The following is a 288,358-nucleotide window of genomic DNA, read 5'->3' on the forward strand; positions in this document are numbered from 1 at the left end:
CTTCCTGCCCCGCTGCTCCCCCTCCCTCCCAGGGCCTCCAGCACTCCATGGAACAGCTGATCTGCAGCTGGCAGGAGGTGCTGGGATGGAGGGGGAAGAGTTGATTACAGTGCAAATGATTACTTGTAATTATGGCTGTCAAGTGATTAAAAATATTCATCGCAATTAATCGTGCAATAATTGCACTGTTAACAATAACAGAATACCATGATATAGATATTTTTGGATGTTTTCTACATTTTCAATATATTGATTTCAATTACAACACAGAATACAAAGTGTACAGTGCTCATTTTATATTAGTTTTGATTACAAGTATTTGTACTATAAAAAACCAAAAGAAATAGTATTTTTCAATGCACTAATACAAGTACTGTAGTGCATTCTCTTTATCATGAAAGTTGAACTTACAAATGTAGAATTATGTACAAGAAACAACTGCATTCAAAAATAAAACAATGTAAAATGTTAGAGCCTGCAAGTCCACTCAGTCCTACTTCTTGTTCAGCCAATCGCTCAGACAGACAAGTTAGTTTACATTTGCAGGAGATAATGCTGCCCGCTTCTTGTTTACAATATAACCTGAAAGTGAGAACAGGCATTCTTGTGGCACTGTTGTAGCTGGCGTTGAAAGATATTTACATGCCAGATGTGCTAAAGATTCATATGTCCCTTCATGCTTGAGCCACCATTCCAAGGGACATGCATCTGTAACCCACACACCTCTGTGGGGGTGGGAGGGAAGAGAGAGAGAGAGAGAGAGAGAGAGAGAGAAGGGGAAAAAAAAAAGAGTCCACTCTACAGCCTTAGCTAACAGCCAGTTGGCTTTTAGCTCATGCTGTAGAGGCTCATGCACTAAGCTCTAGAGGTCCCCGGTTCAATCCTGGTCCCTGGTTCAATCCTGCTTGCTGACGTCTGTCGGCGTTACATGTCCTGCTGATGGCGGGTTTCTGCTTGATAACAATCCAAAGCAGTGCGGAATGGTGCATGTTCATTTTCATCATCTGAGTCAAATGCCACCAGCAGAAGGTTGATTTTTTTTTTTTGGTGGTTCAGGTTCTGTAGTTTCTGCATCTGAGTGTTGTTCTTTTAAGACTTCTGAAACATACTCCACACCTTGTCCCTCAGATTTTGGAAGGCACTCAGATTCTTTAAACACTGAGTCAAATGCTGGAACTATCTTTGGAAATCTCACATTGGTACCTTTTTGCGTTTGTCAAATCTGCAGTGAAAGTGTTCTTAAAATGAACAACATGTGCTGGGTCATCATTCAAGACTGCTATAACGTGTAATATATGGCAGATGCAGGTAAAACAGAGCATGGGACATACAATTCTCCCTCGAGGAGTTCAGTCACAAATTTAATTAACCCATTATTTTTTTAATGAGTGTCATTGGCGTGGACGCATGTCCTCTGGAATGGTGGCGAGGCATGAAGGGGCATACGAATGTTTATCATATCTGGCATGAAAATACCTTGCAATGCCAGCTACAAAAGTGCCATGCAAATGCCAGTTCTCACTTTCTGGTGACATTGTAAATAAGGAGAGGGCAGCATTGTCTCCTGTAAATGTAAACAAGCTTGTTTGTCTTTGCAATTGGATGAACGAGAAGTAGGACTGGGTGGACTTGTAGACTCTGAAGTTTGTAATTCTATAGTGCTTTGCATCCAACAAAGTCAAAAGACATAACATTCGTTCATTAATTCCATTTATTCATTCCAAACAATCCTCTGAAATAGGGAAATATTTTTCGAACTATTTGACATGTGGGTAAACTGAGGAAGAAAAGTTAAGGCTCACATTTTCAAGAGAGGCAGGCCTCTATTTTTGGATGTGCAGCTTGAGATGTCTATGGTCTGAATCTCAGGAGGTGCTGAGTACCCATAAATCCATCTTAAGTTAATGGGAGCTACTGATACTCAGTACACATGAAAATCCACCCTTGATGTCAAAGCTAGGCACCCAAAAATTGGAGAAATGAAAATTAGGGGCCACTTTTGAAAACCTGGCTATGATTGACGTGCTGAAAGCCACATACTGAGCCAGTAGCAAAGCTGGGAAGAGACTCCGTGAATCGTGAACCAACTCCGAAATACCTTGCTATAAACTCTATACCATGCTGCTGTCCATTAGTAAAGAACACTGGGCCATAAAGCCAGTTTTTAATTGGCTTATATCCTTGGCTTGACATGCATCCAAAACATCAGATGAACTCTGCAATAACATCTGTACATTTTTGGTTTCACTGGAAAGATTTCCTCCGGTTGGTAAGTCACGGCTCCCCAGCCATGTGTCCTGGCTGAGCAGCTGGCCCCGCACTGCAGGGGCCCGGGCCTGAGAAGGGACGGACCCTGCTGGCTGCAGACTGCCCCGAACACCCCTCCAGGGAGCTTAGCGGAGCTGTGCCAGCTGACCCAGCAGGGACACCACCGAGGGAAGGCTAACGCATGCGCATAAAATATGTGGCGGGGGGGGGTACGGAGCTACTGCGCACGCGCAATGCTCCTGCTCGGCTCGGGCATACGCCTGCGCACTGAGCGTGCTTGGGCCGGCCGGGCCGGGCCGCGCAGCCGCTCTGTGCCTCGGCGTCCCAAGATGGCGGCCAGGTGCTCCTCACGCTGGCTGAGCGCGGCGGCCGGGAGGAGCCGGGGCTTCGGCGGAGACACGCGGCTGCTGGTGGTGTGGTTGGGCCGGCGGCTAAGCACGGCCCCCGCCGCCTTCCCGTCCCGCGCCGGGCCAGGGAGCCGCTGGCTGACATTGAGCGCCGGGGTCAGCCCCGCGGGTGAGAGGGGCTGTGTCTGCGGGGCGGGGAATCCTAGAATCTCAGGGTTGGAAGGGGCCTCAGGAGGTCATCTAGTGCAACCCCCTGCTCAAAGCCGGACCAGTCCCCGATTTGTGTCCCAGATCCCTAAATGGCCCCTCAAGGATTGAACTCACAATCCTGGGTTAGCAGGCCAATGCTCAAACCACCGAGCTCTCTTTCCTCCACTCCCCCTCCCCCTCCCCCGTGCCTGAGGGCAAAGCTCGGGCAATGAGAGGGCAAGGCCAGGGGGGTGAGGGGTTCGGGGAATCTGTGGTGGGGGGGCGAGGCTGGGGGAATGAGGGGGGCTGGGCCGGAGGTGAGAGGTTTGGGGATCCAGGATGCCTGTGCTTGAGGGGCTGGGGGTGAGTGGAGGGGAGAGGAGTGAAAGATCCCGGCCCTGGGGGTGTCTCACAGAGCGAGGTTTTTGGTGGCCTAGCGATGCTGGGGACAGGTGGGAGGTGTTGGGGGAAAGAGGGTCCCCTTGTCTGTGTGCCGGGGTGGGGTGGGGGTACTTGATGGCCATGGCCCTGGGAGGCGTGCTCGGGTTGCCAGCCCTGCGACAAGGCCCTGTCATGCTGCTCTCCTGGAAAGAGCTGTGAGCTTCTATTCCTTACATATGGGTTCTGGGGTGCCCATCACCCTGGTCCTTGGGCTGTATTCTGTGGGATGTAAAGGTGGAATTATTAGCTTTCCAACAAGGGAAGCAGATTTGGTTCCCTCTCCAGTGAGGGGAAAGCTAGCCATTGTGCTGAGCAATCCAGCTTTCACCTTCATCCCAACTCTGGCAATTTGCTGCATCTTCCAATGGTACAAATTCCATAGGTCTGGTCCAGCCATAGCAAGGGAGAGCTCTGCTTCCAGCTTGTGTAACAACACTCCCTCCTCTAAGCATTTGGAAGGAAAGTGTTTTAGCTTGAGGGTAAAATAATTCTCAAAGGAGAATAGTAACACATTTTCCTGTTGACATAAATGCCCCGTTTGAATGTCTGTGACAAAGGCACCATTACAGAAACGCCCCCTCTCCCCCCAAAAAAAACACGAGTATTGCAACACTGTAAAGGAGGAGGCATTTGTGTGGAATAAGGTCTTCACTAAAGCGCTACAACAGCGCAACTACACTGTTGCAATTGCACCACTGTACAGGAAGACAAGCCCTTAGTCTAAATTTCAGTACGTCTTGGGATCTTCATCGGTTCAGTAACATTTTACAGCTCATTCGTTAATGCAGTTCAGTAACATTGAAGGTCAAAATCAAAGTAATGAAATTGTTTGTAATAAATCTGCACCCTGTTTACCTCTTACAGCTAAGGTGGCCATACATGGCTTGTGCAATTCCATGACACAGTTGCCTTGATCCTTAATACAGAATAATAGGCTGTGATCAATGGGAAATGGTCTTGGGAACATTGGAGGAGCTATGTGTTCTTTTACAATTCCTTCTGACTCCTTTTTTTCTAATTTTTCTTAGGAACTAAATGCTCTCCTTTAATATGTGCTGCCTCATTCATACCAGTTCTGCTTTTCTACGCCAAAGAAGATTACTACCAGATTTTGGGAGTGCCTCGAAATGCCACTCAGAAGGAGATCAAGAAAGCTTATTACCAGGCATGTATACCTAAGAAAAACAAAGAAATGGTGTCTCTTGGCTGATTGGCAGGAGGGAAGAGTCCCTTTCTTGATGGACTGTTTTTAAAAAAAAAAAAAATACACATGGCTTCCCCCCACCTATTAGAAAACCTTCTGGAAGCAAATTTTCAGTGGTAGCAGCAGTAAGATCATAACTGCCATTGATCTGACATTATTCCATATGTCCAGGACCTTCATGGAGAAAAGGGGTGTTTTCACCTGTATGTACAAGATAGCTGATCAGTCCACACCTATGCTTATGTGGAAAAGCTTTGCAGTACCATTTGTGAGAGGCTTTTATACCGATATAACAGGAAACTGATTTTTTATGTCCCTTATATGGGAAATGATATGGAGAGAGAATTACTTAGGAAATGCTTTTGGTCTCCTCTAATGTAAATGTTGAATGCTAGGGTCTGGCTAATTTTTTTTCCCCCCTGACATGGAAGGTGTTAAGTAGCAATGCTAACAGTGGACTTATTTTCCTCCTGTTTCTAATAATTCTTTTGCTTAGCTTGCCAAGAAATACCATCCCGACACAATAAGGATGACCCCAAAGCTAAGGAGAAGTTCTCTCAGCTGGCAGAAGCCTATGAGGTAATGTGACTGATGTGTACTCAGTTACCTACTGTGGTAGGGAGGGAACAATAGAACTACAGCTTAGAAAAATATATCTCCCCTCATCTCAGCTTTTCTGTAAAAGAGCTGCTATTATTTCATTGGTAACAAAGTATTGTTTTCTAGACTTCAGTATGTATGTGCCAAAAATGATTTGGATGTTCTTCAGTAAATGAACTAGCCAGAATACCTGACCGATTTATTCTAGGCATTTTTTTGGGCCACTCATGGGCCATTGTGCTGTTCCTCAATACAAAATGGACTGGTTGAAAAGCTGAGTACTGGAATGGACCTCTTAGTCAATAGAAAGACGACATAAGTGGCATCAATAATTGGCCTTTTGAGGATGGGGGATTTGTAGAACCCTGCTCCCTCCTCCCCAACTTTACTCGTCTTGACTGTCAAGCTAATTTCATTTGCTAGCTCCCATCCCACTTGTCTTCCATACTACAAGGTAAGAGATAATTGAAAGTCACTTTTGCTTACCTTCAAATAGTATAAAAACCCAGAGCTCCTGATCACTTTGCCTATACCTAATGTACTTATTTGGAAGCATCACAAGCTTATGAGCTTAACTGTGCCATCCAATGTATATGTGAGAGAAACAGAGTGCTTTTCTTCCATGGTGTTCAATTTCACCTTTGGCATTATTGAAGGTATCGAGCTGTCCTAATAAAGGGATTGAAGTTGGGATTCTGTAGTAGTTTCCAGTATTTTGCTGGTGATGGATGTAAACTCTGATTGACCTTGGAATGAGCAAATGTCTGAATACTCTTATCTAGTGGCAGCCATGTTGCTCCAGTTCTGTACTGTGAGAGAGTCCTGATGGTACTATGCTTTCCTTCCCCATAGGTGTTAAGTGATGAAGTGAAGCGAAAACAATATGATACTTATGGTACAGCTGGCTTTGACGCTGGCTCAGCGGGTGCTGGACGTCAGTATTGGGGTGGTGGTCCCACCATTGACCCAGAGGAACTTTTCAGGAAAATCTTTGGGGAGTTTTCAGGATCCCCTTTTGGAGATTTTCAGGGTGTCTTTGACCAGCCACAGGAGGTAAGGATAATACATGTATACATTGTGCTGCAAAGACCTTAGCCTCTGGGTATATATAATGAAGATGTTACTGCTTCCTAAACTGAAATCTGAGAATGTCTGAGTATAGATGGTTAATGAATCAGGTGGGCCCCCTCCTTCTCCAGTACTGTGTCTGTTAGCATTTTAAATGGTGTTCCAATCACAGTCTGAGTGGAGACCACTGGGTTTTTTAATTACAGTGGTTTCAGTTTACTTTCAGCCTATCAGCATATAGATTACAACTGCAATTCCATTCCTTTCTCTTATCTAGTACATCATGGAGTTGACATTCAATCAAGCTGCAAAAGGTGTTAACAAGGAGATTGTGGTGAATATCAATGACTCTTGTCAGCGGTGTGATGGCAAGGGGCATGAGCCTGGTACTAAAGTGCAACACTGTCACTACTGCAATGGCACTGGCATGGTAAGTGCTGTTTTAAAGTGTAACCCCGGTTTTCTAATGCTCTTTGTCATTCTTGTTTTCAGGACAGGTTAGCTATTTCCTTACTCAAAAATGTCTTAAATCGTCAGTAAATAAAGAGGTGATTAAATGTAGGCTTTGATTTCAATTTCTGTGTATCTAAATGTGTGCTGCTAGAAGGGGCCAGCTCACCAGTCTTGGAGAGCCAGAAACAGATTCACAGAACAGAGGCCACTTGGGCAGTGTCAGTGCAAGCCTTTCCCATGCTGTTTCCCTGTGTGCTTCCATCCTTGAGGGATCGCCTGTAGGGTTGATAGGGTAGTTCAGTTTCCAGGACTTTTTCTAAGATTCACAACAACTGGACCAAGTAGGTTTCAGAGTAGCAGCCATGTTAGTCTGTATTTGCAAAAAGAAAAGGAGTACTTGTGGCACCTTAGAGACTAACAAATTTGTAGTCTCTAAGGACCAAGAAGAGTGTCTGATGTAGATATTTGTCCTTATGATTGAGATATAAGTATTACTTTTTCACAGAGACCAGTAACAAATGTGAACCACTTTTGGTTTCTATTTGCAGAAGCCAGCCAGTGTTCTGAAGGTATTCTGAGAAACTCATTCATTGCTTTATTTATTAATGGTGACCTCCAAAATAAAAATTGGAGAAATTGTGATGAGGATTAAATATACTCAGTCAATTCAATTTTATTCCTAACCAATTCTTGCTTTTTTTCTCCGAAACTTAAAATAGCCATGTGTCAGGGTGCTGGATGCTATCTAGTCACCTGTGAACAAGGTGTTAAGTCCAGCTCAGTTTTTCCCCTCTTCTTTCAAAATGTTCATGGGAAGGAATATTATTGACTGCTTGGGAAACTGGGAGGAGAGGGGAGGTGTGGGAACCATCCATTTGGAAGGGCTGAGTTTCACACAGAGGGATTATACAACTGAATTGATCCCCAACCTGGGGGCAGATTTTTGTTCTTGGTTTTTGAATGTTACCTTATGTTATAAATCTTGTCTTTTGAGAGACCTTGTTGACTCTAGTTTTTTTATATTGAATCATTTCTGTAGTTTACGATGAGCTGGGCTCAAATGTTTGCTTTACATTTTGAGGCACTGTTAATCTGTATAGTCTGCCACATTTATGTATTCAGTGTTACTCTCTCCATGATAGGTTTCAGAGTAGCAGCCGTGTTAGTCTGTATTCGCAAAAAGAAAAGGAGTACTTGTGGCACCTTAGAGACTAACAAATTTATTAGAGCATAAGCTTTCGTGAGCTACAGCTCACTTCATCGGATGCATTTGGTGGAAAAAACAGAGGAGAGATTTATATACACACACAGAGAACATGAAACAATGGGTTTATCATACACACTGTAAGGAGAGTGATCACTTAAGATAAGCCCAGGTTTCAGAGTAGCAGCCGTGTTAGTCTGTATTCGCAAAAAGAAAAGGAGTACTTGTGGCACCTTAGAGACTAACAAATTTATTAGAGCATAAGCTTTCGTGAGCTACAGCTCAGAGCTGTAGCTCACGAAAGCTTATGCTCTAATAAATTTGTTAGTCTCTAAGGTGCCACAAGTACTCCTTTTCTTTTTAAGATAAGCCATCACCAGCAGCAGGGGGGGAAAGGAGGAAAACCTTTCATGGTGACAAGCAAGGTAGGCTAATTCCAGCAGTTAACAAGAATATCAGAGGAACAGTGGGGGGTAGGGTGGGGGGGAGAAATACCATGGGGAAATAGTTTTACTTTGTGTAATGACTCATCCATTCCCAGTCTCTATTCAAGCCTAAGTTAACTGTATCCAGTTTGCCAATTAATTCCACTTCAGCAGTCTCTCGTTGGAGTCTGTTTTTGAAGCTTTTTTGGTGAAGGATAGCCACTCTTAGGTCTGTAATCGAGTGACCAGAGAGATTGAAGTGTTCTCCAACTGGTTTTTGAATGTTATAATTCTTGACGTCTGATTTGTGTCCATTCATTCTTTTACGTAGAGACTGTCCAGTCTGACCAATGTACATGGCAGAGGGGCATTGCTGGCACATGATGGCATATATCACATTGGTAGATGCGCAGGTGAACGAGCCTCTGATAGTGTGGCTGATGTGATTAGGCCCTATGATGGTATCCCCTGAATAGATATGTGGACAGAATTGGCAACGGGCTTTGTTGCAAGGATAGGTTCCTGGGTTAGTGGTTCTGTTGTGTGGTGTGTGGTTGCTGGTGAGTATTTGCTTCAGATTGGGGGGCTGTCTGTAAGCAAGGACTGGCCTGTCTCCCCAAGATCTGTGAGAGTGATGGGTCGTCCTTCAGGATAGGTTGTAGATCCTTGATGATGCGTTGGAGAGGTTTTAGTTGGGGGCTGAAGGTGATGGCTAGTGGCGTTCTGTTATTTTCTTTGTTGGGCCTGTCCTGTAGTAGGTGACTTCTGGGTACTCTTCTGGCTCTGTCAATCTGTTTCTTCACTTCAGCAGGTGGGTATTGTAGTTGTAGGAATGCATGATAGAGATCTTGTAGGTGTTTGTCTCTGTCTGAGGGGTTGGAGCAAATGCGGTTATATCGTAGAGCTTGGCTGTAGACAATGGATCGAGTGGTATGATCTGGATGAAAGCTAGAGGCATGTAGGTAGGAATAGCGGTCAGTAGGTTTCCGATATAGGGTGGTGTTTATGTGACCATCGCTTATTAGCACCGTAGTGTCCAGGAAGTGGATCTCTTGTGTGGACTGGTCCAGGCTGAGGTTGATGGTGGGATGGAAATTGTTGAAATCATGGTGGAATTCCTCAAGAGCTTCTTTTCCATGGGTCCAAATGATGAAGATGTCATCAATGTAGCGCAAGTAGAGTAGGGGCATTAGGGGACAAGAGCTGAGGAAGCGTTGTTCTAAGTCAGCCATAAAAATGTTGGCATACTGTGGGGCCATGCGGGTACCCATCGCAGTGCCGCTGATTTGAAGGTATACATTGTCACCAAATGTGAAATAGTTATGGGTCAGGACAAAGTCACAAAGTTCAGCCACCAGGTTAGCCGTGACAGTATCGGGGATAGTGTTCCTGACGGCTTGTAGTCCATCTTTGTGTGGAATGTTGGTGTAGAGGGCTTCTACATCCATAGTGGCTAGGATGGTGTTTTTAGGAAGATCACCAATGGACTGTAGTTTCCTCAGGAAGTCAGTGGTGTCTCGAAGATAGCTGGGAGTGCTGGTAACGAAGGGCCTGAGGAGGGAGGTCTACATAGCCAGACAATCCTGCTGTCAGGGTGCCAATGCCTGAGATGATAGGGCGTCCAGGATTTCCAGGTTTATGGAGCTTGGGTAGCAGATAGAATACCCCAGGTCGAGGTTCTAGGGGTGTGTCTGTGTAGATTTGTTCTTGTGCTTTTTCAGGGAGTTTCTTGAGCAAATGCTGTAGTTTCTTTTGGTAACTCTCAGTGGGATCAGAGGGTAATGGCTTGTAGAAAGTGGTGTTGGACTTCCTGGACACTACGGTGCTAATAAGTGATGGTCACATAAACACCACCCTATATCGGAAACCTACTGACCGCTATTCCTACCTACATGCCTCTAGCTTTCATCCAGATCATACCACTCGATCCATTGTCTACAGCCAAGCTCTACGATATAACCGCATTTGCTCCAATCCCTCAGACAGAGACAAACACCTGCAAGATCTCTATCATGCATTCCTACAACTACAATACCCACCTGCTGAAGTGAAGAAACAGATTGACAGAGCCAGAAGAGTACCCAGAAGTCACCTACTACAGGACAGGCCCAACAAAGAAAATAACAGAACGCCACTAGCCATCACCTTCAGCCCCCAACTAAAACCTCTCCAACGCATCATCAAAGATCTACAACCTATCCTGAAGGACGACCCATCACTCTCACAGATCTTGGGAGACAGGCCAGTCCTTGCTTACAGGACAGCCCCCAATCTGAAGCAAATATTCACCAGCAACCACACAGCACACAACAGAACCACTAACCCAGGAACCTATCCTTGCAACAAAGCCCGTTGCCAACTCTGTCCACATATCTATTCAGGGGATACCATCATAGGGCCTAATCACATCAGCTACACTATCAGAGGCTCGTTCACCTGCGCATCTACCAATGTGATATATGCCATCATGTGCCAGCAATGCCCCTCTGCCACGTACATTGGCCAAACTGGACAGTCTCTACGTAAAAGAATGAATGGACACAAATCAGACGTCAAGAATTATAACATTCAAAAACCAGTTGGAGAACACTTCAATCTCTCTGGTCACTCGATTACAGACCTAAGAGTGGCTATCCTTCACCAAAAAAGCTTCAAAAACAGACTCCAACGAGAGACTGCTGAATTGGAATTAATTTGCAAACTGGATACAATTAACTTAGGCTTGAATAGAGACTGGGAATGGATGAGTCATTACACAAAGTAAAACTATTTCCCCATGGTATTTCTCCCCCCCACCCCACCCCCCACTGTTCCTCTGATATTCTTGTTAACTGCTGGAATTAGCCTACCTTGCTTGTCACCATGAAAAGTTTTCCTCCTTTCCCCCCCTACTGCTGGTGATGGCTTATCTTAAGTGATCACTCTCCTTACAGTGTGTATGATAAACCCATTGTTTCATGTTCTCTGTGTGTGTATATAAATCTTTCATCTGTTTTTTCCACCAGATGCATCCGATGAAGTGAGCTGTAGCTCACGAAAGCTTATGCTCTAATAAATTTGTTAGTCTCTAAGGTGCCACAAGTACTGCTTTTCTTTTTTCTCTCCACGATGAAATCATATTTAGGGCTTTATTGCAGATAGGCATCCTCTGCCTTCTCATTACAAGGGTGAGGTTTAGTAGGAGAATTAGAGATTTGGGCTTATGTGTGAAACAGATTTATAAGGCTGTGTGGAGATGCACATTGTGTGTCTTGGATTGGAATCAGATGGTTGAGATGCATATGGTCTTCCTAGCTCCTGTTACTGAATTGCAGCTGAATTTTTGAGGTGAAAACTCTCCAGGCTCTTGCAGTCTAAGTGTACTAGTCAAATAAGGTGCAACCTTTCCACATAAGACTGTGCTTTGTATCCTAAACTTCACCTTTTAATAGGTTATTGGGGTTGTGCATGAATGATATTGGAAAGAGGTCACAGTTAAGTTAGGACTTCTGTTATCACAAAGCTTCTGATTGACCAGAGATCTCTATCCACTTCAAGCTGTTAAGAGTAGTGGTTTCTTTCACTGAATAAGAGATTTTGGGTATGCTTCTCCATTGCCTTGCATCTTGGGTAGTGATTTTATGACTGTGTGTTGTGGGTCTGAAAGGCTACCAAATCGTAATGGGAAGTTTTGCACCCACTCTTCACAGGTGTACGTTACTCCAGAAGGTGCAAAGCAGTGGAGAATCGGGCCTTCAGATAGGAAGGGCTTTTCTTCCCCAATCTTTTCTCAAGGCTTCCTTCTTTCACCCACTTCCTCTGACACCCAGAGGCGGTTACTGACAGCATGAGCACTTTCAACTGGCAATCTGGAAACAAAAGGAGATGTACATTTCTTGGTGGGTTAGACCTGGTTGAGGCACCTAATCTAGCTCCTCAGGCCATAGTTTGACCCACCACTGTTACCCATATCTCACAGTAAGGTAGAATACATTTCCTTAGATCAGGTCATGCTGTGCATGTGTTGGACCATTGACTTAACAGGGATTGGATTTGCCATTGGAGATGTTTTTACAGAAATAGTAATACTTCTACACTATCAAAGAATTCCTCAAATTCCCCCTTTTTCTTCTTTTGCTAGGAGACAATAAATACAGGCCCTTTTGTGATGCGTTCTACATGCCGGCGTTGTGGAGGTCGTGGTTCTGTTATGACAACACCGTGTGTGTTGTGTCGTGGCTCAGGGCAAACCAAACAGAAGAAGAATGTGATGGTCCCTGTACCAGCAGGTCAGTTTCTGTATTTGCATGCTGGCCATGTATCTCTTCCCATGTGAAACTCAGCTGAGCGTGTATCTTGCCTCTAGAGAATGGCTGGCTCTGTGGAGACAGTGCTCAGACACAGCAGTATTGAGAAACTTGTCTGTATCAAATCTGTCTTAAGAATAAAGAGCACTGACGGCTAGATAGCTCAAAGGATTAGTAATAAGATACAGACCTTTTCATCTCTGGGTGATGGCTTCAGGATGGTGGTAGCTGAAAACAATTACCATCTCATGGCTGTTTGGCCTTTGTGCAATGAATTTCTGGGTCTTACTCTATTTCCTAGTAGAAAGATGTCTAAGGGTAAAATTTTCAAAAACACTTAATTGCCATAAGTTTCACTACATGCAGTGTTGTTGTAGCCATGTTGGTCCCAGGATATTAGAGAGACCAGAAGGGTGAGATAGTATTTATTGGACCAACTTCTATTGGTGAGAAAGACAAGCTTTTGAGCTTACACAGAGCTGAAGAAGAGCTCTCTGTAAGCTCAAAGACTTGGTAAGAGAGACAACAGAAATTGGTCCAATAAAAGATACCACCTCACCCTCCTTGTCTCTCTGAATTTCACTTTTGAAAATTTTACCTTGGATCACAAATGCACCATCTCAGTTGTCAACTCAATAAAGAATATTGAATGAGTGTTGAAAGAACTCCCCTCCCTCCTAGAAATGGTCCGATTGTCTGGGTAGCAGCTTGCATTGTCTCTATCTTTGCAGATAAATATAGTATGTCAGTCTCCAGTGCCTCTCAATCGTTTACCTTTCACCAGCACTGAATTCGCTTACACTGAAGGGAAAAATGCAATTGAATTCAGCTTGAATTGAATTAAAGAGCTGCCCAATTGTGCTTGGCACTAGAATGAGTGCATCCTAGGATACAAACACCTGGTGACACCCTGCTCTTCAAATGCTGGGTGCTGTGGTCATCTGGAGAACATGAGTTACGCTGCTGCTGCCTCTATAGTTTCTGCCAGTAAATCCATGGTGTTTCTTCCTGGATGATGGAAATACTGCTGTGATGGCATCCAGTTGAGGCAGTTGTCGGTGTTCAGGTATTGGGTTAGACTAGGAAGGCTGTAGGTGCTTTGGCACATAAGGTGTAGAGCATAATATCAGACAAACAGTATAATATTCGTGTCCTTGTTCTGTCTGCAGGTGTGGAGGATGGACAGACTGTTCGGATGCCCGTAGGGAAAAGAGAAATTTTCATTACATTCAGGGTATGTGTGACAAATGACTGTACACTGCTTACATTGGATCATCTTCTGTGAAGAAAGGGTAGTGTCATCTTACTTCAGTGTAAACATGGAAATTGGACTGGAGGGTCATCTTGCCTAGCTGAAGTGATGTTAGCCCTTCCAGTTTTCTGAGATTGTGAAAGGCCTGCCCCATACCAAGTGGTAAAATATTATTTAGCCTATTCATAGAACAAAAATGCACAGCTACATATAGAGAGATTGGACCTAGGATACAGTCTGTAGCATACAGGCTATCAGGGAAACTTACAAACCCTCTGGTAATTGGAATTCCTGGAAGTAATGTACTAGTATAGTATCAGCTGTCGCTGACACAAATGTTCTAAATCCCTAAAGAGACTGCAGGAATGCATTTATGAGCTATTGAATTTAGAAGTTAAAATGTCCTTTCTTTAAAAATGTGAGGTCACCGCTGATTTACATGTTCTTTGCAGATACAGTCCTGTACCCATGTGTATCATCTGTATCATGTCTCTGTACAGTAAAATTAAGAACCCTAGTGTTTGAAAGGATTTCGTTCTCTTCTGACCATTTAATTGAGGGCCTCTTCATTAACACTGATCTATCCCTTCCTCCATTTTTGCTTATATTCCCCTCAAGAAGGATTTAATAACCTCTCCAGAGCCTGTGAAATGCAGTCATCAACACTGCCGGAGAGGTACTTTGAAATACTGAGGGTGCTTCCTTCCCCTCTGCCGTTCCATTGTCCTATGAACTGGATAGTACAATCTCTTTTCTACTCTCTAAAGAATCTTTACTGGTGGTGATTGACAAGCAGTGAAGAGCACAGTGTCATTCTCAGATCTCAGGCTGAGTATGCAGCCCTACCAGTTAATTTTTTTCTTGTAAACTGAAAAATTGGGGGGAATTCATTGAAATAGGAAACATGAAACCTCTTAATGCCATTTTTAGTATCCTCCTTCAGAGGAGAGGCCTGCTCTAGCTATTAATATTTAGTGCCTGAGGTATTTGTGGTTACTATAAGAATAACTTTAATTTTGGATTTCCTGCTATGTAATTTTTAGGGGATGAGGGCAAGACTTTTCCTAAAATTATCAATATCAGTTTACAACAACTTTACTTGGTATTTTATCTTGGATTGATGCATATACTGTACTGACATGACCTGTGTTCATTACTCTTGAACTATTTGCTTTTAGGTTCAGAAAAGCCCCGTGTTCAGAAGAGATGGAGCAGATGTACACTCAGACCTCTTTATCTCGATAGCACAGGCAGTTCTTGGAGGTACAGCCAGAGCTCAGGGTCTATATGAGACCATCAATATCACGGTATGTGGTAAAAGTGGGTGGAATAGCTAGGAGATAACTTAGCTTGGAACAATAAGCAGCCATTCTTTGTTTACAAGAAGAGTGAAAAAATACAGGGCAGATTTCCTAAGGTTCAAAGTACCAAGACCTTTCTGTTCTAGTCTTAGGCCTCTTGAGTACTGACTGCCATGTTGCAGGGGTTCTGCTTGGCCTCATGTATGCAAGGGATAATTCCCACTTCCCTTTCTTCTGCTTTTGCATAAGCGCTCAAAGGGCTATGAGAGCTGCTGAAGAGAGACAGATCATTGGAGAGGTCGGTCAGGCTGAATGCTGGCATGGTCCCCAGGCTGGGAAAGTCCTTGACTCTCCTTTGGGCTAATGTTGCTAACCAGGTTTTGTGTATATATGATTCTCTCCTGCCTGTTGCTGTGTCTTGTTTCTGCTCAGTTATCCTACCAGCTTGTTAGATTTTGTATTTACATAGCCCTTTATTCAAGGAGGTGATGTTCTGCACATTGGGGCTGTGCGAATTAAGTATTAACTGTTCTATGCATTGGAGAAACGAGGTTCAGAGGTTGACTACCCCATGATGTCACAATAAATCAATAGCTGGGCTGGGAATAAAACCCAAGAGTCTTGACTGTTCTTTGTTATAAGGACTAGACCACACTGTGGCAGGGCTCAGTGATAAGTAATATACTAGGTTTAGGAAGGGTGTACACTTTAAGCTTTTGCTGGCACACCTGTGTCAGTGAGGGGTGTGTGATGCTTAGACATAGCTGTGCCAGCAAAAGCCCCTAGTATAGACCCAGTTACACTGGCAAAACTGAGCTTGTTTCAGTGTAAGCTGCATCTAGGAGTGCAATGCCTGTATAGCAGGGGTAGTCAATTATTTTTGTCAAGGTCCAAATTTCTTGGTTAAGGTATAGTCAAGGTCCAGACTCCAGAGAAACACTTTTCACACCGCAGGTTCCCTGTTCAATAAACAGATACAATGCTGTGCATTAGTAATGTGCCCCATTGCACTAAAAATATAAGCATTAAATGAAAAATAAAACCGAACCACCGTATAACCTGAAAATAACCTCCAAGAAAGATGATAGCTCAAATTAAGCAAATAAGGAATTAAGGAGAACCAGTCGATCATTAATCCACAGTACAATGTATTGGAGATTGCATTGTGAGGGAAAGAGAAGGTAAAAATAAAATGTTGATGATAAGTAAATACAAAAATTTTGTGGCCTGTTCAAAAGCATCTGGTGGTCTGGATTTGGCCCACGGTCCACTTATTTACTACCCTTGCTGTATAGTATAGTGATATAGCTGTACCAGCAAAGCACTTCCAATGTATATCTGTCCTTAATTACACCTGTCCTTAGTAGGTAGTTCGCTTTAATTCCCAGTGTTGAATGCTTTTTCATTACTATTGAGTAATATCTGAGCACTACCTAATTATTTAAATATAGAAATAAATCCCTCCTCCCTTACTTCACAGTCTGCAGGAGGAATAGCTTGATTAATTTATAGGTAGGGTCCTACCAAATTCACGGACAGTGAAAAACTCGTCACTGACTGTGAAATCTAGTCTTTTGTGTGTTTTTACCCTATATTATATGATTAAAATATACAAAGTACACAGCGTTTTTCAAACTGGGAGTCCTGACCCAAAAGTGGTTCTCGGGCCTATTGTAGGGGGGTTGCGGTATTGTCATCCTTATTTTGCCGCCTTCAGAGCTGGGCGGCTAAAGAGCAATGGTTGCTGGTTGCGTGCCCAGCTTTGAAGGCAATGCCATCACCAGCACTACTGCAGAAGTAAGGGTGGCAATACCATGCCATGCCACCCTTATTTCTACACTGCTGCTGGTGCTGATCCTGCCTTCGGAGCTGGGTGCCAGCAGCAGCACAGGAGTAAGGGTGATGCGCTATGAACACATCTGTGAAATTTGCTATTTATGCTGTGAAAAAAGTGTGGTGTCTCTGTGATTTAAGTAGGCCTCTATTTATAGGTTTCCATGCTGGCACCTTGGTACTGCAGAGCAATAATAAACATATGGGTCTTTTTATTCATAGATACCGCCTGGTATTCAAGCAGACCAGAGGATTCGAATGAGCGGGAAAGGCATTTCCAGGGTTAACAGTTATGGTTATGGAGACCACTTCATTCATATAAAGATCAGGATTCCTAAGTAAGTGGAACGTCTACTAAGATTTGGAAAAGGAGTACTTGTGGCATCTTAGAGACTAACAAATTTATTTGAGCATAAGCTTTTGTGAGCTACAGCTCACTAACACGGCTGTTACTCTGAAACCTAAGATTTGGAAGTGTCTTGCAGAAATCTATAAATTTGCTGTGCAAAATGTGTTCTCAGGAGTGAAAGATCTTCACTACTTTATCGATGTATGCTTTGAGCCCTAGATAATGTAGTGAACAAACCAACTTCTTTTTTACTGTATCTTTTGTTGAACTGTAGGTTTTTCCTTTTAACCAAAAAACAGCACTGATTAGTTTATAGCTTAAATTACCATGCTTATGAGATCTTTACTCTAACATCCTGGCTGCTCTGAGCAGATATAAATGTCTCAACCAAAAAAAACATTGCCACTCCAAATACATTGATCAGCATGCAAGGCGCTGACCTGTGTGGCATACGGGGTTACATCCACATTGCAGACTTCTGCCAGCATAGCTATGTCCATCACGGGTGTGAAAAGGTGTGATCCTGGACAGACATATCTATGCCACTGTGGATACAGCTGTGCTAGCCAAACTGCACTTTCCCAAGTGTAGCTGATTTCACTCATGGGGATGGTTTTATTGTATCGGTACAAGGCGCAGCTTTACCATTATACCTGTGTCCATGCAAGGAGTGCTTTGTCGATGAAGTATACTGATATTCCTACACACAAACAGCACTCCTAACATAGACATAGCCTTAGATCTGAACAGTGCAGCAGGATCGCTGAATTTGTGGCATAGACCCTAAACTTACAAATCAGTACAGAATCCCTTGTTTTGTTTGTTGCCCCGAGATTCTCAGTGTGCCATTGATTTCCGTAGTGGCACCCTTTAGGTGCTCTGGGAAGCTGGAGGTTTTTCACAGCGGGTTAAGGATGACATATATGGAGGGCTTTTGTTAGTCAGGAATCTGTGGCATATGCGGCTTTAGGTTTTGATGCCAACAAGGCAATTGAGATTTTTGATGCTGAGTAGGGGATGCATCTCCTGTTTCTTTCACCATTTGGGACAGGATTTGAGATGACTTTACAACAGAGGAAAAGGAAGTTGGATTTTCTTATTCCCAGTAGCCTTTGTTAGCAACTAGCTCTTCTCGCCATTCTACCCCTCCCCAGTATCTGTCATTGCTGTACTTCAAATAATGAAGGATGGCTGCTCTTGCTTGATTCTGCTAGAATGATCAGCAGCAAAAGTTAATGTTTGTGATGTAAACTATCATTAGACTTACTACATGTTGTGACAAAGTTCCTCCTCTGCCTTGGTGGGTCCTGCGCTTATTGGTGGATTTTCTCACCTCAGAGGTTCACGGCAGCCTCAGTTTGGCCCCTTTCATGGCTGAAATCTGCCTTTCACTCAGTTAGCCTCATCACTGGCCAGCATGGGGAAAGGAAGAAGAACAATCCCTGCAGTCTCTGCTGATCCACCTAGTGGATTGGGGAATAGGACAGAGACCTTCCCCTCTGGTGGAACCCACAGTCCAGTTCAACTCCTCTGGTAACAAGTAGGAAGTTGCGGGGGTGAGGGAACCCGAACCTGCCCTCTACTCTGGGTTCCAGCCCAGGGCCCTGTGGATTGCAGCTGTCTAGAGTGCCTCCTGTAACAGCTGCATGACAGCTACAACTCCCTGGGCTACTTCCCCATGGCCTCCTCCCAACACCTTCTTTATTCTCATTATAGGACCTCCCTCCTGATGTCTGATAATGCTTGTAATTTCTCAGTCTTCCAGTAGTACGCCTTCTCACTCTCAACTTCTTGTGCCTCTTTCTCCCAGCTCCTCACATGCACACCACAAACTGAAGTGAGCTCCTTTTTAAACCCAGGTGCCCTGATTAGCCTGCCTTAATTGATTCTAGCAGCTTCTTGATTGGCTGCAGATGTTCTAATTAGCCTGTCTGCCTTAATTGTTTCCAGAAAGTTCCTGATTGTTCTGGAACCTTCCCTGTTACCTTACCCAGGGAAAAGGGACCTACTTAACCTGGGGCTAATATATCTGCCTTCTATCACTCTTCTGTAGCCATCTGGCCCGACTTTGTCACAATGTATATTAACACTCCCTTTTACATGAATAGCATAGTTGACAACTCTTAAAATCGTTTCAGGCTTCCTGCAAATTCGTACACGAATGCATTGGTTTACACTCCCATCACGTCTGGAAAGTTATTGTAGCCATAAGGATTAGAGACCTAATTTAAAAACAAAAACAAACCCCTGAAAGATAATTGTGGCAATTAAAAATAAATTTGAAGTTATGTGACTATTCTTGAGGCTGCATAGGTCCCGTGTTTACTGAGAGTTACTCTATGGAATCCAGAGTATGTATACCTTAGAACAGCGATACTCAGACTGAGGCTCGGGAGCCACAAGTGACTCTTTAATGTGTCTCCTGCAGCTCTATGCAGCACATGATATTAAAACACTGTGTGATTTAATTACTAACCAATCAAAGATATTAATCAGTCAGGATGCTTTTACTGTGTTATGAACCAATTAAGTTATCAGCTTGCACTAAGTTATTAACTTATTTGCTGAGAGAAAATATATACTCTCTATAGAAAAACTAAATATTTCCCCTGTCCTACTGTTTAAATATGAGTATAGAGTACTAGAGTAAATGAAACAATGAATTCACAGTACTGTGGCTCTTTTGGGTAGTGTTGATGGCTAATTTGGCTCCTGAACCACTGAAGTTTGAGTATCATTGCCTCAGAAGGATGAGTTTACCTTCCTGAGCTTTTAAACCTGTTCTAAGGATGCCTAGACCTCTAAGCCATCCTTATAAGCTTGTTGCAAGGTAAACTTTAAAACTTGGAAAGTCTCCTGTGTTTGTGTCATGCACTCAAGTGGGAACTCCATTTCTTGAGTGCTCCTCTGCTAACCTGACATTCTGATGTAGGTTCCAGTTTGAGTCTTAGTTTTAACCCTTTAAAATGTTCGACTTATTCTTTTGTAATCAGATGAAATACAGTGACTAGAATCTTCCCGGTTCCCCTAGAGGTTTCCATTAGCAAGGCATATTCCTTTCTCAGGTTCTTATTTTAAGAGGGTCATTGGGATTCTGAAGGCATCTGAGTTATATTAGCTTTGCATTATCAGTAGGAGCCCTTCTGTGTGCAGGTTGGTGGGAAGCTGAGTTTGGGCTGAAAAGGTTATCTATCCCTAAAGTGAATACTGACTGAGATAGCAACACTGTACTCTGACCTGCAGGAGGCTGACGGATCGCCAGCGAGCCTTAATGATGAGCTATGCGAGGATGAGACGGATGTGGAAGGGACAGTGAATGGAGTCACAAATACATCTGCTGGTAAGCTGTGTGTGATGTACATTACTGCTTCTTTGGTGACTGGCTGTGGGAATGTATCCTATAGGTAGGGGAGGGACCAGGCCTAAGGTGGCTTTTGGAGCGCTTGTATGTGCATAAGCCTTTTTTCACCTTGTCTGAGGCTTCTAAGTGTTTTTTCTATTTTAAAGGTAACTGTTGTTAGTGTGGTGTTAATGGAGTTTAATACAGTAAATGGAAGCAGTAGCCTCTTGCCGGAAATCATTAGTCTTTCCCTCTCTCCCTAGTATTTACTGTGCATATAGGTATGCACTGGTGGCATGAGTGGAGAGCCCTGTTATCTTCAGATGCTTCTGTAATGCAACTGAATTTTGCAGTGAGCCTTCATTTCCATTAAGAAAAGGAGAGTACTTGGGCATCTTAGAGACTAACAAATTTATTAGAGCATAAGCTTTCGTGAGCTACAGCTCACTTCATCGGATGCATTTGGTGGAAAAAACAGAGACTGTTTGGTTGTATGCGGAAACTGCCAATCTGTCCTGTCTAGCAGGGCAGAGCAATTTAAATAATTGATATTAATCCTAATTGTATCACTTAAAAAAAGGTACATTGATTTAAATCAGATTGAGCCTTTGTTAAATTAAACTGGATATTTGTGTTTCAGTTTTAGATTAAATGTATAAGGAACTAAATTATAAAGGCATTTTAAAATGGCACTATGGGTAGGATATCTTATTTGAATTTTACAAAAGTGCTAAAGGTGCAAAACATTGAAAATTAAAGCTTGATCCTGCAAACACTTAAGCAGCTACATAACTTTACTCACATGGATAGTGTATTTACTTCACTGGGACTCCCCGTGTGCTGAAATTAAATCCGTGCATAACTGTTTGCTGCATGAGCAGCTAAAGTTGTATTTTTATATAAAACTTTGTTAGTGGCATAAAATCTGTCACTTCAAATCAAAATTGCTTCAAGTCTTAACAGCAAACTAAAAGTTGCTCAGTACACTAAAAAAGTTCAAAATTTTTTATTCCCACAGGCCACATTTTTTCAAAAATAGGAGCCTAAAGTTAGGCATGTAAGGGTGAGATTTTTCAAAAGCTCCTTAGTGACGTAGGAGTACAGTCCTATGACTTCTCACAGCAAACCCTGATGGAATATAGGCTGGTGAAGCATTTCCACTTGACTTGAGGAAGTTCAGTATATTGGAAGAGGGTTACTGGTTTATCCATTTTGTTTGTTTGTTTGTTTGTTTGTGATGGTCTCACAATAAGCATGTTAAATGAGGCCCTTGGCTTGCCTTTTCAAGCATGGATGAGCATTTGACGTGAGACTTATTAGAAGAAAAAAAATCTGTAAAACCTGATGTTACAATTAAGAAACTAAGGAAACAAATACAGAACATCCACTTTTTAGCAATTTAAGAGTAAAAATGGCATGGAAGTAAAGAACTAGCACTATAAATCTGAATTTAAATCAGAAAATCTATTAAATTTTTTTTAAATCATGATTTTTATCCACCTTGTGGTCTAGCCTTCCTAGCAGAGTTTATAAACACAGTATCCCAAAAGGGTGTTCTTACTCACAGGAAGTGGATAGTGTGGAGTACAGTACAACTGAGGGGAATTCCACCGCAGGGTCGTGTTTCACTACCATTGCATCAGTCTGACTCTGACTTCTGGAGTAGACTTGAAAGGTGGACTGCAAAAAAAGGTGCTCTTTCTTTGTTGGCCAATTTATGACATGTAAAGAAGGCCTGAAAAGGATTTCATGAGTTTTTTCTACTCATTTTTTATTATAGAAATAGCAGAAATAGCCAGATTCATCTCCTTTGTTTTTGCTGGAGGCTGTTCTCAAAGAGCCAGAGAACTGGGCTGGAAACTTTATCAGGCTTGTGTATGTGGGGAAAGTTTTACTAGTTATACTGATATAATTCAAGCAGTATAGTTAAACCAGTTATATTGGTGTAACTCCTGGTGTGGACACTTATTCAAGTATAAGAGTGCCTTTTTTGGTTGTCTTATGTTGCTTTGGAAGGGATTTAAGATAAATTGGAAAAAAAAGCCACATATAACTATCTGTTTAAATTCACACTTTACCTTATAGCGATAAAACTTTTCCATGCAGAGAAGTCTTTAGTCATTCAATGTAAGGGTGATGGTGGGAAATCTTTTACCAAGACATTTTTCCTACCTGTTACGCAGACATTTGAGTTAATGGATATTAACAAATGAAACCGTCCATTTTTAACAGTCTCACAAAAAATTCCTTCCAACCTCCATTGTTCAGGTTTCCCTCCCTTGGTACTTGTAATGCTCCTCATGGAGCCATAAAAAGAGGGTCCACACATCTCAGTTCCTAACATAGAAAACACTTTTCAGGTCTTCCTTATACTTTGTAAAGAATCAAAAACGGCACAAACCTATTTTTTCCGGATGTGGTTCTGCATCAGCCAAATCAAAGTTCCCAATTTCATACAGCTTTCCATTGTTTTAGGCCCTCTGATGAAGTGGCAGGGTGGCTCACTCCAACTGCAACAGAGAACACCATCAATACTCAGCTCTTTCTTTCCCATATATCGTATTTTTATCAGCAGCACTGCAGAGAGTTGGCTTTTGGTGGCAATCTTTATCTGGCACCTCATGTTCACAGCCCTTTTGGGTGCCTCAGAATGTAGCAAACAAAGCATATCTTAAAATAAAGACAGGCCCAGTGACTTCATATGTACACAAGTCAGTAAGTTCCCTACACAGTGTGGTTTTTATCCTCACTGCTTAAGATATTGATATCTCTCCTCTTGATCTGCACACTGATGGAGGAGAGATTGCAGGTCTAGTGAGTTGGTTCCCTCCAAATGCATGTGGTGGCTTTCCTAAGGATAGGTCCAGCAGCTGACTTTACCTCCACTTCCTCTAGCTGAACTTTCCATCCTCTTATTTACTGTATGGTACAGAAATCCATTGGAAAAATGAGCCTTGTCTCTGATACATGGGTAATCGTTTTTCATTTATGGTAGCATCTGTCACGCTTCAAGGCAACTGCACTTGTATTCCCGTTGTATGGTCCATCAAGGGCACCCACACTCAGGCCGCTGGGTCCCCAGCCATCACACCCCTCACTCACTCCCAACTGGGTTTTTCCAGGCCGCACAGGTCCCTGCCTACACTGATACTCCCAGTAAGCAGCCTGCCTGTCCAGGCCAGTGTCTGCACTTTGATTTCTCTCCGAAGGCTGTGAACAGTGTGATTGCAACCAGTCACACATTACCACACAGTGCTTTCTAAGCAAGCACATTAAGGTGAAAACATATTAAAACAATTAAAGAACCTACACACATGTGGAAAAGCTTACCAGAGACCACCCCCAACTCCAGCCTAGGGCTTGAGTAAGGAGTCTCCATCAAACCCCACACAGGTTTTTGTGTGGTTACAGTTCATAAGGCCTCAGCTCAGAACAAGCGCCTGCAGGAATAGTTCAGTTTTTCCTTTTTACAGCCTGGGCCTTTGATCTTGTGACTCTGGGAACAGGTAACCAGCGGACAACGACCCTCTCCTCAGGGCAAACCTTCTGAAGGCGGCGTGATGGGGAACTTAAATCCCCCCCCTTTCCCTGAGGTTATATACAGTCACAATCCCCGATAATACACAAACCATTCATTTAATACAGTGGATCCCAAAGCTACTTAATTCAATAGGATTATAGCAGTAAATTGGCCTGTCTGTCACAGGGCCTTGCATTCAAAAACTAAGCACTTGAAATCTTGCATTTTTTCAGTGATGTTGCATATGAAATTACCTCCTTTTGCATGTCAACCAAAGAGTAGGGGAGGCAGGCAGGAGACATTAGAGCAGGAAGACACTCCAGTGCCTGTTTTTATTGGTCCATTAATATACACGAGTCAGGTAAATTGAGACATAACAGCTCTCTTGAGCAGGGACCGTCTCTAATGTGTCTGTTTAGAGCTAGCACAAGGGGGCCCTGGCCTCTAGATGCTACTGCAATACATATAATAAATAACAAATCAAGTGGCTAAACAGTGCATGGCCTGCCTGAAAAAAGCACCTATGCTGAGTAGGTGTGCAGCTGAGGGAGGCCATGTAATGGTTTTGTCCTTCTCCACCTGGGCTGTTTGGTGATGGCATACTGCATGCAATTAGTTACTAATGGGAAGTGTTCTTTGATAGGCATGGCATGGGATACTCCAGTATTTCCCCAAGTGTGAGGTAACTCCTTGGGAGAGCACCAAGTGGGACCAGTTGACAGGCAGAGACCGTCCTTTTGATCTGTTTGTGCAGCACCTAGCATAGTGGGGTTTAGGTCCATGGATAGGGCTCCAAAGTGCTATGGTAATACAAACGAATACTTTTCCAGCCTCGATTTCATTTAGAAGTCTCTAGCTCTCTTTGTGGGAAACCTTCAAAATGCGACATGAGTGACACCGATGCAGCAACATCGGCCCAAGTTACTGAGATCCTGAAAGGATAGCCCTGAGGGGGGAACTTTCCCATTCATTTCAGTGGCTGCTTGCTCAGATACCAGTGACAATACTTTTAAATGTAACATTGCTAATTGTTTTGCTGCTCATCAAACCATTTGCGAAAGAAGAGGAAGGATCTTATTACGAGGATCTACACCAAAATGAGGGGTGCAGAAGATGTAAAGCATGAAAATTGATAAGTTTTTGCCTTGTTTTCCTGAAGGGGGCCCCAGCTATCAAAAGTTTGGTAAAAAGAGGGGTACACAACAGAGGTGAAGGATGCAATAGATAGGTGGAAGAGGAGATACCACTCTCTGGTGCTTTTAAAGAGTATCCTTCACAAGTAAGTTACGGTGTTTCAAAACAACTCAGATTATCAGTATTAGGGACACCTGAAAGCTGCAGCAAATATGTGTTTTCAGTTCAGTTTTAAATGCAATGACAGACTTTGTATCCTAGAGTAATTGCATCAATCTGTAATTTATATGCAGGGAGTTGACGTGCACAAGTCTAGGAAGAGCAATGTAAAGAGAATATGTACTTAGATTGCTGGACCCAGGAGGCTGTACTAGTGACACGGAGGAAAAGCTAACCATAAATTAATCAGAGCTCTGATAGTCTGTGTTGCATGTGGCTTACTTGCTCTCTGAAAGGATCATTCACACTACACCCTGGTGCTCACACACAGCATGTTGCCTGTTGTTACTAAAAGTTCAACTAACTAATGATTTTGTGCCTCTTATCTACTAATATCTGTTCACATTTGAAACTTGGTTGGCATATAATAAACTCTTCTTAAATCTGGAGTGTTTGAATGTCAGTGGGCTGGAAAGTGGGGGTGTGGGGAAGAGGGGAATGAGTGTTACTCTAGGTTAATGCATTTATCTTTCACCTCTGGGGCCCAGATTTTTCACTTTGATCATAAGTGCAAATTATAGTGCCTGGTCTCATTGCATTCTCTCAAGCCACTGCCAAGAGATGCAAAGGAGGAACAGCAGGTGATTCGTGCAGTAGCAGATCTGTGCAGGGATGTTGACACAGCATCTGCTCACATGAGCACTGACTAAAGCCAGGCATATTGTGTTTCAATTCACAAGCCCAAATTTATTGTTTAAAATAGTTCCATAACCTTACCTAGACTTCTGAATGCTGTTCCAAGATGTGTGGTGATTGGCACAGGTTGAAGCGTACCCTGATAGCTGCTGTTTATGTCTAGGTGGCAGGGCCATGGATAGCTCTGAAGCAGGCGAGGATAGGCCTGAGGCTGAGGCGGGGGAGAACAAGGAGGGATTCCTTACCAAACTTAAGAAAATGTTTAGATCCTGATATCTCACCTGAGGTAGGAATCCTCTTGTACTTTACTGATTGTTCTTTCCTCATGTTAAGCAGAACATGCATCTCTTGGGAGTTAGATTGGAGAGGAAGCAAAGAAATTACATTGCTTTTTACTTAGCCTCAGGCCTTCCAGCCATCAGTATTAAAACCTAGTCATTTTATTTTATCTCTAAACAATAGCAGAACCCAGCAGTGTAGGGTTAAATTTCATTGTAGCTTCTAACTAAGCAGATATGCAGGATAGCTCTGTTTAACGCATGACTCTACTCTGAAAAGTGAAAATAGCCCTGACTTAGTCCCCAGATCTGCTCCTTGGGTGTATTCTGAGAAAGATCTGCTCACTGTCACTGAGACAAGTTTATAGCTTTTAATCCTGCTAGTCAGCATAGCTAGAAGATGCAAATCATCCTGCTGCTGATGCACAAGGAAAAACAGAATAAAGCTTGCCTTGTTTGTTGCTGACAGCTTGGCAAGCCTATTGAAGGCAAGGGGATTGCACAAATGTCACTGGGGGGGGCACAGTTGGGCCTGTCGAGCCTTTAATATTGGTGAGGAGTGCAAGGATGGAATCTGGAACCTAGTTTGACTCAGTCCCAGCCTGAGTTTGCAAGACTGGCAGTTGGTGCGAGGGGAATTTCTTCATTTATAAACTGAGAAAATTAGATATAGAAATCCATGATGTGCAATCGTCACGGGACCCCAATGCCATTTTTAGTCAACTCTGAATAGAAAGCACACTTTAAACACCTTGTTTGTGAATGTAACAGAGCAGTGCACATGGTAAGAATACTTGGACTCCAGAACCTTGCAGTGCAGGCTGAGGATTCCCAGCCTCTGAGGCCCAGAGTTTGTCTCCCTTTTCTTACTGAGTTAAGATTTCTTCCATGTCAGTTCCCAGGGACTAATGAAGTGTGATCTCGGCTAAAGGGGGAACTGCTCCTTGTTACTGTGGCATTTGCCAACAACCTTTGAGCGCTGTGTGACATTGTTAGGCTTGGACACGAGTAATTCATTAAATGCTAAATATTTTCCCCATCTTTAACTCCAGGGAAACGTTCTACTGGAAACTAGGCAGTGGGAAGCCGCAGTAGATCATTCCTCCATCCTGGGGGGGAGTCATTCTGTCTTCTGGCTGTGAGCCTTGGAAATGAAAGGATGTCACTTAGCAGCAAACTTACTGCCAGCCAGCAACGCCATGAACCACAGAGGCACCAACAATCACCAGATCATGAGGAATTAATCGCCTTAGGAAATGGTAACACAGGCATCTATAAAGGTTCTAGGTTTCCTAGTGCTGCGAGCTCATTTGGATCCTTCTGGCCCTATTTACAGAATTAAAACTTGCATTATAATTTAGAGCTAAATGTGGTGGAAATTTTAATGGTAAAAATAATTAAAATTTTGTTTCCAGTGGAAAATGAAACAGTTTGCTGTACTGAGCTTTCAGCTAGCTGGTGTCCCACTCAGCATGCAAATGTCTTGACAAGCCCATCCACTCAGTCACCTTTCTTCAGTGCTAGATCTGCTTGGTGCATCCTTTTCTAGAAGGCTTGGTTTGTCAAAGGCCATAATCCTGTCTTTGATGGTAAAATCTGATGAGAAGAGGACTTGGCTCTAGACTCATGTAATACATTTTCTTAAAGAGGGATATCTCACTTCTGCTGAGATTGAGTAACAGTGAAGGAGCATAATTGCATATGGCCCCCCAACAAGGTGTGAGGATGGGCATGGCTTTCCTTGTCGGGTTAGCCTCTCTTACAGACAACATTGATTAGAATCTGTATTTTGCATCAACTCTTCCCTTCCTCTCTGCGGTTAACTACAGGTAGCAAAAGAAGGCGCAACATTGCTGTTTCTAAATCAGTACAGCTGTCTCACCAGCTCTTATGAAAAGTGCTGGGGCTGTCAATTGTTACATTACAACTTTGTCCTGTTAGTCTTCAGAGAAAAGGGCTTATATATGTTGATGGTGATACAAGCAAATGTAAATGATCAGCCTCTAAGAATCATTGTTTTATTTTATATAGGTGTAAAAATACAAATGAATTAGTTTACACTCTACTGCTGGAATTAAGCACTAGTGAAGAGTATTTTTATGGTTATTGCAGCCTGCCTTTTAGTTGAATACTTTACAACTACCAACAAGCCTAAGTGCTAGGAATTGACCAGTTAAACAGGATTTGTCTAGGTACATCCCTTCTTAAGTTGCTAAAATAAAGCACCTGTTGCCTCCTGATTATACTGTCTGTAAAGTGATCTGTATTGATGTATATAAGAAGATCTACTCATAAAGATATTTAAAACCTGTTGTGTTACTTTCCCCTTCTTACAAACCACCTGAAAGGGTACTTTGGACTGCAGGCTCTAAAGCGGTTTTTTTATTTTTAGTCCAGATGCTGTGGGAGGGGAAAGGTACCTGTTGCTCAGAGAAGGGGATTGGAAAAGTGTTTCAGAAAGAAGTTCCAGCCTCTTTCTTTACTCTGTCCCTACTGTCTTACTGCTAAGTAGTGTAGAAACAATGCCTAAAATACTTAAAAAGAAAAGGAGTACTTGTGGCACCTTAGAGACTAACAAATTTATTTGCGCATAAGCTTTCATGAGCTACAGCTCACTTCATCGGATGCATGAAGTGAGCTGTAGCTCATGAAAGCTTATGCTCAAATAAATTAGTTAGTCTCTAAGGTGCCACAAGTACTCCTTTTCTTTTTGCAAATACAGACTAACACGGCTGCTACTCTGAAACCTAAAATACTTAGCACCTTATCCTGCCGCTTTACAGGTCATTCATTTACTGCTCAACGGAAAGGTGCTTCAGCTTAGTGTCCCACTCAGTCCCATTTGTAGCTTTGCTGAGCCTAGGAGCCTGAGTCAGAATAAGGCTTTGTCAACACTACCAAGTCTTGTCCAAAAGACTTATGTCGACACCCAAAAGTTGACGAAACAAAAATCGCCAAAGGGTGTTCACACTTGCTCCTTCTGTCAGCAGGTCATGTCCACATTGTGGGCACCATCATGGACAGTGTGAGCAATGCACTGTGAATATGTGTCTGATAGTGCAGTGCTGTGGGAAGGCAGAGCTGATTGTTGTGTATCTTGGGAGGATTCCCTCTGAGTTATCCCACAGCCTCCTCAGCTGTGGGGAGCAGCATCATGAGTAGCTCTGTGAGCTCTCCATGCAGAGGAATGTCAAAAGTCTCTCCTTCCCTCCCCAAATGGAGCAGCACACTTAACTGTCAGATACTTCCGGCAGCTTTGAAAGAAGAGGGGCGCTTGCCTGCAGGACAGCAGAGATCAAAACACTGAGTAGAGCAGTGCGGGATACTGGCGGAAGCCAGTTCTGTCGACAAAACAAACAGCACAGTCTACACTGGCTCTTTGTTGACAAAGGCAGGGGGAAATAAAAAAGTCTCTCGGAGGGGTGGAAGTTTTTTGTTGCTGAAACCGGGCGTTTTTCCCAACAAAAGTCACATTGCTCACTGTTTTGTTGCCAAAAGGTAGTTTTTGGCAACAAAATTGGGTAGTGTAGACAAAGCCTAAGTGCAATAATCCAGCAAAGCATTGACACAGCTCTCTGAAAGGTGGCTGAGAATTCAGGCTGGTGTTGTAAAGTGTCGTCCCGTCGTCTCCCCCCCCCCCCCCCCCCCCAGCACACGCAAACTTCCTGGACAGAGTGGGCGGCCCTCTGCATTAACACATGTCAATGGGATTCTTAGGTCAGCAAGGCCTGTAGGTCTGCTGTTTTCAGACATGGAGAGTGCCCAAGCCTGTGGCATTTATGGCAGGTCCTGTTGCAAAGGGAGAGGGCTGATGTGGTTGCTGTTGGAAGCCCACCTTCACTGAAATTCCAGAATGACCCATGGTCACAATGAGCTGATGGGCAAATGACCTGCATCTGCTCTGCCAGCAGAAACAGGACTGTGTCAGTGCTGTGAATCAGCTAACCAATGCTGGGAGCAATGGCAGGGGGCTGGAGTGTGGCTGAGCTGGGGAACCTGGTCATTGCCTCACAAAGCACCATTATATTGATGGAACAGGTGTTGCCTGTCTCTCTAGGCTGCATTGTCTACCCTGAACACTTCCAGGAGACAGTGTACCATCTGCTATATCTGCTACTGCCGGGAAGTCCTCCATGGCACAAGGTCTACCTACTTTGGTGGTAGGTCTACCCAGCCGCAGCAAAGGTAATGCATTCTGTAACCCAGTGGATCATGGCATTTCAGAAGTGCTCTAGGCAGCCAGAGGTAGGGGATGGGCTGCTGCCAGTAACATCTCTGGAGTCGTTTGAAAGGAAGCCAGCAGTGAGAATAGCTGATGTGGTGATGATTCTCATGCACAGCCATGGCATAGCTCCTCTTTACTGGCCGCTCTCCTCCTTCAGCTCACTAGAATTTCTCGCTGGCTTCAGAGGCTAACCTGTGCCTCTGAGGTTAAAGAAGATCATGTGAGGCTCTGAGCCTGGTGGGGGGGCGTGGAGCACCTCTGCTTCCATTTCCCCAGGTGCCTCATGAGGAGGTCGGTTACTGTGCTATAACCCGTCCCTTGTGCTGTTGTCTGTCACTCCTCACATGTGTGCTGTCTCCTTAGCAGTCCTGTAAACCCATCCTCACATGTACTGTTCCCTCTAAGTTGTGCGTGTGTGCATGGGCACACAGATCCTAAACCCCGTGCACAAGGCGAAACACCGTGCGCACAAAAATTTACACAGAAGAAATTTTTTGCGCACACGGCCTGTCAAAAATTAGAGGGAACATTGATCACATGCACAGCACATAGTTACCTCAGTGCTATTTTGCTGTTTAAGAACCTGCCCCTTAATCTGCTTCTGCCATGACTAGCTTGAGCACCTACAGTTGCCCTTGTGACAGTGGTAATTCTCTAGCCAGGCCCATTGGAGGGCTCAGGGCCCACCATGCACATGGAACTTGGGGACAATGAAATAGCAGTTCTGGGAATCCCTTCATTTCCCCCCCTTTCACTCAAGTCACTGGCTGGGCACCCAAAGGGGTAGTTATAACTGTCTGAGCTGTGGGTAGGAAGTCCCTTGCACTGTGCACACTGAGCAGGCTGCCACTCACAGCCACAGCTGACATAAAAATGAAGGGTTTAATTGCATCAATGTAAAATCTGTGTCCTACAGAACCATGCTAAGTGCATTCTCCTGCACCCCTTAGGGAGGTAGCTTCGGTGAGAGCCTTATTACAGAACTGGGAAAAGAGATCCAGCCAGATTTTCTACCTCCTCCTGCAGGGTCCCGCACAGGGACTGCAGCAGGTAGGTGGAAAGGCCCAGTTGTATTATTCCATGTCTCTCTGCAATAGGAGTTAGACTTGTCTACACTACACAGCTTTAGCGACACAGCTGTGTCGCTAAAAGTTGGGCAGTGTAAACGCTGTTTGTTGGCACTTTTGCCGACTAAATACTTCCACCCCCTGCGAGCGGGGTTTGCGTTGTCAACAGGAGAGTGCTCCTGCCGACAACGAGCCGTTTACACTGCCACTTGCTGCGGCAAAACTTTTGTCTTTCGAGGGGGCTTTTTAAAGCACCTGTGAATGACAAAAGTTTTGTCGTTCAATTGACAGTGTAGACAAAGCCTTAGAGCGCTGGATAAAAAGCCTTTTCTAATGTTCTAACCACAACTGGTTTAAATTCTCCACCAATCTTGTAGTTATATTAAAAGGGCGGGGAAAGGATGGTGCAGACATATGTTCCAAGGAGCATCCAATCATGGCAACAGCTGTTGCTTTTGTGTAACACTTAGACTGGAATACTCGGTCTAGGCTGGGTGAGCTGGTCCACTGATGGGACGAATGTCAATTGGCTCCCTTCCATTTCGTCACGATCAAATATTCCTGCAAGAATGTGCTGATGTAGGTGGCAGCCTACCTCTGTGATTCCAGCGTGGTGCCGTTATTTCATTTTTTTTAGAACTTCATTTCATTGTGTTGCACTTTTTGTGTTAAAATACCTCAGTTCAGTAACTTGTTTTTGTAATTAGGCCTTGGGGTGACCATAAAGTCTTGTTTTGTTTTGTTATTGTTCTAAAAAATTAGGGCTTTAAAATAGTGGCCATTTTTGACATTATTTGACCAATCAATTGACCTATGACTTTTGGGCCAGTCAAACATTGAACCCTAACTCAGCCCTTGCCCATGCTGTTGTAGATTCAGTGTTTCTCGGCAGTTTGCAAACAAAGCCTTTTTGTTTTCAAAGCTGTTCAGAACATACAGAACAGTTCAACACTGATCATCCTCTTCTGGCTGTTCACTATTTTCTTCTATGCAAACCTGAACGAGGGAGGAGGGAACAAGGTCAGAGGTCTTTGTTGTCTGCCAGCTGCTGATCAAAGGTTCTAGCCTTGGGGTTGAGTTTCAGGTCATGCTCTGGATGCATGACATAGAACCAGGCCATGTTTGCCAATTCCTGGGTGCTGGGGAGCTGAGCTCTCGTATTGAGCTGATGCCTGCAAAAAGAACAGGGGAAAAAGCCTTCACTGGCCAGAACAAGGGCTGCTGGGTCATTTTACATGTGGCTTTTACACCATACAGGGGAGCTGAGTAAGGCTTCTATTAAGCCAGGATCTGCTAGGAGTTCAACCAGGAGTATTTCCAACAGGGGTGGTGGTCCCCTCTAAGTGCGAGAGATTACTTCCTTCTCCAAAAGGAAGTTTGAATAACACTGAATGCAGCCACCTCTGGGGTAGAACGCAGCAGCTATTGAACAGCACATGGCAACGCTGCAGGACTGAAATTAGAAGAATATTGTATCCAACTGAAACTGCAGAGGGACCTTTAAGGAGGCAGAATTACCCAAGCTGGAATTAGGCCAGGACAGCCAATGATCATACTGTTGTGGGAAGTGCTTTCATAGCTAGAAGCGGTCAGGACTTCATATTAGGCCTCACCTGAGCTCATTGCTGCAGAGCTTTAGAAACACAAGCTTGTGAAGCTGTAATAACTGGTGATGCAGATCCTTGCAGCATGTCCTATAATAGTCTGAGGAAAGAGCCTCTGAGGCCTGATCTACGCTACTAAGTTAGGTCGACATGAGCCACGTTAGGTTGAGTTACTAATGTATGTGTCTACACTACCGAGTCCCTTCCGCCGACCTAAAGGGCCTGTAAAGTCGACTTCTGTACTCCACCTCCGCGAGAGGCATAGCACTTGATTCGACATCTGCAGGTCAACATGGGGATAGTGTGGACACTGCGTTGTGTAATTCGAATGAATTGGCCTCCAGGAGGTGTCCCACAGTGCTCTGCTGTGACCTCTCTGGAGAGCACTTTCGATTCCACTGCACGTCAGCCAGGTACACAGGAAGCCCAGGGAACTTTTGAATTTTCATTTCCTGTTTGATCAGCGTGGAGAGCTTACCAACACAGCTGATCATGGAGACTCAAGGCTGCTAACGCGCTCCAGCATGGAGCACACAGGAGGTGGTGGTGGATCTGATTGCTGTGTGGGGAGAAGAGTCTGTGCAGGCAGAGCTCCAATCCAGCAGAAGAAATGCTGACATCTATGCCAAAATAGTGCGGGGAATGGTGGTGATGGGCTACGCCAGAGACATGCAGCAGTGCCGCGTGGAAATAAAGGCGCTTCGGCAAGCATACCAGAAGACAAAGGGAGGTAAAGTTGTTATGGTTCTGAGCCACAGACATGCCACTTCTATGAGGAGATGTATGTAATTCTCAGTGGCAACCCCGCCCCCCCGCCACTACCCCAAATCGCTCCCTGGATACCTCCCAGGAGTCCCGCGATCTTGAGCAACAACGAGGAGGATATTGTTGAGGAGGAGGAGGAGGAGAATGTGAGGCAGGCAAGCAGAGGATCCATTCTCCTTGACAGCCAAGAACTTTTTTAACCTGGAGCCCATCCCCTCACAGGACCAGTTGGCGGCGGAGCGTGATGCTGGGGAAGGCACCTCTGGTGAGTACACTTTTCCAATGAAACTGTAGGGGTTACATGCTATTATTTTTAATGTTGAATCTGAACAAAAAAGTAGGTGTAGTGGGTATCGGTGGCTACTCCAGCTATGCAGAGGGTGCTCTTAGAAAAAGACTTTATGGGCATGGGAATGGCCCTGGAATTGTCCATGGAGATCTCCAGGAAGCTTTCATGGAGGTACTCTGCAATCCTTTGCAGAAGGTTTCTGGGAAGGGCTGCCTTATTTTGTCCACCACCGTAGGAGTCTTTCCCGCACCACTCCAGTATTAACTGTTCTGGCATCATTGCGGCACATAGCATTGCAGCATAAGGGTCGGGTCTGTACCCAGACACTTGCAGCATCTGCTCCCTTTCCACCTCTGTTACTCTCAGGAGAGCGATATGGCATATGGTCTCACCTAGGGGAAATGGGGGAAGTTTTCAATGCTAGCCCTTAAACCACAAGCAATTCAACAAGTAATCTGCCCTTGTTTGGTGCATTCTGGGTTTCCCAAACGTGCCCTGGTTATGGTTGGAAGGGATCACCATGTATTGCAGACAGCATTTAAAAACGTGGGAGGAGGCGCTTCCTGTTTGTCTCCCTTCCCTCCCACCCAGTGCTGCTTTTGTAACAATCAAACTGTTTGTGGGGCTTTACACTGATGCCTGTCCTCAAGCACCATCTGGGTTGCTAGGGGAAAGGGGGCTTTTCTGAGGTTGGAACCACACATGGGCAGCGAGTTCTATGGGCCCGTGGTACCTGTATCCAGGTCTGAGGCCGGGTCTCTCCCTTGGCTCCGCCTTCCACCCCTGGGCACGGCCCCCCCATCTCCCCAGGGCCATTTAAAACAGCCTGGGGCCCCCACTCACCACTGGCAGCACAGCGGAGCTGAATGGCTTCCTGCCTACTTGCTCCATGTGGCTGCCGGCCCCTCCCTGCAGCCCCTGGGCAGGGTGGGTCTGTGTGCCACCCCAAGCGCCCCTGCGGCCAATGGGAAACTGCGGGGGCAGTGCCTGGGGGTAGCAGCGTGTGGAGACCCTGGCCTGCCCTGCCTAGGAGTCCTAGGTAAGCACTGCACTCCCCTCCCCTCCCCTCCCAGAGCCTGCACCCTCCCTTCGGCCCTCAAACTCCCTCCCAGAACTTGCACCCCCTTCCCTTCACACCTCCTCCTTCCCCAAGCTCCTTCCCAGAGCCTGCACCCCCTTCCCCAGCCCAGATCCTGCACCCAAACTCAGTCCCAGATCCTGCACCCCAACCCTCTTCCCACACACCCCCTCCTGCACCCAAACTCCCTCCCAGAGCCTGCACGTCTACCCCCAGCCCAGAGCCTGCACTCCTCACCCACTCCTGCACCCCCAGCCCCTGCCGCAGCCCGGAGCCTGCACCCAGTACCCAAACTCCCTCCCAGAGCCCAACCTCTGACCCATCCTGTACCCCAATCCCTTGCCTCAGCCCAGGGCCTGCACCCCAGACCTCCTCCCCGCACCCAAACTCCCTCCCAGAGCCTTAGGCAGGTGGGAGGCGGAGTTTTTGGGGGTGCGGGTTCTGGGCACCACGAAAATTTCTACAAACCTGCCGCCCCTGGAATCACTGATCCCAAGGATGTCTTCACAAAAGCTGCAGCAAAAGACCTCTCGCCCATGCCTCGTGGCCTTACCATGGCTGGAGCAGCAAACCGACTCTTGCAGTAGCCAGTGGTTGTGATTATGTTATGGCTTGCAGGGAAGTGCATTGTGGGGTGTTTCTTTTATAAAAAGAATTAACCTTGCACCAAAAACAAATGTATGCACTGTCAATGCTACCCTTGTGTTTTGTATTCTTTGCAGCTGAAACCTTGTCCATCCTCCACACTGGGACAGAGACTTCCCCAGATTAGAAGGCAGAAAAAGAAGACTTGGGAGGACATGTTCAATGAGTTAATGCATGCCTCAGAGAGTGACAAGATGGAGCTCAGCACATGGAATATTGCACTCTCCAACAGCCTGTGCAAAGATAGCGAGGACAGGAGAGCATGCAGGGAACGTGAGTGTGACATGCAGGATGAGATGGTGCGGATTATGAGGGAGCAAACAGACAGGTTGAGGCATCTGGTTGAGGCTCAAGAAAGGCAGCTAGATGCGAGAGTCCCTCTGCAGCCTATGCTGAACCTGCTGCCATCATCCCCCAAATGTCCAAGGATGTGGGGAGGAGGGGGAAAGTCTGGTATCCCTTGCACTCAACTCCAGGGGAGGGTACAAGGACCAGAAGGTGCCCATTCCCACACCTTTAATTGTTATTGTAGTGCAATTGTAAACAATCTTTCCTTGTTTCTTTCCCCGCCCCACCCCCAGTGTTATCAGCCCTTTTGCCCCAGGGTATCTTACTTTTCTTTGCTGTCTATTAGGTGTTTCAGAGTAGCAGCCGTGCTAGTCTGTATTCGCAAAAAGAAAAGGAGTACTTGTGGCACCTTAGAGACTAACAAATTTATTAGAGCATAAGCTTTCGTGAGCTACAGCTCACTTCATCGGATACATTTGGTGGAAAAAACAGAGGAGAGATTTATATACACACACACAGAGAACATGAAACAATGGGTTTATCATACACACTGTAAGGAGAGTGATCACTTAAGATAAGCCATCACCAGCAGCAGGGGGGGGAAAGGAGGAAAACCTTCCATGGTGACAAGCAAGGTAGGCTAATTCCAGCAGTTAACAAGAATATCAGAGGAACAGTGGGGGGTGGGGTGGGGGGGAGAAATACCATGGGGAAATAGTTTTACTTTGTGTAATGACTCATCCATTCCCAGTCTCTATTCAAGCCTAAGTTAATTGTATCCAGTTTGCAAATTAATTCCAATTCAGCAGTCTCTCGTTGGAGTCTGTTTTTGAAGCTTTTTTGTTGAAGTATAGCCACTCTTAGGTCTGTGATCGAGTGACCAGAGAGATTGAAGTGTTCTCCAACTGGTTTTTGAATGTTATAATTCTTGACGTCTGATTTGTGTCCATTCATTCTTTTACGTAGAGACTGTCCAGTTTGACCAATGTACATGGCAGAGGGGCATTGCTGGCACATGATGGCATATATCACATTGGTAGATGCGCAGGTGAACGAGCCTCTGATAGTGTGGCTGATGTGATTAGGCCCTATGATGGTATCCCCTGAATAGATATGTGGACAGAGTTGGCAACGGGCTTTGTTGCAAGGATAGGTTCCTGGGTTAGTGGTTCTGTTGTGTGGTGTGTGGTTGCTGGTGAGTATTTGCTTCAGATTGGGGGGCTGTCTGTAAGCAAGGACTGGTCTATCTCCCAAGATCTGAGAGAGCGATGGCTCGTCCTTCAGGATAGGTTGTAGATCCTTGATGATGCGTTGGAGAGGTTTTAGTTGGGGGCTGAAGGTGATGGCTAGTGGCGTTCTGTTGTTTTCTTTGTTGGGCCTGTCCTGTAGTAGGTGACTTCTGGGTACTCTTCTGGCTCTGTCAATCTGTTTCTTCACTTCAGCAGGTGGGTATTGCAGTTGTAGGAATGCATGATAGAGATCTTGTAGGTGTTTGTCTCTGTCTGAGGGGTTGGAGCAAATGCGGTTATATCGTAGCGCTTGGCTGTAGACAATGGATTAGGTGTTGTGAGCATAATAAAACAATGGATTGAGGAGAAAAAGCTCTTTATTCATTCAGCACACTGTAGTTAGTGGGAGGTAGAATTTACAGGGGAGAAAATTCAATGACGGGGACAGCTTGGTAAGGAACAACACACATAAGTGTAACTTTACTGTGGGTCATTGCTGAAACTAGTTTTCAAAGCCTCACAGAGATGCAGAACCCCTCAATGTGCTCTTATTGCCCTAGTGTCTGGCTGCCAGGCAATTGCCTGGCAGCCAATCTGCCTCAACCCTCCACCCCACGGGAAACTTTTCTCCCTTTGTTTCACAGATATTATGGTGCACACAGCAGGCAGCAACAACAACGGGAATATTGTTTCCACTGAGGTCTAACCTAATAAGCAAACAACACCAGTGGCCTTTTAAATGTCCAAAGGCACGTTCCACCACAATTCTGTATTTGCTCAGCCTACGGTTGAACTGGTACTTACTGCTGTCCAGGCTGCCTGTGTATGGCTTCATGAGCCATAGGAGCAAGGACTAGGCTGGGTCTCCTAGGATCGCAACTGGCATTTCAACATCACCAATGGTTATTTTGCAGTGTGGAAAGAAAATCTCTGCTTGCAACTTTCTGAACAGACCAGAGTTCCTAAAGACGCACACATCATGCCCCTTCCCGACCATCCCATGCTGATGTCGGTGAAGTGTCCCTTGTAATCCACCAGCACTTGCAACACCATTCAGAAGTTCTGCTTTCGATTTATGTACTCTTTGGCAAGGTGGTCTGGTGCCACGATAGGGATAAGTGTTCCGTCTATAGCCCCACCGCAGTTAGGGAACCCCATCGTGGCAAAAGCAAAACCATCCACTATGTCCTGCACGTTGCCCAGAGTCACTACCCTTCTTAGCAGAAATCTTCGATTGCCTTGGCAACTTGGATTACAGCAGACCCCATGGTAGATTTACCCACTCCAAATTGATGCTCCACTGGCAATCTGGCGTTGCACGCTTCCACAGCACTATCGCCACTTGCTTCTCAACTGTCAGAGCAGCTTTCATTTTAGTATTGCTGCGCTTCACGGGTGGGGAAAGCTCTTCCCACAGTTCCATGAAAGTTCTGCAGCCTCTGCTTGTCATCCCATAGCTGCATAAATAATGTGGTATATCAGTCAGTGCTTGTTTCTCGGGCCCAGAAGCAGCGCTTCACCGTGTCAAGGTGATGCACAACCGTCACCAGCATCCGTGAATTGCTCCTGTCCATGGCTTCCAGCAGGGCTGCTTGTGTGGCATCACATTGTTCCGTGTGGTGGCTCCTGCTTTGGCTGAATAAATACTGCAGGATAAGGTGCGAGGTGTTTGTAATGCTCACAACAACATTGTGCAGCTGAGTGGGATCCATAGTTATCGTGCTATGGCATCTATGCGGGTAACCCAGGTTTAGGAAAAAAGGCACGAAAAAAGGCTTGGTTTCTTTGCTGTTGATTTCTGAGAGGGAGGGAGGGAGGGAGGTATTTGCATCATGGGAGGCTAATGCCATGTTCCCATAACCACCCACACCAATGTTTTGGTCCCATGAGGCATTGCAAACCCAACCCAACGTTCCACTTGGCTCCATGCACTGTGGGATAGCTACCCACAGTGCAGCGCTCCATGTGTCGATGCAAGCCCTGCAAGTGAAGATGCACTCCGCTGACACAATGGTGGGGACACGCAAGATCAACTTGCTTAAATCAGAGGCTCAATGTCAACTTCCATAAAAATCAACCTAACTTTGTAGTGTAGACATACCTCGAGTCACATGTAACACCCGTTCTAAGGGAATAATCCTTAACCATGACACTGCTTTTTGCCCATTCACAAGTAGGGGGCACCACAGCCAAACAAGTGTTAGTTACAGTTTGCCAAGCAGAGGCACCCAGGACAAGATGACAGGCAGCGTGAAATACAAGTGTGATATATATGTAGTACTCTAGGAAAGGGAGAGGGAGATCCCTCCAGTGGGTGAGGCACGTAACTGGGCGTTAGGATTCCTGGATTCTAGTCCCAGCTCTGAGGGGCTGCCTGTGCAACCTTGCACAAGTCACGTGCAGATGTTGTTCCAAGAGGGGCAGGTTCAGATGCCTGGGGTCTGGTCTTTAGACAAGAGCAGCCCCAGCTCCTATGACTGCCTGAGGCATCCGAAATCAGAGTCCATGTCTGAAAATATTAGCTGCAACTCCATGCCTCACTTTCTCCTGTCTGTAAAATAGGGCGTTGGCTGCCTGTACCATGTATACGGAGTAATTGCTCCATCTATATGTGAAATGTTTAAGGTAATCCCACACACTCCAGCTTTTTGGGGGCATTAGCTCTTTCCACAGCTAACTTCTAAGCTGCAAACTCTCTGGGGCAGATCCATGTGTTGTACCGCACCAGATGTGCCTCCCACTTCACAGACAGTCAGCGATTAACCCTTCACAGCCCTGCAAGACAGGTAAGCCATCTTCACTGCGGTGCTCAGACCGCTTTCTGACAAGAAACTTGAGAGGCGTGATCTGCTGTCTCTGGCCACATGCCACATAGATGGTCGGATGGACAGACAGACAGATAGACAGCCTCCACCCATCCAGGATCAGTCCTGACAGCAAGGAAACACGGGAGCCAAAATCTGCAAGAGGGATTGGTCACTTTGGGTCCCCAAACCAACAATCCTTAAATGAGCCAGATTCTCAGGAAGCCCTGAGCCCCTGGCCCTTTAAAGTGGTCTCAAGCATCCCAAATCTCAGTTTCCGACACAGAAAGGAGACCAAAATAACGAAGGGAGTTTCCCACCTTGGCAGCTTTCCCGGTCTTCCTAATGTGCTTAGACAATGTGGCCACGTACTCTTCTACAGTGAGCTTGCAGGTGCTGAGCCCAATGTCTTTGCCTGCATATTCCTCTGCAGTGAACCACTGTATGCCCCAGATGAGCAGCAGCCATCCCGTCCAGGGGAGCCTCTCCTGCTGGTAAAGCTGCACGGGATGGAAATTGTGCAGTAAACTGGATCTGTTCAGAGACTCCTGCCTGCACCTTCCTGATTGTGTTACCCCAGTGGTCTGCAGGGACACCACTGGGGTGCTGAGAGCACTGGAAATGCATGTGCCTCTTTGCACACATCCAGGGCCAGTGGAGAGAAAGACCCAGGGGAATGAGAGGAAAGACAGCAAGCCCCATATGCACGGATTGGAGCCATGTTTACAGCGAGGGTTAATACGTCCTTCTTGTCAGCCAGTGCAGTGCGTGGTGCTCAGACCCTGGCACACAACAGCAAGTTCCTTTGCATCTGCATGGTTCCCCGCGGGGCTGTAGGAGATTTGTCTGACTAGAGAACAAAGCTTGAGGGGGTGGAGGGGAACCAATGCCCCCTGGCATCCCCCAGATTAACCCCCTATGCCCGTCTCTGCTCCAGTCTGCCACAGAGGTGGCGGGGGGCTTCCTACCTTCCTTCCAAGGGCAGAGGCGAGACCATTACTCTCCTATAAGCAAAGCCCAGATCAGCCTAGTGGCTCACTTCCCTTCCCCATCTCTGAGAGATCAGAGGAGAGCCTCTTAGCAAGGCTTAAAGTATCTGAAAAAAGTTGGGGGGTTCTCCCATAAACCCAGCTGAAATAAATGGTCATGCACTTTACAGACCCTTTGCCACTTCTGTACACGTGTATGGCATCATCATGGCATTCAGATTTTAGCTCATGAAACTATTTATGCCCATGTGCTGTTATTGTTTTTAAATAAGGCAAAAGGGCTCACCCAAATCAATAACATAAAATATATCCTGTGAGTCTGAAGTTTAGTGAGATTCAATGGGGCTGGGGGTGTGTCAGGGAGGGTGTCTCAGATTACAGGGGACTGTGGACTTCGCAGGGATCTGGGGCTGCAGCAAGTTTCAGAGGGTTTTCTCTGGGGCAAATACTGAAGCAAATACCCACCAGCAACTACACACAACAAAAACACCAACCCAGGAACAAAACCCTGCAACAAACCCCGGTCTCAACTCAGTTCACATATCTATTCAAGGGACACCATCATAGGACCTAACCACATCAGCCACACCTTCAGGGGCTCGTTCACCTGCACATGTACCAATGTGATATATGCCATCAGTGCCTGTCTGCCACGTACATTGGCCAAACCGGACAGTCTCTACGCAAAAGAATAAATGGACACAAATCTGACATCAGGAATCATGATTCAAAAACCAGTAGGAGAACACTTCAATCTCCCTGGTCACAGACCTAAAAGTGGCAATTCTTCAACAACAAAACTTCAAAAACAGACTCTAACGTGAAACAGCAGAACTGGAAATAATTTGCAAACTGGACACCATCAGATTAGGCCTGAATAAAGCCTGGGAGTGGTTGGGTCATTATAAAACCTAAACCTAATTTCCCCAATACTAATTTCCCCCTACTGTTATTCACATCTTCTTGTCAACTGTCTGAAATGGGCCACACTCATTACCACTTCAAAAGTTATTTTTCCCTCTTGGTATCCTGCTCTCAATTGAATTGTCTCATTAGACTAACCTCACATTTGGTAAGGCAATTGACATCTTTTCATGTATTTATACCTGCTCCTGTATTTTCCACTCCATGCATCTAATGAATTGTGTTCTAGCCCACGAAAGCTTATCCCCAAATAAATGTGTTAGTCTCTAAGGTGCCACAAGGACTCCTCGTTTTTTTTGCTGATATAGACTAACACGGCTACCACTCTGAAATCTGGAGTTTGGGGGTCTCTGGGGCATAAGTAGGTGCTTGGGGCCAAAGCCCAGTGCCAGAAGTATCACCAGTGCTCTCCTGTCCCCACTTCTTCCCACCCCCTCCCAGCTCATAAACCTGTCCTGAAAAGGTGGTGGGTGGCCAGTGGGGGAAGGTCCAGGGCCCCTGCAACTCCTCCTGTCTCCTCCTCAGCTTCTGGGCCCTCCCCACCAACACAGGCACTGCTGTGGCCCCTTGGCAAAGGGCCCCTGTCCACTATAAACACCTCTCATCTAAGACCTGACAAACTCATTACAACCTAATGAGCCTGTGAGCTCACGTAAAGCTCAATTGGCCAGACTTCTTCTCTTATGCCATAGCTGCATTAATAAGGTAGCCTTCATGAGCAATTAGTCTAAAACCATATTAAAATATCAAGTGCCTCAATTTGCCTTTGAGCCATTTTTAATGTAACTGTAGAAAGTTCCTATGCTTCTGCTCAGCCCTGATCTCAGCCTACATCCTCAGTCTGGAAATTGTCTCAAAGCTTTTTTACCTGCGTGGAAGAAAAAAGACGAAAGAGACTGCATGACGCGGCTCAGGAAAACGAAGAAAGGCCCTCCAGAGATTCAGAAAACTGCAAGCATCAAAGACTTTCACGCTGAAAGAAAAAAAAGGTAATGGCACTTGTTTCCTAGCCTGAAAGTTTGCTGTTGTAAACTGAAAAGGAGGACTTGTGGCACCTTAGAGACTAACAAATTTATTTGAGCATAAGCTTTCGTGAGCTACAGCTCACTTCATCGGATGCATTTGGTGGAAAATACAGTGGGGAGATTTATATATACACACAGAGAACATGAAACAATGGGTTTTATCATACACACTGTAAGGAGAGTGATCACTTAAGATGAGCTATAACCAGCAGCAGCGGGGGGAAAGGAGGAAAACCTTTCATGGTGACAAGCAAGGTAGGCTATTTCCAGCAGTTAACAAGAACATCTGAGGAACAGTGGGGGGTGGGGAGGAGAAATAACATGGGGAAATAGTTTTACTTTGTGTAATGACTCATCCATTCCCAGTCTCTATTCAAGCCTAAGTTAATTGTATCCAGTTTGCAAATTAATTCCAATTCAGCAGTCTCTCGTTGGAGTCTGTAGTAGGTGACCCAGAAGTCACCTACTACAGGACAGGCCCAACAAAGAAAATAACAGAACTCCACTAGCCATCACCTTCAGCCCCCAACTAAAACCTCTCCAACGCATCATCAAGGATCTACAACCTATCCCGAAGGACGACCTATCACTCTCACAGATCTTGGGAGACAGGCCAGTCCTTGCTTACAGACAGCCCCCCAACCTGAAGCAAATACTCACCAGCAACCACACACCACACAACAGAACCACTAACCCAGGAACCTATCCTTGCAACAAAGCCCGTTGCCAACTGTGTCCACATATCTATTCAGGGGACACTATCATAGGGCCTAATCACATCAGCCATACTATCAGAGGCTCGTTCACCTGCGCATCTACCAATGTGATATATGCCATCATGTGCCAGCAATGCCCCTCTGCCATGTACATTGGTCAAACTGGACAGTCTCTACGTAAAAGAATAAATGGACACAAATCAGACATCAAGAATTATAACATTCAAAAACCAGTCGGAGAACACTTCAATCTCTCTGGTCACTCAATTACAGACCTGAGGGTGGCTATCCTTCAACAAAAAAATTTCAAAAAACAGACTCCAACGAGAGACTGCTGAATTGGAATTAATTTGCAAACAGGATACAATTAACTTAGGCTTGAATAGAGACTGGGAATGGATGAGTCATTACACAAAGTAAAACTATTTCTCCATGTTATTTCTCCCCGCCACCGTTCCTCAGATGTTCTTGTTAACTGCTGGAAATAGCCTACCTTGCTTGTCCCCATGAAAGGTTTTTCCTCCTTTCCCCCCCTTGCTGCTGGTGATGGCTCATCTTAAGTGATCACTCTCCTTACAGTGTATATGATAAAACCCATTGTTTCATGTTCTCTGTGTGTGTGTATAAATCTCCCCACTGTATTTTCCACCAAATGCATCCGATGAAGTGAGCTGTAGCTCACGAAAGCTTATGCTCAAATAAATTTGTTAGTCTCTAAGGTGCCACAAGTACTCCTTTTCTTTTTGCGAATGCAGACGAACACAGCTGCTACTCTGAAACCTGTTGTAAACTGTAATCATGATGGATAACCCTGGGTTTTTCATGAGTGTTTAAAGGGTCCACTGTAAACCCAGAAGGACACAAGTGTGTCCTGGCTGCATAACCCCCGTTTCGGCACTGACTTAGAGCCTGTATACTGCTATGATGGGGTGTGCTCCCCACGCTGGCCCTGCAGGAGCTGAATTGGGCCAAGTGGGTCCAATCAGCCAATTAGGTGGCAATCTGGGAGGATTAAGCCTGGGTGGAAAATCCTGATTAGGGGAAACTCAAATGTGTGAAACAGGTGGTGCTCGTAGAAAGGCAGGAAATTGGAAGCAGAGGGACTGCAAGGAGATCTGCTAGGGCGTACTGCAGCCTGAGGGAGCTAAGAGGCTGGTGGACCCAGGGGACTGAGGTGGGCTGGTCCAGGTCTAGTACTAAGGAAGAAGCTCAGGGAAAGGGGGCAAGGTGAAGGAGGGAACCACAGCTTGGTTGCTCTTTGGAGGGTCCCTGAGCTGGAACCCAGAGTGCAGGTGGGTCTGGGTTCCCCTGCCAGCTGTTGAGGGGATGGCCCTGGGGCACTAAAGGGGAGGACTGGCTGAGGTTATGGGGGAGCAGGGACTTTGATACACACCCCTTGAAAGGGGAAACCACTCAGTGATCTGGCTGGAGGGCTGAGTCATGGAGAGGGCGCTGCAGTTCCTGGAGCGAGAGTGGGGAATGTGCTGGCTAGAAGGGGCACTGGCCTGGCAGAACAGCCAGGAGGAGACAGCATGCGGTGGTGGGTGGAGCACCCTGTTACACAGGAGAGGGGTACCTCACTCTCTGGACAGTTCCAAGGGTTGGGTCACCGGGACTTGTTTCAGGGGGCTGCTGGTTAGATGCTCAACTCCTCCTCCTGCTATGCTAAAGAATAAAGCTGCTTCAAGTGAGAGAAGGGGGGAACCATGCGAAGACTGGGGCTACCCCCAGAACACCCAAATAATTCAAACTCCCCCAAGCAAACCACTTAAAGAACAACTATAAACTGGATGTGAGGGTGTGGTTACAGACAAATAGGCAGTAAAATTATTAAATGAATAAAAGGATGGGTGATATTAATAATGCATCTTAATGACTAAAAGCTATGTTAGCAGATGCTTTTGTTCAGGAATACTGGGGGAGCGTGTGGTCACCTGACCTAGTGTGTCTCTATCCCCAAACAATGGTGCTGGGAGGCCAGGGCCCCCACTTTTTAACGTGTAGTTTGGGGGCAGGTGGCAGCGTTGCCCCCCTACCCCAAACAGCAAGCCTCCGGCAGGCACAGGCAGGGGCTGCACTTTGCAACAGGGGAGGTGATCTATGCCTGCTTAAGGCTTGCCCCCTGCCCCCCAAACTCTGCCCATGTTAAAAAGTGGGGGGCATAGTTCCTGGCCCCCTGGTTCCAGTGCCCATGTCCCCCCCCCTCCCCTGCACACTTCTACAAAGGTTCCAGTGCTCTGACCTCCACATCTCAGGTACTTGGCTGCTGTACGTGTGGAGGGACGTGTTGCAGGCCAGCGAGGAGACCCTGTTAGAAACACACGTTATCGTACAGGGAATTGGCAGGTTTTGATGAAGCAGGTAGAGGAAAGGCCTGTCGCAGATGCAAAGTACCTTAATGGTGCATGACTGACCCCGAGCAACCGGCATAACTGTAACACAGGGTTCCCCCGCAGGGTCTGTTTCTTGCTGAGCTGTCAGGAGCCTGGTGCAGGCCCGCGGCTTTCCCAGGGGAGCATGGGAGAAGGACTAACTGCCCGCCCCATTTTGGAACAGTGCTGACAGTTGCAAAGAGGCCTGGTCTCCGGATCCAAATCTCTGGATCTGTGGTGGGCTGCTGCAGGTGATGGCAGGGGGGTGGGCTGTTTTCTCCTGGTGCTGGCAGGCTGGTGGCAGGAGGAGTGGGTTGTCCCCTGCTGAGGCTTTCCTGCAGGCTGGGGTTATAGACAGGCCAGTTGTGGGCTTGGCAGTGCAGTGCTGGCCAGCTGCGGGCAGAGCCCAGGGAATGCTGGGCCATTCACAGCCCCCCTCCTCCTTTCCTGGGCTTTGCACTGATCAGACACTGCTTCCATCTGCCTGGCTGTCCCCTGCCCTCTGATGGATTGAAGGAGAAGGGTCACCAATGTGACTGTGGTGTTGCATCCCCCTCCCCTGCTGCTGCGGAAGTCACCAGTGTAAGGCTCTGCCATGGGGCCCAGAGAGGGTGTCTCTCCCCTTGGGGCATGGCCCCTGTGCTACGGGGTGTGGCGGGGGCTACAGCTATGATCTCAAGGTATAAAATACCAGTATTAACAAACACGTTGCAATCCCTCCCCTTTCCCGTGCTGCGGGGGGCAGGTGCTGTTCTCCACACGAGGCAGAGCTAGGGTGTCGCGCTGCAATGGAATCGGCCAGGCCAACCATGGCCTAGGGGATCTAGAAGGGTAAGTGGAGTCGCTGAAGAGTTGCACAACTGAACGTCTTGGATTTCCTTAACCTGTGATTTGATGGGTGGAAAAAATGTTTGCAAGGATTGACGGAGATTAACCAGGGCCCTGACTAGCCCTAACTAGCAAAGTGTGCAAAACCAAACCAAAGCAGCTCAGAACACACAGCAGAAAGAGGGAAACCTATTTCAAGATGATGGGGCACATTCTGTCCCCGCAGCATTAGGAAAGGCTGAAGCAGCCTTCTGGGGAATACTTATTGAGTGTTACTGCTGGAGCACCTAAGGGCCCCCTGTGTGCTGCCAACTGGGTGGGATGGGACAGGCTGGGCTGGGGCCAGAAGCAGGAGAGGATGTTTTGAGGGAGGAGCACAAAGGTCTCTGTTTATTCTGCATTGCAACAGCCACGTGAGGCTGGTCTAAATCTGAGCAGATCCTGAGATTGCGTCAATTTATGCTGCTCCCCCCTTTGAGCAGCCCAGTATTAGGGTGCTGTGAAAGCCACCCCCTCTGTTTCCCCTCTCTTGAGAGGCGCAGTACAGAATTTGGGCTGAAGCCTTGGTTACCGAGCAATTTACCCAAGAGCTGGAGTTGTGTCACATGCTTTTATACATTCATCCCTGAGCCATCATTAAAGTCCATACATTGTTTTCATATGTTTTCCAATTAATTTCCCCTTTGTTGTGTCTGCCGTAACTCACTCTCTCCAGAGCGGCAGTCTGTGTGAATCTAGCCAGCTGGTGGGGAAGCGTGGTCTTTCGAATGCCCTAAAATTATCTCTTTGCCACCTGGTAGTCTAGCTAAGCCATATGCAATAGGCTCAACACACTTAACCCTTCAGGTTCTGGATTGATGAAGTGTGTGTCAGTTCCCTTTGCTGCCGGAGCTAACAGAATTAGTTCTGTAGCTCCCAGAGCAAACTGTCCTTTCTAGAGCTCAATGTCTCTTGTACTTTCTCTTATTATTCTTGTATGTTCAGCATAATGGACATAAAGAAAAGGAGTACTTGTGGCACCTTAGAGACTAACAAATTTATTTGAGCATAAGCTTTCGTGAGCTACAGCTCACTTTATCGGAGCTGTAGCTCACGAAAGCTTATGCTCAAATAAATTTGTTAGTCTCTAAGGTGCCACAAGTACTCCTTTTCTTTTTGCGAATACAGACGAACACGGCTGCTACTCTGAAACCTGTCATAATGAACATAGATCCTTACTTCCACATGTTCTTGTCTGTAGGGTGTATTGGGACTACAAGCATGAGCATGGCATTTAATGACCACTGCAGATGGTGGTGATTGTGGAAGCCAGGCACCTGTGCCCCAGCTTTTGAAAAGCAATGTGTGGGCAACAGCGAGGATACGAGCGGAACATAGACCGGGTTCCTCACTGCCCCAAAAATTCAATCTCTGGCCATATCTTGATTGCACGTGGAAGATTGCTCCCCCTCCAGACGCTTGATTGCACGTGGAAGATTGCTCCCCCTCCTTACGCACAGGAGATATTGTGGGTTGCTCAGAGCAGTGACCGGGTGAATCTGGCCTCGTTGCCTCCTTAAGAAACTCTCTTGTGTTCTTTCAGCATGACAGGGGAGGGCTGGTGCATTTGAACCACTTGAAAAACATACACTGGCAGATTTACAAGAAGAAAAGGAGTACTTGTGGCACCTTAGAGACTAACAAATTTATTTGAGCATAAGCTTTCATGAGCTACAGCTCACTTTATCGGATGGCAGATTTAGGTATCTTTCTGCCTCTCCTTTTATAGTAAGTGACACTGAGTACTCCTGCCCCAGAGACATGTGGTTTCCTGCATCCTGTGTGCAATCTGTTTTGGGGACCTGTGATCTCATGAGGCAGTCTGCGAATGTCATCGGCACTAAAAGAAAAGACAAGGAAGCCATTTTTGGGGGTGAATAATAATAATAATGAAGATGCTTTATGCCAGCTAGCACTTTCCATCCAAGGCTCTCCAATCACTTAATTAACACTGAGTTCATCTTCACAACCCTTCTGGGAGGTAATTTGGAACTAAGGATAAGGAAACTGAGGCACACATAAGTTTATTGATTTTAAGCCCACAAGGAGCTGTTCTCAGAGAGTCTGACCTCCTGATAGCGCAGGCCAAAGTTATTTCTGTACAAAGCCCATCACTTCTCTTTGAGCCATGGCATAGCTTTTAACACAGTACCCAGCCTCAGTTTAAAGAGATTGCAGCAGGGACCTGTTTCCTCAGCCTTTTCCACTGCCCCGTAGCCAAGGTCCCACTCCCCACCCCCTAGGACTGGTGGGCATCCCACAAGCTTTGCCCTGGAGCTGCTCAGTTCCACCACAATGGGACCTGTGTATGTCTGGCCCAGCCTCCTGCACTCTGCACCCCCGGCCCACAACCCCCACCTGCCCCTGCTCCACCTCCCCCACAATCCTCTCCCCTCCCCTTCCCAGCTGAGCTCCTTGCAGTTGGGCTCATAGTGCCAGGTGGCCATGGTGCAAAGTGAGGGTGGTGGTTGGGCCCCACCCGGGGGCAGCCCAGGCAGCAAGGCCAGTGGGAGCTAAGCATGGAGCAGATGCTTTGGGGTGGGCATGGAGTCGGATGGGTTGCTCCGCTTGTGCTGAAAGGCCTGGCAGTGCTGGTGGCATCACCAGGAACAGTCCCGAGCCCCACGGCCACCATCTTACCCATGCCAGGGGGTAGTGGGGAGGGGGGGGAAGCTTCTGGGGAGAGGGCAGGAGCATGTCCCTGGCAGCTGGCTGGAAGCTGCTTCCTGCTCTTTGGGGCCCCTGGGGAGAGGGCAGAAACACTTCCTTGCCCCTCTCTGAGCAGTCCCACCAGCATCATGCCCCACTGCCTGAAAGGGACTGAGAGAGGTCCCAAAATCTGCTGCCCCAAATCAGTTTGCTTCTGCCTAGAGCAGCCTCTGACCACATCCCTAAGTAAGCCGCTCCAGTGGTTAACTACTCTCATAGTTAAACAAAATAGCCTTATTTCTAGCTTGTCTAGTTTCAATGTCCAGCTACTGGATCTTGTTCTGTGCCTTCGAGCTGTCTGCTAGAAACCTCTTCCCCACCGAGGAACCTGTACATTGTGATCACATCAACTCAGAACCTTCTCTTGGGATAACTACATGGATTGAGTTTCTTTAGTCTTTAATGGAGGGCTGGCTAGACCTCAGATCATTCTGGTAGCTCTCTTCTGAACCCTTTCCAGTTTTTAAACATTCTTTTTGATGGGTGGGCACCCAAACTGGACCCAGCATTCCAGTGATGGCCATATTTGAGCCACCACAAGTCCTGCATCAAGGGGTTAGATGAGATGACCTCTGTGGTCCCTTCTAAGCCTATAGTTCTAGATACAAAGGTAATACTACTTCCCTACTGCCACTTCATATTCTCCTGCTTATACATCCAAGGCTTGCTTCTGTCCTTGTAGCTACAGCATCACGTTGGGAGCTCCTGTTCAACTGGTTATCTACTATGACCTCTAAGTGCTTCTCCAAGTAATTCCTTTCCAGGATACACTTAAGTGCGACCTGCATTCTTTGTTTCTAGCTGCGACCTTGCATTTGGCTGTGTGAAAACATGTTCAAGTGAGCCCACCTTGCCACACTAAATACACCTACAAATCAATAATTCAAATATATTAACTAAGTTAAATGAATAATTCTGGGCACAGTAGTTAAGTGCCCATTAAACTCCTGTGCTAGTGGAGACTAGGTCTATATGATAGGAATGGTGTCATAGAACCGGGTTTATTTTCTGCGTGTGACATCGTCGGTTGCAGCTTAAGAAGGATATTGAATAATGACGCAAATGCCATTTCCTTTAGATCTTAGCATCATAATAACAGGGCAGCGTTAAAAACTTTTAAGGGCCTTGAGACTCGCTGAGAAAGAGCAGAGTTTAATACCTTAGAAATCAGCCATGTAGCAACATCACAGAGCTAGATTTTCCTAGTCAGGTGTATTGCGTATACCACACCCTAGTGGTAAGAGAGGGGATTGATAGTCAGAACCCTAATTTTTTATTCTTAGCTCCACCACACAAAACTTGATGTGTAAACTTAGGCAAATCGCTTAATCTCTCTGTGCCTCAATTGCTCATCAATAAAATGGCACAATAATTCTTATTTATGTCACAGGAGTGGCGTGAGGCTTCATTAGGTCATGTTTGCAAAGCTCTTTGAGATCCTCTGATGAAAGGCATCAGCGAAGGGCAAAAAATCATTAGCAGGTTTGGTAGTGCCCAGTGGAGAAACTTTTAGTTTGGGGATAAAAGTCCTTTCCGAGTCTCTTGGACCTGCTCAGAAAAAGAACACAAACCGCACTGGCCTTTTGTCATTGAGTTTTTGATAAACATCTCCTGCAGATGGACGCATTGTGTATAACGAGCCCCCAGATCTGATTGGCCAGGCTGTGCAAGCTGCTCTGAGCAAGCAGCAACAATGCAGCTCACCCCAGTGAGCCTCTGAGAATTAAACTGAGCTGATTTGGAGAGCGAGGGGAAGGGAAACCCAGATGGTGCAAGTGGAGGGGCTGGCCTGGAGAACAGCATCAGCATAACTTTGCATTTAGTCTCTGTGCATCCTTTTGGTGATAATTGTTGTCTCTCTTTGCCTGGTCTACACTACAGAATTAGATGTGGCCTGCCTTCCATCAGCCTAACTCTGTAAGCGTCTACGCTAAAGTGTATCTTCCACTGACGTAACTCACCCACCACACTGACTTAACTTCGCCTCCGCGAGAGGTATAGCACTGAGGTTGATGTAGTTACGTCAATGCACTGTCAATGTAGATGCTGCGTCACTTACATCAACAGCTGCTGCCTTTCAGACACCATCCCACAGTGCCCCACACTGACAGTTCAATCGGCACAAGCGCTCCTGCTGAGCACACTGTGGACATGCAAAAGCAATTTAATGACTGGTGGCTGTGTGTTGACGTAACTTAGGTCAACTTGATTTTGTAGTGTAGACTTGCCCTTTGACTGTGCATTCTTCTCGGGAGTCATCTACTACCCACGTGGAGAAGAAAAGACATAGACCCTTGTTTGATGCATCTGATCACATGCATGTGAAATACAAATAATACATATTAAACAATTATCCAGATCTAACAACATTTTACAATACAGCTGAAGAGCTGGTTTCAGAGTAGCAGCCGTGTTAGTCTGTATTCGCAAAAAGAAAAGGAGTACTTGTGGCACCTTAGAGACTAACAAATTTATTAGAGCATAAGCTTTCATGAGCTACAGCTCACTTCATCGGATGCATCCGATGAAGTGAGCTGTAGCTCACGAAAGCTTATGCTCTAATAAATTTGTTAGTCTCTAAGGTGCCACAAGTACTCCTTTTCTTTTAGCTGAAGAGCTGTATCACTCAAACCAGCCAATTAGATTGTAAGGACTCCAGAGTAGGGACCTCGTCTTCATACCTATTAAACACCTATCTAGCTGTTAGCACTTTACAAGTAATAAGTAATAGTAACACTCAGAATAGGTTAATTAAATACTTTCTAAAATGACTGAGCTCAGTTCCTCTCTGAGCTCCCATGGGGGCTAGCATACTTTGTCCAGCCCTCCAGGTCTTTAAGGCACAATCTAATTTCAGAGCTATTGGAGAGCAAGAAAACCCTATGTCCAGGGCTGGATTTACAGAGTTGGAAAAGCAAAGAGCTAAAGTAGAAATGAAGGACAGGGCTTAGAAGTGCTTAGACCTACCAGTACCAATTGTACTGCTCAGTAGCAGCAATTTCTTCATGGAAGAAAGGCTCATGTTTCAGAAGGAAAGTTTGAGAAAAGAATCTGGGTTTTTACATTCCTTTATTTGAAATAGTGGAGGAAGCTCAGGAAGAAATATGAGAAGTTTTCTGGCACGGTTAAAAGAATGAAACCAAGCTGACTAGCTGGAGTAGGATCTACTTTAACATAATCTCGCTGCTGCTGGATGCTATTGAATGTGACACATCTTAGAAGTCAAGCAGAAATTAGGGCTGTTGATTAATTGCCGTTAATTTACACGATTAACTCAGAAAAATTAATCGAGATTAATCACAGTTTTAATCTCACTGTTAAACAATAGAATACCAATTGAAATTTATTAACTATTTTTGGATGTTTTTATACATTTTCAAATATTGATTTAAATTACATCACAGAACACAAAGTATACAGTGCTCACTTTATATTATTATTTTTTATTACAAATATTTGCGCTGTAAAAATGATAAGTGAAAGAAATAGTATTTTTCAATTCACCTTATACAAGTACCATAATGCAATCTCTTGATCATGAAAGTGCAATTTACAAATGTAGATTTTTATTGTTACATAACTGCACTCAAAAATCCCCAGTGTAAAACTTTAGAGCCTACAAGTCCACTCAGGCCTACTTCTTTTTCAGCCACTTGCTAAGACAAACAAGTTTGTTTACATTTACAGGAGATACTGCTACCAGCTTCTTATTCACAATGTCACCTGAAAGTGAGAACAGGCGTTCTCATGGCACTTTTGTAGCCGGCATTGCAAGGTATTTACATGAGTGTAAATTGTAAAGAACTGAAAAGGAACGGAGGGCAGGGTGCCTGCTGGGCACTGGAGGCCATGAGGGAATGCTGTGTGGTGGCACCTGTCCACACTGTAGTCCCAGTGTTTCTAGCCCATTTGAAAGCAGGGAGTACCAGAACTAAGCTTGTTCTCAGGAGATTTCCAGGCCGCTTTTCAGGCTCAGATGTGGGTGCGTACCAGATCAACCTCTCAACATTTGGGTTCTCCTCTAAATCTAAACTGTGATCCTACTGAGGTTCCTGCATGGCTGCCTAAAATAAAGAGAGATCTTTTCAACAGATGTTGCCAAAAAAGTTTGTAACAAAATCCAACGACTGGAAGTGAACTTGACCCAAGTTTCAATCCGAACTGAAAATAAGGAATCCCTGGGTACCAACACCCCTGTCCTTTGCATGATTCTGCTCATGAAACTGACGTGACTGAGGCTTGAGTGCAACCTTTGCAGGGGTTGTTGCTTCATTGCAGGCTGTCTCCTGAAAGGTAATAAATTCACCCATTATTTATGAGGAGGACTCTATCTGCAGTGGACTGGATAGGGCAAGATGCTGGTAATTTTGATTAGCTGGTAGCTTGGATCTGCAGAGCACAAGTAAAAGTTCCAAAGGCCTTAAAATCCAGGATTATTTATACTCAAAATGGTGTAAGATCCTTGATGCCAGTCTAAAACAAAACCACATACATGATGTAATTAGACATTGTATAGAAAATAATGACAAACTTGTTCTTTGTTTAAAAAAGTAACTTTATCTCCCCAGAATATAGGGCCTGATGGGTTATTGTCAGGTTTTGTAACAGAAACTGAGAGTTATATAGTAGATGCTGCTTCATTATGGCAACGGCTACATTCAAACTCATCCCAAGAAGCAGATGTCGAACAGGATGTGCTATTTTCATTTGCTTTCACCTTATTTGCTTGTTTATACTGCTTCCTTCAGAGCCCCTCCTGCTAGAGAAACTTGCAGTGTGTTTGTTTTATTAATTTTGTTACAGTGGAATGAGACTGAGCAATTGGAAAGAAAACAGATGTAGTAGCAATCTGCATCCTTTCACTGCAGGTAACCATCTCATAGAACATTGCACTGTTTAAATGAAATGTATGAACGATACTTTACATTATGGCCACATCTCTGCATCTGAATTCATTCAAATGGAGCATTTGTGACCTTTAATGATAGTGTTTAAAGTTGCTCAGGAAAAATACTGTGGAACTCCTTGATTATTATTTCTCCTTAACTCTTGATCAAATTTGCTCCATTTTCATGCAAAAAGATTGTCCAAAGTGCCAGCCCTGTACAGTTATCCTGAGATCTGCAAGTTAAACTTCTTTCTAAAGCAAAGAAAATAAACTGGACCTGACTACAAGAGGCTGATCAAAACCATTTATCTGAAAGAGCAGAGAGAAAAGATAGCAGCTTGCTCATGCAACCTACTCCTCCAGCCAACTTCGAGCGACCACCACGGTGCTGTGACCAGGCAGATCAGAACCACTGATGGTAGAGTCTCTGAATCCTAGATTTGTGAGGACAGTATATGTTGATGAGCATCTCTGAAACTGGTTCAAAGGCAAATGGATAATGCTGGAGTAACACTCATCATAGCCAGAAAAGTGACTGTGGGAAAATCACACTTTGTTTCTGATCCTTTCAGGTCTCTGTGTCTTGAAGACATAATTGTTTAATTTTCTGATAAAAATACTGTATGGGTTTACTTCTGTAGCTACCACAGAGCCAACATACTCGCAGAAGAGTGGACTCATTTCCTGAGATTTCCACTCCATTTTAAGCTAAGTTCTGAAATCTTGTTTGTGATGACGTACGCAGCAGAAAGAACACAGCTTGACTTTCAGATTCCAGCATGAGCTGCCAAGTGCTGTTGCTCAGTGAAGGAACATTTGCTCTGGTTTGAAAACTGTTCAGATTGAATGTGTACATTTGTGAGGGAGAATATGCTGTGATGAGAGGACATGCAGCAAAGCATCACTTGCAGCACAGCATCACCACCACTTTGCTCATGGAGAAGGACCCAGGGGGTGGCTGTCTCTGAGTTGGAAAAGGACTCGTGTGGCTATATACTGATTCTGGGACACAGGTTTTCTCAGTAGACGCTGGCATCCATTTGCATATACTTCAGTCTGGCAGCTTTTGAAATTGACAGGAAGGAAGACCAAGTAAGACCCACAGCACAGGAAGAGGTGAGGAGCAAAACTGAAAGAAAGCTACTCAGCTGGAACTGCAAGAGCGAGGTGAGGAAGGGAGATTTGTAATAGTGCATGGTGGAGGGTGAATTCTCCTTCTGCATCACTTCAGTCTAAGAAGATTCCTGCTTTCTGTACAGTCTTCTGAGTCCTCTGAAAAACTCTCTTGAGGCCTCTCAGGTGGGGAGGAAGCTCCCTCAAGCCTCTTGCATTTTCCTTTGTGAACTTGGACGTCTCGGCAAAGGAGTTCCAGCTGCCTAGAGCAAATGGTCTCAAAATCCCTGGGCTTGGCTTAAAAAGAACCTCAGAGCTGATGGACAAGCTTGGGTATTGAGGTGGCTGTTGGACTTGAGGGAGGCTGCAGTAAACTGAGGTAAGTTTTGGAGGCATCCCTTGGATCATTTTTCTTCTTGTGGATGGTGCTAACAGAAAGAGGGGAAAGCTCTGGCACTGTGCTAGGGATAGGAGAAGTGCCGCGGGCTGCCAGCATTGTTACCCTGGTGGTCAGTGTGGACTGTCATGGAAAACCTGGCATGGGATAACTGTATTGCCCTGGGGTAATCTGCCCGCGCATGGGATGAACGTAACGGTCGAGGAGAGACAAGCTGATGTGAGTTAGCATAAGGAAGTCCATCTGGTATGCAAGAACGGCTCAGGTTTGAGATCTGTACAGGCATGAAAGAGTTGCTCTGGCTGGCCTAGAATTGATGGAGCTGCCTTGGAATGTTACAGCCCCACTGACCTTTGAATTTTGTTTAACTTCTTAGATTTCAGTGTCCATATTACAGTCAGTAACTGAACAGAGAGGGAAAGATCTGAGAGAGCACTGATTCTCCTGGACACGCTCTGAACAGCCCCAAGTGTCACTCAGCCCTTCTTGTGCTGCATCATGTCTGCGTAGAGATGGGATGTGTTAAAGATGGAGAGGCAACCTGAAGTCTGAATGTCTTTGCTTGCATGGCTTTATGTGAGCTTCCTGCCCCTACATTTTCAAAATCACCACTAAGTTTCTAAGATTTAGCCATACAGGTCCCATATGATAAAGACCTTGTAAACGTTTCATCCTGTCTGTCTTATCAGTTAGGTGAAACCCAAATAAAAAGGAAGGAAACTAAGCTCCACACCAGTATGTGCTGCAGAGAGGGTGTACTGTCTATGGTGCAAAACTCAAGCCAAGTCACAAGATGACTGCCCCGAATGAGGCGCTCTCACCACCATAAAGAGCAGCAGAGTTTGGAACCCTTCCATGGTTTGACATATTGACGCCTTATAAGCTGCAGGTGGACTTCCTTTAAAAAAAAAAAAGTCCAAAACTCTTTCCTGTGCTGCAGCCCCAGAGGCAAGGAACTCTTTAAAACAGAAATAAACGCTGTCCTGTGCTGTGATGGGGGCTTTCACCCTACAGGGTCCCAAACCACTTCACAACCCACAGGACTCGGGTCAAGAAATGCAGAGAATACTAGAGAGGAACATAGCAAGTATTTAACATGTCCCAACAATGCATCACAGCAGTTGAGGATGTGACGCCAGTGCTGAACCCAGTTAAAACCACACGGGGAATTGAGGTATAAAGTTACTCGGGCTGGAGTTTATCTAGGACATCCGGGTCTGTCCCACTCTCACTGAGAGCGTCGTAGAGTCTTTAATGATTACAAGTGACCACTGCTTCCTTGTGCCATGGGGGTGAGAGGGCATTGATTCGTTAGTGACACCTACTGAAACGCCAACCCTACTTGTTGCATCACCTCAGTATTCCAGTGTCCTGAGCAAGAACTAACCAGTTCTAAACCTGCTTCCCTTGTGGGAATCCACTGAGCTCCCAGCACAAGGACAAGTGTATATCTCCTAAGAAGCTGCCTGACAAATTTCCTTCCTGAGAAGTTGAATTGGCCTGCTGAGCTTCAACTGCTGTGGCTTCAAACAGGTTCTTGCTAATTTAAATGCCTGCAAAGGAGTTGCCAACAGGCCATTACCATGAGCAGCCTGGCTGGGTGCCATGACAGTTCAGTACTAATAAGCCCCAAATCATTTCCAGGGCAGCAGACAACTGTGATGTGGCTAACAGACAATGATGACTCTAGTTGCATGTGGAACATTCAGCAGGGTTTGCCTCCAACTAATCTGCTGGAGAGAAATGCGGACTGCAAAGACAGAAAGTGGATTTGCCACTAAATTAAATGCTTTTTGCAGAGCTCTGTCCTAGGGGCAGCAGCAGCTAATTCAGTAAATATATAATTCGAACTCTGAAGATTACCTGTGCTGTAAATGCAGAAGCTGGTACTTTTCTCTGTGAGGTTTGCCTTTTTTTTCTGTCTGGAATGATCCATAAACTAGATTCTGATTTCGCTGAGTAGGTTTGTTGTTTGGATGAAAAATTTTCAGCCTACAGGTTGTTTGTGAACTGTTCTCTTCCAGTATTTGCTATTTATTACTCACAACTGGTCACCTAAATCAAATGATGAGGTTTCTGCTCACTGACTGGATGACTGAAATGGGAGTAGCAATCAATGCACTTTGAAGCACATGTTCTGGATGAATAATCATCCCTGTAAAGTTTTGTGAAACTTGGAATCACGAACATTTTCCCCAGTACCCCGCTAGTGTCTGAATCCTCATGAATGAGGATAATATGAATGTACAAATAGCAGCAGAGCTCCTCCCATACATGTGTATATCTGTATTTCCATTGTTCAGCCAGCTCTACGCACTGCTTTGTAGAGTATTCCGAGATGGAGGGTGTACAAAAAGGGCCATAGGAAACAATAGGCTCCCCTGTTCATTAATGGAAACAAATGTGTGGTAATGTTTGCTGAAAGGGGACTGTTCCTCCTCTGAGGGACTGGCTTCTCCCCATACGGAGTGGTTTTCTGCCTTTCCCCTCTGAGATTCACCTACAACACTATGGTCCTTCCCTGTTCCCCTACTCCTGCCTCTCTCTCTCTTCTCCATCCTAACAGCCTTCTCCTTTCAAGCTTGGTTTCTCTCCCTGCTGAATTGGGTCTGTAGCAAGGCTCACGCTGGGTCCCTCTGGTTTTGGCCCTTGTTGCCCTCTCCAATCAGTCAGGAACGCCTCAGCTTGATGCAACACCAGTGTTCTTTATTTACAGTTGTTTTCCTGCTGCCACTTTTCACCTATGTACAGGTTTTGCAGCCAACTTTCCCAAGTGCAGGCCTGGCCAGCAACAGACCAGAAGGCTCCCGGCTCCCACCTTCCCCTGTGCCTAGCCTTTCTCTTCCCCCCCATTCCTCTTTTCTCTTTGGCTTCCTCCCAGCCTTTATAGCCCTGGCAGGTGCTGCCAGTTACCAGGCAGACACAGGTCTATGCAGCCAGCCCCAATCTATTTCCCTTGATTGGGGCTGGAGTGGTAGGGTCTGATTAAGTGCTTCTCACTCAGCACCCTGTCACAGGATCCCTTCCTTTTGGGGACGTTGCCCATTCTGCTCCCACCAGGTCTGTTTCAGTACCTACGATCAGCACTCCTCTCCCTGCTTTCTGGGAAACTGTCGCTCGGGCTGATCTAGGACTGGACCTGCAGTGTGGGGCAGCAAAATTCCCATACTGCAGTATGGCCTTGCTCCTGGCAGGAGGGCAGGATGTCTTAAGTGTGGATTGTCCCAGAAACTGAGGACCCTTGTAAGGGCTCCAAGGGACACACTGGCACCAGACCCACTGACAACAATTCCGGGTCCCAGGACAGAACAGTCAATGGGCCCCCTACCACGCAGTCCACCTGACATTTGGGTGGTGCTGCTGGCTGTGCTGCTGGCATGTTTCCTCTAATTTTTTCCATCCATGTGAGCAATAATTTTTGTTATGTGCTCTGAGGTATATGTGGATGTGCACCACCGGTAGAAACAAAAAATCTAGATATAATATATATATTTAAAAAGTTACCATAGGGATAATTACTCCAGCCAGGACAGGTTAGGCATTTTAGAACTCACCACTCAAATAATTAAATTTAAGTGTAAGAGAAATAAAAATTATAAAATGCATAGACCAGTCAAAACACTAAAATAACACACTTTGACAGAATAAAATTACAGAGAATATATGTGCATTGCAGGAAGTACCAAGAAGTAACAACAATACTACATGTATGTGTTGGGAGCTGAGTGTGAAAGAGACTGTGTGTGTGAGAACAGACAGGACAGTGTATGTGTGTGTGTGACAGAGTGTGTGTGACACAGAGACAGGGTGCATGCTGGCTGCTGGGGAAGTTTCTGAGAGATGCCTGCACTGTCTCTTTAAGACACTCGCTAAAAGCTCTCCTGCTCTGTTCCTGAGCCCTGTTGTCTCCCCTCCACGGCTTTGCACAGATGGGGTACATGGGCAGGGTGAGGGGTGGGGGGAGAGAGTGTGTGTGAGTGTGAGAGAGACAGTGTGTGTGAGCTGGCTGCTGGGGAAATCTCACAAACAGTGCACTGTATCTTTAAGAAAGGCACTCAGTCGCACACTCACTGTTCAGACCTCAGCACCTCCGAGTCCTCCTGAGCCAGGCTGTGTCCCCTCTGTCCCCCCTCTCCCTGGCTCCACAGAGATAGGGTACCGGGGGAGGGGGACACTCTCAGGGCCAGATTAACCTTTTGTGGGCCAGCGCCAAACATATTTGTGGGCCCCCATGGAGGCAATGGGGCATGGCATGGGGAAGTCAGTCCCCAGAGCGAGGGGAAAGCCAGAGGCAATGGGGCATGGCATGGCTGGGGCGGCCCTGCTCCGCCCAATGCGAGGGCACTATTTACAAACCGGCAGTTGCCAGACACACACAGGCCTGCCTGGCCCTGTGCTGCCAGCGTGCCCCTTCCCCTCAGGGACGGGCCCATGTTGTACCATGCAGCGCCCCCTGCCCAACACCCCCCGACTCCCTGTGGCCAGAGGCCCCCCGGACCCACCTACAAATACGCAGCACCATGCACAACACCACCCTTGCCCACAACTGCCAGGGCTGGTCCCAGGGCCGGGAATCGGAGGACCTGCCCTGGCCGGGGTCTCTCAAGACGCATTTGCCTGGAGGGGCCCAGCCAAGCCGCAGACACTGTCTTCCCCCCCGACCTGGCTGAGGCTGGCCAGGCTTCTGCACCAGTCCCAAGCGGCTCGGCTCCGGGGAGACAGGTGGAGCCCCGCAGGTGGTGGGAAGCAGAGACTGCCCAGAGCCAGAGGTGCCTGGGGTCCAGCCAGGGGGCAGAGGAGACCTCGGCCAACTGGTGGGCAGGCCAAGAGGAGCAAGTGGTGGGCTGAGGGAGCCAGCAGGGTCTCGGGGCGCAGTGCAAGCGGAGCAGGCTGGGGCCCCCCTCAGCATGGGCCAGGCTCCATGGAGTCACTGGAGCCATTGTAAGCCCGGCACTGGACACCCTGACATCAGCACCCCCCTGATCCCACACTCTGCACAGCCAGCAGGAGGGTCCTGGGTGTGGCTGCAGCAAGGGCACCTGAACACATGCTGCCAGCTATACACGCTCTGCTAATCAGCTGAGCAGCACTTGAATCTCTCCTGTGGCCTGGCCCCCTGGGCAGTTGTCCCCTTTGTCCCGCCCCGTCGGCGGGCCCGACTGGCAGTAGTTGGTAGCACAGTAGTAACACAGTGAATATGTACCACTCCCTTGCTCTGCTGAATGGAATTAGAGCAGCTCAGCTGGGTGTGCGAGGCTCTGGATTGCCAATGGAGGAGATTCTTCTTTATCTCCAGTGGTAGAAGCTTGTGCATTTTGGAGCACATGGATCAGAGTTATATCCCCGCTGTTACCTTGAAATCCCAAGGGGCCATGGTGTAGCATGGTGACAACCAAAGTCCCAGATGGCTTGTTAGAATAGAATTTAGCATGTGATTCTGGTCACTGACAGCGAGCTGGTTTTACTGTGGGATCATTAGTACCTATCCCTGGCACAAATCTGATCCCAGCTGGTCTATGCAGGCTAAGCATCCCTTCTATCCACTGATAGCATATGGGGCTTTTCTGACTTCATTTACTCCCACAGTAATGTCAAGGAAGAGAATTCCCGACAATTGTTAAACTAGGAATAAATAAGTATGCAAAGATTTGGAAAGATCAATTTTTCTTAGTTATATTTTACATGAAAGTTAAATATATTAACATAATTTAGGATGCTGTGATGTGCTTCTGCAACTTAGATTGGCTTTCCCATTTGGATTTAGGAAGGAAGGCTAGAGAAGAAGGGAACTAGGAGTCAAGATGCTTGTGTTCAATTCCTAACTCTGCCACTCTACCTGACATTGAACAAGTCACGTCAGCTCTCTGGGACTCAGTTTCCCCATTGGCCCACCTCACAGGGTCATAAATGAATGTATGTACAGTGATTTGACAATTCTGGATGCAAGATGCCTTTGAAGTGCATGGTCAGTATAAAACATTAATAGTGCTAGAAAAGGCCACTAGATGTGGGACTGGGAATGAGATTTCACTCATTCTCTGAGGCTGTCAGTGCTGCTACAGATTCAACTCCTCTGACAGCATGATGGGGTAGGTTTCCACCACCGTGTAGTTGCAATGTAGCAATAAGCTGGTAATGTGAGTGAATACATTTCATGGGGATTGTTATGCCATGTCTTTGTGCCTTAATGTTGTGGCATAATCACAAGAATGAAATTATTCATTATTATTGCTGGTCCAACCCTGCACAAATGAATGTCTGCGAGCACCAAGTCTGGAATGGCTGCTTGGTGCAAAAATGTTCCTGCCCCTCAATTCCATTGAGTATTCAAGAACATTCATGCAAGTAATCATTTGTTTTCAGGAGTGTTTGGGGTTTGGCAGCTCTTTGTGCAAATAGCCATAGCTTCATGTGAACAAGACTATTCCTGACCGGTTCATTCATTGCCATTCATTATGTTCCTGCTTAAAAAGTTTTCAACATCCAATTATGGCACAGAAACAATACCACGTGACTTCAGTGACTAATCATACACCTGGTATAGGGTTGCAACTCTTCCCTCTTTTCACAGGACAGTCCCTAAATCCAAAGGGCTGTCTCATGTTCCTCAGATCTGCAAAATGGGACTGTCAAAATTCATGCATGCATGCATGTGCCTCACACTTCTTTTGATCTAGGAGAAGGTGCCTTGGGCTGAAAGCTAGGACACCAATAATCCTGGTCTCACCTCTTCTACTGACAGGTTTTCATGTAATCCCACAACCCTGCTGCTTTAGGAGGCAGGCAAAAACCAGTCCTGTGTTTTACATGTAAGTCAACTGTAAGGTTGCACATGGTAATTTCTAGCAGAGGTGGGACTAGAGGCCTGGTCTCTGCTATGATGGGCCTAAATCTCATCCAATTAGACACACAACCTTTCAGGTTTGAGGTGCCCGATCTATGTGCCTGGGGTTTCTCTCTGGAACCATTGCTCTAACCATTGCTAGCACGCCCTCCCTTTCCAGAGTCAGGGAGAGCGCTTATGGCTCCTGACACTAAGCACTTTCCCACTCTCTTACAAATAGCTGTGAGACCCACTGACAAGTTGTGTGCCCCTGTCTAAGGGCATGTATACGGTAACGGCCTTCTTTTATTGTGGGTTTACTCCTTTTGCTCAAGTGGTTGAGGTCTGTGCTGTGAATCTCCAGGGCTTGGGATCAAACTTGGCTGAAAAAATGCGGAAAAAGCTAATATGGCTCATGCAATGAAAGGCTGTTTCCTAATGCACTGACACACAAGGGAGAAGAGTTATGGTTGCATGGACAAACTTAATTTTGCCCTTGCCTAAATGTTGTTAGTACTTGACTTTGCAGCTTTATTTTTTTTAAACATAGGCAGATTTTTTGATATGTAATATATAGCTGTTGAACCCCCCGTAAGTTAGCACTTATCCTGAGACATCCAGGCCCTGAGTGTTGCTAATGGGCTGCAGAGCTTTTCATGTGCAGGCCACCAGTTGGACTCTAATCCAATTGCAAGTTGTTCCCATCTGATGGATGTTTGGTGTCCTCTCTCTGAGATGGGTTTCGTGGCTCTCCGTTCAAGCTCCCACATTACAATCTGGCTATGAGACTTTGTACTAATTGCATGGATGGTGCATGAAGGAGGCTGCGGGAGGCTAAGCCTCCCCAAACCTACGCTAATGCTCCCCACCCCGGGCTGTGATGGGAGGTTAAAGGCTCCTTTGGCCCCAGTGGGTGAGAGTGGGGGGACAGAGTAGGAGCAGGACCTCAGACGGAAGGGGTGGGGCAGGAGGCTAGCCTCCCTGAACGGGGGGGTTCATGCACCACCCATGACTAATTGGCAGACTCATCAGAGGTCAACTACTGCATGGACCATAGAGACTGAACTACTTCTGTCAACCCTAGAGAAAGCCCTGCCCCCAATCAGGACTGAGGCATGCTGGCAGGCAATGTGTGTTGGCTGGCCATGTGGCTGTCTTGTAGATAAACAGAGGGCTTTAGTCACCAGTGCAACACTTTTCACCAGCACTAAACCCATACAATAATTTTAAAGCTAAAGTTTAGGGTTCTATGCTGATTATTTGCAAATATACAAGCAAACTCATTAAATAATTTGCATAAAATGTTCATGTTACAGTGAATGTATCCCTATTTTTTTGCCAAAAGGTGGCAGCCCGAACCATGAATTCAGGACAGTCTAAGCAAACCAGTCTGTGAACACTTAGTGGGAAGGAAATTTGTTTTCATAAGCAATTCAGTGACTATTAATTCTCAAATGATTTGTAAGGAGGAAAAAGGGCAAATTTTGTCCAATAATGTATCTACAATGACGATTTCAATCCTCTGTGCTCCAGCATGCAGCACTTCACAGCAATGTGAGGTCAGAAGCAGACCCTCTGTATATTCAGAGTCAGATCTACTGACTTTAGCGGCAAAAATAAGTGTGTACTGCTTTGGGGTATGTCTACACCACAAAAAAAGGATGTGTTAGCTAACTCAAGAAATGCATCCGATGAAGTGAGCTGTAGCTCACGAAAGCTTATGCTCTAATAAATTTGTTAGTCTCTAAGGTGCCACAAGTACTCCTTTTCTTTTTGCGAATACAGACTAACACGGCTGCTACTCTGAAACCTAACTCAAGTTAATAACACAGGTTAAAATAGCAGTGAAGGCATAGCAGCTTGGCTTCCCTATAGGCTTGAATGAGCTACAAACCCGAGTTAAAAGCTGAATTGCTGTGTCTTCACTGCTGTTTTAACCCGAGTTAGCTAACCTGAGTTAAGAATGCATTTTTTTTCTGGTGTAGACAGACCCTTTCACTCCAGTTCGCTTTGGAGAGCCAACGTGGCTCTGGGACAAGAAGCTAGACTCTAGCCTGGCTTATGCCTCAAATCGCTAACTTATTTGTGAAGCAAAAGAACTCAGGTTGGCTTCAGATCCCAGGGGGAAGTGAGCGAAGTTGCAAGTTGTAGCTGAGTGGAGAATTTGGCTCAGACTGTAGTGGTGAGAGCAACAAACACAGGACAATTTTGTTCCTAGGTCCCTGCTGATGTCAGCACTTGGATATGGCGCTGGGGAATCATTGAGAGATGATCACTATAAAACCCTTTGATGTCCTGTCTATAGAGTCAGTCTAGAGTGTGGCATTAAACTAAGGCCCTGTGCTGAAGGCTTTGTGAAATGCTATTACCCAGGCGGCAGCTGTGAGAGACAGACAATGCCTTCTGAAGCTCTGGGACACCCTTTCTACTCTGCTCCCATTTATGACCAGAGAGCACAGAGCTGCAATTGCGATTGTCCCTGCAGCGTGGGCCCCTACGAAGTAGACTTCTTCCATCTGCCTGCTGCACCCTGGCTGAGCCCCAGGGGTCCAGCCATAGTCTGGCCCTGAGTCCCCTAAAACAGATTGCTAGGCTGGAGCTCAGAGGAGCTAAAATGCCAGCTCTTAGCTCTCGCTTTGATAAGGTCCTACAACAGAAATCAACTCCCCCCTACCCCAGAGATGGGATAGCTAGAGATGAGCTGGGTTTTGACATCCATGACTGGACAAATGTTATTAATGGCTGACATTTATCCACGCCTTCCAGTTAAAGATCCCATAGTGCTCTACAAACTTCAGTTGGAATCCCCTTTTCATTACGGAAATGCTGCCCCTGGAGCAGAAGGTACTAACCATTTTACAGTACAACAGCGTAGGGCAGGAATTGAAGAATGGTGTTCATCTGACTCCTATTAATAGGATTTAGAGGGCAAGAATTAGACCTTTATGTGGGCATTATATTATATGCTAATATAATCTAATATTCACTATAATATAAAAACTATGGAAAACACTGAATTACATTAAGGTAAATATTTTTCACATATATACAGAATACTCCTATTCATCCCAAAACCCTGTTCCCCAAACCGCCACATTGTCCAAATCCCTTCCTTGTCCCCCAGCATGAGCTACATGAAGCACAGGGCATGTCTCGTGCTGGGGGACAAGGAAGGGATTTGGACAATGCGGAGGTTTGGATAATGAAGCAGAGACCCCAGGAGGAGGAGCCCACTGCTGAACAGCTCCTGCCCTCTTGATTATCTGAGCTCCCAATTATCTGAATAAAATCCACATCCCCCCCTGCTATTTGGATAATCGGGAGCATACTGTAAATAAACCTTCATTCTCCAGGTCATAAGCTAACAACTAACTGATGGAGGTTAGGAAGAAGCTTCCCCTAAACGAAGGTTATATTCCATCATGGGGTTTCCTGCCTGTTCTTCTCTGACTGGCCCATGTCAGAGATAAGGTTCTGGGCTATATAGTCTACTGGTCTGATCGGATTTAGAAATTCCTGTGCTCCTGACTTAAAGGAACAAAATGTATTTACCTGAACTGGTCTTTGGCCAGGACATTAACTTCAATGTCTGTACTGGAAGGAAGAGCTATGAGAATGTAACACTTACAAGTGGTCAAGTCTTCAGTTTTATGTCACACATGGAAAACACAGTTGCCGTGGCTTATCTAGAAAACTCCAGGCTGTATTGACACCCACTAGAGCTTTGTTCCAATCCAAATGCTTCCATTGGAATGGCGCAGGGAATGGCTTCCTATACTGTAAGGTAGTGTAGTGTTCCCATCTTGTGAACAGAGTGCATGCAAAGAAGGTAAATTGTGTTATCTTGTGTTTTGAAAGAGAGAACTCCTGGTAAAAATGTATGGTGCATTGTTCAACCAGGAGGCACAAAACTCAGCTCCTCGCACTGGTGCTCTGAGAGCAGCCCAGGCACTTGGATGCTGATTGATAGTGAGAAAACATTGGAAATGGAAATATCCTGGTTATCATCATGTTCCTATTATGCCTGTGACATTTAGGGCAGTGATGAAGCTCCTCCACTCCTGTTTGTTTCTGGAAGTCTTTCAATAGTTTCCCAACTGTCCCCCAGGTTTTTCAGTTTGGCTTCCACAGCTCTTCGCCATGATGTTTTTGGGCAGCCTTGTTTTCGCTTGCCTTCAGGTGCTTCATCTTATTGCTACTCTGGTGATGGAATCAGTTTCCATCCGAAGCACATGACCGATCCATCTCCAACACCTCCTTGCAATGATGGTGCTCAGATCCTCTTGGCTGCACTGTGTCAATAGATCTTGGTCTGAGATTGTTCTGGGCCAAAAGATACAGAGGATTTTTCTGAGGCAGGTTGTATGGAATGAAGACAGTTTGGACATGTCATACTTTCTCATTCCCCAGCATTCTGCACTATAAAGTAGTGTTGAAAGTACCCAGCTCTGATAAATCTTGAGTTTGTTTTGGTGTTGTATTTTGATGATTTCCAGACTGTATTTAAGCTCCTGAAGGTGTTCCTGGCTTTATTGATTTTGTTCTGGATGTCCTGGCTTATTCCACTGTCCTGGCTGATGGTGCTGCCCAAGTATGTGAATGTTTCTATGTTGGTGAGAACATAATCCTCTATCCGTACTGGTGATGTTGAGGCAATATTAAAGGTCATGATGTCTGTCTTACTGTGGTTGATTTCAGTCGAATTTGCTGGCTGAATGCGTTGAGTCGAGTTGTTTCTTCTTGTATATGGTGTTGGGTATGTGATAGGAGAGCAACATCTGCAAAGTCCAGGTCTTCAAGGATGAGAAGGGTGTCCATTTAATTCCCCTTGACATGTCTTCTGTTGTATGCCACATTACCCAGTCGATGGCAGTGTTGAAGAGGATTGCAGACATCACACATCCCTGACGTACTCCTGTTTTGACTTCAAAACTGAGCTCGCTGTGATCAACACTGCAACTAAAGTTGAAATTGAAGCTTTTGATGACGTTGATTATACAGAAAGGAATTCCATATACCTGCAGAATGCGCCATAGGCTGGCCCTGTGAATGCTATCAAAAGCCTTCTCAAAGTTATTAAATTAAATTTATGTAGAGTTGCCATTGCCATTCTAAGCACTGTTCTATTATGTTTCGTAGAATGAAGATATGGTCTGTGCATCCCCGCCCTTTTTGAAAGTAAGCTTGCTCTTTTCTGAGAATGCTATCAACTGCCTCTGATATATGCTGGACTATGATAATACTTTGTTTGGCACAGATAAAAGTGATACCACGTCTGTTATTACAATCACTGAGAATTCCTTTCTTTGGTATCTTCACTATAACCCCATTGGTCCAATCATCTTTTCCCTTTCCAGACTGATGTAAATAGAGGGGCCAGGATAGATGCTGCTAATTTAGGATTTACTTTGAACAATTCTGCATTCAAGTTATCCTTGCCAGGAGCTTTCCCATTTTTTAAGGATTTGATGGCTTGAATGATCTCTTCCTTAGTTGGGGTGTCTGTGTTGATATCAAGATCATCTTCTGCCTCCTGGATGTTTGCTTCCTCTTAGGTGGCTCCCTGTTCAGCAATTCTTTGAAATGCTCTGTCCAGTGCATTTCTTGTTCTTTTTCAGTTGTTAGTAGGTGGCCTTGTTTGTTCCTGATGAGAGTGTGTGTTGGTGTCTGCTGTTTACCACTGATAAGTCGCATCATTTTCTAGACAGTTCCTTGTTCACCATGAGCAGTTGCATCCTCTGCTTGTGTTGCCAGATTATTAATATAATGCCATTTGTCTGCTCTGTGACCTGAGCTAGCTTCCCTGTTTTGTACATTGTCCGTACATTCCAAAAACGAAGTTTGGTTTTTGTCTTGGTGTTGAGCACTTCAGTCTTCATGCCAGTGGCTTCCTTTCAGCTTTCACCACTGGCAGTCATATGGGTCATTGACTCCTGAAGGCTATCACACACAGTAATGGTCGATTTCTCCGTCGCTGTTTCCGTAACATATTTTGTTTTTTACGGGACAGGGTTGTTAGCCCTGAGCCTGACCCCAAACCGGGAGGACGAGGATGTCTGTTTTGTCTGGCCCCTCCCCCACAGACCAATCCGGCATGGTTTAACCTACCAAGAGCAAAAAGCCCCCACCTACATAGACTCTGGGGATTGTTAGAGCATGCAATCTGTCCCTCCATGACAAGGCACGGACACCAGAGGACAAGTCCTGGTTATAGTGTACGTTAAACCCTCATTGGTGACCTTTGTATTCCATGGTTATCTTCATCTGAATTGTTACTGTGTATTCCTTTACAAACGTCTCTGGAGTCAATTCTGCCATCCTTACTGAGCATGAATATTGATTTCACTGGGGCTCCTTGGCTCGGAAGGATTCCACTTGAGTAAGGGTGGCAGAATTGAGCTCTTAGGATTGACGATCTAAGGGCTTGTCTACATGTGAAGTGCTACAGCGGCATGTAGTGTCTCATTGTAGACACTACATGTGCTGATGGGAAGGGTTCTCCCATTGTTGTAGTTAATCCACCTCCCCGAGAAGTGATAGCTAGGTTGATGGAAGAATTCTTCCGTCGACTTAGCACTGTCTACACAGGGACTTAGCAGCGTAGTTAAATTGACCTCTGGGGTGTGGATTTTTCACATTCCTGAGCAACGTTGTTATGCTGACCTAATTTTCTAGTGTGGAATTGGCCTAAGTCCAAGAGATACAGGTAGGCGGCTTGCTAAGGCGTATGACCTCCTGGCACCAGTGGAGAACTGCAACTGGAGATGTACAGCTCTTGAGTTGTACCTGGTTATGCGTCTGCCTTTCTTGGAAGGATGCCAGAGACGTCCTGATGATTAATGATGTCGCTATCTTTAGCCTCACTTCTTGTGCGTAACGCTGTCTTCCTTTTGAAGTGTTGGATGGCTGCAGGGCATAAAGTGAACAATGTCTCCTTGGTGGAGCTGATAGAGTTTGCTTGGGGGGGGGGCCGTTAAAAAACCTGAAATCCATCACTTGTTTTGCCTGATGCATGACACAGCTCTGGGCTCCCCTGGAACTCTGCATTAACTGTGACCTGGTTTTTAAGACACTTTCCATCTCCTAATCAGCTTTTATCCAGTAGCCAGTCGACCAGATGTTACTGGTTATAGAAGGGGAAAAATGCATGCTGTACCAACAAAGTTTCTATCTTTTTCTATCACTGCTTAAGAAAATAAGAACGGCCATACTGAATCAGACCAATGGTCCATCTAGCCCAGTGTCCTGTCTTCTAACAGGTTTCAGAGTAGCAGCCGTGTTAGTCTGTATTTGCAAAAAGAAAAGGAGTACTTGTGGCACTTTAGAGACTAACAAATTTATTTGAGCATAAGCTTTCGTACGCTCAAATAAATTTGTTCGTCTCTAAGGTGCCACAAGTACTCCTTTTCTTTTTGTCTTCTAACAGTGGCCAATGCCAGATGTTTCAAAGGGAATGAACAGAACAGGACAATTATCGAATGATCCATCCCCTGTCGTCCAGTCTCAGCTTCTGGCAGTTAGAGGCTTAGGACACCCAGAGCATAGGGTTGTATCCCTGCACATCTTGGCTAATAGCCCTTGACCAACCTGTCCTCAATTAACTTATCCAGTTCTTTTTTTGAATACAGTTATACTTTTGACTTTCACAACATCCCCTAGCAATGAGTTCCACAGGTTGACTGTGTGTTGTGTAAAAAAGTACTTCCTTTTGTTTGTTTTAAACCTGCTAACTGTTAATTTCATTGGTGATCCCTGGTGCTTGCGTTATGAGAAGGAGTAAATAACACTTCCCTATTCACTTTCTCTACACCACTCACGATTTTATAGACCTCTATCATATCCCCCCTTTGTCATCTCTTTTCCAAGCTGAACCATCCAACTTTTGTTAATCTCTCCTCGTATAGAAGCTGTTCCATCCGCCTAATCATTTTTGTTGCCCTTCTCTGTACCTCTTCCAATTCTGATAGATCTTTTTGGAGCACACAGTATTCAAGTTGTGTGTCACTGTGGTATCTAAGCCCTCTACAACAACATACAATAGCGCTGACAGTGCCCTACACGGTAATATTATTATAGCTTCTGCTGTTCCCTATGTACATGTCAAGGTGTTTGTAGTTTTTTTCCTTCCTGCTTCTTTTCTTCTACTTTGCTTTCAGTCTCCATCACTGTGGGTTAGTCCTGGGACGATGTCTCTACTGGCTGAGCGAGTCATCGAAGAGGAATGTCGTGCATGTAGGCCTGAACATGGGTCATACTTGTCCAGTACTTGCTGCATATGCTTCTGCTGCCCCTGTGCAGTTACATACGTCCTCGGCAACAGCTGTAGTAATGCTCTCTGGAGGAGGTGAACGTGTGGGTCTGCGTCTGAGCAGAGACAGTGTTTTTCCCTGGCCAGCCAAAGGGTGGTCGAAAGGCAGCCACCGCTGCAGTGTGTGTGTCCAGTGGCAGGGAGGAGCCAACACACTCAGCAGCAACTTCACTTCCCGTAGTGAGCACTGATATTCAGTGCTGCGCACCAGCAGATTATCAGCAGTCCCCATCTGCCTTTGATGATGGACCCGCAGCAGGATTCCCCAACGTTCTGGAGCTCTTCCCACCTCAGCTTCCAGTCAAACTGCTTCCAACTGCTATTTCATCCCATCTCACAACTTAAATAAGGTCAGGCCAGATCAGGCTGGATCTGAGAGTTGTCAGGGGAAACCTAGGGCTTTGTAGGCCCTCATGCTTCCCTCTGAGCAGCTGTTGAACCAGTGGCTTAACTAGGAATGGAAATGTGCTGGGCCTCAGCTTAACAGTGGGCAGGCACTGACTACAGGTCTGACCCCACAGCAAATCATTTCTTTTGCACATTAATAAATTGACTTAAACTTGGCATTCACAGAGGCTCTGATTTGAGTAGGCTTGGGTGCTGATTGGGTGGGCCACAGCCCACTCATGCCCAAACGTGGGTACGCCCTTCTATTGAACCAATGCCCCAGGATGGTGAGAGAGGATACTGTGCTTCTGGAGATGCCGCAGCGAAGTGCTCCTAACTGGGGGGCTTTGGAGAAGCTTGTCGCAATGAGTGACACAGGCACCCCAAACCCAAGTTACAAGCAGGCTTGGAGGGTTGGTGGGATTATTCCCACGTGCTTCTGGGGGAGAAACTACATTTCAGTGGCTATTTCTTTCCTGTCTTGTGACTTCTGACTTATATTTGGCTTTAAAAAAATCTACATTGTGTAGCTTTAAGTAGACAAACGTTAACTCTAAAACAGGAAAGCAGGCCAGATTTCCAGACATTGGTAGCATCCAACTATGCACTGAAACTAAGTACATAATTACTGTGCATGCTCAATAGCTTATGATTTGTACAAATGCATCTAATTAGCTGTTGGTGCATACAGCTGCCCAGTTTAAGTGTGCAATTACGATAACAGTGCAGTTGCGTGCCCAAGCTGTTTGATAATCTACCCATTGTATTTGGTTTTGGAGCTGAGCAATACCATTCTGTGTCTGTGGTATTTGCAGGAACTCCTGACTCAGAAGAGAGAGAAAATAATGGTCTGTCTTTTCTGAAAACCTTGGCAACATATACGTCAAAGTTCAAAACAGAGCAGGGCATGCTGGACCCTGCGGGAGGCACCTGACGGGGCTCAGGGCTTCAGCACTGATGAGCCCTGGCAGGTGCGACCCACGGGGCTGAAGCCCCAAGACCCCCATTCCCGCTGGGCAGAAGCCCCTAGTGCACCACCCTGCTTCAAGGCAGAGGTCCCAAGCTCCCCCAGCCTCCCCAGTCTGGTAGGTGGAGAATGAGGGAGGCGTAGGGGGCTCTGCGAGCTGCACTTTAATTGTAAAAGAGCCGCATGTGGCTCACAAGCCACAGTTTAGCCACCCCTGCCATAGACCAATAAATGCTCTGTGCCGCTCCAAGTGCTGGGTTGACTGTGCGTCTTTTTTCAGTTCTTGGGCGGGTGGCCTGCACAAACAATTGCATGCTGCACTGATGCTGCAGTCTGGGTGCAGGAAGAGCCTTCAGGCCGTGCATCACACGCCATCAACCACTCAGTAAGAAAGAAAAATGAGTCCTTTCTGGGGAGGATCACTGTGGTACAAAAATGAGAGCTAGAGTATTACAGGACAATTACATGTCTGCTCTAGCACCAAACTGCACCGGAACTATTCCTCATGTTTAGATGCTCCCAAAGTGTTTATTTTATGATCAGGCTGGCACATTTATATAATTTAAGTCGAAATGGGCTCCAATGGCAAAGTTTGGATCTGGAATTGGATCCAAATCTGCATTTCCTTCAGGTCAGGATGTTCTGATCCAAGTCCTGATGTGTGGATTGTGAACAGGATCTGAATTTGATATTCCCAAAGGGAAAAAGGTGCATGGATATTTGCATCCGTGGATGTGTGCCCATGAGTATGTATTGTCATGGATGGGTTTTGAATCCAGTATTGTGGATGGGGCCAGTCTCTCAACTGAAGCACTGGAATGCCAAAGTAGCCCTGTGAGGTTTAACTTCGATAACTAGAAATGTTCAAATCATCTCATTAATGACACTCTGTTGATTGGTATTTATTTAATTGTGACGTAGAGTCAAAGCTCTGTTCAGGTATTGGATTTCAGTCAGTGGGAAATTTTGGAGGGAACACTTTATCGTTGGAAAGGGTGGACTTGTCAAAATGTAATGTCAAATCCCAGTTTGCCTGCCCAGATCCTCAGCCTCAGCTCCCAAGGTCCCTAGCTACAGAGCAGCCCACCAGGAAAACTTTTCCCAGATCTGGGGCTCTCCAGGGCTGCTGACTTGTCAGGGAGCTGGGCAGCTGGTTCTCTGCCTGGGCTTCACTCCTGGAAGATGGATGGGCAGGTTGTTGGCCAGGCAGCTTGGGAGTCACGCAGCCATTCAGTGAAAAATTCCAAGATTTTTTTCTTCCATTATGGAACAACAACAACAAAAATTGGAATTTTTCACACAATTCCTGCTCAGTTCTAGTAGGCATCCGAAGGAATGCATCCATAGAGGAAGCAACTTAGTTAAGAGCTGCATCTGTCTTGTCTACCTTTTCCTGTCTTCTGTGACATGAAGAGAATAACAGAACATCGTGTAGACAGCACATCCCAGTGGAGTTGATGTTGGCTTAATAACTAACACCACCTGCAAATACCAAGAAAGCAAACTGGTAGATTGTAGTTGGATGAATATTCATGAATACTTTGGGGCTGCACTTTCCTGGCTCTAACAGCTTGCTCTGGCAATGCACTGTGATCTCTGGAAATCTGAGTTTTCTTCCGAACTCCCTCATCGACTCACCTTAACCTCTTACTTAACCTTGTATGCTCTGCCTGGGCACTTCCCTGCCCTAGTAAAGTGCTTAATGATCATCGCCCAATAAAACCAGAGCCATCTCCGTACCGTGCCCAAACCTAAAAGCGGATTAATGGGGAAATCAGAGGACTCCAAAGTGGTCAGTCCTGGTTGGGTGAGAATGTCGGGGAAGACTGTGCAAGGACCTTTTGCTTTCCTCTTGTGCCCCTCATCAGGGAGCTGCCACTTAGGTACAAGTGATCATGACTTGATCACATTTATAATGTGTGAACAGAATAAAGTCCAGACGAGTGATGTACATGGTGTTTTAAAAGGGCCATTTTCACAAACATGAAAATAGTTATGAGCCAGATCAGCTGGGAGGAAGAATTTAATCAGAAAAATGTGAATGATAAATGGGAATTGTTTAAGAACACCTTATTAGATGCCCCAAAAGGCATAGCTCCACAAGGAAGAAGGCTGTACTGGTTAAAAAACAGACCTGGTTTAGAGGGGAAGTGAAGGCAGCTATGAAAAATAAAAATAATAATGTATAACAAATAAAGAAAGGGGAAATTGATAGTAATGAATATAAATCAGATATTAGATATTGTAGAAAATTGAGAAGGGAAGCAAAGTGACACAAAGAGAAAACCATGGCCAGCAGAGTTAAAGACAGTAAAAGGAGTTTTTTTAAAAAAGTATATTAGGACCAAAAAAATCCAAACAATGGAATTGGTCCATTACTAGACGAAAATGGTAAAATTATCAATAACAATGAAGAAAAGACAGACGTGTTCAACAAATATTTCTGTTCTGTATTTGGAAAAAACAGATGATGTCATATCATATGACAACACTCTTTCCATTCCTCTGATATCTCAAGAGGATGTTAAACAGCAGCTGTTGAAGTTAGACATTTTAAAATCAGGAGGTCCAGGTAACTTGCATCCGAGAATTTTAAAAGAGCTGGCTGAGCTTGTTGGGCCATTAATGCTGGTTTTCTTGGAAACCGGGGGATGTTACAGAGAACTGGAAGAAAGCGAATGTTGTGCTGGTATTTAAAAAGGGTAAATGGTATGACCTGGGAATTACAGCCCTGTCAGTCTGACATCAATCCTGAGGTAGATAATGGAGTGGCTGATACAGGAATCAGTTAATAAGGACTAAAAGCTGGTAATATAATTAATGTCAATCAACATGGATTTATGGAAAACAGCTCTTGTGAAACTAACATGATGCCTTTTTTGAAGAGATTATAAGTTTAATTGATAATGATAATAATGTTGATGTAATATACTTAGACTTCTGTAAGATGTTTGACTCAGTACCAAATTACATTTGATTAAAAGATTAGAAAGATATAAAATTGTTACATGTTAACTGGATTAAAAGATGGCTAACTGATAGGTGTCCAAATATAACTGTAAATGGGGAATCATCATTGAATGCATGTGTCTATTGAGGACCTGCAGGGATTGTTCTTGGCCCTAAGCTAGTTAACATTTTTATTAATGACCGAGAAGAAAACATAAAATCATCACCCAAAGTTTCCAGATAACACAAAAATGGAGAGAATGGTAAATAATGAAGAGGACAGGTCATCACTACAGAGCAATCTGGATCACTTGGTAAACTGGACACAAGCAAACAATATTCATTTTAATATGGCTAAATGTCAGTGTATACATCTAGGAACAAAGAATGCAGGCCGCACTTACAGGATGGGGGACTATTCTAGGAAGCAGTGACTCTGAAACAGATTTGGGGGTCGTGGTGGATAATCAGCTCACAGTAAGATGCTATGGCCAAAAGGGTTACTATGATCCTGGGATGCATAAATGGGAATCTTAAGTACGAGGAGAGAGGTTATTTCACCTCTGAGTTTGGCGCTGGTGCGACCACTGCTGGAATCTTGTGTCCAGTTCTGATGTCCACAGTTCAAGAAGGATGTTCATAAATCAAAGAAGGTTCAGAGAAGAGCCACGAGAAGATTGAAGGATTAGAAAAGCTGCTTTCTAGAGATAGACTCAAGGAGCTCAATGTAGTTAGCTTAATAAAGAGAAGGTTCAGGGGTGACTTGATCACAGTCTATACGCAACTACATGGGGAACAAATATTTAATAATGGGCTCTTGAATCTTTCAGAGAAAGGTCTAACATGATCCAATGGCGGGAAGTTGAAGCTAGAGAAATTCAGACAGGAAATAAAGTGTACATTTTTAACAGCGAGAGTAATTAACCAGTGGAACAATTTACCTTACTGCCATTAGAGGACTGCAACCTAGAATATCCCAACATCCAACAGAATATCCCAGGGCTGTAGTGGAATTAGAAAAAATGTCTGATGTTGTTTATTTCCTCCCACCCCTCCAGGTGAAATTCATTTATTTCTGCTAATGTGAGGCTGATAGTTTTCGCAGAGAGAATATTACATTTTTAGAATAGCACCAGGTCTGGGAAATTGCAGCATGGCATGTGAGTAAATAATCTGTGATATCAGTCAGTCATCCACAATCAGTGGCAGGACTGAATCCATTTAGATAAAGAGAGATGAGGCAAAAGCATTGCATGAAGTAGAGGAGCTTCTGATTGTAGCCTGGTTAGCGTCTACCCAGAGAAGAAGGAAAACCCAGTGATTACTTCAAGCAGAGATTGAATTGAGCTTTGCAGCCTGGTTAGATCTAAGAGGACAGCCGCAAGGAGTGACGATTTAGCCTGAGAACGGCTGACTTGCTGGACTGTCCTTAATTTGATCATGTATTCTAATTGCACAAGTCAATGGCTCGAGGACAAAAAGAAATATCAGATGAGACAACTCAGCAGCCACTGAGAAAAAAATGATTAATTCTTAGGCCACCAATAAAACTCCTTGAAGAGGCGATGGTGCATACCCTCAGAACACGTCCAAAGCATGGGGCCAAATTCAAACCACTGTAAACCCCTAAACAGAGAGAACCACAATAGAGCAAAAGGGCGAGAGGAGAGCTGGGGGGAACTGGATTTTCTGTTTCAGGGAAAAGTCTGCGATTTCAACCCATTTTTTTGTTCAAAATTGGAACAAAACCAGAAATGTTACAAATCTCCTGTGAAACAAAATTCTGACTTGTGTGGGGGTGGGAGGAGGGTTGGTGGTGACAGAGTGCTGGGAATCAGCCACTGATACAGCACTCTGGTCACTGTTTAACCCATGAGTTCCCCCGGGGAGGGCCTGGTTAAGGAGAGGAATTCCTGATTATGGGATCAGATTGGGGTGGGAGTAGCTAATGAGCTCAGTAACACGGAGCCTGGATAAAAGAGCACAGGGAGGAAGTGTGGGGGAGGGGGAGGATGCAGGAGAGAGAGAAAAGAAAAGGCTAACAGGGCCTGACAAAAGGGAGTGCTCTGATAGCACTCGTGTATGAAAGGCAGGCAAGTGAAGCCCTGCAAACAAATGGCAGGGAAGGTCTCTGAGAGGCTGCACATAAAGGGTGGGCGCGGTGGGACCCTGTCACAGTGGAGGTTGATTGAAACCTTGCGTGTTGATAAAATGGAAACATTTCTTGCTGATTTCAACTTGTTTTTTGTTCGGTTCGGGTGAGCAACTGAGCTCTGTGCTTCCCTGACCCAGGTGGAGCTGAGAAGCCGGGCCTGGGTGCTCAATGCAGCACTCCTTCCGGCACTGGCATTTGACTGTGTTGTGTTTGGGTTTGTTCTGTTGTGCCGTGCTCCGAGCAATGGGGTGGGGATGCTTCCTACGTACGGTGCTTATTTAATGTTGCTGTTGTGCTATATTGTACCTTTCCCTTCTGTGTGCAGAGGGAATGGCGATCCAGTTAATCCCAACCTCAAGGCGGCACCTCCAGAAGAACCTTTCACTCCTTCTCCTGGCTCAATGGAAGCCCCTTTGCAGTGGCTCTCTGGGGTGCAGGATGGTATGTGCTCAGGGTTGTCTCTGGAGGAGGCATTGTCCCCTCACCAACCTGAAGGGAATTTGCTGCACATGTGACCTTCTGGAGATGCTCTGGGGCCAAAGCCCACAGGAGAGACCCTTCCAGCATGCGGATGAAGGCCTCAGGGCACAGAGAGGGACTGGAAGCCATTGTACAGGGACAAGGCTTTTGGATGGGTGTCCCTGGCCTCTGCAGCTTTCCCAACATCTGCACAGCTCCTGGAGGGGGGCGGGGAAAGCGGGCACTAGTTTGGGAGGCTGAACCCTCTGCTGTTCCTGGTGGAACAACCCTGTCTCTCAGCCCCTGGCACAAGAACTAGTAGCAATGTTTGCAAAGGCAGCCTCACAAAGGGCCAAATCTTAGCCACATGGGACCATGACTCTCCACAAGTTCCCTTCACAGAGTTTCTTTTGCATGCCTCCATGGGAAGGGTTGGGTTTGCCACCCACCAGAAGAGAGGAAGATTTAGCCCTGCTCCTTGGCAAGGCTGTGCCATATGGAACTGCTCTGCGAAGGACTCCCTTGGGTCTGCTGGCCTCCAGGAACCCCCCTAGGGAGAAGGATGTGTGCAAATGCAATGCAGTCTCTGGTTTTAACACCTCTGCTCCCAGCCTGCCTGCAAGCAAGCCCAGCAGACAGGAGAACATAGCTCTGAAGGCAGTTGACCCCCCCCCGGCGCCAGTTTCCATCTGGGGATGGGGAGATGGATGCACAGAGACTCCCTCCAGACATGGATCAAAAGGGGACTGGTTTTCTTTGGCTTCTCAAACCAGACATTTTCCTCTTCTAAGCAATCCTTCACTCCCACTGCTCACGGTGCAGGAAGTTACTGAATTCAGTGGCTATTTTCACAAAGCAAAGCAATTAGGGGGTGATACTGTAGCACCAAAATGAGAAGGAGTAGGTGGGTGCTCGTTAGCATACTTGGAGCATGATTCATTTGTGTAGTTGAAAACAGAGCAAGTACAGAGCTCTGAAGTTGCTGCTAATTAACAAAGCTGGGGCAGAGGTTCTGGGCTCTGATTAGACCTGCTCAAAACTGAACGAGGCCCCTTGCAACAGGGTGTTTTATTTTTTTGGCTTTGCATCTTTCTTTCCAAACCAGATTCAAATCCCCACCCAGCAGTCCCTAAGGGGCTAGGCTTAGATTTTCACTCAGACACTTGGGGGGCACTCTGTGGAATGCATTGAGAACTGGCATCACTGCACAGAAAATTAGAATCTTTGCACAAGGTCTAGCCAAGAAAGGTGTTGGCAAAGTAGTCTTGGCACTGGTGCTATGACATAGGCACTGAAAGCTGACATAGCCAGTCTGTGCATTCAGACCGTGATGTACTAGCATCCTGGCATAATGTTTCAGGATGCCAGCTCCATAACACAAGGAGCATTGATCCTAGTGGCGCATGGACAGATTGATATTTAGTTCTTAGAATTGTGGGGATCAGGTGATAGTAGGATGACCAGACAGCAAGTGTGAAAAATCGGGACAGGGGGCACTGTTGCCTCTAAGCTGTGCGCGTGTGTGCGCGCACACGGCAAAGCACCACACACACAAAAATTTGCACAGAAGCACAAAAATTTGCACAGAAGAAATCTTTTGCACACACGGCCTGTCAAAAATTAGAGGGAACATTGACAGGGGGTAGAGGGTAATAGGAGCTTATATAAGAAAAAGACCCAACATTCGGGACTGTCCCTATAAAATCGGGACATCTGGTCACCCTAGGTGTTAGCATCATGGATCTGGGCAGCAGCATCCTGGCATGGGTGTGGGACTGGGGCCCCAAGCTGTGACGTGACTGTGAGTGAGAATCTCAGTGGCTTGCAGCCTGCTCAGTCTCCAGCAATCGCTCTGGGAAGGGCTTCCATTATAAGCTTTCAGTAGAGTACCGCACTTTCAGTCAGCAGCCTCACTGGCTCTAGTGCAGGACGTTCTCCTGGTAGCTGCATAAGCTTGTTTCAGCCGGAAGCTGCTCATGTCACCATGGCAGGGTAACCTTTCCTGTCATTAAAGGTTCCTCCCCTCATGTTTTCTCAACAGGCTGCGAGGAAATGCAACTATGGGTCAGGGTTTGAGTGGTGCTGGCTCCCACCCTGCTACTGATGCTTTTCTTCTCCCTCTCTCAGAAACATGGAAAAAGGCTAACGGTCGCAGAGTGAGCCGTAAATGGTGTGCCCTCGCTGGGGCCCTGGCCTGAGAGGACAACGGGCAGAGTCAATGGGAAGGCAGTGGGGTCTGTCTGCCAGTTGTCACACTGCAATCGAAAAGAAGGCTTCTAATGCCACCGGAACCCCCTGATGGAAGGTAGGCAGGGGCGTGAAATGTGAGTGTGCATAATGATTGGGGCTCTCTCTCAGCGGTAGTTCGTCTTCGGGTTGTCACTGGTGGCAGCTACCAGGGGTTGCCTTTGAGCCAAAAGGTAACCTTGCTTTCTGACTCCTGGGAAAAGATGGGGAGCTTTCTTTGACGAGATTTCCTTGGTGTGAAGGGGCCATTTACAACGATGACCTGTTTGTGTTCCATACAGCAAGAGGAAAAGACGAGGCAGTGACGGGAAGGGTCTCCAGCCTGGTCTACACTAAAAAATTAGGTTGGTTTAACTATGTCGGTCAGGGTGTGAAAAATCCACACCGCTGAGTGGTGGTGTTAAGCCGACCGAAGTCCCCATGTAGACAGTGCTAGGCTGATGGCAGAATTCTTCTGTTGACCTAGTTACCTCCTCTCAGGGAGGTGGATTAACTACAGTGACTGGAGACCCCTTCTCGTTGGTGTAAGTAGTGTATACACTGAAGCACAGCTGTGCCACTGTAGTGTTTTAAGTGCAGACGAATCCTTCCTAGCTTGTCTTTTGAAAAGTAAGCCACACGATTTTTAACTCCTCAAAGACTGGGACCAGAGTTCCCAATATTGTGCTGGGATATATGGGATACATTCTCTCGCAGCCTTTGTTCCATTCAGTATAGCTGGCCTGCAATGTATCATGCAGTGCATAGGAAGGGGTGTGGGAATTAATGACCACAAAAGGACCCAAGGAGGTTGCTATAAAATCTTCTGATGTTGAAGCTGGCACCTGCAGAGCCCCTCTCTAATAGGCTGGTTCCTGTCATTTAGCTTAGGTGTCATTTTCTCTCCTAACGTAACCAAATACCCAAATAAGCCCTGTGTTCCCTAACACCAAGTCCAGTTTAAATAAGAAGGAGATGTTCAGAACGTGGCCAGAGAGGTGAATACATGTGACTGTCCAGCTTAACCAATCAGAAATGTGACAATAGCCGTGTTTGCAATGTCGTACCTTTCCCTGAAGCCCTTCCATGAAGAAGAGCTTGGTGTAACTCGAATGGTCTCTCTCACCAACAGAAGTCAGTCCAATAAAAGATATTGCCTCACCCTCCTTATCTTTACAACAGCCATAGGAATTGTAAAGCAAGGAAGAACAATCTCCACATTTATGGAGGTGTCATTCAGACTGGGAGGCATATCTCAAGTTGATCCGAGTTTTTAAATGGAGATGGAAATCCCAGGAAGATAAGACTTTCTGGTATGATTTCTGGTGCTTCACTTTTTCACTAGGGATGAAATCTTCCCAGAATGATCTTTCTTATGGTATTTTGCGGTGCTTAATTTGTAATGAAAGAGGTGCCTGGGCTCAAGCAATTTTTTTACTTTCATAACTGATACAGCAAGCCCAGAGGTGCCGGGGCTATGAACTGCTAAGCCTAGGGGCACTGGGGCTCAGCCCTGGCACAAATTAAGCACCAGTACTTTGGCTTTTGGCCCAATCCAGGCTATGCAGAAATGCCCAGAAATCGTTTGAGTTTGATGTGAGTGTTTGGTGAAAGCTCACATTGACTGAAATTGATTTGCACAGCCCTGTTGGGCAGCATCTGTATTTCTCAAGATTGTCCACTAAACCTTTCTCCCTTTCAGAAAGAGGTTTGATTGTCATCAGTGCATGTGTATTTGGAATATTTCTTCTAATGAATGAAGCAGAAATAATAGAGCAGAAACTTGCTAGCTCAGCTGGTGCTGGACTTGGTTTGGGATTCTCTCACTGGCGCCCGACGGCTTTAGCCTATTGTCTTGTTTGGACAGACCTAGTCAGTTTCAGTTTTATCTCCCTATGTATTTTGTTTCTGGGCAGCATGTTCTGTTCATTATGGTGCAGAGTCTGTACAGAGACCGCCTTGCCCAAACAGCGCCTTGCCACGGCCGTGTGATCTCCAAGAAACCTGCTTATCACCTTTCCATCTCCTGTCACCTCTGAGCAATGGATCCTCAGCACATAGAAGATCCAGATACTGTCAGTGACTCCTCACACTCATCACCCCCCTTCTCTTCCTCACAGGGGTTTGGATCAACCGCTATCGGAAGCAGCTGGTGAGGTCCATCTCATCGCAGTTCCTGGAAGAGATCATCTGCTACATGAGGAAGCTGGATCTCCTCAGCGCTGAGGAGGCAGGCCAGGTGCAGGAGGTGAGCTCCCTGTCGGAGCAGGTGAAGGCGGTCATGGATCTTCTGGCTGGGAAGGGCAGCTATGCCTCTCAGTCCTTGCAGACTTATATAGAGACAACCAACTCCCAGCTCTATCTCTACATCACCGTCTATGGTAGGAGATGCTGTTCGTTGTCTTCTGTCTGTGTGCATGTGTGTCATAAAAGTCTCTGTGCGTGTGCGCACACAGGTCGACATTGTATGCTAGCAGGTGTGTACCTGTAGCATTCAGACCCAGGTGTACCCTGGGGAACTTTGCCTGAGTAAGGACAAAAAAGGACCTCCGGGTCTGACCCCTGTTGATTAAGAGAGCAAACTAAGGACACTGTCACTGAGACACTCATAGACTCTAAGGTCAGAAGGGACCATCATGATCATCTAGTCTGACCTCCTGTGTTGCAGGCCACAGAACCTAACCCACCCACTCCTGTAAAAGATCCCTAACTTCTGGCTGAGATACTGAAGTCATAGAATCATAGAACCATAGGGTGAGAAGGGACCACAAGGGTCATCTAGTCTAACCCCCTGCCAAGATGCAGGATTTGTTGTGTCTAACCCATCCCAGACAGGTGGCTATCTAGCCTCCTTTTGAAAACCTCCAGTGAAGCAGCTTCTACAACCTCCCCAGGCAGTCTGTTGCATTGTCCTGATGTTTTTAGAGTTAGGAAGTTTTTCCTGAGATTCAATCTAAATCTGCTGTGCTGTACTTTGAACCCATTGCCTCTTGTCCTGCCTTTTGTGGCAAGAGAGAACAACTTTTCTCCATCTTTTTTTATGGCAGCCTTTCTAGTATTTGAAGACTGCTATCATGTTTACCCCTTAATCTTCTCTTTTCCAAACTAAACATCCCCAGTTCTTTCAGCCTTTGCCTTATGTTCCATCCCTTTGATCATCTTTGTCACTTACCTCTGGATCCTTTTCAGTTTCACCACATCCTTTTATACACTGGTGACCAAAATTGGACACAGTACTCCAGCTGAGACCCAGTCAGCCCCGAGTAGAGCGGTACTATCACCTCCTGTGACTTTCATGCTATGCCTCTGCTAATCCAACCTAAACTTGCATTTGCTTTTTTTGCAACAGCATCGCATTGCTGACTCATGTTGGGTTTGGGATCCACCACAACTCCCAGATCCTTCTCAGCAGTGCTGCTGCCAAGCTAGTTATCCCCCATTCTGTATTTGTGCATTTGGTTTTTCTCCCTTAAGTGTAGCACCTTACACTTGTCTTTGTTGAATTTCATTTTGTCGTCTATTCTCCAACTTAACAACATCCCTTTGAATTTTAGCTCCAGCCTCCGAGGTGTTAGCAACCTCCCCAGCCTTGTGTCATTGGCAAACTTGATCAGTCTGCTCTCTATTCCTACATCTAGATCATTAATAAAGATGTTAAATAACACCAGACCAGAACAGATCTCTGAGGAACCCCACATGAGAACTCCCTCCAATCCGACATCAGTCCATGAATAGTTACTCTTTGTTTGCTGTTGTTTAACCAATTTTGTATCCATTTAATGGTAGTTCAGTTGAGCCTGCATTTCTCCACCTTTCTTATGAGAACATTATGTGGGACTGTGGCAGAAGCCTTGCTGAAGTCCAGATATATTATGTCCACCACATTCCCACTATCCACCAAACCAGTTACCTTGTCAAAGGAGGGCTGGTATGGCAGGATTTGTTTGTGGTAAATCCATGCTGGCTGCTAGTGATCACCCCTTCATCCTCCAGGTACTCGCAAATGGAATTTTTCATACATTGCTCCTGGTTTGGGGTACAGGCTGCTTTGTCCTGACTCAGACTTGTGTGCAGGTAACTTGAACCTCCTGAGAAAAACACACATACCAACTCTAGGCACATCCCCCTACGGGCCACTGCTCTCTGATCCACCCTCCCCACCATTGGCATGGCAGAGCCAAGACAGGGGCTATAGTGTGTTGAGGAGAAGGTGGAACAACCTGAGGAATCAGGACCCAAAATTGTGGGTCCTGCTGCAAGGGGAGACCCTTCCTTTCTCTGCCCTGCCCTGAGGAATGACTGTGTTTTCTGTATTTCGCACCCTTGTGAGTGGCTAGGGACATTTCCATGAAAAGAGAATCATTGTTGATTAGGACCAGACCTGCTTATCTGTTGCCTTCAGCCGCTTTCTTCTGATAAAAGAAAAGGAGTACTTGTGGCACCTTAGAGATTAACACATTTATTAGAGCATAAGCTTTCGTGAGCCACAGCTCACTTCATCGGATGCATTTGGTGGAAAAAACAGAGGGGAGATTGATATACACACACAGAGAACATGAAACAATGGGTTTATCATACACACTGTAAGGAGAGTGATCACTTAAGATAAGCCATCACCAGCAGCAGGGGGGGGAAAGGAGGAAAACCTTTCATGGTGACAAGCAAGGTAGGCTATTTCCAGCAGTTTACAAGAATATCTGAGGAACAGTGGGGGGTGGGGTGGGGTGGGGTGGGGGGGAGAAATAACATGGGGAAATAGTTTTACTTTGTGTAATGACTCATCCATTCCCAGTCTCTATTCAAGCCTAAATTAATTGTATCCAGTTTGCAAATTAATTCCAATTCAGCAGTCTCTTGTTGGAGTCTGTTTTTGAAGCTTTTTTGTTGAAGGATAGCCACTCTTAGGTCTGTAATCGAGTGACCAGAGAGATTGAAGTGTTCTCCAACTGGTTTTTGAATGTTATAATTCTTGACGTCTGATTTGTGTCCATTCACTCTTTTACGTAGAGACTGTCCAGTTTGACCAATGTACATGGCAGAGGGGCATTGCTGGCACATATAACATTGGTAGATGCGCAGGTGAACGAGCCTCTGATAATGTGGCTGATGTGATTAGGCCCTATTATGGTGTCCCCTGAATAGATATGTGGACAGAGTTGGCAATGGGCTTTGTTGCAAGGATAGGTTCCTGGGTTGGTGGTTCTGTTGTGTGGTGTGTGGTTGCTGGTATTTGCTTCAGGTTGCGGGGCTGTCTGTAAGCAAGGACTGGCCTGTCTCCCAAGATCTGTGAGAGTGATGGGTTGTCCTTTAGGATAGGTTGTAGATCCTTGATGATGCGTTGGAGAGGTTTTAGTTGGGGGCTGAAGGTGATGGCTAGTGGCGTTCTGTTATTTTCTTTGTTGGGCCTGTCCTGTAGTAGGTGACTTCTGGGTACTCTTCTGGCTCTGTCAATCTGTTTCTTCACTTCAGCAGGTGGGTATTGTAGTTGTAGGAATGCATAATAGAGATCTTGTAGGTGTTTGTCTCTGTCTGAGGGGTTGGAGCAAATGCGGTTATATCGTAGAGCTTGGCTGTAGACAATGGATCGTGTGGTATGATCTGGATGAAAGCTAGAGGCATGTAGGTAGGAATAGCGGTCAGTAGGTTTCCGATATAGGGTGGTGTTTATGTGACCATTGCTTATTAGCACCGTAGTGTCCAGGAAGTGGATCTCTTGTGTGGACTGGTCCAGGCTGAGGTTGACGGTGGGATGGAAATTGTTGAAATCATGGTGGAATTCCTCAAGAGCTTCTTTTCCATGGGTCCAGATGATGAAGATGTCATCAATGTAGCGCAAATAGAGTAGGGGCATTAGGAGACGAGAGCTGAGGAAGCATTGTTCTAAGTCAGCCATAAAAATGTTGGCATACCGTGGGGCCATGCGGGTACCCATCGCAGTGCCGCTGATTTTAAGGTATACATTGTCCCCAAATGTGAAATAGTTATGGGTGAGGACAAAGTCACAAAGTTCAGCCACCAGGTTAGCCGTGACATTATCGGAGATACTGTTCCTGACGGCTTGTAGCCCATCTTTGTGTGGAATGTTGGTGTAGAGGGCTTCTACATCCATAGTGGCTAGGATGGTGTTTTTAGGAAGATCACCAATGGACTGTAGTTTCCTCAGGAAGTCAGTGGTGTCTCGAAGATAGCTGGGAGTGCTGGTAATGTAGTGCCTGAGGAGGGAGTCTCAATAGCCAGACAATCCTGCTGTCAGGGTGCCAATGCCTGAGATGATGGGGCGTCCAGGATTTCCAGGTTTATGGATCTTGGGTAGCAGATAGAATACCCCAGGTCGGGGTTCTAGGGGTGTGTCTGTGCGGATTTGTTCTTGTGCTTTTTCAGGGAGTTTCTTGAGCAAATGCTATAGTTTCTTTTGGTAACTCTCAGTGGGATCAGATGGGTATCCGCATGGCCATTACACAAAGTAAAACTATTTCCCCATGTTATTTCTCCCCCCCTCCCCACTGTTCCTCAGATATTCTTGTTAACTGCTGGAAATAGCCTACCTTGCTTGTCACCATGAAAGGTTTTCCTCCTTTCCCGACCGTGCTGCTGGTGATGGCTTATCTTAAGTGATCACTCTCCTTACAGTGTGTATGATAAACCCATTGTTTCATGTTCTCTGTGTGTGTATATCAATCTCCCCTCTGTTTTTTCCACCAAATGCATCCGATGAAGTGAGCTGTAGCTCATGAAAGCTTATGCTCTAATAAATGTGTTAGTCTCTAAGGTGCCACAAGTACTCCTTTTCTTTTTGTGAATACAGACTAACACGGCTGCTACTCTGAAACCTTTCTTCTGATAGTGGCACTGCCATCGACACAATGTCAGTGGAAGATTAGTGATGGGGGCTTAGTGTTCTGTGATGATGAGGCGTACGTTGGAGACAGTCACTGAGCAGGTTACAGTTCTACGAGATGGCACCTCATGTAGCATATCTGCTTCCTGCATGTCCTGGAGTCCTGGCAACAGATTCCAACCTGTGCAATTCCACTACTTTCTGCCCACCACTGCATTTGCAATTGGATCTTCTTCACTTCCAACTGTCACTGCTAAGTCATGCTGCTGTGCGCTCTTCGGCAGTGGCTTAGAACATAAGAAGGGCCATACTGGGTCAGACCAATGGTCCATCTAGCCCAGTATCCTGTCTGCCGACAGTTGCCAATGCCAGGTGCCCCAGAGGGAATGAACAGAACAGGTAATCATCAAGTGATCCATCCCCTGTCGCCCATTTCCAGCTTCTGGCAAACAGAGGCGAGGGACACCACTCCTGCCCATTCTATACCTTTTTCAGTTCCAATAGATCTTTTTTGAGATGGGGCAACCAGATCTGCACACAATATTCGAGATGTGGGCGTACCATGGATTTATATAGAGGCAATATGATATCTTCTGTCTTATTATCTATCCTTTCCCTAATGGTTTCCAACATTCTGTTTGCTTTTTTGACTGCTGCTGCACATTGAGTGGATGTTTTCAGAGAACTATCCACAATGACCCCCAAGATCTCTTTCTTGAGTGGTAACAGCTAACTTGGACCCTATCATTTTGTATGTCTAGTTGGGATTATGTTGTCCAATGTGCATTACTTTGCAATTATTAACATTGAATTTCATCTGCCATTTAGTTGCCCAGTCACCCAGTTTTATGAGATCCCTTTGTAACTCTTCACAGTCAGCTTGGGATTTAACTCTCTTGAGTAGTTTTGTGTCATCTGCAAATTTTGCCACCTCACTGTTTACCGCCTTTTCCTGTTCATATATGAATTGTGGCTGTGTTGTACTCAAGAGGTAGCTGCATTTCAGTGGATGGCAAGGTGATCTCAATAGTTTTGCTTGTTACGTTTGTAAAGCACATCTGGATCCTGGATGGGGCTACAGGAAGGTACACCATAACTGCCCATTTTACTGGAAAAACAAGCTTTAGCATCTTAGAGCCAACGTGGCTACACAGAACAAGTTATTACCCTCTGCTGCCTCAAGCAGCATCAAGAGAAGCAGCAGCCATTGCTGATAGCGATGTAGGAGACAGAGAGAGCTCAGTCAGTCATCTCGACTCGGGTCCCAAGTGGGGCTGGCAGCGTTGGCAGTTAAAAGCCAATTATTTAACTGGCTTTGAGGGAGAGGGGTCATCTTGTCTGACTGGGAACGGTTTAGAAGATAGAATAAGGAAAAAGAACTTAGGTAAAATGTTGTTGCTGAAATGATTGTTTCTGGGAAGCAGGGGGAGAGACTGGAGTGTACATGCCCCAGCTTGGTAATTCCTCACCACGGGAGGCAAGGCTGCCAGGCTGCGGTCCGCTTGATCTGTCTGTCCATATGTGTGTTATGGGTCTGTGGGAGTGGGGAGGCTGCAGGGAGTATCTCTGCACTCCCAGTGTGGTGCCTGAGCTCAGCCCCTACACTCCCCCATGGGAAAGGACTGCTCTCTCCTACTGCCCCCGGGTGTGCTATGACCCATGGATGGAGGTGGAGATGAGGAGGAGGCCATGGAAGGACCTGGACCCTGTCCCGAGGCCGCAGAGCGGTCTAGATGCACAGAATGAGCATGCTGCATCCCCTTCAGGAGCAGGCTTGTTCTACCTGTGTGCTGGAAGCTATAGGAGGGATTATGTCTGGTTTAGGAGCCCCACCTGGGGTGGTGCAGCTCCACACTGGCCCCAAGACAGGACTGGGGCTCAGTGCGCATGGCCAGGCTCTTAGAAAATGTCTTGGGTCATATTGTGTATTACAAATACAGTTAATGAAAGGGTGCACTGCCCTCAATATAGGGCTGCTGCTAACTACAACAACCTAGTGCTCAGGGATCTGGCAGTGAGAGCGCCTGGACAGAGCGAAGGGGCTTCCAAAAGCTCCCCAGCATAGTGTGGGGAAGGAATCTAGGACTGAAGTTTTGTGCATGCAGAGCTGCACCCCCAGGACCATTCAGGAGCAGCCACCTAGCTCAGACTCTCTTGTGGGAGCTGATCAAAGCCTCCTAGCCACACACCCAATTTGTGTCTCTTCTCATTTCTTTGCCTCAGGTGGTAGTTCAGTGTAAATAAGGTTGCTTAATAATTTGCCACCTAGACGTTGAAATGCTACTTCAAGTGAGAAGGTTTGAATAATTCAATAAGGGCTCTACCGTCTGGATAGTAATTGCACAGAAAAGCGAACGATAACATGATGGTGAAGGGGTCACGAGTTAAAGTCTCGTTCTGTTTTGTTTCCATGTGTCAGCATCACGCAGCCTCCAAACAAGAAGTCTTGTGCTATATTTAAAACGTAACAGCCATGTTCTGATGATGATTTACTCAGCACCACAGTCCCCCTTCCAGGGGTTTTACAAGCTAAATCCAGCATGGAATGTACAGTACAGACATTGGACTGCTGCTGTAAGCCATGCTATGGCAAAATGGAGTCACTGACAGCTGAGTCTAAATGAGTCTGGGAAAGTCTTATCTGGTGCAACAGATCTTCCAGCCCCTTGACGTGCATATTCCATCAACATAGACTCGATAGGCTTCCTTAGGCCTTGTCTACACAGAAAATATTTTTTTCAATATAATCTAAGAAGTGAATTTAAACTGTTATCATTATACCAGTATCGATCCAAATGTGAATACTCCTACTGCAGAAAAAGAATGGCTTTTGTCAGTTTCACTTTTCTCGCTTGGGAAGGAGTTGAAGTTAAATCTAAAAAAGCCATTCTTATTCTGGAATAAGAGTGTCCACATGGGTAATAACAATATTGGTATAACTGGTAAAACTTTCCTGTGTACACAAGTCCTTCAACTGACTGACTGACCCACTCACTACCGTGTTGTTTGCATCTCCTCCTTACATATCAGCTCTGAATTTGGTCAAGAGAGTCTAGCAAGAGAGAAAGGCAGCTAAGAGGGAAGGTGTATGAATATGTACAGTAACTCCTCACTTAATGTCCTCCCGCTTAATGTTATTTCGAACTTGCGTCCCTGCTCAATTACAGAACATGCTCCATTTAAAGTTCTGCAATGCTTTGCTACAACAGCGTTTGGCTGCCTGCTTTGTCCACAGCTGGCAGCCCCCCATCAGCTCCCCTACGCCCCCCACAGTGCCTTCCACATGCTGGCAGACCCCGCGGATCAGCGCCTTCCCCCTCCTGCCCGCGGCAATCAGCTGGCTTGCGGCATTCAGTAGGCAGGGGAGGGAGGGGGAGCCTGCGCGCCGTGTCCTCGCTCCTCCCTCCTCCCTCCTGCACACCACAAGCCAGCTGATTGCCGCGGGCAGGAGGCAGGGGAGGGAGGGGGAGGAGCAAGGATGCAGCGTGCAGAGTAAAGGGTGAGGAGTAGGGGGAAGAAGAGGCGGATTAAGGGTGGGGACTTGGGGGAAGGGTTGAGTCCCCCACCCCTGGTGCTTGCAGAGTAGGGGAAGCTGTCGCTGTGCAATGTGCTTCTCCTAGCCTACAGCACCTTCACCTCCTTGCCTGCCTCATTGTCTCCAGTGCCAGTGGGCTGTGCCTGTGTGGGGTAAGGCAGGGGCACCTCCCAACTATAGTACTGTACTGTATGGCAAAAAAAAAGTTTCCCTGGAACCTAACCCCCCCCCATTTACATTCATTCTTATGGGGAAATTGGATTAGCTTAATATAATTTCACTTAAAGGTGCATTTTTCAGGAATGTAACTGCAACATTAAGTGAGGAGTTACTGTAAGTTAATTACCCTTTACTTCAGTGTACCCTTCCTTTCTTAGACTCCGTAATACTCCATCTAAGGAAGTGGGAGACAGTGTAAGGTGTTCCAGCATACACCACCCTCTGACTGACCTGCCAGTGGAATTGCACGTTCATTTGGAAGCCACAGAACTGCTTATTTCTCTGAAGGACATTCCAAGTGGGGAACTTGCACTTCGAGATTTGGAGCTGAACTTGTGCTGAACTCGGACCATAACTCACTTTGGTTTCTTGTGAAACTGTGATTGACTTAATTGGCAGGCACAGCGAGGCGCTAGCGCAGCTACGGGAACCATTACCATGAAAACAAAAGGGTCGGGAAACCTTTGTATGAGGCCTCAGGTTCAGCACCAGTTCAAATCTCAGACTGCGAGAGAGGCTCTCCCCCAGAAATCAATGGTTCCATTTTATTTGAACCAATGTTTTCTATCAAAGCAATTTAACACAAGTGCTACTTTTGCCCCTGGAAACTAGATTGATGGGATTGGTGGGATCACAGCAGGGAGAATTTGTGACCATCGTTGTCAAAGATTTGCCACTTCGGGCTTTTTAAACTTCCTTATGAAACATTTTAAACTAGATTGAACAAAGTCCTACAGCACATACAGTAGGGAAGTTGTGCATTTGCTTGGGGGCTGGAGTAGATGACTCCGTCTCTAACTTCAGTGATTCAGTGATAGGTGTAGTTTCCTGCCCTGACATTCAGTCTACACATTACTCGATAAAGTAGCGGTAACCAGCAGCCAAAGCAGTTCCAGCCCCGTCCTTTTGGTCAGCTGGTGAGTGTGTCTGAGTAATGAGAACTGTGCTCCCCATCACAATCACATCCACAGCCGGTACAACCCTCCCCCTTGGTTGCAAGTTTTCAAACGTGCTTTCCTGACCTCCAGAAGCTCCACCTGGCTTCTCTTCCCTGCAATAATGAGAAAAGGTCAGGCTGTGCCTATTGCTTATGCTTGTGGTCATTGTCTGTCTCCCTCTTGACCTATTTTGCTTCTCTCTACACAGACCCTATGGTGCAAAAGCATTTGGAAAGTCTCCAGAACCGCTATGGAACTGGTGTGGAACTTGGCCAGCTGGAGAGACTCACTAATCTTCTGCTGGTGGAAGGCTTGACAGATATTCAGCAGAAAGAGCATGATGTCATGCAGATTGAGGCCACCAAAGGCATGAGAAATGTTGCCAAGAAAATTCCCCTGGAGAAGCTCTTCCTTCCTCTGTCTAAAGTCAGCATTCCTCCTCGAATCTCTGTGACCGTGGGTGTGGCTGGGATCGGCAAAAGCACTTTGGTGAAACTGTTTGTCTGTATGTGGGCCAAAGGGGAGGTCAATAAGGACATCATATTGGTGCTGCCTCTCAGCTTCCGGGAACTGAACACTTACGAGAAACTCTCTGCTGAAAGGCTCATCCGGTCAGCCTTCCCTCACATCACTGAATCCAGCTTTATCTCCAATGGTACAGCCCGGATTTTACTGATTCTGGATGGCTTGGATGAGTTTAAGACTCCTTTAGATTTTTCCAACACAGTCGTTTGCACGGATCCCAAAAAGGAGATTCAAGTGGATAGTCTGATCACCAATATTATCCGTGGCAACCTGTTCCAGGAAGCTTCCATTTGGGTCACTTCACGGCCCACAGCAGCCAGCCAAATCCCAGGTGGCCTAGTTGACCGGATGACAGAAATACGAGGTTTTGGAGCTGTGGAGATCAAGGACTTCTTGGATCAGATGTTCCTTGAGAACAAAGACTTATCCAGTCAAGTCTTGGGTCAGATCAAGGCTAACAGATCTTTGTACACAATGTGTACGGTTCCTGCCTTTTGCTGGGTATCTGGCTCCTCAATGGGCTATTTCCTAAAGAACAGCACTGATCAATCCCAAGAAATGACAACTGTTCCTAAGACTTTATCAGAAATCTACTCCTATTACTTTAAAATGGCACTGAGTAGTGACTGGCAGGAAAAACAGAAGGAGACTCCCAGGATAGAACAAGCTATAAACAACAGCAAGAAAATTATTGGTAACCTGGGTCGGCTGGCATTTTATGGTCTGCTCAAGAGAAAGTACGTATTTTACGAACAAGACATGAAAGCCTATGGCATAGACCTCTCATCACTACAAGGCAGCTTGTGCAGTAGGATGTTACTCAAGGAAGAGATGCAGTTCTCCACTGTCTACTATTTCTCCCATTTAACCCTCCAGGAGTTTTTGGCAGCCACTTATTACTATGCTTCAGCAAAGCGAGCAATATTTGATCTCTTCACTGAGAGCGGGATGTCCTGGCCTAAGTTTGGTTTCCTCAATCACTTTAAGAACGCTGTCCAGAGATCACTGCAGTCAGAGGATGGGCAGCTGGATATCTTTGTGCGCTTTCTCTCTGGCCTTCTCTCCCCACAGGTGAACAAATTGCTGTCTGGTTGGCTCTTGGTGAAGGATGAACATAACAGCTTCCGAAGCCACATGATCAGCTTTCTCCAGAGCTGCCTGAACACTGACTATGTCATCTCCTCCAGGACCGTGAACATCATGCAGTGCTTGTATGAAGTACAGCACATGGAACTGGCCAAGACAGTGGAGGAAGCTATGAAAAACGAGAGCTTGGCTGGGATGTTAACACCAGTGAATTGCTCTGCCCTGGCTTATCTCCTGCAGGTCTCTGAGGTGTGCATGGAGGAGACAAACCTCTCCAACTGCCTCACCTACAATATCTGCAAAAGTCTGCTTTCCCAGCTCCTCTTCTGCAGTAATCTCCGGTAAGTCAGATCTGGGTTTCCTGTAGGGATCGGGACTATTTCTACATTTTTGTGACATGTGGTAGAAAGTAGCAGCTGTTTAAAAGATATGTGGCAATTATTTTATTCAAGACTATTGTCCTGCAAACAGAAATATACTCTGAGGATGGTATGGGCATGTGGTACAGAGGCAATATGTGTCATGTTCAGAGCTGGGAGCTGAAAGTCCAGGCTCTTGGGTCCTTCTAGTGGAGGGGACTGGAGTAGAAAACCTCCTGAGGTCTCTTCCAGTCCTGTGATTCTATTATTCTATTTTTGGCTCTGCCACTGACCTGCTGTATGATCTTGGGCAAGTCAGTCCAGCTCCGTTCTTCAATTTCTCCGCTTGTAGAGGGAAGAGGATAATATCTACTTCACAGGGGTGATGGGAGGTTTGGTTAATCCAGGGTCCATTTCAGGAGTGGGTGAGGTTCTGTGGACTACAATGTGCAGGAGGTCAGACTAGATGATCATGATGGTCCCTTCTGGCTTTAAAGTCTATTAGTTTAATATATTCAAAATGCCATGTGTTCTTTGGGTGAAAGGAGCTGCAGAAGTGGCAATGCTAGTATGCCAAACATTGTGCTGTGTTTGTTATTACCTGTGTGTATCAATGGCTGATGAGCTATCCTGAGATGCTGCTAGTATTGCATTACAGAGGCCACTTAGGAGACCACGGAGTCTCGAATTGGGATTCTTGCTTTGTAGGCTGGTAGAGGTAACAAGACTAAGAGGAGGCAGGTGTCTTTACTTGAACTACTTTCACATTGTACCTTCACCTCTGAGGAGCAGAGGCTAATTCAGTTGCTTTCACTTTATAGTACTTGGCCTCTCTGCTGAGGTTACAATAATAGGTGTTGATTTAATTGGGTGAGGAATGACATGGGCACTTCTCCACTAGGAATTGGACTCAGATCCCCAACTCGTTTCACACTGGCCAATGGATAGCCCTTAAAAGACCTTTAGTTATTGCTGGCCTGGAGGGATGAGAATCAGCATCTCACAGACAAAAGACTTTACATTTCACTCACAGTCCCCATAGCAATCCAGGAGTCTATTGGATCTTTATACCATTTGAGGCTGGTTTAGCACACCCATTGGATAGACATCCCCAAAAGTCAGCTGTTCCTAATATCAGACTTAGCGACAAGTAGACAAAGTAAGACCAGGTGACAAGGACCGGCACTGGCTTCAACACAGTGCATTTTAGTGTTGTGCATGCCTACAGCATGTATTTAATGGTAATGACATGACCTGTGGCAGCTACAATCTAGTGCCATCTTACAAGACTTATAAAGAGAGGCCCCTGGGCAGTGCAGAGTCCTGTATCACTATGTTGGAATAGGCTTTACACTCTTGCCATATCTTTCATTGGAGGAACCCAAAGAACTTAAATGTGATTTTTGCATAAGTGAAGCATCTCCAAGTTTTTAGAGGACATTCTCTGTGGAAGAATAGGGCCTCCTAGAGTTATCCTGGGATGCTGGTAAGTGTGACTGCATTATCCTAGAGAGAATGGACTCTTCTGGTGCTGTGCCTATGGAACATTCTCTAGTCATGAGGATCAGCAGCATACAGGCTCTCGGCTCCTTGCTGGGAGATGGTGGGGGAGGTCAGCTTCACGGCGAAAGGCAGCATCTCAAGGAACATGCTACCTCTGACGGGGGTCGCTCTGTGAACTCTTGAGCATGGAAGCTGCACAGATCAGGATCTCTTCATTTTTTCGGAGAGCTCTCACTCTCAGCAGCTCATAATGGACATTTGCTCCTCCTCCTTGTATTATCAAAATGCTTTGTTCTCAGCTGTCTCTTCTGTTTTGCTTTGTTGGCCAGGCTGGACAACAACAAGTTTAAGGACAATGTGATGGAGCTGTTGGGGAGCGTGCTGAGCGTGAAGGATTGTCAGATTCAAAAGATGAGGTACTGGCTAGCGTTCATAAAATATTTTGGGGTGTCACTGCAGTGGCCATTTGAGCTAAAGGTTCATGAACACTCTAAACATTCACATGATCTAAGCTGTGTTGTGAGATGTGCTCTCAACACAGCATTGCACCATGTGTCTCCGCATGGTCATCCACTCAGGGTGCAGCAGCAGTCAACAAAGAGAGCAGAACAGAGACCATTAGGAAAGGGAGAGAGAATAAAACAGAAAATAATCATAATGCCACTATATAAATCCATGGTATGCCCACACCTTGAATACTGTGGGCAGTTCTGGTTGCCTCATTTCAAAAAAGATACATTAGAATTGGAAAAGGTGCAGAGAAGGGCAATAAAAATGATTAGGGTATGGAACAGCTTCCATATGAGGAGAGATTAATAAGACTGGGACTTTTCATCATGGAAAAGAGACGACTAATGTGGGGGGATGTGATAGAGGTCTACAAAAGCATGAGAAGTGTGGAGAAAGTGCATAAGGAAATGTTCTTTACTCCTCCTCATAACAGAAGCACCAGGGGCCACCCAATGAAATTAATAGGCAGAAGGTTTACAACAAAGAAAAGGAAGTATTTCTTCACACAACGCACAGTTAGCCTGTGGAACTTGTTGCCAGGGGATGTTGTGAAGGCTAAAAGTATAACTGGGTTAAAAAAAGAATTAGATAAGTTCAAGGAGGACAAGTCCATCAATGGCTATTAGCCAAGATGGTCACAGATGCAACCCATGGTCTGGATGTCTCTAGGCCTCTTGACTGCCAGAAGTATCTGGCACTGACTGCTGTCAGAGACAGGATACTGGGCTAGATGGACCATCGATCTACATGGGTCCAGTATGGCCATTCTTATTTTTGACTTGCAAGCCCTAGCAACTAACTAGTCATCTTCTCCTCGCTAAAATTGACCTTTTTGTCTCTCTTAATATTGCTGTAGTGTCCAGTGAGATATCTTCTGTTAGTTCAATGCATACATGTAACTGCCTAACCCCCAAGAAGTTTGGGTAACCAACCTGCCTCCTGAACTGGTGCTCAATCCCATCTTAACTGACCAGCACACACCTCCTCTAACAGGGGGACTTCCAGGGTGGAGGCTCCCCTGCTGGGCCATGCTAATTGACCAAATGGTGATGATGTCATTTGCTGGTATGAGGATGGATGTTTATTGTAATGACAGTCAGGGTGGTAGCTCTGGGAGCACACGTTTGTCAAGAGGGGTAGGTGAGCAGGGCAGGTCTCCCATTGCCACACTGTCTCTCTACACAGTTAATTGCAGTTCATGGGCAGACTTTGACTCTCAAAATTTGTGATCAGTGCCACCTAGACCAGTAACTTTCAGCTAGATATCAGCCTCTGTCTCTTTCCGAAACCTGCTGCTTGAGCGGCAAATTGTGGCCGAAGGCAGGGAAGTGAGGACTGTGATTTGTACTAAGTTTTACTGGAGTTTTGCTCCCCAAATTGCAGTTTCCAGCTCTCTTGGGCCGGGGGGATCTGAAATGTGGAATTAACAAGGAATAGTTCCTGTGGGCTCAGACACTAAAGTGCCGGTGCAGACAGTGTGCTTTGCAATGCTGGTGGAGGCTCTATCTGAGCTCTTCTGAGAAAAGGCATTCATAAAGTAGCCAGGCCACAAGCAGTGCTAATGCCTTCAAAGTCAGCGGTGCAGATAATTCCCCGGTACCTTAAGCTGGCAGGTTACCGGAGTCTCTCAGGCGAGGTTTGAGGACCTGGGTGACACAGCCCAAGATGAGGGGTCTGTTACAGGAGAGAGTGGGGGAGGTTCTGTGGTCTGTGATGTGTAGGAGGTCAGACTAGGGGCTCATGATGGTCCCTTCTGGCCCAGATCTCAGAGTCTGCAAGTTATTTGGAATGATAAAGTCGGGTGTGGTTAGTGGCCCAAGACTGAAAACTGTGGGGCAAATGGCTAGCCCTGTAGGACACCGAGGCTGAGTATAGTGTTCTGCTTAGCACTCTGCACTGCTCCTGAGGATGAGTTTGTGGCTCCTTGTTCTTCTGCCCCCTTAGAGCAGGAGACCCTCCCCTCTCTGGGAGCACCGGGCCCCCAGCAAGCAGAGTCTGCCTTTCCCCACTTACCTCTTCCTTCCTCCAGCTCTATGCCCCTGCCCAGACTCCCTCTCATTTCCACGTGAGTCATTGCCTGCCCCAGTGTGGTGCAGCACCTTCCCACTGCCCTCCTGGGACCCAGCCAGGGAGAACTGTCAGTCACAGCCGCAGAGCACAGCCAAGGATAGGGATGGCTTGCTGGGGCCATGGGACTCATTGCAGGAATGAATTCCAGTCCAGCTAGGTCTGTCAACAGCCAGCACCTCTCCCTGCACCTGCCATTGCCCTCAGTACCCAAATGACATATACCCAGGGATCAACTGATTTCCAAAGGGTTAACATGATCTTATAATGAACCAATGGAATTGTATTTGTCAAACATAATATGGTCACCTCCATGTTATAACAGTATTCGTCTTCCATGCAAATTCCTCAGCTGTGTCCTTGGCAGTTTCTGCGGCCGGCAGCGGGCTTGGAAGGATGTAATGGGCTAGGAGCTGTATTTGTTCTCCTTAGACTAGATGCTAACTCCAGTTTCTTTTCCCGGACAGCTTGGCAGAAAACCAGATCAGTAACAAAGGGGCCAAAGCCCTTGCCAGATCTCTGATGGTCAACAGGAGCCTGACGGTACTTGAGTAAGTTTTGTATGTTTCCTAGTTGATGTCGTCCATGCTGTGGGCAAACAGGGGTGCCTGCAGTGCACTTGCGTACCGTCAGCCGTTTCCTTCATGAAAATTGATTTAAATAGAATGGGTGACGTCAGCTGACCTTAATTTTCTCCACATTGGAGGATGGCTCCTGCCCACCGTAATCAGTTCCCAGAAGAGATGAATGTTGTTGTTGTTGTATTCTAGACTGGTGACTAATGAGAGAAATGTCAGCTGCCAAGCTTGTTTTCTCTTTCTGAAATCAGTTGTCACCAAATACCAAAGATTCCACCCTCAAAGCAGCTTGAACAGCTGAAATCCAGTAAGAAAGCTCATGCGATGCCCTCTTGTGGAAAAAATCAAAGGTTAAAATCCCTTCCCTGCTCCCTCCACATTCAGAATGAACGAGCATTGTAGACATTGTGACAAAGATTCAAAATGAGGAACCCCAAAAAGTTATTCATTCAGGAAATGTAAGGCGCTGTATGATTCCATCCTTGGTGTGAAAAACTCTCTCTACAGCCTCAGTTTCACAGTTATTTATTTGTGATGTCAATGATTTTCAATAATAATAGTCGGGGGACACCAAATTTGTGTGAAATGTATAACTTTACATCGAAAAGTTGAGTACATCTAGGAACAAAGAACGTAGGCCGTACTTATGGGATGGGGGACTCTACCCTGGAAATCAGTGACTCTGAAAGAGATTTGGGGGGCATGGTGTGTAATTAGCTGACGATGAGCTCTCAGTGTGACGCTGTGCCGAAAAGAGCTAATGTGATCCTTGAACATATAAACAGGGGAACCTAGAGTAGGAGCAGGGAGGTTATAGTACATCTGTTTGGCACTGATGCAACCACTGCTGGAATCCTGTGTCCAGTTCTAGTGTCCCCAGTTCAAGAAGGATGTTGATAACTTGGAGAAGGTACAGAGAAGAGCTTCAAAGATGATTAAAGTGACAGTGACAGACTGAGCTCCTTGAGTTTAATTAGCTTAACAAAGAGAAGGTAAAGGGGTGACTTGATCACAATCTGTAAATACCTACATGGGGAACAAAGAATTGACAATAGGCTCTTCAGTCAAGCAGACAAAGATCTAACAAGGTCCAATGGCTGGAAGTTGAAGCTAGACAAATTTAAGATTGGAAATAAGGTACAAATTTTAACAATGAAGGTAATTAACCAGTGGAACATACCAAGGGTTATGGTGGATTCTCCATCACTGGCAAGTTTTCAATCAAGACTGGATGGTTTTCTAAAAGCTCTGCTCTAGTTCAGACAGGAACTACAGTAATTCAGGGAAGACCTCTGGCCTGTATCCTACAGGAGGTCAGACTAGATGATTGCAATGGGCCCATTTGGCCTTAGCTGTGAATCTATGTAATGATGGACAGTTGATTCTTGACTCCTCCCATGGCGATCTGTTAAACTGCACTAAAGATGCCCTGAGTTCCAGAGGCTAAGTCCCAGTGGCTGAAAAGATCAAGGTTTAAACTGAATGTCCACCCTTAACTCTCCCTTGTCATACCAGTTTTGTTCTTGTCTAACTTTAGCTTTTCTGTCTCTCTTTATCCTCGTTCCGCCTTCTCCCCAGCCTTCGCAGTAACGCCATCGGACCCACAGGGGCAAAAGCACTGGCTGATGCACTGAAAATAAACCAAGTCCTACTCTCCCTGAAGTAAGTACTGTTGGTTTTCTTTCCTTGGCTTCTTCTGAAAGCTAATTCCTAATAGACATAAATGTACGTGTGAGAGACCGCTGTATGGGTGTGAACAGTCTTCATCTCACTGGCTATCAGATGTTCAAATGACTAGACTAGAAAGATTGTGGGTAGTAAACAGCTGCCTTCATCCCAGTATAAGTACAGTCAGCTTGCAGCAGGTGGTTGTCACAAGTGCGGTAGCCATAGAAATAACGTCTCACTTGCAATGTCCAGGAGCAATCCTTTCCTGACAAGGCTTTGGCAGAAGCAGACAACTCCTGAGAGTCCATCTTAACTTTACAGGGGACCCAGGAGAAGCAACCTTGGAGATGCTTCTTAGTTCTCTCCAGATGCCCAGATGTGTGGGGGATGCGCTCACTGAAGCTGCTAGCTCTTTGCAATGATGCTGTGCTTTATGGTGTCGTGTCAAAAGGGCTGTCCAGGCATTAGAAACATTGCATATGGCGTTGGGTTGAAAGGTGCGTCAGAGTGGCAGAGGTCTCTAATTGTCATTGCCGTGTGCTAATTCTAGGCTTCCCTGCTGTGAGGGACACAGCAACATCTGTGATGTGTTCTTGGATTTTGTCTGCTTTTCTTTAATAAGATGAGGTTAGATCCAGGGCAAATTGTCTGTACGTATAAAAGTACTGCATACTTGTAAGTAACATTTGCACTTTGGCTGTGGAACAAGGAGAAACTCAGTGGTTTTGGCTGAGTTGCACTCTGAGGTTTTGGAGTTGTTGGACTTTTGGGCCCATGTGAACGGAAATCAAAGGAATTGTTCACATGATTCCCTAGCAACTGAATCTGTTGAGTTTTGTACTTCATAAGTTACGGATCCAGTGGGCCTGGTGCTCTTCTCAGAGATGCTGGCATAAATCAGGAATAGGAAGTCAATAAACTTATGCCATTGAGAAACCAAGGCAAGATCAGAATCAATCCCAATAGATCTAGGTATTGGCTCAAACCACAAAACTGAGATTTGGATTTTGAATACCCGCTTCCCCAGTATGAGGTGTGATGGAGTCAAACTGAGGAGTTCTGGCTCCAGCCCAGTCTACTTATATCTTCTTGCCCTGAACCAACTATCCAGAACTACTTTGAATTCTCCCTCCTCTCCCATTCTCTTTGTAGAAGTCATAGGGCATAACTTAGTACATGGACTGAGGGATTGGGGTGGATCTGGTTGGGGCGTATGTGCCCCAAAGTCTTATTATTGAGTACAATATCTATTGACTTACTGTCTTGTTTATATTTATTGAATTATTCTCCATATTGAGATTCAACTGCTATTTAAAAATCATGATTATGTAAAAAAAATAGGCAGCAAGTTTTAAAACAAAGAAAAGGAAGTATTTCTTCACACAATGCACAGTCAACCTGTGGAACTCATTGCCAGGGGATGTTGTGAAGGCCAAAAGTATAACTGGGTTCAAAAAAGAAGTAGATAAGTTCCTGGATGACAGGTTATAGAATATCAGGGTTGGAAGGGACCTCAGGAGGTCATCTAGTCCAACCCCCTGCTCAAAGCAGGACCAATCCCCAATTTTTGCTGAAGATCCCTAAATGGCCCCCTTGAGGATTGAACTCACAATCCTGGGTTTAGCAGGCCAATGCTCAAACTCACTGAGCTATCCCTTCCCCCTCTCTTGGCTATTAGCCAAGAATGATAAGAGACACAACCCAATGTTCTGGGTGTCCTAAGCCTCTGACTGCCAGAAGCCGGGACTGGATGACAGAGGATGGATCACGTGATGATTGCCCTGCTCTCCTCATTCCCTCTGATGCACCTTGTACCATCTACTGTCAGAAGACAGGATACTGGTCTGACCCAATATGGCTGTTCTTATGTTCTTTTATGTTCTCCTGACTGCACCGAGGGGTGGGGAAGAGCAGGAAGCTAGGCAGAAGGAAGACTAGGCAAAGGAGGAAATGGAGGGATAGAAGTGACCTATAAGACAATATAAAAAACGAAGGGCCCGATGTCTCAGTTGCCCTCAGGCTGCTTTACCCCGCTCTGGCAGTGTGAGGGCCATCAGGTGCAGGCAGATGTGTAAAGTGGATGTCTGTGTAATCTACAGCCACTTTAAGGACTCTTTACCGTGTGGTGTGATGTGGTGGAGTGGTGTGGTGTGAAGGTGCGTGTGGTGTGGTGTGAAGGAATGTGTGACTCAACCCTAGCACCTTAAACACAAGGGAGGGAGAGGAGAAAGGGCAAGAGATGTCCGGAAGAGGTAGGCTGCTAAGGGGCAGGAGGCAGTCCCAAAAGGCAGGGGCTGGGGGCAATACTCAGAAGGTGCACTAGGAAAAGAACAGCACAGGAAGTTCAGGCACATGGGGGGGGGTTCATTCTTTTATACCATTGCCTCTGGCCTCAGGAGACAGCATGGCTAATATGAGACAGGCTGGGACAGTCTGTGGCTGCATTCTGCTCTAATTCCCAGTTTTTCCGCAATAATTGTGTTATTTTATCTCTGCAGCCTCCAGAATAATGAGATCAAGGAAGAAGGTGCTAAATTCCTGGCTGAGGCCCTTTTAACCAACCACAAGCTGACAACTTTGCAGTGAGTGATTCTAACACCCAAGCTCCCTTATGGTTTGCTGTCTGCTCCTTTCCGCGGCCATCTGCAAGGTCAGCGCTGCGGTCACAGCAGCCTGCTGCTAATTCCCCTTTTTGGCTTGGTCTCCTGATCAGGGCCATCTGAAAGCATAAGCAGATGAGCCATTGTCCTCGGCCCCACAATCTGACCATTTTCCATGTCTCTACTCAGACACTTAATCATGTCTTTGCACTCCACTAAACATGGTTCCTCCTCCATTGGTAGGTTGTGCCCAGTCTCTAGTCGCAAGGGTGCCACCATTTCACACAAGGAAGCCTGCACTGCTCACATCAAAGCTGGTTTCCATCTTACAGGAACCACATTCCTGCAAACCCATTCGCCTACAATGCGCTAAATCTACTGCAATTGCTTTGCCCAAAAGTGGGCAGAGGCCATGTGTGGACAGAGATGCTCTTCTGTTCAAGGAGCAGGAGGGGGCAGGACAGAGCCGATCTGAAGGAAACATGATAGATGGTGGGGTGTACCCTGAGGAAGATGGTGCCTGGCTTGTTTGCCTGGTTCATACCCAGTCTGTCTTATTTATTCTAACCAAGAAGATAAAGCTAAGTGAACAATTAGGAAGCAAAAATGAAATGCACAGCTACAAAATGGGGAATACTGACGAGGTGGTAGTACTGCTGAAAAGGATCTGGGGGTTAGAGTAGATCACAAATTGAATGTGAGTCAACAATGTGATGCAAATGCAAAAAAATGCTCATATAATTCTGGGATACATACAGGAATGTTATATGTAAGACATGGGAGGTAACTGTCCTGCTGTACTCAGCACTGGTGAGGCCTCAGCTGGATACTGTGTCCAGTTCTGGTTGCCTCATTTTATGAAAGATGTGGACAAACTGGAGAGAGTCCAGAGGAGAGCAACCAAAAGGATAAAAGGCGTAGAAAACCTGACCTATGAGGAAAGTTTTAAAAAATCTGGACAAGTTTAGTCTTGAGAAAAGACAGAGGGGGGACCTGATAATAGTCTTCCAATAAATGAGGAGCTGTTATAAACAGGACTATGATGAATTGTTCTCCATGTCCACTGAAGGCAGGACAAGAACTAATGTGCTTAATTGGTAGCAAGGGAGATTTAGGTTAGATATTGGGGAAAACATCCTGACTATAAGGACAGTTAAGCACTGGAACAGGCTTCCAAGGGAGGTTGTGGAATCTCCATCACTGGAGGTTTTTCAGAACAGGTTGGACAAACACCTGTCAGGGATAGTCTAGGTTTACTCGGTCCTGCCATAGCGCAGGGGCTGGACTAGATGACCTCTCAAGGTCCCTACCAGCCCTACCTTGCTTTGATTTTAGGTCAGATCGAATAGGGCATGTAACAGAGTGTGATGTCAAGTGTGATGCTAGATTGGCAAGGATTTGCCTTGATGATGATGATGTCTGTCAATATGGTAATGGCTGATAACAACATGATCATGGCTGTTACTTGATGTGACCAGGCCAGCTAGTCTGCCATCCTCCACTCTGTTGGAAAAGTCCACCCACCAGCTTACCTGGGGCAGCTATCCAGAGAGAATTTGAGGATCTAGGTCTACTAGAACATGAAGGATGAAGGTATAAATAGCAAAAGAGTGTGCACCAAAGTACCTGTGTGCATTAGGGGAGTACAAAATATACAGAGGCAGAAGTGCCTCAGCCAGAAATGGGAGAGCTCAAGTGAGAAGAAGGAAGTTAAAGTGCATTATTGATGGAGAGCTGACTCCCTCTTTGTGAAGTTTATGGTGATTCTGTCTTCTTCACAGCCTTCAGAAGAACTCCATTGGGCCCCAAGGTGCAAAGAAAATAGCAGAAGCACTGAAGCAGAACGGGAATCTCAGGGAACTGATGTAAGGATTGACAGAGAGGTTACAAGTTAATAGAGAGATGAACAATGATTGAGGGTGACACTAACTTCTGAGTCCCCTTAGGATCTGTCCCAACCTATTATGACATGGTGTACAAGAAAGGCCAGGTATTGCCACCCCTATTTCATGGGTGGTCCCATTGAAATCAGGGGGATTTCTCATGGAGGAATGGACTGACTGTTCATTGTGGCTCAGAATGGCAGAATCTGGCCCGAAGTGCATTGGGCTCAAAGGTTGCTTTATGTGCATAGGGTGGGAGGTCAGGGAGTCATTTCATAAGCATGGAAGGAATGTTTATACTCACCAGTTTCCTTGTGATGTATCTTGTAGTAGATCAGCAGGGATCTTATAGAGACACTGACATAGTGATAGCACTGCAGCCTATATACAGCTTCATGAGTGCAGATGGATGTGTGGCAGTTACCACAGGGACAGGAATGGGGCAGGAAGGTAGTGTGTGGTAACAGCCAGTCAGGGACAGGAAATCCCACCAGACTCCCCTGGCAGGGTTTCCTGTGCATTCTTCTATGGGAGGCCAGGTTTGACCTCTGCTCATCCCCTGCTCACTGTCGAGTGCCCTCCTGCAGCAAGCATGTGGCCCCCAAACCCTGTGGACACCTTGAGACTGGAAGGGATATCTGGGCTCTCTATGGGCACAAGACCATCCACGCAGCCCATCTGGGGCTCTGCAGCAGCTCAGGCACTCAGCAGCTTTAGTCTTGCTTCCTGACTGCCCGGCCGCGTGGCAGCCGTGTTGGCAGGATTCCCGTAAAGGGGAGAGGGGCTCCCACTGTGGAGGGTGCAGCTGGCTGTATTATATCTCTAGAGGAATCTCTATTGGGTGTCCGGGGGGAAGAGATGCATTTCTCACTCCTTCCTCCAGTGTAGATACCAAACTAGACAGGCCCCTTTTTGAGAGGTTTGTCCCTGTGCAGTAGTGGGACAAAACCAGATGTGGTTTTCTCCAATGTAGGATGGGGGACGCTGCTCAGCACCCTGTGGCTCTTAAAAATGGCTTCTGCTCGAGCAGTGTGACCTCACATCTACTGTCCTGCCGGCAGGGGCAGGATCATGTTGGCGGGGGTGGGGTGATGCTGTTTCTGGATGTACCAGGATGTCTGGTATTCTGGAAACGGGTGAGTGGCTACCTTACTCCAGTGTACCCACTGCCTGCCCTATCCCCCCAGCATGCCTCATTGGGAAGAGCTACACCTCCATGGCCCCTTTTCCAGCACGGGGAGGGAGAGATCTGTTTGAAGGGGACCCTCTGCATGCCGATCAGAAGGATACGGTCTGGCCACACTTGTTCTTATGTTAATAACATACCCTGGAGAGGGCCTGGACACACCCATTGCTGGAAGTTCAGCAGCTGTGCCCCCAGAAATACGAACCGCCGTAGTCAGGGAACACAAATCAGACAAGCACTAGAGCTAAACACATGTCTGGGGTCGCGCTTTGCAACTCCCTGGAAAGCTTCCCTTCCGAGAGCATTTCTATGAAAAGCCAAACTAGGAAAGGAACAGGTTAAAGAATGTTCAGATTGATCAGCTGTATTAAAGTTGGCAGGGCCTGGTGAAATTCATCTTAGGGTGCTTAAGGAACTAGCTGAAGCAATCTTGGAATTGTTAGAGATTATATTGGAGAACTCATGGAGGATGGGTGAGGTCCCAGAGGACTGGAGAAGGGCAAACACAGTACTGGTCTTTAGAAAGGGGGACAAAGAGGACCTAAGTTTCCTGTAAGCTAAATAAGCTGCTGGCCATGCAGGCTGGGCAGGCGCTCAGGGAACCTGCCCAGCTGGGACCTGCCGTGGCCGGGGTAGGGGCGCCCCTTCCCCAGCCCCAACCTAGCCTGGCCCCAACCTTCTGCGGCTGGGGGAAGGGTGCCCAGAGGCGCTGACTTCCCCTTCAGCCAGGGGGTGCTTAATCCCCGCCCCACCCCACCTCTTCCTGCCCTGTCCCTCCTCTGCCCCGCCTCCTCCCCCAAGCGTGCCCCATCCCCGCTCTTCCTTCCCCTCCTGGAGCTTCCTACATGCTGCAAAACAGCTGTTCACAGCGGGCAGGAGGCACTGGGAGGGAGGGGGAGCTTGGCTGCCAGTAGCTAATTTTTCTCTGTGAGTGCTCCAGCCCTGGAGACCCATGTAGTCGGTGCTTATGGGGACACCCTTCCCCCACCCCCAACCCAGCCCCGGCATGAACCTGCTGCAGATGGGGGAGAGGCGCCGCTTCCCACCTCCACCCCAGGTTCTGTTGCAGGGAGAGAGAGCTAGGGGGAGTCCTCTCTCCCCACCATTGCCCCAGAGCACCCTCCTGCACCCCAAACACCTCATCCCCAGCCCCAAACCCCCAGCTGGAGCCCTCACCCTATGCACCCCAACCCTCTGCCCCAGCTCTGAGCCCCTCATCCCCAGCCCCACCCCAGAGCCTGCACCCCCAGCCAGAGCCCTCACACCCCTGCATCCCAACCCTCTGGCCCAGCTCTGAGCTCCCCACCACTCCAAACCCCTCGGCCCCACCCCCACCACATGAATTTTGTTATGTGCACCAATATGAAGGTGATGTGTCACACATCATCTCCATATTGGTGCACATAACAAAATTCATTCCACACATGGGTGGGGAAAATGAGAGGGAACGCTGAAGAGGATCCAGGGATTTATAGACCAGACAACCTGAAATCATTACCTGGAAAGATACTAGAGCAAATTATTAAACAAGAAAAAATTATACCAGACCAGCCTAATTTCCTTCAATAGGGTTACTTGTGGACTAGTGGATGCGGAGAAGTAGTAGATGTGATATACCCTGATTTTTAGTAAGACTTTTGGATACGGTCCCTCATGACAGTCTCATAACAAACCGGGGAAATGTGTTCTAGATGAATTTACTATAAGGTGGGAGCACAACTGGTTGAAAGATGGTACTCAGAGTCTAATTATCTGTGGTTCACTGTGCAATTGGGAGGGCATATCTAGTGCGGTCCTGCAGGGATCAGTCATGGGTCTGGTGCTATTCAATATTCAAATTAATGATAGAGTGGAGATTATGCTTATCAAATTTGCAGATGACACCAAGCTGGGAGGGGTTGCAAGCACTTTGGAGGCCAGGATTAGAATTCAAAACAACCTTGACAAATCAGAGAATGGGTTTGAAATCAACAAAGTGAAATTTAATAATAACAAGTGCAAAATTCTACACTTCAGAAGCAAAAATCAATGGCAGAAGTACAAAATGGGGAATAACTGACTTGGCGGGAGTACTGCTGAAAAGGATCTCGGGGTTATAGTGGATCACAAATAGAATGAGTAAACAAAGTGATGCAGTTGCAGAAGGCTAATATTATTCTAGGCGCATTACCAGGAATGTCTTGTATAAGATGCAGAGGTAATTACCCCACTCTACTCAGCACTGGTGAGGCCTCAGCTGGATACTGTGTCTAGTCCTGGATGCCTCACTTTAGGAAAGATGTGGATAAATTGGAGAGAGTCCAGAGGCGAGCAACAAAAATGCCACAAGGTTTTTCCTGACCTATGAGGAAAGGTTTAGTCTTGAGAAAAAAATCTATGGGGAGATCTGATAACAGTCTTCAAATATGATGAGGTCTGTTCTAAAGAGGCCAGTGATCAATTGTTCTCCGTGTCCACTGAAGGTAGGACCAGATGTAATGGGCTTAATTGGCAGCAAGGGAGATTTAGGTTAGTTAGTAGGAAAAACTTTCTAGCCATAAGGATAGTTAAGCTCTGGAACAGGCTTCCGAGGGAGGTTGTGGAACCCTATCACTGGAGGTTTTTCAGAACAGGTTGGACAGACACCTGTCAGGAGGGTGTAGGTTTACTTGGTCCTGCCTCTGCACAAGGGGCTGGACTTGATGACCTCTTGAGGGACTTCCCTACAGGGGGGAGGGATAGCTCAGTGGTTTGAGCATTGGCCTTCTAAACCCAGGGTTGTGAGTTCAATCCTTGAGGGGGCCATTTAGAGATCTGGGGCAAAAATTGGGGATTGGTCCTGCTTTGAGAAGGGGGTTGGACCAGATGATCTCCTTAGGTCCCTTCCAACCCTGAGATTCTGTGATTTCTCTGATTCTCTTAAAAGGGCTGATCTCCCGGGGATGGGCAGAAGGGTGTTGTCTTTGGAGTGCTTTCAGCTTTGAAATGAACTTCATCCGACATTCTGCCAAGATGCAAGTGTGGAAACAGTTTAGGAAGCAAGAGGCGTTCATTTGCTCTGCCTTCTTTTTATGTGGGCCTGCAGCCCTGCCAGTGGGTCAGGGTGCAGAAGGAACAGCTGCTGATTTATGCCAGCAGTTAGCATCGATTCACTTTAATCTCTCAGCCACGCCCAGGTAACGCAGCAATGGGCACAATATAAATCAGAAGAGTGCCCCAAGTTCCCCTGAGTAGGGGGCGAGGGCTCACAGAGCAAACATTCCACACACCCCACCAGTACGGGATGGGATCACCACACGCCACAGGCTAACAGGGACACAGTGTCACTGAATGGGCAATTGATCTTTGAGCTTGAGCAGACACAGCCGTTCTCTGAGGATGGGCGAGGTCTCCATCGCTCTGGCTTGCATTGTAAATGTAGTTGGTGCCTGTGGCTGTTCCTTTACCAGGTCAGTTTTCTACTGTCATTTTGTCCTATGTTGGGATGGGGTGATCAGATGCAGAATCCAGATGGAGGTGTTCGTATTGCTGCTAAAGTGCTGGGCCTTGTCACCCACCTAGCTCCTCCTTTCCTGGAATGTAACTGGCTTGCTGGGGACTCAGCCTTGGCACGTCACTGCGGAACACTCACTTTTCCTGTTGTGAGACTTGGAAGCCGTGAGGAAACCAAGCCACCCCCTCACTAGGGGGCCAAGGTGGGGGCACCTGCTGGCTTTTCTCAGGCTGATTGGGATCCCCTGCCTCTGGGCTCTGACTGCAATTTCACAGCTGCTAATGGCTGATCTTCCTTTCCTTTCTCGCAGCCTCTCCAGTAACTGTGTGGGGGACATGGGCTCTGTAGCCTTGGCCGAAGCTCTAAGAGTGAATCACAGTCTCACAACCCTTGAGTAAGTCCCTTGCCACTCGAGTGCCTGCAGCACCCCTGATGCATTGTTCTTCGCTGCCAAGGGGTGCTTGTTAATGCTCCACTGCTCAGCTTTCCCAAGGGCAGCGTCATGTGATCCAGAGTGATCTAGGGTGGCCTCCTACCCCATCCTTGTCTGTTCCCCCAACTCATGTCCATGGAAAGCAGAAGGGGCCTTTGTGGGGAAGGGGCTGGTAGGTTCCTTTGGGAAAATTTCCCGTTGATGATCTGCAGGGCGGAGGGGAATGGTTAGGGGCGTGATGGCCTTATGCATTTTCTATGGGGGATCAGTTCCAGGGGGTCTCCCAGGAAGTCTTGGTATCTTCAGAGGGTAGTAGCAGGAAGATTCAGCAAAGAAGACAGGAGGACTGGGGGTGGCATAAGGAGCCTTGGCTTTCCCCGTTGCAACCAGCCCTCGTCTGTTGTGTCCAGAGTTATTTCCCTGCAAGAGGTTTTGTGGCCTGTGGGAAATGAGTTGCTGTCCACTGTCTGCTTCCTCGTGGGCTCCATCACAAAACTTCTCCACCCTGGTTAGGAGTCTCAGCAGAGGGGCCGCAGACTCGCCTTAGAAACCAAGCAGCCCTCTGCCCTGACAGACGCGCTCCTTCCTGCTCAGGACTGGGGCCGGGTAACCTGGCACCATGGGCAGAGCGCCTGCTGCTCTTGCCCGTACTGTCCCTGTTCTGGGGGCAAATGGAAGACTTTTGTCTTCTCAGTCTGGCACCTTTCACCGGGAGCAGGTGCCCCTTCTGTGCCAAGAGGGGGACCTCAGCGTGCCCCTCTCTCCAGTGCAGCAGGGGGCACCCCCTCTCCCAGCTCTCCCAGGACTGCCTGCTGGGGCTCTGGCTGAACTTTCCCCACCTCTTTTCCTTTTTGTGCTCCCCATGTGTGGCCCCACCAGTCCAGGGGCCTCCTAGCCAGCTGTCTCTTGAGGGGTGTCTGTCAGTCCCAGAAGAGGAAGCTGGACAGACATGTGCCTTGCACCTATTTTTTGGCCTCTACCTACCTCCTGTCTCCAAGCAGAGCTCCTCTGGGTGGCATCCACTGGCTTTTGGGACTCCTTTGGGGAGCTGGGGGCGTTGTCTGGGGCTCTCTGCTTGGTGTCCTCAGCCGCCTCATTCTGAACCTGTGACCTTCACTCCTGCTCCTGCTTTATCATTTGGTGTCCCCACTGCTTAAGTGATTGCTGGCTCTGTGGCCCCTCCTCCATTGGTGGGGACAGGGCTTTTGCTTTGGTGGGCTTTGCCGACCTGTCCAGGATTTCCAAGGCTGGCATGTTTTGCCATGGTGAATTCACTCGTAGCCACACAAGGTGAACTCATCCAGTGCTGGGCTGGTACGAAGGCCCACCGCATCGTTCCTGTGGTGACACTCTGCTGTATCTCTTTGTGTTTTAGCCTCCAGAGCAATTCGATCAGTAACGCGGGGGTCACGGCGCTGATAGGAGCACTGTGCTCCAACCGGGGCCTCATCAGCCTCAAGTAAGTCTTGGTCTCAGCTCTCCCCTCTTCCCAACACTGCCCCACTCAGATCACGAACACATACACTGGCTGGCCATCTGGCCAGAGCTGCCACATGTTGTCACCACAAGAATTGTGTCATTCGGCGCAGAACCTTCCAGGTCTCTCTGGCAGTAATCTTGTTTTTTGCACTAGCTACAGCATGCGTTCCTTGCTACTGAAGCATGGGCCCCCGCCCTGCAGCTCCTGGGTGAATGGGACCAGTATCCGGCGGTGGGGGGGAGGGGAGAGTGAGGGGAGGCCCAGGGGGGCAACAGGTTTGCACCCAGCTAATTGGTCTGGATCCCAATTTGGTGGGTATCACCTCTTCATGCAGCTGAGCTTCTCTTCTAACTTGGTTCGTTTTTTTCCTTGTGAAATGTATCAGCTTAGCTGTGCTTTTTCTAATCCTGCTGCTAGCAGCGAAACCATTGCAAGCCAAAGAAGGTCAATGGGGGGGGGGGGAAGGGGAAGTCTCCTTGGCCTAGGGTTACCATATTTCAGGTTCCCAAAAAGAGGACACTGCCGGGTGTTGGGGAGAGCTAGAGGGGCTGTATGGGAGGTATTTGGGGGGTGCCGGAGGGGTGTGTGTGTGTGTGTGTGTGTATTGGGACAGGAGAGGGTATTTGGGGGGTGCTGGAGGGAGTATTTGGGGGTGCCAGAGGGGTGTGTGTGTGTACTGGGATGGGAGGGGGCATTTGGGGGGTGCTGGAAGAATGTGTGTTTGTACTGTGAGAAGGTACTTGTGGGGTGCTGGAGGGGTATATGTCTATTGGGACAGGAGAAGGCATTTAGGGCGTGCTGGAGAGGGAGTATTTGGGGTTTTTTGGAGGGGGTACCTGTGGCCTCACTCTTGAGTTGGGAGGGCACTGTCGCTCCCTGTCATGGTGGCAGGGTGGCTGGTGCAGACCCAGGACACAGTGCCAGCCTGTCCATCAGCACCTTCCTGTGGGGTTCTCCCCCACCCCAGGGCTGGGATCTGGGGCCTGGGTGGGTGGGATCTGGCAGCTCCCGCTACAGGGAAGGGACCAATCAGCTGCAATTGCAAGGAAGGGACCAATCGGATGTGGAGCCAGCTCTTTCTGAGCTGCAACATCTGCTTGAAAACTCCCGGACGTTGCCTCTGATTTGAAAAATCCCCCTGAACAGAGGGCAGAGGATCAAAAGAGAGGCAATGTCTGGGGAAACCCAGACTTACAGTAATCCTCCCTTGGCCAATACACTTAACATTTTCCAAAACACCCTCGTGCAACTGAGGAGCTGGACAGCTCAGGGGACTGGGGATGATTTAGTAGCTTCCATCTGTAGGTCAGTTCCAGTCCAGCCCAGCCTGCTCCCTGATGGCTAGTCAGGGAAATACGTTTGCTGGGTCTTAGTCCGTTTCATTGGATGTTTGTCTAAGAGCTCTGCTCTAGGCATTATTTGGGGCCGTTCTCTGGCCTGCGTTCACAGGAGGTCGGACTAGCTGCTCACAATGGTCCTGCTGGCCTTGGAGTCTATGAAGATTAGACAAAAACCAGGGCCACTATTGTTGCTAATGGACCTCTAGTTTCTGCAGGGCATGAACAGCTGCAGGGGGTGGCTCAGAGGTGATGTGCACTGGTAGCAGGGATAGGTGGGGCGCTTGCCCTGCTCCTGTTCTACGGATAAATACAGGCTGTCAGTCCAATGCTAAACTCACTTACAAAAGAGAGAGAGAGAGAGATTTAACAAAATTAGGGTGGGAGTTTTTTCAGAATCCCCAACAAGGAGCACTGGACTGTGTTGCCAAACTCTGTGAGTTTGAAGTAAAACATCTGTGAGCAATGCAGGCAACAGGGGCAAATGTCCAAAGTGGAGTTACATGTTTCTATTGTTACATTTAGAAAGTACAATGTGCCAGACTGAAACTTGGGATATTTATTTCCTGCTGCAATGCTGATCACAATACATTTCTTCCCTGCTTATAGAAACAAATAAAATAGGCTAAATCACAAAGGTGCTTTTTCTAAGGTAGATTTTCCTGCACAGATCAGACACCAATGGAGACACAGATCTTTAAAATTGTTCACTGATATTGCCATAGAAAGGACAGTAAAGCCTGCAGGGGATGCTTAATAACAGATGAAGACCCACTAAGCCTCTTCCAGTAGATCACAAATACCAGAAATGCTGCCATTTTTTCCCCATTGCATTGTTCCCAGGTCCGTTCCTAGCAGGCGTGGCTGATTGCTTCCACTGAATACAAAGGCCATTACCAGAGGTTTTTTTTTACAATGCATTCCATTTTAAATTACAAGAATACAAACAAAATGAGAATGAATGAAAAGTTCTAGCAGAAGTGAGCCAAGGCTGAGAGCCTTTGCAGACTGCTCCCGATGGCTTTGGCGCATGGGTGTTCTCCAGAATATTTCAGGCCACTTGGGTGCCGCAACAGATGTGCTAAGCTCCTTTATGGGGACTACCGTGGCTTTGAAAGGCAGAGCTGCACTGCAGCTTCCTGTCGAAGGATACTGCCTGAGCAGCAGTTGCTGGAGGGGTTTTGTCTGCGAGATCGGCAGAGATCCCAGAGCGGCACTGGGCAGCACACATTGGTGCATGTACCATGGCTCCTGTTTTGGAGATGCAGTGATTGTTACCCCTGGCCATGACCCATCTCACCCAGCCACTTCCCCTTTACGGGGTACAGCACCTCTGAGCCTGCTTTCATTACTCTCCAGGGACTCTGTCCACTCCCTGCATCCTTCCCACTGCCACTTTGTAGCCCCACGCAGATATAGGAAACATCTGGCCCTGTGCTGCGCAATCTCTGTGCCCAGCAGAAACCCCGTGGCAATGAGTATGGTGTATATTTGGGAGAGGTGGGGAAAAACGAAAATATCCTTCTGCTGAATAGCCCAGCCCAAACTCAGCCGCTCCTTTGCGGCTGCTCCCCACCTAGAGGATAATACAATGGCACTGGAGGAACATGCCGTGTCCAAGGCACGGGGCAGGGAGTCTGTGAGTCATTCCCAAAGTGAGATGGAAATTGTAACCCCCTCTGACTTGGGGAGCAGGCAATAAACGGGGGGAGCAGCCACGTGGCCTGGGGAGGGCCATGGGAGCAGCGCAAGAGGAAAACCTGGGCTGGGCTAGTAGTTCATCGGTGATCATTCCAATCTGTTTTTTTGCTTCCTCCCCTAACGGGGATTTTTGCCGGCCTACAAAGCGCAGGGCCTGGCGTAGGGAGGCTGTGCGGGGGTGAAGGGAGAGCGAGGGCATTGTTCAGGGCCTCAGTGACTGCAGCAGTTGCTCAGGCATTGAACGTTCACCTGCCCGTGCCAGGCGGTCTTGCCCTCCCCCATCTGCCCCAGAGAGCCCTCGCCTACAGGCTACCGCCCCCTGCTGGCCCAACTACCAGGTGGTTTGTCTTGTTTGCCCTAAAATGCAAAGAGTGCCCGGAAGAGAATGAGAAATGTCCTGAACTGTTCCCACTCCTTGCCCTGGAAGGAGGGAATCCCAGTGACCTCTTGTCTTTTCCTAGCCTTCGGGAGAATTCCATTGGCCAAGAGGGGGCGCCGGAGATAGCCAACGCTCTGTGCACTAACCGCACGCTGAGGAACCTAGAGTAAGTCAGCCGGCTTTCGAAGTCCAAATCCTCTGCCCCAGCTTACGCTGTGTGCTCGGCAGCCGTACTGCCCTCAGGCAGGTTGCAGGGGAGTCGCTCTTGTGCGGGAGGACAGGTTGGTACGCGGCTGTGGAACACTCATGGCCAAGGGTGTGTCCTTGGGGTAATGGGGAACACTCAGGCTGGGGATCAGGTGAGTCTGGCCAAGGAGAAGGCATGACAAGGGGCAGCGCTGTGATGGCTCATCAGGGGTGGGGTGGATTGGCCCTTTCTAGGTCCAATCTCTGGAGCCATATCATCACCTCCATTGTTTTCCCTTTGAGTGAAGGGATTTGCCCCAAACCAGCATCCTCCCGCCTCCCTCCAGCTCTGCAGACGTTCCTCCATCTGTACGCTGCATGGCTCAATGTCTGCTGCTTTTGGGGGTGCTGTACTTGGGTGGGGAGGAGTCGGGGCAAGACAGCTGCTCTCCACAGCACCATCCCCCCTCCAGTGCCAGCATCAGCTTCTGCAGACTCCAGGTCTGCCCTGGCAGGTCCTTCTGGAGGGTTTGTTTGGGCCCAAACACAGGTGAGCAGGCCATGAGGGGCAGGAGGCTGGGGAGCACGGGGGAGGGTTGGGGTTTTCCAGTGACAATCCCCACTCACATGACACTCCAGGAGCTCTGTTAGTTTAAGCTCCTGGGGTTTCTCACTAGGCATGATCTGGTCTGAGGAGCCTGTGGTTCAAGTATGTAAGCAGGCCAAAAGAAGTTGTGCTTGGCTTAACCATTTTATAACTTGTAGAGTTCTGTGGAAAGCAGAACGTAGAATACCCAGAGTGAACCTGACTGATCCCTCTGGAGTACTTTGCCTCGGCAGATAAGACAGCGATTCATCTAGTGAAGTTACCAATGGGTTCTTGAGAAGAAGACATAAGCCAGTGTGAAATATCCTGCCACTGGGGGTGGGGGAAGAAGGGGTAAAATCTTCCTTACTCCAGCTAATGATTAGCAGATGCCCTGAATTATGAGGATGGAGCAAGCCCTTGCAATGTTATCCTGACTAGTACTAGTGCAGACACTCTTCTTGTTCCTAAAAATGTTTAGTTCCATTTTGAAACCTTGAAGCTATTTGCCTCCATGTCCTGCAGCAGTGAGTTCCACAGACTAATCACTCATTACAATGTAAAAACCATGTATATTTTATCTGTTTCCCATTAATTGCCTTTTAACGTCATCCTATTGTCTCTTCCCTCCCCTGCCCCCTTTGCACTTGTCTCACTGCACTTCAAGCCACCAGAGGTAGGTGTAATGCATCACACTGTGTTTAACTCATTTCTCTATATTTTGCCTCTAGCCTAGCAGCGAATCTGTTGCATGATGAAGGTGTCAAGGCCATTGCACTGGCGATGAGAAAGAACCAGACGCTCATGTCCCTGCAGTGAGTTTCACCTTGGCCCTGATTTTTGGTTCCTTCTCTTTAGCAGCTGTCCCTGAAGTGAGTGAACAGCCCACAACTATGGGTCTCAGTCTCTCTCAGCACAGCACAGCTAAGTGGACAGGGGAGGGCTCCATGCTCAATGGCATTGTCATGGGCAGCACTGTAAAGGTTGCATCTGGCTGACTGGTTCAGATCCAGCCCAGGCCAGTAGAGACTGAAAGCTGTTACTTTATGATTTTGCCGTGTTGGTCCTAGGATATGAGAGTGTCAGGGTGGTGGAGGACATATCTTTCATTGAACCAATTTCTGTTGGTGAGAGCGACAAGCCTTCAAGCTACCAAGAACTCTTCTTCAGGGCTGGGAAAGGTACTCAGAGCCAAATACAAGGTGGAACAGATAGTTTAGCAAAAGAGTTACCCTGTATTCTAAGAGATCATTCAGAAGTGAAGTGGCCCGTTAACACCACTGCAATCATATGACAAAAATGGGGGGTTACTGGGTTACAGATTATTGTAATGAACCATAAATCCATTAATGACTGCTTCCTGGAGCAGCTAGTCCTGGAACCCACAAGGGGGAGGCAATTCTTGTTTTAGTCCTAAATGGAGCACAGGATCTGGTCCAAGAGGTGAATATAGCTGGGTTGTTCAGTAATAGCAACCATAATGTAATTACATTTTACATTCTTATAGGGGGGAAAACACCAAAGAAACCCTCCACAGTAGCATTTAACTTCAAAAAGGGAAATTACAAAAACAAGGGAGCTAGTTAAATGGAAATGAAAAGGAACAGTCAAAAGAATGAAATGCCTACAAACTGCATGGAAACTTTTGAAAAACACCATAATGGAGGCTCAAACTAAATGTATACCCCAAATAAATACATAAAAATAGGCCCCAAAATGCCCGCATAGCTGAACAACAGAGTAAGAGATGGTTACAGACAAAAAGACATCCTTTAAACATTGGAAGTAAAATCCTACTGGGGAAAATAGAAAGGAGAATAAACTCTGACAAGTCAAGTGTAAAAGCATAATTAGGCAGGCCAAAAAAGAGTTTGAACATCAGCTAGGAAAAGACACAAAAACTAATAATAAAAAAATGGAGTGCATTAGAAGTAGGAAGCCAAACAATCAGAGTGGCGCCTGGATGATCTAAGTGCGACTGGAGCACTTAAGGGATATGAGGCTATTGCGGAGAAGCTAAATGAATTCTTTGCATCAGTCTTCCCTGCAGAGGATGTGAGGGAGATACCAACATCCTTTTCAGGTGACAAATCTGAGGAACTGTCCCAGATTGAGGTGTCATTAGAGGAGGTTTCGGAACAAGTAGCTCAGTTAAACTGTAATAAGTCACCAGGACCAGATGGTATCACCCAAGAGTTCTGAAGGAACTCAGATATGAAATTGAAGAACTAACAACTGTGATATGTAACCTATTGCTTAAATCAGCCTCTGTAACAGGTGACTGGAGGATAGCTAAAGTGATGCCAATCACTTAAAAAAGGCTCCAGAGGCGATCCTGGCAATAAGCTGATAAACCTAACTTCAGTACCAGGCAAATTTGTTGGAACTACAGTAAAGAACAGAATGATCAGACACATAGATAAGCACAATACATTGGGGAAGAGCAACATAGCTTTTGTAAATGGTGAGACATAATCTCCCATCTATTGGAATTATTTGAGAGTGTCAACAAGCATGTGGACAAGGGTGAGCCAATGGATATAGTGTACTTGGACTTTAAGAAAGCCTCTGACAAGGTCCCTCGTGGATCAGTAACTGGTTAAAAGATGAGAAACAAAGGGTAGGAATAAATTGGTGATCAGGAACAGTCAACATGGATTCACCAAGGACAAGTCATGCCTGACCAACCTGATTGCCTTCTATGATGAGATAGCTGGCTCTGTGGATATGGGGAAAGCAGTGGATGTGATATTCCTTGACTTTACCAAAGATTTTGATATGGTCTCCCACAGTATTCTTGCCAGCAAGTTAAAGAAGTATGGATTGGATGAATGGACTATAAGGTGGATAGAAAGCTGGCTAGATCGTTGGGCTCAACAGGTAGTGATCAATGGATTGATGTCAAGTTGGCAGCTAGTACCAAGCGGAGTGCCCCAGGGGTCAGTCCTGGGGCTGATTTTGTTCAACATCTTCATTAATGATCTGGATGATGGGATGTATTGCACCCTCAGCAAGTTCACAGTTGACACTAAGTTGTAGGGGAAGAGGTAGATACGCTGGAGGGTAGGAATAAGATCCATAGTGACCTAGACAAATTGGAGGATTGGGCCAAAAGAAATCTGATGAGGTTCAACAAGGACAAGTGCAGAGTCTTGCACTTAGAATGGAAGAATTCCATTCACTGCTACAGGCTGGGGACCGACTGGCTAAGTGGCAGTTCTACAGAGAAGGACCTGGGGATTATAGTGGACAAGAAACTGGATATGAGTCAACAATGTGCCCTTGTTGCCAAGAAAGCTAATGGCATATTGGGCTGCGTTTGTAGGAGCATTGCCAGCAGATCGAGGGAAGTGATTATTCCCCTCTATTAGGCATGGGTGAGGCCACATCTGGAGTATTGAATCCAATTTTGGGGCCCCCCACTACAGAAAGGATGTGCACAAATTGGAAAGAGTCCAGCAGAGGGCAACAAAAATTATTAGGGGGCTGGGGCACTTGATGTATGAGGAGAGGCTGAGGGAACTGGGCTTATTTAGTCTGCAGAAGAGAAGAGTGAGGGGGGATTTGATAGCAGCCTTCAACTACCTGGAGACGGGCTCCAAAGAGGATGGAGCTCGGATGTTCTCAGTGCTGGCAGATGACAGAACAAGGAGCAATGGTCTCAAGTTGCAGTGGGGGAGGTCTAGGTTGGATATTAGGAAACACTATTTCACTAGGAGGGTGGTGAAGCGCTGGAATGGGTTACCTAGGGAGGTGGTGGAATCTCCATCCTTTGAGGTTTTTAAGCCTGGCTTGACAAAGGCCTGGCTGGGATGATTTAGTTGGGGTTGGTCCTGCTTTGAGCAGGGGGTTGGACTAGATGACCTCCTGAGGTCTCTTCCAACCCTGATATTCTATGATTCTATGAAATTGTCAATTTTCGCAGTGGAGAGAGATAAATAGTGGGGTCCCCCAAGGATCTCTACTGCAGCCAGTGCTGTTCAACATATTCATAAATGATCTGGAGAAAGGGTAAACAGTGAGGTGGCAACATTTGCAGATGATACAAAATTACTCAGGATAGTTAAGTCTGAAGCAGACTGCGAAGAGTTACAAAGGGATCTCACAAAACTGGGTGACTGGACAACAAAATGGCAGATGAAATTCAATGCTGATAAATGCAAAGTAATGCACATTGGACAACATAATCCCAACTATACATACAAAACAATGGGGTCTAAATTAGCTGTTACCCCTCAAGAACAATCTTGGAATCATTGTGGATAGTTCTCCAAAAACATCTGCTCAATGTGCAGCAGAAGTCAAAAAGCTAAAAGATTGTTAGGAACCATTAGGGAAGGGATCGCTAATAAGACAGTAAATATAATGCTACTATATAAATCCCTCATACGCCCACACCTTGAATACTGCATGCAGTTCTAGTTGCCCTCTCTCAAAAACGATGTATTAGAATTGGAAAACATACAGAGAAGAGCAATAAAAATGATCAGAAGGATGGAACTGCTTCCATATGAGCAGAGGTTAAAAAGACTGGAACTATTCAGTTTAGAAAAGAGACTATTCTAGAGGTCTATAAAATCATGACCAGGGTGGAGAAATTGAATAAGGAAGTGTTATTTTACCCCTTTATATATCACAAAAAACAGGGGTCACCCAATGAAATGAATAGGCAATAGGTTTAAAAAAAAAAAGGAAGTTCTTCACATGATGCACAGTCAACCTATGGAATTCATCGCCAGGGGTTGTTGTGAAGGTCTAAAGCATAAATGGGTTCAAATAAAAATTAGATAAGCTCATGGAGGACAGGTCCATCAATGGTTATTAGCAAAGATGATAAGGGATGCAACCCCATGCTCTGGCTGTCCCTAAGCCTCTAACCACCACAAGCTGGGACTGGACAACAGGATGGATCACTCCATAATTGCTCTGTTCTCTTCATTCCCTCTGGAGCATCTGGCACTGGTCACTGTCAAAAGACAGGCTATTGGGCTACATGGACCACTGGCCTGACCTAGTATGGTCATTCTTATGTTCAGATGCAAAACCTGCAGGCATATCTTTACTGCTGCCATGATCAATACCCCCCAAAACACACCTTTCAAGATCCATGGGTCCTACATATGCCTATCATACCAAGTGGTGCACCTCATCCAGCGCACTGAATGTTCCAATAACAACTATGTGGGTGATACCAGACAATCATGCTGTTCTCAAATGAACTTGCACAGAAAAACTATAAAGAAACACTCCCTCACCTGTGGGCACACACTTTCCCACAAAATGATCACTCCATAGGTGACCTCTCAGGCCTTGTCCTAAAAGGAAACCTGTACATCACCTTCAAAAGACAAGCCTAGGAGCTTATCATAACTTTGCTAGACACTTAAAAATCATGGTCTTAATAAAGACACTGGATTTATGATTTATTACAGTCAGGTGTAACCCAGTAAACCCTCCTCCCCCTTTTTTGTCCTGTGACTGCAGAGGTGTTAACGGGCTGGTTTGCCTTGAATGGTCTTTTGGAATAACTTATGCTGAACAATCTGTTCCACCTTGTCTTTAGCTTTGAAATGCTGGGCGGGTCTACACTTAAAACACTGCACCGGTGTAGCTGTGCCGCTGTAGCGCTTCGGTGAAGATGCTACTATGCCGACCGAAGAGCTTCTGCCGTTGGCATCGTTAATCCACCTCCCCAAGAGGCAGTCGCTAGGCTGACTGGAGAAGCTCTCCTGCAACTTAGTGCTGTCTGTACTAGGGGTTAGATTGATATAACTGCCTTGCTCAGGGATGTGGATATACAGGGGTGTGGATTTTTTACACCCCCGAGAAACATAGTTATACCGATGTAAGTTTGCAGTGTACACCTGGCCTGTGATTGCCTTTACCAGACCTGAAGAGGAGCTCTGTGGAGCTCAAAAGCTCGTCTATTTCACCAACAGAAGTTGGTCCATTAAAAGATATTACCTCCCCACCTGGCTACTGTATGATGACTTTTCAATGGCTTGTGGAATGGTTGGTGGTGAATTGGAGTCGACATCCCAGACCCCTCCCACCGCTGGCAACCTTTGCAGATGCAAAAGTTTGAATGGGCCTTAGGTGCTGAACCCCTCTCTCGCCTGGAGCCCGTCCTCTCTCTCTCCAGGGCAACTTTCACCAGCCCTTCAACCATGTAATTTTTTAAGGCTGAAGAGCCATATGAGCCCCATTTCCTCAGGCCCTTTTATTAATGTCTGATTAATCAAAGCTACTACGTTACCGATGGATTGTGTACTGTAATGTGATGGATGGATTTGCATAGTGGCGTTTGGAAGCCTCAGATATGCAGGTTTACTGGGCGGGATGCAGCTACTCCAGAACAGCCTGCGGAGAGCTATCCCCTCTTGCAGCTGGTCCCCCAATGAGAAGGGCCCGTTCCCCTTGGCTGGGGGCCTCTCCCCATTTGCAGAGTCCCGCCCCGCCCCCCAGTGGTAACCCTTCACCGCTCACTCTCTTTGCACAGCCTGCAGTGGAACTTCATCCAGTCGAAGGCAGCCAAGGCGCTGGCCCAAGCACTACACTCCAACACAAGCCTGACCAGCCTCGAGTAAGTGATGACTGCAGCACGTCTCCCTGCCTGGCTGCATCGCTGGCTCAGGGCGCGTGGGTACCGGGGTGGGGGTGGGGTTGGTCACATACTTGTGGGGGGTTAGGAGTTCGTGCTGGCGGAGCAGATGAGACCCCCGCCTCAGCAATGCCAAAGCCCTGCGCTGTGGGGGCATCGCAGAGCCGTCTCGGGGAGCGCGTCCTGCTTTGCTCTGTGACTCTCTGGCAGGGGCTGCATGCGGCATGTATGGCTGGGCTGTGGACTGGGGGATGACAGGAGGCCAAGCAGGAGCAGGGCAAGCAAGGGGGACCAGCCCTTTTGGGTGCTCTGCTATGTGCCGAGGGAGATTCTCTAGGGTCTCTTGCGCCTTCGCTTCCCCGGCAAAGGAGGTTCTGTTCAGGACATGCACCTGTTTCGCTGTGTCCTAGTCACTTACCTCTGACCAGCCAGAGCCAGCCGGGGGCCCCGACAAACACACCCTAGACTAGTGGTTCCCCAGCTCGCTTGTTCTGCAGGTCCCTCCAGGGACCCACTCCCTCCCTCAGCCAGCTCCTCTCAACCCTGGGTCTTCCCTGCTGGAGCATCACCCACCCCCGCACAATAAACCACTCATGACCCACGCAGTCAGGGTCCTGCAGCATCCCCCTTCGTGGCCACTCGGCCTGCTCGATGTTCTGGCTGGGGGGCTGCCGCCATCCCATGGGCGATGGAGGAGAGGGTCGTAATACCACAATGTTGCACCGGGGAGGGGGGATACTTGCATATACTGACAGAACCCCGAATATTTGGACAGCAGGTCACCCTGTATTGGGTATTTTTGTTGCCTTATATCTCACTGCCTGGCACCCTCTGAATTTCACCCTATTGAGAGAGACCTGTTCGCTGCCCCTCTGGGCTCCATCGACTCCGCCTCCAGGGCCAGAAGGGATGGGATCACCTAGGCTGACCTTCTGTATCCCACAGGCAAGAGACCTGCCCCACAATAATTCCCAGAGCAGAGCTTTTAGCAAGACATGCAATCTTGATATAAAAATGGCTAGTGATGGAGAATTCACCACAATCCTTGGGCAGTTGTCCCAGTGGCTAATTAACCACACTGTTAAAAAATGTACATCTTATTTCCAAGCGGCTGGACCTCATCACTGGGCAGTTTCACGGGCTAACAGCACACCCCCATCTCGCCATGCGGCAGTGGTCTGCGTGTGTCGTCTGGAAGCTGCAGCAGTTTGGGGCATACAACTCAGGGGAGCCAGCTTGTGTCCTGACCCTGTCAGGAGCCATTAACCCTCCTCCCAGAACCTCTGTTGCCTCCGTGACCCATATCCCCATGTATGTGCTTTAGGGGACAAGGGCCATATATGCCATCACGTGGCACTTGCTGTGTTTCAGTTTGCAGGAGAACGCTATTGGCGATGAAGGCACGATCGCCCTTGCTGCTGCTCTGAAGGTGAACACCACTCTCACCACCCTCTGGTAAGCGTCCACGTGGTGCCGGGGCAGAGAGGAGGAGGAATATGCACTGTATGTGAAATGTGTAGTTGTGCGCAGAGCAAGGGCACTCAGCCTGCTGGCTCCATCTGGACTGAGACCCTCCAGGCAAACAAAACCTGCTGCTCCCCAGCTCCTCATAGTCCTCCAAACACTGGACTTCTGGAGAGTTTGGTAGCTAGACAGTTGCATCTGTCCCGCTAGGCAAGAGCTCCCAGTCAGACTAGTGCGTGCGGGCTCCCTAAAAGGGGGGGGCACTGGTGCCAGAACTGTGTCCCCACCCTTGTGCCGACCCCCTTCTCCCTGAGCCCCTGCCCACCCCTTCATCCCAAGACCCCACCCTCTGCTCACTCCTTTCTGTCCCCTTCCTCACATCGCTCGTCCTTGCGGCCTGTAAAAAGTGATGGGGCCATGCCCCCTGGTCACCATGCTATATGGGGTGTATGGCTGCCAGGTCGTAGAGTGACATTAGATCCTGCTCATTAGAGTGGCAGTAATGAGTGTGCTAGAGTGAGATGGGAGGTGTGTTTGTGAGTGGGGAAGGGAAGGGTGGCCATGGGACGGCAAAGGTGAGCTATTGCCTGGGGGTGAATGGTTGAGCCATGTCTCCTGAGTCCATTGGAAATCTGGGGAGATGTCTCCCTCTTCCGTTGCCATTGGGTTGTCACAGGCAGAGAGATGGCCGGGATTTAGCTGCGCCTGCCCCAGGTGATGTGCCAAAGCTAATAAAGTTGGCCTCAGGGTCCTACAGGAAGCGGGGCTCCCGCAGGCTGCGAATTCATTGGACAGAGAAGTCCTTTGCTGCTAGGGGATGGCTATAGGTACCTGCCGCACTGTACTTCAGCACCATGTCCTGCAGAGAGCCAGCCACCCACACCCGGCAGCAGGGAGCCATCCCTGCTTTGTAGTCAATTAGCTCACAGAGCCTGTTGTGTCTGTCTGTGCTGGACTCCAGACACAGTTTCCTCTTGTTTATTGGTGAGTTACTCGGTGGGGCGAGTGTTTTAATAGAGAATGTGCTGCCGTCTGCCTGGCTCATCAATACATCCTCGGCTGGGTCAATGCCCTCATGGCAGGCCCCATCTCCTCGGGCTGCCACGCTCCTCCGCAGGATGAATGTGCTAAGAGAACAGCGTTGGCTTGTGAAGCCAGCCCCCACAGCCTGTGTTTCTTGGGTCCGGTTTGCCAGCTCAGTGTAATGCGTGTCTGTCGGGCGCAGGCCGGCTGAGATAGCTTGCCATGAATTGCACTGAATGATCCTTGTTCTCTTGCAGCCTCCAGGTGGCTTCGATCGGGGTGAGCGGGGCCAAAGCCCTGGCGGAGGCCCTAGTTGTTAACAGAACCCTCACAACTCTGGAGTAAGTGTTCCCCAGCTGTGCTCCTTCTCCAAGTAGTCCCTGCGACTTACCTCTCCTCAGGCCCCTCCGGGAGATAAATCCATCAGCTCTGTAGCACGTCCAGATCATTAGGCTGGAAATCCTTTGGGAGCCCTCAGTTCCAGCATGTCTAAGCCCCAGGCCAACTGACATGTGCTCTGTCTCCCCCACTGTCCCTCAACCTGCCTTCTGTGGTTGTATGGAATCCCCATATTAGCTTTCGGCGCTCTTTGTCCTAATCGCCCTTTTGTATTTCCTGCTTCCCTGCAGCTTGAGAGGAAACTCCATCGGTGTGTCTGGAGCCAAAGCTATGGCCAATGCGCTGAAGGTCAACCGCAGTCTCCGCGTTCTGAAGTAAGTAGCTGCCATGCTGGGGCAAATGCTAAAAAAATAAATTGCATTATCAAAGCTACAGTAAAAGGCTGGAAAGGTGGCAAAGTCCAGGACTCAAAAGTTAGAAAGTGCTCGAATGAAGGTTCCCTGTGCAATCTTAATTTGGCTTCCTTGTGCGCATGCATCATGATACAGGCTTTAATTACCTGATCACATACTATTTCCCTCCTCCCCCCCATTGGACCCCTATTTCATTCAGTGCATAGGAACTAATCCCCTCAATCTGTCTTGGAAATGGCTGAACCGCACTTGCTGAAATGTTCCAGACAAATTCAGCCTGAGGCAGATGCCCAGCATGGGAAATTTCAATCCAAATGGTCAAAGTTATAATTGAAAATGGAGTCTTATAATGGAAAGTGTCAGGCAACCTTAACTAGAGGCGTCGCCACCAGCACTGTCTACAACGAGTCACCAAAATGCTTCCAAACTGTTGTGTACCTTTTCTGTATCTAAACAGCAGCTTTGGCCCTAACTGGCTTCCTTTGATCTGACTGCTAGTGATAGATGGTTCCATCACACTTCATCATCAAAGGAGCAGCTGTGATGTCACAATCCTCTATTGTTACTAACCCTCTATTGTGAAATGGATGGAATCAGGCAGGGAGAAGAGGCCAGCTATGAAGGAAGAAATCCAAGTCAATACACAAATCCCGTATAGATAAAAATAGAGGGTTTAACCGATAAAATAAATCAGACTTCCTTATTTTTTTAATTAAATACAGGTTTATTTTTCACAATAAGCCTATTTAAAATTAAATTAAGGTCTAAATTTACTCTATTCTGTTAAAAACACTTTAAATTAAATAAAAAATATATTAAGCAGTATACATTTGCTGCCGAAATCTTTAAGAAAGCCAAATCACTGGAAGATAGCGGCTAAACAGCTGAAACCAGAGGTTGACAGCAGTTGCCTTTTTTTCAGGTGCAGAGAGAACATTTTCTTCATTTCAGTTTAGTCAACTAGTTCGGTTCAATGACTAATTCATTCTAGGTTAAGAAACCAATTGGAAGTTAGAAAAGCAGGAAAGCTTGTTTTCTTTTTCCAATCTATGAATAAAAATGACGAGGTCTACTAGTTCTAAAATCTTGTAGGACTAACCAGGAACAATTGGTTCAGTTCACTAACTACAGATAATAGTTCAGATATTTAATAAAACAATTTGTTTTAGTTGCAAAATGGTGATAATTTTTATCTTGTGTATCTAGCACATTAAAATAGCTGTAATGGTACCAACCAATGAGACTCAAACTTTCTTTAGGAAAATAACTAAAAAGCGCAAATGCAAAACAAAATTAAAATCGATGATGTAAATCAAGGTTTCCTGCTTGCTGACTGAAATCCATGATTACAACTGGTGTTTTAAATTGCTTGGATTTAAATCAGTCTACCCTGATAGTTCTGCCCAATGCTTTCTCCGGGCCTCACTTCTTGATGAGTCTTTGTCTTCCCTTCAGCCTCCAGGAGAACTCCTTAGGCATGGATGGAGCTATCTGCATCGCCACAGCTCTGACCGGAAACCATGGCCTCACCTATGTCAAGTGAGTGGCAGCTGAGTGCCCAGCTGCATGCGGGCATGGTTGGCAGATGGATGGAGATGTGTGGAAAGAGTGTGAACTCACCTGCTTCTGGGACCATGGCGGCTGTGCTGTAGTGTCCCTCTGTGGGTAGCATAAAGTTTCACTTGTGAGACCCACTCCTCCACCCCATACCAGGCCCAGGCTGCCGCCTCACAATGGAATGCCCAAACTCCACAGGAGGTGTGAAGCCCTGCCCCCAAGTCCCTGCCAAACACCACTGGGGGGGCTAATGGGGTTACCAAGGTGTGGAACCCTCCTGAAAGCCAAACCTTCCCCAGGACCCCCACAGGGCTGTGCTGTGCTAACCCCTGGGTCCCTCCAGCTCCCTCGTGGCCTGGGCTGGACTCACTGGCTGCTCCTTGGCAGTGTCCCCAACAATGCCCAGGCAGATGCTGGGCCATGGACTCCAGCCTCCCAGCTGTTGGATGGGCTCAGTGCCCAGAGCTGCCTTGGAATTGGGGGCAAGCTCCCAGGCCAACTGGAGCTTGCGCCAGGCCCCTGGCAACAGTACAGGGCCTCTAGGGACAAGGAAGGGGGCTTGGCTTGAAAGTTCACGCAGCACGTGTGGGCTGAATGTCGTTTCCAACCCGAGGCCTGGGGGGGGGGGGATTTTCCTTGGGTGGACTGACTTGGGGGGCTGGAGGTGGGGGCGGAGGGTGAGGGGCAGGAGGCTGAGGGTAGCAGAAGTGGGGGGCAGCGCTTTTCCTTCCCCGACCGTCCCTTGCTATTGCTGGGCCCTTGTGCCTGCAGGACTGGACGACCTCTCTTGCCCTGTGGGAGCCCCAGCCATAGGCCTTTCATCTTCTGTTACGCCAGACACTCCTGCTTTTCCAAGCTGTCACCTGTCTGGTCCTGAGCCAAAGCCAGATGTGGTTTGGGCTGGTATCAAACGGGGCGCCATTTTGAAGAGGGTGCTTCTCTGTCTCCATGTGGCATGAGCTTGCACACACCACATATGCGAGGTCACGCCAGCGGGGATGGGTCTCCCAGCCCTCTGGGGCACGTCTACACTGCACACTGAGCCCAGGTTCTGACTCAGGTTTAAGCCCAAGCACCTTCCGTCCCCACACAGATCAGTCTGACTCAGGTTTGCAGGAGCTCAGGATTTGGAGCCTAGGACCCTGTGCGGGGAGGGGGGGTGAGCCCGGTCAGTTTTCACTGTGCACTCAGCTCAACCCACAGACCCGAGCCAGGGGGTCTGCATGGTGGCCGCGGAGCAGGACTGTGAGACCTCGCTCCAGCAACTGTCAGCCCAGGTTTACAATGCAGTGTGAGCATGGGGACACCAAGTCCCACAGACAGGGGCTTAGTGGGCAGTGTGGCTGTACCCCTGCCAGCTGGGCAGTCCTGCTCTGGGGATCAGACCGTGCTGGGAACTAGTGCGGCTGTGCGCTCGCTGAGGTCATGCCTGTCCCTTGTTCTCTCCCAGTCTGCAGGGGAATTGCATCGGCCAGTCCGGCGCCAAGGTGATCGCTGACGCCATCAGAACAAACTCTCCGTGCTGCATCGTCGAGATGTGAGGGCCGGCTGCACCGGGAACAGCCAGCGCGAGTCCGCAACGGGCAGGGGATGGGGCAGAGACTCACTTTAATGACAGTGCCGGGTCAGCTCAGCTGGGGGGTTCCCCGCATCAGAGCACAGCAGTGCAAGGAGCCGCTTTCCCAGCTTGACCCACATGGCCAATCGAATGGCCCCGCGGATTCTGACTGGCTCAGAGCGCTGCATGGGGTGATGGAGGTGCTTGCTCCAGCTGTGCTGATGCCTAGGGGCACCAACGAAAGCTGCCGCCGGGGCTGCTCCTGCAGGTGCAGAAGGATGTGTCTCAGTAGCATGGGTGAATGAGGGCACAGTTGTTCCAATGGCCGCCGGGCCTAAGGAATGAGCTTGCAGCAGCCGGGACCGTTAAAAGTCAGGCAGGACAGGTGCAGTGGGGACGTGGCTGGAAGAGGGCGGGAGGGACGCAGTGCCAGCAATTTATCCCACCTCACTTATCCCTGTAACCGAGAAACCCTCCTGCCCTGCTACCGCCGAGCCTGTCCCGGGATCTCCACGGCACAGCGGTGTTGGTGTGTCAACTGGCAGGACTTACCTCAATGGTTTGGTAGGTGCAGGGCTTGCCAGGAGCCCTCCTTCCTACCCGTCATGTAAGGCCAGAGCACTGTGCACAAATACAATGCCTTTAAAACTGTCCCTCCAGGACAGAATGTCCCCACCTCACAGCCTGGTGTGTGTGGGGCCTGGTGCTGTGTGTACCTAGATGTGTGAGCATGAGGCACTCAATGTACAGGTACACCCAGAGCTCCCACCACGGAGAGACCCCTGCAGAGCCAGATAGTGGGAATTATTTATACAGTTATGACTGGACTGCCAGGCAGCTGCTTCCTCCCTGTCATTATTGCCCAGCCCTGCAGGCTGTATGGCTATTTAATCCCATTGGGGTTGTACATGGTAGGGACATGCAAATCTCTGCTCCCGAGGTTCACCACATTTCCTGGAGTAAGCTCCAGGATGGTTGGTGTGTCCTGCTTTAGTGGGTCTCTAACAGGAAACCTCTTGCTTCCATCAGCTCATGTGGAGCTTTGGCTTGTGAGTACCTCCAGGCCTGTAGAATGAATAAACCACCGTGCTCACGTGGCATCTAACAGCGAGCGACTTGGGGCTCGGCGTGAGACTGACCATTCACCATTCAGTGTCTATGCCCCTGCAAAGCAAGAGGTGTAATGGTCTAGCATCAGCCCACAGAGGGGGCTGCAGCTGTCCAGCAAGCAAGTGGGAAAAGAGGAGAGGAGAAGAGCTGAAGGAGGGGAAGGTGACTGCAGTGTGGTTAGGAAACGAAGTGCATGGAAAGTGGGTGGTTCCTGCCCAGTTCAGTTTATTTCCAGCAGGTGTCTGCTTCCGGAAGCTCCTAGTCACAAAGTTTTGCCACGTGAAACAAAATCTTTAATCCAAACTGACCCCATGTTCTGTGCCCTTCTGAAGGCGATCTCGCTTGGCTGGTCTGCTGCTGACATGCTGTGACCCTAGGCCAGCCATGGCACCTCTGGGGCTCAGCTTCCCCCTCTGCAGAATGGGCCCAGTGAGAACAATCCAGCGTGTGGCCAGGCTCAAGGGGACAGATTTATAAAGGTATTTATTGATTTCAGTGGCCGTTAGGTGCCTAAATATCACTGAGTGGCTGGGTCTAGGTATCTGCCCAGGGTTCCTAGGCTCTTGTTTGTGCACGTTGCTGTGGTGGATCGATGCTGGTTGAGAAGCAATGCAGTGAGCCCCCTGGAAGGGGCGATGCCTGTAGCAGGGCTAAGAGCCAAGCTGCAGGGCCTTCTACCACAGCTGCCCATGCTAGGACACGAGCGGCACGCCTGCCAGCCATGCAGCAGTGAGACTCTAACAAGGAGTGTGACCGTGTGATGAGGTGCCAAGCTCTGGAATAAACGGATTCCTAACCGAAGCAATGACGTGAGCGTTCTTCCCTCCCTCCCGCGCCTGCTGTTTAGGAATTTCAAGGGGGGACTGATTGTAGGTCCCATCCTCTCTAGTGTGTGGGACACCGTGTCCCGCCTTGCTAGGAGCGGGGCAGCACTCCCCTGCTGTGCACAGCATGTGCTACGAGGTGGAGCCACCCACTGCATCAGTGCAAAGGCTCCACAGCCATAAGGAGCAGGGTGTGTGGGAGCCCTGGGGCAGCGCTGAGCTGCGGGGCAGCACTCCAGCCATGCCAGAACCTGGCCTGGAGCTGTCACATGCCATCTGACGCTGCTGTTGGCTCTTTGAGCCCACATCATTTAACCCATTCGGACCAGTAGCAGTCTGGCCTTTTGTGTGCTGGGGGCCCCTGGTCATGCAGCCTCATTGGCTCCAGGCGAGGTGTGGAGGGATTAAAAAATGGAGAGGTAAATTAGCAGCTGGGGCTAATACTGCCCTGCCCAAGGCCTTGAACAGGGGTGGATCCACATTTCTGTCCCTGTCCCCACCCAGGTCAGAGGTCAGCTTCTCTTGGAGGCATGTCAGTGACTGGCCCAAGCGAGCAGGCAGTTGGAAAGAAAAGCTGCTAGTAGAAATGGGCTGAAAAGCAGCAGGAAAATGCTGGGTCTAACAATAACTGTGCCCCGGTGGCCTGAGCTCGCCATGGGTTCGTTTCTTAACGCTTACATCCAGGTTCCCTTCAGGGAGTGTCTGGGGGGAATGATGCAGCTAAGCCCAGCATGGTGCCACCTTATGAAAAGGCCCATGGACTTGCCAAACCTCCCTAGTTACCCCTGCCTCCCGCCAACTAATGGATAGTGCAGAACCTGCTAAGACCACAAGGCTACTGGCTGGGGCTTCTAGCCAGAGGCCGGAGCCTCAAAGGTATTTAGGCCCCTAACACTTTTGAGGGTCTGGGCCAGAGAGCCTGAGCCTCCCTCCACAGGCAGATGGCGCTCAATGCAGTTTGGCAGCTGGGAACTAAGAGCTGTAGGGCTGGGTCACCCAGCCCTGGAATTTCCCAGTAAAACAAACTGGAGCGGGACACTTATTTCCCCGAGAATACCCTGTCTCACTTCCCCAGCTGGGCGAAACTTCTTCCAAAAGGGCAGGGCAGGACAGCAAGGCTCTCCCCAAATCATCAGCTGTTTGTCATGCTGGCCCCAGGATATTATACTCCTGGGGGAATTCCGAGCCACTGCACCTGCACAGAACATATGTCCCCTGCAGATTTCTTTGCTTCCCTGCAGAAAAATGACTTTCTGACAGGGAAGCAAAGGAAAGCCACAAGAGCGGTCATACCACCCTCCCCAAGCAGGTTGTTTCGGGTGCCCAAGGCAGCCAGGAGAGAGGTAAATCACTGTGGGGCAGGGGGCAGGACTGGGGAAGACCTATCTGGTCGCTCCTACCCTACGCTGGGCGTAGCTGCAGGGTGAGGGATCCCTGTACAGTGAGATGCTCCCCCACCTGCCCAACCCCCGTGCATCCAGACCCCCTCCTACCCAAACCCCTCCACTGAGCCTCACCCCGCCCCCGCACCCAACCCCCTAAACCCCACTCCCTTTGCACCTTGACCACCCCGATGAGCCCCCCCACCGAGCCCCCAACCAGCTGCACCTGGAGCCCCACCCAACTGAGCCCTATTACCCCAGCATCTGGACACCCAGACCCCCTTTCTGCTGCTGAGCCCCAACCATCTTCACTTAGACCCCCACAGCCCCGCATAGTCCCATTACTGTTGTATCCAGAACTCCGCAACAAGCCCCTGTGTAGCCAGATCCCTCTTGCATCTGGATTCCCCCACTGAGCCACCACCACCCCAGAATCTTTTCAATCCACACCTGGATCCCTCCACGTTAAGCCCCTCCACATTTGGATCCTGCCTTGCTGAGCCTTCCTGCCCACACCTTGTGCACCTGGCACAGAGGAGCAGGGCACTGGGGTGTCTCCGGGGCAGGGCCGGTTCTTGCCCTGTGCCAGGGTTGGGTGCAGCCTCACTGCTGAGTCTGTTTCCCGGGGAGTGGGGGAGCTGCAGAGTGATCTCCCATCTCTATGCAGCCAGTGGCCTGTGCTCCCCAATGCTATGCTAGAGCCTATACATTTATTTGACAAATAAAATGTGCAGAATTTTAAAACACTGTGCTCAGAATTTTTAATTTTTTGATGCAGAATTTTTAACTTTTTGGCGCAGAATGCCCTCAGGTATATATGATATTACCATGATAAGGTGGGTGGGGTAATAGCTTGTATTGGCCCAACTTTAGTAGGTGAGAGAGCCAACCAAGCTTTTGAGTGTACACTGAGCTCTGCTTCAGGTCCCAGGAGTGGCTCTTACCTCTCCCACTTAGTCTCACTGAATCAGCTGTGCAGGTGTTTTTTTGGCTGCCGTGTGCAGCACTGGGGCTTGGGCCAGTCAGTCCATGCTGAGTGGCACTCTGTTCAGGGCACCTTACTCTCTGCATAAGCCTGAGCCAAAGCTAGGAATGAACATGGAGACAAAATGCTTCATTTAAAGCAGTAGGCCACTGTGAATTCAGTTCCACGGGCGTAAACATAGCGTCAATGCAGTCAGCTAGGCTTTATATATGGGTGTCAGCGCTAAGCTGAGATCAGAGGCTGGTCCGCAGTGTTCCCAGGGACTATACAACAGTTCAGCTCCAGTAGGAACTTTTCTCTTTCTGTCTTAAGAACTGGCACCTGGAGCAATGAGAATTACCCCAGGTTGCATCCACAGCGCAGGCGCCACCCATTCTCCAGCGAGCCCTTGCTGGGTAAGCTGCATGCAACTAGGTAGGAAGCCCTGGTGAGCCGCTGTCCCAGCTGGTCGTCACTACACAGCCTTTGTCAATCCCACAGTGCGGAAAGGCAGGGGAAGGAGGTCCGAGCCACCATAGGTTTCCCCATACTTAAAATAGGAACTAGCCCTTGTTCCTGTGTGGTGCTTGCTGGTCAAATGGCTATCTTACTGGGGACCCCTGTAGATCCAGCCCGCTCCTGGAGACACCACTTGACCACAGCCCTCCACTTCCCCTTTGAAGAGCTGGACGCACCTACTCTGCCTACATTGGCCTGTCATGCACGACTGGTGGTTAGCAATAGCACAGGCATTGGCCGCGCTCACTTCCACTTACTTAGCAGCAAACACAGAGGCAAGGGTGTTGGGGTTTTTTTTAATTTCTGTTCTGACCTACCACAAACAAGCCCTGTAGCCCGTCTCCTCCAGCCTTCAGAGCAGAGCTCAGCAGTGAAGGTCTGTACAGTTGAGCAGTGTTCCCAGCACTGAGCTCAGCAAACCCCTGTTTATCCAAATGGAAGAAGGGAATGAAATGTGTTTAGCTAAACAGGTAGCTTTCCATGCAAATGATACACTGGGGGGAATTTACTCATTATCCACCAGAGGGGTATTTCAGGTAAAAGGGGGCTGGCTAAGCAAATGTCTGCTGTAATGGCTTCCCTTTCATGCCTGTCTCTCCCCAGGCCCCAGATGGTATTTGCTCAGGGGCAGCAGATGTGCTACCAAACCTCATCTACTGGAGGCGTGCAGGCGTATGTCTTTAGATGCGCTGTGCTCAGACCCTATGCCCTAATCTATGGGGGGGTCTTGCACTCAGGGGTCAGCAGGATACTAGGGCCACCTGCCACAATGGGATCTGTTCCTTGGCAGCAGTTTGGCATGAATGGGCCTGACTCCTCACTTTGTGCCATAATTGACACCTGGGCAAAGTGGCTGTCCACATCAGGAAGCCGCACAGCGGTAGGAGCATTTCAAAGCCACGCTGCATTCCCTTTGCACATGTGTAAATGGCTTCACAAGGGGCGGGCAGCGGCGAATCGAGCCCCATGTGCTGTGAATTCCCAGCGCCATGATGCTAAGGGGTGAGCAGAGTCAGTGATTTCTGCAACAACTTTTTTTTAAAAAAGTGTTTTTGTAGCAAATCCACTGAGTGCTCTTAAGGGCCATTCCTGGAGCCTTCAAACTGCATCTTGTCCAGGCTGGATGCAGTATGTTAGCCTACAAACTGCAGCCTTGTTTGACTGAAGCTCTGTGTAGACGGTGCTAGGTGGCAGTACAGTGTTCTGTGTTCATACACAGAATATGTTTGACTCTGTCTGATTCAGTTACAAGGAAGACAATAACACATGGGAAATGTAACTAACAGCACCCCAGCACAGGGACCAGGCTTGATTTTATGAGCAGCAACTTTCAGTCTGGGGTGCGACCTTGGTTTTGATAGATGGGGGTAGTGGAAGCAATGGCTTCTGCCTCTCTCAGTGCACAGCAGATTCCCAACAGAATATGTAACTAGTGTTGGAAGTGGACGTAGAGCACAGGTCCCCTGCTAACCGCTGGAATGCTGCTGGGATTCCATGACGGATTGTGGAGTGTAGGCCCTCCTGACAGTTCACAGCTAGCTAGCACCTGTGGAATCACAAAGCAGAAAGGGCCCTCTGTTCTCTTTGAAGCAAGTGGCAAAACTCCCTTTAACTTACTGGATGTACAATAAGGCAAACAGCTCTCCTAGTAATCCCAGTTATGGTGAGTCTTTAAAATCTAGGTGAGTTGCGATATTATTGGTGTTGATTTGTGTTACCATAGCATCTAGGAGCTCTCATCATGGACCAAGACCCCATTGAACTAGGTGCTGTACAAACACTGAAAAAAAAAAAAGATGGTTCCTTGTGCACCAACATAAAGTTAGACTTCAACCTCCTTGCTCTATTGACTGGCACCATACTGGGGTGAAAGGAATGGCTGGGATGGGTGGCATGAAGAAATTCACCTTGAACTACTTAATGTTCCTGCCTCTCTGCAGTACTAATAATGAAGAGGGTTAGATGCACATTTGTAATGCAGATGTAGGGTAAACAAGAGCAGATTTCCAGATGCAGAACATGCCAGGCCAGCAGGGTGCCAGCAATATGGAAACAAAACTGGGCCACTCAGCTGTCCTAATGAACACGCGCCAAGGTGAAGTGCTCTAATCGAGCAGTAATGTCTGCTCCTGTGAAGCTATGATATTCTACAGCAGCACTGACAAGCAAGGGAGGCAGACATAACTGACCCATGAAGTGAATGCATTTGAGCTTTCTCTAATCTACATGGTTTCTCAACAAGAATTGCGCCCGCCTAATCTACTAAAACTTCTCAATAAAAAAGGTGACATGAATCAATGTAGAAAATACATTTATTTCTGAAACACGGGAATCTATATAAACAACACAACTTGTATAGCACGCAGGAGGACAGCAGGATTTGATAGTACAATAGACTTCTGTGGCTTTTTAGACTTGTTTATGCAAGAGAATCTCTAAGCAGTTGTCGTATCGGAAGGTATCATGCAAAAGATATCCAAAGAAGGAAGGTCCTGTAAGGCACGCATTGCAATGAAGGCAAACCCTTAGACAGTTAGACAAACTTGGGACATATTTGACTGCACTCATTGCAAGAGACTACGGCCTGGTCTACATATAGGTTCAGGACTTTAACTAAAGGGCTGATGCTTATGCTGATTTAGTTCAACTGCTGCAAAGCCTTGTGATGGTGGTTCAAGAGTGGATTATTGCAATTTTGCTTAACCCGCTTCCTGACAGATTTAAGATAAATTACTGACATAAGATGGGTTTATGCCAATATAACAGCATCCACACAGTGTTCTGCAATGGCTTACCTTATCAGTTTAATATCACATCTATAGTTAAACTGGTGAACCTCTGTGTGGTAACAACCCCTTAATTTGTTAAGGCATCTTTTTTGGCTAAATCAATATAAAGCAGGTTTAAATCAATTCAAATGTACCCACACAAGGGTTTTACATCAGTTGTAACCAGTTTTAGTTACACTTGTAGAGGTTTGTGTGTAGACAAGGCTTAAATGACCATTTGGAAGTGGTTTTCAAAGCTTGGAGCCCTAGTTCTAATGCTCATATACAATCCCACTTTCCAAGAGGTTAAGTAAACAAGTATTTAATATTACATCACTTTTAGTTATCATCAGAATGAGTCAAACTTTGGGAAAGACGAGCAGGGAAGAAGACTGGCAATTAAAGTTTAACTGTCACTATGAACATAGCTTTATTATTTACCAACTTCAAATTTCATTCTGATATAAAATACCTGCAGGCCCAGCAGTGTGTTACATTCCCAATCCTTGCGCTGTCTGAAATTTTCATCTCAAGATGTTGAGTGGTTCCCCCTCGGAAGGAGAGTCAGAAGTCATTATCACTCTCCTCCAGTGGCTCTGGCTTCCTGGCCCGGCGATTGGCCTTGCTGGGAGAGATTTCCATGCTGTCATCTTCAATGTCATCCTCATCATCATCTTCATCATCATCCAGGTCAATCTCACTATCCTCCGACTCCTCCTGTAAGAAAGCAGTGGGTACTGAATTCATGGCCAGTCCCTTCTCAAACCAGTGCTATCCTCAATGGCCAAAACGTACAAAGCCTGCAATGTACATGTCTTCTGTGTGCCCAGAAACTTGGCAGGGGGGAAACCTGCACATCACCCTCTGCTGAGAAGAACTGCAGTCACGTTCCCCGCCCATGCTGAAATTAACCAGAACCACGTCCCTCCATCCTGAGATAATGACCCAGTTACCAAGAAACACACAGTGGGGTGGGGTCCAGTTTTGGATCTGGCATAGGGAGTAATAACAGTATATGGCTTCATTACTGAGCCAACAGCACAGGCTGGAGCTGCTGACTCAGAAATGATCGGAGACTGAAGCCCTCACCACAGGTGGGAACTAAAGACACAACACAGCTTTCAGCAGCAATCTCCCACTTTGCTAGGCAATGGCTGCTCCACTCATGCTGCTGAAGACCTCCTTTCCAGGCCCCCAGTGAGATGCTGACAATGGACTTCTTTACCGCTGCTGAATCCAGGGGGACTGCAAGACCATAGAGGAAACTGCGGAGTGCCCTAGGATAAAGGTGACGAAAGGAACTGCAGGAGACACACCCACCTGTGCCTTGATGCTGGAGGTCTTGTGTTTACCTGGTTGGGCTTGGGCTGATCCCGCCTTGGAGAGCGACGGTGGAGAGAACAATGGGAGATGGAGAAGGGAAAAATATTAAAAAGAAAAGCAAAAGAACGCAACCAAAGTGAGAGCAAGGAAAGGAGGCAGCAGTGGACGCTGCTCACAGCTGAGGGTGCTGTGCGCAATGTCTGAGCGGTGCTGCAAAGCGCGATGCTACAGGAAGGGATGCTGGGAACACAGACAGGACTTGGAAAGCCAACTCCAAACAGCATGCACAGGGCAATGGTGCCCAGAGACATGCTGCTCACCAGTGCTAGAGGCCTGCAGGCTGTCCTGCATGACAGTCTGCCAGGAGCCAGGCTCCCTGGAAGAGAACAGAGCTTCTCCCTGAAAGGGGCATCCCAGACTGGTTGAGGGAGACAGGGCGGGGACAAAGGAGAGGAGCAGATGGGTATGGAAACCAGCCCTGGGCTCACTTTGCTCCCCACTGCAAACATGTTGGCCTGGAGCAGTAGGCAGCTTCTTGGAACCCACCTTCCTTCTCTGCCCCTGCAGCAGCCCCCAGCGTGCCTGGTCCCAGGAGCAGCTCAGCCAGAGCTAGACTCAGGAAGCAGCTCACCAACCCCGAGGTCATGGCTCTGCTCTCGCAGCACACAGCTCAGCTGCCACAGGAGGTGCCCTGCCCTGGCAGAGGCTGAGGCAGCCAAGCCCCGTGAGGATGATTATCAATATTACGCCCCGCTGGGCTGGGTGCTGGAAGGGAAACCCAGACCCTGCCCTAAAGGCAATGCGTAGGGGGATTTGATAGCAGCCTTCAACTACCTGGAGGAGGGTTCCAAAGCGGATGGAGCTCAGCTGTTCTCAGTGCTGGCAGATGACAGAACGAGGAGCAATGGTCTCAAGTTGCAGTGGGGGAGGTCTAGGTGGGATATTACGAAACACCGTTTCACTAGGAGGGTGGTGAAGCACTGGAATGGGTTACCTAGGGAGATGGTGGAATCTCTATCCTTAGAGGTTTTTAAGGCCCGACTTGTCAAAGGCCTGGCTGGGATGATTTAGTTGGTGTTGGTCCTGCTTTGAGCAGGGGGTTGGACCTAGATGACCTCCTGAGGTCCCTTCCAACCCTGATCTTCTATGATTTTGTGATACACAAGCAAAGCAGGCCGGGAGGCCGGGGGCATAGCCATTGCCTCCAGTGTACAGCTCTTGCCACTCTGTCCCTTCGCTGTGTTCTTCCCCCCGCCTGCCCTACTCTGTGGTCTGGTTCTCTCCCTTAGCAGGTTTAACCTTCACTTCCTTGGGTTTCCTTCTCTATATTTTGACCCATTTCTGGCTGTGGGTCTGTCCCTGGTAGAGTCACGTAATTGTGGCTGAGCCCTGTTACCTGGGATGCTGCTCCAGGAGGAGCTGAAGCAGCTACTGCTGAGAGCTACTGGACTGGGCTACTCTTGAGCTCCATGCCTGGGTGGCTGCTGGGACCTGACAGGTGCCAATAGGTGGAGTGTGTGTGTGTAAGGGGGGAACAGGCCCCAGTCATCCTGGCCTCCCCTATTCTGTGTGGAGTGGCTACAACCAGAAAGATGAGAGAAGGACAAAAGGGAGTGGAGACAGGAGAGAGCGAGAATGAGAGAAAGCAGCCACGCGGTGCCTGGCTTGAGGGGCTAGGCAGCATCCCTGTCCTGGCTCAGGCCAAGAGTCCATGGAGGGAGCCATAGCCTGGCTCTGGCCAGCACAGGCTGGTGCAGAAGGAGGTAAACGAAGACAAAATACACCTTCCAGTCTGGAGGAGGACCCCTCCCTGCTCGTTGAGAGGATTTGTGAATCTTGAACCCAGGTCTGTGGCTTGGTGCTGCTTCCACCAGCCAGCTTTGGCAGAGCCATGGCCAGCACAACGTATGTCCTGGGAAACCCATCACACGGAAAGTGCTGCTCAAAGCAGAGATGCCTGGCAGCTCCTCCCATAGCCTCAGATTGGTCCAGACATTCCATTTAAGCCTGGAGGCAGTACTAGGAATTAACAAGGCAGATCCCCGCTCTGCCTCGTTCCCGGCTCCTGCCTCTGTTCCTGGTTATTGAGTCTGGCTTGACGCTAGGCACTGGGCCCTGGCTATTGACTTTGGCTACACTCCTCAGGCTTGGTGCCTATGGCTCTAAGCACTGGATCTGATACCCACGCCCACGCCCTGAAAGTCGTGCAGTGATCAGCACCCTTCCCCCGCTGAAGGGATCTGGGCCCCACAGGGTGCCTGGAGGAAAACTTGCTCTTGTGGGCAATGGGCTGGGAGGGGCTTTGCAAGCTTTATGGGAGAAGGAAGACTCGTTTTAGGGCTGAGGCACTGGCTTGGGACTCAGCAGACCCAGGTTCTACTCCTAACTCTGGCACTGACCTGTCACTGCTCTTCTCTGTGCCCCAGTATCCCTCCCCCTGTAAAATGGGGCTGCTATGTCTCTCCCTCCTGGGGGGCTGTGACACTGCAGTGTCACACTGTCACACATCAGACACTGCAGTGATGTGGCAGAGAGCTTTCCCAAGCAGCTGCAGCCCCAGATACTAACTGAGAAACAGCCCAAGGAGTCCTAATCCCCAGCATGCTGTGAGAGGGCTCTCTCTTTGGAGTGCTCCTGCGTTCTCCCTGCTGCAGCAACAGGCCCTCACCAAAGCTCACTCAGCTCCCAAGAGCTGCCTTACAGTGAGTGGCTGTAAGTGACGAGAGGTATCCAGCTCACACATCCATGCCCTGTGCCTGGAGATAATTACGCTTCCTTCCCTGGATACTGCTGATACCAGAGGGAGTTTGTACTCCTCAGACAGCCAGACAGAGACTGGTGGGAGACAAAGTATTCAGGGAACTTGTCACCTGCCAGCAGCCCTGCACAGGAATGTGGGTGTCTCTGGCCCAAACACAGAGAACGAGTCATTCCCCAGCAGGCAGAAAAATGAACGTAAAGAAACCAATTCAAGCCAGAAGCGAATCGTTGAGCAAGGGCTGGTGAATTCCTGCCTAGACAGAATGTGAGGCACTTCACTCCACTGGGCCCTGAGCAGAAAGAACACTGGGAGCTGGTCTGTATGGCTAGGGCTTCAGACCCCCTCATCACAGTATCTGAGCATCCCCAAAACTATCAAACTCGCCTCAAACAGGGATAACCCTCCTTCCTTCTCCTCTGCTGGCAGGAGAGACTGCTTGTATAGCTCAGTTTGGTTGGGGTGTGTTGGGGACAGACCTTCTGTGGGGAAGTCATGGCAGAGATGGGTTTTGCATTCAACTGTGAATGTTGGGAGGTCCCCAGTCAGTCCTGTCTCTGGGGGCAGTGAGTTCCACAGTGTAGGTCCCACCCCATTTTAAATTCTGTCTCCCACGCTCCTATGCCTGAGATCCTGGTCATGGAGGGAGAGGTGTCTCTTAGGTAGACAGGGCCAATCCCGGGGGGGGGAGGGAGGGGCTTTGAATGGTAGGACTGAGACCTTGAACCAAACGGTTCAATGGAGAACCAATGTGGTGTGCCAGGACATTATGCTTACTAGAGCTGTGTTGCTAAGCAGGTGCTCTACTGCATTTCGTGCTAGTTAGAGCTTTGTCGGGCATGTGACTTCATTTCTGGGGATACTAGGATGCAGTAAGCAAGCCTAGAGGTCACAAATGCATGGATCACAGGGGCAAGTCTGTGGGTCCCGTGATATTCAATGCTACTGCTCCAAGTCCTGAACCCTGAGGCGCCCACTGTTAATCTTTGCCAGGCTGATAATTCACCATTAGTTCCTGCTCTTTGCGCTCTCTCTCTCTCTCGTAGGCCCTTTCTGATTCATGACAGCTCCTTCCTCTCACACTGGGCAGGTTTCCTTAGCAGCCTCTGGGGAAGGGCTTTGCCAACAGCTTTTAGAAAGTCCAAATACTTTATAGCAAAGAAATGTCACCTCTGAAACCCTTATACCAGCTTTAGTCTGAGTGAGTCAGAGCAGCGCTGAGAGGAAGATCTACGAATGGCAGAGCCCCATTGCTGGTTCTGGACAACAGGGCTCTGCTTCCTGCCATTAACAGCCTGGTCCCTCTACCTTGGACTAGCAGCACTGCACAGAGCCCATCCTGCCGGTCACTGGCAGAAGGGCAGGGCCCCAGCTGACAGGACATGCTGGTGGAGGACACCAGCTAACTAGGCCTTAAAGGGGCAAGTGGAGCAGCTAGAATGTCTGCCTATTCCCGGATGGGTCTTAGGTGGGGGTGCTCTGATCCCTAGCGTGGCCTCTTTAGCCTCTAGTCACCAGGGTCAGCCTTCACTATCCCTTCCCTGGCCCCATCTCCCTTCTGACAGCAGGGGGTAGAAGGCAGAAGCAGCTCCCCATCCAATCTTCCGGCTGGGCAGCAGGACTGGGAGAAGAAAATCACAGCACAGTCCCCTTCCCTCCAGTAGCTTGAGGGCAATATTGCTAGACTCTTTTCTCCCCCTAGAACAAGACATTTTTTGGGTCTTAAAGAGCCATGGTGGGATTTTCAAAGCAGCCTAGGGATATAGAGACACAGTTTCCATTTAAATGAATGTGCCTACATCCCCTCAACTCTGCCGAAAATCCCAACCCCTCCCTCCACCCCATTGTTGCCTCAGGATCAATGGCTGGCCAGAACAGAAGTGGGTGGGAGTTCTAGCACAGACAGGAGATCTGTCATTTCTAATGAGGTACATAATGGCGTTAGGGCAATGGAGAAGAAACAGAGACTAAACAGGCTAAATAAAGAAAACAGGGAAACAACATGCAGGAGAGAGAGGGTGTGTAAGGTGAGGACGGGAAAGGAAATGGGGGGAGAATGCGTGTGTGATGAAGATTTGTCAGGGAACACTGCCATCTAGTGCTGTGGGAGCAGGTCTGTCACTGCAAAGCTCCATCAATGATGGACAATCCGAGATGCCCTGCAGCCCACAGAAGATCTTTTCCTACTTACATCATCCTCTGTGTCTCCACCTTGCATTGTCCCCACAATCCGTTTGTTGGGTCTCCCTGGGCAGCAGAGAGAAAACCACAATGAGAACATGCCCGCCCCTCCACTTCATTAACAGAGAACAACTAAGGAGCTGCTGTGTGAATAAATAACCCTTGGGGAGATAAAGCTCATGGTTTGCTCCTAGGGGCATAATGATGCACCATCATCAAGGCAAACTACAGCAGGGTTGGACCCCAATGCTCCTTCAATGCCAGGGGGCTCAGAAGGAGGTGTGGGGGGTTATTATCTGCTTATTCCTCATTTTGTTAGCTTGATTCATGGTGGTTACTCTCCCTATGCCTTATCATTAAGGCTGTGAGTTTGTGACTGAGGTCACAGATTCCATGTTTTTCTGTGACCTTTGTGACTTCTGCAGCGACCAATGTGCCTGGTTCAGGGGCAGCTCAGGCCTGCAGGCACTGCCCCCACAGCTCCCATTGGCCGTGGTTCCTGGCCAATAGGAGCTGTGAAGCCAGCGCTCTGGGCGGAGGCAGCACACAGAGCTGCCTGGCCACGCCTTCGTCTAGGAGCTGAGCGAGGAGGATGTATCTGCTTCTGGGAGTCCCTCACGTTAGGGCCGCCCAGAGCCTGCCTCACCTAATCCCATGCCCCAACTCCCTCCCACACTAAAACTCTGCTGCTGCTGGGGGGGGAGGGGGAGGCGCAGAGACAGGAAGGGAGCCTGCTGGCCCCACCAACCCCCATCCACAGTACCAACAGGGGTCCCGGGCTGCGCGCCACCATCCCTCCCCCTGCCCCCCAGCACCCGGGCCACTCTCCCCCAGCATTCACAGTGCCCCCAGGCAGCTCCTCTCCCCCAAGTTTCAGTCAGGGGTATATAGTAAAAGTCATGGACAGGTCATTTTTGTTTACTTCCCGTGCTAAAAATACCTGTGACTAAGCCTTACTTATCGTTAATAAAGAACTACGCCGCCACTACCACCCCCCCCCCCCCGATGGCTTCAGACACATTTTTTCTCTTGATCTAAATTTTTGCAACATAATCCTCATTGTGCTGTTACTTTATTTTAAAAAAAAGAAAAGGAGTACTTGTGGCACCTTAGAGACTAACAAATTTATTAGAGCATAAGCTTTCGTGAGCTACAGCTCACTTCATCGGATGCATCCGATGAAGTGAGCTGTAGCTCACGAAAGCTTATGCTCTAATAAATTTGTTAGTCTCTAAGGTGCCACAAGTACTCCTTTTCTTTTTGAGAATACAGACTAACACGGCTGCTACTCTGACACCTACTTTATTTTAGACATTGGTGTGCTGCATGAACTCTTTTAAATCTGTGCCATTTAGCAACTGGCCAGGTGAGGTGGCCATCAGCACCCATATTCTAAGTCCATATCCTGTCTTTCGCTGATGTTTTCAGCTCTAATGGCCCATCCATTTGCCAAGTTCCCACCCAGTGGTTGCTGAGATTAGTATTTATACAGCATCATGTGTGCATGGTGATTTGAAGACAAAGTAATGCTTCAGTTATTTTTCATGGCCACACAGAGCACGTACCACGTAACCACTGATGGAATGAACATGCAAAGAGCATGCTAAGACCTAAATTACAGCAGTGACACATGCTGTGTGTGCATGTATGCGTGTGTGCACGCACACGTGTGTCTGTAACATGCCTTTTCTGCAGAGTCCGAATTTTCTCTCACACTGGTGAGAATCTGGAGTAACTTCACTGAAGTGAAGTTACGCTAGTGAGTCAGGCCCTGTGTTTCCATGGTACCTTATACCAGTGCAACAGTTCCACAGGCTGGGTCACACATCCAATTATATAAAATGGCTTTTCTTGCCAAACATAATGAACTCTACAGTAATCTTCTGCCTGCTGACACACTTGCAAGGAAGCAGCACTCTAGTTACACACAGCTCAATCTGTTTAGTTTATCAAAAAGAAGATTGAGAGGTGCTTGATTGCAGTACATGAGTATTTTCCAGGGGAGAAAATACTAAGTACTTGTCATAAATATCAAGGGAAGGGTAACCATCTGGCTGTGTACAGTGCTATAAAATCCCTCTTGGCCAGAGGCAAAACCCTTTCATCTGTAAAGGGTTAAGAAGCCAAGGTAACCTAGCTGGCACCTGACCCAAAATGACCAATGAGAGGACAAGATACTTTCAAATCTGGATGGGGGGGGTCACAAAGGATTTCTCTGTCTGTGTGATGCTTTTGCTGGGAACAGATCAGGAATGCAGCCTCACAACCCCTGGTTAGTTAGTAAGTAATGTAGCTAGAAATGCGTTAGATTTCCTTTTGTTTAATGGCTGGTAAAATCAGCTGTGCTGAATGGAATGTATATTCCTGCTTTTGTGTCTTTTTGTAACTTAAGGTTTTGCCTAGAGAGATTCTCTATGTTTTGAATCTGATTACCCTGTAAGGTATTTACCATCCTGATTTTACAGAGGTGATTCTTTTACCTGTTCTTTAATTAAAATTCTTCTTTTAAGAACCTGATTGATTTTTCATTGTTCTTAAGATCCAAGGGTTTGGATCTGTGTTCACCTGTACAAATTGGTGAGGATTCTTATCAAGCCTTCCCCAGGAAAGGGGGTATAGGACTTGGGGGGATATTTTGGGGGAAGACATCTCCAAGACCAGGCTCTTTCCCTGGTCTTTGTGTAAGACACTTGGTGGTGGCAGCATACAGTTCAAGGACAAGACAAAGTTTGTACCTTGGGAAGTTTCTAATCTAAGCTGGTAAGAATAAGCTTAGGGGGTCTTTCATGCAGGTCCCCACATCTGTACCCTAGATTTCAGAGTGGGGAAGGAACCTTGACAGTACTAAAGGGTTCTTCAGAGAAAGGCATAACAAGAACCAATGGAAGCTAAAGCCAGACAAATCCAAATTAGAAATTGGGCACAAATTTTAACAACGAGGGTGATTAACTACTGGAACAAACTACCAAGCAAAGTGACAGATTTCAGAGTAGCAGCCGTGTTAGTCTGTATCCGCAAAAAGAAAAGGAGTACTTGTGGCACCTTAGAGACTAACAAATTTATTTGAACATAACCTTTTGTGAGCTACAGCTCACTTCATCGGATGCATGCAGCCACTGCATGCATCCGATGAAGTGAGCTGTAGCTCACAAAAGCTTATGTTCAAATAAATTTGTTAGTCTCTAAAGTGCCATAAGTACTCCTTTTCTTCAAGCGAAGTGGTGGATTCTCCATCTCTCAATGTCTTCAAACCAAGACTGCATGCATCTCTGGAAGATATGCTTTAGGGAAACACAAATGATTGGGCCCAGTACAGGGGTAACTGGGTGAAATGTAATGGCCTGTGAAATAAGAAGGTCAGACTAGATGATCCCTTCTTGCATTAAACTCTGAGTCTATGAAAAAGCCATAAGCAGGATTTCATGGAGAGGACTGAAAACATTTTGACATAAAACTCTCAACTACAGGAAAGCTCCTAAACATATGTCCATTCTTAACAGCGGCAGTTTCTGCTGTCTAGCCAGCACACGGTTACATTGTATGCAGATTATTCTGTTCATAATGTCTAGCAGGAAAATGTTACCTCCTGACTAAAGTCTCAAAAAAAATGACTGGGAAGCTTCGAAGGGCTGCAGATCTACATCTTTACCCAGGTTCTTTGTAACTCAGATTTATTTATTCAGCAAGCACATTAAGTAGATGATTCACCCCCCAAAATGCATCCTGAAAGGCTCCCTCTATGTACCTGGGGTGGAAGAAGTTAAGCAGAACAGTATATGTGGCAGCTTTAAGTTGCTTAGTATAAGCTCTCATTGCTTTTCATCTCCCCAGATGCAATCAATGAAATACTGATGAATGCTACACAGTTTTGTGGCATTTGCCTGGCTCTGGGAAAAGAGCATAAAGGAAGAAATGGTTACTTACTGTAACTGAGGTTCTTTGGGATGTGATGCAGACGTGTGTTCTACTTAGGTATGTGCACACTCAGCGCGCCGGAGACTTTTGCCTACTAGTACCCATAGAGGGGCGGTGCACGTATCTCATGGGTGTGGCCCCACCCCTGGCTATATGAGGTAGTGCCTCCCCGCTCTCCCCTCAGTTCCTTTGCATTGAAAGCCCATGAGAAGAGACTCCGATGCAGAGGGGATGGAGGGTGGGTCGTAGAACATACGTCTGCATCACACCTCGAAGAACCAGAGTTATAGTAAGTAACCATTTCTTCTTCAAAGTACATGCAGATGTGTATTCAACTTAGGTGACTCACAAACAGTAGAATAATAGAATCATGGAATATTAGGGTTGGAAGAGACCTCAGGAGGTCATCTAGTCCAATCCCCTGCTTAAAGCAGGACCAACCCCATCTAAATCATCCCAGCCAGGGCTTTGACAAGTCGGGCCTTAAAAACCTCTAAGGATGGACATTCCACCTAGGTAACCCATTCCAGTGCTCCACCACCCTCCTAGTGAAATAGTGTTTCCTAATATCCACCCTAAACCTCTCCCACTGCAACTTGAGATCATTGCTTCTTGTTCTGTCATCTGCCACCACTGAGAACAGCCTAGCTCCATCCGCTTTGGAACCCCCTTCAGGTAGTTGAAGGCTGCTATCAAATCCCCCCTCACTCTTCTCTTCTGAAGACTAAGTAACCCCAGTTCCCTCAGTCTCTCCTCGTAAGTCATGTGCCCCAGCCCCCTAATCATTTTCATTGCTGTCCGCTGGACTCTCTCCAATTTGTCCACATCCCTTCTGTAGTGAAGGGACCAATCCAGAGGCTCGGAGTCTACTGCAGTACAGATCGCAAGACCACCCTCCCAAGGCCCGTGTCCATTCTGGAAGACGTGGTAATAGCACAGTGGCCCATAAACATGTAATGACAACCACGTGGCTGTCCTGTGAATGTCCAGTATGGAAATGTCGTTGAGGAATGCTATCAGTGTTGCCTGAGCTCTCATGGAGTGAGTCTGTATTCGCTGAGGAGGCGTAGTGGAAGCTCTCTCATACTCAGCCTTGATACATGATGTTATCCATCTAGAGATGGTCTGTGCAGAAACAGCTTGCTCCTTCATGAGGTCTGCATATGACACTAACAGACAAGACGAAACACGAAATGGTTTAGTCCGGTCTAGATAAAAGGCTAGATATCGCCTGACAGCCAGAGCATGAAGGTGCTGTTGTTCTGAGGAAGAGTGCAGCTTAGGGAAAACACAGCTAAATGCACCATCTGCTCCAGATGAAACTGATGGTTGCAGTGTTATCTTATCCTTAGAAAAATGAGGGTAAGGTAGCTCAGCCATTTGGGCCTGGAACTCACACACCCTTCTTGCCGAAGTGAAGGCTATCAGGAACACAGTTTTCTGAGCCAGAAGGGGCAGCAGACAAGATGCAAGGTGCTCTTATAGAGGCCCTATCAGAGCCACCAGAACCGTGTTTAAGTCCCACAAGGGAACCGGTTCTCGGACTGCAGGATGTAAGCGGAGAAGGCCCTTCAGAAATCTTGCCACCATGGTATTGGAAAAAACTGACTTCCCTTGAATTGCGGGATGGAACATTGAAATCACTGCCAAATGCACTCTCAGTGAACTGAACACGAGGCCCGATTACTGAAGATGTAACAAGTACTCCAAGATGTCCTGGATGGAAGCCTCTGTCGGTTGAGTCCCGTGAGAGAGAACCTCTTCCATTTTGCTAAGTAGGCTGTCCTAGTGGAGCACTTCCTACTGTTGAGAAGGACTTGTTGGACAGCTTGCGAGCGCTGCTCTTCCTCTTCATTTAGCCAGGCAGCAGCAATGCCGTGAAGTGCAGGGAGTTGATTGCAGGGTGGAGGGTGTGACTGCGGTTCTTAGTGAGCAGGTTGGGATAGAGAGGAAGTGATATAGGAGGCTGACTTTGTTGAGGGTGTGAAAGTTGAGAATCAGAGGGGTAGCCATGTTAGTCTGTATCCACAAAACAATGAGGAGTCTGGTGGCACTTTAAAGACTAACACATTTATTTGGGCATAATCTTTCATGTTTTTTTTTAACCACTGTAGTGGGGTGGCTGCCCCACTCCTATACCAGAGGGGGCTCCAGCAGGCCAAAAAGGCGGTGCAGGTGGGCGGCCAATCAGAGAAGGCCTGCTAGGGAGCCAATCAGAGGCTGAGTAAGAGATAGCCAATCAGGCCCAGGCTCAGCCCTATATAAAGGCTGCCTAGGAAGGGAGCAGGCAGTCTCTCCCAGGCCTTCAGAGGGTGAAGGTCTGTCTTCTATGTGAGGGGACTAGCACCAGGGGCAGCGAGGCGAGGCGAGGCGAGGCGAGGCGAGGCGAGCGGAAGGAACTCCAGCCCGGTATCTGCCAGGCTGCAGGCCCTGAGGGAAGGGCTGGGCTGGGCCGGGCCGGGCCGGGCCGGGCCAGTGTAAAGGGGACAAAGGGGAAGCAACCCAGGGAGAGAGGCAGACAAGGGGAGAGAAGGAGGGCAGGAAGGCTGCTGCCAAAGGGTCCCTGGGTTGGGACCCAGAGTAGAGGGTGGGCCTGGGTCCCCCCCTTGCACATACACCCAGCTGTTGGACGTGGTGATAGTGGACTGCACCAGACCCCTGGCAAAAGGGGTTAGCCGCTGTGGCTGGGCAAAGTGAAAGACTGCTGATAACCCCATCCCCCCCAGCAGGGGGTGAATGAGGACTAGGGGGCACTGCCGGAGGGCAGTGTCTTGAAGAGGATGCCACAAGAAGGGAGCAACATGGGCCAGGTGCCAAGAGAGGGCGAGAGACTGATGGGACACCACCAGTGGAGGGTGCTCCACACTGGACTGAGCTAATTCCCTGATGAGTCAGCAGCAGGAGGTGCTGCGGTGGTGAGTCCCAACCCCGTCACACCCACTAACAGATTTATTTGGGCATAGGCTTTTGTGTTTTTTTTTTACCCACAAAAGCTTATGTCCAAATACATCTGTTAGTTTTTAAGGTGCCACCAGACTCTTCGTTGTTTTTAAGGTTGAGAATGGGTTTCATCCCACTCTTGGATTTTGGTATCAGGAAGTACTCACAGTAAAAACCATGGCCCTGGTGTTCTGACAGAAACTCTGCCACCACTCCCAACTTCAACAGAGAGCTGACCTGCTCAATGAGAAGTATCTTGTGAGAGGCGTCCCTGCAGATATGTAAGGCAGGTAAGAAAGAGGCATGGAGAGGAACTGGATTGAATAGCCAGATCTGACAGTGTCTAGGACACAGCTGTTGGAGGTAATCAAGTCCCAAGCATTGTAAAAGCAGACCAGTCTGTCCCCAAAGGGACTGGGGGATGAAGAGGACGGAGTAGCAACTGAACCAGTGCTCTGGACAAAAAAGCCAAAAAAAGCATGGCCTGTGCTAGGAAGGGCATGAGGACTGTCTGAAGCCCGAGCCCAACTGCTTCCTCTTGTGGGATCTCTTTTTATTTCTATGGTAGTCCCGTTGTTTTGTGGGGAAAGTTGTGCTAAGGAAAGCTGCAGGCGATATTGTTGCTATTGCTGCACCTCACAGTGGCATCTTTGCACAGACCGCATGTACACACTCAAGGCAACTTGGGAATCCTTGCAAAGTATCTCTGTATTGTACTAGAACAATACTCGGCCATCAAAGGGCAAGTCCTCGATGGGGCTGGATGTCCAGAGCAATCCCAGAGCTTTGCAACCAGAAACTTCTCTTCATAGTTACTGCTGAGGTGATAACCCTGGCCCAGGTGTCCAAAAATGTCAAGGGCAGACTGCAGGGACATTTTGGCCACCAAGCTGTCTTCCACAACAAATGCCCATAACTCCTCACAGGAGACCTCGGGCAACTGGTCCTTGAATTGATGCTGATCAACTGAGGAAATCATATTTGGCCAGCAAAGCTTGTTGATTAGCAATCCTCATCTGTAAGAATGAGGATTCTTCCTACCCAGAAGATCCAACCATTTGGCGTCTCTGTCCTTGTGGGTTGACTTGAACCTACCTTTCTGGGCCCTGTCATTTACTGCCTGTGTGACCAGGGAATTTGAGGCCAGGTGGGAACAGAACCCCTCAAATCCCTGCATGGGAACAAAGTAGCGCTCTTCAGTGCATTTCACCACTGGTGGTACTGGGGTGGGTATACTCCACAGGGCTCTTGCTGGCTCGAGGAGTGCATCATTGATCGAGAGCGTCACTCTCCCATGGATGGTGGGCTCTAAAATGTCCACCAGTTTATGCATGTTTTTTTTTTTTTTTTTTTTGGAGGAACTCTACCTGGATGCCCAGGGATATGGCTACTTGGCATAAAAGGTCCTGGTATGCCTTTAAATCCTATGGGATAGAAGGGAAGGACAAACCAGGCAGCACAACATCGTCTGACTATGAGGACAAAAGTCCTGGCTGAGCCAAAACCGGCTCTCGCTCCCAGGAAGGTGTACCCCTGCAGTTCCACAGCAAGGAAGACCACTGATGCCCGAGCCTGTGGCTGTTCCAAAGCCACCACTGTCAATCTGGGTGACTTAAATTTTGAGTGAGACGGAGAGCAGGATCTCCATAAATGAGGAGCATCCTACTGAGTCCAAGGCCACTGATACAGATAGGGCATTGTGACCAGCAGGGGCTGGGCCAGAGACCTCTGTCCCAGCCATGAGGCACATACCAACCCTGGGAGCCATGCTGGTCCACTGGTGGTCCCTTGAGTTCATTGGGTGATGTGGAGCAGGAGAACAATGACTCCAACTCAGAATCAAAGCGCAGGGATCTTGGCGACATGGGCGGAGCGATGCCCGAGGGAGCCAATAGGCAGTCCGATTCAGCTGTCGCCCAGAACAAGGTGAGCATCGGCACCTCTTATGAGGCAGTACTGTTGGTATTGCCTACGTTGGTGACGCAGGCAGTGTTGGTCCCAGTACAAACATCAGTACCAAAGTGACTGAATGCGTCAAAGTTGAGGGTGGTGAGAACTGTCATGGGAGTATTTGCGGCATCAGAAATGGCAGGGCCAAAGAGGGTCCCAGTGCTGAGGTCCCTCACACTGATTCCGGTACCAGCTCCATACCCACTATGGGGAGGGGAGCATCTATGTGCAGAGCTGAGGGGCATAAAGGATCAGTGGTGCACTCTATTGGAAGGTCTGCCCAAAGTGCAAATCTCAGAAAGTCCTGGACCAGCAGTAAGAATGGTATGAAAAGGCAGAGCAGATCTGTTGCAGCTGATACGCCAATGCAGCAATATATAGATATACCAGCATTGCCCTCATTGGAACTGGACTCAACGGATGCACAGAGGTCAGAACCGGAGTCAGCAGTACGGGGTTTCTGCCCCCTTTACTTGGTACCAGGGATGGGCCAGAGGTGCCAACGCCATCCTGTGCACTGGAACTGGTCCTGTGCCAGTCTGCCCTTTTCTTGGGGGAGGCAAAGGAGTTGCCCCATGACCTGGAGTGATCCCAATTTGTCTTATGAGACCACCTTCTCAGTGCCGATGATGAAGAATGGCTCCTCTGCCTCTTTGGAGAGGCGCCTATCTCGGAACGAGAGGTGGCAGCGCTGGCCAAGCTAGAGGACACTCTTCGACCTGAAGAGGGCCTCAGCACCGGATCAGGTCACATGGCCTGATCAAGCAGGTGCTGCTTGAGGCAAAGGTCCCACGCCACCTGGGTCCTCTTTTTGAACGATATACAAATTGAACAACAGACTTTAGGATGGGTCTTGCCAAGACGAAACAGGCATCACTCATGTGGGGGTCGCTCTTGGGAATCGCCCCTCCACACGAAGGACCAATCTTTAAACCCAGTGAGGGCATCATCAGGGAACCACTATCTGCTAATTAACACTACCTATTAACATACAATAAACCAGGCAAGACTAAATGAGACTAAAGCCTCACAGAGCTCTGAGTCTAGCTAGCCAGACAGTGAGAAGGAACTGAGGGGAGTCAAGGTGATACCACCTCACATAGCCTGCCGAAGGGCCACTGGCATGAGGCACGAGCGCTGCCCCTCTGTGGGTACTAATCAGCAAATGTCTCCAGCTCCAGTGTGTGGGGTTTGCACACACCTAAGTGGAATATATATCTGCATCTATCTGGAGAACAAATGTATCTTCTATATTCAGCTTGTCTGCAGCTCAACCTGAGTGTGGCAGCTCCTATTCACAGAGCTTGGAGCTGCAGTTCCTCAGGGGCAGGTTTTACTGAGGGAAGGAAATTCTCTAGAAGAAGCTGGAATATTCCCTGCCTCTCTGTGGATGCTCAGAGAATGAAAGGCCTCTTTCACTTAACTTGATCAGTGACAGTCTTCTTTTTGGGATTCCCCATAGCAGTTTTTCTCTTCATTTGTCCTATGTACTATTACTGGGGGCACTAATATGTTACCCAAAATCCTAGGCAGTCCCAGTCCCAGGACTAAACAGAAAAGCCAAATTCACTATTGAGAGCTATGCATATATAGCAGAGGAAGCAGAACTTGACCCAGTGTTTTCTCTCCTTGGTGAGAGGTGACCTGCAAGAAATTCCTAAAAAGAAAAAGAGACTTTGCCTTGCTTTGCTGAATACAGAAGGCCTGAAAGGGTTTCTAACCTTGGGTGGGGATGCTGGTATGATATCTGCTTGCTTCTTACCTTGGAAATATGAGGAATGTCAAACCTGTTCAGAGATGTCTGTGGTAAGCTCTTGTACTTTAGGTGAAAGGGCAAGGAGTAGAATCTCTGACTTCCTTTCAGCCAAGTCTTCATTAGACACTGGAGTTAACTCAGTGTTAACAAAAACCAAACCAAACCAGAAGTCTGACGAAAAAACCCAGACCCCATTGCTCAGATTCCACTCTCTTTTTATCACTAGCCCTCTAGGACAGACAAGACTTGATTTCTAATGTGAAAAATCAACAACTTTAAAACAAACCCTTCCAGCCTTCTTCATGCGAGAAGCACAAGGGGGCACACTTGCTCCTTTGCGGGTCACCCTAAGCCCTGGTCTACACTAGGCATTGAGGTCAAATTTAGCAGCGTTAAATCGATTTAACCCTGCAACCATCCACATGACTAAGCCCTTTTTTTTTTTTTTTTTTTTTTTTTTTTTTTTTTTTTGACTTAAAGGGCTCTTAAAATCCATTTCCTTACTCCACCCCCGACAAGGGGATTCGCGCTGAAATTGGTTTTGCTGGGTCGAATTTGGGGTACTGTGGACGCAATTAGACGGTATTGGCCTCCGGGAGCTATCCCAGAGTGCTCCTTTGTGACCGCTCTGGACAGCACTCTCAACTCAGATGCACTGACCAGGTAGACAAGAAAAGGCCCGTGAACTTTTGAATTTCAATTTCCTGTTTGGCCAGTGTGGAAAGCTGCAGGTGACCATGCAGAGCTCATCAGCAGAGGTGACCACGATGGAGTCCCAGAATCGCAAAAGAGCTCCAGCATGGACCGAACAGGAGGTACAGGATCTGATCGCTGTATGGGGAGAGGAATCTGTGCTATCAGAACTATGTTCCAGTTTTTGAAATGTCAAAACATTTGTGGAAAATCTCCCAGGGCATGAAGGACAGAGGCCATAACAGGGACCCGAAGCAGTGCCGCATGAAACTTAAGGAGCTGAGGCAAGCCTACCAGAAAACCAGAGAGGCCAAGGGCCGCTCCGGGTCAGAACCCCAAACATGCCGCTTCTATGATGAGCTGCATGCCATTTTAGGGGGTTCAGCCACCACTACCCCAGCCGTGTTGTTTGACTCCTTCAGTGGAGATGGAGGCAACAAGGATGCAGGTTTTGGGGACGAGGAAGATGATAGCTCACAGCAAACAAGCAGAGAAACTGGTTTTCCTGACAGCCAGGAACTGTTTCTCACCTTGGACCTGGAGCCAGTACCCCCCGAACCCACCCAAGGCTCCCTCCCGGACCCGCCAGGTGGAGAAGGGACCTCTGGTGAGTGTACCTTTTTAAAATACTATATAAGGTTTAAAAGCATGTTTAATGATTGATTTGCCCTGGGATTCGTGGCTCTCCTGGATACACTCCCAAAGCCTTTGCAAAAGGTTTTTGGGGAGGGCAGCCTTATTCCATCCACCATGGTAGGACACTTTACCACTCCAGGCCAGTAGCACATACTCGGGAATCATTGTAGAACAAAGCATTGCAGTGTATGTTTGCTGGCGTTCAAACAACAGCCGTTCTTTATCTCTCTGTATTATGCTCAGGAGAGTGATATCATTCATGGTCACCTGGTTGAAATAGGGTGCTTTTCTTAAGGGGACATTCAGAGGTGCCCGTTCCTGCTCGGCTGTTTTGCCTATGGCTGAACAGAAATGTTCCCTGCTGTTAGCCACGCGGTGGGGGGAGGCAAAATGCGACCTTGTAATGAAAGCACATGTGCTATGTATGTAATGTTAACAGCAAGGTTTAACGTGAAAGAGTGTACCCATTGTTCTATAAAATAGCACTGTCCCTTTTTTTTTTTTCCCTCCACCAGCTGCATGTGTTTCAAGGATCACAGGATCTTCTCCTTCCCAGAGGCTAGCAAAGATTAGAAGGCAAAAAAAACACGCGCGATGAAATGTTCTCTGAGCTCATGCTGTCCTCCCATACTGACAGAGCACAGACGAATGTGTGGAGGCAGACAATGTCAGAGTGCAGGAAAGCACAAAATGACCGGGAGGAGAGATGGCAGGCTGAAGAGAATAAGTGGCGGGCTGAAGAGAGGGCTGAAGCTGAAAGGTGGCAGCAGCCTGATGAGAGGAGACAGGATTCAATGCTGAGGCTGCTAGAGAATCCAACTAATATGCTCTAGCGTATGGTTGAGCTGCAGGAAAGGCAGCAGAGCAGGAGCACAGACCACTGCTACAGGCCCTGTGTAACCAACCGCCCTCCTCCCCAAATTCCATAGCCTCCTCACCCAGATGCCCAAGAACATGGGGGGGGGGCCCTCCGGCCACCCAGCCACTTCACCCCAGAGGATTGCCCAAGTAACAGAAGACTGGCATTCAATAAGTTTTAAACTTTTAAAGTGCTGTGTGGCCTTGTTCTTCACTCCTCCACCACCCCTCCTGGGCTACCTTGGTAATTATCCCCCTATTTGTGTGATGAATTAATAAAGAATGCATGAATGTGAAGCAACAATGACTTTATTGCCTCTGCAAGCGGTGATCGAAAGGAGGTGGGGAGGGTGGTTAGCTTACTGAGAAGTAGAGTGAACCAAGGGGCGGGGGGTTTCATCAAGGAGAAACAAACAGAACTTTCACACCGTAGCCTGGCCAGTCATGAAACTGGTTTTCAAAGCTTCTCTGATACGCACCATACCCTCCTGTGCTCTTCTAACCACCCTGGTGTCTGGCTGTGCGTAACCAGCAGCCAGGCAATTTGCCTCAACCTCCCACCCCGCCATAAACGTCTCCCCCTTACTCTCACAGATATTGAGGAGCGCACAGCAAGCAGTAATAACTGAGAATATTGGTTTCGCTGAGGTCTAACCGAGTCAGTAAACTGTGCCAGCGCGCTTTTAAACGTCCAAATGCACATTCTACCACCATTCTGCACTTGCTCAGCCTGCAGTTGAATAGCTCCTGACTACTCTCCAGGCTGCCTATGTACGGCTTCATGAGCCATGGCATTAAGGGGTAGGCTAGGTCCCCAAGGATAACTATAGGCATTTCAACATCCCCAATGGTTATTTTCTGGTCTGGGAAGAAAGTCCTTTCCTGCAGCTTTTGAAACAAACCAGAGTTCCTGAAGATGCGAGCGTCATGTATCTTTCCCGGCCATCCCACGTTGATGTTGGTGAAACGTCCCTTGTGATCCACCAGTGCTTGCAGCACTATTGAAAAGAACCCCTTGTGGTTTATGTACTCGCTGGCTTGGTGCTCCGGTGCCAAGATAGGGATATGGGTTCCATCTATGGCCCCACCAGTTAGGGAATCCCATTGCAGCAAAGCCATCCACTTTGACCTGCACATTTCCCAGGGTCACTACCCTTGATATCAGCAGATCTTTGATTGCGTTGGCTACTTGGATCACAGCAGCCCCCACAGTAGATTTGCCCACTCCAAATTGATTCCCGACTGACTGGTAGCTGTCTGGCGTTGCAAGCTTCCACAGGGCTATTGCCACTCGCTTCTCAATTGTGAGGGCTGCTCTCATCTTGGTATTCTTGCGCCTCAGGGTAGGGGAAAGCAAGTCACAAAGTTCCATGAAAGTGCCCTTACGCAAGCGAAAGTTTCGCAGCCACTGAGAATCATCGCAGACCTGCAACACTATGCGGTCCCAGCAGTCTGTGCTTGTTTTCCAGGCTCAGAATCGGCGTTCCACCGCATGAGCCTACCCCATTAGCACCATGATGCCCACATTGCCAGGGCACATGCTTTGAGAGAAGTCTGTGTCCATGTCCTCATCACTCTTGTAACCGCACTGACGTCGCCTACTCACTCAGTTTCGCTTTGCCAGGTTCTGGTGCTGCATATACTGCTGGATAATGCGTATGGTGTTTAATGTGTTCCTAATTGCAAAAGTGATCTGAGTGGGCTCCATGCTTGCTGTGGTATGGTGTCTGCATAGAAAAAAAGCGCGTAACGATTGTCTGCTGTTGCCCTGACGGAGGGAGGGGTGACTGACAACATGGCTTACAGGGTTGCCTTACAGGGAATTAAAATCAACAAAGGGGGTGGCTTTGCGAGAAACTGAATGGATGCCTCAAGGATAGAACTCAAAACTGGGTTTAGCAGGCCGTTGATTTCACAGAGGGAGGGAGGGAGGTAGGAGAAAATGAATACAAAACAAATCTGGTCTATTTCTTGTTTTGAGCCACTTCATCTATCTTTATACATCTTGCTAGCAGCAGACTGTGCAGTACGACCGCTAGCCATCGTCACCTCCTGGGTGCTCGGCAGAAGACAGTACAGTATGACTGCTGGCCATCATCTTCTGCTGGCCACAGATTAAAAGACAGTGCACTGCTAGTAGGACTCAGTCACCATGAGATGAAACAAAGGAAATGACCTGGCTGAGTCACTCCCATGTTTGCCCAGGCGCCTGGTTAAAAGAGCACTCAGGACTACGTCGACGACAGCTACCAGTCATACTGCACTGTCTACTGCCAAAAGGCAATAAACTGCTGCTGTGTAGCAATGCAGTACCACGTTTGCCAGCACCCAGGAGACATACGGTGACAGTTAGCTGAGCAGGCTCCATGCTTGCCGTGGTATGGCGTCTGCCCAGGTAACTCACGAAAAACGGTGCAAAACGATTGTCTGCCCTTGCTTTTACGGAGAGAGGGAGGAAACGGGGGCCTGACGATATGTACCCAGAACCACCCGCGACAATGTTTTAGCCCCATCAGGCACTGGGATTTCTACCCAGAATTCAAATGGGCAGCGCAAACTGCGGGAACTGTGGGATAGCTACCCACAGTGCAAAGCTCTGAAAGTCGATGGTTGCCTTGGTACTGTGGACACACTCCGCCGACTACATGCACTTAGAGCATTTGTGTGGGGACACACACGCTCGACTGTATAAAAACGCTTTCTACAAAACCGACTTCTATAAATTCGACCTAATTTCGTAGTGCAGACATACCCTAACAGCCCCCAGAGGCAGGCTTTGTCTTGGGGTGGTGAGATATTGCATACAGTGCCTTTAAAACAAGAAGGTTTTCTCTCCAGCCCATGTCTGCTGGAGCGGAGACAGAGAAAAGGTAGCAAAACAAGAGAAACCCTGGGTAGGCTGTGCTGGAGTCACTATCTGAAAGGGAGCCTTTTTTCCTGCTGTAGGGACAGTCTGTATAGCATAACCTAGGCTAGACTATGTAGCTCTGGGAAAGCCTCAGCCTAGTAGACATACTTGTTTTCTCCCAACCTGTATGGTATATTGAATTATAAAATGACAGATAGTCATGGGCATCTAACCCAAGGGCTTCAGTGGAAGAAAGAGGGAAACACTGTGGGTGTGATTTTTTTTTTGCTCCTCCGTACATTCATGTAAATCAGGAGTAGCTCCATTAAGTCAATGGAGTTACATTTCAGTGACATTGGAGTGGGATGAGAATCAGGCCCTGTGACACAACTTCCGGAGACTGTCTGATCCTGAAGAGGCGAGGGCGAGTGTGCTCAATACACTGAGCATTAGCAAAAGTGAGATCTTCCAGGTACTAGAAGAGTCTCTACAGTGAAGGCAGCATATTTTAAAATTCAGATATTCAAAATCAACTCTGTGTGTAAGCCTCTGTAGGGGAAGTAAGAGGGGCTGATAGAGGACACAAATACATTTACTTATGTTCCTGAGGGCTTGTGTCTGCAGAACAGGGAGAGCTGGCACGTACAGAGGCATATGTCACTTGCAGTTAACTCAGTTCAGCTCAGTTTAGCCTGGGGTTTCAGGGCCTGCTCTGGAGTTTAGTACTCACTGATTTACTCCTGCCACAGAAGTTCACATTGCTTCTAAATGAATGGAAGTCTGCTGGGTTTACTTACAGACAACGTGAGTTCAGCAGGGACAGGTTGTACAAAGTGATAATTGGCTATAATGCTAGTAATGAACATGCTGTTATTTACTGTGCCTCTGGATTCAGATTGACTTGCTCTGTAAAGTATGTAGCTGCTGAGCTATTGAAAATGAACGTGTATCCAGGGTTTCACCCTTCAAGCATCTGCAGTTTTCCCTCTGCGTGTGACTCTTGCTGCAGTTGACAGTGTAATAGCCGTGCACTGTCTACACTGGACATGTATTAACCCCTATGCCTGAGAACAAATGGATATAAACTGTCCATCAACAATTATAAGCTTGAAATTTGAAGGTTTCGAACCATCAGGAGTAAAAAAAAAAAAAAAAAAAAAAGGGGGGGGGAGTACTTGTGGCACCTTAGAGACTAACAAATTTATTTGGGCATAAGCTTTCATGGGCTAAAACCCACTTCATCGGATGCATGCAGTGGAAAATACAGTAGGAAAAGATATATCCACAGAGAACATGAAAAAATGGGTATTGCCATACCAACTGTAACAAGACCAATTCATTAAGGTGGGCTATTATCAGCAGGAGAAAAAAAAACCTTTTGTAGTGATAATCAGGATGGCCCATTTCAAACAGTTGACAAGAAGATGTGAGTAAGAGTAGGGGGAAAAAATTAGCAAGGGAAAATAGTTTTTACTTTGTGTAATGACCCATCCACTCCCAGTCTTTATTTAAGCCTAATTTAATGATGTTCAGTGTGCAAATTAATTCCAGTTCTGCAGTTTCTCGTTGGAGTCTGTAATTGAAGTTTTTTGTTGAAGAATTGCGACTTTTAGGTCTGAAATTGAGCGACCAAGGAGGCTGAAGTGTTCTCTGACTGGTTTTTGAATGTTATAATTCTTAATGTCTGATTTGTGTCCATTTATTCTTTTGCATAGAGATTGTTTAGTTTGGCCAATGTACAAGGCAGAGGGGCATTGTTGGCACATGATGGCATATATCACATTGGTAGATGTGCAGGTGAACGAGCCTCTTATGGTGTGGCTGATGTGATTAGGTCCTATGATGGTGTCCAGATGAACAGATATGTGGACAGAATTGACAACAGGCTTTGTTGCAAGGATAGGTTCCTGGGTTAGTGTTTCTGTTGTGTGGTGTGTGGTTGCTGGTGAGCATTTGCTTCAGGTTGGGGGGCTCTCTGTAAGAGAGGACTGGCCTGTCTCCCAAGATCTGTGAGAGTGAGGGATTGTTCTTTAGGATAGGTTGTAGATCCTTGATGATGCACTGGAGAGGTTTAAGTTGGGGGCTGAAAGTGACGGCTAGTGGCATTCTGTTACTTTCTTTGTTGGGCTTGTCCTGGAGTAGCTGACTTCTGGGTATTCTTCTGGCTCTGTCAATCTGTTTCTTCACTTCAGCAGGTGGGTATTGTAGTTTTAAGAATGCTTGACAGAGATCTTGTAGGTGTTTGTCTCTGTCTGAGGGATTGGAGCAAATGCGGTTGTATCTTAGAGCTTGGCTGTAGACAATGGATCGTGTGGTGTGTTCTGGATGAAAGCTGGAGGCATGTAGGCAAGTATAGTGTTCAGTAGGTTTCCGGTATAGGATGGTGTTTATGTGGCCATCGCTTATGAGCACTGTAATGTCCAGGAAGCGGATCTCTTGTGTGGACTGGTCCAGGCTGAGGTTGATGGTGGGATGGAAATTGTTGAAATCATGGTGGAATTCCTCAAGGGCTTCTTTTCCATGGGTCCAGATGATGAAGATGTCATCAATGTAGCGCAAATAGAGTAGGGGCATTAGGGGACGAGAGCTAAGGAAGCATTGTTCCAAGTCAGCCATAAAAATGTTGGCATACCGTGGATCCATGCGGGTACCCATAGAAGTGCCACTGATTTGAACGTATACATTGTCCCCAAATGTGAAATAGTTATGGGTGAGGACAAAGTCACAAAGTTCAGCCACCAGGTTTGCCGTGACATTATCGGAGATACTGTTCCTGACGGCTTGCAGTCCATCTTTGTGTGGAATGTTGGTGTAGAGGGCTTCTACATCCATGGTGGCCAGGATGGTGTTTTCTGGAAAATCACCAATGGATTGTAGTTTCCTCAGGAAGTCAGTGGTGTCTCGAAGATAGCTAGGAGTGCTGGTAGTGTAGGGCCTGAGGAGAGAGTCTACATAGCCAGACAACCCTGCTGTCAGGGTGCCAATGCCCGAGATGATGAGGTGTCCAGGATTTCCAGGTTTAAGGATCTTGGGTAGCAGATAGAATACCCCTGGTCGTGGTTCTAGGGGTGTGTCTGTGCAGATTTGTTTCTGTGCTTTTTCAGGGAGTTTCTTGAGCAAATGCTGTAGTTTCTTTTGGTAACTCTCAGTGGGATCAGAGGGTAATGGCCTGTAGAATGTGGTGTTAGAGCTGCCTAGCAGCCTCCTTCATATTCCGACCTATTCATGACGATGACAGCACCTCCTTTGTCAGCCTTTTTGATTATGATGTCAGAGTTGTTCCTGAGGCTGTGGATGGTGTTGTGTTCTGCATGTCTGAGGTAATGGGGCAAGTGATGTTGCTTTTCCACAATTTTAGCCCGTGCATGTCGGTGGAAGCACTCTATGTAGAAGTCCAGTCTATTGTTTTGACCTTCAGGAGGAGTTGGGTCAGATGGTTGCGTTGTATTTCTAGAGTTCAAAACCACTTCTGATTTTGAAGACTTGGCAAGGAATTAGGCTGTGATCTGAAAAGGAGCTGAAGGTAGGTGCCCAAATCCCATTGACTGTCAGGGCAGTTGGTCACCTAACTCCCTTAACATCTTTTGAAGTCTCAGACTAAGTCTCTAACCCTGGTGCCTCTAGTACTGGGGAGAGATGCCCCATTAAAAGAACTGGGCTGTTGTGATTTACTGTACATTTTTCTGTGTTTTCTACGCACTATGTTCAAATATCTTTTAAATGCAGTTGCATGAAGGATCCTTCCTAGTCTTCAGTAAATATTGTGATGAATATGTAAATATTAGATCAACTGGAACAGGTCCATTGGCTCCATACTGTGGACTTTAACAAACTGCCTAATTAAATGTTTATGGAGCCCTTCTGGTCTCTTGGGCAAATACTACCATTTAAAATAGGGGTGGGCAAACTATGGCCCGCGGGCCAGATCTGGCCCCTCAGGGTTTTGGATCTGGCCTGCAGGATTGCCCCCCACAGTGCCGCAGGCCCTGCACTGGCACCATGTCCCTGGGGCCCTGGGGTGGAGGCTCCGTGCGTTGCCCTTGCCTCCTGGCACCGCTCCGCGCAGCTCCCATTGGCCGGGAACGGGGAACCATGGCCAATGGGAGCTTTGTGGGAGGTACCTGGAGGCCTGGCAAGGGCAGCGCACGGAGTCCTGGGCCCCCCGTCCCTCAGGTGCCGCACAGGGACGTGGTGCTGGCCACTTCCCAGAGTGGTGCGGCGTGGGGCCAGGGCCTGGTGCGCGCCGCTGCCGCTCCAGAGCCGCTTTAGGTAAGTGGTGCCGGGCCGGAGCCCGAAGCCCTCCTGCACCCTGCCCTGAGCCCCCTGCTGCACACCGCACCCCTCCTGCCCCCAGCTGCACCCTGCACCCCTACTCTCTGCCCTGAGCACCCTGTCACACCCCGCACTCCTTTTGCACCCCAACCCCCTGCCCTGAGTTCCCTCCTGTAGTCCGCACCCCTCCTGCACCCCTGCCCTGAGCCCCCTCCTGCACTCTGCACTCCTCCTGTACCCCAACCCCCTGCCCTGAGCCCCCCATACACCCTGCACTCTCCTCTGCCCTAATCCCTTGCCCTGAGCCCATTCCTGCACACCGCACCCCCTCCCACACCCTGCACTCCCTCCCACACCCCAACCCCCTGCCCTGCATACTATTTCCCCACCCAGATGTGGCCCTCGGCCCAAAAAGTTTGCCCACCCCTGATTTAAAACAACAGGTTGAGGCTGCATTTACTGAGGGAACTGACTGAAAAGACTCCACGGAGCTCTTTATGAGTCTTGGGTCCAACACTTACGTTCCGTGGTTATAAAAACAATAACTGTCATCCCTCCAGGGAATGGACGTGTAAAAAAAATAAGCCATATGGAGGCTCAGCAGAGTCCAAATGACAGGTGCCATTTTGTCTCTAACTCGGGCTGTCTGCCCACTTCACCCCATGACAGGGGGGCAGGTCTGCCCTCTGGTGCATTTGTCAGAGTACATTCAGTTCCAAGGGTCTGAATCTGAGAGATGTTGAGCACTTGAAAATCCTGTCAACTTCAACTGGAGACAGAAGGGCTCAATATCTTTCATGATCAGGTCCCAGATGCCACAGTCATTAGCATTTCAAAAGCACACAAATAGTATTAGATTTGTGAAAGCAGGCGCAAAATAATAATAATGCTTAGCTCTCATGTAGCACTTTTCATCAGTAGATCTCAAAGCGCTTTACAATGTTCAATATCTTTATACCCATTTTACAGATAGGGAAACTGAGGCACAGAGGATGTTACTTGCCCAAATCATCTGGCAGAGTGGCAGACCTCAGCTGCTGAATTTCTAGCATGTTCCCTTCTCTCCAGTCTCACTAAGGTGTGAAGAAACTACAGATGGGCCATTAATCTGGTTGGGGGAAATTCAATAAGGAATGCACAACAGCTGTCTGTTCCTTGTTTAGGTTCTCACAGGTTTCCATGGATTTTCTCCTGCTTTTCAAAACATGAAAAAAAATCTTATTTGGGGTATTTAATAATAATCCAGTTCTTACTGACGATCTGGGTCTTAAAGAAAAATACAGCTCTGAAACCAAAACTAAGACTTAACAAGGGAGAATCTGGAAGTGCATGTACATTAGAAAGGCATCAGGATCAAAGATTTCTCATAGTATAGCTGCACTATACAGTGGTTACATGCTGCTCAACGTGCAGTCCCTCCTATGAAATCTATTGGTAATGAGATTAGAAATGATCCGTGCAGTGCAGCCACCACCACGGTTGTGTAGAACTGTTACAGGCAAGTCAGACAGTGGACATACACAGACATGGGAACCAGGCTCTCTGACCCCTGCATGCACCGCCAACCAGAATCCGCCTTTTAGGTTTGATTGTTATATACTTAGTTCCACATGCTCCTGTAAGATGCATTTTGCTTTCTGAATAAAAAGCCTTTTCTCTTCTACAACGTTTCCTTACTCATTCTTGCTAGGACTGTGTTAAACAATGTAGCTTTTCACAAGAATAGATTTTCTCCAAATACACTTGTTAGCTTGTCAGCCAACACACCATTATCACAGCAATCCCACACACAGCTGCTGGAATGTTAATATGCTTTACGAAATCTGGATCTCTTATTCTTTGACTTTGCATTAATAAAGACCATCCTCCCACGCCAAAAACCAAACCAGTCTTGGGTTGCTATAGCCTAAGCTGTCAAACCTCATCCCCAAATATGAACACAGAGGTGATATTTCTATAGTTGGGATCTCTTCAATTCCTAGAATAGAGAGCAAGAGCTACTGAACTTTGGGCACACTCCCCAAGTCATCTGGATAACTGGGCTTCATTAGCACCCTGGATAAAGTTGCTGAGAGAACTGACAGCACTGAATAACAGTTGACTTAATGCAATCAGGCTTTCTCATGCAGCTCTGTAAACACAGACCATCTCTGTCTGAATCTGTAGCATTTCCATTACTGGGCTATTCCTGAGCACAAACCATCAACATGTGCCACATTCTGTAATGGTTTTATTACATGAGCCAAAGTTACGTTGGAAGCTTGACTAGACTCAGGACTGGCTCTAGGTACCAGCAAAGCAAGCACGTGCTTGGGGTGACACATTTCCAGGGGCAGCATTCCGACCATCCTTTTTTTCCCCCCGGCCCCGGTCAGTCAACCAGTGAGCTCCTGCGTGGGGCAGGGCGGCAGGCTCAGCATGGGGGTCCTGGCCCGGGGGCGGTCCCTGCCTGGGCCTGAGGCCGCCGGGGGGAGGAGTGATGTGGCTCCTCCCCCTCTCCTCATCCCTGCCACATGTGTCACAAGCAGCAGAGAAGCTGGAGCCGAGTGGATGGGAGCCTGGGATAGGGGCAGGACCCGTGGCCGTAAGGGACCCGCTACCCCGGACAGCTCAGTGCTAGGCGGGTGCCCCTGGTCCGCCCCCCTTCCCACAGCTGACCCGCCCCCCCAGCCGCTCTGTCGGTTACTGTCCCCGCTGCGGGGGTGGGGCCAGGTCTGAGATTGGGCTGGGGGCCCACGGGTGGGATGTACAGCCCTGGGGTCCAAACACTGCTATAGCATTATGCATTGTTTTAACATTATCAGTATCAGTGGCTTCTGGTGAGCGCAGTTTCTCAAAACTGAAATTACTTAAATTATTTGAGGTCCACCATGTCTCAAAATCGTTTGTCAGGACTCGCATTAATTTCAATTGAAAGTACCACTGCAAAAAACGTAGATTTCACTGAATTATTAAAAAACTATGCAAGTATAAAAAACAGAAAAATTCAGTTCATATAAATTCTTTTAATTTATGAGAAACTGGGCGCACCGGAAGACACTAACACTTTTCATTACAGTGTATAGTTGAACCCGAATTGTTTGTAATTGTGATTTTTTTAAAATTAAATAAGTACACTAGTAGGAAATTGTTTTATTTCACTAACTACAAATTCTCTGTTTTCATTTTTTAAAAATTTTTAAACAGTCCAAAAAAAACCCCAAACAAACCAAAACAGTGCAAAGTGCAAATGTGTAAAAGCCAAAAAAAAAAAAAAAGGGGGTGGGTAACCAAATTTTTTTTTGCTTGGGGCGGCAAAAAACCTAGTGCCGGCCATGACTAGACTCTGAACTTATTTCACTTATGACTGAGAATTCAGGTTGGAACCTTAGTCTCCAGAAATGAAGTGACAGATCAGGCACTACATGTAATCACTGTACCATCTAATCATCTGATTAGATATGAACAGTCTTTACATTTGTCACTTTGCTATTCAGCCTGTTAGGGGGCAAACAACAGAGAAAACAAAAATGATATACTCATGAAGTAAGATTCTTCTCATTGTGAGATTTGAGTATGTCCTTTGATGTTTTAGGTCAATTACAAGCAGTGTCCTTAGTTGCTGATAATTTGTCTCCTGGTGCATGTGACATAGCAAGAGATGGTGCAATGTTGCTGTGCAGACAAGTAGAGGACAGGGCAGTGAAGAAAGAAATGCAAGAAAGGAAGGTAAGGAGAGGGTGCAGGCTCAGAGGGATGGCCACTCTTGATTCAGCAAACAGAGAGATCAGATAAATTATGGAAAAGTTCACCATTTGACCCACCATTTGACTATAGCCAGCTAGATTGTGCTGGAGCAGTGACCAAGAGTGAGCTCACACACAGTTTAGGGCTAACTATTCCCACAGCACCAAAACCATGAAGATGCATGCTGGTATAAATTCTAGCAAATTCTGATGTAAAAATTATTTGTGTTTCTGGTGTTTTTCGAGAGAGAAAGAGTTCTTTTTATTCAGAATGAAAATCATGGCAAATACTTTGGGATAAAAATGTTTGAAATGTGCCTGGCTGAGATCCAGGGTCTGGCTCTGCTCCCATATACACCAGCCTAAATCCAAAATAACTCTAGGAAAATTAACAGAATGATGCGGCAGTAGATGAGAACAGAATTAGGCGTAGACTTGCCAGTTTTTCCAAAGAACAGGTTCCAGCAGGAGCAGCAGCTAGCTGTATGAGCTTCCCCACACTGCTCCTTCGCCCTTGGCCCAGAGGTCCATTGCTGCCCGTGAAGAGATAATTCATTGTCTCTGTCTCTTTTAAATACTTTGCCTCTGCTGAAACTGCCCCAAGGTGACAATTAGATACTTTTTATTTTTAATGTAGACAATTGTACAGTAGGAACTGAACTGAGAGCTCCAGCTCACTTCACACAAGCCATCAAAGCAGCTCTCAGATGGTAATTACTCTGAGTCACTTATGGTCAGGGCTGTGCTGGAACTAATATCTTAGAGGTTAAAATCTCCAACTCATATGTTATTACAATCATGTGTGCTAACCTTCCATAAAGGAAACAGTTCAAGTTTCTTGGGCCCATTACTAGGGCAGTTTGGGTAGCATTGTGAATATAACGAAAGGCCAAGTTTTGAAGAAGCACCTCAGGAGGTTAGTGTAGGGCAGGGGTTCTCAAACTTCATTGCACCGCGACCCACTTCTGCCAACAAAACTTACTACACAGCCCCAGGAGGGGAGACCAAAGCATGAGCCCACCCAAGCCCCCTCACCTCCCCAGGCCGGCTGCCAAAGCCGAAGCCCAAGGGCTTCAGCCCCAAGCAGGGGGCCTGTAACCTAAGCCCTGCTACCCAGGGCTGAAGCCCTCAGGCTTGGCCTTTGGCCCCAGGTCCCAGCAAGTCTAAGCCAGCCTTAGTTACCCCATTAAAATGGGGTCCCAACCCACTTTGGGGTCCTGACCCATAGTTTGAGAACTGCTGGTGTAGGGAATATGTGAATTCACTCTACATCTACCGCGAAAGGAAAGGAAGGCATTGGGACCACAGGCCTACGGCTATTTCCAAAGCTATTTCTGAATCCAGACAAGGTAAAAACACACTGATCTTTCCAGTAAAATTTCCCTTGCCTTGGCTCCCTTGAAAAGATTTATTTTCTCTGAAGCATTACAGTACCCCTGTCAGCAAAAGGGAACTGAGAGGGTGCAAGATTGTGAACCCTAACAGGATCTTATACCCAAAGTGTCCCACAAAAAAGTATCCAAATCCTGTGCTGAGCAGTCAGGACGAAGAGGGGGAATTAAGGGGAAGTGAGGATACCTTGCATCAGGGTCTCCATGGCCGTGCGCTGCTTTATTAGCTGCCTGTCTTCCACTTCACTATCAGATCCCTCGTCCTCTTGGATCTCTATGTCTGAATCATCGTTACCTGGTTAAAATAAAAACACCAACAGCACTGAATTAATGTAATCATACACAATGCCACAGCAGTTCAACAAAGTGGCTGGGTGCAAGGGCATGCTAGTGCTCTCTGCTTCTGTTCAGGGATTTCTGGCTCTCGTGGGCCTCAGGGGATATGTCTACACTGCAATTAAAAACCTGAGGCTAGCCTGACTCTGGCTTGCAAGGCTTGGGCTAAGGGGCAGTTTAACTGTGGTGTAGACATTCAGGATCAGGCTGGAACCTCTGTGGTGGGAGAGTCCCAGAGCTCAGGCTGCAGCCTGAGCCCAAACATCTGCTCTACAATTAAACAGCCCTTTAGCCCGAGTCCTGGGAACTGAGTCAGCTGGCATTGCAGACATACCTAAGGAAACCTACTCTGGCCAGGACTCTATGATGGTGCAATCATGAGTTTCTGGCAATCAACCAAAACAAAAGCAGGACACTATATTGGTCAGGGTGTATAGAGGGCTTTTGATTTCTTGTTTTAACTGATGAACATTCATAAAATGCCCACATTACAAAAAAGAAAAGAAATAGGTGTTTATCCAATAAACACCAGAAAAGATTACTTGCATCTAAATAGGGTTACCATGTTTCAGGTTCCCAAAAAAGATGATACTGCTGGTGGGGGGAGGAGGAGGGGAGGAGCTGGAGGGAGTACAATTGGGGAGTGCTGGGGGGGGGGGTTGTGTGTACTGGGAGATATTTGAGGGGTGCTGGAAGGGGAATTTGGCATGTTCTGGAGGCGTGTGTGTGTACTGGGGAGTGTTTGGGAGGTGCTGAAGGGGTGTGACTATACTGGGAGGAGTACCTGGGGACTCACTCTTGAGGTGGGGGAGCAGTGTTGCTCCCTGTCATGGTGGCCGAGCAGCTGGTGCAGACCTGGGATGCAGCAAGAGCTGTCTGTCAGCACCTCCCTGCGGGGCTCTCCCCCTCCCCAGGGCTGGGAGCCAGGGCTTGGTGGGCAGGATCCTGCAGCTGTGAGGGACCAATTAGATGTGGATGCAGGGGAAGGACCAATCAGGACTCTTTCTGAGCTGCAACATCTACTCCACAAAAAACCCTGACGTTGCCTCTTATTTGAAAAATCCACCCAGACAGAGGGAGGAGGAGACAATGTCTGGGAAAATCCAGATGTATGGTAATTCTAATCTAAGGGTTTGTCTACATGGAGCAGTAATGTGGATTATGGGGATGTGATTTCTAAAACACGCTACTGTGTTGCACTTTAATTGGTGCAATTAAATTTAATTTGGGGGAGGGATAGCTCAGTGGTTTGAGCATTGGCCTGCTAAACCCAGGGTTGTGAGTTCAATCTTTGAGGGGCCCATTTAGCGATGGGGGGAAAAACTGGGGATTGGCCCTGCTTTGAGCAGGGGGTTGGACTAGATGACCTCCTGAGGTCCCTTCCAACCCTGATATTCTATGGTCCCTGCTGATGTGCACTAGCATGCTTTAACATAGTGCCTCACTAAAAAAAGAACAAAACAAAAAACAGTACTCTGTTAAAGCAAACTACGAAACCATTACCAAAAGTTTATCCATTACAGTATAAACCAAAGCAATGAGTAATGTATATTATGTATTACTCATTATGCTATACACAAAGAGAAAGGCCCCAAACCCTCTGGATTTTGGACATCTACATAAAACTCAAAAATTGCTCAAAATAAACCCCCAAAAATGAAATTAATAATCCTCAAAAATCAGAAGTCCTAGGTTTATGGAAGCAGAGCTCTCCCTGCTGCATTGGTGGGGAATAGCCAACCTCCTAGCTCCCCAAAAAGAAGGCACTATTACCAAGAATGGTTATCAAAGAAATTGAGATGAACAGGAAGTACCATATAAAAGCCTTGAGACAAGATAGTATTACTAAGGCAATATTCTAAATATACTCTCTGGGTATGAATCTTATCAGTATACAGTCAGAGGGTAGTATTTTGGCAGCTGAGTATTGAATAAAAACCATGTAAAAGGTTTTGCAAAGCATGAACTTAAGTCTCCTACTTCCTCAGTTTGACATGAGCAATATCAAAGGCATTTAATAATGGATCAGAACAACACACTGTAATATCCTCAGGTTATTGAAAATAGTGCTGGGTGAACCCCAATATGTTTGGAGGAATAGGGCAGTTCCCCACAGTTCAGATACCAAAGGCTTAGAGATTTCCATCACTCTATTTCCCAGTCCAATCAGTTCTTCCCTCAGTCTCCGATTCCCTGTCCCCAACAGGCTCTCTTGCATCCCAAGTAGATCATCAGTATCCCACTCCTTCTGTCCAATCCCTGGTAAGATCCCTGACTCCAGCCCCCAACAGGCTTGCTTCCTTTCATGATATTTCACAAGGAAGTGGGTCATAGAATCATAGAATATCAGGGTTGGAAGGGACCTCAGGAGATCATCTAGTCCAACCCCCCTGCTCAAAGCAGGACCAATCCCCAATTTTTGCCCCAGATCCCCAAATGGCCCCCTCAAGGATTGAATTCACAACCCTGGGTTTAGCAGGCCAATGCTCAAATCACTGAGCTATCCCTCCCCCAGGGGTCACAGGCTGGTCAGCTGCTCTGATCACATCTTTTATGCTCCAGGGATTCCCTTTGGTCAGCTAGAGTTAAGTGGAAATTCAATTTCAAACAGGTGTTGAGCCACATTCTGGCTTACACCTGAGACTTTGTTTAACTTGCATAATAATTCAAATACCTGTTGAAAGCTGCATAATTAGAAGCTCCACTTTGTTGTATCCCTGACATGTCTGACCCAGCCACTTTTCACTTCAGCATAGCCTGTTCTGATGGTGGCCTAGCAGGGGTTAAGATTGGTGGGTGGGAGGTTAGAAGACGGCTCCATTTCCTTTAGGTCCCTTCCCATGACATCAGCTCTTCTTCTTTCTTCTTTCTTGTGGCCAGTACATATCACCCTCCTGTGCACCTGCAGTGGACCCCACACCTCTCTCACCTACCAAATGCCTCTCCTCACTCAGGACTGGCAGGTTGCTTGTTTGAAGCCTGCCTTCTAGTTCCAGGGGAGGCTACTTGTTTCATTGTTCATTGCTATTTATGGGCCACATCCTTAGCTGGCATAAACTGATGTAGCTCTGTTGACTTAAATGGGGCTATACCATTTACACCAGCTGATGATCTGGCTCTATATTTTAAAACTGCCATTTTGCCAACAAACATTACCTGCAGGCAGAAGAGAATACTTATGCTAACCGTCTCAGTCAATAGTATCGGCATAAAGCCCAGAGCACTCAGAGTAAGGGTTTAGCCTGTGCAGTGTGCAATTTAGAAACAAACACAAATGAATCATTTTGGAGAAGACAAGGGTAGATTTAATTACCAAAATGTCATTCTAGAAAATGGATATGTCCTCCTTTAATTATGATTAGTGGTAAACTGACATTCCCTTACAACTTCTAATTACAGGTAAATGTATGAGCTGCCAATGTGATATGGCTGTGAAAAAAGCTAATGCGGTTTTGGGATGCATCAGGAGAGGCATTTCCAGTAGGGATAAGGAGGTTTTAGTACTATTATACAAGGCACTGGTAAGACCTCACCTAGAATACTGTGTGCAGTTCTGGTCTCCCATGTTTAAAAAGGATGAATTCAAACTGGAGCAGGTACAGAGAAGGGCTACTAGGATGATCCGAGGAATGGAAAACTTGTCTTATGAAAGGAGACTTAAGGAGCTTGGCTTGTTTAGCCTAACTAAAAGAAGGTTGAGGGGAGATATGATTGCTCTCTATAAATATATCAGAGGGATAAATACAGGAGAGGGAGAGGAATTATTTCAGCTCAGCACCAATGTGGACACAAGAACAAAATGCATCCGATGAAGTGAGCTGTAGCTCACGAAAGCTTATGCTCTAATAAATTTGTTAGTCTCTAAGGTGCCACAAGTACTCCTTTTCTTTTTGCGAATACAGACTAACACGGCTGCTACTCTGAAACAAGAACAAATGGGTATAAACTGGCCACCAGGAAGTTTAGACTTGAAATTAGACGAAGGTTTCTAACCATCAGAGGAGTGAAGTTTTGGAATAGGCTTCCAAGGGAAGCAGTGGGGGCAAAAGATCTATCTGGTTTTAAGATTCTAATCGATAAGTTTATGGAGGAGATGGTATGATGGGATAATGGGATTTTGGTAAGTAATTGATCTTTAAATATTCAGGGTAAATAGGCCAAATCCCCTGAGATGGGATATTAGATGGATGGGATCTGAGTTACCCAGGAAAGAATTTTCTGTAGTATCTGGCTGGTGAATCTTGCCCATATGCTCAGGGTTTAGCTGATCGCCATATTTGGGGTCGGGAAGGAATTTTCCTCCAGGGCAGATTGGAGAGGCCCTGGAGGTTTTTCGCCTTCCTCTGTAGCATGGGGCATGGGTGACTTGAGGGAGGCTTCTCTGCTCCTTGAAGTCTTTAAACCATGATTTAAGGACTTCAATAGCTCAGACATAGATGAGGTTTTTTGTAGGAGTGGGTGCGTGAGATTCTGTGGCCTGCGCTGTGCAGGAGGTCGGACTAGATGATCAGAATTGTCCCTTCTGACCTTAGTATCTATGAATCTATAAACGCTAGCCTGTTTTTTTCATAGTCGTATGATCTTTACCAAGTTATTGAGAAAATATAAAGGAAGAGAGGCACCTGAGACATTGTTTGGTGAGGTTATGGAATTGACTTACAATATTATTTAGAATTTATATTTGCTGTAACAGCCATGTGAGGCAATCATTTCTGCCCTGTCTATTATTGAGTTTGAACCAAATACCATTTCCATTTATTCAATATTCATTAGAGTCAGATTTTATTCAGTCCTTGTTTATGCAAACACCTTAGTAAGGGCTCAATATAAACTAAGTACAGGTCTCAGGATCTGGTGCTCTACATACAATTCAGGGTACAAATGCCTCATCTATAATGGTTCATACAGCTGCTATTAAATGCCAGTTGTTTGCTTCTAGATTGGTTTAAGAGGCAACTTTTATCTTTCAATTTTTTAAAATGCTGTATGTTAATTTGGTGCTCCTGAAGGCTAGTAGCACTGGCCAGAGTCAAGGACAGTGCAGATAGTCACTGTATATGTTCTTCCAAAGCACCTTCATTGTGACCTCCACTCAGCACACCATGTGCTTCAAATCCAGTGCTCTTCTCAGCAGACTGGCAACTGTGCCAAATTGTGTGACAGTTGGGTGATACAGACTGATATAATCGTAAGAACAAGTGCTTTACTAGTAGTAACTCAAAGTGAGAACTCTAGCCAGCTGTACTTCTGGTGGAGTGAGACCTATAGTATTAACTCTTCAAGTGCCTTCCAGCTCACAACCAACAAAAAAGCAAAGTAATGACCTTCTGATCCCCTGCCAGGCACGACTCGTTGTTGGAGTGCGGCTCCTTAATTTCACATTTCATTTTTTTCACAAGTCTTCAACATTTTTTTTGTGGTAATGTATACAATGTATCCTTCCTCTAGGAAAAAACAGTTCCTGGATGAAGAGTAAGCCAGAAAGGAAGAGAAAATATGATTCAAACCTTTCCCCATCTACTATCTATTGCAGGGTGGGCAAACCTTTTGGCCTAAGGGCTACATCTGGGTATAGAAATTGTATGGCGGGCCATGAATGCTCACGAAATTGAGGGTTAGGTTGTGGGGGGAGGGGGAGGACTCCAGCTGGGGGAGCAGGCTCTGGGGTGTGGCTGGGGATGAGGGATTTGAGGTCCAAGAGGGTGTTCCAGGATGGAACCAAGGGGTTCGGAGGGCGGGAGGGGATCAGGGCTGAGGTGTAGGGGGGGTTGAGGGTAGGGCTAGGGATGCAGGGTTTGGGGTGCAGGAGGGTGCTCCGGGCTGGGACCGAGGGGTTTAGAGGGCAGGAAGAGGATCAGAGCTGGAGCGGGGGTTGGGTTGCGGGTGGGGGCTCAGGGGTGCAGGCTCCGGGTGGCACTTACCTCAAGCAGCTCCCGGAAGCAGCGGCATGTCCCCCCTCTGGCTCTTACATGGAGGCGCGGCGCCGGCCCCATCTGCAGGCACTGACCCTGCAGCTCCCATTGGCCATGGTTCCCGTCCAATGGGAGGTGCGGGGGGCAGTGCTTGGGGCGGGGCAGCATGCAGAGCCCCCTGGCTGCCCTACGTGTAAGAGCCAGAGGGGGGACATGCCGCTGCTTTCGGGAGCCTTGCAGAAAGTCCTCAACCCTCCTCTCCGGCTGGAGCGCCGGAGCGGGGCAAGCCCGTGACCCTGCTCCTTGGCAGGAGCTCAAGCGCTAGATCAAAAGTTCTGATGGGCCGGACATGGCTTGCGGGCCGTACTTTGCTCACCCCTGGTCTAATGCATTCAGAAATACTATTTTCAAACGATCCCCCTTTTCTGGACTACTGAACCCTTTCTGCCCCCTCAGTATCCCCCCTATTCCTCCAGCAGTGGCTTGTGACCTGACAGCCACTTTTGACCAATTTTCGTTTGTAAAAATGAAATTGAGACTATCAAACATTTCACACTGAGCTTTTCTGCTAGAAAGTGGGTTTGGTCCTTGAATCCCAGGGTGAATGCTGTTGTAGGAATAGCTAAGACAGCGACTGCAGAGATAGTAAGTGACTGGAGATCTCTAAGCTGCTTCTGAAATGGCAAGTCTTTGTGGGAGGAGAGAGTCTAAATCTTAGTTTTCCTCCTCCAGCGCCTTCCTTTCTTCAGTCCCAACTGCTTCCCTTGGCCCTCCTCAATCCCGCCACACACATACTGTCTCTCTTCACCTTGTCCCCCATTGACTTTTCCTCCCCCACTCACTTAAATAGGTGTAGGGGGTCTTTAAAATATTTTTCAGTGATGAAATCTCAGCTTTCTGCCATTCAGAGTCAGTTAATGTGTGGCATTCAAAAGGCCCAACCAGCCAATCAAAATGTGGTTTGGACCATATTCTAGAGAATTTTTCAAAGCACACCGTGCGATGAAAGTCAATGGGAAGTGAGCACCTTGCTTTCATTTGTGCCTTTCACAATCTCACCCCTAATTTCCAATAGCAATGAAAGATGAAACCATCCATCAGGTGAACTATCAGTACATTAACTCACCGCATTGCTTACTCCATTGAGCTGCAACTTTTACACAATTTTTGTCATGAATATATAGCAAGATAGTGAACTGTTTCTTTAAACTATCTGATTGGCATTTGGATGTGTGTGTTATAACAACAAAAACAAGGCTCATGCTAAAACCAGAAGATCCCAGCAATGGAGCTCTCTCCCTGTATATGAGCAACAGCTTGATGAACAGGAAAATGGGGATTACAGACACAAACTCAATAACACATAATGGGGCTATGTAACCAAAGCTCTTGCCCACCACTCTGAAAGAAAGACCAGCACGTTTTTCCTTTAATTAAAAACTACTGCTATCATCTATGCTGTACAGCTCATCCTAGTCAAATTGAAATAAACTATCACTCACACCTCCGCTCTGTCTTGGACACAATCCGCTGAGTTATTAGCAACAAACCAGAACTTGTGCTAGGCTGTGGTACAAAGGAATCAAAAACAGAGACATGTCTTATTGCAAATTAATTTTTAAAATACACGGTGATGGCAAGCTGTGAAAGGGTTCCTTAATGGGATTAAAGCAGCACACTCTTCTGCTGTCCCTGCAATTCGTCACCTTTTTATCTCCTGTTCCACAGACCCTGGTGCCTCATTCTGTCACGTATGCCCAAAGTGTCTGGCTGTCAGAGCAATATGCCTGATATCCAAAATTAGGACAAAATTCAATAACAGATTAAATGAATAGCACTTTCGGGAAAAAACTGATTACAGGTCTTAAATCCAGGAGGCATCACAAACTACTGCAAGTTGCAATGTACCAGGTCGAAGGAGCATGGAATATCCATTAATGGGAAAGTTTAGATTTCATTTTTTTGTATCGTGGGAAAGCAGTGGGTGCAATACACCATATTAGTTCAGATTCACACAGACTGACATAGGGAGTAAAGTACATGTTCTAATATAGCTGGCACATGGATTGAAATAAAGATGATTTGGCTTTTAATGATGGATGTTTAATGAGCATTCAGTAATTCAGGGGTGCTCAACCTAGGTCATCCCTGGCAGCTTGCCAGGAGCTCAAGGGGGCAGTCAGCAGATCCCCATATCTTTAATACATATGTGATCCACAGAACCTACACATCCCATAAGACTGTTCAGACCAAGAAGGGCCATTGCATGTTGGCACTTGTTTTAACTATTAAAGAAATCAAAGGACGTTGCCCACAGCCAAGCTTCTAATAACAGAAAGTGTTCCACACTTTGGCCCAGATCATCAAAGGTGTTTAGGCTCCTATCTCCCATTGACTGTATACCTACGAGGAGCTGGGCCTTTGTTGTTACTTGCTACAGTGCAATTGAGAATACTTGTAGGTTCATCCTGAGAGAGAATAGGATGGACCTTCTGGAGCTTCAGCTCTTTTCCTACACAGCTTTCAGTAAAACTGCACCAGTTTCCTAGTTTCAATTAAACCAGCTCAGCCAGAACACCCATATACTGGGTTTGAGTTGAAATATATTGCTCTCAACAGATACATTATTGGTTCTCACACATATATATTGGCTTCAGAGAAAAGTCTGGTACACAGGTTGATTTAATAGCCACATGTAAATTATTTCTTTTCAGTTAATTCATAGTGCTTGAAAGAAAAACAGCATGATTTAAGACCGACAGTGATTTCATTAGAGATTCATTAGCTAGTAAAAATATTTTGCTAAAAGCATCCAATTGTAAAACAAAATGGTATTGGAGCGAGAACACTGAGACTGATTTAAATTAAAGGCACTGGATTTAGTGATAAACTTTAGGATCAAATATGTTATTTAGCATTATCATGTTTAATTCCATGATAAAAATTAGAATGCATGGATTGGGTCCATAACAATTACTGAATTCCCAAAGATGCTGTTTTCTGCACTGATTTTGGTAAAAACACACTATGGGAAAATCAAACTGGCAGTTTATAAGTATTTGATCTAAAAAATAAAATCTAATTCAATTCACTGAAACTTGAAATCAAACAAGAAAGACAAGACCATATTTTTCTTTAAAAAAAAAGTAAGTTGGGATTTTTAAAGGGATCCAAAAGAGTTAGCAGCCCAACTTCCAGCTGTGATGCCCCAATCCTGCAAGACTCACTCATCTGTACTCTCATTAAATTCAATAGAGCCACATGTGTCAACTTACATACTGATACCTTACACAACTGATACCTAGGAGCATTGAAATACTCGGATATATACAGTAGAACCTCAATAAGCCACATATCTTATAAGTCACACAGAACATTTCAATCTCTCTTCCCACTTCCCTGAAAGATTTCATCACCAGTATTGAGGGCTGATTTTCCAGAGGGGCTGAGCACTCGCAGCTTCTATTGACTTTAATGGGAATTAAGGTGTGCAGCCACTGAAAAAATTCAGGCCATAAGATGCCATTATTTTTACAAACTATACCACAAAACACAGATTGATATATTGTGAAGTACGATAATAAAGTATCCACCTGTCTAGCTCCCCTAAGTAGTTCTATATTGCCTATTACTGTACTTTCTAAGTACCAAGTTCAAACTAGGAAAAAGCATAAATTTTTAACAGTGAAGGTAATTAACCACTGAAAGAACTTCCTAAGGGAAGTGGGGGATTCTCATCACACAAAGTCTTTCTAGAGCATTCTCAAAGATCTGCTCAAGCTCACGGAGAACTTGTGGATTTGATGGAGGAATTATTGGGTAAAATTCTCTAGCCTGTATTATGCAGGAGGTCAGACTAGGTGGTCATAAATAAGAGTCCCTTCTGGCTTTAATATCTATATGCATCTATAAAAGTATCACCAAATTATTCCAATTAATTTGAAGTTGTTAAAATAAATTAACAAAATATATGGCAATTATTTCTTTTCATTCGTTTGTACTGTGTTTGTTCACACACTGCCTGGTCTTGTGATGGGTTGAGTATCTGCTGTAAGGTATTGGGTGCTCCACCCCGGCTCCACCATGAGACCCTGCCCCCACTCCACCCCTTCCCAAGGCCCCACTGTCGCTCCACCTCTTCCCATCCCACTCTGCCCCCTTCCCTGAGGCCCTGCCCTCACTCCAAACACTTCCCTGAGGCCCCTGCCCACCCACCGCTCGCTGCTCTTCACCTTGCCCCAGGCGCCTCCCCCAGCCGCTGAACAGCTGATCTGAATGAGCTGCCGAACAGCTGATTGGCGGTGCCGCCAAACAGCTGCGGCTGGTGGGTGCTGAGCATCCACTATTTTTTTCCGTGGGTGCTTGAGCCCCAGAGCACCCATAAAGTCAGCACTAATGCCCTTAACATTCACTGTGTGAGGGTGCTCAGCACCTCGCTCATTTCAAAGTTAAATAATTTGCAATGGGTCTCCAAGTCCTTAGTGGGAATCCATGAGTGAATAATTAGAACACCTCAAACATGACATTTGTTATGTGATCGTGTTTCTGGGTAATCATTAATCAGGCTTCAGGGGATCAGTTCATACAATCATAGCACTGTAGGGCTGAAAGGGACTTCGAGAAGTCAACAAGTCAGCCCCCTGCACTGAGGCTGGACCAAGTAATCCTAGACTATCCCTGACAGGTGTTTGTCCAGCTTGTTTTTAAAAGCTTCCAAAGATGGGGACTCCACGACCTCCCTTGGAAGCCTATTCCAGAGCTTAACTGTCCTTATAGTTAGAAAGTGTTTCCCAATATTTAACTTAAGTCTCCCTTGCTGCATATTAAAACCATTACTTCTTGTCCTACCTTCAGTGGACATGGAGAACTGATCACTACCGTCTTTATAACAGCCCCTAGCATATCTGAAAATTGTTATCAGGTCCCTCCTCAGTCTTTTTTCCCCTCCAGACTAAATATGCCCAGTTTTTTCAACCTTTCCTCATAGGTCAGGTTTTCTAAAACTTTTAATCACTTTTGTTGCTTGTCTCTGGACTCTTTCCAAGTTGTCCACACTCTTCTTAAATTGTCGTGCCCAGAATTGGATGCAGTACACCAGCTGGGGCCTCACCAGTGCCGAATATAGCGGGACAATTATCTCCTGTGTCTCACATAACACCCCAGAATCATATTAGCGTTTTTTGCAGCTGCATCACATTGAAAACTGATATTCAGTTTGTGGTCCACTATAACCCCCACATCTTTTTCAGCAATACTACCGCCTAGACAGTTATTCCCCATTTTGTAGTTGTGCAGTTGATTTTTGCTTCCTACATGTAGAACTTTGCACTTGTCTTTAATGAATTTCATTTTGTTGATTTCAGACCAGTCAAGGTCATTTTGAATTTTAATCCTGGCCTCCAAAGCGCTTGCAACCTGTCTTAGTTTGGTGTCATCTGCAAATTTTATAAGCATACTGTCCATTCCATTATCCAAATCATTAATGAAAATATTGAATAATAGCAGACACAGGACTGACCCCACAGGACCTGTAGCGGGGTGGTCACCCTGCTCCGGCCCTGAAGGGGTTAAAACAGCCCTGGGAGAGAGCTGCCTGGGGGGAGCCAATAGTAAAAGCAGCCCTGGAGAGGGCTGCAGCTGGGAAAAGCTAGGAAGCAGCCACAGCTGGGGCACACCCCAATCAGGCCACAGCTGGCACTATAAGAGGGCTGAGGGCCAGGAGATGTAGAAGTCTTACTCTAGCCCTTGGAGTGGGAAGGGCTAGGTGCCTGAAAGCAAGGTAAGCGCAGCGCAAGGGAGCTCCAGCCTGGTAACTCCCCAGGCTGCAGGCCTTGTGCTAGACCTAAAGAGGTACTGGGGCTGCAGAAGTGTAGCCTGGGGTTATGCAAAGGCAGCAGGCGCTACCCCCTTGCCAATGATGAGTGGTTTACAGACTGCAGTCTGCCCCAGTGAGCGGAGGCTAGATGATGACTGGCAGTGGCCACTGAGGCAAGGTGGGTTTAGAGGGTAGGGGTTCCCTGGGAGGGGAGATCCAGAGTGTGGGGGTACTGCTGGGGCAGAACCCCAGGGTAAAGGGCACCTGGGTCTGGGCCAGACATGGGGCCAGCATCAGGTGAGACACTGGCCTGCAGAGGGTGCTCTGCAAGCTGGAAAAGAGCTAATTCCCAGATGACCAGCAGGAGGTGCTGCACCGGTGAGTTGTCAGTTCGTTACAGGACCCCACTAGATACATTCTCACAATTTGACAGCAAGCCATTGATAGCTACTCTTTGAGTATGGTCTTTTAACCAGTTGTGCACCCACTTTACACTAAATTCATCTAGACCGCATGTCATGCAGAACTGTGTAAAAAGCCTTACTAAAATCAAGGTATAATACATCTACTGCTTCCCCCCATTCACTCTGTCAGTAATCCTATCGAGAAAGGAAATTAAGTTAGTTTGGCATGACTTGTTCATGCTGACTATTCCTTGCATCTTCCAGGTGCTTACAAATAAACTGTTTAATAATTTGCTCCAGGTTTTGAAGTCAGACTGACTGACCTATAGTTCCCTGGGTTTTACTAGGTTTCCCTTTTCAAAGACAGGTACTATGTTTGCCCTTCTCTGATCTTCTGGGGCCTTACCTGTCCTCCAGGAGTTCTCAAGTATAATTATTAATGGCTTCAAGATTGCCTCAGCTAGTTCCTTAAGTACCTAAAATGAATTTCAGGCCTGGCTGACTTGAATACATCTAATTTATCCCTGGAAAAATCATGGAGCAGGTCCTCAAGGAATCAATTTTGAAGCACTTTGAGGAGAGAAAGTGATCAGGAACAGTCAGCATGGATTCACCAAGGGCAAGTCATGCCTGACTAACCTAAATGCCTTCTATGATGAGATAACTGGCTCTGTGGATGAGGGGAAAGCAGTGGACGTGTTATTCCTTGACTTTAGCAAAGCTTTCGATACAGTCTCCCACAGTATTCTTGCCAGCAAGTTAAAGAAGTATGGGCTGGATGAACGGACTTCAAGGTGGATAGAAAGTTGGCTAGATCATTGGGCTCAATGGGTAGTGATCAATGGCTCCATGTCTAGTTGGCAGCCAGTATCAAGCGGAGTGCCCCAAGGATCGGTCCTGGGGCTGGTTTTGTTCAATATCTTTATTAATGATCTGGAGAATGGCGTGGATTGCACCCTCAGTAAGTTTGCAGATGACACTAAACTGGGAGGAGCGGTAGATATTCTGGAGGGTAAGGATAGGATACAGAGGGATCAAGACAAATTAGAGGATTGGGCCAAAAGAAATCTGATGAGGTTCAACAAGGACAAGTGCAGAGTCCTGCACTTAGGAAGGAAGAATCCCATGCACTGCTACATACTAGGGACTGAGAGCTTAGGCAGAAGTTCTGTAGAAAAGGACCTGGGGTTACGGTGGACGATAAGCTGGATATGGGTTAACAGTGTGCCCTTCTTGCCAAGAAGGCTAATGGCATTTTGGGCTGTATAAATAGGAGCATTGCCAGCAGATTGAGGGACATGATCATTCCCCTCTACTCAGCATTGGTGAGGCCTCATCTGGAGTACTGTGTCCAGTTTTGCACCCCATACTACAAGAAGGATGTGGGAAAAATTGGGAAGAGTCCAGTGGAGGGAAACAAAAATGATTAGGGGGCTGGAACACATGGTTTATGAGGAGAGGCTGAGGTAACTGGGATTGCTTAGTCTGCAGAAGAGAAGAATGAGGGGGGAATTTGATAGCTGCTTTCAACTACCTGAAAGGAGGTTCCAAAGAGGATGGATCTAGACTGTTCTCTGTGGTAGCAGATGACAGAACGAGGAGTAATGGTCTCAAGTTGCAGTGGGGGAGGTTTAGGAAAAACTTTTTCACTAGAAGGGTGGTGAAGCAGTGGAATGGGTTACCTAGGGAGGTGGTGGAATCTCCTTCTTTAGTAGTTTTTTAAGGTCAGTCTTGACAAAGCCCTGGCTGGGATGATTTAATTGGGGATTAAGTCCTGCTTTGAGCAGGGGGTTGGAATAGAGGACCTCCTGAGGTCCTTTCCAACTCTGGTATTCTATGATCTAAATAGGGAAAACACAGGTTTAAGAATATCTTGGCTTGCATTCCTTCCCTGTGGTTGTCTTTATTATGGGTTGAATATCTGGTCATCATTAACCTTTTTAGCGAAGACTGATGCAAAATAATCATTAAGCACTTCAGCTTTCTTGATTTCAGATTAGCAGCCGTGTTAGTCTGTATTCACAAAAAGAAAAGGAGTACTTGTGGCACCTTAGAGACTAACAAATTTATTAGAGCATAAGCTTTCGTGAGCTACAGCTCACTTCATCGGATGCATTTGGTGGAAAAAACAGAGGAGAGATTTATATACACACACACACAGAGAACATGAAACAATGGGTTTATCATACACACTGTAAGGAGAGTGATCACTTAAGATAAGCCATCACCAGCAGCAGGGGGGGGGAAAGGAGGAAAACTTTTCATGGTGACAAGCAAGGTAGGCTAATTCCAGCAGTTAACAAGAATATCAGAGGAACAGTGGGGGGTGTGCGGGGTGGGAGGGAGAAATACCATGGGGAAATAGTTTTACTTTGTGTAATGACTCATCCATTCCCAGTCTCTATTCAAGCCTAAGTTAATTGTATCCAGTTTGCAAATTAATTCCAATTCAGCAGTCTCTCGTTGGAGTCTGTTTTTGAAGCTTTTTTGTTGAAGTATAGCCACTCTTAGGTCTGTGATCGAGTGACCAGAGAGATTGAAGTGTTCTCCAACTGGTTTTTGAATGTTATAATTCTTGACGTCTGATTTGTGTCCATTCATTCTTTTACGTAGAGACTGTCCAGTTTGGCCAATGAACATGGCAGAGGGGCATTGCTGGCACATGATGGCATATATCACATTGGTAGATGCGCAGGTGAACGAGCCTCTGATAATGTGGCTGATGTGATTAGGCCCTATGATGGTATCCCCTGAATAGATATGTGGACAGAGTTGGCAACAGGCTTTGTTGCAAGGATAGGTTCCTGGGTTAGTGGTTCTGTTGTGTGGTGTGTGGTTGCTGGTGAGTATTTGCTTCAGATTGGGGGGCTGTCTGTAAGCAAGGACTGGCCTGTCTCCCAAGATCTGAGAGAGTGATGGCTCGTCCTTCAGGATAGGTTGTAGATCCTTGATGATGCGTTGGAGAGGTTTTAGTTGGGGGCTGAAGGTGATGGCTAGTGGCGTTCTGTTGTTTTCTTTGTTGGGCCTGTCCTGTAGTAGGTGACTTCTGGGTACTCTTCTGGCTCTGTCAATCTGTTGTCATCCGTTATTAGCGCTCCTTCCCTGCTAAGTAGAGGACCTACACTTTCCTTTGTCTTTCTCTTTTCTAATGTATTTAAAGAACCTCTTCTTATTGCCTTTTATGTCCCTTGTCAGTTGTAACTCATTTTGGGCCTTAGCCTTTCTGATTTTGTCCCTACATACTTGTGCTATTCTTTTATACTCCTTAACAATTTGACCATATTTCCACTCTCTGTAGGATTCCTTTTTGATATTCAGGTAATTAAAGAACTCCTGATGGAACCATATTGTCTCCTCCTACCTTTCCTTTGCATCAGAATAGTTTGCAGTTGTGCTTTACTATTGTTCCCTTGAGGAAATGCTGGCTCTCCTGATTACGTTTTTCCCTTAAATTTTCTTCCCATGGGACCTTACCTCCCAGCTATTTGAGTTTGTTAAAGGCTGCTTTTTTGAAGTCCATTGTCCTTATTCCGCTGCTCTCACCTTCCTTTCCTTAAAATCATGAAATCCTCATCATTTCATGATCACTTTCACCAAAATTGCCTTTCACCTTCAGATTTGCTAGCAATTTTTCCCTCTTCGCCCTGGTCTACACTAAAAGTTTAAGTCTAATTTAGCAGCATTAGATCGATTTTTTTAACCCTGCACCTGTCCACACAACAAAGCCATTTTTGTTGACTTAATGGGCTCTTAAAATTGATTTCTGTACTCCTCCCTGACAAGGGGATTAGCACTCAAATCAACATCGCCAGGTTGAATTTGGGGTAGTGTGGATGCAATTCGATTGTACTGGCTCCGGGAGCAATCCCACAGTGCTCCATTGTGACTGCTCTGGACAGCACTCCCAACTTGGATGCACTGGCCAGGTACACAGGAAAAGCCCTGCCAACTTTTGAATTTCATTTCCTGTTTTGTCACCATGGCGTGACCACGCAGAGCTCATCAGCAGAGATGACCATGGAGTCCCAGGATCACAAAAGAGCTCCAGCATGGACCGAATGGGAGGTACTGGACCTGATCGCTGTATGGGGAGATGAATCTGTGCTATCAGAACTCTGTTCCAAAAGATGAAATGCCAAAATATTTGAAAAAAATCTCCAAGGGCATGAAGGACAGAGGCTATCACAGGGACCCACAGCAGTGCTGCGTGAAACTTAAGGAGCTCAGGCAAGCCTACCAAAAAACCACAGAGGCAAACGCCCGCTTGGGGTCAGAGCCCCAGACATGCTGCCTCTATGATCTGCATGCAATTCTAGGGGGTGCCCCTACAACTACCCCACACCTGTACGTGGACTCCTGTAAGGGAGTCTCATGCAACAGGGATGAGGATTTTGGGGACGAGGAAGATGATAGTGCACACACCAGGCAAGTGGAGAAACCGTTCTCTCTGACAGCCAGGAACTGTTTATCACCCTGGAGCCAATACCCTCCCAACCCGGGCTCCCGGACCTTGAAGGGAGAGAAGGCACTTCTGGTGAGTGTACCTTTGTAAATATAATAGTTTAAAAGCAAGGGTGTTTAATTTCCCCTGAAGACTTGGGATGCATTTGCAGTCAGTACAGCTACTGGGAAAAGTCTGTTTACGTATCTGGGGATGGGGGGGGAAATCCTCCAGGGACATCTCAATGAAGCTGTCCTGGAGGTACTCCCAAAGCCTTTGCAAAAGATTTCTGGGGAGGGCAGCCTTATTGCGTCCTCCATGGTAGGACACTTTACCACACCAGGCCAGTAGCATGTAGTCTGGAATCAATGCATAAGAAAGCATGGCAGCATGTGGTCCTGGTGTTTGCTGGTATTCAAGCAACATCCGTTCTTTATCTCTCTGTGTTATCCTCAGAGTGATATCATTCATGGTCACCTGGTTGAAATAGGGGAATTTTATTAAGGGGACATCAGAGGTGGCCGTTCCTGCTGGGCTGTTTGTCTGTGGCTGAAAAGAAATCATCCCCGCTGTTAGCCACGCGGTGAGGGGAGGGGTGAAGCGATCATCCCAGAGAATTGGGTGTGTGCAGGGGGTTTAGTTGGGTTTGTGCTGCACATTAACCCGAAAACATCAGCCCCTCCTTTTAAATGGCCAATGTGTCTTTTTTCAATTTTAATCTCCCTTTTTTTCCTCCCATAGCTGCAAATGTTTCAACATTGACTAGCATCTCTGTCCCAGAGGCTAGCACAGATAAGAAGGCGAAAAAAACGCACTTGCGATTAAATGATCTGAGTTCATTCAGTCCACCTGCACTGAAAGAGCCCAGCAGAACACGTGAAAGCAGACAATGGCAGAGTCCAGGAAAGCACAAAACTAACGTGAGGATAGGAGGGACGCACGAGGGGATAGATGGCTGGAGCAACAGGAGAGGTGGTGGGATCAAGAGGAAAGGTGGCGGCAGCGTGATGAAAGGAGGCAGGATGCAATGCCGAGACTACTGAAGGATCAAACTGATATGCTCCGGTGCATGGTTGAGGTGCAGGAAAGGCACAGATTGCCACTGCAGCCCCTGTGTAACCAACTGCCCTCCTCTCCAAGTTCCATAGGCTCCTCACCCAGATGCCCAAGAATGCAGGGGGGCAAGGGAGAGGCCCTCCGTGCATCCAACCACTCCACCCCAGAGGACTGCCCAAGCAACAGAAGGCTGGCATTCAATAAGTTTTGAAGTGCAGTGTGGCCTAGTTCTTCCCTCATTCACCATCCCACCCGGTGCTTCCCTTCTCCCCCACCCCTCCCGGGCTACCTTGGCAGTTATCCCCCCTATTTGTGTGATGAATTAATAAAGAATGCATGAATTTGAAACAATAACTTTATTGCCTCTGCAAGCAGTGATCGCAGGGGGGAGGGGAGGGAGGTTGGCTTATAGGGAAGTAGAGTGAACCAAGGGGGCCGGTTTTCATCAAGGAGAAACAAACAGAACTGTCACACCGTAGCCCAGTCAGCTATGAAACTAGTTTTTAAAGATTCTCTGATGTGCAGCGCACCCTGCTGTGCTCTTCTAACCACTCTGGTGTCTGGCTGTGCGTAATCAGCGGCCAGGTGATTTGCCTCAACTTCCCACCCTGCCATAAACATCTTTCCCCTTACTATCACAGATATTGTGGAGCACACACCAAGCCAGGGCAGTGGAGCTGCAAGGTTTTGCCTGGAGCTAGAGTGGAGCCAGAGCACAGCTCCAAAGCCCTGCAGCAAGCAGTAATAACAGTGGGAATATTGGTTTCTCTGAGGTCTAACTGACTCAGTGAACTGTACCAGCGCGCTTTTAAATGTCCAAATACACATTTTACCACCATTCTGCACTTGCTCAGCCTATAGTCGAACAGCTCCTGACTACTGTCCAGGGTATAACTATAGGCATTTCAACATCCCCAACGGTTATTTTCTGGTTTGGAAAGTAAGTCCCTTGCTGCAGCTGTTCATACAGACCAGAGTTCCTGAAGATGCGAATGTCATGTACCTTTCCCGGCCATCCCACGTTGATGTTGGTGAAACGTCCCTTGTGATCCACCAGTGCTTGCAGCACCATTGAAAAGTACCCCTTTCGGTTTATGTACTGCTGCCTTTGGTGGTCCGGTCCCAAGATAGGGATATGCATTCTGTCTATCGCCCCACCACAGTTAGGGAATCCCATTGCAGCAAAGCCATCCACTATGACCTGCACATTTCCCAGAGTCACTACCCTTGATAGCAGCAGCTCAGTGATTGCGTTGGCTACTTGGATCACAGCAGCCCCCACAGTAGATTTGCCCACTCCAAATTGATTCCTGACTGATCAGTTGCTGCCTGGCATTGCAAGCTTCCAGAGGACTATCGCCACTCACTTGTGAACCGTGAGGGCTGCTCTCATCTTGGTATTCTTGTGCTTCAGAGCAGGGGAAAGCAAGTCAAAGTTCCATGAAAATGCCCTTACACATGTGAAAGTTTCGCAGCCACTGGGAATCATGAACACTTTGTGGTCCCATCAATCTGTGCTTGTTTCCCGGGCCCATGGCATGAGCCTGCCCCATTGCCACCAGGATGGCCAAATTGCCAGGCCCGTGCTTTGAGAGAAGACTGTGTCCGTGTCCTCATCACTCCCGTCCCCGCACTGCCGTCGCCTCCTCACCTGCTTTTGCAGGTTCTAGTTCTGCGTATACTGCATGATAATGCGCGAGATGTTTACAATGTTCATAACTGCCGCAGTAATCTGAGCGGGCTCCATGCTTGCCATGGTATGGCATCTGCACCAGAGCAGAGTTGCAGGGGAAGCGGTGGTTGGATGACTAGTTTTGCACACCGCCTGTTGCCAGGACACAACAGCTGAGCGGGCTGCACGCTTGTCGTGGTATGGCAAGACAAGAGTTGCAGCGGAAGCGGCCCTGCGAGACCACCAGGAGAGCAGAGTGCCAGCGGAATTGGTGGATGACGATGGTCATATAGAGGACCTGTGAGGTAGATTCATAGCATCAGGAGAGCAGAGTGGCAGTGGAAGCGATGGATGACGACGATGGTTAGCAATCCTACTGCACCGTCTGCTGAAAGCAGTATGGCGCCTGCATGGAAAAAAGGCGCGAAACTATTGTCTGCCATTGCTTTCACGGAGGGAGGGGCAACTGACGACATGTACCCAAAATCACCTGCGACAATGTTTTTGCCCCATTAGGCATTGGGAGCTTAACCCAGAATTCCAATGGGCAGCAGAGACTGCGGGAACTGTGGGATAGCTACCCACAGTGCAATGCTCCGAAAGTCGACGCTAGCGTCGGTACTGTGGACACACTCTACCAACTTAATGCACTTAGTGCATTTGTGTGGGGACACACACAATCGCTTTCTAAAAAATCGACTTCTATAAATTCGACTTAATTTCGTAGTGTACACATACCCTTAGTCAGAATCAAGTCTAAAATGGCTGTCCCCCTAGTTACTTCCTACACTGTCTGAAACAAAAAGTTGTCCCTGATACATTCCAAGAACCTACTGGAGATTTTGTGTTTTGCTGTATTACTTTTCCAACATATGTCTGGATAGTTAAAGTTCCCCTTTACTCTCAGGTCTTGTGTTTTTGGATGTTTCCATTATTTGTTTTAGAAATGCCTCTTCCTCTTCCTGATTTGATGATCTAGAATAGACCTCCACCATGACATCACCCCTATTTTTTAACCCTTTTATCTTTAACGAGGAACTCTCAAGTGGTCTGCCTCCCACCTCTTTTTGGACCTCAGAACAAATCTATATATTTTATGTATAATGAAACCCCTCCTCTCTCTTTTCCCTGCCTGTCCTTTCTGAACAAGCTATACTCTTTTTTTTTAAACCAATATTTCAGTCATAAGACTTACCCCACCAAGTCTCTGTGATGCCAATTAAACCATAATTTAGCTTATGTACTAATACTTCCAGTTCTTCCTGTTTATTCCCCATACTCCTTGCACTTCTGTACAGACATCTAAAGTGTTCATCAGAGTCCCCCATTGATTTCCTTCTTGTTGTTCCGTCAACCCGTTTGTAATTTCCCATGTCCCCCAACATCTAACCCTCTGTTAAGGTCACCTTTTTTATATTTACATTGTAGTTTAAGATACTGTTCACATTTTTAAAGTATTAACATGGAAAGGATCAGTTGAATTTTAAATTGATCCAATTTCCCACTTGCATCTGCTCCTGATGGTGCAGGCTTTTTAACAGAATTTATTTCTGAATCGGATGAAAACAAGCATCCTAGAAGATTTTGTTCATATTTAGTGTAATGGATAGGTATTCCGTAAGTTGGGCTGTTCTGGAACGCTGCAATCCACTATACAGAACAGAAGTACTAAGGCAATTCTGACAACTTAAACTGGACTATCGTGACTAATGTGTCACTACCGACTGACAGAGCTCAGCACTCATCCTGTCCACATAAGCTCTGCGCTTTTGTGCGCATTAATGGACGTGATTCTCTCATTGTCTGAATCCTTCTACCATCTCTGCTGATATTTCGATGAGACGGGACTGAAAATCAGCAGTTCATTTTCTGCAGGAGATGTAGCAGGAGTTCTAGGTAGCTTACATTTTAGCTAACTCTGGAGAAATCAAATCCTCAGTATTTATATTTTCTGATGAGTCCCCTTGGAGGTCTATTAGACTGAGCATTCTTCAGGATCCTCTGCTGAGAACAGAGAGAACGAACTAACTTCTCCTGAAATTCCTGTGAATTTCACAAAGTTCTTCCATATAACTCAGTACCAGCCTGATCTTTGAGTAGGGCATTATTTAACACATCAACTCAAATTTGTCAGAAAGTTGTGACCTGCACCTCCGTAAAAATATCATAGTGAAAAATGAGGGCTGTACTAAGTTATACCACATTGTGTTATAAAGTCACTTAATAAATACCTGAACTTCAGAAATCAATTGGGGTTTTAGTACTGTTTGCAAGATGGAAATATTGGAAACCAGGTACTAGAAAAAGTGATACTTAAATGGATTGGTAACCTTTGTACAATCTTTATTTCCACACAAAAATACCCCGAGAGACCATTATATAACAGGACTATTTCTGGCAAAGCGTAGTACTTGTTTTGTAGCACAGCAGAGGTTGAAGAGAGAAGGCAAGTGCCAATTTATTGAAATTCAGAGCTTGGATTAGTTGAGAATAAATAGTTAAGAATTAATAAATTAAGTTAATAAATTAGTTGAGAACAGAATAAAGACTGTGACAAAAAGGCCAATGTTGGTATGCTGGGTCCCATGTTTTTCCGGGCGGGGGGCTAAGATGCCACCCCTTGCCCTTGCTTTTGGGGTGTCGTGGGCCCTGCTAGTGGCCCGGGAAGGTGGTAGAGGAGGTAAGTGGGGGAAGGGTCTGGGTTTGCTCCTCATTCTGAGCTCCAGACCCTCTCAACCTCTGCAGGTTTCTTACCCTCTTCCCCCTTGGGTAGCGTTACGCTTGGTCCTTGACACTGGGGGAGGGAGTCTCCCTGCCTTGCTGGAGAAGGGTTTCCCTTCCTTCGGTTCTCTGGTCTTTCAAATCTCAGCAACACATCTCCAAACTCCAGTCCTCTCTCCTTTCTCGCACACCCTGACTGCCTGAAGCAAGGGGTTTTATTAGGTTCCTGACAGAGCCTTAATTGACTACAACTACCTGTAGCAACCCTCCCTAGCCATAATTAGCCTAGGGCTTATTTATCTCCCACTCTCCCACTGCTCCCTGGCCATCCCTATCACGAGACATTTAAAATATTAGGCACTACACTGATAGGCACTATAAAAACCATTGATAGAACCGAGGACAGATGCTTGTTACATATACACAAAACTGAGGACAGTGTCTAGTTTTGCCATGAGAACCACTCAGTCTGTAAAATGAATGAGTGTCCAATAAGGACAGTGTCCATGTAGGAACACAAGATTTGTTATACTGTAGCAATATGAGCAGCCTGATGCTAAAATTATTTTGCCAGGCTGATTTTTTGACAGGCAGGCAAAATATCCTTAGTTTTAACATTGTCACGGTATTAGAGTTGGCAAACAGACTTGGTCCTTGGGCAGGTAAATTTTCATGACAGTTTTGCAAGGATATGCACCTGCGTAATTGTTCAGTGTTGTACTGAATCCTTACAGTGATGATCAGGGACCTAAGAACAGTCTTCAGCTATGCTAAAGGCGGTTAGAAAGAGGATGGTGATCAGTTGTTTTCCATGTCCACTGAAGTTAGGATGAGAAGTAATGTGTTTAATATGCAGCAAGGGAGACTTGGATTAGATATTAGGAAACACTTTCTAACTACAAGGGTAGTTAAACTCTGGAATAGGCTTCCAAGGTTGTGGAGTCCCCATTTTTTGGAAGCTTTTAAAAACAAGCTGGACAAGCACCTGTCAGGGATAGTCTGGGAGGTTTTCTTGGTCCTGCCACAGCACAGGAGGCTGGACTTGTTCATTTCTAGAGGTCCCTTCTAGCCTTACATTTCTAGGATTTTATGATTCTATGTCTACCAGACATTTAGTAATTTATAGGCGTAGACTGGTTACAGAAACTATCTGTACTAGATTTGATTGAACACTGCACTGGATATACATTCCACTTCAACAATCCTGATTTTCACCTGACTTTATCACCTCAAAGCTTAAATATAAAATGTCTACAAATATAAAATATGATAAATCAGGAACCCACAGCATGTCTATATACTGTTGGTTCAGCAATCAGTGGCCCCACTGATTGTTAGGCAGGCTTCCTGCTTCTCATGTTCTTACAATTTTTTTTGCTCTTAGTTTTTGTCTTTTCCTAGTTGATCTTCAAATTCTTTTTTGGCCTGCCTGATTATTTTTACACTTGACTTTTCAGAGTTTATTCTCCTTTCTATTTTCCCCAGTAGGATTTTACTTCCAATTTTTAATGGATGTATTTTTGTCTATAACCATCTCTTACTCTGTTGTTCAACTATGCTGGCATTTTTTGGCATTTTTTTAAAAAATTTGGGGTATACATTTAGTTTGAACCTCTATTATGGTGTTTTTTAAAAGTTTCCATGCAGCTTGCAGGCATTTCATTCTTGTGACTGTTCTTTTTAATTTCCCTTTAACTAGCTTCTTCATTTGTGTAGTTCCCCTTTTCGAAGTTAAATGCTGCTGGGGTGGGTTTCGTTGGTATTCCCCCCTCAGAAGGATGTTAAATTTAATTACATTATGGTCGCTATTATCGAGCAGTTCAACTATATTCATCTCTTGGACCAGATCCTGTGCACCACTTAGGACTACATCAAGTACTGCCTCTCCCCTTCTGGGTTCCAAGACTAGCTGCTCCAAGAAGCAGTCATTAATGGTGTCTAGAAATTTTTTCTCTGCATCCTGTCCCTTTGACACTCCCTGGTAATATACCTCAGAGTGATATTAGCCTTCTTTGCAACTGCGTCACTTTGGTGACTAATATTCAATTTGTGATTCAGTACAACTCTCAGATCCTTTTCAGCAGTACTACCGCCTTGCCAGTTAGCACCCATTTTATAGTTTTGCTTTCCTTCCCAAGTGAAGTCCTTTGAACTTGTCTTTATCAAATTTCATCTTATTATATTCTCAGAAGAATCAACAAAAAGATGATACGTTATTCTAATATATATTGTACATCCTGTACTCCCAGGGTTAAAGGGGGTATAGAAAACTTTTATAAGTTAAGTGTACTGATATATGGTGGTGGGAACAGTGGAGAGAATGAATGAATGAATTCTCTTTCCCTCTTGTCTGGTGGGAGAACACCTGCAGAAAATTAAAGTTGTTAAATGCAACTTTTACATTCTATGTCAATTTTAGTTTTAATGGAATTTGCTTTATCTGAGCTAGAGGATTAATCCTCATCTATTTTTCCTGCTATATATAAATGCATATATTGCAATATTAAAGTCATGGTGGTAATTTACACAAGAGAGTTCTACTCATGTCTAACTACTGAAGCAGCACAATCTTACATGTTCACAATGCTGACAAAACCTCAGGAGGAAATTATTCCCTTCTAATCCTCTACTAGGTTTCTATTTAATAAAAGTAAAAGTTAACATGATAGGCCCAAGTTCTGACTTCATTCATACCCATATACCCCACTAAAATCAAGGAAGATGCACAGATGTAGTTGAGAGTAGACCATGGCCCATGATGTAATTATTTTTGGTAATCAAGGAGCACTCCTTCAAAATTAGTCATTCATTCATGATTTACTAGAGAAAAGGTTATTACCTGAATCATTCACCATAAAGGATTAATATCAATCCACAAACAAATTCCACAGCATGTAAGTATCATGCAAATTAATGAAATCAGAACTTAAACTCCAATTCTGCAAGGTACATAAGCAGCTATGTAACTTTAAGCAACCACCTAGTTCCATAGCCAAAGTTACACACATGCTTAAATACCTTGCTGAATTGGAGTTTAACCCTTGTCAAAACACTGAACTTCCTTCAGCAGTGCCTTCCCTCAGGAGCTATGCGCAGTGCCTCTGTCGCATGTCTAGCACCTTCTGTCTGGAGAATAACAATCTGAGATCGGGAATGAAGTCCAGATGACCTCCTTCATGCTATTGCAGAGCATACAGTAACTCCTCACTTAATGTCATCCCAGGTTTCATTGTTACGTTGCTGATCAATTAGAGAACATGCTCGTTTAAAGTTGCGCAATGCTCCCTTATAACGTTGTTTGGCAGCTGCCTGCTTTCTCCACTGCTTGCAGGAAGAGCAGCCAGTTGGAGCTAGCTGGTGGGGGCTTGGAACCAGGGTGGACCAGCAGCCCCCTATCAGCTCCCCTAAGTTCCCTGTGCAGCAGCCACCCAGCAGGCTATCAATTGCCAGGTAGTTCCAGTGTCCCTCCTCCCCTGCTTGTGCCCTCTGCCTTGGAGCTGCTCCCAGGAGCCTCCTGCTTGCTGTGAAGAGGGGCAGGAAGGAAAGAGGGGTGCTAATGTCAGAGTGTCCCCCTCCCCCTGCTCCTTTACCCCATCTCCACAGAGCCGGGGGGGGCACGACAGGGCTCAGGACTGAGGGAGCTTGCTGGCAGTAGCTGCTGTCTCAATTTACTGATCAACTTAAAAAGGCAATGTACATAGAGTGGTGTCAGTGTACTTAAAGGGGCAATGTGCATGTCTCTCTCTCACACACAAGGTCTTTCCCCCTTTCTCTCACTCTCACACACACACAAACACTGTGTGTGTCTCTGTCTCTCTCTGCCATGCTGTGTCTCCTACCTCCATTCCTGCTGCCTTGTAGAGTGTGAGGCTACATTAACAACAATGTGTTAACCCTTCTGAGTGCTAGTTCATTCTTTTAGCACTTAGGCATTCACTGGGAAATATCCCACCCTCTTCCACCCTCTGACTCCACCACCTCAACCAAGCTTCTCAATCATCATTGCTGTGTACATTATTAAATTGTTTGTTTAAAACTGATACTCTGTGTGTGTGTGTGTGTGTATGTATATATACATACATATACAAAATATAGTCTTTCATCTAGCGAAAAAAGTTTCCCTGGAACCTAACCCCCTCATTTACATTAATTCTTATGGGGAAATTGGATTCGCTTAACGTTGTTTCGCTTAAAGTAGCATTTTTCAGGAACTTAACTACAACGTTAAGCGAGGTATTTACTAGGTGACTGCACTCACCTCGGTACTGCAGGTATGATTTACAGGGTGCAGTCACATACACGTTAGGTTAGTGATTCTGGGAGTTTTTTTTAAGCTAATGGGGTTTTACTTTTTCTGCTCTTCAGCCTACCCAGTAGGCAGCTGATAAAAATTCCCCTCAGCTTTGACGGGATCTTTCTGTATGAAACAGCTGACAATTTACAGTTTATTTTTCTAACCCATGCAGTTAAGAAATATAGCTTACTTCCACTTTTGAGCAGGCGTTTTTCCTCCTCCTTCAGCCTGTTCTGCATCAGGCGTAGTGTGTTCTCTGCTTCCTGCAAGGAGTGAATATATCAGAATCAGAACAGCTGCCACATTCCCACGTCAGGTGGTTAATCAGATGTTCCTGCAGTAACAGTTAAGGGCACTTAGGAAAAGATTAAAACTAGAGAATTTCAGAATGGGAAGTGTTTCAGAAAGAAACAGTCTCCATATAAATTGGGGAGTTCATTGCCTTTTTGACCATAGGGGAGGGATGTAAGGAATACAGAGGTAAAGCAGTGCAAAGGGAGTCAGCCATACAACTCTCAATGAGAGTCATGTGACTAAGCCCTCACTCATCACATTGAAAATGAATCCAACTGTCTCAATCCCATGAAAAATGACTGCCATTTCTATGTGAAAGGTGCTTCCCGTGGAAAGGAAAAAAAGATCTAAGGCAACTATGGTACAATAACCACGTTTGGGGATTGAGAGCAAAGGCAAAGAACAGAAGGCTAGAACAGCGGCTGATGTACTGACGAACAGTGATGATTTTCTGGAAAGCAGGATTTCCCATAAAAACCAATGACTCACAATTCATTAAAAGGCCTGAATCTAATGAGCAAGAACAATATAGAAGCAATTATAAAGTGGTCTTTAGGCATTGCAAAATCCTAGTCTGGCAGGGGTAAATGGCTAGTTAGAAATTGCTCTATTAAACTGTAAAGGAAGAGATGTGCTAAGTATTATTTGGGATTTAGGAGAGTGGTGAACGGTGGAATAGAGGAAAGCTGACCAGAGCACTAGTGTTTTCGAGGGTAGCAACATCTAGGCCAGAGAAGTGGCACATTACTCCCAGCTCAGTATTCTGAGGAAGAAAACATGCCTGCCATTGTAAAAAAGACCTAGAGGATAAGGGCAGATGTGTAGAATGAGTAACACAGACAGACAAGTGCTTCACAGAGCGGTTAACACTCCCTTTAGCCTGAGTTCATCACAAAACAACTGCTGGGAGCAGAGTGCAACTGAGTTCATAGAATATCAGGGTTAGAAGAGACCTCAGGAGATCATGAAGTCCAACCTCTTGCTCAAAGCAGGACCAATGCCAAATTTTTGCCCCAGATCCCTAAATGGCCTGCCTCAAGGACTGAGCTCACAACCCTGGGTTTAGCAGGCCAATGCTCAAACCACTGAGCTATCCTTCCCCCCTATGAAGTTCATGAAGTTCTCCATACTTTTAGGATTAAAATATACTCAAGCCACTAAAATGCATGCCGATGTGGTTGGATTCTTGGAAAGGATGTTCCATTGGTGCAACAGGAGGGTCAAAGAATAAGAGCTTATTTTTGTAAGGATAGATTAGCGGATGAGAAAATTGCCGCATGCTTCAGAGCAGGACAGTGAGATGGACAATGCGGAAACCTTGGGTCAAGTGTGGTAACTATTTTTAGAAATCTCACATTGGTATCTTCTTTGCGTTTTGTCAAATCTGCAGTGGCAGTGTTCATAAATCAAACAACATGTGCTGGGTGATCATCTGAGACTGCTATAACATGAAATATATGGCAGAATGCAGGTAAAACAGAACAGGAGACATACAATTCTCCCCCAAGAGGTTCAGTCACAAATTTAATTAACGCACTATTTTTTTAATGAACATCATCAGCATGGAAGCATGGTCTCTGGAATGGTGGCTGAAGCATGAAGGGGCATATGAACGTTTAGCATATCTAGCACGTAAATACCCTGCAAAGCCAGCTACAAAAGTGCCATGTGAGTGCCTGTTCTCACTTTCAGGTAACATTGTTAATAAGAAGCAGGTAGCAATATCTCCTGTAAATGTAAACAAACTTGTTTGTCTTAGTGGTTGGCTGAACAAGAAGTAGGACTGAGTGGACTTGTAGATTTTAAAGTTTTACATTGTTTTGTTTTTGAGTGCAGTTATGTAACAAAAAAAAATCAACATTTGTAAATTTCGCTTTCACAACAGAGATTGCACTACAGTACTTGTATGAGGTGAATTGAAAAAATACTATTTCTTTTGTTTATCATTTTTACAGTGCAAATATTTGTAATAAACTAATATAAAGTGAGTACTGTACACTTTGTATTCTGTGTTGTAATAGAAATCAAAATATTTGAAAATGTAGACAAACATCCAAAAATATTCAATAAATGTCAATTGGTATTCTATTGTTTAACAGTGCGATTAATCACAATTAATTTTCTAAATCGCAGTTAATTTTTTTGAGTTAATCGCGTGAGTTAACTGCGATTAATTGACAGCCCTAATGAAAAGTAAAAACAGAGGTGACTGACAGTGGAAAAAACATCAGGAGTCAGATCCTGCTCCATGCTAGAGCTTCTTTTTGCCATTCATAAAACCATACTAACTGGGCATGGGGGAATCTCTGGATAGGTAGACCCAGTGTAACCAACTCTTTATCATCTTCTACTGACCTACAGCATGCCAGAGCTGTGCCAGAGTTAAGCCCAGTAGGAGGGGCCATGCCTAGAGTGCTGTTGTGCTCCAGTGACCCCTGGCTGACAGAACAGCCCTTTGGGGGCTCTTACCAGCGGGGATAAGTTAGAGCAGCCTCAGTGATGAAAGGCATCCTAGAAATATGATAGATTAGTTATAATAAGGAAAATAAAATAAGATAAAGATAGTATCATAAATCCTCATCAGCTTGCCAACAATTAATCCAATGATTTCACTATTCACCTGCCAAAAATATACTGGATATGCAACTCAGCTACAGCCCCATAAAAGCAATAAAGGTAGACAACAGCTTTAATGTACTGTTTGACTGGGTTCTGTTTTTTCTGGGGCTTTGATTTTCTGGACAGGAACCCACACTCCTTTAGCAGCAGTGCAAACGGGCATACAATTAAAAATAATAAATACAAGTGCTTTGATAGAAGACTATGCTAGATCAAACTGCATATTAACTATTCATATTTAGCATGAAAAAAAAGAGCTTGACCTTGACACAGGGAGCAAGATTAGAAGAGAAGCTGAAAGGGCCATTGATCTCAGGAGGAAATCTTCCCTCCTAGAACATAAGTGGAGCTACACCGCAAGCCCTTAATGAACAGAAACCCAACACACTGCTGTTACATTAAACACACTTTATTTCCGAATGCACTGCAGATATAATATCTGAAAAGGACACACTTTGATTGCATGGCTTATAATACAAACATCTTTACACTTTCAGTTAGAATGATATAACTTTAAGGGCCACATCCAGCCCTCCATGGTACAGCCAGGTATGTTAATGGAGAAGAGAACCTCCTCTCACCAAGCCTCACAGAGCAGCAAGCTAGGATTTCTAGCCAGTGCTTGTGAAAACTGCTAGGAAGGTGGATTGGCTACTGGACTAGTTGATGCACCATAGTCCCAAAGGGGCAGTGACAGGTCACCAGACAGTTAGGGCATAAGCTGTCCTTTGCAGCAAGTGCTAGCTATGTGTGCCTCTCATGGAATGTGGGTGATTGGCCTGCACCAGCTGACCTTTTCTACTCTTAAAAGGGTTTGATGGTATAGATCTACCGGCAGAAATATATAGGGAAAAAACCCTTGTGGAGACACACAATATACCACCAGAAGAGTGCTTTGCTAGTATAGTTTAAATCAGTTCCCTGAATGGCATCAAACAAGGGTTGCCAAAGTTACTGACAGTCTGAGCCGCACACGACAATCTTCAGAAGTTTGAGAGCCAGGGCATGTCTGCTGGGGCTTGGGGCTTCAGATCCGCTCCAGCTGAAGCCCCAAGCCCTAGTAGGCACAGCCGATGGGGCTGAAGCCCCAAGATCCTCCTCCCTGCTGGGCAGAAGCCAGAGGCAACATGTTTGGGTGGGGCACATGGCATCACGTCCCCCCCACAATTTTTGCCAGGGTTTGCTGGCCCTGCTTGGTCACATGCTGCCAACAGGCCCCCTCCCTGCACCGCAGTTGCACCATTACCGGCTGGGAACCCGTGCTGCTGCCCAGGATGGGGGGTGAGTCCCTGGCGTGGGCTGGTGGGTCCGACCTCCGTGGTACCCTCATGAAACTCCATAGTGGGCGTGTGGCCTGACACTGGTCCGTTGCCTGAGGCCCCTCCATCCTTCAGTACTGAGGGGTTTCTTTTCTTCAAACCTCTTATTTGGTGCAGGCAAAACGGAACAGTGCTGGGCCAAGTTCGGCGTCGGCGGTGTGCTGCATGCTGAGGCCGAAGTGCTGGGCATAGGTACCGTGGTGGAGGGTTCCGACGCCAGACAAAGAGCAGCCTCTATCAATTAGGCTCTCAAGTGGATATCCCTCTCTTTCTGGGTCCATGGGCGAAAGTTCTCACCTGTCTTTGCGATGGCCTTCTCCCAGACTCTTAAGACAGCCATCGTGCGGATCGCTGATCAACATCGGCCTGCTGCATGATGCACCTGGCTTAAAGCTGGGGAAGCGGGGCATGCCCCGCTCAGGGCAAAGTCCTAATTGGGAATCTATTGACTAACTAACACTATCAACTAACTATCTATGAAACTATGTACAACAACAATGAAACCAGTCAATGGATAACTGCTACTGCTCTTGCAAAGCAAGACAAGGTGCTCCAACCAACCGTCACGGGTGGTTAGAAGGAACTGAGAGGGTGCATGGCCGGCTGTTATGAGATTTGCCCATTACTTTGGGGTACGCTCATTTATTAGGGTTACTCTTCCAGGGGGGGAGGAGGGTGTCTCTAATTCTATAAATGTACTGCTTGTGTCACTTGTGTTCTCATACGGAGCTGTACTTCAGGAGGAACCTGCAGGACCTAGGTTCCCCAGGGCTGTGTTCTTCCAGCCCCAGAATCAGATGAACACACAAACACACATTAACAGAGAGCGTCTGAGAGGACCGGGTTAATCAGCACTCCCAAGCTGACCCCTTATATATCCCTGGACTCAATAGGCTTGCTCGAGCAGCATTTCCAAGCTGTCACCCTCATATGCCCTTGGATTCAGCAGGCTGGGTCAAACAGCATCTCCAAGCTGTCGCCCTTATATGTCATGGACATCACACCAGAATAGAGTACATCTGAGCAGGCTGGGTCAAGCAGCACTTTCGATCTGCCACCCTTATTTGGCCCTGGACTCAGCAAACTGGGTCAAGCAGCACTTCCAAGCTGCCACCCTCATATGTCCAAGATTCAGCATGTCCCTGTCCTCACTTTCACGTTACAGTTGTTCTGGTAGTAACCCACTTGATGAGCAAACCCCACAGGATTTTTGGGTGCTGCAGAGATCTTTAGCTTAGGTACAAAGAGTATTGCTGCAGAGCAAATGAGGAAGCCAAAAAAACACCCACGAGGGGGAGAGAAAGAGAGAGGGAGAGAAGCAATCAGCTTAACCATGAAAGTTTTTCATTGCCAGGTAATAACCATAGGGGAGTCAAACAAACAAAACAGTTACAATATTAAATCTAACTTAAATTTGATTATAAGTCAGGTTTAGAAAACTATAACTGACCACACAAGTCAGGGTCAGAAGGCTATACTGAGAGAGAGAGAGAGAGAGATAGGTTCTCATCACTCCATGAAGCTTGAATTGATTGGGGTTCCCAGGTGGTAGTGGTAGCTGAGGGTCCAGAGTGCTGGGGACAGGCAGAGAGCCTCCAGCACGATCAGTCAGGAGAAGATGAAGTCCTAATAGAACTGATACAGATTTTGGATCCAGGCATCAGAACACTTACTTGAGCATGGGTAGGGGTTTTTGTAGGGAAACAACAATGGTTCAAAGGAGAACACTAGATTTGTTTATGTGTAAACTGATGGCTCAAGGGAGTATACCAAAGTTGTTTTGTTCAGGCTAGACAATAGGAACTGATTATTCCTGGCTATGGGTGGTATTTCTTGGAGGGAGCTCACAATGCAATTAGGGAGTTTCACTATTTTGGATACCAAGAAAGAATTTATTACTAGAATTGGTCTGATAACTACTGAGCTGGGTGTGTGCAGACGTGGGTTCATTAATATCTGGAGCAGAGATCCCCCTTCATGCAGTGCTTTCCTGCTTTTCTGGTCCCAGAGTTCTGTGCGGTTCTTGCCTTGGAATTTCTGTTCTCTATTCTGTATGCTAATGGACATGCCTCCCTGTCCCATTTTCAATGTAAATGAGGCTAGGGGAGTTTCCATATTCCTGTCACCCCTGTCCCAGGGGTTTAGGTGTGTCTCCCACTGCCTTTTCATTGCATTTTGTAAGTCTTTCTTCTGATCAGTTTTGGTTCTAGCAGAGGCTGGGGGAGGAGGTCTTTCGTGAGTCAGACAGGCTGGGTACTGTGCCCTGGTTCCCCAAGAACACAGAGCTGCTAGGTAACATGGTGGTGCCTGATATACCGCTGCATGGGAGCTCCACTCCAGAGGGTGCCATAGCTGGCCTATGGATACCGCTAAGGCAGAAATCTCCAACAACTGTGCACGTGGGTGCGCACACACCTAGAGGGGAATCGACATAAGCAAACATTCAAAGAAGAAGAAATAATTCCCTAAAATAAGGAGAACAAAAAAATTTCAACTATTCTCCTGGCCAGGAAGCACAAGTCATGGATCCTGGCATCCTTCTGCTTTGCTTCCCTACAAAAAGAACCAAATCCCACCTAATCCATAGTATGTTTCAGATAGTCATGGAAACAGTCATATGGAACTGTTCAGTTCACAGAGTTTTTAGAAAGCATTATGGCTAGGAGAGGTAACAGAGAGAGGACAATGGCTCCATGGACACCCAGAAAGCTGCTAATGATTACTTGGAATCGTGAATATAATACTGCAAAGCCTAGGTGGGCATTATGCGCTCCAGGGCTATAGCAAGAGAATAAAGGTCATGGCACAAAGTCTGAACCAAACACAATACACTCTGTGTGACAGGAAAAAACAGCCAAGTACTGACCTTGCCAATAATTTAAACTAGTGAAGTCTTTGGGCCAATATCAACAGGGGCTCCACCTTTGTGAGTGCCAATTTTCATGCCTATGTTTTGGTGTGTGCAAATCCTTGCCTACACACCTGCAAATCCAGCAGTTAAGTCTTTGGCTGTCTGGCCTGCACACACACATGTGCAAAAAGGCTAACTACTGCACCAATATGGCACGAGTAAATCTGAGATTCTCTGCTAGGAAACCTGCAGTTTTAGAGGCTGCTTTTGGAATAAGTATCTTGAGCTCTTAAAATTCTGAAACAACACTACTAAAATGCTCCATATTCACCTTTTCAAACGAGTTGAAGTTTAGTTATTATAACACGATTTAATTAGGAGACATGTTTTCTTCTTCACTGAACATATTTCCTTAAATTTATTGTGCATCATATAATCAGACAGAGCACATCCCTCACTAAGTCCCAGAATCCCCTGGCCGCCCACACACAGAACTCATCAGATTTGTCCTACTGTTCCTAGCCTCCATTCTGTGGTTCGCCATCTCCCAGAGTCACCAAGGCAACAAAAGTTAGAGCACAGGAGTCTGAAGGTAAAAAAAAAAATGTACTGTGAGCTGCTCATAAAACCTGCCTTTTAGGGCTTACCATTGAGTTGCTATATGGGGTTGGGCTTTTAGCATTTGTCTACAGTTCAATATACTTCAATCCCTCCTCTAGCAAACTCCACGGTACGTTCCAAAGTACCTGAAATTCTGATCACTTCGGAGAAACACACACATTTTGTATTTTGCAGTCAAAGTTCCCCAGCAGTCAGCACTCTCATTTCATGTTTGTTTTCATGCCTCTCAGTTTCCTTCAATACATATCTTTCTCTCTTTTTCTTATAGTTTCCCTTTCTGAGGAATAATAATTCTATAATTCTCTAGCACCAGCTAGAAAACAAACAGCATCAGTGGAATGCAGCGCCTTTTGGGATGAAGGGAAAGAGTTAGCCAGAATGGAGTCAGTCCTGTTGAGACAGTGGGCTGAGTTTAAGGAAATACTTACTCTGGGGAACCAGCCAGTAATCTGCAAAATCTGCACTCTGGGCTGGGAGGCTCTTTATGTAAACTTCAAGATGTGCAGAAGTGGCATTCCCAATCATTTCTGATTGTCAGACAGTTTTGGGTGTTCCCCTGCCCCCAGCCTGCACTGAGGATTTAACTAATCAAGTTTGGAATGTATAGAGAATGTTCACAGTCTGTACTAGAGACTTTTCAACCCCAAAATTATAAATGAATCAGAGAGAAAAGGTGGGTGAGGTAATATCAATCTCTCTCTAATATCCTGGGACCACCATGGCTACAACACTGTATGTAAATGAATCAGGCTATCTCCATATCTCTCAAGTTTAAATTGTCAAATAAGGATAAGTCTTAGTGTACTACCATAATGTTCTATTACTCTGGGAAGCTGTGGCTTCCCCATTCTCAGCTGTTCCACATGAACTAGAACACAATTATCTTTCATGATCTGGACTATGCCTAGAGGAACAAAATGACAAAGTAGTCTGGGTATCTGCAGTTTGCTAAGGGACCAAGTACAAAGTGTCAGAGCCTGGGGAGCTGTGTACAATCTACCAAGACCCAAACTGCCAAGTGTTAGAAACTGAAAGTGAGGGGGGTTTAGGAGATAAAGGGAAAGCTTCATTAGAGATTTCAAGTGTGAGTGAGAGAAAGAATCAGTGAGAGTGTGGGGTGAGCAAGTAGGGGCAGGGGGAGGGCAATATTACAGCTCATAACAATGATTTTCTATCTTGTTTTTTAGATTTATAATTACAGTTCCAAAAACAAAACAAAAAACTCAACTTCCTACTGATTATTACAGCTTACTCCCCTATGTGCTGACTACAGTTTCATGTGTGTGTGAGAGTGAAACACCTATTTGAGGACTGCGCATTGTTCATCTTTTCAACTGCACTAAGCATCTGCTTTGATGGGATTAAATTCAATGATGGATAACAGAACATTTAGAAACCTGCATGTCTCCTTCTGGGAATGAGCACAAGGTTCTGAGAAGAAATAATAAAATTAATCTTTCTGCAAGATGAAAGTGGAGGCTGCTCCTTCAAAGAATGTAAAACAAGACATAATCATGTAATTACTATTCTGCATCTAGATGTTAAAACTCATGGAGATGGATAAATATTCTGAGGGGAACTTTGAAAGAGTCAAATTAAGACTGCCAAAGCACAGAGAGGGAAAAAGAGACTAGCACATTTTCTTGACAATTTAGCTCCTGTGAATTAAATACCTTCTAAATACTCTATTAAGGGAACCGTCCTCTTGTATCAGCTTCTTCTGTCAGGAACATACTGGGCTAGTTTGCATCAGTATGGTATACCGGTGCTTCTTCCAGGGATCCCCACTTTGCTCATTAAAACAAATGAGGATGGGAAATGAAGTAGCTAGGGGTTGAAGGGAAGGGGTAAATTGGGAATGAGAGGGACTGTGGGCATGGCAAGTGAGCTGAGGAAGGTTAATTACTTGTAGCTGGAATTCTCTGACTACATCACCTCTGTGGATCTACACCATAGGAAATTAAATGCAAGACTTTGTGAACTCTAGAGTTATTCACAGCAGTGTCCACACTGGCCATAGGCATATAGCTAGACATCACAGCTGCAGATATAAATGGCCCTCCCACCTAACTACCTTCCATTCTTCTCCAAATTAACAAAGCCTATTTACAGACTCTGAAGAAGAGGGGAAGGGGTTTCAGAGGCAAAGCATTCAGAGAACTGCAGTTTCTGGTAATCAATCCTTCCTTTCATGCTCCTGAAATTATTTCCTCCACAGGATCTCACTAGCAGATTAGAAAGCAGAAGCAATACCCTGGAAGAGAACTGAGAAGCATTAATCAAACAGAAACTAAAGCCTGATCTCTCAAAACAAGCTTCTAATCTGGCTCTAGAATCAGAAAACAATGCTTTGCAACAGTGACTGCCTTACAACTTTCCAGCCAATGCAGATGCATCCAAACAGAATGACCTCTTACTACTTGGTACTGAGACTCCAGCCTGCTCATAATGGAGGTAGGTAGGTACAAAGCATTGGTCCACTTTGATAGGCTTACAATGGTAACAGACTCATAATTTCCCTTAAAAGCTATGAATGAGTTACAGAATGGCTCGGTTCTGTCCAAGTAAAAGCTAATGACCATTTTCACATATAGCCCTTTGTAACTTGGCCTCTCCCAGAAAGTCACAAAGTTTCAGGTGTGTCAGGTTTCAGAGTAGCAGCCGTGTTAGTCTGTATTCGTAAAAAGAAAAGGAGGACTTGTGGTACCTTAGAGACTAACAAATTTATTTGAGCATAAGCTTTCGTGAGCTACAGCTCACTTCATCGGATGCATTTGGTGGAAAATACAGAGGGGAGATTTATATACACACACAGAGAACATGAAACAATGGGTTTTATCATACACACTGTAAGGAGAGCGATCACTTAAAATGAGCCATCACCAGCAGCGGGGGGGGGAGGGAGGAAAACCTTTCATAGTGACAAGCAAGGTAGGCTATTTCCATCCCACCATCAACCTCAGCCTGGACCAGTCCACACAAGAGATCCACTTCCTGGACACTACGGTGCTAATAAGCGATGGTCACATAAACACCACCCTATATTGGAAACCTACTGACCGCTATTCCTACCTACATGCCTCTAGCTTTCATCCAGATCATACCACTCGATCCATTGTCTACAGCCAAGCTCTACGATATAACCGCATTTGCTCCAACCCCTCAGACAGAGACAAACACCTACAAGATCTCTATCATGCATTCCTACAACTACAATACCCACCTGCTGAAGTGAAGAAACAGATTGACAGAGCCAGAAGAGTACCCAGAAGTCACCTACTACAGGACAGGCCCAACAAAGAAAATAACAGAACGCCACTAGCCATCACCTTCAGCCCCCAACTAAAACCTCTCCAACGCATCATCAAGGATCTACAACCTATCCTGAAGGACGACCCATCACTCTCACAGATCTTGGAAGACAGGCCAGTCCTTGCTTACAGACAGCCCCCCAATCTGAAGAAAATACTCACCAGCAACCACACACCACACAACAGAACCACTAATCCAAGAATCTATCTTTGCAACAAAGCCCGTTGCCAACTCTGTCCACATATCTATTCAGGGGACACCATCATAGGGCCTAATCACATCAGCCACACTATCAGAGGCTCGTTCACCTGCGCATCTACCAATGTGATATATGCCATCATGTGCCAGCAATGCCCCTCTGCCATGTACATTGGTCAAACTGGACAGTCTCTACGTAAAAGAATGAATGGGCACAAATCAGACGTCAAGAATTATAACATTCAAAAACCAATTGGAGAACACTTCAATCTCTCTGGTCACTCGATTACAGACCTGAGGGTGGCTATCCTTCAACAAAAAAAACTTCAAAAACAGACTCCAACGAGAGACTGCTGAATTGGAATTAATTTGCAAACTGGATACAATTAACTTAGGCTTGAATAGAGACTGGGAATGGATGAGTCATTACACAAAATAAAACTATTTCCCCATGGTATTTCTCCCCCCCACCCCACCCCTCACTGTTCCTCAGATGTTCTTGTTAACTGCTGGAAATAGCCTACCTTGCTTGTCACCATGAAAGGTTTTCCTCCCTCCCCCCCTGCTGCTGGTGATGGCTCATCTTAAGTGATCACTCTCCTTACAGTGTGTATGATAAAACCCATTGTTTCATGTTCTCTCTGTGTGTATATAAATCTCCCCTCTGTATTTTCTACCAAATGCATCCGATGAAGTGAGCTGTAGCTCACGAAAGCTTATGCTCAAATAAATTTGTTAGTCTCTAAGGTGCCACAAGTACTCCTTTTCTTTTTTCAGGTGTGTAACAGTCTGTACCCCTATATTCACCCCTTTTATAGACCTATGATAAATCTTGCACAAAGTATGCCTTCTGAGGTATCATTTGAAAATGCAGAATTTGCCGATTGTTATTGTCCCGGTAAAATATGTGTGGCAACATTGTATGTAAAGTTATATGATTCTACTCTATGATATTACTAAGGGCAGGCATGAACCAGTTCCTCAGAGACAAAAGGCAAACTGACGCCTTAGCCAGGTGACAACAAAATCAAATGGACTTTCACCTGCTTAAGCAGCTATTCTTTGGCAGGAAAGAGAGTGTGTGCGAAAAATCTACATTTTCACAAAGAAATGGTCTGAGGTTCTTGTCCACACAGACTTTCTGTCTCCTGAACCTCTGTGGGAGGTGATTCTCAAAGAAGAAAGAGAATTCTAAAAAGGGGAAATGGACACCCCAAAATATCTCCTCCTTCATCTCTATTCACAACATCAGCAGCACTTGAAGAACAAAGGAAGCAAAATTGACTAGGGAGAGTTCCAGTCTGAAAGAAGTTCAGCCAGTAAAACTGCTAAGATGTGGTGAGAGAGATTTTTGCTTTGAATCCACTTACCTTGTTAAGTTAGGTATTAGTTGCGTTTTACTTTTATTTTCTTGTAACCAAACGTTTCTTTCTGTAGTTAATAATCTTGTTTTATTGTTTTATCTAAACCAATGTGTTTGGATTGAAGTGTTTGGGAAATTCCATTTGAGATAACAGGGTTTGTGCATATCATTTTCTATTAATAAAATGACGGACTTTCTATGAGCTTGTATTGTCCAGAAGGAGAGAGCTGGGCAGTACAAGATGCACATTTCTGGGGGAAAGTCTGGGACTGGGAATTTGCTGGTGTTGCTCTGCTGGGTAATTCAGGAGTGGCTGGCTATTGCACTCACACATTATAGCTGGGGGTGATTTATATGCTGGAGGCTGGGTATGAGCAGACCAGGAGTGTTAGCTCTCACAGTGAAGCCGTGTAGAAGGCACCCCAGGCTGGAGAACTGAGGGGATGCAGGTGTTCATCGGTCCAAATTGTACCCTGGGTAATATCACAGGGAGGAAAACTGGAAGTATAACAGATTGATTTAAATGAATCTCTTGACCCTTCCTTTGACAAATATTTAGGATGTTTAGGATGTGGCCTCAACAACACTGAGCCCTTCTGAAAAAGAATAAAGGTTTCAGGAAGGGGTCACTCAGCCATATGAATCTGAATCTCGATGGCTTTTGTAGCTCATGGAATGGCTACTAAAAAGGACATCTTCAGGGAAAGAAAATGGAATGAACATTTTCCCAGAAGTTCAAAGGGAAAGAAGCACATCTAAATCACATGGACTCCTGGGTTGGTAATTTGGCAGGTATAAGTGTAACAACCGCCAAAGGAAATATTTTACAGATGCATGGAAGAAAACCAAAGCCCCCTTTTCAAGAATGTGGTCACAAGCTATTTAGAATTCCGCCTTTGGTGACATCAGTTATGTTTATTCTATCAACAGGTGAGATTGCCAAAGAAAGCAGCAGACGTAGGGATAAGCTGTGTATATAGCAGTGAAGTGTAAAGTACATCACACATTTCATTTTCCATATATGCTGTGTACCTGCTTACAAAGGGACTTATGGCGAAATCCTGGCTCTACTGAAGTTAATGACAAAACTTTAATTTATTTAAATGGTGCCAAAATTTCACCCTTGAAATCTAATAATTTGTTTAAAAAATGAGTTAACAGTAGCATTGATTATAACTTTATCCCTGTGTGTGCCTGCCAATTTTTGTGATTTTACAATCATATTTCCCTGTTTTTTATGGTCTCATCAGATTTCCTCTAACATTCCTTTTTTTCCTCTCTTAATTTTTGGCCAAAGTTCCAAATGCTTTCAAGTACACTAATAAAAGTAATGTGTACCATGTATATGTATTTGTACATTTTTTAGTTCAGTAGAAATGAGGCCATGCTAATCTGAAATGTGCCTTTCATATTATCCTAGCCATTTTCGTACAACTCAGTACTTCTGAAATATGACAGGAGAGAAATGAAAAGACATGATAAAATATAATGGCACTGAATGCTCTTTAAAACACATTAGAGAATACAGTGCTATGGTCTTCAATAGAAGATAATTTCATACAGGCACATTTTCTATTCAGTCATGGTGGTGACAGTTCTCTAGCAAAGAATATGGCCTTGCCCTCCTTTAGCAGCTATGAGTGACTGACTGAATGTCTCAATTAGCAGTAAAAGCAGGCTCAAGTATTTAAGCTCCATGCTCAGTTTATCCAGTGAGCAGGGAAGACAGTGAAAAACTGCAGGCAAGCTATAGAACATGTTTTTCTTCTATGAGCTGATTATAACTAATTAAAGTAGCAATATAAACTGTGGAACAATCATATAGTGTTAATGCCAATTATTACAACATTAGACTGTCCCTTCAGAACCTGGACCCCAGCTCTGAATGGCCCTGGGGGATCTGCAGAGTCTAGGGACTGAAATCCCTGTCTGCTTCAGAAGAGGGCAACCCTCACTGAGAGGAAAAGATCTGGGGGAAACTCCTCAGTTTTCTGTCCTATATGGTATGGTTTTTTCCTCTATACTGACATGATCTACTCCTTAAACTATAACCATATTGAGGATTTTACAAAAACAAAGCAGATATTCTATAGAAATGCATTATAAACATGTATCTATGTTATCTAAGACTTACAAAACTGCCTCTCCTCACTAATAATGTGTCCAGGTCTTCTGGCATATGTGGAACTAGTCTCATTATTTGCTATATTAGGTTGTCAGCTTTTCTGAGCATGTACCTTATATTTGCAAAAAGAAAAGGAGTACTTGTGGCACCATAGAGACTAACAAATTTATCTGAGCATAAGCTTTCGTGAGCTACAGCTCACTTCATTGGTTACATTCAGTGGAAAATACAGTGGGGAGATTTATATACACAGAGAACATGAAACAATGGGTATTACCATACACACTGTAACAATAGTGATCAGGTAAGATGAGCTATTACCAGCAGGAGAGCGGGGGGGAAAAGCCTTTTGTAGTGATAATCAAGGTGGGCCATTTCCAGCTGTTGACAAGAATGTCTGAGGAACAGCGGAGGGGGGTAGGGGAGTAATAAACGTGGGAAAATGGTTTTACTTTGTGTAATGACCCATCCACTCCCAGTCTTTATTCAAGCCTAAGTTAACTGTATCCAGTTTGCAAATTAATTCCAATTCAGCAGTCTCTCGTTGGAGTCTGTTTTTGAAGTTTTTTTGTTGAAGAACTGCCACTTTTAGGTCTGTAATCGAGTGACCAAAGAGACTGAAGTGTTCTCCGACTGGTTTTTGAATGTTATAATTTTTGACGTCTGATTTGTGTCCATTGTGTCCATATTCTTTTACGTAAAGACTGTCCAGTTTGGCCAATGTACATGGCAGAGGGGCACTGCTGGCACATTCTGGCATATATAACATTGGTAGATGTGCAGGTGAACGAGCCTCTGATAGTGTGGCTGATGTGATTAGGCCCTATGATGGTGTCCCCTGAATAGATATGTGGACACAGTTGGCAACGGGCTTTGTTGCTAAGATAGGTTCCTGGGTTAGTGGTTCTGTTGTGCGGTGTGCGGTTGCTGGTATTTGCTTCAGGTTGAGGGGCTGTCTGTAAGCAAGGACTGGCCTGTCTCCCAAAATCTGTGAGAGTGATGGGTCGTCCTTCAGGATAGGTTGTAGATCCTTGATGATGCGTTGGAGAGGTTTTAGTTGGGGGCTGAAGGTGATGGCTGGTGGCGTTCTGTTATTTTCTTTGTTGGGCCTGTCCTGTTGTAGGTGACTTCTGGGTCACCTACTACAGACTCCAAAGAGAGACTGCTGAATTGGAATAAATTTGGAAACTGGATACAATTAATTTAGGCTTGAATAGAGACTGGGAGTGGATGAGTCATTATACAAAGTAAAACTATTCCCCCATGTTTATCTTCCCCCCCCTACCACCCCTTCATTCCTCAGATGTTCTTATCAACTGCTGGAAATGGCCCACCTTGATTATCACTATAAAAGGTTTCCCCCCGCCCCCACCCCGCTCTCCTGCTGGTAATAGCTCATCTTAAGTGATCACTCTCCTCCCAGTGTGTATGGTAACACCCATTGTTTCATGTTCTCTATGCATATACATCTCCCCACTGTATTTTCCACTGAATGCATCCGATGAAGTGAGCTGTAGCTCACGAAAGCTTATGCTCAAATAAATTTGTTAGTCTCTAAGGTGCCACCAATACTCCTTTTCTTTTTGCGAATACAGACTAACACGGCTGCTAACTCTGAAACCTACCTTATATTTGTGTTTCGTAATGTGCCATGTACATTCAGAGTGCTCTATAAACATCCAATAACAACAACAAATAGAGATGTCATTGGAATGTTTTTCTTGCCCTATTAGCACAAAGTAAAACATTTCCTTATAAATATCGTCCCATGTGCACCCATACTTCACTTGGCCATGCGCATGCCAATCACGTAGGATCTGCCCAAATCAGCGAGAATTACATCCATCTTCCATAAGGCTTTCGAAGAAGGCAGATTTCAAGCCTGATGTATTTCTTTCTCACTGAACATGGTATAAATGATTATAATATAAACATTTCTCTGTATCTCATTCCTGCTTTAATTGGCACAAGAGATGGCCTTACATCTCACACCTGTTTGAGAAAGCCTTTGGAAACCAGGAATAAGGCACAGTATTTTAGGAATTCTGCAGTACATTGTCACATAAACTAATCTATAACTCTATACAAGACCCAAATATCATCTGCATACTCCTGAGACAGGGTGAATGGGAAGCAGATCTGAAAATCATTTTACAGAAAGCTATACAAGTGTAGCACCTCCACAGTCACTTTTTGTCTACTTGCAGAATTGTTTTTTCAATGTGAACTACTATTTACTGAAGAAAATGGATATTAAACAACAAAATGCAGTAGTCTTTGTAAAAGCCAGTGAGTATCTAGAGGATATCATCTAACAATTGGAGCAGGAGACTGCATCAGGCTGACTCTGCCACTGACTCATTATGTGACTTTGGACAAGCAATTTATGGCTCAGTTTGCAGAGATGCCGAGCACATGCACTTCCCAGCAACTTCAAAGAGAGTTGTGGGTGCTCAGAACCTCTGAAAATTAGGGCATTACCCTCCCAGTGCCTCAGTTTCACCATCTGTGAATGAGTATCATTATTCATTTGTAAAGTGGGGATAATAATAGCTGCCTCCTCAACAGGGCTGTTGTGAGGATTAAATCGTTAACATTTGCTGAGGCATCTGGTCATAGGAGTGAGTGGGGTTAATGTCCCTACTGTGAAACACACTAGACATTGTAGCATCTCTAGGGCATCTGAGGGCCTGCAAGATGCAGTACCATCTATAAGCACCAGAGGACTGCTTGTGAGGTGTCAGTCACTCCAGGCCTTCGAGGCTCCAGTACACCTGGCTCTCACCTAGGAACCCCAGTGAGGCCCTTCCAGGGTTTCCTGCAACACACGAGCTTCAAGCAGCCAGAGTAGGAGCAATGTAGAGAATACAGAACTCTATAAAATACATAAAACTATATTTTGCTATCGTTTCTTTACAGTTGCTTCAGCAGATAGAGCCCCTTTATAATGAGAGTGTCTGTTGGTTGTGACAGCAACTCTGGGAACACCTATGTGTAGCTGAAGTTCTAGGTCCATCAAGTTGGCTTTTCATTCCTGTGCTGACAAATAGTTAGATGAATCTATTTTCACTGGGACAAAGACACTGCTTTATCCTAGGCTTGCAAGTAGGCGTGAGGAAGATATCACAGTTCATTTGTCAATCCCCCCATGAAGGTCATGTTCAAATCAAAGGGTTATGGTTCTTAACACAGAATTAGGCAGCAAAATCTAAATAAAATGTCTTTGGAAAACGGCCTGGGGACATAAGCCAGTTCTTAATTCATTTATCTTCTAATTCTGACTCTATATGCTCTCAAATTGGGACAGCTGAAGTGGCTCCGAAAATTTGAGATGGACTCTGAGATACTACATAAGAAAGATGTATGGAACTTGTCTATTTTTTTTAATCATTTTCCCCCCTTCAGACATTTCCTAAATGACAGCTTGTACGTTGTTATTTGAATCTACTTTGAACATGTCTTGTCCAATGAGACTCACATCTTACATTATGTAGAGACTTAAATATTCAGATGTCCAGGAGTATAGGAATGGGATTGCAAATGTCCTGTAGGTTCATTTCTAACTTTGATTTATCTCCTGATTTGTATTAATACTGGAAAATGGACATTTCCCTTCACTGACAGTCTGGTATTGAAAGTAGTAGGCAACATTTAAATATTTTTAAAAAAATCATTCAATATGTGACAAGTCTAACAAAGAAAAAGCATTAAAGCAGATGTTTTCAGCCAGATCAGCAGGTATGTATAAATTGGTGTAGCTCCATTGACTTTGATGAAGGTATGTCAATTTACATCAGCTGGGGATGTGACCCTCCACTCTTAAAAATATGACCTGTCACACCTGTGCCTTGCTATTGCTGTGGTCCCCGTATATCTTTGTGTGTGCTCCTCTTTTAAAAATGTGACCATAAACATTTAAAAAACAGCAACAACAAAAAAGGTTGCAGGGAATTTGACCCTAAATGTGTCCAATTACATTACTCCTTTTCCATATGGCCCACTTCCTTTGTTCACGTTGCTGATTTAACATGTCATTTTTATTAGATTTTTATTTTTTGTCTTTTAATAATAAATAAATAATAATAATAAATAGTAGTACCTTCTACAAATATATCAGAAGCAAAAGCAAGACAAAGGAAAGGGTAGGCTCGTTACTCAATATGGGGAGAAAAACAATAACAGAAAATTTGGAAATGGCAGAGGTATTTAATGACTTCTTTGTTTTGGCTTTCACCAAAAAGATTGGTGGTGATGGGACGTCTAACCAGTCAGCTTAACTTCTGTACCCAGAAAGATAATGGAGTAAATAATTAAGCAATCAATTTGCAAACATCTAGAAGATAATAAGATGATAAGTAACAGTCAGCATGGATTTGTCAAACTGTGTCAAACCAACCTGATTGCTTTCTCTGAGAGCATAACAAACCTTGTGGATGGGAGGATGCGGGTAAGCAGTACACGTCATATATCTTGACATTAGTAAAGCTTTTGATACTGTCTCACATGACCTTCTCATAAACAACCTAGATAGAGCTGCTCTAAGGTGGGTGTATAACTGGTTGGAAAACTGTTCCCAGAGAGGAGTTATCAGTGGTTCACAGTCATGTTGGAAGGGCATAATGAGTAGGGTCCCGCAAGGATCAGTTCTGGGTCCGGTTCTGTTCCATATCTTCATCAATTATTTAGATAATGGCATAGAGAGTAAACTTATAAAGTTTGTGGACAAAACCAAGCTGGGAGGGGTTGAAAGTGCTTTGGAGGGTAGGATTATAATTCAAAATGATCTGGACAAACTGGAGAAATGGTCTGAAGTAAACAGGATGAAATTCAAAAAGGACAAATTCAAAGTACTCCACTTAGGAAGGAACAATCAGTTGCACACATACAAAATGGGAAACGACTGCCTAGGAAGGAGTACCGTGGAAAGGGATCTGGGGTTCATAGTGGACCACAAGCTAAATAGGAGTCAACTGTGTAACACTGTTGAAAAAAAAGTGAACATTATTCTTGGACGTATTAGCGGGAGTGTTATAAGCAAGACACGAGAAGTAATTCTTCTGCTCTACTCCGTGCTGATTAGGCCTCAGCTAGAGTATTGTGTCCAGTTCTGGGTGCCACATTTCAGGAAAGATGTGGACAAATTGGAGAGAGTCCAGAGAAGAGCAACAAAAATGATTAAAGGTCTAGACCTATGAGGGAAGATTGAAAAAAAAAAAAAAAGGGTTTCTTTAGTTTAGAAAAGAGAAGAGTGAGAGGGACATGGTAACAGTTTTCAAGCACATAAAAGGCTGTTACAAGGAGCAGGGAGAAAAATTGTTGTTCTTAACTGCTGAGGATAGGACAAGAAGCAATGGGTTTAAATTGAAGCAAGGGAGGTTTAATTGGACATTAGGAAAAACTTTCTAGCTGTCAGGGTGCTTAAGCAGAGGAGTAAATTGCCAAGGGAGATTGTGGAATCGCCATCATAGGAGATTTTAAAGAGCAGTTTAGACAAACACCTGTCAGGGATGGTCTAGATAACACTTAGTCCTGCCATGAGTGCAGGGGACTGGACGAGATCCCTTGAAGTCCTATGATTCTATGATTTCAGTCTGTACTTTGTGGGGCACATCTTGGACCTGAGAACAAAGCCACTCTTGGTATGCCTTTGAATCTCTGCTCTATGCAGAGTCAACTTTCAGTTATTCCAAAAACCAAGGTCATTTTTCTTTATGCTCAACAGAAGTCTGCCTACAATTTGGGAGTTAGTAGAGAAGACCAATTGTTAAAGTAATGTGACTGGATAATTTACACAAAGATTATAGTCCATTAGGTAAAATCATGCTGGAGTCAGTTACAAGGGGATGAATTTCATTTTGATTAAGAACCATGTATCTGATACAATTACATTAACACCTGCAGAGCAATATTTAAACAAAAAATCACTGAGAGGGAATACATTTCCAAAAATTGATACAATTTACATTTGTATATAACACTCAGTAATAAGTGGTCTGGCATATTTTTAACTCCTCCAATGAAATCTTAAAAAGGAAATTTACAGATGGGGAAGGCACAAAACAGTAATATGCCTTAGATCCTACACCGCTAGGATACATCAAATCGTCTATCCATCCATGTTCCCACCTCTTGCAAATGGCCTTTTCTTTGTACATTCCCCAGGAGCTCTGAAGCAGCATCTTCCTCCTAAAACACTTTCTCACTGTTGGCATGTTGGACCAGAAATGAGGCTGGAAACAGAACAATCACCTCCACTCCCTTCTCTTTGGGTGTGTTGTTTAACAGTGTTCAAGTCTATCTATCCAGGGTATTTCTATGCCCCACATCACCAAAGTCTCTGGGCAAAATCATATTCTTTAGTGTATTTATCCTTACAACACCCCATGAAGCAGGGCAATGCTATTGTCTCCATTTTATAGAGTGGGAACTGAGGCTCAGAGAATAAGTGACTTGCCAAGGTCAAACAGAAAGTCTGTGAAAAGGCAGAGAACTGAAGCTGGGTCTCCCAAGGCCCTAACCACTCGAACCTGTGTGCGTGGACTGAGGCTCAGGACAAGAAAAACTTGAGTGCCTTTTTATGGACCACAGCTTTGGACTGCATTGCTTATCCTTCTAGTTTGAAACCTGAATCATGCCCCATATCAGCCTCTGTATTTCTAAGTGGTGTTGGTCTAGTCGATATAAATCTTACTTGGTGTAATCAGGATTCTCTGAGACACCTAGATTTAACCCATTTTTCTAGAACTGGAAGCAACTGTCTGTTTCTATCCCTTCACATTTTCTAGCTCTAAGTTCATGGTTTTAGTATCATTACTAGTAAAGCCTGCAAGAAACAGGACTATGTGATCCACCTTCTTTCACTTGGGGTCTTAGCATTTATTGCTTTCATATCCCTTCACAATCTCCTCTCCAGGGAGAAAATCCTACTGAGCACATCATCAAGCTACATATACAAGATTCATCTGCAGCTTTGTACAGAATTGGAGTTGTTACTGATAAGTATGAAGGACTCAGTTTGCTTCTCTGATTCCACAGCGGTGCCTGTCAATCAGGTGTCTGCAGGCCCTTGATACCTGCTTTTAAGAAGTCCAGCCGAGAACTTTTAACTTTGCTGGGTTTTTTGCATAGTTTGCTTCTCCAAAACAATCACCAAACCATTGGGCACATTTTTCAGGAGCATCTCCCTCCATACTTGAATTTCAAATGGTGTATTCCTAGTTTTATAAAACAGAGCTCCACTCTATGCATCTGCTTTCTTAGCAGATCAGCTCCACTTGGGTCTCTAATTTTCATTTGAAAGCAAATTTATCTATCCCATTTATTCAAGTAAGAGTTTTCCAAATATTGGTATCTGATGCACAGCCTGGTATTTTGCAGTTATTAAGCAGGTCATGTTACCCACAGGCAGAAAATGAGTAACAGCTACTTGAGTCCTTAGCGTCATTTATCAGTTTCAGGTAGCTATGGTTCTTTCTCCTCTCAACCCACAAAGGAGTGAATGAACAATAAGGAACAGAACAGGTGTCTCCAGAGCAGTTAGTCACCTTTTAACCATGCTGTTCTCACAGAAGTGGCTTTTGGTACTGGCCAGATAGTGTGTCATATGCCAGGCGACACCATGACTCAGGAAAGAGACTGAGCGGCACTCTGGAAGCCCATGCTTGGAGTGAGTGGCCACAGAAGAAGTCTGACCAGTCAGATCTTGTGATTTTAGCACAAATCTCATGGCATTTTTCTTAAAGCCCCAGCTGCTGGAAGCAAGTAATTGCAGAAGGATCTCAGCTTTCATTTAAAAAAAAAAAAGCTTTTTTTTAAAATGAGGTTTCTAGCTCTCATATTTGCAAAGACAAGCTTGAATATGAAAAGCAACTGCGATCTAAAGGCTCAGTAACAAGAATGCAAATAAAAAGAATCCAGCATTGTTTTTTTTCCCAAAATACAATGATTTGCGGGGAGGGAGGAGCGAGGGAGGGGGCTGATGTGATTTTTGAATGCTTGGAACACTTAGACTTTGTAGCTTTGGACCACATCCCCAAGAGTTTGGTCTGAAGGCACAGGTCAGTTGGCCATAAGATAAGTTTCCTACCAAAGTGGAAGTGAGAGGAGGAGAAATGGGAGACCAGGAAGGGTGGGGGCAAGGAAGGGGACACCTAGCAAGAGTTGGAGAGACAGTAGAGGAACAGAACCTGCTTTCTTAACTCAGTTGTTTGGGCAAGTGCCTAGAATTTCAATATACCTATGACCACACCATTCCCTTTTAGTTACTCCTTCTGACTTCCCCATTATCCCCCTTGTTTTACCAGAGATGTGTGTTTCCCTACCTGTGCACTTGCTAACCTCTACAAGGGAACACAATTATTCTTTCTGTTTCTTGTTGTGATTTGCTGTAGAATAGCAATAATCCCTACCGTTTTGTAGTATACTCAAAATAAACAGCTTTGAAGATGGATTTAAATGCTTCAGCTCCACTTTGGCTATTAATCAATCCCAGCAGCTGTTTATTGCTTTGTATAGAACAAAGCAATAAAGATCATCCCTTAATATATGCACAGGATGAGATTTCTTTTCATAATAGAGTGTTGCCACTCATTCAGCAAGGGTGACACAAACAGCAGTGATGTGAGGAAGAGAAAGTGTGTGGCACCTGAATCGAGACTGTGACAATACTCTTCTTCCTCTGTGCTACGTTTAGGTACAACAAAAATGCAAGTGAATGCAATATTAAGGATGTACTCTGCCTCAGTGTTTGAAAGGAATTGTAATGGGTTAGTTCTCAGAGATGGTGAGCTGCTATAAATCTTACATAAATTAACAGGAGCTGCAGATTCTCAGCACCTCTGGAAAAAAAAATCAAAACCACAACCATACAGCATCTCTTGTGCTGTGAGTGGATGAGATTATTCCATTACAGCACAACATTTAAGTTACAACTACTAATTCAAATAAAAGCAGGGAAACTAAAATGGATTTAGAGCTTGAAGATGAATCCGTTAACCATAGGGAATGAAGTGCCAAATTATGAACAAATGGAAACACTGTGGTGATCTAACAGATTATTGATAGAGGATTTGCATATTCTTCCTTCAGCTGTCATTTTACTTCTGTAAGTAACTTCAGTTACTTTCACATTACAAGATTAGACTCCCCAATTATCATGCTCATGATAGCTTGAAAAGGATGATTTCCAATAAAATGCACAGAGGAAACAAATATGGGGAGTCTAGTGATTCTGTATCTTCTGTGGACACAGACGCTAGCTGCAGGAACAGCCTTTACTGGAGGACTGCTAGCATTAACAGACATAATGTAGTAGCACACCAGGTGCAGGTTAAAACAACACATTATTTCAGTATTGTACCGTGCACTTTTTAAAATAATGGCCATTAATTAATTGCTACTCTGGAGATGGCTGAGTATTTGATAGCATTTTCTTTTATTATTACTTCTAGGCTTTTTAAAAAATGTTTTAAGTAATAATCTCAACAGATCATGTTGCATCAGGAAACAGCAAGCTTGGCACTGCTTGGTTAGGATGTGGCATTTCTGTATTACTACTTTGCTTTCCTCTCTCGTGCAAGTCATTTTATAAGGATTTTTACTTTCCTGCAAATGTTTGTTGAAACTAGACATGAAGAAAGCTCAGTTTCCATATCAAATGCTGCTGCATTGTGTAGATACTGCAGAACAATCACCAAATCATCTTAACACTACTCAGTGGAATAAGCCAGGACTTTTAAGTATAAAATATACCAAGAGTACATCTCCTGAATGTTAAGGTGGCATCAGCAGTCAAAAAATTACTATCACAGTGACATGGTTTCCTGATGAGTTTATGTACAGAAAAAAATCCCTGAAATGAAGTTAAACTCTTGTACTTTGGAGAATGTGATTTCAAATGAATGAGCATCTGTCACACATCCAGAGTTCTGGAACAATAATCACTCCAAAGCTGTATATAAGTTGTTCCAGCAAGTTCCTGGATCCATCAGTAATGATTAGCCTTATAAATATTCAACTTTTACATACATTTGTAAATCAGCATCATTCTAGGCTGAGGAGTATCTGAATATCACCAGCCTTTGCCTTTCTTAAAGAGGTCATCTTTACAAAGGAGGAACACATGAGAGTGAGATTGTGTGTTATCATCATCATCAATTGTAAAACCATCTTCTTCCTCTTCATTATCATTATCCTCATCTTTCCCCTCACTTTCAGGTCCTTAAGCAATCATCTCATTGTCATTGTTAATTAGCAGAGTTATTGTTTACTCTGTACAACACATCAAGCACACCTAATAGTATTTTGTGCACTTATCTGATACCACGCAGAATGTTTACCAACTTCTATCACGATGCTCGCACTGTCAACGCTGATGGAAACAATGGGAATAATTCACCACTCGTATAAACTAAATGTCTTTCGGGATAAATTTGATTTGCTGTCCTTCTTCAGAAAGAGTCCATCACCTTGTAACTTTTCCTACACCAGTTTAATGTAAGTTTCAGTGAGTACTGTGCCATGTACATCAATCTACATCTTGAGGTGATGTATCAATCTGCCCTTCCACTGCGTTCAGACTCAGGAACATGGCAGCGGGGGGAGGGACAGCTGAACTGACAGGCAACTGATAGCCTGCTGGGTGGCTGCCACACAGGGAACTTAGGGGAGCGGGGAGCTGATGGGGGGCTGCCGGTCCACCCTGATTCCAAGCCCCCACCAGCTAGCTCCAACAAGCTGCTCTTTCTGCAAGCAGTGGACAAAGCAGGTGGATGCCAAACAATGTTATGAGGGAGCATTGTGGAACTTTAAACAAGCATGTTCCCTAATTGATCAGCAATGCAACAACGAAACAATGTTAACCGGGACGATGTTAAGTGAGGAGTTACTGTAAGCCCACCCTCTATTGTGGGCTTTTCTTTTTCCTTAAGGCTGTTTGGTCACATACTTCACTATTTGTTTAGTTCAACAGGAGGTAGTGCAGATTTATTGGAGACTTCACAAGACAAATGACCATTTGCCAGAATAGTACTGCCTTTTATTTTTACTGTTTCCACACCTTTTGCCATGAGATTTTAGTGTTGTGTGAACAATAATAATTATAAATCACCATGGGCACAAGCACTGATGAGCAAACATGAAAGTCACAGTCCAAGGCACACAGATTGAAATGGGGAAGGAAGATACAGCTTGACCTCTGTGGTGATATGAGATACAGTCAGGAGTGAGTGAGCTGGAGATTTCAGGGGTGAGTGAGCTGGAGCTGAGAGATACAGAGCTTGGAAATACAGAACTAGAAAACTGTAGGGTTTGCTCTTAAGAGCCAGGCAGCCAAGGCTGAGGACAGCTAACTCACTGCACTGGGGCCAGAGAGAAACAAGAAATACACTATGAGTGTCTGAGTAAGACATCCTTGATTTCTAAAGGGCTATGAATGATAACCCAAGAGGAATGATGGGGAGCAGGGGGCATCCCCGGATTCCTGGGAAGATGAGTCTGAGCAGAGCCAAGAAGGAAGCTGGGAAAGTTAACAGACCTGGGCTTTTGCAGGACTCTTTAAATGAGAGAAGTGCAGTTTTTGATTGAATAATCCAGTGATTAGAAGCAGCTGAGTGAGAGGGCTTGAGTCACCCATTCCAGCTGTATGTGGGGCCAGGGACTGAAAAGAATGCAGGCCTCTGGTTGCTGGTAAGACACATGGCTGGTGAAACAAAGGTACCCATTGAAGCAGTGAGGATGGGTGGGCAGAAGTCCGCCCACATCTAAACACCCCTCTGCACAGCCTAAGGGGAGGATTACAGGGGACAACTAATGAAAAAGTTCAAAAATCAAGAATCCAGAGGGCGACACCAAGCAGAGATCCCAGACAGTACCCACTGCTCCAGACAGGCATCCATGGAGCCAGTGGACGGGACCCAGGGGAACTCTGCCTGGAGATGTGTCTTAATATAGGATTTGAAGTAGGCCTCACGGTCACAGAGCACCTCCCCACTCTGTCCAGCTTCCTCCTCCCGGTATGATGGATGGCCATCTTGGCCAGCACCAGGAGGAGGTTGACAAGAAGGTCTTGTAACTTTGTGGGACCATGGATAGGGCAGGCTCCCAATGGCTGGTAAGATACATGGCTTGTGAAACAAAGGTAGCTGGGAGACTAAGGGAGTTCATCAGCTGAGGAAGGCAAGGAAATAGGGTTGTGAGAGTGTTTTCCTTTTCTTAAATTGCAGGTACTCTACAAGGAAGAACCTCCAATGTCAAGAAAACCATGTGTTGCCAACACTACTCTTCCTTTGCCTGCACCTGAGAGGGCCCCTGCCAGACAGTCATCCTGCCCTTGGAACCTTCCACTCAGGCCCTGGTCTTGCTTTGCTGGGAATGTGGCCTGCATGTCCCTACCGATGAAAGCCAGGCAGGGGGAACCACCAGGTGTGAGATATGTCTGTTGGTGGATCCCTCAGGAAGCAGGTAAGAGAGTAGCAGGAGGTGACTTGTTTGCATGTCATCCGAGGAATTAATCAACTGGACACACATGGAAACATCCAGGACAGAGGATGACAGCTGACTACAGAGGACTAAAGTGGCACGAAAGGAGAAAGGTGAAGCAGCTGCTCTTTGGGGAGAAGACTGGCTGCTGGCCACCTCAGGCAGTACACAGTGCTCCACACGCCACCCAGGTTCCCTGATTGCCATAGCCAAGAACTGTTATGCTGTACTGGCAAGAGGAGTGAGAAGCAGATCCCAAAGGCTGAGGAGGAGAAGCCACATGCCCCCAGTGCTGGGAGGCTCACATCTATCACACCTAAGAGGAAGAGATATAGAGTGCTGGTAGTCAGGGTCTCCCTTCTGAGGGAGATGGAGGCATCCATCTGCCAACCCGACATGATGTCCCAGGAGGTGTGCTGCCTACCTGAAGCCTGCATCTGAGGTGTTATGGAAAGATTGCTGAGGCTTATCCGTTCCTTCGAACACTACCTCATTTTGCCTGTGTGAACACTAATGATACTGCCAAGTATACACTTGAGCAAATTATCAGTGATTACAGGGCTCTGGGAGCAAGGGTTTAGGAGTCAGGGGTGCAGGTTGTGTTCTCATCCATCCTCTTGGTTGAGGGAAATGGCCCAGACAGGAACATGCACATCCTGAGGATGAATGCATGGCTGTGCAGAAGATGTAGATGTGGGGGGAAGAGGGAGGCTTTGGATTCTTCGACCATGGGATGCTATTCTGGGAAGGAGTTCTGCTGGGAACAGATGGGATCCACCTGACCAAGAACGGGAAGAGCACCAAGTTAGTAAGGAGAGCTTTAAACTAGGTTCAAAAGAGGTAGATGATAAAACCCCACAAATAAGCATTAAAAAACAGAGGGGTATATGTTGATGGGGACATAGAAAATTACAATAGGGTCATAGGAGCAACCACAGAGGGAAATTAGCAGAGGAATCTACTGAATATTTTAGATGTCTATCACAAATGCAAGGAGTATGGGGAATAAACAGAAAGAACTGTAAGTATTAGCATGCAGTTATGACTTACCAGTACTTAATTGGCACCACAGAGATTTGGTGGGATAAATCTCTTGACTTGAATATTGGTACAGAGGGATACAACTTGTTCAGGAAGGCCAGCCAGGGAAGAAAAGGAGGGGGGTTGCATTATACATCAAGAATATATACACTTGTTGTGAGTCTAGAAAGAGGTGAGAGGCAGACCAGTTGAATGTCTTTGGGTGAAGATGAAAGGGGAAAAACAGGGGTGATGTCATGGTTGGGGTCTATAATAGGCATCAAATCAGGAAGAGAGATTTCTAGGACAAACAACAGAAATATCTAAAACACAAGACCGGGTAGTAATGGGGGACTTTAACTACCCAGACATCTGCTGGAAAAGTAATACAGCAAAACACAAAATCTCCAATAAGTTCTTGGAATGTATTGGGGACAACTTATGGTTTCAGTAATTGGAGGATAGTCATTTTAGACTTGATTCTGATCAAGAGGGAGAAATTGGTAGCGAATCTGAAGGTGAAAGGCAATTTTGGTGAAAGTGATCACAAAGTGATCGAGACTCCATGATGCTAAGGAAAGGAAGGAGTGAGAGCCACAGAATAAGGACAATGGACTTCAAAAAAGCAGACTTTAACAAACTCAGAGAACTGGCTCCTTGCAAAGAAAACCTAAGGAGTTCAGTAGAGTTGGCAGTTTCTCAAGAAGACAATATTAAATGCACAACTGCAAACTATTCCAATTCAAAGAAAAGATAGGAAGAATTGTATGATGTCAATATGGCTCCATCAGAAGCTCTTTAGTGACCTGAAAATCAAAAAGTAATCCCACGAAAAGTGAAAACAAGCTTGAATTGCTAAAGAGGAGTACACAAGAATGTAAGGACAAAATCAAAAAAGTTAAGACACAAAATGAGTTACACCTAACAAGGGACAAAAAAGGCAATAAGAAGTTCTTTAAATATATTAAGAGCAAGAAAAAGACAAAGAAAAGTGCAGGTCCTGTACTTAGTGGAGAAGGAGAGCTAATAAATTATGACATAAAGAAGGCTGAGGTGTTTAATATTTACTTTGCTTCAGTTTTCATTAAAAAAGTTAATGGTGACCAGATACTCAACACAATTAATGTTAACAACAAGAGGGAAGGAATGCAATCCTTCAATCCTTCAATCCTTCCTGCAATCCTAGCAGATGACAGAACGAGGAGTAATGGTCTCAAGTTGCAATGGGGGAGGTTTAGATTGGATATTAGGAAAAACTTTTTCACTAAGAGGGTGGTGAAACACTGGAATGCGTTACCTAGGGAGGTGGTAGAATCTCCTTCCTTAGAGGTTTTTAAGGTCAGGCTTGACAAAGCCCTGGCTGGGATGATTTAACTGGGACTTGGTCCTGCTTTGAGCAGGGGGTTGGACTAGATGACCTTCTGGGGTCCCTTCCAACCCTGATATTCTATGATTCTATGATTCTATGAATCCAAAACACGAAAAGAAGAATTTACAAAATATTTAGATAAGTTACATTTATTAAAGTCTGCAGGCCTGGTGAAATTTATGTTAGGGCACTTAAGGAACCAGGTGAAGGAGTCTTGGAACCGTTCGTAATTACCTTCAAGAATTGATGGAGGATGTGTGAGGTCCCAAAGGACTGGAAAAAGGCAATAATAGTGGGGAACAAACAGGACCTGAAAAATTACTCAATAGTCAACCTAATGTTGATACCTGGAAAGATACTGGTACAAATTATTGGACAATTGATTTGTAAGCACCTAGTAAATAAATAGGGTTATAAGGAATAGCTAGTGTGGATTTGTCAAGAACAAATCATGCCAAACCAACCTATGTGCTTTCTTTGACAGGGTTACTGGCCTAGTGGATGGGAGGAAGCAGTAGACGTGATATATTTTGATATTAGTAAGGCTTTTGACAGTACCACGTGATTTCTCATAAGCAAACTAAGGAAAAGGTCTACATGAAATTACTATAAGTTGGGTGCACAATGGTTTAAAGACCGTACTCAAAGAATAGTTATCAATGACTAAAGACTAAAAATAAAGGGCTACAACCCAAATAGCAGAGTAAGGAGCTTGAAATGATGCTGGTTTAATTACTCTAACATCTACGCTTTTTTCTAAAACAGCCATATCATGATTCAGCATTATATTACTTAAATAAGTTCCACTAATAAACAGTAAGAACCACCAACTTTTGCAGAACATAAGTAAATCTGGGTCTAAACTGAACAACGTGCTTCATAATCTGGTAGAGCTGAGAGGTAGAATCATGGGGAGTATTAAAACATTTATTTTGGTCCCTCTTAATAAGTGGTCTGCGCACAAAGTTCTCATATACAAGTTAAAAGCTTCCCTCAGAGTAACCAAATGGGAGAGATTGAAATAGGAAGAACCAGTAACTAGGAAGGGACAAATCCAAACTTTGTTAAAAAAAAATTGTTCTTGCCTTGTGGATTGGCTTTATGACTGAACCTATAAACAGAGCTGCCATTTTTAAGGTCTCATCAGAAGTCTGTTTGCTTTCTCCACCTATCCACTTTCATCTTTATGAAGTAAGTAAATATTTTTCCTTGTGTCATGCCTCCAGAATACTTTTCAACATCATTCAGATGTTTTCTGCATGGTTTGCTCCACCTTCATCTGCCCTTGCCTGGTCTGTGATCAACAACTGCTGCTCTTCAAGGTATTTAGCTATGCAGATTAGTTTTCTATAGAACAAAACAAATCCACTTCAAACCCTCTCATTCTCTGCTGCTATCGTGTGTTCATTCTGGGGCCGTACATTAGGATGCATGGTAATTTAAATTAAATTTCAAAGAGAATTTTACACAAGTGATGCGAAGGCTCCTGAAAAGAAAGCTGCCAGTTCAATTCTGGACAACTTTCTCTATTTTATAACAAGCTCTACCAACTCAGGGATTGCTACTGGGTTTTGATGAACTTGCCATTCCAAATTATACTTCTTGATACTGTCTTCTTCTTTCTCTTTCTCTTTTTTGAAGTCTGAGATTTGGCTTTTCCTTACTCTTACTTATTGCTGTTACTTCTTGGGGGCAGCTGATTACTTCTTGTTTGTGTTTTATGCAAGATATATCACTGCATTTAGGATTTACACAGCTGTTTCACTTATAAACCACACTGCAGACCTGAGAAGAAGTTCTGATTCTGCTACATGCTGGGACTCAAGATTTTGCCCTTAATATTCATGGTCCATGTACCGTATCCAAGTTATAGTAATTGAGGGAACCCGTAACTTTGAATTTCCACACTTTTGTGCATTTAAATTAACTACTCTATGGCTGCATTAACTGGCACTCATTTCCTCCCACCAGAAGAACAAAAGCAGAGAGACAGAAAATAGAAAAGCACTAGTGCATGTGACCGTGTGATTGTCAGACTGCATTTAGATAAACTCATGTTTAAAATGTAGAATCATGAGGCAAGACATTCAATAACAAATTCAAGCAATTAACAAAGTGTGCTCAATTTAAATTTGTGGCACTGGAGGTCAGTGTTAAGCATAACCCTTGCTTACTCTAGTGGCTAGATCAGAGAGATTTGAGTCTGTACAGCCAATGAAGTAGCAGACTTGAACCTTTCAGCTCAGGCAAAAGTACCTCATATTTTTAGATCCAGAGGTCCTAGGTTTGATCCCCTCTGCTAATGACCCACACAGGGCATTGAGTTACATGAGTGTCTACCAACTGGAGAGCATCTCACCCTGCCACAGAAATAGTGTAGAACTGATTCTATTTGTAGAAACTATTTACTTGCACCATATTTATAACATTTTTCTGTGGAGTAAAGCACATTGGCAGTTATAAAGGTGGTGTGTTTAGACAAGGACTAACCCGGGAAGAAATAGTCATCTGCAAGGACACTAGACTAAAATACTGCAGTCACAACTGGCTTCTCAGGTCTTTAAGCATCCATAGAATCTACAGATGGCAAAGCCTATTTAGGTCTTTCAAGAGATCTCTTTGGATTGCAGGATTGCTTCCTATTTTACCTTTACCAGTGCTTTGCTCAATCTAATTTTACACAGGTCAAACAATATTTCTATTACCTCCCTTTGAGAGATTACTTGACAGGAGAACAGAGCTTACTGTAAGAAGAATTTTCCAGCTATTCAGCCTAAATATTCTCTACATCAATTAAGGTAAGCTACCCTCTTCACATAACCTTGGAGCCTTAACTTCTTCATAACAGCTACAGTATACACCTGATTTACTGAAACCCTATCATCTGAACGTCCACATTATCCAAATCCCTTTCTTCTTCCCCTGGGGGAGAAAGAAGGGATTCGGATAATGCAGAGGTTGGGAGAATAAAGCAGAGTCCCACCACCAGGGGGAGCTGAAGGCTCCTGCAGCAGCGCAGGGAGCCCTCTGCAGTCCTATAGTCATAGGAGTGAATGAGTGGGGCCAGGATGGTAGAGCTGTAAAGGGTTCCCCGTGTTGCCATTCCTGCACTTCTGATTATCCAAACTCCCGATTATTCAAATAAAATCCATGTCCCCTATGCTATTCAGATAATCAGAACTACACTGTATTAAAAGATAGATTTATTTAAATCTTTGCAGTTAACTGAGGCCCCCACTCACATTAACACGAAGGGCTTAATTCACCACTCCATTACAGCAGTTTTATGCGGGTGTGATTCCATTAATCTCAATGGAGTTAGAGTGATGTAAACTTCAAATAACGCAGTGGTGAAATATATGAGTTATCTTCCCACACTGCATGAATAAACTGTCGGACTATAAATATGCCACCACCCTTGGTCTCCTTTGGAGGTCTGCTTTCTCTCCCAGAGTATTTTGAGCATGTGATGAAGTAACAACTACAATACCCACCTGCTGAAGTGAAGAAACAGATTGACAGAGCCAGAAGAGTACCCAGAAGTTACCTACTACAGGACAGGCCCAACAAAGAAAATAACAGAACGCCACTAGCCATCACCTTCAGCCCCCAACTAAAACCTCTCCAACGCATCATCAAGGATCAACAACCTATCCTGAAGGACGACCCATCACTCTCACAGATCTTGGGAGACAGGCCAGTCCTTGCTTACAGACAGCCCCCCAACCTGAAGCAAATACCAGCAACCACACACCACACAACAGAACCACTAATCCAGGAATCTATCTTTGCAACAAAGCCCGTTGCCAACTGTGTCCACATATCTATTCAGGGGACACCATCATAGGGCCTAATCACATCAGCCACACTATCAGAGGCTTGTTCACCTGCACATCTACCAATGTGATATATGCCAGCATGTGCCAGCAATGCCCCTCTGCCATGTACATTGGTCAAACTGGACAGTCTCTACGTAAAAGAATAAATGGACACAAACCAGACGTCAAGAATTATAACATTCAAAAACCAGTCGGAGAACACTTCAGTCTCTTTGGTTACTCGATTACAGACCTAAAAGTGGCAATTCTTCAACAAAAAACTTCAGAAACAGACTCCAACGAGAGACTGCTGAATTGGAATTAATTTGCAAACTGGATACAGTTAACTTAGGCTTGAATAAAGACTGGGAGTGGATGGGTCATTACACAAAGTAAAACTATTTCCCCATGTTTATTACTCCCCTCCCCCCTCCGCTGTTCCTCAGACATTCTTGTCAACAGCTGGAAATGGCCCACCTTGATTATTACTACAAAAGGTTTTTTCCCCCCGCTCTCCTGTTGGTAATAGCTCATCTTACCTGATCACTGTTGTTACAGTGTGTATGGTAACACCCATTGTTTCATGTTCTCTGTGTATATAAATCTCCCCACTGTATTTTCCACTGAATGCATCCGATGAAGTGAGCTGTAGCTCACGAAAGCTTATGCTCAAATAAATTTGTTAGTCTCTAATGTGCCACAAGTCCTCCTTTTCTTTTTGCGGATACAGACTAACACGGCTGCTACTCTGCAACCTATCTAATTTTGCTTTTACAATAGTACTGCAGGAATTCAGGCATGGAGTGGCCACAGCTCAAAACTGAATCATCCCAATTCGCGTAATTCCTCTTCATTTCAGTATGTTTCATTATAGTCAAGACATCGCCACCCCAGCTCACCCAACACAAATCCCAAGATTAGATTTTGGACTCTACTGATGATGTGTCTATGACATTTCCCAATAAAAGATCCCTTAAAAACCTGGTAAAAATGGCAGTAATTGACTTTATTTTCTGTTAGACTTTACACAACATAATTAATTGTCCAGTCAGATCAGCAAATGTGTCTCATTTCAGAATATCCAGATACTAAATCTGCAGAATTCAAATAATTTATCTGGAACAGTCCATGCAGTCAAATAGCCACTGCTTTTCCTTGAGAACTGGCCTATGGCCCTGCTGCATCTCATCTACCTGGAGAGTGCTGAGGTTGGGCTCATTCCACTGACTGATCAGGACAGAGAGACGCACTGAGGCAGTGGCTGTAACTTCTCTGGCTGAGGATTTGTGCTGCTGCTGTGGTAGCTCAGGCTGATCTAAAGAAGATTAACTCTTTCCTCCTGGACTGAAGATGTACCTCCATGTCTCAATGTTAGTCAGAGTGGAGAGAGACAAGGAAAAGCTCCTGCTGGTATGTTATAACTGGGGCAAAAGAGTCAAAATATAGATATTTCATGAGGTTGCAAGATAAAGCACCTGGCCAACATTGCCTATGACAAAAAAAAAAGTATCTTTTGCACTAGGCATCCAATTTAGAGGTGAGCCTTGGGGAAGAAATTACATCCAGTGTTGTCAGGGACTGAAAAGCCATCATTCAGGGCCAAGAGATGGAACCCAACCATAGCTAGCAAAGGAAAAATAAAAAACCCAAGATTGACATTTTCACCAGCATTTAAGAGCCACTGCACACATGGGACCACAGCACTTTAAAAGTCACTGTTCAAGTCAGTGCTACCTCTCTGGACTGGCCTACTGTCTGAAATAATATTATAGAGCAGGAACCTTCAAATGTAATGGTTTACTACAAAGACTCACCAGTTTATTTGCTTTCTGTTCTCTCTAGTTCTGGGGAAGGTATGAATTGAAATGACTCAATAACAGCTCATTTGCTATTCCCTTGCTATATTACACTATTATTGTATTAGTTTACAAGTTATATTGGCTGGATGTGTGACATTTATATGAATGAATTTATGATTTTGCAGTGTAAATCTCGGGTCAGTTTGCATTGTTTAAAGAAATTTATCATCCAAATTAATATTGATGGGAAATTACTAGTCACAGCTGTGTTTCCCACCCCCACATGAAACATTCACCACCACATCCTTTCTAGTATTTAACGTTAAAATTATTCTGTCTCTATGCCAGAGATAGCGCAAACAAACATTTAAAAGCATTCCACTTGGAGTCAGGATTATTTACTCTTTCAAGTACAGTAAAACCCCGTTTATTCGAGCTTCCATTATCCATATTAACCAAGCTGAGCACGGGGCTTGGGCTGTCAGCCCCATCACCCAGGACTGACAACCCGAGCCCCTTTGTCCCTGGGGCTGACAACCTGAGCCATGCCCATTCTCCTGATTATCCACATTTTTTATTATCCAGTCTGGCCATGGTCTCAATTAGATAGGATAAATGTGGTTCCATTATATAGTATTTATGTTAAAGAGTGCCTGTTCTTAGTGGACTGGATGGCTCAAGAATTAGTAATGGAATATGCTGCATTTTGTTTTGAGATCATTAGTTCCAGTCCAGCCCAGGTTTGTGGCAATCAAAAAATCCATCAGCAGAAATTGGTCCCCTTGTACGGCAGTCTCAGTAGAGAGGCTATCAAATGAATGGCTGTTGTGCTCTATTTTCACCCCTACAGGGGATCCCTACAGTTTAAGACTGAGATCCAGTGGTAGAGTAGAATTGTTTGGTAAGGGAAGTTTGCCCTGCTTTTGCCATGTCATCTCTTTTCAGTGGCTATGTAGAGAACAGTTTCCAAGGGTGCCAATCAGGACCTTTCACAAATACTACATTCACTTATAGTGTATACTCTTAACTCTGCCCCCAATAGACCTGTCCTCCCCTGCTGAAAGTGCCTTGCAGAGCTGCCAGCCATATCCGCAGCTCTGTGCTCTGCGCTGACTGGGCCACAAGCAGCCCATGGGCCGCAGATTGAGAACCACCTACCTAGTACTGAGCTGAGGAAAACCTACCCATAATGAAAAATCAGAAGAAGCAATGACTTCCTCTCATATATCTATCTAGACTATTTCCCCAGGGAAAAGAAGCACCAACATCCTTCACTACTATCCACAATGGCATATGGCAGTCAGGTGGAGTCACAAACTCCTTCCTCCTTGGGAGTATTCACCTATGCATATATGTTAGGCATAGTACATACACCACATTAATGGATATTATGTGCTCAATATTAAAACACATTATATATGTAAGTACTGGGAAGTTACATTAACTGAATGTATTATGTTCTCCTCACAATTCTGTTCATCAACGTCGATGTCACAGTTCAGGGCAAGTGCACTTGTATTCCTCCTCCACGGTCAAGCAAAGGCACCCACTCTTTGGCTTCCAGTTCCCCGCCGTTGCCTTTCTTGGGTGGAGACCTACACCCCTCTCCCTCCTGACCAGCGTATTTCCAGGCTGAACAGTTCCCTGCCTGCACTGTGTTATTTCCAGCAAAGACAGTTTTCCTAATCAGCCCTGCTTGCTTTCTCTTCAGACTGTAACAGTTCAATTGGCACAATTTTATAAGTTACACACACAGCATTTCCAAAGTAAGCCTAATTTATTCTTAAGATAAAAGAACTACAGAGAACACACATTAAAAACAATAAAAGAACCTACATGCATGTTAATAAGTTACCAGTGATCCCCTCAGGTGTCTCCAACATGGGGTCTGGCAGTCCTTCAATCACCTAAAGGGGGTCTCTTTTGTGGCCACAAGTTCATAACAGCCCCAATTCAGAACTGGCGCACAGTCTTACGGGCTTCAGTAGGCCCAATCCTAACAACCCTTCCCTAAGAATTAAAGCTGTCCACGGACCAAGGGTCCTGTCTGTACACTGGACCAGGAAAAAGTCCAATAGCCTGTTTAAACCCAGAAAATGTATCTAACAATCCTTTGTCTCTCTCTTGGTCCCTGGAGAATCCAGTTTGAACTAGTATATGCACATCTCTCCAGGGCCTGGGTTCAAAGGGCTGGTAATGGAACAATTACATTAGCATTCCCCTCCTCCTAAAGGAGTTAAATACAACACACAGATAATTGCCTTTTGAATACAATGGACTCCAAAGGTACTAAACTTCATTTAATAAGGTTTAACTTAATTCAATAAAGTTTATATTAATTTATAGACTTTAAGACCAAAAGGGCCTATCATGATCATCTAGTCTAATCTCCTGCACACCACAGGTGACAGAACCTCATCCACCAACTACTGCAGTAGGCCCAGAAACTCTGGCTGAGTTACTGAAGTCCTCAGATCTTGATTTAAAGACAGCTGCAGCAGCACAGGAGCTAGCAAACAGAGCTCTAAACAGGGGAGTTTGAGTGGGAGTTCTGTTGGAGGAGAAGGTAGTTGTACTTGGTTTTGTATTTTTAGTATTTGTATTTGTGTGTGTGTGTAGGGGTTTTGTGCTGGGAGAGCAGCTGAGCCTGATTAGGGGGTGGGGCTTTGCGCTGAGAGAGCAGCTGAGCCCTGCCTAGGGGGTGGGGCTTCTGACTAGGGGCCCTATAAAGGTAGCCAGCCAGTCAGGCAGTGGCACAGACAGCTGCAGCGGCACAGGAGCTAGCAAACAGAGCTCTAAATGGGGGAGTTTGGTTTGTGGTGCTTGTTTGGGGTTTGCTTTTGCTGGGGGGGGTGGTCTTTTTGGTGTGGCTTCTGTTTCCCAGAATAACAGGATTTAGGTGGGAAGGAGATGACAGATACAGAGGCAGCTGTGGGAGTGACTCCTGTAGTGAAAGACACATTGAGGATGACCTGGATGTGGAAGCTGTGGTATGCACATGATCCTGGAGAGAGGAACGGGTAAGAGTTTTGTCTGCATGAAATGCTGTCTGATAGAGCTGATGGAGGAAAAGATCCGAGGTTTGGAGATGCAGGTGGAAAGTCTAATTGAGTTTAGGAAGGGGTTTGAGCAGATGATGGAGCAAAGATATGAGGTATCTGAAGGGAAAAGCTCAGACTCACAGATGGAACCAGGGCTGGGGAATTTTGAGGAGAGACTGGATGAGGAAAGTGGTCAGTGGAAACATCTGACTCAAAGAACCAGACAGAGAAAAATACGGGCTAGTGAAGGAGAAATAGAGCTTAGGAACAGGTTTGCAGAGTTGGAAAATGAAGAAGGGGCTCAGCAGGTACTTGTTGAAGGTGGATGGGTAAAGAAGAAGAGAAGAGAGGCTAGCCCTATAGAAAAAGGGGAAGAGTCAAGGGAGACTACACCAAATATGAGCCCCAGGAGGATACAGGATGGGTTGATGAAGATTGTAAGGGAAAATAGGAATGGAAAGAACTTGCAGCCAGAGGGAACAGGGGAGACACTGGAGATTAGCACTGTCACCAGGAAAAGGCAGGTCTATGTGATCGGGGACTCTTTATTGAGAAGAATAGACAGGCCTGTAACTAGAACTGATCCTGAGAATAGAAGGGTGTGCTGTCTTCCGGGTGCTAAGATACGGGATGTAGACCTGAGGTTGAAAAGGATCCTAAAGGGAGCGGGAAAGAATCCCCTAATTATCCTTCATGTGGGAACAAATGATACGGCTAGATTCTCGCTGGAAAGTATTAAGGGAGACTATGCTAGGCTGGGGAAGACGCTTAAGGAAACTGAGGCTCAGGTGATCTTTAGCGGGATCCTTCCTGGCCCTAGAGAAGGGCAACAAAGGTGTGACAAGATTATGACTGTCAACAGATGGCTTAGGCAGTGGTGCTATAAGGAGGGCTTTGGGATGTATGACCACTGGGAGGCATTCATGGACAGAGGTCAGTTCTCTCGGGATGGACTTCATCTCAGTAGGGAAGGAAATAGACTTCTAGGATCGAGGCTGGCACAACTGATAAAGAGAGCTTTAAACTAGGAATTGGGGGGAGATGGATGGGAGATGTCCAGAAAATCTCCACGCCAGATTTTAGCATTGAGAGGGAAGCAGATGAAGTAAGAATGGATACAGCCGTGGGTAGGAGAATGTATATAAGGAGTGAGGGCGGTGTGGATACTAGTCTAATAGGTTATACTGGATGTAGAATGACTGTGCCTAATAGGGTACAAAATGTGAGCAAGGCCAAACAGCAAAAATTAAGATGTTTGTACACCAATGCAAGGAGTCTAGGTAACAAAATGGAGGAACTAGAGCTACTGGTGCAGGAAGTGAAACCAGATATCATAGGGATAACAGAAACATGGTGGAATAGTAGTCATGACTGGACTACAGGTATTGAAGGGTATGTGCTCTTTAGGAAAGACAGAAACAAAGGTAAAGGGGGTGGAGTAGCATTGTATATCAATGATGAGGTAGAATGTAAAGAAATAAGAAGCAATGCAATGGATAAGACAGAGTCTGTTTGGGCAAAAATTACATTGGGGAAGAAAACTAGTAAAGCCTCTCCTACGATAGTGCTTGGGGTGTGCTATAGACCTCCGGGATCTAATTTGGATATGGATAGAGCCCTTTTTAATGTCTTTAATAAAGTAAATACTAATGGAAACTGCGTGATCATGGGAGACTTTAACTTCCCAGATATAGACTGGAGGACCAGTGCTAGTAATAATAATAGGGCTCAGATTTTCCTAGATGCGATAGCTGATGGATTCCTTCATCAAGTAGTTGCTGAACCGACTAGAGGGGATGCCATTTTAGATTTAATTTTGGTGAGTAGCGAGGACCTCATAGAAGAAATGGTTGTAGGGGATAATCTTGGCTCAAGTGATCATGAGCTAATTCAGTTCAAACTAAATGGAAGGATTAACAAAAATAAATCTGCAACTAGGGTTTTTGATTTCAAAAGGGCTGACTTTCAAAAATTAAGGAAATTAGTTAGGGAAGTGGATTGGACTGAAGAACTTATGGATCTAAAGGTAGAGGAGGCCTGGGATTACTTTAAATCAAAACTGCAGAAGCTATCGGAAGCCTGTATCCCAAGAAAGGGGAAAAAATTCATAGGCAGGAGTTGTAGACCAAGCTGGATGAGCAAGCATCTTAGAGAGGTGATTAAGAAGAAGCAGAAAGCATACAGGGAGTGGAAGATGGGAGGGATCAGCAAGGAAAGCTACCTAATTGAGGTCAGAACATATAGGGATCAAGTGAGACAGGCTAAAAGTCGAGTAGAGTTGGACCTTGCAAAGGGAATTAAAACCAATAGTAAAAGGTTCTATAGCCATATAAATAAGAAGAAAACTCAGAAGGAAGAAGTGGGGCCGCTTAACACTGAGGATGGAGTGGAGGTTAAAGATAATCTAGGCATGGCCCATATCTAAACAAATACTTTGCCTCAGTCTTTAATAAGGCTAAAGAGGATCTTGGGGATAATGGTAGCATGACAAATGGGAAGGAGGATATGGAGGTAGATATTACCATATCAGAGGTAGAAGCGAAACTGAAACAGCTTAATTGGACTAAATCGGGGGGGCCCAGATAATCTTCATCCAAGAATATTAAAGGAATTGGCACCTGAAATTGCAAGCCCATTAGCAAGAATTTTTAATGCATCTGTAAACTCAGGAATAGTACCGAATGATTGGAGAATTGCTAATATAGTTCCTATTTTTAAGAAAGGAAAAAAAAGTGATCCGGGTAACTACAGGCCAGTTAGTTTGACATCTGTAGTATGCAAGGTCCTGGAAAAAATTTTGAAGGAGAAATTAGTTAAGGACATTGAAGTCAATGGTAAATGGGACAAAATACAACATGGTTTTACAAAAGGTAGATTGTGCCAAAACAACCTAATCTCCTTTTTTGAAAAAGTAACAGAGTTTTTAGATAAAGGAAATGCAGTAGATCTAATTTACCTAGATTTCAGTAAGGCATTTGATACTGTGCCACATGGGGAATTATTAGTTAAATTGGAGAAGATGGGGATCAATATGAACATCAAAAGGTGGATAAGGAATTGGTTAAAGGGGAGACTGCAACGGGGCCTACTGAAAGGCGAACTGTCAGGTTGGAGGGAGGTTACCAGTGGAGTTCCTCAGGGATCGGTTTTGGGACCAATATTATTTAATCTTTTTATTACTGACCTTGGCACAAAAAATGGGAGTGTGCTAATAAAGTTTGCAGATGATACAAAGCTGGGAGGTATTGCCAATTCGGAGAAGGATCGGGATATTATACAGGAGGATCTGGATTACCTTGTAAACTGGAGTAATAGTAATAGGATGAAATTTAATAGTGAGAAGTGTAAGGTTATGCATTTAGGGATTAATAACAAGAATTTTAGTTATAAGTTGGGGACGCATCAATTAGAAGTAACGGAAGAGGAGAAGGACCTTGGAGTATTGGTTGATCATGGGATGACTATGAGCTGCCAATGTGATATGGCTGTGAAAAAAGCTAATGCGGTTTTGGGATGCATCAGGAGAGGCATTTCCAGTAGGGATAAGGAGGTTTTAGTACCGTTATACAAGGCACTGGTGAGACCTCACCTAGAATACTGTGTGCAGTTCTGGTCTCCCATGTTTAAAAAGGATGAATTCAAACTGGAGCAGGTACAGAGAAGGGCTACTAGGATGATCCGAGGAATGGATAACTTGTCTTATGAAAGGAGACTTAAGGAGCTTGGCTTGTTTAGCCTAACTAAAAGAAGGTTGAGGGGAGATATGATTGCTCTCTATAAATATATCAGAGGGATAAATACAGGAGAGGGAGAGGAATTATTTCAGCTCAGCACCAATGTGGACACAAGAACAAATGGGTATAAACTGGCCACCAGGAAGTTTAGACTTGAAATCAGACGAAGGTTTTTAAACCATCAGAGGAGTGAAGTTTTGGAATAGCCTTCCAAGGGAAGCAGTGGGGGCAAAAGATCTATCTGGCTTTAAGGTTCTACTCGATAAGTTTATGGAGGAGATGGTATGATGGGATAATGGGATTTTGGTAAGTAATTGATCTTTAAATATTCAGGGTAAATAGGCCAAATCCCCTGAGATGGGATATTAGATGGATGGGATCTGAGTTACTACAGAGAATTCTTTTCTGGGTATCTGGCTGGTGAATCTTGCCCATATGCTCAGGGTTTAGCTGATTGCCATATTTGGGGTCGGGAAGGAATTTTCCTCCAGGGCAGGTTGGAGAGGCCCTGGAGGTTTTTCGCCTTCCTCTGTAGTATGGGGCATGGTTGACTTGAGGGAGGCTTCTCTGCTCCTTGAAGTATTTGAACCATGATTTAAGGACTTCAATAGCTCAGACATGGGTGAGGTTTTTCATAGGAGTGGGTGGGTGACATTCTGTGGCCTGCGCTGTGCAGGAGGTCAGACTAGATGATCAGAATGGTCCCTTCTGACCTTAGTATCTATGATCATCTAGTCTAATCTCCTGCACACCACAGGTGACAGAACCTCACCCACCAACTACTGCAGTAGGCCCAGAAACTCTGGCTGAGTTACTGAAGTCCTCAGATCTTGATTTAAAGACTTGAAGTTACAGAGAATCCATCATTTGAACTCTAGTTCAAACCATAGAATCACAGAATCTCAGGGTTGGAAGGGACCTCAGGAGGTCAACTAGCCCAACCCCCTGCTCAAAGCAGGACCAATCCCCAACTAAATCATCCCAGCCAGGGCTTTGTCAAACCTGACCGTAAAAACTTCTAAAGGAGGAGATTCCACCACCTCCCTAGGTAACGCATTCCAGTGCTTCACCACCCTCCTAGTGAAAAAGTTTTTCCTAATATCCAACCTAAACCTCCCCCACTGCAACTTGAGACCATTACTCCTCGTTCTGTCATCTGCTACCACTGAGAACAGTCAAGATCCATCCTCTTTGGAACCCCCTTTCAGGTAGTTGAAAGCAGCTATCAAATCCCCCCTTATTCTTCTCTTCTGCAGACTAAACAATCCCAGTTCCCTCAGCCTTTCCTCATAAGTCATGTGTTCCAATCCCCTAATTTTGTTGCCCTCCGCTGGACATTTTCCAATTTTTTTACATCCTTCTTGTAGTGTGGGGTCCAAAACTGGACACAGTACTCCAGATGAGGCCTCACCAATGTCTAATAGAGAGGAATGATCACGTCCCTCGATCTGCTGGCAATGCCCCTACTTATACAGCCCAAAATACCATTGGCCTTCTTGGCAACAAGGGCACACTGTTGACTCTATTCAGTCCCTAGTATGTAGCAGTGCATGGGATTCTTCCTTCCTAAGTGCAGGACTCTGCACTTGTCCTTGTTGAACCTCATCAGATTTCTTTTGGCCCAATCCTCTAATTTGTCTTGATCCCTCTGTATCTTATCCTTACCCTCCAGAATATCTACCACTCCTCCCAGTTTAGTGTCGTCTGCAAACTTACTGAGGGTGCAATCCACGCCATTCTCCAGATCATTAATAAAGATATTGAACAAAACCGGCCCCAGGACCGATCCTTGGGGCACTCCGCTTGATACTGGCTGCCAACTAGACATGGAGCCATTGATCACTACCCATTGAGCCCAATGATCTAGCCAGCTTTCTATCCACCTTGAAGTCCGTTCATCCAGCCCATACTTCTTTAACTTGCTGGCGAGAATACTGTGGGAGACTGTATCAAAAGCTTTGCTAAAGTCGAGGAATAACACATCCACTGCTTTCCCCTAATCCACAGAGCCAATTATCTCATCATAGAAGGCAATTAGATTCATCAGGCATGACTTGCCCTTGGTGAATCCATGCTGACTGTTCCTGATCACCTTCCTCTCCTCTAAGTGCTTCAGAATTGATTCCTTGAGGACCTGCTCCATGATTTTTCCAGGGACTGAGGTGATGCCTGTAGTTCCCAGGATCCTCCTTCTTCCCTTTTTTACAGATGGGCACTACATTAGCCTTTTTCCAGTCATCCGGGACCTCCCCCGATCGCTATGAGTTTTCAAAGATAATGGCCAATGGCTCTGCAATCACATCCACCAACTCTTTTAGCACTCTGGGATGCAGCACATCCGGCCCCATGGACTTGTGCTCATCCAGCTTTTCTAAATAGTCCTGAACCATTTCTTTCTCCACAGAGGGCTGGTCACCTCCTCCCCATGCTGTGCTGCCCAGTGCAGTAATCTGGGAGCTAACCTTGTTCGTGAAGACAGAGGCAAAAAAAGCCTTGAGTACATTAGCTTTTTCCACATCCTCTGTCACTAGGTTGCCTCTCTCATTCAGTAAGGGGCCCACACTTTCCTTGACTTTCTTCTTGTTGCTAACATACCTGAAGAAACCCTTCTTGTTACTCTTAACATCTCTTGCTAGCTGCAACTCCAGGTGTGATTTGGCCTTCCTGATTTCACTCCTGTGAAAAGTATATAGGTCTCCTTTTTGTATGATATTTCTTTGTCTTTAGACAATACATTTGGCTATGTTCAGTTACTTGGTCTATTGAACATTTTTAAGAATGAACTGCAAGTATAGTCAAACCTCTGGCTACACCTTTGAGTCAATAGGGGGTGGAGCTCAATAGCCATAGAGGCTCTGTATAGCAGCTCCTGGGTAGAGATGGGGGCCTATTCCCCCCCCAGGATTTCTTTTTCCCTCCTTAAACCCAGAGCCTGACCTCACTCTGGTGGTCCTGAAAGTGCATGACTCAAGATTTGGCCCACTGGTGTCTGGATGCTAGAATGCCTCATGAAGGACCTTTGATGATGTTCATGTGTCCTTCAGAAAAGTACATCACATAAAGTAGGCTAATTCATACTAATAGACAATGCACCATATGTTTGCAAAACAGGACTCTGAGAGAACAGCTTGTACATAAGAACTTTAACTGGGAGTTCATATTCACAACAGAATTGTAATCTAGCAGTTATTTCTATACAACCAATAATCTGAGGATTATTTAGCCGCTAGAAACCCAAGTCCCTATTCCCCTTTACGAAATCACTTACACCTGTGAAAAGTGGGTATAAATGCAACTAAATCAAATGTTAATGTTTTACAGCCACTTTTCACTGGTGCAAATGGCAACAAAGTGCTTGGCAGTGAGACTAAGGCTATGTCTATACTACAGACCTTACAGAGGTACAGCTGTACTGTTGCAGCTTTGCCACTGTAAAGTTTCCTGTGTACCTACTCTGTGCTGATACGCGAGAGCTCTCCCGCCAGCATAATTAAACCATAATTTTTCACACCCTGACCGACAAAAGTTTTGCCACAAAAGAGCTAGTGTAGGTAAAATTTCAGAGTCCTAAACTCAAAATACAACATTATTATACAACCTATTCATGTCATTCTGTGCAACATAGTTCCAACAACCAGGGAGATCAGAAGTATGCAAGACTAACTAGAACTTTTTCTTTTAATGAGTTTTCTTGGTTTTTATATCACTTACACTAAAATGGTTTCTCTGAATGATTTCTGATTCCATATTGACCTCTGTCACTCAGAATTTTACATATGGTTGTTCTTTAGTCTTAATGAATTTTAGGCTAGTCTGATTTCTATTTCTTAATTCACACATCAACAGTACTTTAAGGGAATATTAATAGTGCACACAAACGAGCAAATACAGGGAAAGTAAGTGCAGACTGAAAACCGATCAGCCCTTTCATCTTACTTCTTCCATAACAGTATCAGAACAAGAAGATACTTCATGAAGCTAAAGGGCAGTATATATAGAACTCACTAAGGGCATGTCTACACTACAAAATTAGGTCAATTTTATAGAAGTCCATCTTTAGAAATTGATTTTATACAGTTGATTGTGTATGTCCCCACTAAGCGAATTAAGTTGGTGGAGTGCATCCTCAATACTGTGGCTAGCATCGACTCAGGATGCTATCCCACAGTTCCCGCGGTTTCCGCTGCCCATTGGAATTCTGGGTTAAGCTCTCAATGCCTGATGGGGCAAAAACATTGTCGTGGGTGGTTTTGGGTACATGTCGTCAGTCTCCCCACCCTCCCTCCCTCTGTGAAAGCAACAGCAGACAATCGTTTCGCACCTTTTTTCCTGGGTTACCCGTGCAGACGACATAGCACAGCAAGCATGGAGCCTGCTCAACTCACCGTTGCTGTTGTGAGCATTGTGAACACCTCGCGCATTATCCTGCAGTATGTGCAGAACCTGGCTAGGAGACGCCAGCAGGAGGACAATTGTGAGGAGGACATGGACACAGACGTTCCTGAAAGCATGAGCTGTGGCAATTGGGACATCGTGGTGGCAGTGGGGCTGGTTGATACAGTGGAACGCCGATTCTGGGCCCGGCAAACAAGCACGACTGGTGGGACCGCATAGTGTTGCAGGTATGGGATAATTCAAAGTGGCTGTGAAATTTTTGCATGCGTAAGGCCACTTTCCTTGAAATTTGTAAGTTGCTTTCCCCTGCCCTGAAGCACAGGAATACCAAGATGAGAGCTGCCCTGACATTTGAGATGCAAGTGGCAATAGCCCTGTGGAAGCTTGCTACACCTGACTGCTACTGGTCAGTCAGGAATCAATTTGGAGTGGGCAAATCTACTGTGGGGGCTGCTGTGATGCAAGTAGCCAATGCAATCATTGATGTTCTGTTATCAAGGGTAGTGACTCTGGGAAATGTGCAGGTCATACAGCAAACCATGCAGTAATGGGGTTCCCTAACTGTGGTGGGGCAACAGACGGAACGCATATCCCCATCTTGGCACCGGGCCACCTTGCCAACCAGTACGTAAACTGCAAGGGGTAGTTCTCAACGGTGCTGCAAGCACTCGTGGATCACAAGGGACGTTTCACTGACATCCGTGTGGGATGGCAGGGAAAGGTGCATGACATTTGCATCTTTAGGAACTCTGGGCTGTTCGAGCAGCTGCAAGAAGGGACTTACTTCCCAGACCAGAAAATTACCGTTGGGGATGTTGAAATGCCAACAGTTATCCTTGGGAACCCAGCCTACCCCTTGCTCCCATGGCTCATGAAGCTGTACACAGGCAGCCTGGACAGTAGTAAGGAGCAGTTCAACTATAGGCTGAGCAAACACAGAATGGTGGTAGAATGTGCCTTTGGACGTTTAAAAGGTCCCTGGCGCTGTTTGCTTACTAGGTTAGACCTCAGCACAACCAACATTCCCATTGTTATTGCTGCTTGCTTTGTGTGCTCCATAATATCTGTGAGTAAGGAGGAGAAGTTTATGGCGCGGTGGGAGGTTGAGGCAAATCGCCTGGTGGCTGATTTTGAGCAGCCAGGCACCAGGGCGATTAGAAGAGTACAGCTAGGAGTGCTGTGCATCAGAGAGGCTTTGAAAACCAGTTTCAGGACTGGCCAGGCTACAGTGTGACAATTGTGTGTGTTTCTCCTTGCTGCAAACCTGCCCTCTTTGTTGATTTTAATTCTCTGTAAGCCAACCATCCTCCCCCTTCTATCACAGCTGGCAAAGGAAATTAACTATTGTTTTGAAACCATGTATTCTTTCTTTATTAATTTAAAAAAAATGAGATAGCCTGGTTCGGGTGGGGTGCGGGAGGAGGGAAGGACAAGACCACATTGCTTATTGTAGACACACTACAAATCAAAACTGTTTGACAGTCTTCTGTTGCTTGAGCCATTCTCTGGAGTGGAGTGGCTGGGTGCCTGGAGCCTCCCCACCGTGTTCTTGGGCGTCTGGGTGAGGAGGATAGGAACTTGGGGAGGATAGCAGGCAATTATACAATGGATGCAGCAGAGGTCTGTGTTCTTGTTGGCTTTCCTGCAGTTCCACCGGACGCCTCATCATGTCCGTTTGCTCCCCCATTAGCCTCAGCATCACGTCCTGCCTCTGCTCTTTGCACTCACTTAATTCTTTCCTGGCCTCTGTCACTGGATGCCTCCATGCATTAACCTGTGCCCTATCAGTGCAGGAGGACTGCATGAGCTCAGAAAACAGTCATCGCAAGTGCGTTTTTTTCACCTTCTAATCTGCGATAGCCTCAGGGACGGAGGTGATAGGGGGAGCACAGAAACGTTTGCACCTGTGGGGGGATAAAAAGGGAGAGTAAAATTTAAGATGATACATTTCTGAGAACAAAAGGGAGACTCTTTCACAGTGAATCAAGCAATTCATAGCAGCCAGGAAACGTGCTTTAGATACAAGGTCGCAGTTTGCCTTTTATATTGAGTGCCTGCCGGTATGGTGACACATCACACATGGCTGGGCAACAGAATTCAGTTTCCAGGCAGCCATGGTAAGCCAAAGGGTAAGCGGGGTTGGCTTCTCACGCCTTCATAACATGTGAGAATGGTTTCAAACTGCAGTGGCCTTTCCCATAGCAAGCAATGCCGGTTGGGTTTCACATTTAAAAGAAAGGGCTGTAGTTTTCGGGTGGATGTGCAGCACACACCTCCCCCTACCCCACCGCGTGGCTATTCTCTGGGATGAGCCCTTTTAGCCAAGTCCAAACAGCCAAGCATGAAAGGGGTCCTTTTACTGTTCCCTTACAAGAATCCCCCTATTTCAACCAGGTGACCATGAATGATATCACTCTCCTAAGGCTAACACAGAAAGATAAAGACCGAATGTTGCTTGAATGTGACCAAAACCCAGGACCATTCACTGCCATGATTTGTGCTGCAATGATTCCAGACTACTTGCTACTGGCTAGGCATGGTAAAGTGTCCTACCGTGGAGGACGAAATAAGGCAGCCCTCCCCAGAAACCTTCTGCAAAGGCTTTTAGAGTACCTCCAGGAGAGCTTCATGGAGATGTCCCCTGGTGGATTCCCGCTCCATCCCCAAACATGTTAACAGACTTTTCCAGTAGCTGTACTGGCCACGAATGCATCCCAATTCTTCAGGGCAAATCAGACATTAAACACTATTGCTTTTAAACCCTGTACTGTAGTTACAAATGTGCACTCACCAGAGGTGCCTCCTCCAGCTTCAGGGTCGGGGATCCTGCCTTGGGAGGGTATTGGCTCTAGGGTGATGAAAAGGTCCTGGCTGCTGGGAAGAACGGATTCACCACTTGCCTGCTGCGCATTCTCCTCCTCTTCCTCATCCACAAAATCCTCCTCCCTGTTGTGTGAGACTCCCCTCTTGCAGGTGTCCATGGACAGTGGTGGGGTAATGGTAGGGTTCCTCCCTAGAATGGCATGCAGTTGTTCATAGAAGCAGCATATATAGGGCTCTGACCCGGAGTGACCGTTTACCTCCTCTGTCTTTTGGTATGCTTGCCTGAGATTCTTAACTTGCACGCAGCACTGCTGTGTGTCCCTGTTGTAGCCTCTCTCCACCATGCCCTGTGCAATTTTGGCATATATATTAGTATTTCTTCTTTTTGATCGGAGTTCGGCCTGCGAAGATTCTTCTCCTCATACAGCAATCAGATCCAGTGTCTCCCTTTCAGTCTATACTGGAGTTTGTTTGCGATTCTGGAGGGACTGCATGGTCACCTGTGCTTCTGAGCTCACCATGTTGACCAAACAGGAAATGAAATTCAAAATTTCCCAGGGCTTTTCCTGTGTACCTGGCTAGTACATCGGAGTTCAAAGTGCTGTCTAGATCGGTCACATTGGAGTACTCTGGGATAGCTCCCGGAGGCCAACAACATCGAATTGTGTCTGCACTACCCCAAATTCGACCCAGGAAGGTCGATTTTAGCGCTAGTCCCTTCACCGGGGAGGAGTACAGAAGTCGATTTTAAGAGCCCTTTAGGTCGACAGAATGGGGTTGTGTTGTGTAGACGCATTCATTTTAAAATTGACCTAATGCGGCTAAATTCGACCTAACCCCGTAGTGTAGACCAGGGCTAAGTGGACATACTTTTTTAGTCAGTGTATGGGTGTTACTGCTGTAGGAAGTCAAAAAGTCAAATATGACAGCATTCACTCACTCCAGAAAGGGGATCTATATCATCTTTATCTTCCGTTACCTTCACTGGTTGCCTGACCCTTTTTGATGTACTGTAATTCAAAACTCTTTTCCCTCCCACAGGGGCTCTCTGACCTACACTCCATATGAGAACCCTCCTACCAGCTCCACCAATCTTAAGTTCCCTCCTCTGTCCCTTCCCCCAAACTAGTGCTCCACATCTGGAAATCTGTCTGTCCCATCCACCCTTCCTTGAGTCACTTTAAATTAGGGTTGTCAAGTGATTAAAACATTAATCGTGATTAATCACAGTTTTAACTGCACTATTAAACAATATTAGCATACCATTTATTTAAATACTTTTGGAGGTTTCCTATATTTTCAAATGTAGGTTCAGGGGTGGGGGCTCTGGGCTTCAGCCCCTCTCAGGGCTCGGAGTGTGTGGCTTTAGCCCCTCTTGGGGTACAGAGCTCAGGATTTCAGCTGCTCTTAAGGCACGGAGTTCTGGCCCCCACTGCCCACAGAGCTGCAGGCTGGGGCTTCCGTCCCCTGCCACCTGCGGAGCTGGGGCTTAAACACACACACCACACACACTCCCGGCAGAACTGCGGGCTAGCGTTTCAGCCCCCTCACCGCCTCCACAGCTCCAGGCTGGCCCTTCAGCCCCACCACCATTGATGCCTCCTTCCCTGCCAACAGGTATTACAATTAACACATTAAAAGAATTAATGCGTTAATTTTGTTTTCAGTTAAGCGTAGGTGTTAACTGCGATTAATTGACAACCCTACTTTAAAGCCTTTATATCTAGTTTTAGCCTTCCTTTTTTAGTCAATAATTCATTTTCTGTAAACTCTCCTTGTGGTGCTTTTTATGAAGGACACTATAGAAATGAATGCCAGAAGCATGTACATATAACTACTATGGGGTCAGTTAGATGTGCATTTATGAGTCTAATTAGTTGGCATAATAGTATTAGGTCCGTGGTTTTCAACCTGTGTTCCACGGACCCCTGGGGGTCCGCAAACTATGTCTAAGACTGCCAAAGGGGTCTGCACCACCATTCGAAATTTTGTAGAGTCCACAAATGAACAAAGGTTGAAAACCACTGTCCTGGAGGACTGCACACTTTGTGGCTTCTGTAGGTCAAATGCATTACACACACATACCAGGGGGCTCACTGTATTCCTCCCCCCTCCCACACACCTGTCCACACCCATACACCTGTGTGCCACCTTCCCAACCCCCTGTTTCAGGGATTTCCTGAAGCCCCTCCCACTGCCTCTCTCATGGTAGGGGCTCTGTGTGTCCCCCATCCCCTCTTGCCCCCGATGCCTGGGGCTATTTGTGCCCCCCATGCCACTGTCCCCCCTTCTCTCCCCACATGGTAGGGACTGTATGCGTCCCCTATATCACTGTCCCGCATGACAAGGGGTCTCTCATTCCCCCTCCCACACTCGGGTCCCCCATTTCCCCTACCAGGAGAACTGTGTGCCCCTCAGTCCCCACTCCCTCCACATGGCAGGGTCCTCCATTTCTCACCCCAGGACCAGGGATTCTGTGTGCTCCCCATTTCCCCTTCCCTTCTTTGTGCTCCCCATTCTTATCTCTTTTCTTTCTATCTGGAAGATATGTGGCTCAGGGCATCAGCATTTGTAAACTGTATTGGGAAGATGGGCAGGGTATTCTTATCCTGAAAGGTGTTATTGGCTGTTATCAACTGTTTTTTTGATTTTATAGGTAACTGGGTGGTTGAAGGAGAGGGAAATCTGCTAACTGGATACAAAAGGTTCTGTGTGTCCCCTATTTCCTCCTTCCAGTTTTCCGCTTTTTCCCCAAAAGCGTTCTGATCAGACATGGTGTTCAAAAGTTATCATGTTACAGACAAACAGACACAAAGAAATGCCATGGAATTGAGTGTAAGACCTTACTTCATTCAGACAATTACAGCATGTATTAAGATTTATGTTTTATTGTGTGCTGAACTATATGGTGAAGAGTTTAACTCCTGAAATACCTTTCCCATAGGACAGGAAAATGAGGAGCTGCACTCCAACGTCATCATACTTACAAACCAGACTAAGCGCTGCCAAAATAGAAGCAATTAGTAATTAAGATTTCTCTGCCTACTTTTAAATCTGATATTCAATAACATTTAGCTACACTGGAGTGGAGTGGTCTCTTGGTGCCCATAAGAATGCTACTAAATATGCATCATATAAATGTGCTTAGATAGAGAACTGAAGACTATAACCAAATGCTTTTTACATTAACCTTCTGTCCGGCTGTTGTAACAAGGAGGTTGTGTGATGGGTATTTCCAAATTAAATATTTCAAATAGGACAGTTCACTGCAAAATTGATCAAAAGCACAGAATGAACAGAATTGAATCAAGGCCAGAGATTCCACTCAGAGATCACAATGACAGCTGCATTCAAAATAGTGAAATGTGTTTTAAGTGACCACCCAAGGCACTGATGAGAAATCAATGGTTAAATGAAGATGTCCTTCTAACAGTGGTGGAGTAGAAATGTACTCAATATATCTGAGGTTTCCTTGAGTTAGTCTATTAATAAGAGGTTGCCTATTAAGGGTGATCTCAGGTTCAACTTGTATATTATTATAAGCTTTTATTAAAGCTTAGCACTTACAGTGTTTTCTCCTATTGATCTCAAACACTTTACCAAGGTCAGTAAACATTAAAACTCTTCTTCTACAAAAGACAAAATGAGACACACTCTAGGTATGTCTAGACTTGGAGCTAGGGGTGTGATTCCCAGCTTGTGCAGACATACTTACAGTAGCTCATTAAAAATAGTAGTGTAGCCAGGGTAGCATGGGCAGTGACGAGTACAAACCCGCCTTAGCTTGACAGTATGTACTTAGCCCAGATAGCCAGTGCTCCCGCTTGCCACTGTAGATGCAGCCTGAGTTTGTGTTACTTGTGCAGGTCACACAGTGAGTCAATGTCAGAACAGGGAATTGAAACCACGTCTCCTAACTCGTTATTCAGTATCCTACCCTATCCCCTGGACTGCACTGCCTCAGACAGGGCATAGATCTATTCATAGAGATCCATTCACTAGCTGCTAAGCCCCCAGAGCAGTAACGAGCTCCTTTTTGGAACCATCTAGAAGATGTAACTCTAAAAAATTGCCAGGACACTGTAGGGTAAATAATGGTTGTTTTAGTGATGCTGTGGCAGAGACGCTGGCTTAGCAATGACTGTGGGACTCCCATTCCTTATACTGGTGAAGGACAGATGCATTACCTTCACAATGGCCTCGACTGCTTTTGGAGAGGGAGTACCAGAACAGCCATCCAGTACACTGGCACTCCCAAATGGACAACTGATGGCAGCAACACAGAGAATGGCCTAGAAGAAAGTTTTCTGAGGTAGTCTCTTAGGTGAAGATAGTTGAAGAAGGAAAGAACTATTTTGAAAAGACACACTGTGTCCATGCTTTGATGGCTGAAAAGGGAGAAGGAGAGCAGGTAAAAGTGATAAATAAGTAGTAGAGACTTGGGTGTGTTGGTTGATCACAGGATGACTGGGAGCCACCAATGTGATATGGCTGTGAAAAAGGCAAATGTGACCCTAGGATGCATCAAGTAAGGCATTTCCAATAAAGCTACAGAAATATTAATGACATTGTACAAGACATAGGTAAAACCTCATCTGGATTATGGTGTACAATTCCGGTCATCCATGTTCAGGAAAGATGAATTCAAATTGGAACAGGTTGGAATAATGCTTCAAATTGGAAGAGCTAGGATGATCAGGTGAATGGAGGGGACTGGAAGAGCTTGACTTGTTTAGCTTAGCAAAACTAAGGGTGGGAGGGGATATGATACACCAGGGAGGATGAAGAGCTACTATTTAAGCTAAAGGACAATATTAGCACAAGAACAAATGGGTATTAAACTGGCCAAAAATAAAATTCAAACTGGATATTAGAAGATCTCTAACCATCAGAGGAGTGAGGTTCTGGAACTGCCTCCCACTAGGAGCTGTGGGGACAAACAATTAGTTTTAAGAGAGAGATGTACAACTTGAATGGGGTTCTATGACGGGGTTGCTTGTGACAGTGGGGGACAGAGTTAGCCTGCCTTGAGGGTCCCGTCTGGTTCACATCAGATGATCCTAAAATGTTATGCTTTAGACCTCAGCTTGTCACCTGCAGGGTTCAGAAGGGATTCCCCAGTGTATTCTGGTTTTATTTTTGTCTCCTTCTTCTGAAGCATCAGGAATCTTGTAGTGTGGGCCCCACACTACAAGAAGGATGTGGAAAAATTGGAAAATGTCCAGCGGAGGGCAACAAAAATGAGTAGGGGACTGGAACACATGACTTATGAGGAGAGGCTGAGGGAACTGGGATTGTTTAGTCTGCAGAAGAGAAGAATGAGGGGGGGGATTTGATAGCTGCTTTCAACTACCTGAAAGGGGGTTCCAAAGAGGATGGATCTTGACTGTTCTCAGTGGTAGCAGATGACAGAACGAGGAGTAATGGTCTCAAGTTGCAGTGGGGGAGGTTTAGGTTGGATATTAGGAAAAACTTAGGGTGGTGAAGCACTGGAATGGGTTACCTAGGGAGGTGGTGGAATCTCTGTCCTTAGAGGTTTTTAAGGCCCGGCTTGACAAAGCCCTGGCTGGGATGATTTAGTTGGGGATTGGTCCTGCTTTGAGCAGGGGGTTGGACTAGATGACCGCCTGAGGTCCCTTCGAACCCTGATATTCTATGATTCTATGAATGGCCACACCTGGAGATGGGTCACCAGACGGGGGGCAGTGCTCTGTATTGTCTCTGAGCATTCTCTCTCTAAGGTGCTTGGCTGGTTGGATCTTGCTCACAAGCTCAGAGTCTAACTGAATACCATATGTACGCTCAAGAAAGAACTACCAGCAGATCAGATTGGCCCTGACCTTGGGTTTGTTTGCCTTCATTAGCAGCATGGGGTGTGGTTCCCTTGCCAGGATCATCTGAGTATCTCTCAATCAATATCCTGCCATTGGCGTCAGGAATTGGTGCATCCCTGTCCCTCCTTCCTTCCCTCCCTTCCATTCCCTGTCTGTAGCAGATAATAGCCAAGGGTACATCTACACTTCACCAAAAAAAAAAAACTTGCAGCAGTGAATCTCAGAACCCAAATCAACTGACTTGGGAGTGCAGGGCTCATGCTACAGGCTAAAAGTAATAGTTTAGACATTTGAGCTCAGGCTGTAGCCCAGGCTCTGAAATCTGGCAAGGGGGGGGAGAGTCCTGGAGCCCAGGCTCCAGCCCACGCCCAATGTCTACACTGCTATTTTTAGCCCAGTAGTGAGAACCCAAGCTGCCTGATTCAGTTGACTCAGGCTCTGAGATTCACTGCCACTGTTTTTTTTTTTTTTGCAGGGGGAGGGGAGGGGGGTTGCAGTTTAGATGTATCCTTAGTCTCCTGAGGGCTGTAATACTTTCGTCTAATTTCAGTTGTTGGGTTTAGTGTGTGCGTGTTGGGTAGAGTTGGTGGCCAGTGACAGACAGGAGATCAGACTAGATGATCTATTGCTCCCTTCTAGCCTTAAATTCTCTCACTCTAAACAGCATATTTATTATAAAATGATGCCATATAACTGCGTTCAATTCAAAAACTTGTCTGCTTCCTTTACACCAGTTTTGCTCAGCCATCAGTAGCATTTTAAAAGGCAGAGAAAAGTTAGGCATCTCATATGGGCTACAGAGAGGTTCCAGGGCCTTAAATCTGAAAAGCCTAAAACACTGCTTCTACAGTGGATTCAAAGTTATGGCAACTTTAACAGCCCACATATCAGGGAAGGATTTTCATCTAAAAATAACCAATGATAATTAATGTTTTTCTACACAAGCAGAAAAAGCACTGACAATGCTCTGAGAAGGCCTAGTACACAAACCAGAAATCACCTGGTCATGCACTGATGCCCAGGGGATGGGCCCAAATCATCCAGCAGCACAAGAGGACAGTGCTGGAAGAGAAACAGTGACAGAAAAAGGACAAAATACTTTTATTCACTCTCCCCAAATCCCATAAGTACTGATCAACCAGTAAAGTCTTACCAAAAGGAGAGATGACTTCCCCAGATATACCAGTAAACAGGAGGGATAAGATGGAAAGAATTTAATACTTAACACACATTCAAAGGGCTTTCTCAGGAAACAGGCAGGTGTTATTTCATTATTGCCAACTGAACTCAACTATCTGCCCAAATAAGAACGAAAGTTTCAGGTTCCAGGCAGTGAGTTTTAAAATCGTTTGGGAAGTTCAATCCCCAGGATTTGCACTTGAGATACATGTTTTCACACCAGTGGTTGTTAGGGGACTATTGTTGGCACAATCACAACTGAACTGCCAGCACTACTGGATGTTATTAGAGACGCTGTCAAGAGCAAAAAATGAACAGAAGGCTGGGGACTAGTATAATTAAAGTTACAACATACTCTTTCTAAAACAGCATTCCCTTGAACTGAGAAGAAAACAGTGTTGTGCTTTGAATGGGCTGGTGGTGTGTGTCATGTGCTCAGTGCCACTTTAATTAAAAAACCTGTGCAATTTTAAAATCACTTTTCTCATTCGGAAATGCACTCTGGCCGATATCATTAGCTGTGCAACATCAGCACAGTACGCACAACTGTTTTGTGTCTAAGGTCTAGTCTACACTGGGGGGGAGGGGCAGGAATTGATCTAAGATACGCAACTTCAGCTTCAAGAATAGTGTAGCTAAAGTCGACGTATCTTAGATCGACTTAAAATCACTTACTTCGCGTCCTCGCGGCGCGGGATCGACAGCCACCGCTCCCCCGTCGACTCCGCTTCCGCCTCTCTCTGTGGTGGAGTTCCGGAGTCGATGGCAGAGCGAGTGATCAGGGGGATCGATTTATCATGTCTTCACTAGACGCGATAAATCAATCCCCAATAGATCGATCACTACCCGCTGATCCGGCAGGTAGCGTAGACATGGTCTAAGTGCACTAGAAATTAAAGTCTCATTATTCAACCAGTCTCCAGCCTGGAGTGAGATTTCATCCTATAAAACATTCATTTGTTCAAGGAAGGTTGGGTAGGAATCAGTCCTCAGTATTGAATGGCATCTGGTGGTGCTACTGCTGAGTTAATCTAATTACACTGCAGTCGGTCTTTTTACTAGCAAGCTATTTAACAAAAACACAGACAAACACAACAAAAGAATTGACTATCATTTCTCCTACAAAAAGATCGTTAAAATTTGATTGGAAGAACAAAAGGTAAATAAGAACTGGAAAATCAATGTGGTGTTTAGGAAAAAGTATTGACAGTTTAAGGGACTGAGTACTGCAATGGATTAGCACTTTAGTCATTTTTCTTCTGTTGGTTCTGGAAAGGATACAGTGATAATAAAGTCCAGAACAACTGTCATCTCCAAACTGCCAGTGTTAGATCATAGAGAGACAACTTCTGTTGGTGTGAGAGACAAGCTTTCAAGCTTACACAGAGTTTTTCTTCAGCTATTACCTCAATCATCTTGTCTCTCTAATATGCTGGGCTCGACATGGCTACAACAACATACAGTGTTAGATCATACTAATTTTAGAGCAATTTTTTTTCAAGCATAAAATAAATTGTCCACTTTATCGACAAATTGCCAAAGGTGCTAAAGCATCACATGAAAAACAAACAGACTAATGGAGGAGGTGGAAGAAAAGCAACAGTGGATATTTTAGGATGACAGGGAGGTAATACTTAAGGAGGTGCAATACTGCACTGTCATTTGTTCCACCAAGTTTGAGAATAGGAAATTAGCAGTGAAAGCCTGAAGTTCATTTTAAAGGCCTAATTCTGCTTCCTCTCCCAATGGCCAAACTCTGATTTCCAGAAGTTTTAAAAATCTGCATTGCCCAGTGACTTCAGCTGGAGTTTTGACTGCTCAGCACTTTTGACAATCTACCTAGGTGGTGGTACTTGAGTCACTGGTTAATGATGCTTCCCTGAATTGGGATGATGGAGATCTTTGGCCAATCTTTTTCTTTAAATGTGGGGTCTGCTTTTAGCATAACTGCTTCCCCACCTTCTGCTGTTAATCCTCATCATCTCCCTTCCCCATTCCTGGTATTTCCCCTATCTGGGCTTTTTTGTCAAGTGGATCAATTTCTTATGTGCTACCAACACCAGGCCTGAGAACTGCATGCTAAGTAATGAGGAGTGGGCTGTGCGATTTGATACATGTGGCTTTGTAGCAGCAGCAGTAATCAGGAAAAATACCAAGTTATTTGCAACTGGTTTCCAGAGGTGCTGAGTCCCTGAAACTTCCATTTAAGTTATACCCTCATTGTAAGCATCAAGAAATAGAAACATTAGTAACCCTAGCAACTAAGGAAGGGAGAAAACAATCAGTTCAACTGGCTATTTTCAACTGTTAATTATTACTTTTACACATTTTTATTAGTAACATTTTATAAAATGATCTGTGGCAAGATTGGTCTCATTGGTGAAGAGGCCTTCCAGACCCGCCATCCCCCTGAAGGGCACATGCTGAGAGATAACTACAGGGGTTAGTAACCCACTACAGCCAATGAGATCTCAGCTTTCAGCCAATCCACAGCTCAAATAAGACCGATCTCCCATAGTTTTTCAGATCTTATTTGTGCCAGACAATGAAGTGGGACCTGCAAAACTCTCCAAATTCCAGAAATGCTTAAGTGATGAATTTAGGTCAGGCAGCTGAACATCTGCATAAAGCTGAAAAACCAGTTGTCCTCAAGCCTGAATTTAGATCCAAGATCTGACCTGGACAGCAGTTTATCCTTGGCTTTAAGAAGAACATTATTTTGAAGGCAATTAATAGGATGTGATGCAGACTTTAATTTTACCCCATAGTATATAGGGTACTATCCTCTGGTTCTCTAATATAGAAGTCAACTACTATCTCTATATAGTAGCACCCAAACCATAAGAGGTTTACAAACTATTGTATCTCGGAGTCCCTATGGAATCCTTGAAAGTCTATCACAGGTTAAAGCGCACTTTCTTCTTGCTGTTGTTTTATTGCCCTGCCACAAAACAAGTGATGCAAGGCCGGAGCAAGCCTGCTTATTAGGGCATCAACAGTAACTGAAACGTAGGAGGGGAGGGAAGTAAATTAATGCTGCTGGAATAGCATAGGAAGAGATTTCCAGCAGGATGCCTCTTTATTTCAATACACAAATATTTAAACAGGGGTTCCCACAAACAATCATACTTTACAGGGACCATGCATGGAAGATCTGAGCATGGACTCTTAGATATGGGACACAATGCACTCTTAGTGGCAGGACCCTGAGTGTGGAAGAACAGAGTGAACTCAAGCCTGATGGCATTCAGATCTAGGTATAAACCACACCTTTTTCTTCAAGACTTTTGCCCAGGACAGATGCCTTAAAAACACATTTTGCACACACAAAGTCACAGTACTCACTTCATAGAATGGAGAAACACATATCTTTTGGTTACAAGCTTTTATACGCCTTAAAGTTGCGTGGTGCTTACATGGCACCTTATGGTTCTATGTATATGTGTAGATATTGTGTGTCTGAGTGTGTGCGGTATATGAGGGGATACACACACACACACACAAGTCCTTGGAACAGCTGGATGCAAATTCATTAATAATTGCCATGTGGAAATTTATAAATGGTCTGAACCAGCACTCCAAAATATTTCCAGTCTCAGTATAAAGATTTGACAGTATTTGAACAGAAAGGAGAAATCAGATTTTAGGCTTCATTACAAGTTTTCTTTCAGTCAGGACATATGTACTTCTTTTCTGCCAAGGATATGCATATGGACTACAGCATTATAAACCAAAGGGGTGAAAATACAAAATACCAGGTTGGTTGTGGATTAGAAACACATGGACTAATGACCAAAGCAATAATGCTGATAAAAAGGGAAGCTAATGGAAACTGGATAACATGGATTACTAACCCTTCAAACTCCTTGATTGACTTGTGAATTGTACACCAATTTTTCAAGACTCTTGTTATCTTTTAGACAGTTTCTTTTATACTTCATATGAACAATGCAGCAAGACAACTCTACTTCTGCTGTCCAATCAGCATGCAGAAATACTTTGTACTGTGACAGTAATCATAGATCTTATTAAATGATCCTGTTTTCCCCATGGTTATAAAGCAGCCTACATTTCCTACGAACCTCCCTCATCAACTGTGCTCTGCTGCTTACAATTCTTATTTCCACACAAAAACCTGCAGTATGCAAAACACACTTTCAGAGCAGATTTCTGGGCAAGAGGCCAGCATAAAGAGATTAGAAGGAATTTCATCATGACTCAAGCAAAGATAAGATGGTTCCAATGGGGGAAGGTACACAAAAATATGGGGCTAAATTCTGTAACTATTCATTTTCAGATCCCAAATGGATGCAAATTCATGCTGCAAAAGCAAAATTAACATGCATAGATATTTTGAGTACCAATAACCTCATGCACAGCCTTGCAATGCAGAATATTTCTGCCAGGAGTAGGGGCAACCTGTACTGGCAAAGAAGGATATGATCTACATATGCAAAAGACTAAGGTCTGAGAAAAGGAAGCTCTGTGTATCAAAAACACTTCACAATACATACACAAATTACTGAAGTATAGGCAGATGTGAAGGGTGGGAATTGTAAACATTTACGGGTTAAATAAAGGATAAAAAAAGCATGGGCTAGTAATGATAAGAAGTAATCCCAAAGATTGACAGTAGCAGTAACACGAACTACAAGGAACAAGTAGCTGAAAGGATGACTGGTGAAAGGTTTGCGGCCACCTGTATATGAAATGGAAAAGAAGGAAGGAAGGAAGGAAGGAAGGAAAGAAATCCATCAGGAAATCCAAATATAAAAAGGAAGGGAGAAAGCAAACTGAATTAATGCAACTCAGGGAGTCACAGGAACACACAAGACTCCTACAAAACAAGAATGAAGGCCACATGAGGGGGAACTCCGAAATGGCTAAACTTTTAATAGCTATTTTTGATCAGTTTTCAATTAAGAGAATGACAATGAGGAGATTGGAGAACCTTGTGCAAAGAGACTATTAAACACACTAATTGACAAAGCACTGAGAAAACAGTAAGAGCTTGTCTGCATAACAAGTTTCTGCATTGCAAGTCAAGATGTGACTACTAGCTTGCTTCAACCTAACATGCTGAGTGGACACTGCTACAATAGCATGGTGAAAGTCAGCTTGCAAAGTGTAGTACGCCAAGCTGCACTCTGGCACGTCTAGTGCACTGTGGCAGTATCCACACAAGATGTTTCTGTGAAGCAAGCTGGTGAGATGTAGATTCACACCTTGGCTTGCCATAACAAGCACCAACTTCCTCTCTTTTCTCTGGGTGCTCGACCCGCTCCCTCTGCCCCCGGCCCCGCCCCCACTCCAACCCTCCCATGAGACCCTGCCCATTCCTACCCATTCCCTGCCCCCATTCCAACCCCTTTCCCAAAGTCCCTGCCCCCAACTCCACCCCCTTCCCCAAATCCCCGCCCCGGGCTCGCCTCCTCCCCTGAGTGCACCATTTTCCGCTCCTCCCCCCGTCCTGGAGCATGCTAAGCACCGCCAAACAGTTGTTTGGCAGCAGACTGGCAGGAAGTGCTGAGAGGTAGGCAGAAGAGCGGGGATGCAGTGCACTCAGGGGAGGAGGCAAGGAGGGAGTGGAGGCAGGGGGAGCTTGGCTGCCAGTGGATGCAGAGCACCCACTAATTTTTCCCCATGGGTGCTCCAGCCTGGGAGCTCCCATGGGAGTTGGCGCCTATGCTTGCCATGTAGACAAGCCCAAAGGAAATAAAGAGTACATGATAACTGTAAATACATGCACTGCAAGATGCATCCATTGGTTTTAAAAGAATTAGAAAGAGGGAGGTCAGAACTGCTGAAAATTGGTTCTTTGTGAACCCTGGGAAGTATGTAAGAGATAAAAGGAGAAATAAAAGACAACAGGGGAAAGGTTGCAGTGATTGGAAAAGACAACAGTTGCCTGATGCTGATCTAATAGTTTAACTCCACTGACTCATGAGCTAAAAGTGTGTTACCCTGTCTGCTCAAGACAACTCCAGTTCAAAACGAGACAACAAAATGATGATCTCATCAGTGGAGACAGCTCTGAGGATATGTATTAATTGATAGCATGCTGCTGTGGGAAGTGGCAGGAGGCAATGAAGGTCTTTTTGGATATTGCTAGATAATAAACAGTGGCATGCATGATGGGGAAAGAGGTTAAAAAAGTACATTTAGCTAAGCAATGTTTTGTCTGGAAAAACAAAAACTCTTACCTCAAACCTCTCCTGCTCTAGCCTGTGATGATCATCCAGTTGCTGTTCCAAATAGGCCAGATTACGGAATTTTTCCAGATAATTGCTATATTGTTTCTGCAGCTCCTCCTCAATCTTCTCATACTCATCCATAAAAGCTGGTCTGGACAGCCCAGAGACAAAATACAGAAAACAAAACTGTTTGAAGCTGCAGAACTCTGCAACATGCTCTTTTGTTTTTTCAATTCCCTCTGTATTCCTACACTATTAGCCTAATCCAAAAAGCAACTCTCTTCACTCTAAATTCTCCACATTATTTTAAAGACACTAGAATCACTGGGCAAAATCCTACCCTGTTACACAGGTGTGCTGGGGCAAAGGAGAATTGTAGGCAGCCTTGCACCACACCCATCCACGTATGCAGAAAGGCAGTATTTTCCCCTAGCAATAAGGACAACACTAGCAAGAGATTAGTTTTCTTGCTGATCAGTGCTCCATGCCTCAAAGCGGGCATGGTCCAGCCCCACAGCAGGCTAGCACATGTTCTTCAACTTGCTATCTGTGCTTGCCAGGATATGTTATTTCTCTACAACAGAACTGTCCTAATAATGTGGCTGGCTGTGTGCCCAACCTCCACCAGCAATAAACCACCATGCCACCCTGTGCCAGAAGGAAGGCTCTTGTACAACACAGATCAGTTCTGCTCTGCTGCCCATGCCCACCCCGTGTGCCTCCATCTGGTGAGGACAGGATTTTTATCACAGCATTTACACACAAACATAACGCAGGCACTTCCACCCCCTGAGATTTCCTTATTTTCTCTCATTAGCGAGATCACAGATAAAGCAATTGCTCATAAGATCACAAGATCTTGCATCACAAGATCCCAATAGGACTGAAGCTAGAAACCAAATCTAAGGCTTGACTGTGTGTGCCTTGATTGCATGGCAGTCCAAGATGCTCTTTAGATGACTCTTCCCCAAGCAAGGATACTTCATGACCTGTTTCTTCATCTACTACCTACCAGCGGCTGGAAAAGTTAGGAACACCTTAGAAATCAAGCAGCATGTTTCATCATTATTTCTTCTAGGAGCATCTGCACCCACAGATACCATCTGGGTTTAATGACTTTTTTAAAGTTTGATCATTTTTAAAAGTTCAAGTGACAATTTAAAAATAAAGTAACATTTTGGCCATCTTGACAATAGCAAAATGTTAGTCAGTTTCAAAACCAGATGATTGGAAAATTATTACAACCTAGGCATTTTTACAATGGCAAACCACCACATTTATTGCACTCCCCAGAGGCCATCATATTTCTAGGACTCTTTACAGACTAGTCAATCTTCACTACAGTGGGCATTAAGAATACCCTTCACCATCAGTTATACTAATTCTGATGTGGATAAAAGGTACGTATAGTCTTTACCGGACACTCTGTAGGGTCTGTAGTCGCTTCTGGTTTCTTTCCAGTTCCAGTTTTCTCTTTTCAATCTTGGCTTCCAAGTTAGCTTCATCAGAGGCCACATTATTCAACATGTCCTTAGTCTTCTGGACTTGCTCCTGAAAGAGAGAATGAGTGGCTGAGTCATGTCCTGAAGAAGTGCAACTCCAATCGTATTTCAGACTCCGAGCCTGATTCTGCATTATCTTGCACCTTGTGTCACCACAGAATTTTGTAACCATGAGCCATGTTATGTAACCAGGCTCAAGCAAAAATCAGTCTTCCCCCAGCACTCGTGTGTGTCACTCACATCTTTTCATGTATTTATACCTATTCCTGTATTTTCCACTCCATGCATCTGACGAAGTGGGTTCTAGCCCATGAAAGCTTATGCCCAAATAAATGTGTTAGTCTCTAAAGGTGACACAAGGATTCCTTGTTGTTTTTGCTGATACAGACTAACACGGCTACCACTCTGAAACCTATCACTCTTATTACAATCATCATTTAGCTTCTCAAACATCATGGGTCTCACTGACAGCATTAGAAAGGCCATTACTTGGTTTACAAATCAAACCTATTTATTGTGGACACTACAGAGAAAATCCTGTTCTCTCGTAACAGCTGGCTTTTTCTTTTCCTCTTTCTAATCCTGGGATTAGATATGGATTACACAGTATTATTCTGCACTGCTGAGCACCGACACTGCATGAAAGTAAACCAGCACCATTGTTTTGAGACTAAATATGGCCTCTGTGCATGAATTCTGCAGTTTCAACTGGATAGTGTATTCTTCCGTTCTTGTCCTAAACTGTTACATAATATTGCGATTTTGAACAGCTGTCATATCCCACTCCAGAGTGGCCTGCATTTCAATAGTGGGTAAAGTGACTTCTAGGTGCAATGACAATAAAGCACTTTAAGAACCCTCTGGACTAAAGGCACTATTACAACTGCAACTGCAAACCATTATTAGGTTTGCCTGTGCCAAACCAGGGTCACTCAGCTGGTTCCAATAAATTCACTGGGAGAAGTTCCTATATACAGCATCCAGCAGGTTCAACTTTTTCAGATTCATTCTTCCCAAACCACAGTGAATCTGCATTCAAATACACAGTAGATTTAAACTGAGCCTGGTGTGTTGTAATTGTGATATAGTCTACCAGGAAGGCTGTTTATTGCAGTGATTATGCATTCAAAGAAGCAATTATTTGAAGATGCAATCCAAGGACTTTTCGATTTCTGTTTGCCTCTACTTAAATAAAAAGGAAATTCAATGGAGAATTCTACTCAGATGCAGCACTATGGCTGATATTTTTAACAACTCAAAATGAGGAATTTCAAAGAGATGTTTCCCAAAGCAATTGCAATTCAGCCAGTTTAGGCAAACTTGCAAAATTCTATACGCCCATTTGCCCAAGAAGAGTAATCTATTTCTTAGCAGGCGAGAAAAATAGTTTTTTTCATTATCACCATCATCATCATCATTCTGGCAAAGGCATCAGTATATTTGTGCCTAGCTAAGTACATTTTTGTAACAGTTTTCCAAGGCTGACAATGCTCATATGAGGTATATTGTGGCACAAAAATTAGAGGGCTGATCCTGTAAACACTACCAGGCATGCAGATTCTTCCTGGCTGTGTGTGCATGCGGTGGCTGGGCAGAAGTAGACAGTCTTTTCTCCCTTGCACGGCCCATACATGGGAACTAGGTAAATTCATGGATGATGGATCCATCAATGGCTATTAGCCAGAATGGGCAGAGATGGTGTCCCTAGCCTCTATTTGTAAGAAGCTGGGAATGGGTAACAGGGGATGGATCACTTTATGATTACCTGTTCTGTTCATTCCCTCTGAAGCACATGGCATTGGCCACCGTTGGAAGACAGAATACTGGGCTAGATGGACCTTTGGCCTGACCCAGTTTGGCTGTTCTTATGAAAAAAGGAATGGATTTAGGGTAATGCAGCCATGGCTCTCCAGGGGCACATGATGCCTGAAAGAAGGTGGGGAGGGGTGGACAGAAGGTACAGTGATGGCTCTGTCTCCCCGTCCCCCACCATACCCAACGGTCAGCAGAGCCAGCTGAAGTGAGGATAGGGAAGCTGCATTCCACGGAGGGGTGCAGTGAGGGAGGTGCTGCCTCTGTGCTCCTTAGAGCTCAGGGAGGCAGTTGGTCTCCCTTAAACAGATTGCCTCTTGGATTCCTCTTGCAGCAACAGAGTTCTTCGTTATAAGCCCAACAGCAGCCCTGCTAAAGTCTCCAGAACTAGTACTACTTCCTGACAAATATCACATTTTAAAAGAATCTAATCGGTCTTGATCTCTTTGTTTTTTTCTTAGCCCTGCCATGGCCATTTTTTCAAAAATAAATTGCAAACAAAATAGTGCTATATACTCTACTGCAATGAAGAAGAGAAAAAAAAAACACTCTTCACGCATGTTAAAATGTGCTGGGTATGTTCAAAGCATTTGCAGCTTTGAAACTTTTTGATGTTCAGAAAGTTGTTTAATTAAGAAAGAGCTATGCGTTTGTTGAAATTCTGGCAGTGAAGATTATTTGCTGTTCAGCTAGAATAGATCATTTCATTAATTGGTCCGGAACTAACCAGCTGAGGTAGGTTTGAGTTATTGATATTTCCCATGAAATTATCGACTCTAATATGCTAAGACTGGCTTATTGGAGCTACGGCCTAGAATATCAATACATATTAACAACATTCAGGATGCATATAGACTGAACAGCAGATGGAGAGATCACCTAGTGTATCTATTGATTTGGCATGGCTATTTAAACTTGAAGCTCTGCTTCCTCTAATTATACGTACATATGTATGTACGTGTGTATGTGTGATACAGTTGGCTATTCAATAATTTAAATTGTTTGGGCTTGACTCCCCCAGACACAAGCTGGCAGGGGGAGCGATGTTTCTGGGATGTTGTCAATCCTAGAGCAGAATGGGCAGTATTTGCACGGACATCCATTTTTTAGGGGTCTGCCTACTAGATGGCCACTTTAGCATGGCCAGGGCTTCATGGAATCCCACTAGTGGAGACTACTTGATTGATTGCCCTGACTCAGTGCGTTCTTAAGTGTCCTGACCACATGCTCTTCTCAACCAGTACCAACTCTTTTGCCACTGATCGTCTTTCAGTCAAACAGAAATGCCACTGAGTTGAGTGTAGCACCTTGTTTTGTTGGCCAATTAATAGACCCCCACCAGATATTGGCTTGTCCCTCACCAATTAACATTCAGAGCTGACACTTGCCATTCAGGATCACAGGATGGGGCCATTTAAAAAACAATTCTTGTTAAAATCTTCAGGTTCAGTCACTTTGAATTTTTACCTATCTAAAGATAAATGTTCTCCCAGTTAAAATGCAGGCTCAGCACCACCTCCAGTTTGTAAACAGATCTTTGTGCTAAATGCTTCTCTTTGAAGTGGACTAGTGTGGGAGAATTTAAAATACAGGTATGTCTACATTGCAATGTAAACGCCGGGGTAGTGGGACTCGAGTCAGCTGACCCGTGTTAGGGAACCTTGGGCTGGAGCTTCTACACTGTATTTTAACCCTAAGTTAAGATTATTCTGATCACTGCTCAAACCAAGGGCTCTGGAATCCACGCTGCAGTGTGCAGACCCAAGTCAAGGTAACCATATATTCCAAAGAGCCCAGCACCATTCCAGCCCTAGGAACTGTGGGAAAGCTTTAGTGTCTGCCTTGCACATTACCAGGAAGCAGCTCACTTTATAAAAGGCTTGATCAGTTCACTCTCCATTGCAAACCTAGGAGGCTTCTCTGATAGCGAGCTTGCAGAATGCTGATCAGAACAGGCTGGCTTAACGCTGATTTGAGCTTCTGCCATTTGCCAAGGGGGAAGAGAGCTTCTGTTTTCAAGAAAGTGGATTGCAGATTGTTGGGATAGAGAGGACTAAGGAAGCTGTCCAACTGAATTGTGGGATACTACCTACTGACTCTGGGGGTTGAGTCAAGCGGGGCTGTGGCTGCATTGCAAAGCAATAGGGCTCAGATCTTGGGTCCCAGCTGGACTTGAGCTCAGACACTCTGGTCCTGGGATCCTGGGTCCAACCCCTGGGCCAGTGCAATTGCAGTGTATAGATGCAGGGGGTATTAGCCTTGTGCCTGGGCTCAAGCACAGGCTTACACTGCAGTGCAAACATACCATAAGAGACCGGCCCAGCTCAGCTATCTCCTGGACATTCAGAGAAACAAAGGAGTGGCAGAAGCGGGACACTCAGCCTTTGGTTGGGGAGGGAGTGCTCTGGGTCATCATGGTCTTGTGACCCTCTTCTGGTGGAGGATGGGAGTAGCATTGCCAGGCTTCAGTGGACACTGTATCAGCCAACCTTGATGGGGGAAAATTTCCATGGAAGATGGAAAACTGAAGGGGGTAAAAGAAAGAGATCTGCTGGATCTATTTCCCACAAAAGACCGTTATTCATATTTTAATACATGTCTGTTTTTCATTACAATATCATAGTGGCCCAGCATATAGATTATAGCCAGCCATGCATGTGTATGGAAAGCTATCTGTAGCGATTCTCTTCTTCCCGTGAAGTTGAGCAGGGTCCAGACAATCCCAGTCCTTGTTTACCCAGTACCCAAGCACCATGTAAGTCTAGTCCAAAGGGTATGCAAAGGAGTTCCACTCTCTTCCACAATGGCAGACAGATGCTATTTTAGGGGAAGACTGAGTGTATGCTGTGCTTTGTTAAAGGGTGCTAAAGATCCCCCAGATCATGGAGGCATTGCTTTGCCCATTGTGTTTAAGGCACTTCCTGTAAATTTTAGCCAATGACCAGGGGCTACTGCTGGCATAGTGCACCACTATAAACAGACTGTGGCTTCTAAAAAACAACCAGGAGTCAGTAGCATGCATCTACATGGGCCTACACAACACAAAGTAACATGCTTTGATTAAAGGGTTGAGTTTGTCTCAAAACCAACAAATTTCCCAATGAAAAAAATATCAACAGCCATGTTTCATTCACATGGATGGGAGATGCAAACACAAATGAACTTCTGCCTTGGTGAACTTGTATTTATGCATTTGCCAGTAGCAATGACATGGTGGATGATATGAGCTACTGACTGCAGTTCAATATTACTGTTAAAGCAGCTAGTTAGACTATTTGTTGACACTGCTCTTGAAGGGTGATACAAGCCATGCATATACATGCTTTTCAATCCCTAGATGCTGACAAAAAAGAACCTTGTTCTTCCTACACAAATGACAGCTGGAATGGATATTCTGTAGAATAAAAATTAATTATGAAGCAAATAAATGAACAGCAATCTGCTTACCAGAACATCTTTGATGGCAATTTTCATCACCTTTTCAGTCTCGTTTATCTCCAGAGGTCTCGCAATGGATTCCGTTCTCAATTCCTAGGAAATAAAAACACACCAAGATGCTCAAGCATCATGCAAAGGAATTATCAGTCACAGAACTGTGGGCGGTTGAGCAACTCCGACAAAGGCGTGTGCATAATAAATGGAGTGGAATTTCATATTTATGCCTCATTGCTCAGAGAGCATCACAGAACAGGAGGCTATGAAAAAGGTCAGAGTTAATGGAGGCCAGTGTTAAGAATTAGCAAAGCAGACATCATTTCAAAGTGAGATAAGACTTATTGCTGTGAGCTGGGAACACCTTTAACCTGTCTTTAAGGGCACAGTTTCAGCCACTTACTTGTCATTTAATATGGAAGGAAATTACACGGGTTAATACCCCACGCACCTTGCTCAAAATGTACCCCAGAAGGTTAATTTTATTATCTTCAATAAAGATATTAAAAAGGCCACAAATGATGATCATACATCTGATCTACTTCAGCCCTATGAGCCAAATGCCTCAGCTAACCAGACTAAGGGCTTGTCTATGCTACATGGGCTAGAGCAGCATAGTTAGAGTGCTGGAGCTATGACACCAATAAATCCGTAGTGTAAACACAGACTAGTGACAGAAGGAGGTTTCCCCCACTGCAGGAACTCCACCTTCCCAAGAGACAGTGGCTACGTTGATGGAAGGATTCTTCTGTTGATCTAGCTGTGTCTACATCTAAGTTTTAAGCGTAGACCAGGCCTAAGGAATTATCAGAACCCCTACTACTAACCTAGCTAGCAGAAGCAAATCAATAGATGTCATGTCCTGTCCAGTTCCCCTTTCCCAATTCAACTAAGACCCATGGCAGAGGAGGAGGAGGTGCTGACTGACTTCGATTCAACATCCCTCACCAAAAACAGTGCTCATAGGTGGACAGCAGAGATTGTTGAAAGCCTCATGAGCTTGGTCAGTTTGTGGGTAGAAGAGGATTTAGCACTCATCTGTACAAGCAAATGTAGTTGCAACTGTGTTGGTCCCAGGATATTTGAGAGACAAGATGAGTAAGGTATTATCTTTTATTGGATCCACTTCTGTTGGTGAAACACAAGTTTTCAAACTACAGGAAGCTCTTTTTCAGGTCTGAGAAAGGTAATCTGATCATCACAAGACCTGATTCAGGGATAGATAGGCCACACATAGTTGGAAGCTTCCATTTTTCTTTTAAACAAAAGGAGGACTGACACACTGACAGGCCAAGTGGACTTACAAATAAAGCCTTTGGCTAGGTTCTCCTGAAGGTATGTGTGCAGCGTGGCTAGTTCAGACTCAGACATGGCATATATATGCCCAAATGGAATGTTTGCCCAGGGTAGTAGCTCTATTGGGCAATCATAGTCTCTGTGCAATGGCAAGGTGTCTGCAGGTTTTTTTTTTTCCCCCCAAAGACATCCTTGTAATAGCTGTATTTGGATGGAAGTCAAGGACCAGGATCAGTGGACAGCTCTGCCAGGCTAGCTACCTGGGCACATGACCACTGGCAAACTACTGCATGCCATTTCCTGGTATTAAGGAGTGCTACTGACAGAATTCTGAGAAAAATGTGACTTTATTCATGAAAGCTGTTAAGGGAGTTGTGGAGGGCCAGTCACAATATATCTAGAAACAGAGGGAAATGAGAGGACCAGATGGCACTAAAAACTGTAGGGTCTCTCGATGTATGTGAGAAGAACAGTTTCTGTGGCCACTGACAGAGGATAAGAGGGACCTGTTGATCATCTTTCCTCATAGGTAACTGGAAATAGTGTGTCTTAGCTTGCCACAGTAGTAACACAGGTTAAGGCACTGCAGGTGCTGTTTCTTCAGGGGCAAGTTACCAGTGGGTTAGGTCTATCCGCATTGCTCAAGTGGTGTGGCGGAATCCAACAGCAGTTGTGAAGCCCCTCTTCTTTCTTCCTGTTGCTCAGGTAGACAATTCACAATATGGATAACAAGATCTATGAAGGTGCCTAGACTTCTTGGTGTCTCAACTTGAAGCAGTTCATCCTTAACCTCATCCCACAAGCCACCTCAAAACTGAAATAACTAAGTTGCCTCATTCTATTTCCGATATGAGACAGCGGAAGTGAGCTACGGAGGAAGCAGCTTCCAACAGGTGAGAGGCCCAGTCCAGTGCCTCCCTTGTCAGTGGGCTGACTACCAAGCTTACTTTGGTATGCTCAGAAGCATAAATCTGCAGTCAAAGCAAGAACAAGAGGTGGCACTGATTCATGAAGCCTTGGAATTTGGGGTTCCCATCGAATCATTCAGGCAGAGGAATAGCAGGTCTCAGCTCAGATGACAGTGCAGCCAGATAGGCCCGAAGCGCAGCATTCTCTACATGGAGTTTATGGACTTGCTCCCACAAACTGATTTTCAGTGGTCAGCTATGCATTCTGTGCCTGCAATGCTTAGCTGTCTGCTTGAAGGCGGATCACCTGCTCATGCAGTGCTAATCCCCCTTCAGGTACAGAGAACTCTACTGGGTCCATCCTCATCTGGGCCCACTCACAGAATTTAGTATATAGCAAGCTGTATATACTGGGGTAGCAATCATGCCTATTAGTCAGAGTTAGCCAAGATCTGAATCTGATGCCAACCCAAAGGTCAGAGCAGGACAGATTCAGGAATCAAGCCAAGAGTCAGAGATAGCGCCAGGTGCCAAGCTGACAGTCAAAGCTGGAGTCAGAGTTGGGTGCCAAGCCAGGAGTCGAAGCCAGAGTCAGCGTCAGGAGTAGGGCACAGAAGCAGGGACTGCAGCAAGGCAGGGAAGCAGGAACTGGAAGTAGACAGTGGTCTGGGATAAGGAGAACAGGAATCGCAAACAGGCAGGGCTCGTGAGTCAGGCAAATAAGGAGGGTCTGTAGTAACAAACAGCCAGGAATTCACCTAGTTGCTCAGGCCTGGTCTACACTATGGGGTTAGGTTGAATTTAGCCATGTTATGTCGATTTATAAATGACCGCCTCCACACAACCAACCCCATTCCATTGACCTAAAGGGCTCTTAAAATCGACTTCTGTACTCCTCCCCAACGAGGGGAGTAGCACTAAAATCGACCTTGCTGGTTGATTTTGGGTTGAATTTGGGGTAGCACGGATGCAAATTGACGGTATTGGCCTCCGGAGCTATCCCAGAGTGCTCCAGTGTGACCGCTCAGGACAGCACTTTCAACTCCGATGCGCTAGCCAGGTACACAGGAAAAGCCCTGGGAAATTTTGAATTTCATTTCCTGTTTGGTCAGCATGGCGAGCTCAGCAGCACAGGTGACCACACAGTCCCAGAATTGCAAACGACCTCCAGCACGGACCGAAAGGGAGACACTGGATCTGATTGCTGTATGGGGAGAAGAATCTGTGCAGGCAGAACTCCTATCAAAAAGAAGAAATGCAAATATATTTGCCAAAAATCTCACAGGGCATGTTGGACAGAGGCTACACCAGGAACACACAGCAATGCCACGTGAAAGTTAAGGAGCTCAGGCAAGCCTATCAAAAAAGGCCAACGGTCGCTCCGGGTCAGAGCCCCATCTATGCCGCTTCTATGAAGAACTGCATGCCATTCTAGGGGGGAACCCTACCACTATCCCACCATTGTCCGTGGACACCTGCAAGGGGGGAGTCTTACACCACACGGAGAAGGATTTTGTGGATGAGGAAGAGGAGGATGAAGAGGAGGAGAATCAGCAGCAGGCAAGTGGTGAATCTGTTCTCCCTGGCAGCCAGGACCTTTTCATCACCCTGGAGCCAATACCCTCCCAAGGCAGCATCCCAGACCCTGAAACCGGAGAAGGCACCTCTGGTGAACGCATATTTGTAACTACAGTGCAGGGTTTAAAAGCAATAATGTTCATGGTCACCTGGTTGAAATAGGGGAATTTTTGTAAGGGAACAGTAAAAGGACCCCATTCATGCTAGACTGTTTGCGCTTGGCTAAAAGGGATCATCCCAGAGAATAGCTATGTGGCGTGGGGGAGGGGTGAAGGGATCATCCCATAGAATAGCCATGCGGCATGGGGAACGGGTGAAGGGATCATCCCGAAGAATAGCCAAGCAGTGGGGTAAGGGTAGGTGTGTGCTTCACATCTACCTGAATACTGCAGCCCCTCCTTTTAAATGTGAAACCCCACCCATTGCTTGCTCTGGGAAAGGGGGCTGCTGCAGTTTGAAAACATTCCCACATTATGAAGGCGTAAGAAGCCAACTCTATTTTACTCTCCCTTTTTATCTTCCCCTAGGTTCTACATTCCCCCTATCATCTCCGTCCCTGAGGTTATTGCAGATTAGAAGGCGAAAAAAAAACCCCGCACTCTCAATGACATGTTTTCCAAGCTCACTCAGTCCTCCCACACTGATAGGGCACAGTTTAACGCATGGAGGCATTCAGTGGCAGAGGCCAGGAAAGAATTAAGTGAGTGCGAAGAGCGGAGGCAGGACGTGATGCTGAGGCTAATGGGGGAGCAAACGGACATGATAAAGTGTCTGTTGGAGCTGCAGAAAAGCCAACAAGAGCACAGACCTCTGCTTCATCCACTGCATAACTGCCTAACCTCCTCCCCATGTTCCATAGCCGCCTCACCGAGACGCCCAAGAACGCGGGAGGGTGGGGGAGAGGCTCCGGGCACCCAGCCACTCCACTCCAGAGGATGGCTCAAGCAATAGAAGGCTGTCATTCAAAACAGTTTGAATTTTAGTGTGTCTACATTAAACAATGTGGTCTTGTCCTTCCCTCCTCCCCCACCCGACCTGGGCTACCTTGTCCGCTATCTCATTTTTTTTTAAATTAATAAAAAATGCATGGTTTCAAAACAACAGTTACTTTATTTTGAAGGGGAGAGGGTAGTTGGCTTATAGGGAATTAAAATCAACAAAGGGGGCGGGTTTGCAGCAAGGAGAAACGCACACAAATGTCACACCGTAGCCTGGCCAGTCATGAAACTTGTTTTCAAAGCCACTCTGATGCACAGCGCACCTTGTTCTGCTCTTCTAATCGCCCTGGTGTTTGGCTGCTCAAAATTGGCCACCAGGCAATTTGCCTCAACCTCCCACCGCGCCATAAACATCTCCTCCTTACTCTCACAGATATTATGGAGCACACAGCAAGCAGCAATAACAATGGGAATGTTCGCAAAAAGAAAAGGAGTACTTGTGGCACCTTAGAGACTAACAAATTTATTAGAGCATAAGCTTTCGTGAGCTACAGCTCACTTCATCGGATGCATTTGGTGGGAAAAACAGAGGAGAGATTTATATACACACACACAGAGAACATTAAACAATGGGTTTATCATACACACTGTAAGGAGAGTGATCACTTAAGATAAGCCATCACCCACAGCAGGGGGGGGAAAAGGAGGAAAACCTTCCATGGTGACAAGCAGGTAGGCTAATTCCAGCAGTTAACAAGAATATCAGAGGAACAGTGGGGGGTGGGGGGGAGAAATACCATGGGGAAATAGTTTTACTTTGTGTAATGACTCATCCATTCCCAGGAATTCCACCATGATTTCAACAATTTCCATCCCACCATCAACCTCAGCCTGGACCAGTCCACACAAGAGATCCACTTCCTGGACACTACGGTGCTAATAAGCGATGGTCACATAACCACCACCCTATATCGGAAACCTACTGACCGCTATTCCTACCTACATGCCTCTAGCTTTCATCCAGATCATACCACTCGATCCATTGTCTACAGCCAAGCGCTACGATATAACCGCATTTGCTCCAACCCCTCAGACAGAGACAAACACCTACAAGATCTCTATCATGCATTCCTACAACTACAATACCCACCTCCTGAGGTGAAGAAACAGATTGACAGAGCCAGAAGAGTACCCAGAAGTCACCTACTACAGGACAGGCCTAACAAAGAAAACAACAGAACGCCACTAGCCATCACCTTCAGCCCCCAACTAAAACCTCTCCAACGCATCATCAAGGATCTACAACCTATCCTGAAGGACGAGCCATCACTCTCTCAGATCTTGGGAGACAGACCAGTCCTTGCTTACAGACAGCCCCCCAATCTGAAGCAAATACTCACCAGCAACCACACACCACACAACAGAACCACTAACCCAGGAACCTATCCTTGCAACAAAGCCCGTTGCCAACTCTGTCCACATATCTATTCAGGGGATACCATCATAGGGCCTAATCACATCAGCCACACTATCAGAGGCTCGTTCACCTGCGCATCTACCAATGTGATATATGCCATCATGTGCCAGCAATGCCCCTCTGCCATGTACTTTGGCCAAACTGGACAGTCTCTACGTAAAAGAATGAATGGACACAAATCAGACGTCAAGAATTATAACATTCAAAAACCAGTTGGAGAACACTTCAATCTCTCTGGTCACTCGATCACAGACCTAAGAGTGGCTATCCTTCACCAAAAAAGCTTCAAAAACAGACTCCAACGAGAGACTGCTGAATTGGAATTAATTTGCAAACTGGATACAATTAACTTAGGCTTGAATAGAGACTGGGAATGGATGAGTCATTACACAAAGTAAAACTATTTCCCCATGGTATTTCTCCCCCCCACCCCACCCCCCACTGTTCCTCTGATATTCTTGTTAACTGCTGGAATTAGCCTACCTGCTTGTCACCATGGAAGGTTTTCCTCCTTTCCCCCCCCTGCTGTGGGTGATGGCTTATCTTAAGTGATCACTCTCCTTACAGTGTGTATGATAAACCCAATGTTTCATGTTCTCTGTGTGTGTGTATATAAATCTCTCCTCTGTTTTTTCCACCAAATGCATCCGATGAAGTGAGCTGTAGCTCACGAAAGCTTATGCTCTAATAAATTTGTTAGTCTCTAAGGTGCCACAAGTACTCCTTTTCTTTTTGCGAATACAGACTAACACGGCTGCTACTCTGAAACCTGTCATTATGCAATGGGAATGTTGACTGTGCTGAGGTCTGACCTAGTCAGCAAACAGCACCAGCGAGCTTTTAAATGTTCAAAGGCACATTCTACCACCATTCTGTGTTTGCTCAGCCTATAGTTGAGCTGCTCCTTACTACTGTCCAGGCTGCCTGTGTACAGCTTTATGAGCCATGGGAGCAAGGGGTAGGCTGGGTCCCCAAGGATAACTACTGGCATTTCAACATCCCCAACGGTAATTTTCTGGTCTGGGAAGTAAGTCCCTTCTTGCAGCTGCTCGAATAGCCCGGAATTCCTAAAGATGCGAGCATCATGCACCTTTCCCAGCCATCTCACTTTGATGTCGGTGAAACATCCCTTGTGATCCACGAGTGCTTGCAGCACCACTGAGAAGTACCCCTTGCAGTTTACGTACTGGTTGGCAAAGTGGTCTGGTGCCAAGATAGGGATATGGGTTTCGTCTATTGCACCACCACAGTTAGGGAACCCCATTACAGCAAACCATCCAGTATGACCTGCACATTTCCCAGAGTCACTACCCTTGATAACAGAACATCAATGATTGCATTGGCTACTTGCATCACAGCAGCCCCCACAGTAGACTTGCCCACTCCAAATTGATTTCCGACTGACTGGTAGCAATCAGATGTTGCAAGCTTCCACTGGGCTATCGCCACTCGCTTCTCAACTGTCAGGGCAGCTCTCATCTTGGTATTCCTGCACTTCAGGGTGGGGGAAAGCAACTCAGAATTCCAGGAAAGTGGCCTTATGCATGCAAAAGTTTCGCAGCCACTGGGAATCATCCCATATCTGCAACACAATGCGGTCCCACCAGTCTGTGCTTGTTTGCCAGGCCCAGAATCGGCGTTCCACTGTGTCAGCCAGCCCCATTGCAGCCATGATGTCCCATTTGCCACATCCATGCTTTCAGGAACATCTGTGTCCATGTCCTCATCAAAATCCTCCTCATGCTCTCTTAGCCCACTTCTGCATATACTCCAGGATAATGCAGGAGGTGTTTTCAATGCTCACAACAGCAGCAGTGACGGTGAGCTGAGCTGAGCGGGCTCCATGCTTGCCATGGTATGGTGTCTGCACAGAAAAAAAGGCATGAAACGATTGTCTGATGTTGCTTTCACGGAGGAAGGAACATGTACCCAAAACCACCCACGACAATGTTTTTGCCCCATTGGACATTGGGAACTTAACCCAGAATCCCAATGGGCAGCGGAGACTGCGGGAACTGTGGGATAGCTACCCACAGTGCACCGCTCTGTAAGTCGATGCTAGCCACGGTAATGAGGACGCACTCCGCCAACTTAATGCTGTTAGTGTGCACATACGCAATTGACTGTATAAAATCAATTTCTAAAAATCGACTTCTATAAGATCGACCTAATTTCATAGTGTAGACATACCCTCAGACAACTTCCTTTGCCTCTATCTTAAGTAGAGTTCCAGCCAATCAGTGCGGCTGGATGTCTCACCTAACCAGTTGTTATTGGGGAATTCAGTGCCCAGGATGTGGTATCACACTTTGCGATAGGCATGTGTAGGACCCATGGAGTGTGAAAGGTATGTTGTGCGGCGTATTGAGTATAGTAGTGGAGAGATGTCTGCAGGTTTTGCATTTGTTGTTATGGAAGAGTCTGTTGTCTTTTTAGTTGGTGTGTCCTGTTCTGTGGGGAGCTTGCTTATGATGGGGAGCTTGGTGAGGCTGAGGGATTGTCTGAATGCCAGAGGAGAGTGTTCAGGATGCGCTCCTCATCAAACAGGAGTTGTAACTGTTTAATGATACCCTGCATGCGTTCCAGTGTGGGGTGGTAGGTGCTTTTTTCCCCTTCTCTCGGGGTATTTGGGTGGCCCGTTCCATGATGTGATCTACTTCTCTGGTGTGTGTCCTTGTTTAGTAAGGCTGTTTCAAGTGTGTATCCCAGACTCTCTCCTCAGAACTATGGTATCTGAGTACCTGGCTGTAGATAACAGATTTCTCGGTGTGTTTGCGGGTGATTACTGGACCCGTGAAGCTAACTGAGGTGATCCAGGGTTTCTTGTATATAGCTGTCCTTGGGGTTCCATTGCTCAGGCTTATCATGGTGCCCATGAAATTGATGCTGCTAAAGAAGCATTCCGACAGAGTTTAATGGATGAGTGATGGTTGTTGAAGTGATGATGGAAATATTTGAGGGAGTTTAGGTCAACTGTCCAAATGATGAAAATATCATTGACATATCTCAGCTATATCATTGGTTCGGTGGTGTATTTGTCCAGAAATTCTTCCTCGAGCCGGCCCATGAAAAAAATGGCATACTGGGGATGCCAATGCCCCAAAGACAGCTATGTAGGTGAAACCATTCACTATGCTCTCGAATAAACTCCCACACACACAAAAAAAAGATAAAATGACAAAATCACCATGTCATCCTTGGGTGAACACTTTTCATCATGCAGTCACTCCATATCTAATTGTCAATCCTCATCCTCAAAGGAAATCTGCACAACACCTTCAAAAGACAAGCCTGGGAGCTTAAATTCATAACTTTGCTACACACTAACAATCATGGACTCACCCATGCTCGACTGCTGGGACTGATTAGACTGCAGTGGAGTCTCAAAAAGATCCTTGCTCCTGGCATAGCTGGATCCCCTCCCACCCTGGTAGCAAGTCCCTGATCCTCCCTCACTTCCTCATAGACCTCCGTCATACCAAGGGCCTGTGACTCAGTCTCCTCGGAGATATCCACAGTGGGTGTGCAGGGTGGTGGTGGGGTCTCCGCCAAGAATGACACACAGCTCTTTGTAAAGGTGGCAGGTTTGCAGCGTGGCACTGGATCCACTGTCGATCTTCATGGCCTTCCAATACAGCTGCAACAGTTTCTTTGCTTTCATGCAGCACTGCTGCTGGTTCCTGTTGTACCTCTTCTCCTCTATCACCCATGCAATCTGCTCATAGATGTCCACATATCTAGAGCTGATCTGTAGCTGTGCTTGCACAGCCTCTTCTACCCACAGGCCCAGGAGATCCAATATCTCCTGTCTACTCCAGGCTGGAGCACATCTGGAACATGTAGCTGGCATGGTCAGCTGGGCAGTTGCACACAACAACAGAGAGCAGCTAAGTGTGCTTGCTAAGATGGACATAAGAAAAAGGCATTTCAAAAATATGCACGATTTTAAGGGTGGGTGCACTTCTGGTCTCAGTGACCAATGGGCAGTAGAGTTCACAATTGTGACCAGAGTGGTCAGTGTTAGGCATTGTGGGACAGCTGCTGGAGGACAGTTAGGATTGACATAGGTAACCGAGTGTCTACATTACCTCTATCATAGCTCAATGCTGCTCAGGGTGGTGGTATTACTATGTCAGCGTAGTGGAGGGCTTACATTGGTGAGAGACAAAGTGTAGACACATGCACAACTAGGTCGATGCAAGATGGTTTACATCCACCTAACTTTGTAGGGTACACCAGGGCTAAGTTTCTTCCACCACAAGAAGTTGGTCCAATAAAAGACATTAACTTACCACCTTCTCTCCTTCAAACAGTAAAACAGTTTATCATTCACCAGGAGAAAAACAGGTTTCTATTCCCACTGTCCAGAGTGATATTAGAAACAGCAAGGATTTTATTTTTTAAGTACAAAAAATTACCATGTCAGACTTTTTAGTAACCCAGTGAGCCACCCACAGAACACGTACATCAGATCTGGACTAACTGGTAACGTTCAGACAAAACTGTTGATCCTCAGCAATTCAGGTTTCAAACATCTATGAAAACGTAATGTGTTCTCCTCTCCTGCCTCCCTCACTGTCCTTGGCTGCATGAAGTTTCACTCATCCCTTCACTGCAGAAATCCATGCCAATTTCTACAGTAAGGCTCAATCCTACAATCAATCAGAGCCACTATTACAGACTTCTATGCCAAATGCAGGACTGGAAAACGAGAGCATCACTGCAGTTGTTTAAAAAGTCATTTAGGGAATAAAGGAGAAAAGATCTAAGAATTCAAGTGGATTTTCACAGCTTCTTTATTGGGGAAAAAAAAAGGAACTAAGACCCCGATCCTGCAAACACTTGTGTAATAACTTTATTTTACTACCACGATTAGTGCCATTGACTACAATTGGGACTACTCGCAGCAGTAAAGTTAAGCAAGTGCGTAAGTGCTGGAAGAATGGGATGGGAAGAAGTCTTATCAGAAATATCCAGCAATTATAGTTTCTAAATGACAAACCCATTGATGTATTTTTAAAAATGGATATTCAAAACCATTTTCACTTATACCTGCCATTTAGCTCACTAGAGCTATGAATGGTCTTGCCCAGGAAGCTCCAATTCACTGACATTTCTCAGGAGGAAGTTCTAACTTGATGATGCAGATTAGGTCTGAAAGGAAAGCAGATCTCACTGATCTGTCTGGGACTGCATGAACTGTTTGGTTTTTGAAATAAAATTTACCTTACAAGTTAATTTAACATTGTTAAACCATTATTAAATTAAACAAAGCTTTTTAAGTGAATATAGCTTTGACAGCCCCTATTTTCCCAGGCACACAGACAGCTTGCGCATTCTCTCCATTCTCCTCCAAATCATGATGGCATCTGCCTCTTTCATTGTTAATTGTTTCTTTATTATTTGGTATTTATGACATTTAGGGCCAGATTTTCAAAACACAGGCTCCCTTCCCCGTGCTCATAATTTGCAGATGCATATAACTGCACTTTTAATTATTTGCAGGCACAACTAATGTCATTACCCAATTCTGCATACATACCAGGTAGTCAGACATCACAATGACATCAGTTGTGCCTTCCAAAAAGGTAGGCCAGGCTAAAAATTAGGCCTTGCACATTTTCTTTTAAAGTGATTTGCTCTTTGCAATTAGATGTGCTGATCAGCATATACTTCAAAATACACAAGAGTTTTCCTTTAAATTAAATCTTAAAAGAAAACCTCTCACCAGGGATAAGAGTTATAGAAAAAATTAAGCCAAGAGGAGATGGGAAATGGGAACAATTTAGAAATATATCTGATTATTATAACTGTTAATGAAAAGAAAACACACACACATGATGAACCGGAGGGGTATTCATGAGCAGATTGATTGTTTACCACTTACCCGTGCTTCCTCGTCAAGTACCCAAAAGCTCAATGGCTGTAGTGCTGCTCAATAAATACTAATTGGAAATCAGGGAAGCCAAGAGTAAAATTAATTTTGATTAACTAAAGCTGATAATCATTAAAAAAGCATCTACAAAAACCCACAAGAGACACCATTTGCAGGTCATTTTAGTCCTATTTGCTTTGAATCACATTTGCAACTATATGCTGAAGGCAAAGATTTTAATTCAAAGAGTTTTGGATGTAACTTGTGAATAATATCGGGAAAGATTTCAAAATCCATGGGCCAGATTCTTAGTTATTCTACTACTATACTTGGGACAGGCATGGGGGGACAGGGGAGGTGACTAAGCCACTTTTGGGTTCCCCCATATTTTGGGGTTTTACAGGGTCTGCCTGGTCCTCACATGTAAGTTAGGGAAACCCCAGGACTGCTCATCTTATGTTCTGCTTCCCGTGGCTCCATAGAAAATAGCCGTAGTGCAGTGTGCTTTAGCCATATCCCTGACACACTAGTCTCCACTCACCCAGCTCCAGAGATTAGAAGCAGGACCAGTGCAAAGCCCTTGTACTAGATCTAATCTAGGCTCAGAATTCCTCTGAGCTGGAGGGCTGGGAGGTCCCCTGCACAGGGGACTGTATCTGCCCACTTTAAGACCTTGTCAATCTTCCAGGATGGTGTAAAAAGGCTACAGCAGAACTGAGAATGAGGCTCTCTATGCTTTAAGCCCTTTTGATTCAGCTTGTTTAAGTTTAGGCATTACAGCTCACCTGGCTCAACTGTGTATGTGCTCTGAATACACAGCTGATAAAGTCCCTGGGGGCACTTTACCAATAGACAATAGCATAGCAGATAAGGTGCACAGAATAACAGCTCCAGATTGCCAACTCTCGTCATCCGGTCGCGACTCTAGTGATTTGGAGATGTTTTTAACCTATCCCATGGAAACATGATGAAAGGCGCCAAACTCATGTGTGATGTTACACCCCATATTCTTCATAGAAATATTGTTATGATATGAATATAGCATAACTAAGATATGCCTTATGCAAGATGGGTCATATGAGGTATCATTGGAAAGGTTAAGATTTACTGAATGTGTTTATCTAATTTGTATGCATGTATCATTTCTGTATCTAAAGTTAGGAATATTGTCTATGTAACAATTACAACTGTGTTGGTATGTGCTTGGGAAACGCCCACCAGACAGTAAGCAATCAGCCTTAATGAGCCTTTAGGAAAAGTCATTGAGTCTTCGAAGATGTGGATCCCCCACCTTCTCAGGAGTTCCTTCCTGGGGACCTTGCAAATGAACCTTGTCTCATGGTTGCCCTGACACTGCAAGGTCATGTGATAGTATCACCTGGTACAAAATACCACCTTGGACACTGCTGGTACTTTTCCACTGGAAACAAAAGCTTCCATCCTTATGTAAATTCTATTTAAGGTTGGGAAGCAAGGCAATCTGGGTTCTCCATTTGCCTCCCCATGAGAGAAGGAAGACTGCTGAATGCTCCTAAACAAATCAAGGAACTAAGCTGGGGAAGGCAAGGGCTGAATCCAGGCTGAGAACAGTGATCTAGCCTGTAAAGAGATATAACTGGAACTCTGAGCTGCAGAAACTCTACAACCTGCCTAAACAACATTTACGGTGAGAAATTACTATGTGTAACCTATTTCTTTAATGTATTAAGCTTAGTTTGTGTGCTCAGTAATCTGCTTTGTTCTGTTTGTTATCCCTTATAATTACTTAAAATTTATCTTTTGTAGTTGTTAAACTTATTACTTGTTTATAACATAACCAAGTTTGTGCAATTCATAACCGGGGGGTGGGGAAGAAGCTGTGCATATCTCTCTCCACACTGAGGGAGAGGGTGTTTTTTATGAGCTTGAGCTGCACAGATTTTTCTATACAGCACAAGACAATACTATTTTGGGTTTATTCCCCAAGGGGGTGTGTACATGAATGCTGGGTGAATCCTGGAGCTGAATCCTCTCACACAGAGCTGACTTCAGTCTGTCTCTGCAGCTGGGTGTGGTCATACCTGTATGTGTGTGCTAGAGAAGGCTTGAGGGCCTGGCACAGCAAAGACAGGGTGAGGAAGCCCAGGCCGGTGGAACGGGTAGGCTCAGTGAGACCCCAGCAGATCAAGTGACACTCATAATGCGGGATACAATCCGTCACATCATGAATAGCCACCATCTCCTACGGCTGTCAAAAGGGCTGAAGCCAGAAAGATGCTACCATTTCCCTACAGTCTGTCTGCATGAGACCTCCACCATTTTCAATAAGATTGAAGCCATGCCTATAGGCAAAATGGCTACTGCTCTATGGTTCAGGGGAATAGGCAGGGAGAGACATGGTGAAAGAGGGCTGGGGAGAGTTGGGGAGCACTGGGGGTTGCAGGGGAATGGGGGAGCAGGAGGCAGGGTCTGGCACACGGGGAGGCAGAGCAGAGATGGCAGGGTATGGAGCAGGTGGAGGCAGTGCAGGGGTGGAAAGAGAAGTGATGAGGGGTTTCAGAGCAGGGGGAAACAGTATAGTGATGGGGGATTAGGAGCAGGGGGAGGCAGGGCACAGATGGGAAAGAAAACAGTGAGGGGGTCCACAGCAGAGGGGGGTAGGGGTGGAAAGGCAAATGATGGGGGGTTCAGGGGCAGGAGGAGGCAGAGGGAAGGGAGGAGAGGGAGGCTCTGGAGAGGCAGGAGGCAGGGCAGGTGAGAGAAGGTCCAGGGCATCAGGAGGCAGGGTAGGAGAGAAGCAGTTCTGCCCAGTCTTAGGCAGAGAAATGGGTGGGAGTCAGGCTAGTATTCATTGCACAAGGCTAAAACAATCCCATATTATTTTTAGAAATGTATCTGATGTATCTGTGACATTACTGCTTATATGATGATACAAGTTCTTTATTATGTATATCTGTAATCATAAACCCTAAAAGTAATATGTTTCAGAGTAGCAGCCGTGTTAGTCTGTATTCGCAAAAAAGAAGAGCTCACGAAAGCTTATGCTCTAATAAATTTGTTAGTCTATAAGGTGCCACAAGTCCTCTTCTTTTTTTTTTTTAAAGTAATATAAGTTCTATGTGTGAGTGGGAATCATGGTGCATTAATTAGGTCAGAGGCTCTCAAATGATCTATCATCCAGCCCTTCTTTTAGCAAAGGAAATAAACTGGGGGGGGGGGGGGAAGGGAGTCAAGACAGTAATAGGAAATGGATGGCAGTTCCCCTATCTTAGGGATGAGGAGAGGATAAATGGAGTCTCTATCTTAGCTGCTAGAGAGAGGTATGCATTTTTGTGGGCATTAACGGTTGACTTTTGAATCTGAAATTCTCTCAAACTCTGGCTGAGGATAGAGGGAAGTTAAAGTCAAACTAACACCCCCACCTCGATTTCTATGGTTTTTTTCAAAAAGAAAAGGAGTACTTGTGGCACCTTAGAGACTAAAATTTATTAGAGCATAAGCTTTCGTGAGCTACAGCTCACTTCATCGGATGCATTTGGTGGAAAAAACAGAGGAGAGATTTATATATATACACACACACACACACACACACAGAGAACATGAAACAATGGGTTTATCATACACACTGTAAGGAGAGTGATCACGTAAGATAAGCCATCACCAACAGCAGGGGGGGGGGGAAGGAGGAAAACCTTTCATGGTGACAAGCAGGTAGGCTAATTCCAGCAGTTAACAAGAATATCAGAGGAACAGTGGGGGGTGGGGTGGGAGGGAGAAATACCATGGGGAAATAGTTTTACTTTGTGTAATGACTCATCCATTCCCAGTCTCTAGTCAAGCCTAAGTTAATTGTATCCAGTTTGCAAATTAATTCCAATTCAGCAGTCTCTCGTTGGAGTCTGTTTTTGAAGCTTTTTTGTTGAAGTATAGCCACTCTTAGGTCTGTGATCGAGTGACCAGAGAGATTGAAGTGTTCTCCAACTGGTTTTTGAATGTTATAATTCTTGACGTCTGATTTGTGTCCATTCATTCTTTTACGTAGAGACTGTCCAGTTTGGCCAATGTACATGGCAGAGGGGCATTGCTGGCACATGATGGCATATATCACATTGGTAGATGCGCAGGTGAACGAGCCTCTGATAGTGTGGCTGATGTGATTAGGCCCTATGATGGTATCCCCTGAATAGATATGTGGGCAGAGTTGGCAACGGGCTTTGTTGCAAGGATAGGTTCCTGGGTTAGTGGTTCTGTTGTGTGGTGTGTGGTTGCTGGTGAGTATTTGCTTCAGATTGGGGGGCTGTCTGTAAGCAAGGACTGGTCTGTCTCCCAAGATCTGAGAGAGCGATGGCTCGTCCTTCAGGATAGGTTGTAGATCCTTGATGATGCGTTGGAGAGGTTTTAGTTGGGGGCTGAAGGTGATGGCTAGTGGCATTCTGTTGTTTTCTTTGTTGGGCCTGTCCTGTAGTAGGTGACTTCTGGGTACTCTTCTGGCTCTGTCAATCTGTTTCTTCACTTCAGCAGGTGGGTATTGTAGTTGTAGGAATGCATGATAGAGATCTTGTAGGGGTTTGTCTCTGAGGGGTTGGAGCAAATGCGGTTATATCGTAGCGCTTGGCTGTAGACAATGGATCGAGTGGTATGATCTGGATGAAAGCTAGAGGCATGTAGGTAGGCATAGCGGTCAGTAGGTTTCCGATATAGGGTGGTGGTTATGTGACCATCGCTTATTAGCACCGTAGTGTCCAGGAAGTGGATCTCTTGTGTGGACTGGTCCAGGCTGAGGTTGATGGTGGGATGGAAATTGTTGAAATCATGGTGGAATTCCTCAAGAGCTTCTTTTCCATGGGTCCAGATGATGAAGATGTCATCAATGTAGCGCAAGTAGAGTAGGGGCATTAGGGGACGAGAGCTGAGGAAGCGTTGTTCTAAGTCAGCCATAAAAATGTTGGCATACTGTGGGGCCATGCGGGTACCCATCGCAGTGCCGCTGATTTGAAGGTATACATTGTCACCAAATGTGAAATAGTTATGGGTCAGGACAAAGTCACTAAGTTCTGCCACCAGGTTAGCCGTGACAGTATCGGGGATACTGTTCCTGACGGCTTGTAGTCCATCTTTGTGTGGAATGTTGGTGTAGAGGGCTTCTACATCCATAGTGGCTAGGATGGTGTTTTAGGAAGATCACCAATGGACTGTAGTTTCCTCAGGAAGTCAGTGGTGTCTCAAAGATAGCTGGGAGTGCTGGTAACGAAGGGCCTGAGGAGGGAGTCTACATAGCCAGACAATCCTGCTGTCAGGGTGCCAATGCCTGAGATGATGGGGCGTCCAGGATTTCCAGGTTTATGGATCTTGGGTAGCAGATAGAATACCCCAGGTCGGGGCTCCAGGGGTGTGTCTGTGCGGATTTGTTCTTGTGCTTTTTCAGGGAGTTTCTTGAGCAAATGCTGTAGTTTCTTTTGGTAACTCTCAGTGGGATCAGAGGGTAATGGCTTGTAGAAAGTGGTGTTGGAGAGCTGCCTAGTAGCCTCTTGTTCATACTCCGACCTATTCATGACGACGACAGCACCTCCTTTGTCAGCCTCCTAGCCACTATGGAATAAGTTACATCTGGCTGCTATGCTCCAAGTATAGACACTGCAAGTGCAGATAAATTTAGGCTCAATCCTGGTTCCATTTTATCAGAGCAAAACTCCTGCATTTCAGTTGCTTCAGGGAATATTGCTTATCCTGAAGCCATTAAAATTCCAGTCTGTCCAAAGAATGTACCAGTCTCAAACTTGCATCTCATTGACAGATATTCTAAAGGGTCAAGAAAACCAGTGAGGGAGATTCAGCCACAGTTGATCTCTGCATCAGGAGTCCTGAGGCCATGTCCACAAGAATCAAATCAGCAGCAAGTCTTCTGGAAGAGACAAAGAACTCAGGTCCTGACCACTTGGTGCACTTTTTGCAGAAATCAGGTTGCTAACCCTGGCCAAGTTATAATTTTACTAATTATGTCTTGCGTATGTAAAATCCCTCCTAGAGTTTAAACTAGACTAGATACATTGTGCTCCACTTTCTGTCCTAAACTGTTGTGTAGTGTACTGGTGCAGTGTTAACCAGCTGCTGCCTTGCTCTCTAGAGCTGGCTGCATTTCAGTGGAGAGTGAAAGCAATGCAAACTAATGCAGGAAAGGCACCGTGGGATCCTTCTTCCTGAAAGGTGCAGTACAAATGAAAGTCATAAAGTACTGACACCCCAACATTTGCCAGCTATTTTGAGAACAAACCAAGGCAGCTAATAACCACTCAGTTTTCTCTGCAGGTGCTAAAAGTAACAACCCTGCCCTTAGTCTCAAAATGCCCAATTCATTGACACAATACAGACCCTTCATACAAGGGGCAGTAAAACCAAGAGATCCAGCCAATGGGGAATCCCTCCACCCCCACCCAGTTTAAGGAAAATCCCTGCAAGGCATAGTACTGAGGTAACAGTTTTATGCCATTTCCTCTCTCAGCCATCCCCCCCATACATAAGATGCATAGCTGGAGAAAATGGGCAGTCTTAGTATAAAGGAGAACCAAAACTGGTGTAAAGCCACCTTTCCCCTCTTTGGGTCCCACAACAAGCAGAGCTTTGCCACACCTGAGAATCAGCCTATGCTGTTCTCCAGTGGATGTTTATCATTGATACTCTCTGCTCCCTGATGGCTGTTGGAGAACATCTGCCTTTTTTTTAGTATGCCATCTATTCAATTATGTACAAATATTAAACTGTTTGAAAAAGCTTTTGTTAGTTCCTGCGACTCCAAACGCAGGATGAGAACAAAAGAAAAAAAGTGCTATTGTCATCCTCCTGAGTAAGCAGCTAAAAAGAGCTCTCTGGCACTGGAAGGTTTTGTTTCTTAGCTTATTTATAAGATTAGTAATAATACAGGAAGTATCCAGCACTGCCAGTTAGAACAGTTAGGGAACACAATAAAAACAACCAAAGTAGCAGCTAGGATTTAGCAGTGTGTGAAGTGGTCAGATTAGATCAGCGGTTTTCAAACTTTTTTGCTGGCAACCCAGTTGAAGAAAATTGTTGATGCCTGTGACACAACAGAGCTGGGGATTAGGGGTTTGGGGTGTGGGAAGGGCTCAGGCAGGGGGTTGGGGTGTTGGAGGGGGTCAGGGCTCTGGGCTGAGGGTGCAGGCTCTGGGGTGGGGCCAAGGACGAAGGATTTGGGGTGCAGGGGGGCTCCAGGTTTTGGGGAGGCTCAGGGCTGTGGCAGAGGATTGGGGCGTGGGGTTGGGGCATGGGTTTACCTCAGGCGGCGCAGCAGGGGTGCTAAGGCAGGCTTCCTGTCTGTCCTGGCACTGAGGACCACACTGTGCCCCGGAAGCAGCCAGAAGCAGGTCCATCTTCTAGGCGGGGGCGCATAAGCGGCTTCACGTGGCTCTCGCCCGCAGGCTCCACCCCTGCCAGCTCCCATTGGACGGTTCCTGACCAATGGGAGTGTGGAGCCGGTGCTTGGGGCGGAGGCAGTATGTGAAGCCCTGTGCCCCTCCTCCCCCACCTAGGAGCCGGACCTGATGCTGGCCACTTCCAGGGCGCAGCACGGTGTCAGAACAGGTAGGGACTAACCTGCCTTAGCCGAGCAGCACTACCGAGGGGACTTTTAATGGCCCAGTCGGCAGTACTGACCAGAGCCACCGCAACTCAGTGCCTTACATTCTACGACCCGTAGTGGGTTGCAACCTACAGTTTGAAAGCCACTGGACTAGATTATCACAATGGTCCTTTCTAGCCTTAAAGTGAGAAATTACTACCCAATATGCTTTGCCTTTATATATTGTGACAAAGTTCATCCTCTGCCTTGGTGGGTCCTGTGCTTATTGGTGGATTTGCTCGCCTCAAAGGTTCACGGCAGCCCTCAGTTTGGCCACTTTCATGGCTCAAATCTGCCATTCACTCAGTTAGCCTCATTACTGGCCAGCATGGGGAAAAGGAGGAAGAACAATCCCCAAGTCTCTGCTGGTCCACCTAGTGGATCGGGGAACAGGCCAGAGACCTTCCCCTCTGGTGGAACCTACAGTCCAGGTCAACTCCTCCAGTATCAAGTAGAGAGTTGGGGGAATGGAGGGATGGGGGAACCCAGGCCCACCCTCTACTCGGACTTCCAGCCCAGGGCACTGTGGATTGCTGCTGTATACAGTGGCTCCTATAACAGCTGCGTGACAGCTACAAATCCCCGGGCTACTTCCCCATGGCCTCTTCCCAACACCTTCTTTATTCTCACCATAGGACCTGCCTCCTGATGATGCTTGTACTTCTCACTCTTCCACTTCCTTCTCACTCTGAACTTCTTGCACCTCTTGCTTCCAGCTCCTCACACGCACACCACAAACTCAAGTGAGCTCTTTTTTAAACTCAGGTGCCCTGAGTAGCCAGCCTGTCTTAATTGATTCTGGCAGCTTCTTGATTGGCTGCTGGTGTTCTAATCAGCCTATCTGCCTTATTTGTTTCCAGAAAGTTCCTGATTGTTCTGGAACCTTCCCTGTTACCTTACCCAGGGAAAAGGGACCTACTTAACCTGGGGTTAATATATCTGCCTTCTATCACTCTCCTGTAGCCATCTGGCCTGACCCTGTCACATATCCCCCCGCTCTGTTCAATACCACGGGGTTGGGCAACTTTGGACCTCAGGCAGTGTACTCATGACAAACCATCTGCACTGCCATGGTGGCTTTCAGCCTGGTGTTATATGGTGAATTGGAAAGGTTATAGGGACAGAAACTATCTGGTCACTCTTGCGTTCTTCTCTTTATTTCGCTGCATCCACCAGAGGGGTGCATAGTCAGTCACAAGGGTAAACCGTTGTCCCAGCAGATAACGTAGTGTTTCCATGGCCCATTTCACAGCAAAGCACTCTCTCTCAACCACGGCATACTTCTGCTCTCTTGGGAGGAGTTTCCTGCTGAGGTAGAGGATTGGGTGTTCGTCTCAGACCATCTGCGATAGGACATCTCCCAGTCCTACTTCAACAAACAATTCATTTTACAAACAGATGCACCTGAAGTCTGGGGCTATAAGCACAGGGTTACTGCAGAAGGCTGTCCGTAGATTCATGAATGCGTTCTCTGCAGCGTCAGTCCACTTCACCATGTCCGGACTGCTGGTTTTTATCAGGTCTGTCAGGGGACTCACTCTGGTAGCAAAATGGGGAATAAATCGCCAGTAGTACCTCACCACGCCCAGGAATGCCTGGACTTGCTTCTTCCAATTTGGCCAGGGCCAATTTTGGATAGCTTCCAGTTTGTTCAGTTGGGGCTTGACCATGCCCCTTTCTACAATGTAGCCAAGGTATTTAGCCTCAGCTAGCCCTATAGCATACTTGGCTGGATTGGCTGTAAGGCCAGCCCATCTTAGTGCATCCAGAACCGCTTCCACCTTTTCCAAGTGGGTCTCCCAGTCGGGGGTATGGATAACTACATCATCCAGGTATGCAGCTGCATAACTAGTATGGGGCCGCAGGAGCTTGTCCATAAGACACTGGAAGGTGGCTGGTGCCCCGTGCAGTCCAAAAGGAAGAACAGTATATTGAAACAGACCCTCTTGTGTCGAGAATGCCGTCTTTTCTTTTGCATCTTTGGCAAGGTATCCTTTTGTTAAATCAAGGGTGGTCAAAAATCGGGCATTGCCCAGGTGGTCAACTAACTCATCAATATGGGGTATGGGGTATGCATCAAATTTGGATCTCTCGTTCAGCCGGTGAAAGTTATTACAAAACCTAGTGGTGCCATCGGGTTTGGGCACCAACACGGTAGGGTTTGACCACTGACTATGGGACTCTGACTTCCAGTTCCAACATCCTTTTTACCTCCGCCTTGATCTCCTCCCTTTTTGCCATGGAGACCTGGTAGGGCCTTAAAGTTACCTTTGCCCCAGGGTCTGTGACAATGTGGTGATATGCTTCGGTGTTCTGGCCTGGTTTGATTGAAAAATATGTGCTGGTACCAGTTGATCATCTCAGTTACCTCTTCATTCTGGTTCGGTGTCAGATCAGGGGATATCCTGATCTGCTCATGTAGGTTATTTCCCTGGATCAGGGCCTCTTGGGCCACTACACATGCCTCTCGCTGGTGCCAAGGTTTCAAGAGGTTAATGTGATAAATCTGTTCTTGTTTTCGGTGTCCTGGCTGCTGCACCTTGTAGGTTACTTCCCCCACAGGTTCAGCCATCTCATAGGGTCCCTGCCATTGGTACAGAAGCTTGCTTTCTGCCGTGGGTACCAACACCATCACCCAATCCCCTGGTTGGAACTGTTAGACTTTTGCCTGGCAATTGTAATGGATTCGTTGGGCCTCCTGCGTCTTTTCCAAATGTTCCCGTACATTAGGGGTGACTCAGGCTATCCGGTCTCGCATCTGCAACACATGGTGAATTATATTTCTCCCCTCATTGGGTTCCTCTTCCTAGATTTCTTTTGCAATATCTAGTATGCCACGGGGGTGGTGTCCGTATAATAACTCAAAGGGGGAAAACCCATTTGAGGCCTGAGGTACCTCCCGGATGGTGAACATAAGGTAAGGTAGTAGGGTGTCCCAATCCTTCCCATCCCGACTTACCACTTTCCTTATCATAGCTTTGAGGGTTCAGTTAAACCTTTCTACCAGTCCATCGGTCTGTGGATGATAGACCGAAGTCCTCAGGGTACGTATACGGAGCAGTGTACAGAGATCCTTCATTAGCTTCGACATAAACGGGTTCCTTGGTCTGTTAATATCTCCTTTGGTAGCCCCACTCAGGCAAAGATCCCCACCAGCTCTTTTGCTATTGTTTTAGAGGCCGTGTTCTGCAGGGGGACAGCTTCAGGGTAGCAAGTAGCATAGTCCAAACCAACAAATATGTATTGGTGGCCCCGCGCAGTCTTCTCCAGGGGTCCCACCAGGTCCATGGCTATTCGCTCGAAGGGGACCTCTATGATGGGAAGGGGTACTAAAGGTGCCCTCAAGTGGGGATGAGTACTGTGCAGCTGACACTCTGGGCAGGATGCACAGTACCTCCATACTTCTTCTTGTACTCTGGGCCAGAAGAACCATAGTAGGACCCGTGCCAGGGTCTTCTCTACCCCCAAATGCCCCCCAAAAAAGATGACTATGGGCAGGACTAAATACAGCGTTCTTGTGTTTTTGAGGTACTAGAATCTGCTGTACCTTCTGTCCCTGTTGGGGGGAATGGAGGGAACTCGGGCCTGCCCTCTACTCCGGCTTCCAGCCCAGGGCCCTGTGGATTGCAGCTGTCTACAGTGGCTCCTTTAACAGCTGCGTGACAGCTACAACTCCCTGGGCTATTTCCCCATGGCCTCCTCCCAACACCTTCTTTATTCTCACCATAGGACCTGCCTCCTGATGTCTGATAATGTTTGTACTTCTCACTCTTCCAGTAGTATGCCTTCTCACTCTCAGCTTCTTGCACCTCTTGCTTCCAGCTCCTCGCACGCACACCACAAACTCAAGTGAGCTCCTTTTTAAACTCAGGTGCCCTGATTAGCTTGCCTGTCTTAATTGATTGCAGCTTCTTGATTGGCTGCAGATGTTCTAATCAGCCTGTCTTCTTTAATTGTTTCCAGAAAGTTCTTGGTTGTTCTGGAACCTTCCCTGTTACCTTACCCAGGGAAAAGGGACCTACTTAACCTGGGGTTAATGTATCTGCCTTCTATCACTCTCCTGTAGTCATCTTGCCCGACCCTGTCACACTCCCTACCTTGTCTCTCTTATATCCTGGAAAGAAGAACAGTAACAACACTGCAAATAATTTTAAATCTCTCCGCTAAAAAAAAATCTTCTGGGCTCAGCTTGGCCACATTCTAGAATCAAGTTCCCTGCTTTAGTTTATAGAACGAAGTGGAGAGAACAGAAGTTCAGTGTCCTTCTCCTGGAACTTGTTCAGACTAAGCTGAGCAGAAATAGGATATCTTGTAGACAAACTGAAAAGTTGTCAAGGAGTCATTGCAAGATGCAGATTCTGAAGTGAAATTCTTGCAATAACTTTGTGTAACTGACCTTGCTGTTCTACAGTACAGCTGCACAGTTTCCAAGCAGCTCCTTCCTGATTACACCATTCCTAGAGGCCAGTAGGCTCTTGGGGGAAAAAGTGTGAGAGTGAGAAAAGGAAAGAAGCAAATTATGTGCCTGTTATCTCCGAAAGGAAGGATCCATGGTGGAAATAACCAGTCCTCTGAGACATTTAAATCAAGTCTGAACAAAATACTAGGAAATATACTGTATGGAACAGGATAGACATCAGCCCAGAGAATTTAGTAAATTCCTTTCCCTAATTGTTATGATTTTATGAACCTAGAAAAAGTCAAGTGAAATAGGACTTAAGTGAAATTCTTCAACTTCTATTCTATTTGCATAAAGTGCTGCTCTTGGCCCCAACCACTGCCTCACTCCCAGCCACGACTCCCAGCTCCCAGGGGGGCACGGACAGGTTCCATTACAGGGAGGGAGGTGTGCCACAAAATGTTTGGGGGCCACTGGTGTAAACTGATACTTCCAAGGGGGAGACTTTTTCTTGGATACCAGCACAACTAGGAAACAAAGCTATTAAACTGGGAGACAAGAGGGAAAAGAGATTTTAAAACAAATGTGTGACAGAGTATGAAATCCTACTGCACCCTCCCACGTGCAGCATCCCCAGTCACAGCCTACACTTCCAGAGCCAATCAATTTCATTTGAAGAGTACAATTACCCTCAGCTCCAAAATCTCAGCAGGGTCTCTAGTGGTACCTTCACAAATGCCCTAGATCCAGTTACTACCTGACAAGAGGCACGGTATTCTTAGTATATTCACATTACTAATGCTCTGAGCCATATTCAGGCTCCAGAATTTTACAAGATTTTTGGCTTTACTGTCATGACTAAAGCTTCTTTACCAGGATGTTGTCTACTTGGTCTGTTCCAAAGTGTGACAGGAGGGCAATAACTTTATTTTTTCCAGCACATGGAAAGACACATCTGTCATACTATCTGAATTCCCTATTGCATACAAATGCCAAAGTCATTGACCAAAGGTTCCTCCTTGAAACCACAAGCAGGAGGTG

General features: G+C 46.0%; 3 protein-coding genes across 10 annotated transcripts; 2 read left to right on the forward strand and 1 right to left on the reverse strand.

Annotated features, from left to right (window-relative positions):
• Positions 1-2,553: 2,553 nt before the first annotated feature.
• DNAJA3 (DnaJ heat shock protein family (Hsp40) member A3) lies at positions 2,554-28,659 on the forward strand. The gene is given in 14 exon segments (XM_038420181.2): positions 2,554-2,784; positions 4,274-4,410; positions 4,946-4,967; positions 4,970-5,028; positions 5,902-6,102; positions 6,395-6,547; positions 12,320-12,467; positions 13,655-13,719; positions 14,916-15,044; positions 17,094-17,209; positions 20,464-20,501; positions 20,504-20,560; positions 26,233-26,355; positions 27,400-28,659. Coding segments are annotated over 13 exon segments (1,422 nt in total). The 5' UTR covers positions 2,554-2,597; the 3' UTR covers positions 26,343-26,355; positions 27,400-28,659.
• Positions 28,660-45,107: 16,448 nt separating this feature from the next.
• On the forward strand, positions 45,108-130,550 carry NLRC3 (NLR family CARD domain containing 3). 8 transcript variants are annotated; one of them, XM_038420804.2, is made up of 19 exons: positions 45,108-45,287; positions 80,517-80,694; positions 82,736-82,996; positions 92,354-94,097; positions 95,948-96,034; positions 98,663-98,746; positions 100,352-100,435; positions 102,940-103,023; positions 104,823-104,906; positions 109,893-109,976; positions 111,391-111,474; positions 114,995-115,078; positions 116,416-116,499; positions 122,184-122,267; positions 123,657-123,740; positions 125,030-125,113; positions 125,402-125,485; positions 126,980-127,063; positions 128,532-130,550. In XM_038420804.2, the coding sequence occupies exons 2-19, from the start codon at positions 80,688-80,690 to the stop codon at positions 128,620-128,622; spliced, it is 3,282 nt and encodes a 1,093-aa protein (XP_038276732.1). In that variant the 5' UTR covers positions 45,108-45,287; positions 80,517-80,687; the 3' UTR covers positions 128,623-130,550. The 8 variants fall into 8 exon arrangements, 7 of the variants coding, with proteins under 7 accessions (XP_038276732.1, XP_038276734.1, XP_043349454.1 ...); XM_038420806.2 differs by lacking the exon at positions 45,108-45,287 and adding an exon at positions 55,597-56,323; XM_043493516.1 differs by lacking the exon at positions 45,108-45,287 and adding an exon at positions 77,820-78,033.
• Positions 130,551-135,732: 5,182 nt separating this feature from the next.
• CLUAP1 (clusterin associated protein 1) lies at positions 135,733-268,925 on the reverse strand. Its single transcript, XM_038420669.2, has 8 exons — positions 268,920-268,925; positions 263,250-263,333; positions 257,906-258,039; positions 256,498-256,639; positions 194,294-194,366; positions 167,640-167,747; positions 142,479-142,534; positions 135,733-136,923 (listed from the first exon to the last, which is right to left on the reverse strand). Exons 2-8 carry the CDS (start codon positions 263,274-263,276, stop codon positions 136,771-136,773), a joined length of 693 nt encoding a protein of 230 aa, XP_038276597.1. The 5' UTR covers positions 263,277-263,333; positions 268,920-268,925; the 3' UTR covers positions 135,733-136,770.
• Between the last annotated feature and the right edge of the window lie 19,433 nt (positions 268,926-288,358).

The sequence above is a fragment of the Dermochelys coriacea genome, chromosome 10 (assembly GCF_009764565.3).
Source record: "Dermochelys coriacea isolate rDerCor1 chromosome 10, rDerCor1.pri.v4, whole genome shotgun sequence".
In the NCBI taxonomy this organism is placed as follows: Eukaryota; Metazoa; Chordata; order Testudines; family Dermochelyidae; genus Dermochelys; species Dermochelys coriacea.

Coding starts and splice junctions, on each gene's coding strand:
- CLUAP1 (XM_038420669.2), bottom strand. CDS start 263,276: ATGAAAATTGCCATCAAAGATGTTCTG. Junction 258,040..263,249: donor TTGCCATCAAAGATGTTCTG/GTAAGCAGATTG, acceptor TCTCTCTTTCAG/GAGCAAGTCCAGAAGACTAA. Junction 142,535..167,639: donor CATGGAGACCCTGATGCAAG/GTATCCTCACTT, acceptor TCTGCTGCCCAG/GGAGACCCAACAAACGGATT.
- NLRC3 (XM_038420804.2), top strand. Junction 115,079..116,415: donor CGCACGCTGAGGAACCTAGA/GTAAGTCAGCCG, acceptor TTTTGCCTCTAG/CCTAGCAGCGAATCTGTTGC. Junction 125,486..126,979: donor CGCAGTCTCCGCGTTCTGAA/GTAAGTAGCTGC, acceptor TCTTCCCTTCAG/CCTCCAGGAGAACTCCTTAG.